At 45.4% G+C, this 288,358-nt stretch overlaps 1 protein-coding gene, 1 long non-coding RNA gene and 1 pseudogene across 4 annotated transcripts; 1 reads left to right on the plus strand and 2 right to left on the minus strand.

The window, feature by feature from the left end:
• Window positions 1-2,544: 2,544 nt before the first annotated feature.
• ERCC6L2 (ERCC excision repair 6 like 2) lies at window positions 2,545-138,507 on the minus strand. Of its 3 annotated transcripts, none has more exons than XM_089335745.1 (19): window positions 138,145-138,507; window positions 135,047-135,474; window positions 115,395-115,517; window positions 108,763-108,956; window positions 102,212-102,373; window positions 101,278-101,485; window positions 98,440-98,580; window positions 96,645-96,755; window positions 95,020-95,139; window positions 88,423-88,494; window positions 86,906-87,051; window positions 73,898-73,993; window positions 67,441-67,540; window positions 62,734-62,886; window positions 57,794-57,874; window positions 55,448-56,558; window positions 48,610-48,764; window positions 25,058-25,221; window positions 2,545-10,060 (listed from the first exon to the last, which is right to left on the minus strand). In XM_089335745.1, the coding sequence occupies exons 1-19, from the start codon at window positions 138,188-138,190 to the stop codon at window positions 9,829-9,831; spliced, it is 3,843 nt and encodes a 1,280-aa protein (XP_089191871.1). In that variant the 5' UTR covers window positions 138,191-138,507; the 3' UTR covers window positions 2,545-9,828. The 3 variants fall into 3 exon arrangements, with proteins under 3 accessions (XP_089191871.1, XP_008255943.3, XP_089191872.1); XM_008257721.5 differs by lacking the exon at window positions 2,545-10,060 and adding an exon at window positions 17,045-19,352; XM_089335746.1 differs by lacking the exons at window positions 2,545-10,060; window positions 25,058-25,221; window positions 48,610-48,764; window positions 55,448-56,558; window positions 57,794-57,874 and having other exon boundaries at window positions 62,728-62,886.
• A 16,022-nt stretch (window positions 138,508-154,529) lies between these two features.
• Window positions 154,530-154,949, plus strand: LOC100341746 (large ribosomal subunit protein eL33 pseudogene; annotated as a pseudogene).
• A 53,807-nt stretch (window positions 154,950-208,756) lies between these two features.
• On the minus strand, window positions 208,757-228,921 carry LOC127491359 (uncharacterized). The gene is made up of 3 exons (XR_007920017.3): window positions 228,176-228,921; window positions 217,357-217,488; window positions 208,757-209,418 (listed from the first exon to the last, which is right to left on the minus strand). It is a non-coding gene; the product is annotated as an uncharacterized LOC127491359 (long non-coding RNA).
• Between the last annotated feature and the right edge of the window lie 59,437 nt (window positions 228,922-288,358).

Below are 288,358 nucleotides of genomic sequence, written 5' to 3' on the forward strand. Positions count from 1 at the left end.
CCGCACGAAATGAAAATGAGCACAAAACAGATTGCAGGCTTCCGACAGCCAAAGGTGTTTTTTTTTTTTTAATCAAAAGTTTTAGGAAAAAAAAAGAGAGAAAATCTTCAGGGCTTAGGGCCACGAGTTCGCAGACTTGTCATGAAAGGCATGACCCAGCGAGCACTACAGTAGCTCAGACAGGACTAATCCAAATGAGAAGCCTTCCTTCTGAGGAAGACCTTGCAGAGACAGATGACAGGTGCGGAGGGAATATTTGCAAATGCACATGTGACAAAACAAACTCTACAACTAGGAAATGGGCAAAAGACATGAATAGGTAGCTCCCCAGAGAGGATGTACAGAATACGTAAGTTCATGTGAAGGCATTCAACTTCACTCCACCACTGGGGCTGTGCAAACTAAAATGACAAGGAGATATCACTGTCTCTTATCAGATCTTATGAGATCTGCCAAAATAAAAAACCGGAGAGGATGGAGACAGATTGTGTCACTCACATGGTGAGGACAGATTGTGTCACCCACATGGTCCGTTTCTTAGAAAACCAAACATACTGATGTGATAATGTCTGATCCAGCAGTTGCACTCCCAACTATTTAATTCCAGACAAGTGGAGGCTGTGATCACATAAAAACCACTAAGAAGAATAGTGATGGCACTGACACCCTTCTGAGGTAAATGGGCACACACATGATGGCAGGTGATTACAATGTAGAACCTCACTCAGCCAAGAAAAAGGAACACGCTGTTGATTGCAACATCTGGGAAGACTCTGCAGACAACTATGCCCCTTGAAAGTACCCATTTCCGGCCGGCCCCGCGGCTCACTAGGCTAATCCTCTGCCTAAGGCGCCGGCACCCCGGGTTCTAGTCCCGTTCAGGGTGCTGGATTCTGTCCCAGTCACTCCTCTTCCTGTCCAGCTCTCTGCTGTGGCCCGGGAAGGCAGTGGAGGATGGCCCAAGTGCTTGGGCCCTGCACCTGATTGGGAGACCAGGAGAAGCACCTGGCTCCTGGCTTCAGATCAGCTCAGCGCCAGCTGTAGCGGCCATTTGGGGGGTGAACCAATGGAAGGAAGACCTATCTCTCTGTCTCTCTCTCTCTGTCTAACTCTGCCTGTCAAAAAAAAAAAAAAGTGCCCATCTCCAAAGGTTACATACCATCTTCTTTCATAGCTGTGAGACTGTTGACAACACCCTGGGAATGGAGAACAGCTGAGATTGTCTTAGACCCAGGGTGCAGCCTGCAGGCCCACCCAGAACAGAACTGTTTTCTGTGTGTAACATGTGTGTGTGCAGTATGTGTAGTGGGTGTGTTGTGTGTAGTGTATGTAGTAATGTATAGTGCTGTAGCATGTGTGTCACATGTGTAGTGTGTATTGTGTGTGGTATGTGTAGTGTGTGTAGCATGTGAGCAGTGTGTGTAGGGTGTGTAGACTGTGTGGTGTGTGCAGTATGCATAGTATATGTAGTAGGTGTGTAGCATTGTGCGGTATATGTAGTGATATATAATATGTGACATATGTAGTATGTGTATCATATGTGTGCTATGTGTAGCATGTGTGTCACATGTGTAGTATATGTACATGGTATGTGTAGTGTGTATGCAGCATGTATGTGCGGCATATGTGGTGTGTGTAGCACATGGTATATGTAATATGTGTAGTATGTGTGTGACCTGAGTGGTGTGTGTAGCATGTCCGGTGGTGTGTGTAGAGTGTGTGGTGTATGTAGCATGTATGTAGCATGTACATGCAGTATGTGTCACGTGTAGCATGTGTGTAGTGTGTGCAGTACGCATCATGTGTAGCATGCGTGTGGCATGTGTAGTGTGTGTAGCATGTGTGGTATATAGCATGTAGTGTATATGTATGTGTCTGTGTTGAAACCAAGTTGCTGACAGTTTGAACCCGGATGATGTGGAGACGGCAGGCCAGCCCTCTACCTGGCTGTGAGTGGCGGCCGCCATGGTGGGGGGTGGCCGTGCGCTCCTCTCTCCAGCCCGCCTGCCGCTGTGCCTCTGGGCAGTGTCTGCCTGGCCTGCGGGTCTGAGACCTCGGAAACAAGGTGTAGGTGGGCGTGGGCTCTCCCCGCTCCCTAGTGGCCTTCTCCACAGGCACTGGGCTGAGTGCTTTGTAAACATCTTACCCAGCTCCACAAATGCCCTCCGCAGAAGAGGGGATCCTCCCAGCTTCTCCTCGGGGTGGTGGCTAATGCTAAGGGGCCCCAGACCCCTGCGGGCCATCAGGAAGTTTCCACGGGTTGTACTCATTCACTAGTGCATCTGCGTTAAATTACCACGAACTTGGGGGTTCAAGCAACCGGGCTTCCTCTCTTGCGGTTCCGTGGGGGAGAAGTCTCCCTGGCTGAGACTGGAGCTTCGGAGGGCTGGCTTCCTCCCTGAAGGCTCCTCGGGAGAATTCAAGGCCCAGCTGCTGCACTCCCTGGCTGACCGTCTCGTGCATGGGCACAGTCAGCACCAGCAGGCAAGTCCTTCTCACACCCAGTCGCGTCTTCTTCCACTTACAAATTTTATTTATTTTCATTTCTATTTAAAGGCACAGATTCAGAGAGAGGGGAGACAGAGTGAGCGAGTGAGCGAGTGAGAGAGTTATCTCCTATTCACTGCTTGACTCCCCCAATGCGTACGACAGCCAGGGCTGGAGCAGGCCAAGGCCAAGGTCCTGGAGCTCCATCTGGGTCTCCCACACAGGTGGTGGGGACTCAAGTACCTGAGCCACCCCCTGCTGGCTCCCAAGGTGAGCATTGGCAGGAAGCTGGAGTGGAAGCCGAGAAGCTGGGATGCAAACCAGGCACTCCTGTGTGGGGGGTGGGCATCCCAAGCAGTGGCTTAACCACTGTGCCCAGCACCTACCCCTCTTCCGCTCCCAAGGAGTTGTACGATTGCACTGGGCCCGCCTGGATGACCCAGCCTCCTCGCCCTGTCTGAGGCTCTGCCGATGAGCAAGCTGAAGTCTGCCTTGCGCACTAACTGCTCTTCACTCTGCAGGGAGTGCAGCCACAGGGGCTGAGGGTGCGAACGCTGTTGAGGGGCCGTCGTCCCGCCAGCCTCAGGGGCCCACAGCAAAATCAGAAAATCGACAGAGTTGTGATTTTCCCGTGAACCTAACTCATCTTCAAAACTATAATTTCGAACTCCCTTTGGAGCGGGGGTGGGGATGGGGGAGTAGTTAAACAGTATGACGCGTGCTTTTGTGAACTTTTCCAGGGTCATGAGGTTCCAACCTGGGTCAAGTTCCAACCTTGGGACAGAGTCAGCTCCACGTGCACCCTGCTGTATTACAGTGTGGGCTCCCGACAGGATCTTTCTAAAGAACAAGTCTAAGTTCATGTCTATTCTATGACAAGTTTCTCAGCTGTTTTAAAATGTATTTGAAAGGCAGAGAGACAGAGGCAGAGACAAACAGATAGAGAATGCCCATCCACAGATTTTACTCTCCAAATACCTGCAACAGCCAGGGCTGGGCCAGGCCAAAGCTAGGAGCCGGGAATTCCATCCAGGTCTCCTGTGTGTGTGGCAGGGACCTAAGTATTGGGTCATTGTCTGCTGCCTCCCAGAGTGTGCCTTAGCAGGGAGCTGAATCAGAAGCAGTTTCAATATGGGGTGCGTGTGTCCTGAGCGGTGCCTTAACTGCTGTGCAAATGCCCACCCCTTCAGTCATGTTTTATTATTATTATTATTATTATTATTATGCTTTAAAACAAACCTGGGGGCTGGCGCTGTGGCGTAGTGGATAAAGCCACCGCCTGCAGTGCCTGCATCTCTTATGGGCGTTGGTTCGAGTCCTGGCTGCTCCACCTCCCATCTAGCTTTTTGCTATGGCCTAGGTCCTTAGGCCCCTGCACTCGCATGGGAGATCCCGAAGAAGCTCCAGGCTCCTGGCTTCGGATTGGCCCAGCTCTGGCTGTTGAGGCCATTTGGGGAGTGAACCAGTGGATGGAAGACCTCTCTCTCTCTCTCTCTCTCTCTCTCTGCCTCTCTGTAACTTTGCTTTTCAAATTACAAGTAAATCAATAATAATAATAAAGAAACCTGAAGCCCCTTAGTGGGACACCCCGGGCATTCTGGGCTCCTGTCCCTGCCTCTTCCCAGCCTCACGGCTCATCTGAGTGTGGCCCTGCCTTTCCTTCAAATGCCCTGGGCCTCTGCCTGTCTTTTCCCTCGCTGCCCTTTTCATCACGATGTTCTTTCTTGTTGTCAAAGGCCTCCTCTTCCAGGAAGCCTCCCCTGCAGATGCAACACTTTGAGATTCCCGCCACACAGTGTGCGTGAAGGCACAGTCAAGACGCAGTAGAAGTTGGAGCTCCATCTCCCTGATGAGCCCGGGGAGGGAGACCCTCCTGTGACGCTGGCAGGCCCTCGGGGCACGTGGGATATGTGTTCTTGTCTGGCACCTGCGCAACCACAGCAATCCAGGTGGCCTTCACACAAGAGGGCCCCCAGCTCGGGGGAGCCCTCTAGGGACCAGCAGTGGTCTCATCTGGTCCACAGTGAATGCAGAGTCCCCGGCCTCCATGATGTCCACCACGGGAGGACGGAGGTTCCTGGGACCAGGTTTCTGAGGGGCTTCTTGGGGAGCGGAGAGCAGTGAGGCACTGGGGGCAGCTGGGCTGTGTGCTCCCGTCAACCTGACGTGAACCCCAGTCCTCGTCACGTGCCTGGTGTCCCCGCGCAGGGCAGGTGAAAGGCCTCGCGAGACCACTGCTCACTTCCTGCCAGCTGCGTGCGGCCTTGGATCCTGCACCAGGGGCACGGATGACAACTGTGTGTCCCGCCCAAGACTCTGCCCCACGACATGTGCAGGCAGAGAGAGGCCCAGTCTTTGACTTCCTGAGAGACTGGAGGAGGAGAGTGTGGTTCCTGGGTCCAGCTCCCCCTGCATACCTAGTTCCCAGGAAGTTGTTTTGTTTTATAAACAGCCCCCCAAAACAAATTGTTCCTTATTACACATCAATCCAATGTAGGAATTGGGAATTACGGATGGCTTCCTGCACCTCCCAGGAGTAAGTATCAGATTCAGAGCAGAAACCACGTCTGGGCCTGAATCCTACTGGAAGCGATTTCTTGCAGTTCTTATTAACGCCTGGCGACGGGTGGGTATACAAACACGTGAATATTAGAATTTGGTGGATAAGCAAATAAATGACAGTTACAGGAGTTAAGCACTTGTCACAAAGGCTTTGACGCAGAGAGATGCCTACATGCAAACCACTGATGGTCACCCCTGGGGCCTGGCTCTTAGATGCAGCAGGAGGCTGGGCCCTGCCTGGAGGACAGGAATGAGAAACTAGGGCACGGCTGATGAGCAGAAAGATTCACGATTGGAGTTTTTAAGCCAGCTATGAGCCTTGAGTGTGCGAGTTTTCACCTGCCCAGGATAGGGCCCTCTCACAGGCCACTGAGTGCCCGGCGGAGTGGGTGGAGGACACTGGTGTCTTAGAGATGGCCGATGTCATCACCTCCCGGCCACGCAAAGGCACTGACAGGCTCTAGCCACGCCCCCAACCCCCCCATTCCTTCAGTCCTTCACCCCCACCAGTCCTCACCCCCGCACTGTTGGTGAGATGACTGTTGCCTTCCAGTAGCTGTGAGATACGAGCCGCCCTTTGGAGCTCTCTCAGCTCTGCCATGTGACCTCACGACACCATGGATGGAGGACAAGGCTGCCACAGCACAGCCACGGAAGCAGCAGTCAGTTAATACAGACACCCAAACACCGGGGCCAGGGAGATGGACAGGTGGCGGGAGACAGACTTCCGGACCCTGCGGGAGTCAGGGCAAAGCTCTCTGCAGAAGCAGAGTCAGGTCTTCGCCAAGTTCAAGGGCAAAGCTCTCTGCAGAAGCAGTTGCTGGGGAGCGAGGAAGCTGGGGAAAAGGGGCTGGAGCCAGGCGCTGCCTGGAGCTTCCCTTGTAGCAAAGCAGGCACTGCCCGGCCCAGCTCAGCTGCCCCAAGGGAAAGGGACCTGCTCCTTCCTGGATGTGTCCAGTGGGAATCATGGGGGTGACTTTTCAGGTCTGGGGTTCCCTGGTCTTTGCTTGATGCAGGGGAGGATGCAGGGGGCTGGCCTTGGGGCTCAGAGTGTGCATAGAAGAAGGGTTGGGGCAGCCAGGTATCACTTGGAAACTTTGAGGAAGGAGGACTAGGAAGTAGCTTCCCACTGGCTCCCTGCCTGTAGGTACACACGTCGCTCATGGGCCGCACTTGGAGCCGAACCCACGCCACGACGACAACGCGTGACATGTCACCATCAGGCTGGGGGCCTGTGACTCCCATGCTGTCCACAGGGAGCTGAGTCTGACAATAGCGGAAGCACAGTGGGCATATCCATGAGCTGTTGCTGTGGCCACAGGATGGGCAGCCTGCGTCTGCTGGGGTGGCGTCAGGCCAAGGGTCCCCAGGGACACCAGGAAGCAAAGACGGCCCAGGGACCTGCACCCTTGGCTTGTTATTTGCAAACAGCAAAGGAAACCCAGATGGAGCTGGGGGCTGCCCTCAGGGTTCTGGCATGTGACCAGCCCACGCCTCCACCCACAGGCTCAGGCACCTCGGCTGTATGGCCTTCGGAAAGCAACTGGGTCGGAGCAGGTCTTGGACTCTGATGATGCTGGGATATTAGGTTCTCTTGATGCAAGCCCTCCTTTGCCTGTTGGGAAAGGGACAGGTTTATTCTGGCTAGGCCTCGGCGGCAGATATATCATGTGGGTCACTTTGGAAGCCTCCAGGCACTCAACACGGAGCTCTGGGTGCCCTTGTATTCAAGAACAATCCATGGGGCCAGTGCTGTGGTGTAGTGGGTAACGCCGCAGCCTGCAGCACCAGCATCACGGATGGGTGCCAGTTTGAATCCCAGCTGCTTCACTTCCCATCCAGCTTTCTGCTAATGGCCTGGGAAAGCAGTAGAAGATGGCCTAAATCCTTGGGCCCCTGCACCTATGTGGGAGACCTGGAAGAAGCTCTTGGCTCCTGGCTTCAGATCGGCATAGCTCCAACCATTGTGGCCAACTGAGGAGTGCACCAGCAGATGGAAGACCTCTCTCTCTCTCTCTCTCTCTCTCTCTGTGTGTGTGTGTGTGTGTAACTCTGACTTTCAAATAAATAAATAAATCTTAAAAAAAAAAAAAGGGACAATCCAGGCCTTGGCTCCTAGAGAGACCTGCCCTGATCACTCTTCCTAAAAAAACATTAGCAGCAAAAACCACGAAAACACTCCGAACCTAAACAAACCAAATCAAACAGCCCATGCCGGCCTGTGGCATGCACACGCTTCACTGTCTGGGAACATTGGTCTCTATGGTTGTTCGTGGTCTCCTTCTCGGTGGCTGTGGGCTCCTGGACCACAGGGATCATGTCTGCATGGCCACTGCTGAGTCCCTGGCTCACAGCCATGGCAGAAAAGACTGGGAAATGAATGAATGATCGTGCTTTCCAATGGACTTGGGGTCTGTGTTCAGCAGGTGTGGTGACACCCGCTGACGTGGAGATGGCTACCATGAAGGAAGAGCTTTGTACTCCCAGAAGCTGTTAGGCAGGGCACGCAGCTTGGCTGGCTCAGGGCGGGGGGTGGTTTGAACCCCCCACCCCACCCCACAGGCTCTGGGCTGTACAGTGGGGCCCTTGTGGTCCAGAACCTGGCGACTGGGCCAGAGGGCTACTGTGGCTCGGAAAGGCTGGAGTCAGACAGGGCAGGCTATGTAGGGCATAGGTCGTGGATTACCAGTGTGTCAGTGTCAAGGTAAAAGGCACCTTTGTAGGCAGCTGATCGCGCTTGAGAACCGCATGCACGTGAGGTGCCCTGAGACGACTCCAGGTAGCCCTTCATTTCTTTTTTTTTTTTTTTTTCTTTTTTGACAGGCAGAGTGGGCAGTGAGAGAGAGACAGAGAGAAAGGTCTTCCTTTGCCATTGGTTCACCCTCCAATGCTGCTGCGCCTGGCGCGCTGCGTGCGGCCGGTGCACCGCGCTGATCTGAAAGCAGGAGCCAGGTGCTTCTCCTGGTCTCCCATAGGGTGCAGGGCCCAAGCACTTGGGCCATCCTCCACTGCACTCCCGGGCCACAGCAGAGAGCTGGCCTGGAAGAGGGGCAACCGGGACAGAATCCGGCGCCCCGACCAGGACTAGAACCCGGGTGCCAGCGCCGTTAGGCGGAGGATTAGCCTATTGAGCCGCGGCGCTGGCCGCCTTTCATTTCTGATCATCCTAAAGTCAACAGGTCCCCTACAAGTCGAGTGCCCATGAACTCCTCAGTGCCGAACCGTCTCTTCCGATTTCCCTCCCAGCCTTTGTGTTGCGCTTGAGCATAATCCAGAACTCCGCGTCTATTGGAAGGACGGAGGGCTCCGGGCACTGGCATCCGGGCCAGGAGACAAGCTGGGATACTTCCTGAACCCTCTCAATTCCCGTGCTGGTCACTGTCCTGACTTCTGTGTGTCCAACTAATTTTGTTCAAATGATATTTGTGAAATTCATCTACATTTTGCAGATAGTTGAAGACAGCTCATTCTAGCTGCTGTATAGTGAGTACTCTCTGCTGTATGAAGACAACATCATTTATTTATCTATTTCCATGTCAGTTAGCATCTGCCCAGTTGGGGAGCCATGACCCCCTCACAGCCTGTTTGCAAGTTTCCTGTGGACAACTTGATTCAGAAAAAGGGGCATCTACTGGAAGCATTCTAAACAGCTCCCGGAACAGAAGGAAAAGGCAAACAGCCAGGCTGTTAAAAGGTTTCCCTCACCCAGGGACAAGGCAGAGAGAACCTGCGGACAGTCTCTTTGGGGCAGTATAGCCCTAAGTTGCTCAGCCTGTAGGGGGCAGGCTTCCCTGTCTATGCTGTGCACAATGCAGGCAGCCTCATGAGCATGGAACAAAAAGATTTGTGGCTAAGCCAGTGGGGAAAGCTGGCTGGAAAGGGTCACACAACTTTGGAAAATGCTAATCCAAAAGAGTGCAAACGAGGAGGGGCTGAGAACACAGGCTTGGTGTCAAGCTTTGGTGCTAAGATTTTTTTTTTTCTTTCTAGAAAGCAGAAGACTGAAAATAGATGGCAGTTCTCCCTTGGCCCGCCGCACTGGGATATGCACCTGACCTGGAGTTCCGACTCCTCCCCCTCGGCACTTGGCACTTGGCTCTTGGCTTTGCAACCGGGCTCAGCGTCCTGCACAGGCGCAGTTGCTTTTTGGTTTGCTCACTACTGCCACCTTGGAAGATCAGGTTTGATCACATTGGGCTATTCTGGGGGCGAATAGGTTGAGGAAGACCCTGTCAGAGCAGTTGGGGGTCTTTGGCGGTAGGGTGTGGCCGCTCTTTGCTTAAGCTGGAGCCTCGTGGCAGGTGTGGTGGGGGCCTAGACCTTGCGACGCTTGCGTCTGTCCTGTCCCAGCATGGGGGGCGGGTGTGTGTCTGGGGCCGGTGTTAAGAGGAGTGCGTCATTCCCAGGCAGGGGGTGTGAAGTAGGAACAGGAGTCCCGCAAAGCCACGCGGTCACTGCCACGGTCACCCGCCGCCATCTCGCGCGAGGACATATTTCTGAGCACCGAAGCAGAGCCCAGGGCAGCACGTCCTCCTGGGGAGACCTCCTTCTCCACAGCTCTCTCTTCCCCTTGCAGTGACCCCGCTGCCTGCCTGTTATTAGGCGCCAAAGCCATGCCCCTCCCACCGTCCTGCCCCCTGCTCTGTGCTGGTGGGACCAGCGGGCTCCCTGGGGGTCAGAGACGGAGGCTGGGGGCTGAGCAGGCCCGGGAGGGCCACCAGTGAGATCCCGCCAGCATCACCCCCGGGATCTCCCACAGTGGCTCCCTCCCAGATTTCTCTAGAAGAAAGCTGAAAATGAGGAGGTAGAGTTACGAGTCGAGATTTGATTGGTTGCTGAGTAAATACGGTACTTGGGAGAGGTTGAAGCATCCACGTGAAAAGGGAGGTGCTCCGAGCTGGGGGACCGGGTCAGCGGCTGATGGCCGTTCATGAGCCAGGTTAGGATGAGTTCTGCTTTGCACACCATGAATGGGAGGTGCTGGCCGATCAGCCCAGGTCTGAGCATGAACCTGGAAGAGAGGGCGGGGGGAGGAAGAGAATTTGCACTCGTGCTGGAAGCACGGACTCGAATGGAGAGGAGCCTCGGAGGCTGCGCAGTGTGCTGCTACCATAATGAAATCCCCGGGACAGGCTTCCCTTCTAAGGAAAACAGGCTGACCCGGCCCACAGCTTGGAAGGCTGCATGGGGCAGGCTCCTGCTGGGGTGCGAAGCCCAAGGCAGATGGTGCAGTGTGCACACAGTCCACCTGAGCTTGTATCAGGCTTGGCGCCACTCTGGTACTCTTCCTCAGTTGGTCAGAATGCGTGGTGAGCTGGGAAGCAGGGGAGAGGCAGGTCCCGGACTCAGGCTTTCGTGAGAACTAGCTTCTGAGGGCAGCCCCCAGGGACCTAACCACCTTCCACGAAGCCCCGCCTCCTACAGGTTCTGCCACCACTCTGGAGCCCACGCCAGTGACATGTGGGCCCTCACCCCTAACACATGCAGATCACAGCAGCATCCTAGGAAACTTAAGGGCCACATGGAGACCAAGAAGAGGCTGACACAAAGAGGCTCTCTATAGTTGCAAGGTGGCCGGTGCATAACGAATCTTCCCAGGCAGACGAATCAATCAATTCACAGGCTTTTATTGGGGTTCCACTCCCGGGCGAGGTTCCCTGGTCCCAACAGAGCAACAGAGCAGGGGCCGGGGAAGTCGCGCGTCAGAGATTGGGAGAGCTCCTTTTATAGACTCAGGGCGTGGGGGTTAAAGGTTGAGGCGGGTCTGATCCTCATTGGTTGACCTTTAGGCACCCGCGGGGACCTTGACAAGGACTTTTCTTCCCCGGAAGTGCAGGTAGGGACTCTCCATTCCCGGAAGTGTAGGCCTTCCCTCCTTGAGGATCCCAAAGCTACCAATAGTCAAGGAGCAGACCCTTGAAGAACCAGCCAGTGGTTCTACCTGTGATGTCATGGCCACGTCCCTTTCTACAGATTGGAGGGGTGGTGCTTTCAGTTCACTTCCGGGAAGCAATTTGGGTTGAAGGAAACAGGTGTAAAGTTACTTAGCATGTGATCTCTGGCAGATAAATGTGGATACTAAGACACCCCTTGTGATGCAAATAGAGAAGTGGATCTTGAGAAAGAAAAAGCAACTCTTGTCTGGTGATGCCTCTCACTTCCCTCTGCTCAACTTCCAGGGGCCGTCAGAATGTGGGCTGTCAGTGACAGACTCAGTAGCCAGCGGCTCCCTGCAGAGGCGACTCTTTTAGGTCTTGTCTAAATCCTGTGCATTTCCCATGCTCCTGTGTCTCGTGTTCTGTACCCGCAGGAGACTGGGACAATCTCTAAACAGCCCCAATGCATTCTTCTTACTGCCCCGGCCCCATTTTATCAATGGGACAACTGAGGAAGAGTACCAGAGTGGCGCCAAGCCCGATACAAGCTCAGGAGGAGCAGCCCAGGGCTCTATCTGGAACTAGCACTGGGTTTTTCAAGCACTTTCAAGTGTTCACAAAGAAAACATTAGAACAGTTAGACGAAGCACGGCTGCAAATACATAGAATGAACCTGAGACTGAGGGGGACGGTGCTTGCTCCCGTGGTGAAAAACAGGGTGAGCAGAGGGAAGCTGATGCTCTTTGGGTCCCTTTGGATGTCACATTACCGGTCTTCATAGCAAAATGAGTGGGAAATTATAGAAAAAAGTAGTAAGGCCACTGGAAAGATATATATTTCGGGGGTTGGGGGGTTAGGGTAAGTATTATATAATGGGTACACGCCAGAAACACAACCCACGGATTGACTGGAGCCACCGTGGATCGCACCTCCCTGGTTGCCAATTGTCTTGTTTCGTCCATCTCATGCACGCCATGGCAGGGTGTGCGGTGGATGATTGCGGCCAATGCCCTGGCAGGAAATGGGGGCTAGGGACACTTGCGGTGTTCCTGCTGGGCACTGGAAAGGACTGACCCCTGATTTCCCAGCCACTAATTCACCCCTGAAATTCCACCCCCCACTGCACTCCCATGCCCCACCGCCAATCCAAGAAAGTGGAGACAGCTGGGGCGAGGAGAACACTATGGAAATGTTCTGAGCCTGCCCAGCCAAGAAACTTGACTCACAAACGTGGATGAGAACAGCACCGTTGAGGTCTCCCAGATCACCCTGCACCTGAAGCCGGCACTCACAGGCTTAGTATTGCTGTCTGCAGACATGGGCTGCCTGCCACAGGGCGCAGCCGGTGCGGTGGCCACTGTTAGGACTGAATGGCTTAGGCATGGGGGCCGGTGTCGCTGCCATTTCTTTCCCCCCTCAGCCCGCCTGCCAGAGAAAATAACGCTTGCAATAGGCCAGGTCCCCGCGTGCTTTCCCAAGCTCTTGGGAAAGCGCTGTGGAAAATGGATTAGAGAGGAAGGCTGCCCGGGGAGATGTCTGCAGGCGTCCAGATGGAGGCCTGGTGCGGGGAACACAGCGGAGAAACGCTCCCTGGGGCTTGAGAGCAGGTTGGGAGCGGGCCCTTGGCCCAGCGCGCCGGCCTCGACGGTGCAGGGGCGGGAAGGCAGCGTGCGCGGGGCTGGGGCTCCGGCGGCGGGGGAGTGGTCGCGTACGTGGGGGGTCCGCGCCCAGCGCAGCTGGCCCCGGGGCTGGTGGAGGCGGAGAGGTGCTAAGCCCGACTTCCTCGGGGCCCGGCCAGCTTCGCGGTTGCCTGGCGGGCCCGGCGCAGCCCCCGGGGGCCCTGGCGGACGCCGCATTTGGCAAAGCCACGGGCTCGGAGCTGCCCAGCTTCCTTCCTCCGGCTTCCCGCGACCTCGGTGGGAGCCGCGCTCGCAGGGGATCAGGTTGGGGCTGGAGTTCCCGCGGGCCGCCGTCCAGACCGCAGAAGCCGCCGCCGTCAGCGTGCAGGCGGTGGGGGGGGGGGGGGCGGGCTCGAGTTGTCCTAGGTCCCAGCGGCATCCTGGTGCGCCGCTCCCTGGGCGGGCGCGTGCGGGAGGCCGCCCCGCTGTGCCCCTCGCAGGCCCGCGTTCTGCCCACTACGGCACCATCGCGAGCCCCAGAGCTTTCCCTGGCCTCCCGCGCCGCCCACGGGGACCCCGCCGGGCCGGGGCGTAATTACCCACTCCCCTGGCACCCTGCAGCTCTAGGGTGGCGTCTGCTTGCGGGCGGGTTTGGGCGCGGGGCTGGGGAGCAGCCTTCTAGCTGATGGCCCCGGGGTCGTCACTCCGGCGCTCTTTCCTCCGCCACTGCACGCCCCTCTCTCTTCTGTGGCCAGTCCACGACAGGAACCGCTTTATTCAAAGGCCCTCATTTCTCCTTATTCTGGGTTTTAAAGGTCAAGGAAGGCACCAAGGCCTCTCTGGTCACCTCCCAGCCCCAGGCACGTTTCTTCTGGGTTTTCACAGCCGGCTCCCACGCCCTCCCCGCAGGCTAAGCTCTTTGGGACTTGCTCAACCCGCTAACAAAATGACATCTATAGAAAGAGGTATTCTTGGAGGCTGGGCCCTGTGGCATTGGTGTGTGTGTGGGGGAGCCACCTGCAGTGCTGGCCCCTGGTTACAACCCAGCTGCTCCACTTCTGAGCCAGCTTCCTGCTGATGCGCCCGGGAAAGCAGCTGAGGATGGTCCAAGTGCTTGGGCCCCTGCACTCATATGAGAGACCAGGAAGAAGCTCCTGGCTTTAGCCTGGCCCAGCAGTGGCAGCTGGACTATTTAGGGAGTGATAGAAGATCTCTCTTCCTCTGCCTGTTTTTCTGTAATTCTGACTTATTAATAAATAAATAAATAATTTTTTAAAAGAGGCATTTTTGCTTTTTACTATAAGAGAGCAGTAAAAAGCCAAGAATGCCAATTGGGTATGGCCAGTGTTAATGACAGAAAGATACCAAATTCACATTACGATTGGTCTTTAATTTGGAAATCAGGGAATATAACCAGCACAATTTGTTAACTCACAACAAAGTGAATAAAGGACGCGTCGACAAAGCATAATCAGAAAAAGAGTGCTGTTTGTGGGTTCTCTTCCCCAAAATGTTAAAATTCATTTAACAAAAGTTGCCACCTCAGCCATTTCTAAGTATACATTTCAGTGACACTAAATACACTCATATAGTTATGCTGCTGTCACCACAATCCATCTCCAGAATTCTTTTAATTTTGAAGAACTGAAACCATACCCACTAAACATCAGGTCCCCATTCTTCTTTCTAGCCCCGGCAACCACCATTTCACTTTGTTTCTAGGTATTTGCTTAACCTTGCGTGAGCTCAAGGTTCACAAGCGTCAGAGTTGTCTTCCTTTTCAAGGCTGTATAATATTCCATGCGGTGCGTGCATACCTCTACCCTGTTTTGCTTATCCAGTCATTGCTGATGGAGGTTTGTGTTGCTTCCAGGTCTAGCTATTGTGCTATGGACGTGGGCATGCAAATATGTGTGGATATCTTTATAGATCCTAACAACTTTGGGGCCTGACACACACACACACACACACACACGCACACACACACAGGCCCCATCGCGGGCTCAGCTGCACGTCCGCTGGTGTCACACGGGGGTGGGAGTGGGGTGAGGGTGGGACTGACGGAAGAGCCACTGTGGACGCAGTCCTGGAGGGGCAGAGGGTCAAGCAGTGTGGCACTGGTGTCAAAGCCAAACCCCAGACAAAGCCAGTGTATCAGATAAAGTCCCTGACCCAGAGTCTCCTGGGTGCTGACAAGCCCCTGCAGGTGGTTCTGAGTTGCCTTCCTGGGGACTGGAAACCCACAGCCTTGGAGGTCGGCAGGAAGAGCCATCTGTGTCTTTCCTCCTAGGGGCAGGAGTACACACGGGAAGGACTGTTTCCATGCTGACCCCCTGCAAGGCCCTCAGAGCCCAGCCCGTCCTCCTGTGGTGGCTCTGCCCACCTGCCGCAGACATCGTGTGCTCCAGTGCACAGGGCTGCCCCCCACCCCCCACCCCCCGGGGGAGAGCGGCTTAGGAGCATCCCTGGAGGGGCTCCCAGAAACACTGGGTGGCGGATGTTTTGAAGAAGCAGGTAGGAGATGGGACTGGAGCAGTCACACCCATGGTGACTAAGTGAGAAGTGACCAGCTTCAGCGACAGCCATGGTGAGTTCTAGATCCACTCTAACTGGACTTGGAACACGGAGCTATGGACCTCTAGTTCCCTCCCTGTAAAAAATGACCTACAGGCAGGCAGTGGTCCTCATTCTTTTGGATTTCCTAAACCAGTACACGTGAGATAAAACTTTGGGACTGACATATGACTAGCAACTTCTGTATCAAGTAAAGGTAATGAAGCAGACTACATCTAAGATCTATTTTCATTTTATAAAAATGGCTATTTTAACATCATAAAGGAAAGATAGCTTTGCAATTTAAAAGCTGCATGCATTGAACTGAAATTGAAAAAGCCACCATTCCCTGGGGCTTTCTCACCAGCTCATCTCTGCCAACAAGCGCGCCTTTGCCTTCAATCTGTGGGGGCCCATGCTGTGCATTTCCTGTAAGGGGTGGGGGTGTCTCAGGGCTTTCAGCAAACCCTGGGTAATTCTACTGCAACCGGCTGTGTATCTCACCTCACTTTCCAACGTTCATGGTTGCACGGTGAGTGCTAGCAGCCAGAAAGTATCACTGCTTTCAAAAGAAGTAAAAAGGATAGGTTGTGGCATGATTGTGAATCATGGAAATTTGAAGTTTTTCATTTTATTTTTTTAAAGCAATGCTCTCACCACAGTTGTTTTCATACTGGTGCTCCTTGGAGTCACGGCAGTGCTGCTGCAACTGTCAGATCTCCAACTTAATTGTTTCAATAACGGAGCTTCTAAAGTATAATTCAGCTGCTTTTAAAACTGCCTGAATACCCTTGACCCAGTCTGTGTATAACTGAAAGGCCTGGGGGCTGGCGCTGTGGGGCAGCAGGTTAAACTCCTGGCCTGAAGCGCCAGCATCCCATATGGGCACTGGTTTAAGACCCGGCTGCTCTACTTCCAATCCAGCTCTCTGATATGGTCTGGGAAAGCAGTGGAACTTGGGCCCCTGCACCTGCATGGGAGACCCGGAAGAAGCTCCTGGCTCCTGGCTTCAGATCACGCAGCTCTGGCCGTTGCAGCCATCTGGGGAATGAACCAGCGGATGGAAGATCTCTCTCTGCCTCTCTATAACTCTGTCTTTCAAATAAATATAATAAATAAATAAAAAATTTTAAGGGCGGAAAGAAACTGAGGGATTGGCCTCATCACACCGGTGCAGTTGGCAGAACCTCACCAGGGGAGTGAGGGTAGGAGAGGCTCCTGCTGCAGTCCTTTCATGGCGTCTGTTCCCAGAGTCGTTAATGCTGGAACCAAATCTTGGTGCACCGAAGAGTCAACTCTGACGGCTTCCCTTGAAACACTGACTGGCTCCTCTTGACACTGAACTTTGCACCCTGCCTGTTGCTAAGTGATAATAATGATGACTGTGTTAGAGACTAATTTTTAAGCTCAGGTCTAGGTTTCTTCTCCCATTTGGACTACCACTGATAAAAGTCACTTTGATAGTATTTCTTTATGTTATGCCGATGTGTGCAGAGCTAATATTTGTACAAATATCATTTTGATTCTAAGGTCATGTCCATGTAAAAGATTGTAAAGCTATCTTATGAGAGATGTGTTTTATTAAATGCCTGAATGCTCCTGTCCCGTGTATAACTGAGATGAGTGGTATCTGCTTCTCAGAGCTGCAGACGACTGAGCACACGGAAGGCTAACGACATCTGCCTGCCAGGTCTACTGCAGACCGACGCATTATGTGTTTATTTTACAGGAAGACCCTCAATGGACGAAGTCTGAGAAGTCTGGACACAACTCAGCTGCAAGTGGCAAACAAATGACCAGCTATATAACCTTAAGCAATGGTTTCCAAGTCATGGTTCCCAGCATTAGTGGGCCAGGAAATCAATCTATTGGGTTATGATAGCATCAACACACACACACACACACACACACCCCAGCCTAGGAGAGAAAAATAACAAAGTTGCATGCTTTAAGGGTAAACATTACTTTATAAACATTTTATTTCAACATGCAGGAGTCTATACGTAATGGGTGACGATACAAAATATATTTCATAGTTCTCTAAGGCAAAACATTGTTGTTCCAAAGAAAAATATACTTGGCCATTGGGTCTCTGGAGAAAGGGTTTTTTTTTAACCTCTGAGCAATGACTGTACTAGCTGGGTACTCAGAGGCCCTCTGCGGTCAGCAACAATGACCGCTGCACACAGCCACTTCCTGAAGCACACTTCTTCCGCAGAGCGCTGTGAGCCTGGCTGAGGGGAAGGTGGGAGAACACACCAGTGAGGCCTCGGGTCTCTGCCCACCCCGTGCCAGGCGCCACGCCAGGAGCCCGACAGAGGCGGTTCTTTACAGACAGGATGCCCTGTCCTTCACCTGTAGCTGTATCCCATCTAGCACGGAACATAGGGACTGAGTGGATGTGTCCAACTAAACGAATTCAGCTATGAGACTGTCCCACTTTGGTTATAAACCATATAGATTAAATTCAACAAAATATAACAATTTCAAATAAAACCAAATGTTTCTTTATTTCTTCCTAGTTCATCAAATGTAAAAGCACTGTGCAAAGGTTTATTTATCTCAATTAAATCATCAAAGTTGTATAAAAAGTTGAGGCACTGGTGTCTGTGGCTATTGATAAATAATCATATTACTTTAGTATCACATCTCATATAATATCATAGGTATACAGCATTTACCCCTGGATTCTGAGCTGCTACAAAATTGCCATTTTAATATCATACCATACATTCATTACTAGCTATGGCTTTAATCTAAATAATTTAATAATACTAGAACATGATACCTAGGAAACACAATTATTTTCCGAATCATAGGAAAGAAACACATCTGTGTACACCTGATTTAGAGGGTGGGTGGGCATGACTTGGCCTACGACTGAATGGAACTTGGGAGAGTGAACCAAAGCTTTTTTAAACTGGAAGAGACACTCCCACTGATCAGGTTCAAACCCTTCATCGTTCATGTTAGCAAACAGATGCACCTCAGGGAACGTGGCTTACCTCCGGTCACGTAATGACACGCTAAGAAAGTTGTTCCAGGTCTTCCGATAATACATCTAGAATCTTTCTCATCTCTCAACAGAGGTTTATGATAAAATACAATGTTGCTTCCTAAAAGATCCATACGGATATCAAAGAAGACAAGCCACAGGATATCAAGGAAGACAAGCCACGATAATATTTTAGGCTTTCAAAACATTCTAACGCGAGAATGTAATGGAATCTTGTGTCGAGACAGCTGTGTCCGAGGCGGAGCGCGCAGGGTGGCGGCGCTGGAGTTCACGGGCGCACCGGTCCGTTTTCAGGCCTCTGCTCCTCTCTGCGTGTTGTTGGTTGTGTTCTCATCTGTGTCACTCGAGTGGAATGTCTTCCACAAAAACTTCTCATTGGACTTCCAGAGAGACGTTTCTCGCTCGCCTCTGCTCCTGGAGGGGGCTTTCTCACACAGGGTCTCGATGACGGCCAAGTCGGTGAATTTACTGAGGCTGTCGGCACTCTGCTCATTCAAGATGTCCCAGAAATCCTTGGGCCGCTGCTTTGCTTTCTCCACGGGCCCTGAAAGGGCTCTCCTTGGCAGCTGTGTGGGGCCGCTCCGGGGCGTTTTAAAGAGGTCCTCAAGAATGGAGGTGTCACCCAGCAGGCCTCCCACAGAGGCGCCCCCTGCCACGGGGCCTTCTGGCTTCCTGCTTTCCGGCTTGCAGAGCAGCCTGCTTCTTGAAACGCCCGTCCCGCTGGTGCCCTGCTGGTCTTTCCCGGCGTCTGCCCACCTCCTCTCCTGTCCCTTGGAGTTTCCGTCCAGGGAACTGGATGCCCCGGCACCTTTGGATGCGTGGCTGTTTTTCCCGTCATCAACCCCTTGGGTAGAGCCAAGAGTTCCTGCATTGCTAGGAAGCGCTTCTTCTTGGCAGGAACCGTGACTGGGAAACTGAACTGACTTTCCCTTGTGGGCTGCTGGGCTGCAGGTGTGAGAAATGCTGTTGGTCGACTCTTTAAAAGTCAAGGCTTCAGAACCCGACAGCCTTCTTCTGATACGAGAGTCTCCTTCTTGGGATTTACTCCTGACGCTGGCGGATTTGATGGATTCTGAAGCAGCGTCTGCTGTGAAGAACCCTTTCACTTCCGGGTACTGAGAAGCATAAAAGTCTTGGAGCATTTCCCGGCGCTCTTCTGATGTGGCACTCGTTATCTGTCTCGCAAACTCCTTTACGGAAGACAGGTTAAAGTAAGAGGCCATTTCTTCAAATTGTTTTCTGGAGATTTAATGAATAAAGCCAGTGGTTACTTTCAGTACACTTGATTTTTAAAGAACACATCACACGGGACAGGAAGTGCAGAGGCAAAGCAATGCAATCCTGTTCCTTCCGGCGTACGTTTGCTTGCTGCCATGATGAAAATGCGTTTCATCCTAGTGGTATGTGATCTCTCTCCTTATGCTACTGAGAAAAATATTTTAGCTCATGAAATCACCAGCTTTTAAAGTTACCCTGATTTATACTGGAAGGTATTTCCTATGAATTATGAGATCCCAGCATGCTACTCCTCCAGTGAGCTGATTTATGAGGGACGTGAGAATCATACTTTACATAATGCAGATTGAAAGTCTATACTGCATTCAGGTCTCATGACATAAATTGTCAACGAAGGGTCTTAATGAATAGAAAAAGGAAAACTCTGAAAAATGGAGAAGGAAGCACCTTGTCCTTCTCGCTCCTTTTCCCTTTCATCTAGCCACAGAGCATGAAAATGTCAGGAGTTCTGGATGAGCCTCAGCAAAGTCCTTCTCGGAGGAAGCCAGATCCTCCCCACCCCTGCCCAGATGGTCCGACCTCAGCACGGACAGCTAACCCAGGAAGTCAGGTGCGCTTCGCAGAAGTGAGCCGCATTCTTGGTGTAAGAGACTGATTACCACCGTTATGTGCACGTGTGAGGGGATGGGCCTTCCGGAACCCTGGGATCAAATGGGCGGAGACCTCAAGCGACGGGCTCCGCTCCTGGCTCCAGGTTGGGGTGCCGGGGACTGACAGTGTCTCCTGCCCATTCCAGGCCCCCAGTCTTGTTGAAGTACTGCCCTCCAATGCACCGACATACGGAGACAGGGCCTTCAGGAGGCAGTTAGGGGCAAAGGACATCATGAGGATGGGGCCTTCATCCGGGAGGATCAGTCCTCCAACAGAGAGATTTCAGAGAGCCAGCACAGTGTGTCTCTGCACCCCTCTTCCTCTCTGTGGGAGCACTCACTGAGAAGGTGAGCCTCCACAAGCCAGGAAAAGGGCCCTCACTAGAAGCCCAACCTGCTAACACCTTCACCTGGGTGTCCTCACCTCCGGAGCCGTGGGAACAGCTTCCGACGGTGTCAGCCCGACTCTGACAGGGCGTAGGCTTTGCTGGTGCAGAGTCGGGGCCACGTGTGAGGAGGGCCCAGCATCTGTACACATATGCCGTGCATGGTGTTGCAGCACGAGGTGAACAGTCTCAAAGTTTCAGAATTCTATTTTATATAGTAGTTCCTTAAAACATTCACTTATTCATTCAGCACCACATTTTTATGTGCTAGGCAGAGTAGCAGGAACTATACAATGGTGAACAAGCCTCACACCCTCATCTTTAAGAGTTCGCAATCTAGTCAGGGGAGACGTGCAAGAAAAGCAAACCAGGATGGAGTCGTGAACCCCATGAAGGAGCTAAATGCAGGGTCCCCTTGGCGCTCCCTGCAGGGGCTCCTAAGCCAGCGATGGGTAGTGGGCAGGATGGGTAGGGAAGGCTTCTCCCAGTCACCTTGAATCAGACAGGAAAAGGAGAGTGAGGAAGCCTTCCAGAGAGAGAGAGAGAGAGACAGAGACAGAGTCAGAGAGAGAGGGGAGGGAGGGCACAGGTACACAGACGGGCAGGAGAAACTGCTCGGGAAGAGGCTGAACATCCCAGGGGTCTGCAGGCCAAGGTCGCCAAGTCTGAAGTTCATCCCACACAGCAGGCAGAACCCTCAGGGTGAACCGATGATTTGTATTTAATGTATGTAGGGAGGTGCTCCAATGCCACGTCTATGTTTTGCCACTCAGACCAAGGGACATAAAGCCTGGCTTCCTCTAATGCTAGTGGGTGGCCACAGTGCACGCTTGCTCTCGTGGCTTCTGGTCATCACGCTGCTGTCCTGTTGACGGACCCACATCTAGATGCTGTTCACACCTGCCCAACAGGCACGTCGTCTCCAATGCAACATTTAGTAACACAAACACAAGCATCCACACTTCTGTCCTGGAAGCTGCCCGTGCTCTTGCGGGAAAGCTGGGAGTAATAAGAGGGTATTACTTTACCCACCATCTCCAAATTCACTCTCATACTCAGTCTGTCTATGAATTCTTTGTGCTTGTAAAGATTAAGTGATTGCTGAGGTTACAAGCTGGTGTCTTTTATTTACCCAAGGCTCGGTGGTGCTTCACAGCGGCCGTAGTAACTCCACCTCTGCCGCGCTGGAGCCGTGACCTTGCCTGTGAGCTTGCCTGTGGCCCTGCGGGGCCGGCTGTGCCAGGGCAGCTGCTTCCTCCGCTTTACCTCAACAGACTGCACGTAAATGAGGCCACACAGTTTACCCCTTACACCAGAGGATGGGATACATCATCATTCGGTTTACTTTGCCTTCCAACTCACTGCCAGAATTCTGGGTCTTCCAAAGAGTTTCTCTAAGAATCTAAGACGCTTCAAGGTAACCCAGGGGGCACAAGCCAGCCACTTTGTGCAGAAAACAAGTAAACCAGAGTAGACTCCCTTATGCTGGTCAGGGCAGGTGGGCGGGGTCTTCTGGCAAACGTCCCGATAGTATTTGTGTATCAGGGGATAACACATAACATCCTCTCCCCTTTTCTTGAGGAACTGGGCGGGGGGGGGGGGGGGGAGCACAGCCAGAACCTTTCTGAAGATTCTGCCTAAGCTTTCTGAAGGGACAGCAGGCTGAACACTTCATCCAGATGACCACGAGGCTGCAGCGTGGCCTGGGCCTGGAGCCTGACTGGCTAGCGGGGAGAGCGGGAAACGGGGCGTCAGCTGCTCAGGCACTGTGCTGAGTCAGGCTCCGGGCTCTAACACCAGACGCCCTTCACCTCTCCACTGAGCATGAGACGTTTAGTCCCGCGGCTGGAGGGAGGCAAACCCAGATCACCGCCCGCCTGCCCTCGGTGCTTCTGCACACGGTGCGAGCAGGGATGAAGACACATGCGCTCCCTCAAGACAGGCGACTGTGCACAGGAAAAGGCACACCCTGCACTGCGGCCGCCGTGGGCCCGTCTGTGAGGACATGGCACTGCCCAGGTGGCCGGGGGAGGTGCTCACCTTCTGTGCAGCCCACCTGCCACCCAGCACCCCGAGGGGCTGGGGGTCAGCCCTCCCAGGGAAAGCTGATGTCCAGTAGTCTGGAAGTAGCCAACACCCCTACACGAAGTGCTTTGACCCCACAGAGCCAGCACTGTTCCCTCCCTGTCCCCAGGAGCCACCAGAACCAGTCCAACCATGGCCCTGCCCCTGCTTTCCCAGGTCATGTGTTCCGACTGTCTTTTCCTCCCATCTGCTCCAGCCCCTCACCCTCCCGAATCACGCCTGGTGGTCCTAGCACCAGGCAATGACCTACCTGCTGCCCTGTGTCTTCTGTTCCCAAGCTGAACGGCCCTCCAGTCCCCTGAGGACAACGCCTCCTCCCACGCAGTCTATGCAGAGCGGGGCTCTCGGGCTCGGGGTTCGCCCTTCACTTTGCTGCTTCCAGACCTTGGTTTTCTCCTAAAATTTCCCCCCTCTTTAAGGATGATGCTACCCAGCTAAACCATTTCTCCCTCATCTTGTTAGGTGCCCAAAACATAGCCAAAGAATGAATAAAATGCCCTTAATTATTTCATTTCCCTGCCCATGACAACAATGCTGTGACACACTTGTGACCTAAGTCTTCCGAGTCACCACTCTTTTGCTTTCTTGCTGCCTGTCAGCCTCCACTCTGTCTCGTGTTCAATGTCATATTCACTCCTTTATGACCTTCCTGAAGCTTGCTAGCTTCTCTCTTCTTCCATTCTAACCCCTGGCAGAACCCAGCCATCTCCTGTTGCGTGTCTACAACAGAGTGAAGCTTGCTGAATGAAAACTGCACGCGTGGAATTACTCTTGGATGGGGACTTCACGGCACACCCAGGAATTCCAGTCCCACCAAGCTCTGTTTCCAACTCTGTGAATGATTGACTTCATAACTTCTCTCCTTAGATCTCTCGCCTTCCGAACGGATGGATTTGATTCACTGAGAAAATACGACATCCATGCCCATGTCTGTCCCTTCCCTGAATGGCAAAGGCCGGACCTCCGCCAGGGGGTCTGGATGCTGCCATCACCTGCCTCTGGGACTTGACTGTCATCATCTCTCTGGTATGATTTATTTTTTTTCTGAGTGATCTTTCCTTTCCACACACAAACAGGATCTATTATCTTCCTAACTTAAAAAACAAACAACCCCCCCCCCCACAAAAAAAAGTACCCATGATGCTGCAATGGCCTCCATCTCTTGTGCCTTCTTACAACCATTCTTAGAGAGCCGCTGCGAGTGCCCCTCTCCCTGCTGGCTCTCCCCACCCCAGGATCTGCCACGGATTCTCAGAAGGCCCATGCCAGGGCAGACTTCCCCACGCCATCTGATTCTGGCTCTCTGTAGCCTGTGATACAGGCAAGCTCTCGCTCCCTCCAGTAAGTCTTACTTCTCGGGGAAGTCAGGACACTGAACTGCGTTTCTGCCCGTGGAGCACCCCGGAGGACTTCTGCCCTGGGCTCTGTCCTGGGCTGCTCCCTCCTTCTGGGCTCTGTTCCCAGCCTGTTCACACAGTCCCATGGCTCTGAAAACCACTTCTGACTCTATGCTGATGACTCCAAATTTAAACCCCCAACCCCCAGTCCACAGCGGCAAAGCTACTGCCTGTTCAGTGTATCTGTAGACTTCTACTGGTTTTCCCCATTCAGTAAGTCTGCTCTGTTGCTCAGGACAGAAAGTTAGGAGTCAGTCTAGTTCCTTCTCTTTCCCAAACTGGTCCACGACTAAGCCGATAGCACCCACTGGCTCTATCCCCCATGGCAGCCGTTCCTGGGCAAACCAGCCTGTGTTCCTGCTGCTCTTGTGCACAGCGGAGCTGGTGCCATCTCAGCAAACACACGTTGGATCACGCATTCTTCGACAGCTTCCTGCTGCACTCTGAACAAAATTGACACTCTTGCCACAGTCTCTGGGGCCTCCCGGCCCTGCGCCACCTGGGTCTCCACCTCCACCTCGCATCACTCTCTGCCTGCTTGTTGGGCACCAACTCTGGTCTGCTCTCAGGGCCTTGAGCAGACCAAGCCGCCACCTGCCTCCAAGGTGCTCTCCTCTGGGGCCCTGCATGGTTACCCTTCAGGTCTTGACCTGAGTGCCACCTGTGCGCAAAGGTCTTCCCGCACTGCCCTGCAGAAGGTCACACGGCCCCACCCTGCCCCACACAGACACATCCCATTCTTCTCTACCACGGCAGCCAACCCATTTCTTCTGTTACCATTTCCTAACTATTTATTTGTAAGCGTTCGTTTTTTAAAATTCTATGGCTCAATGCCAGGCCCTGCGCTACTACACGATAAGCTCTATGCCTTGTCTGTTTTTACACCATATTCAGCTCTCAGCACAACGCCCCTGGGCACATGTTAGGTGCCCAAAACATAGCTGAAGAATGGATGAATAAAATGCACTTAATTATTTCATTTCTTTATACAAAATGACTTCATTAAAAATAAATTTAGGGATCAGCTTTCTAAAAACACGTAAAAGGTTTGGAATTCATTTGTTAAAGTGTACAAGTTCAGGCTTTTCTGAAATATGGCTATAACTCAGATCATCTGTGTATCTTACTAAGGAGCTGCACGTCTTTTGAGAGTTCTCCTCAGAGTCTAGTGCCTGTCATGGACGACGTACCTGCGGATTCCTCTTGGCGTCTCTCCGATTATGAAGGTGGTCTGCTCTGTCCGGTAGACCCTTTTCTTCTTCTGGCTCACGGGGTGCGGAACGCACAGAGGAAGTGAAACGCCTCCTTCACTTGGTGGCTGGCCTCTCTCTGTAGGCCTGTTTTCTTCACATGTCTGAGAAAAAGGAAAGGAAGAGAAAACTAAGTCTGCAGGGCCAGCGCTGTGGCACAGTGGGTTAAAGCCCTGGCCTGAAGCGCCGGCATCCTATACGGGTACTGGTTCTAGTCCTGGCTGCTCCTCTTCCGATCCAGCTCTCTGCTATGGCCTGGGAAAGTAGTAGAAGATGGCCCAAGTCCTTGGGCCCCTGCACCCACGTGGGAGACCTGCAGGAAGCTCCTGGCTCCTGGCTTTGGATCAGCTCAGGTCCGGCCATTGCAGCCATTTGAGGAGTGAACCAGTGGATGGAAGACCTCTCTGTCTCTACCTCTCTCTGTAACTCTGCCTTTCAAATAAATAAAAATAAATCTTTAAAAACAACAACAACAAAGCTAAGTCTGGAAAAATAGTCATTTTTGGTCAAATAAGGACAATGTCTTATTTATTTAATTTCTACCAATACTCACTATGGTGAAATGAACCAGATCCTGCATTGTCAGAAGATGCCAACCCAGATCTATAAAAGGCTGACCCCTGGGGGCAGGCATTTGGGCTGGTGGTTATGTGCAGTCCATTTCGGAGTACCTGATTCAAGTCCTGGCTCTACTCATGGTGCCAGCTTCCTGCTAAGGCGCACGCTTGCAGGGGTGATGGCTCAGGCAGTCAGGGTCCTTTCAGTCACACAGGTGACCTGGACTGGGGAAGGCTCCTGGTCCTAACTGTGGTCTACCCCAGGGAGCCCACTCTGTCTCGTAAGCAAGCAAGCAAACAAAAAAGATGATACTTATATAGGGAGAAAGTACTTTCATATGTTTCTTAAAGACATAACATGACTGGCAATAATATGGTATTTCTATTGTGAAGACTGTGAGTGGGCATACTGATATACCAGCTAACATCTGCTATCCCTGATAAAGATAGAAATTAATGATCATATAAATGATGGTACAAAATGGGATATATAATTAAAAATAATTTATTTTATTTATTTGAAAGGCAGAGAAACAAAGACATAGACAGACAGGGATCTCTCATCTACTGGCCCACTCCCCAAATTCCTACAACTGCTGGGACTGGGCCAGGCTGAAGCCAGAAGATGAGAACTCAGTCCGGGTCTCCCATATGGGAAGCAGTGATCTAGCTACTTGCGCCATCACCTGCTGTCTCCAAGGATGTGCACTGGCATAAAGCTGGGACTGGGAGCGGAGCCGGCACTCCAACCTGGTACTCCCCGATCGGGTGTGGGCGTCCAAGGGGCATCCTAACCACTCACTGCACCAAATGTCCACCCGGGGATATCTAACACTTTTTTTTTTTTTGACAGGCAGAGTGGACAGTGAGAGAGAGAGACAGAGAGAAAGGTCTTCCTTTGCCGTTGGTTCACTCTCCAATGGCCGCCGCAACCGGCGCGCTGCGGCCAGTGCACTGCGCTGATCCGATGGCAGGAGCCAGGAGCCAGGTGCTTTTCCTGGTCTCCCATGGGGTGCAGGGCCCAAGCACTTGGGCCATCCTCCACTGCACTCCCGGGCCACAGCGGAGAGCTGGCCTGGAAAAGGGGCAACTGGGACAGAATCCGGCGCCCCAACTGGGACTAGAACCCGGTGTGCCGGCGCCGCAGGCGGAAGATTAGCCTAGTGAGCCGCGGCGCCGGCCATCTAACGCTTTTAAACTCAGGAATTTCTCTCAAAATTCTTAAGCAGTCTTTCAGTCATTTAATTTTTACATACGTAAATAAGCTTGTAAAAGTAATAATTTTTACATGATAAATAAGAAATCATTTTCATAGAGTCTACTTTTTAAGTGTTTCTGGACTGGAATATTTAGTAGTTTTAAAATGTTAACTATAGCTAGTTAAGTTACACAAAGAAGCACACTTACTTTTAGGTCATGGTTGCTTGCTTAATGTAAATGGTTACCACTGTGGGTCAACCAAAAAATTTCCCTGTGAACAGGTATAGTGTGCATAGGCAAAAAGTCCTCACCACATACCAAACAGAAATACTGGGCACAATTTACTAATGATATCAACAAAATTATACTTGAACTCCAGAGTAAGAGAGTAAAATCCCTAGGTGCCAAAAACTAGGACGTGACTACACGGCAGTGGGCAGGGCTGGAGCGCGTTGCCCCAGTGTGGCAACTGAATTACAACCTACAAGACCCCAAGTACAGAGGGAGAGGGAGTAAGAACAAAGACATCAACCACCACTGGAATGAGGACATCCAATTTGTAAATCAAAGCTGGGAAGGCCCCATCTGGGGACACAGGTTAGAAGCTGGCCACCATCCTACTCTAGAATTGCTGGGGTGGGGTGGGGAGGGAGGTGGAATGCCCAGCTGGTAACATCTGTGGGATCTGATTTGCACCACCTGGGTGGTGTGTAAAATCTACACTGAAAATCAATGTTAAAAAATTGGCCCCAAACCAGGGAAAACCATTGATCTCAATGAGGGGTGAATACAAAAACACACCATAGGAAGACTTCCATAATCTAGAGAATGCTTGTGATTCCAAAGGGGAAAAAAAAAAAGAGTAGTTAAGACAAAAATTATAAAAAAAAAAAAAAACCCACATAAAACCTGCCACTGTGAAGGTGGGCAGATACCCAAATATGAGAACTCTACTCTTGGGGTTATAGAAAGAGACTAAATTATTAGTATGTCCAGAAACAAAAGAAGGAATAGAATCCATTAGCAAGAAGTGGGCTTTAAACAGGCAGAGCTGAGAAAGAACCAGATACAAAAAGGAGCTACAGTTTTGAAATAAAAAATAGAGACAGAAACAAACTCAAAGTATGGGTTAAGCAACAGACTAAACAGGCCTATAGAGGTAGCTGGTAATGACAGAACAATAAAGTCCCTCAGAATGTAGTGCGGCGATAAAGAACCGAGGACTTGTAGCATCTTAGGAACTTTGGCAGATCTACAAAACGCTAGCAGGGTCAGCATCCAAGACATGGTGGCAGAGAACTGAAAGAAGGCACGAACCCTCAAATTGAAAAAGAGGAATTCCTAGTGGGAAAAAGAAAATAAACACAGGGAGTACCTTAAAAACTACTGGGGAGAAAAGACAAGGTACCCTACAGAGAAATGACAAAGATCGGGTTTCTCCATACCATCACCACCAGAAGGTAGAGCAAACACCTGTCAACCTCACATTCTATAGCCACGTAAACTATCATTTAGGAAAGTTTCAGACAAATACTACTAGAGTTTATCAGTCACAGACTCTTACAGATGATAATTTTTCTTTTGATAGAAATGGATTGAATGGATTGAATAGATTGAAGTGGCACACACTTAATGAATGAAGGTAGAGAGTGGCTTCTCATTCTATACATATTTACTCAGCACCTGTTATGTTCTTGTCACCAGGCTACACATTTGTGATACGAAGATGTTTATATATACAAAGAGGTCCCTACCCTTAGGGGATTCAAGTGACAGGCCAGTTTTTTTTTTTTTTTCTTAAAATAAAGATTTACTTCTTTGTTAGGGAGGGAGAGAGAGAGAGAGAGACAGAGACAGAGAGAGAAAGAAATGCATCTTTCTTTTGCTGGTTCACTCCCCAAAATGCTGCAACAGTTAGGGCTAAGCCAGGCTGAAGCCAGGATCCAGGAACCCAGGTGGGTCTCATACACAGATGGCAGGGGCCAAAGTACTTGGGTCACCATCCACTGCAAGTGCATAAGCAGGAAGCTGGATAGGAAGCAGAGTAGCCAGGCCTTGAGCAGGTGCTGTGATATGGGATGCTGGCCTTGCAAGTGGCAGCTCACATCTGCTGTACCACAGTGCCAGCCCCTGAGAAGCCCATTTTAAGGAAACATGGAACATTTATCTTCCTCCTAACTTATATTCAGGTGCATTTTGTTGAGACTGGCAAAAACAACTGTAGCAGCACATCATTTCCAACAATAATAAACTGGCATCTTCAAAAGCCGCCCACCGTGGTTCTGATGGACAAGCACAAAATGCCAGGTGGCCAGGGTACATCAGAGCTTCGTATCAATCGGTAATGTCAACATTACTTTCCTTAAAGAAGCTATTTTATAAATTGAATCTTATTATTAATAAGGAGGGAAAAGAGTTATCTTTCAAGATAAGTTTGAAAGGGATTCGACACATTCAATTCCCAACACAAAACAAGATGAACATTCTGAAAGTTCCTAATAAAAAGTTTCCTCCTCTTTGACGATCCCCAAGAAAGAACTGCTGACAAGTATGAGGGGAGGTGGGGATGTTCACATGAAGGTAAAAGCAGCAAGCAGAAGAGAAGGAACTGGGCCAAGCAAGAGCGCTTGCATCTCAGAATCGCAGGCTGGGATGCCGTGGGCCGATCATGCCGGGCAATGATGGTTTTCAACGACCTACGCTAGCACTCTGGATCCCTATGGCCTTGTCAGGGTAACAGAGTTCACATCCTGTGCAGGTACCTTCTTCACTCCATTTTATAGACTTTCAGGGAGAATCAGCTTTCATAACCATAGCAATGAGACCTGCAGATCTCTAATTTTTGCCCAGTATTCCACATTTTAAATCCTGATTCTTTTAGACAATAACATTATCTTCTCACATGGAATCAATAGCCTACCCTTGAGTTTTTTTTTAAAAAAAAAAACTACCTTGTTTTAGATTTTCCTGTTGGTAGACAACGGATGCTTTTCCAAAACAAGACTGTGAGACAAAATTTTGTTTTTAGCCTGGTTATATTAAAAAGACGTCAGGAGCCGGTGTGCTTGCCTAAGCTTATTGTGATCTGAAGGACTGCCCTGAGGTTAAATGTATAATCTGTGTATGAGTTTGGGGGTAATGCATTGATGTTCTTTTGCTGCCAGAACAAACTGCCCCCAAATTAGTGGCTTCTAACAACACAGGCTGACTATCTGTCATCTCGGCAGGTCGCAGTCAGGGTGCTGGCAGGGCTGCATTCTTCTGAGGCTCTGGGGGAAATAAATTTCCTTCTCCCTCCAGCTCCCCAAGGCTGCCTGCAAACCGTATCTCCCAGAGTCCCCCCGAGCTAGGCACCCTTCTTCTCTAAGCTGTCTTCCGTACAACTGGACCACCGCGCTGGATCTGATAGGGAATTCTGCAATGGAAGGGGGAGGAGCAGCTCCTGGTTTCTGTCAAAGTCCCCAAAGGATCCTTTTTCTAAAAAAAGTTCCTTTCAATTCTGTCATTATGATTCTAGTTTTAACAGTAAGGAAGGACCTGTGTGGAAGTTTGCACAGTATTTGTATAGTATATGCATCACTGCTGCTACTCTGTTTTAGAAAGCGTCATGCTTATCAAAGTGTAATTTCTAACCCAGCAGTTGCTATGTTCATGATTATTTCCATAAATTACTGGTAGGCCTCCCTCTACAGTATTTGTGTTAGACAATCAAATCCAACTTTCAGAACACTTACTAAAAATTAAGGCTTCTCCGTAATGTAAGAAATCTAGCTATCATTCCCAGCTAATGTAAACACGGAGTTAAAACAATCCACTTCCCAAGAGAGTGAGCTGTTACAGGAGCCAGCCTGGCCCCTGACCTCCCCCGGCTTCCGGGCTCCCCACAGGCCTCTCTCCAGGCACTTTCCAGCTGATGCTCTCTGTCACACTGCAACACAGCCAGGGGAGTCCTCAGCAGGGGCCAAGCCCTTGGGCCCACCTCCAAAGCCATGGGTTAAACTTCCTAGTTTCCTTTTTTCTTTTAAAATCCACTTGATCATGATGCTAACTGAATGAAAATAGGAGATTACTTAAGAAATCCAAATGATCAATTGATCAGAGAATACCTAGGTACTAATTCTAATTTGTGAATAGTAACTTTTTTTTAAGATTTAATTATTTATTTGAAAGGTAGAATTACAGGGAGAAAGGGAGAGGGATATATATATATATATATATATATATATATATATAGCTTCCATCTACTGTTGTTCACTCCCCAAACGGGCTCCAGGAGTGAGAGGTAGGGAACTCCATCCGGCTCTCCCATGTGGTTGGCAGGGGCCCAAGCACTGGGGCCACCCTCTGATGACTTCCCAGGTGCATTAGGGGGAAGCTGGATAGGAAGAAGAGCAGCTGGGACTGGAACTGGTGCTCCAGTACAGGATGCCGCATCGCATGGTGCGACTTAACCTGCTGTGTCACCACGCTGGCTCTGAGCAGTGACAGTTCTTCCTCCTGCAGACATACTTCCTGTATGGAACAGTCTGCTGAAAGCTGAAGAAGCAAGGAAGAACCGTCCCCCTTTAGACCACAGCTAAATAGGTCTACAAAGGAAAAAGGCCAGTGCTAATTATGTAAGTCTTAATTTCACTGATACAATTAAATTTTAGATGCAAAACATATCTTTATAAAATAAAATTCAGAATATAAAAAATTTAAGTCAACCAAAACATTAGAATATATATTGGTTCTAGAAATAGTAATTGTTCTAATATATTTTGGCCAAAATAGTCTACCCACTTATCCACGGTTCAATGTTTAAGTTAGAAATGACTCAATTCAAAGACTTCATTAATATCTGTTTTAATTTTTTAAATCTATATAAATGAACAAATTTCATATATTTCTTATACAGTTTTAACAGCATAATTATACTTCCTATCTTACCCTGCTCCCTCCTTACTTTCTCATTTTTCCTTTAATTTCTACAATGATTAATTTAATTTTGATGTAGTTACCGGATCACTGATTTTTCTGATGTACTTGTAAAATTTATTTGAAAAGATATAAAAACTAATTAAAAATGTATAATGTGTATTTTCTGTTAGATAATAGCTTCAGGATTTTAAGTTCTTTATTTTTTAATTTATTTGACAGGTAGAGTTATAGACAGTGAGAGAGACAGACAGAGAGAAAGGTCTTCCTTCCGTTGGTTCACTCCCCAAATGGCTGCCACGGCCGGCGCTGTGCCGATTCGAAGCCAGGAGCCAGGTGCTTCCTCCTGGTCTCCCATGTGGGTGCAGGGGCCCAAGCACTTGGGCCATCTTCCACTGCCTTCCCGGGCCACAGCAGAGAGCTGGAATGGAAGAGGAGCAACCGGGACTAGAACCCAGCGCCCACATGGGATGCCGGCGCTGCAGGTGGAAGATTAGCCAAGTGAGCCACGGTACTGGCCCTCGGTATTTTAAGTTCTACAAGGCATACATTAGGATTACAATAAATAAGAGGAAACTTTTGTAAGGAAAAAGTTTCTTCTTCAAAAGTAGCCAAGATGAACCCCTATCAGAATAACTAACTAGCCACTATTCTGTACAACTTACTTCTCACCGTGACCTCTGAGGTCTTGTTGGTTACCGCAGAAAAGTCTTCATCTCCATTTAGACCACTAGTCTGAGACATTCACATGAGCTTTGATAATAAGTGCTTTCCTTTTCCTTTCAATCAAAAGTATACTCTGAATTTCAAGGCATTAGATATGTCATTTACTGAACGGCTCAGCTGCAAAAAGTTACACATTTTTAACATGAAAGGGTAGGAAAAAAATAAAACCAACTCAAAGGATTTGTAGATAGCAATCTTTGACTTCAGCACACTTAAAAAAGAGAAAAAGGGAGATCCCTGCTACCTCACAGCCACTGTGATTACATTAGCATTTTTCTGTTTACTGGGTTACTTATGGAATCAATCTTTACTCTATTACTATTCTTGGAAGTAAAATATAGTTTTGGAGGTGGATTAGTAAAGAACCATAGAGGGCACCTAGGTAGCAACAGCAAGGAGGTGAGAAAAGTTGATAGGGAAGAATTGTTCCCGAACCCATTGTTCCCATAAGAAGTGGGCAAGAGACCTTCCAAGGCAGGGGAGTGAGACAACACTCCAGGCAGTCTCTGATACCTTTCTAAAGCTGCTCCTGCTAATTCCTAGAAACACATTCAGAGCCAGGGCAGGAGGGCTGACTCCTTCTGCTCATCCGCACCCCTACGAGGCAGAGACAGCCTGCAGGGGGTATGGGGATGGTGCACCGTGAAGCAGAACAGCCTGACAGGACAGGTGGCCTGTCCATCACAGGCAACCAGCCGTTCGTGAAGTCCTTCATGAAGCAAGTCTGGAGTGGGTCTGTCCATTGGGCTGGTCTCTTCAGAACACACTTCGCGGAGACAGCTGAGAGAGCCACATGCAGTTTTCCCCCAGTGCATTAGGGAGGGGTTCCAGTACCCAGATGATTAGCAGGGGATCCCCAAAGGAGCTGGAAGGTCCAGATGGCTTGGACCCATTGAGAAGCCCGAATGGAAGCTTACTTGAAAGTTCTGATTCTGAAATCGTGGAAAGATCTGCCCATCCACAGGAAAGCTCTTGGATCTACACCTTGCTCCTGAGAACGGCACAGAGCTTCACAAAACAATCCCGGGTCCCCAGCATGCCAGGGCGCGCCGTGTGGCCCACAAGCCCTCCTGCTGGCCGGATCATGCCAGCTTTGCCACAGGGCTACCCAATCAAGCGCTCTTTCGTCTTCCTTCTGCATTAGACCTAGAGCGGTGATGCTTTTGTTTACACATCTGTTCAAACAAAAGATTAAAAAAGAAGCCTCTCTTTGGGTAAGGGCCAAACCCTGTAAGCACATGGAAAGTCATAAACTTGCCTTTGCAAAGCAGGAAGTCAGAACTATAAAAACATACAGCGCAGTGTACGTAAATTCATTCCAATGGTATCCGAGTCTAAAGTGACCAAGGCTTTTAAGGATCTTTGGGTAAGTAAGTGAAAGTCCTCAGGGTTTCCATTCAAGGTTTCTGCCTGGAGATAACATTTTAGGAGATGCGGTTTTCCAATACTCAACAGAAAAAAAAAGGGCAACTCTAAGGCACCTCTGAATTCTGAACTCATCGTCTGGAGAGAAGTCAGTTGGTTACAGAGGAACCTACACAAATGCATATTAAAGTCAAATTTTCTGCACGTGTTTGGAAATGGCATTCAATTCTGAAAAAGTAAACACATCATAGATTCAAATCTGAAACCTTTCTGTGGGGAGAGGGAGATTCTAACGAAGGGTCTGTTTTCCTCCTGCAAGGAGTGATAGTTACAGTTCAGCTCAACTCTTTTTTCAATACTACTTGCTTTCTGAGTCACAAAAGGACAACTTCATATTGGCTGCTTTGGGCCTAATTTTGTTTTTTAGACCCATAATACTGGAAATAACTCTCACATGTTGAAGTAAATATGAGAGAAGTTTGTCGAAGTTCAAAGTCTCTTAAATTGTCCAACCCATTATTTAAAAGGCACAGCAGAGTAACAGCACTAGCAGAGCAGCTGGGTGTTCTGGGGCACATGCTACAGGTGAGTCACTGAAACTCCATCTCCCTGGGGTCTGTCAACTTGCAGGCTCTACCATTCTGGCTGCGGTAGTTAACCTGCGGGAAAGGACCAGGTGAGACCATGGCCGTTACCTCTGTCAAACATGCACTGATGAGAATTTTTCATTAATGCCCTCAGTCGTCCACAGGAGCCTACAGGCAAAGGCTGGTGCGGGATCCGGGTCTTCTCAGGTGACAGTCTGGGCACAGATCTCTGTACCGTGAGCTCTGTGATCAGGCCTGACTTGGCCACTTACTGTGGAAACTTGGGGAGGTTCTGAGTCCTTTTGAGCCTCACGGTCTGGGGGATAATGAAGGATTTGGGGATTGGTGCTTTGGACTGCGGACTCCTGTGGGTCTCTTTCATATCTACAATGCACAGTTCTACCAGTCTTCCTAGGATCTCCAGTAAGTGGTAGTGGATAGGTCCCCAGCATCTTGTAGCCTTGGCTTCCGCTTCACATCTTTCTGTGTACTAAGTTATATTCATGGTACTGTCATATTTTCTCTGTGGATTCCTTGAAGATCCTGTAAGAACTAGCCCCGGTTATAGAAGATTACAGAGGAGTGGGCTGGTGGAAAACAGTTTAAAGACAGCCTTTCTCGGCTGGTGCGCACTCCTGCCTGTGTTCCCCAGGGGCTGGTGCAGCCTCCCTTCTGCCCGCCTGCTGGGCTGCTCAGCTGATTCGGCTCACGGCTGCCATTGGCTCTCCAGTGCTGGGGAAGGATGTTTCAAGCGCCCACAGATGACACTGAGACTGCATCTGGTTGAGAGGTCTGATGCAGACTATTTACTGTTAATATAAGGTGCTGAGGTGAACGACGGGCCCGTTTTAGTAAATGAGCATGGACTGCCATCATTTTACTCTCCCGTGTTGTGAGAGGCTTTCCTGACTTGTGCAGAAGGGGGAGGGACAGGGGAGCTCACCACACGTGACGCGGTGGTTCTTTTCCTGCGCTCTAAGACAGCGGTCCTGAAGCTTTTTGTTCTCAGGACCCCTTTTCTTTAAAAACTAATGAAGACCCCAAGGAACTTTTGTTTATGTGGGTTGCATCTACTGGAAATTTAAAGTATTTATTAATTCATTAAAATAACAATGTACCCATTATGTGTTAACATCAATACATTTTTTTAACCTAACAAAACAAAAAACTCACTCTTTTTTTTCAAAGCAAACAAAAAATTAGAAGAGTGGCTAGGTTTTATATTTTTGCAAATGTCTTTAATATCTGCTTAATAAAAGACAGCTGCTGTAGCTGCCCTTTTCGTTACTTCAACTACAACACCCAAGAGGAAGAGGTTCTGTGGGAGCGTTACAGTTGGAGGTGTTAGGATCACTGGTCCACAGTCTGGCTGATGTGGGCTGTTCAGGGAGGCACGATCACATGGTGAGCGGGAAGTAGAGAGCAGCTAAGCAGAACTTGACTCAAATAAACAACTCTCTCTCAAGAACCACCCTGTGAGGCCACACCCCCAGTGACCTAAAGCCCTCCCCCAGGCCCACCTCTAGGTGCCATAATCACATCAAGTCTCCGCCCTTAATCAATGCACCATTAACATTAAGACGCCAGAGTTTAAATGGCTACATGAGTATGGGGGGAAGACAAGTCCTGCCGTACCCATGACGGCTGCGTGCACACATCTGATTCTGCATGCCATCTGCTGCAGTATGTTTTGGCTGAACTATGTGAAGAAAATCAGCCTCACACAGAAATGTAGTCAGAAAAGGGAAGCATATTTTAATAGCCTTTTCAGATAACTTTGGAGGTTCTTTCTGATATTATATTGAAGCTCCATTCAGGTTAATGTCATAAAAAATCTGAAACCTACCCACAAAAAAAGTATATTGTTAAAATTAAAATTCGTTGGTATGTCTTACACTGTGGGTGAATCTTTACCCCCATGCATGATTTTTAACATTATTCATTAGAAATTTAGAAAATACTGATTTATAGACTTATGGAGACTCTTCAAAATAGTGACACACTTAACTTCACAAAACTGGAAAATCATTTTTGTTATTATTGGAAAAACTTTCAGGCACTGGGAAGGTCAAAGTGATAGAGGCAGATGGAAGCTTTTCAGTATTTTAGTTTTTATTTGGGAACTTGCATTTTATCACTGGGAACAATTACGGTCCATGGTTTTCCGTGAAGTGGCTTACTTGCCAAGTTCATTTTTGAGAAAGTGCCAAAATCCCATGTCTGACCAACCACAGTTTGTCAGCCACCCTTTTAAGTACAATGGCGTTCACACAGTAGATGCTAGTTCAGAGTGCAGCTGAGACAAGTGTGCAAGTGCTCTATGCCTATTTCTCATGGCATCATACAGAATACAAAAACTAAAGGGCTGAGATTTGATTAATTATTTTTACTGCTTCATCAAGGATATTCACAGGAGAAACCAGTTTCCTTTGCCTCCAAGTACGTGGTGCCAGAGAATCTAATAACCTAGTACGATTTAGGGCCAACGCCAGCAAGGTTCTCTGCCGTGGCTTTTGCACCACTAGTGCAAATGTCAACAGGTGAACAAAGAACTCAGTATTACTGTGAACACAGCTCTGACTCTGCAGACTCCCTGGAAGGTGTAAGAGATGGCGGGGGTGCATGGGCCACACGTGGGAGGTGCTAACTCACGTATGATAAACTGGCACGTCACCATTTAGAACATTCTCGATCCCTCCATGCTGGAAAATCTGACCAGGACTGATGATCACAGGAGGCTTTGGGCGTCGCTCACACATGTGCAGAAGTTGCCTCCTTATTCACTAAGAACAGAGTAGTCTTTTGGTCCAGAATAATGATTAAACCCACCTGCTCAGCCCTGGCTCTTGGCTTTCTTCATCATGAATGGTTAGATAACTTGCCACATCTTGAGAGTTGCCTGTCAGAGTACAAACACTAATCATCTCCACCTGCTTAGGTCAGTTCAGCATTTTAATCAATTATTTCCCTAAATGTAAGGCCCTTTAGGATCTGTTCCCAATCCCCTGTGCAGCACTCACTGCCCCCTGTTGTCCAACATAACCTGGTCTTCTCACCAGCTGCCAGACACATCATCACATTCATTCCTGGCTCCAGATTTCCTCAAACTTGCCACTGCCCATCATCATCTTACCCTTGCTCAGCGGTTCACCCTCATGACACTTCCCTTGCATACTTTTTTTTTTTTCATTATTACCTTAGTTCCTCATGTGATAGCTCTATTATATAATTAGACCGGATTGTGTTGTTGGGGTGGAGCCCCCATGACTATACCTGGTGGCCTATACCATGGAGGACAGACAGGGAAAACACACACAGACACACAAGCTCCCTGTCTCTTGCCTTGTGCCACTGTGAGACTCTGCCAGCAAGAACACCACTACCAAAGGCCGAACCAATGGGGACCACCTGATCTTGGACTGTGAACCTCCAGAAACATGAGTAAGAATATGCTTATTTTCTTTATAAAGTTAGCCTGCTTCTGGTACTTGTAATAGTAACAATAAGCTGACAAATGAAATTTCTTCGAAGCTTATTTTGATTATTTAGATTTTATTTATTTAACTGGGTCATACATTCTTCTGATCTGTGTATCCATGTATATTTTTTTAAAGATTTATTTATTTGTTTGAAAGGCAGAGTTACAGAGAGGCAGAGGCAGAGGCAGGTAGAGAGAGAGAAAGACAGAGAGCGAGTGAGCAAGCGCAAGCGAGTTGCGCTGATCTGAAGCCAAGAGCCAGAAGCTTCTTCCAGGTCTCCCATGTGGGTGCAGGGGCCCAAGACTTGGGCTATCTTCTACTGCTTTCCCAGGCCATAGGAGAGAGATGGATTGGAAGTGGAGTAGCCAGGACTCAAACCAGTGTTTATATAGGATGCTGGCACTGCAGGTGGCAGCTTTATCCACCATGCCACAGCACTGGCCCCAACCATGTATGTATGTATGTGTATATATATGTGTGTGTGTGTGTGTGTATATATATATATATATATATATATTAACCAAGTCCTGACCTGAGTCATATATCCTATGGGCTCTCAATAAATGCTTGTTGGATAAATGTTAACTTGTACCAAATGAAACTCAAGGAAAATTAATTTTGGGAAGACATTGACCAAAAGTTTTTGTGAATAAGGTGACAAGTTCCCGCTGCTGAGGCATTCTTCTCTTCATCTGCAATAGGACAGCCTTCTGTCCAATGTCTAGACGCACCTGTACGAGAACATGAGCTCCTGAGCTGTAGCAGCAATCCTGTGACACGAGGCACCGGGCCCACACAGGACGAGGTAGTTGACTAAGGATGGCCAGGCCAAAGGGGACAGAGCCTGAAGCTGAACGCCTCCTGGGCCACAGCACCAGCTCGGAGACGCCTCCTCCCAGACTCCGACCTGTCAGAGCTCTCTTTCACATGGCTCTTCTACGTCTCACAGCTGAGCGCAGCCTGAGGACATACACACAGTGTTGCACAATACAGCATGTCAAGTGCCATAGCAGATACACACGCACACACACACACACACACACAAATAAAAATGAGGAAGAAATTTACACTGCTTTGGCGAAGTATTGAGAAAGAGCTGTCAGGAATGACAAAAGGGTTTGGACTCTGATTGGCAGATGTAAGTGAAAAGGAATTTTAAATGAAAGAACCAAAGGAGAAAAGACATGCAAGGCTGAAGTGTGTCTGGAGGACAGCTCGCAAGCCAACACTGTCTAGGAAGAGCCTGTTCATCTTCGTAGCCTCACTGTCCAGCACAGTACAGCGCCCAGGACGCAGTCCATGTCAGTAATCCTGAATGAGGGAGGGGCTGGGAATGGGCCTAGAAAAGAAGGCCAGGGACAGAGCTGCTTCCAGTACGCCCTGGAAAGAGCACAGTAAACCATTTCCCAGAACTCTGACAGACCCACACGGTGCCACGGCAGATGAGAATATAAATGGGTAGGGATATCTTTCTGACATCATTCTCCATGTTTTCCCTTCTTGAGTGGGTTTGCTATACCAGCAATATGGCCGACAGATGACAAAACTGAGTGAAGGTGAAGAATGCCACATCTGGGCTGCTCACACCTGATGGGTGTCTCTACATTATCTCTAGTATACCACGTCAGCATTCAACCCATGGCCTGAGGCCGGCGCTGCAGCTCACGAAGCTAATTCTCCGCCTGTGGCGCCGGCACCCCGGGTTCTAGTCCTGTTCAGGGCGCTGGTTCTGTCCTGGTTGCCCCTCTTCCAGGCCAGCTCTCTGCTGTGGCCCTGGAGTGCAGTGGAGGATGGCCCAAGTGCTTGGGCCCTGTACCCCATGGGAGACCAGGAGAAGCACCTGGCTCCTGGCTTCAGATTGGCGCAGTGCGCTGGCTGCAATGTGCCAGCCGTAGCGACCACTTGGGGGGGTGAACCAACGGAAAAAGGAAGACCTTTCTCTCTGTCTCTCTCTCTCTCTCACTGTCTAACTCTGCCTGTCAAAAAAATAAAAATAAAAAAAAAATAAAACAAAACAAAAAACAAAAAACCCATGGCCTGAAGAGCTGAGGAGCCTATGCTGGTGAAAATGGTTGAGGGGATCTACTTTACTTACATTATACCTTCTCCTCTCAGTACATTTCACATATTCATTACTGAACCAGCCCACTAGTCACACCCCCAATCAAACATGTCCAGCTGTCTAGACAGTGGTGGCATCTTCAGCTTCGCTAAGAAGACAGTCACCTTGCTACAGCACAAATGTGTGTGCCCTCCACTGCAATTCTCCAGTGTTTTCTTTGGCAGTTATATCTGATTTTATTATCAGTTTTCATATAAATCCAATGGGGAATGGGATGATTTTTTTGGCTAGGAATTTCTGGTTTCTTAAAGTCTCATGAGGAAACAGGATGAGGAAGAGTCAGGTGCACTCACTGAAGGTGCAGAGAAGGAGAAAAAGCTTATTTGAACTTTCACATAAGATGTGTCAACAAACATTTTCTGAATTCTCCTCTGTGTTACTCATTGGTAAGCACTGGTGTTTACGGAAGTGACACAACAGCTCTGGGCCTTGAGTAGCCTGTAATATACATGTGGGATGAATAAAAAGACATAAAGTAAGTAACAACACTGGGGTGGACACAGCTACAATGTCTGGCATGGAGAAAGGGTGCTAAAGGAGGCTTGAATAGAACGATCCCTGAAGGCCCACTTCCTGGAGGAAACGGAACTTGATGGGGTCCAGCTGGAGTGGAGGATCAGCCAGCAGGTGATACGGGTGGAGGCGTAGGCGTAGACCAGAACCGCCAGGCAGACGTGAGAACACTTCTCACGCAGATCAAGGGGGTTCTTTTTCTCTGGCTGATTAAATATATTCAGTAGTAGCTCTGATCAACACCATCTCCACAGGATTTCCAGAAAAACTATGAAAGTTTTCACGAAAAAGATAATTCAAGCCACTTAAAAATTCTCAGAACACAGTGGTGGGGTTCACTGTACCCTGACAATCAAAAACCTAAATTTATTTAAAAAGTGCTTATTTAAAAAACCATCGACTATATATAAGGTATTATTTTAGATTAACAAAGATGAACCAGAGATATATCCTACCATTTAAAGTTCAGAGTTAGAAAAAAAAAAAAAGAGGAAAATATGTACTTACATAGTTATAATAAAATCTAAAAGTCATATTTTAAGAACAGGCCATATACAATACTATTGGGTGAATCAGAAAGGGGGTGAGAGGAAGAAACTCGGGCAGACTTGGCAGAAGAGATGGATCTTAGGGGCCATTGCTGTGGCTCAGTGAGTAAAAGCCACTGCCTCCACTGCCAGCATCCCATATGGGCACTGGTTCAAGTCCCATGTTGCTTCACTTCCGATCCAGCTCTCTGCTATGGCCTGGGAAAGCAATAAAAGGTGGCTTGACTCCTTGGGCCCTTGCACCCACATGGGAGACTTGGAAGAAGCTCCTGGCTCCTGGCTTTGGATCGGCACAGCTCTGGCTGTTGGCGGCCAACTGGTGAGTGAACCAGCGGATGGAAGACCTCTCTCTCTCTCTCTCTCTCTCTCTCTGCCTCTCATTCTCACTCTTTCAAATAAATAAATAAATCTTTAAGAAAAAAAGAGATGGATCTTGAAAGGCATAGAGATCTGGAGACTTGAGGGATGAGAATATAAGGTTGAAGGTTATTCTAGGCAGAGAAAAATCACAAACTAAAGAGAAAAAAAAGCATGCCTTTGCCAAAATGTCTTTGGTAGAAGAGATATTGATAATAGTCTCACTGTATTTCTTGACTTGATATAGTGTTTATCTAAAAACTATATTCTTTTTTTAAAGGGAAAGAAAGTCAATTAATCTGAGTTTTTAATGTAACTGCTGAAGTGAACATAATTATTCATAGACAGGTTGTATTGGAAAATTGTAAGACTGACTTGTCATATTGGGAAAGTAAAATTGAAATCTCCAAAACAAAATGGAGACTAGAGGGGATGATGGAAAGACACGAGAGGAGAGAGTGACAGAAAGATGACAGGACCTAAGAGAGAGTGACAGAAGGATGACAGGACCTAAGAGAGAGTGACAGAAGGATGACAGGACCTAAGAGAGAGTGACAGAAAGATGACAGGGCCTAAGAGAGAGTGACAGAAAGATGACAGGGCCTAAGAGAGAGTGACAGAAAGATGACAGGACCTAAGAGAGAGTGACAGAAGGATGACAGGACCTAAGAGAGAGTGACAGAAAGGTGACAGGACCTAAGCTGATTGTCACTGTTGAGCCGGAGGCCAGAGGGATGTTACTTCCTCTCGTTTTTAAAATTCTGTGATGTTCGGGTGAGATAGTCTCCATCGATCCACCAAATTCTGAAATGCTGTGTTTCTTTAATCTCATGACTTTACTTCATTCACCTTATATAAAAATTCAGAATTCATATGTGCAGATGACAAAGCTATAGGTGTTCCCCTGAAGGGAGCACACCCAGCTGATACCATAGTTTTCATAGAGGGATAACAAATAATTTGCAAAGGGCTGCTACGTGCTTAACAGTCTTTAAATCACTAGGCAGAGTTAGTCAGAGCTTAATGAGGTCTTACAGAGTTCCAAACTATTATACTGTTACCTAGAAGACATTATCAAAGAAATAGTATTTAGTACTTAGAATCCTCTAATAATTCTACACAGAGACATTGCTAAAGAAACTAAATCCTCTATGCTAGGGCTGGGGACTTTTATTCTGCCAAAGACCACTGGATATTTATAACATTATTCGCAGGCCATACAAAATTATCAACTTAAAATTTAGCATGTGGCTGGAGCTGTGGTATAGTGGGTAAAGCCGCCGCCTGCAGTGGTGGCATCCCATATGGTTGCCGGTTCGAGTACCGGCTGCTCCACTTCAAATCCAGCTCTCTGCTACTGCCTGGGAAAGCAGCAGAAGATGGCCCAAATCCTGGAAGAAGCTCCTGGCTCCTGGCTTCAGATTGGCGCAGCTCTGGCCGTTGCGGCCATCTTGGGAGTGAACCAGTGGATGGAAGACGTCTCTCTGCATTTCCTTCTTTCTCTGTGTAACTCTGACTTTCAAGTAAGTAAATAAATCTTAATAAAAAAAAAGTTAGCCTGCTATAGATTAACTGAATTATGAGTCCTGCCAGCAGTTGCTTTGCCAGGGTCCAAATAAATGATTTTGCAGGCCTTATATGGCTGGTGGGCTGGACGTTCCCCTCCAGGCATGTAACTGCAACAATGACCAGGTAGCAGAAGAGTCAGAATCAAACTACTTTCTAATAAGCAGAGATTGTTTCTGTCAATCTGGTTCATTGTTAAATTAGTTCATAATACCTTTCAACTATATTCACCCCCCTCAAATAGTCTTCATGAGAAATCAGTCACAACTCAAGGCAAGTCTCTCGCCTATAAAAATAGAGGACTGGTTTCATATCTTTCAAGCTATTCTAAAACACTCTATTATTGGTGTTATTAGCAACAAAAACAGTAGCAGATCATTGTACAGACTCACAGGAGTTTTACCCATCATCCTTGGTGGCAAGCATTAATTGCAATTACAGTGATAAAAATGGTATTTTCAGTCATTTCAATGCTTTTGTTGCAAGGGGCTGAATATGTTTTGTATACATGGGGTCATTTGCTACATTACTCCCTGAGTCCTGGCAACAGCACCATGAGGAAGGCAGCTACAGCTGCACACAGCCTCCAGCTGGGAGAGGATGGGGTGGCTGGGGCGTATGTATCATAGTTAACATTGCGGTCTCCTCCCTCCAACCAGGTAACAGGTTGCTTTACTCAAATGATACACTATCTTTCTGAAACAGAATCCCACTACAATCAACCCTCGTTGTAGGCTAGAACATAACCCTTTTCATGCCAACACTAGTCACATGATTTCACCCATTTGCACATACAATTAAAACAACTTAATCTCTACCAAAATTAGTTGAAAGAATAACTTTCTGATGCAAACACTGTAACACTAAAATCCAACCAGAGGAAGGTAAATGATAAGACCAGGAAAAAAATCCCACCCAGTAAGGGTTAATTCCGTTACATGCTGAAACCATCAACCTTACCTCCTGGACTACTTCATAAGCCAGTCAGTTGTGAACAATCACTTCAAGCTATCAGTCCATTCACTATCCTGAAAACCAGGATAATGGGAGGCTCGCCCTCCCCAGTCTGCTCACTCACTGTACACAGTCTGTCCCTCCTTGCTGGCTCCCAAAGCTATGCAAACACACTGGAGCCAATGCTACGGGAGCGCACGAAGCCCTTCTTTAAATAATCTACAAAATGCCAACCTCACGCGAACGCTAAGGAGAAGCTCTTGCTCACACAGCCTTTTCTACTTACAGTCCTCTGAGGCTGCTCTGACAGCCCGGGCTACGGCCAAGGCGCTCCCCCACGCCACCGCCCAGCCCGGGCTGACCGCACGCTCACTCCTCTCATTTACACCACTCCGCAGCAGCAAAAAGGAGGGCTTACTATTAACCCAGGTTGGACTACAAAGCAACCCGTTATTTCTCTGTCAAACAGTGGCAAGAGTGCCAAGTGTCTGTCATCCAATTCAGGGGATTAAGTCTTCTTTTATAGTCTGATACTTGTACCAATTTATACAAATACAGATATAGTTTCTGAGAGTTGGTGGCAGTCTATGTGTTGGCTTGGGTTCAGGCAGCAGAGGTTGGCTATGACAGCTGGCAGGAAACTGAGGGGAGAATACATCCTCATCCTTCAGTCAGCACATCTCAGTTGCCATGGTGAGTAATCCTTAATTGAATGCTGTCTTTGTACACTTCTTTTCAGAAAACTTTAAGTAAACTGAAGTTGAAAACACGCAGTTGACTGAAAAGAGGAGGCACCACATCACAAACATGTACAGTGAAGTTCTGTGACATACTTCCACACATTAAAAGGACAAATGAACTCTCTTACAGGTATTGTTCGTGCCTTCACATGCTTAAAATGTTTCTTTTTGGGCTGGGGTTAAATCTCCCTCACACAGTTTCTCCCTCCTGTTATCAGACATCTTATCTTTTAAAATGAAGGGTAGTCAAAAAGTTTAAAAATATCTAAGTACAATGGAAGGCAAATGAGTTCATGATCCTTTCTTGCACATTAAAACCTTAAAATTTAGCTTGTCTTGTCAAACGACAAAAGTATAGAAATTTTAGGAGAGCGACATTTTAATTGAGAGCATTATAAAATGTATTCTGTAAGTGGGAATTAATTTATAAAGGAAGAAACTGTAAGAAACCAAAGGAAACATGGACAACATAGTATGCTTTAGGCCTTTTCTTAATAGATGGTTGGATTTGAAAAGTAGGTTCACAGACTGTGTCATTTTGTTTAGCAATAATTGCATCAAAAAGCCCTGAGAAAGGCTACAGGAGCTTATGTAGGATTGTGGGATCCATTTTCTTTCCCTCCTAAGTTTTCCATTTAGTATACATACTCCTTTATGATTTAGTCAAAAGCTCTAACTTGGTCCCAAAGTACAGCATTCCGCAGAAAGTGAAATACTGATATATCGTGGCCATTGCTGTCCCTGTGTTGGCTTCATACAAACAAACAGTATTTGTTTTAGTTTCTTAAACAGTGAGGCATCCCAAATGCAGCTGGCTGCAGACACACACATACCTCCCCCCACACCCCTGCATGTGCACACGAACATACACCGTCTTTTCAAACACAAGTAAAGTTATTTAATAAAACCTTGACGACAGACACGAAGCACTCTGCAGAACTCTCAGTAATCAAAAGATTCTGGATCTGAGCCCCGGATGAAAGATACTGTACTGCAGGTGGGAGGTCTGGATTCTTTGGAGACTTTAGGAGCAAGAGGTTTGCAGGTATTCTCTGACACTGTGACTAAGTCTCTTTTGTTCTTGCTTCATTTCCCTTCCCCCTCTTTCACTCTCTTTTCTTCCCATAGCTATTAATTTTTTTTTTTTAACAGCAAATTCACCATTGCCACCCACCATGACAAAATCTCCCAGTGAGTGACAAAAGCGACCACAGATGACGGCGCTTCAGTGATTTCTCTATAACAGATACTACAGTGATGCTGCCCAGACGTGACTGAATAAGGACTGTGGACACCTCATTCTCAGGAATTCTACAGATGGCTTTGAAACGCCGGACTGGAATCTCACTGCATTAAATACGCACTTACGAAAGTGAACCACTGGAATGTGTGAGCAGATGTGGATCATTCCGGCCCGCGAACGCTGGTGGCACAGGATTGGATCTTTGGCTTTGTGATTTTTAAAACTTCCTTGAATTTTTTTATAGCCACCAAAAGTGAGTCATTCAACAACACATTTCTTCCTACTCCCTAGAAAGAGTCGACTAAATTGGATGTGTGATGGGCAGATACACAGCCTGGCCGGCATCTGAGGACCCCTTTGCAGGGATGCAGGCAGGGACGCCCACCTCACGCAGAAAACCTCTGTGAGACTGATGAGACTGTGTCGTCCACCTCTAAAACTTTGGGCCTGAAAACAGTGGTAAATTATATTTCCAGCACTTTCATTTTTATAACTTGACCTAGGAAGCTTGCAAAGCTTGCCCTAGGTGTGGCTTCTCAGGTCATTTCTGGAGGAACTATTATTATTATAATATACGCTATATATAAAACATATATTACATGTTATATATAACATACATGTTATATGTTATATAACATATAACATATATTATATTATTAGTTAATAGATATTAATGCTAATGTACTACATATTTTTGTCATCAGAAAAACAAGCTAAGAGATACAATTTTAAAAAATATTTTTACCATAAATAAATGTTAATGTTTGAAGAGATAGATATATTACTCTAATTGGACATTATACAATGTATATGTGGATCAAAACTGGCACCCCATACAGATAATTTTTATGTGCCTGTTAAACATTCTTTTACAAAACTTGAGAAAATGATTCCGATATACCCTTTATTCTAACAAAGCAAATTTCTGGAAAACCCAACATACATCCGCCTGCATTTTCAGATGGCTCCTACAGACAGTCCAGCCATGGAAATGCTGTCTACAGGGCTGGTTGGGAGACGGTATATTCCTAGCTCAACTGAGAACATCAGAAAGCAGCGTACTTGGGTCATGAAAAAATGCTTCCGTGAGTTGCACTTTGGCGCTGTGCCTTTGGAGTACATTGAACTATGCTAGCAAGCACAGCCTTTCAGTCTGTTATTACATTTACTCCAAGGATTTATAAGACAACTGCTTGTTCACTAGATCATTCAGGGCTTCCATTAAAACCTCAGATGACGCGTTTCCTTCAAATGGAGCGCTAGGAGAGCTTTGCTCCATTTAGAAGAACTGGTGTTTTTTTCTCTTTCAGGTCAACCGTTTAGCTCAGTGCTTCTCAGCAGCACATGAGGCCACTTTGTGCAGAACAATTCTTTGCATGTGAGACTGCCCCTCTCCCCACCCTGCCCCTGTGCAGGGCAGGCACTCCGTATCCCTGGCGCTGCGACAGCAATGCCAATTGGGTGCTCAGTCAATGTGGCCACCCAAACTGCCCACACACATTTCTAAACACACCAGTTGAGAGCCATTAAATAGACTGTTGCTGTCCTTTGTTTTGTCCAAAAGGAAATTCAATTAAGTTTGTTATTTTAATAAAATATCTGGGTAGACCATTATGTCCTATGTATCTGCATTCTAATTATCTCCCAGTCTCGGCCCTCCACTTTATATTTTCTCTGGTCTGAATTTCATTCTGTACTCTGGTTTTATTGCCAACACCATTTGAATCCTTTCTTGAACAATGTGAGGTGCAAACAAACAGCCTGACAGACTGGGAGAACGTTTGCTTCCCTCCACTCTTCAAAGCGGTGCAGCGGGAGAGAATAAGGATGATCCCTGCATGCACACTGCACATCTCTTAACTGCTAGCAACACACTGGCAGTGAATTACTCCTCAGATGCTTAGCTCTAAGGAAACAGTAAAGACCAAGCCAACAATAAGAAAATGTTTTTGAAATCCTTGATCAAAGTGATTATGTATAAACAAATATTATCACAATTTATAGAAAGCTTCATTCTCACATACAAGCAGCAATTTTCAGGGGAAAGAGCCTATAAGAAGTACTTACTTTTTTTTAACATTATAAAAACCACTTGTTAAATATGTGTTAAATATGTAAATTCTGTATGAGGTTACTGTTTTGTGTATCTCCTCATTTTAAATGAAAATTTTGGGTGAAATCTAATCGTACCCTTTCCTTTTTCCACACGGGCAGAATTCATTTGGGTTCTGGTTTAACTGCTGGATTCCCTCAGTCCCCTCTTCTTGAAGGGCACAGGCAAATTCTCCCTGAGGGGAATCGTGAGGCAAATCGCAGCAGCAGGTCTCAAAAAGACCATGCACACATATCTAAAACTTCTGCGCAAAATAAGCTTGTCTTCTACATTCCATGAGCTTTCTGAAGGACCCTTGTAGACAGAGAGATCTGTCTTTTAATCAAAACATCTTCAGTGACTATAGTTCCCCGAGAGGTCATCTTGTTTTCTCACACTTGCAAGTCACCATGGGTTTTAGAAGCTGCTTTTGAGGGAGTGCCTAGAGAGGATCCTATTGAGTATCTTCTGGGAACAATGAGTTTAAAAATTAAACTTGGATGATATTATCTTACATTCTTCTTACCTTAGCACTGCAGACGGCTATGTTGGCAGGAAGCTGGGAAAACTGCTTCAGCTCAAACACATCCCGTGCTGCCCATCGACTCATGTGATTTTCAGCTTTGCTGGATCCAATCACATTCTGGTTTGAGTGAATGTAAGCCACTTCCTGAACACCATCTAGGAGGCAATGGGAGATTATCAAGTAATGTCTCATTAGCAAGCCCTATGGCTTCAACAACATGGAGTCAAACTGACTCATGGATACTTCTAAAAATGATGGCATCGCACTAAACACAGGCTACGCTTTAGTTTTACTCCTCAAGAAGAACATTTAGTTTGTGTGTTAACATCACAACATTCTTTCAAAAAAACAAACAAGCAAACAGACCAAGAAACCAAAAAATGACTTGGAAATGACTTTTCCCTCATACCAATATAGGAACTGCTGAGATCTGGTAACAGCCTTTAAATTGCGACCTGAAATGGGGCTTTTGGCCAAGAGGAAAGTCACGGTGAGAGTTCTGTGCCTTTGTTTTCTTTGTTAATTTCAAGAAGTTGTCTGTTAATCTAAGGAGCAGCCTGGCCTGATCTGCATCTTTAAACATGTGGCTGGTTACAGCAGTGATGGAATGGGAGCAAGGGGTTTATGACCAGGGAGTTGAGTTTGGTTGGCTTTGCTCAGTTTTACTGTTTGTATTTTGTCTTTTTTGTGTATATGCCCAGAGAATGTCAAGATGGGAACTTTTTAGGAAATGAAAAAAATTAACGCATGGCTTTTATCTGAAAGAGGTTTTAAAAATTGCTCTATTTTTTACTGCTTTGCTTCTAGGCACCTATAATTTATTTTTAAATTGTGGTCATAAAAGAGAAGGCTGGAACCGAGGCCTGTGAAAGCTCCCTCACACAGCTCTGGCAGTGAGCCCTAGTTACGACCTTACACACTGCGCGGCTTTGGTCCTGAACTCCTCTCAACCAGAAATTGCCAGTTCTGCATGATGTTGTTAAGTGGTAACCAGGACGGCGTTCTCCTAAAATCTCAAACCAGGCAGTCTGCATGGCACTCGGTTTCAAAACCTTCCAATAGATTCTCTGGTAGATTTCCTGGGATTTTTTCTTAATTCTGACCACAAGCATTATTCAAAATAGCATTAGCTCTGCACTACTGATACCTTTTGCACAATAAAAGCAAAAACAAAACAATAATGCCAGCTTAGCTGATTATCTGAAACACAGCTTTTGCAACAATTCCTCACACCTAAAATCTAACTGTGGCACACAACCAATGGATAATACAGTCCACAGTAAAAATGGTGCCAAAATATAAATCATGATGAACTTTCAAATGAAATTATAGAGTAAAACTGAAAGTGCGTGGACAATATTTATAACAAAATTAGATGATGAGCCCTAAAATACAAGCAAGAAGGGATAATCCACCATATAGCCACAGCCTCTGGATGGTATTAGGGTCTGAGTGAAGAAAGAAGGAAGCCACAGGGTGGCATCTGGCAGATTTGAGAACAGCAGGCTCCGGAAGAGCCTCCAGGCATGCAGCGGACAGCTGGGGGACCAGCTGAATCTGGGCAGGCGTTTTGCTCTCCAGTGCCGAGAGGGTGCAGGGGTTCACAGTAAAGAAGGTCTGAAAGGGCTGGAACAGGCTACCCACGAGGAATTCACCAAACTGACCCACAGGGTTTCCACCCCCATTAGAGTCCAACAAAGAGAGGAAAGTGCTGAGCAGGAAACCAAAATGAGCAGGTGAGGAAGAACAGGGACGAGGGAAAGAGAAGTCTACAGAGAGCACGTCCTACCACAGTTCTGAACACTACACAAGAAAAACATTTGGACCTCCGTGGAGTTAGAAAAGATTGCCTAGACTCTGCCTCATGAAAAGACAAGTTCAGGGCAAATAATTTCATATTAAAACGTGCAAGAGAAAAATATCAGGATCAAATATGAAAAATTATTACGAGAAAAAAGAATAAGCTACAGAATAATATCTTTACAATGAAAACATGCCAGCAAAATGTGCTCACAAAACAGTTGCAAACTGTAACTGATTTCAAAATGAGGCTAGAGATCTTACAAAATGATAAAAACACATGGATCAACAACACATATCAGAATCAGAATAACTCAGAAATGAATGATGGAACTCAGGAAGGACTTAGAAATTAACAAAAAATATTTCAGACATGAAGACGAAACTTGAAGAGACATAATAGGGCGTAAATGCAAGCAATAATGCTGTAAGAGAAATTGAAAGGAATTTTTAAAAGCAAAAAGAAGTGAAGAAAAAGATAAAAAGGATTTGCAAGAATGTGATAAAGGAAGACAGGCAAAGATTCAACACTTGTCTAGTAGGAGTCCCTAAAGAAGAGAACCGGGAGCAGGTGTCACGGCGTAGTGGGTGAAGTCCCTGCCTGTGATGCCTGCATCTCATATGGGCGTTGGCTTCCCTGGCCACTCCGCTTCTGACCAGCTCCCTGCTACTGGCCGGGGAAAAAGCAGCAGAAGGTGGCCCAAATGTTTGGTCCCCTGCCACCCAGATGAAGCTCGGCTTCTGCCTGGCCTAGCAGATGGAAGATCTCTCCCTAATTCTGACTTTCAAAGAAATATATAAATCTTTTTTTTTTAAATGTAAGATGGTATTATTATTTTAAAAAGTAAAATAATAAAAAGGAGAGAACCAAAGCAAAGGAATAGAACAAGTAACTAACAAACCACTAGCACAAGAAACCTTTCCCAGAACAACAACAAAAAATCAAGTGGGAACTATACTGTGTGTGAGAGACTATTGGTTCAGAATATTCTACACCATGAGACAATCCATTAAATTCACTGGAGAGCAAAGAAGACAAAAATCTCCTGGACATCTAAGAGCAAAAAAATGCATGAGGCATAACACTTCATTCCAGAAAGAATAGAACCTACAAATGTAAGACACTCAAGAAAGTCTGAGCCAAGGATTTTATAGCCAGCAAAACTGACATTTAGGATAGAAGGGCACAAACTGCTATCACAAGAATCTCAGAGAATCTTATTCTTATGAGCACTTCTTGAGAAATCTACTAGAATAAAAGCTTTAGACCACCAAAATGATAAGAGTAAACACAGACAGAAGGATTTATGGGAAGCTCTGAATTTACAGCTACCTGTAAACCAAGAAGAACTGAAGTCTAAGAAGGAGAGTATATAAAGCAATATCTGCATTTCTCACAATTCAGAGGAAGCACATCCATTTTTAAAATGGGAAGAGGTGGGAGAGTATATGTTAAAAAAAAAAAAAAGAACCCTGTTTCCAGTTATCATATTGTGGTAGTATTGCTATTTTAAGAAAAAGAATTAAGAATGAAAAGTATTAAATTAAAAAGAAAAACAACATGTTGAGATTCAATGATGGTTTACAGCCCTTGTCTCTATTGTTGAGGAACAGTGTTTTTTTCTTCTTACTATTTGTTGAATTCTTTACTTAGTGTAGGTTAATCTTTTTCTTTTATTTATTTATTTATTTTACAGGTAGAGTTACAGACAGTGAGAGAGAAACAGAGAGAAAGGTCTTCCTTCCATTGGTTCACTCCCCAAATGGCCGCCACAGCCGGCGCTGCGCTGATCCGAAGCCAGGAGCTAGGTGTTTCCTCCTGGTCTCCCATGCGGGTGCAGGGCCCAAGCACTTGGGCCATCCTCCACTGCCCTCCCAGGCCGCAGCAGAGAGCTGGACTGGAAGAGGAGCAGCTGGGACTAGAACCCAGTGCCCATATGGGATGCCAGTGCTGCAGGCGGAGGATTAACCAAGTGAGCCATGGCACCGGCTCCAGGGTTAATCTTATGGGTATAAAACAAACTGAAAGTAGATCATCGTAAAAATAAAAAGAATAAGAAAGTAAGGAGGAGGGAGTGGGGGCAGGAGGGAGGGTGGGTGGTAAGTATCACTATGCTCCTAAATCTGCATATATGAAATACATGAAATTTGTTCATCTTAAAAAAAACTATTAAAAATTTTAAAAAAGTAAAAAAAACTAAGGAAAAAAAGGGGGGGAGGAAGGCCTCTAGCAGGATTTCTCAACCTCATCATCATGGGTATTTGGGGTAGAATTATTTGCTTTGGATGGCTATTCTGTGCATTGTGGGATGTTTGTAATATCACTTTGGTCTCTATCCATTAGCTATTAATGTTTCCCTTTCAATTGGGACAACCAAAAATACCTGTGGATCTTGCCATATATTTTCTAGAGAACTTTCAGTTAAGACTAGAAGAAGGATTTAAGACAAAATTTTCAGCAATTTAAATTATAATTTTAAATGGATTATGTTTATAGCAGAAAGTATTAGCAGAAGGGTTAAAGTTGAAATAAACGAAGTAGAGGTGATATTTTGAAATTCTCTTTCACATTCACCAATCTCAGTGGAGTGTAGCCAATGTTTATTATGTTTGATATTATTTATTTGTTGTTCTTTGCCACATCTTAGAAATCCATTTGTCTAGGCTGATTTTTTTCCTCATTGAGATTGCCAAATTTAATTCTGTGTGAGACGTGCTAGGTACATAGGTTTGTCTGCCATAGACTGGATTAAACTGAATCATATTCATTCAATAAGAACTAGGACACTGAAGATGATGATGACGAAGATAGATAGATAGACTTTGTTAGGGTTCATTGGTGGTTATGGTTTGGCAATATACATTGTTTATGATCATCTATTCTGGAGAATAAACCAATGGTGACAGATGTGAATTAACTGGAATTGCAGAATTTAAGAGTTCATCATCACTGTTGTTTCCGTAAGCACATAGGGAGGACTCCGGAAGCTATTTCCAGATGAAATCAATGGATGCAAATTTGCTTAAATTGGTGGCAGCGTTTCATATCTACCACTATGGAAAATGCACATTAGCGCAGGTTCAAATGAGAGGCCAAAAACTAACACATGCTAGAATTCAAGAAGCGCTGACTGGCATCCCAAGATGTAGGCTGCGTACCTAAAAGCTCAGCTCTTATTTCACTTTCCTCTGGTTTTCTCTGGTGTCTGTGTGTGTGTGAACAAGTACTATATACAGAACAAATATATATCTTATATATCTGCCAATATATTTTGGCTCATAGAAAGGATAAAATGGCCTGAGACTTACAGTCTTTTACTCTGAAAATTCTATAATATGAATATCAAAAAAATCACTGGAAATAAATGGTTGAAATAAGAAAAAAAACTTAAGCATATGAACCATATGTTGCTGGGTAAGCAACAGTACATGAGGGGAAGACGCTCTTGACAAAAGCATTCTAAGGTAGAAGAAAGGAGAGAAGTAGAAAATACCATTTTGCAACTCTGAATAAACAAACAGGTACAGACATTAAGCATCAATGGCTGCTCAGACCATAAAGAGGCTGAAGAGCAAACATCCAAAGGAATTGAACCTGAGTCTGACCCAGTCTTGGTGTTAACTGCTCATCTAAGGACAGCACAGAGGATGGATGAACACGTCCAATGGCACTGAGAGCATGTCAGTATAATCAGCAACATGCAGATTGAGGGAAACTATCTAGATGGTCCAGGTTTTTCTCTCTTTTAAAAGATTTATTTATTTACTTGAAAGGCAGCTACAGAGATAGAGAGGCAGAGAGAGAGAGAGAGAGGCAGAGAGAGAGAGAGAGAGATTGAGAGAGAGAGAGGGGCCGGCGCCACGGCTCACTAGGCTAATCCTCCGCCTTGCGGCGCCGGCACACTGGGTTCTAGTCCCGGTTGGGGCGCCGGATTCTGTCCCGGTTGCCCCTCTTCCAGGCCAGCTCTCTGCTGTGGCCAGGGAGTGCAGTAGAGGATGGCCCAAGTACTTGGGCCCTGCACCCCATGGGAGACCAGGAGAAGTACCTGGCTCCTGCCATCGGATCAGCGCGGTGCACTGGCCGCAGTGCGCCAGCCGCGGCGGCCATTGGAGGGTGAACCAACGGCAAAGGAAGACCTTTCTCTCTGTCTCTCTCTCTCACTGTCCACTCTGCCTGTCAAAAAAAAAAAAAAAAAAAAAAAAGAGAGAGAGAGAGAGAGAGAGAGAGAGAGATCCTCAATTTGTTGGTTCATTTCTCAAGTGGCTTCAACAGCTAGGGCTGGGCCAGGACAAATCCAGGAGCCAGGAGTTTCTAGGTTTTTCAAGAGTTAAATTGTAAGACAATGAAACAGATGGAGAATTCCTAAATATTAAACAAGATCATAGAAAAATTCTTAAAAGTAGATGAGGCAGGGGCCAGTGTTGTGGCCTAACAGGTTAGGCCGCTGCCTGCAGTGCTAGCCTCTTACACACCTAGGCTTCGGTTCTATCCCCGGATCCTCCACTTCTGATCCAGCTCCCTGTCACTGCGCCTGGGAAAGTAGCAGCAGATGGTCCAAATGCTTGGGCCCTTGTACCCATGTGGGAGACCTGGATGGAGTTCCAGGCTCCTGGCTTTGGCCTGGTCCAGCCAGCCCTGGCAGTTGTGGCCATTTGGGGAATAAACCAGCAGATGAAGGATCTCTCTCTGTCTCTCCCTCTCTTTCTGTAACTCTGACTTTCAAACAAAAATAAATAAACCTTTAAAAAAATGGATAAGGCTAAACTGTAATTCTAAGGATGCTCATTTGTGTGATAAAAGTCATGCACGTGCAGATAAATAATTACTAGATGTCAGCATACTGGGTTGTGATTTGGATGAGGCACATGGAAGGGTCCCTGGGCAGCTAAGTCCTTTACCATGACCCACCTGGTCTTTCTTCCTGTCTCCCACCCCCACCCTTATTTGTACCTCAATGTAGCACATTCAAGAATCTTACAGAGCCATCTGATTGCACAGGACAGATATATGAAGTTGTTAGAATGTGTCTATCGTTACCTAGAAATTTATCCATTGATTCGCTCATCTGCTTTTGATTGATGTCATTCTCATTTGGAAGTTCCCTTGGTGTGAAAGGGCTATTTTTCTTACAATGCCCAGGCAATTTTGAAGAGAGACTGATTCTATCTTTTATAGTTTTTGATCTGTGACTCTGTTTAGAGAAACTGAAGGGACTGACAGGTGAATCATCATCAGAGGATGAGAAATCATCAATAATCTGAGAGTTACTATCCTCACGCACAGTACGCAGTCGGGTTGCTTTCTTTGTGGTGTTAGTGGAATTGTAAAGTTCTCTTTTGACTTCCTTTTTTCTCCTAGGCCTTGATGCTCTTTGCTTTCTTACTCTTGACTTGGGGGAAATTTCAATGTCATCAGATTCGTCACTGACATCACCAGGGCCTTTTCTTTCATAACAGACCTCAGGATTTGATTGTTTTGAAATCTGCCCATTTCCTCTGTCATCAGTCTTTTTACCACCACCATTGTTTCTTATTTTTATAGGATTTTCTGTTTCCGAATCTTCAGATCCATCCAAGGCTGGCTTATTCTGAGCTGTATACTGTGTGGGAAAGATGACATCACTATCTTCCGATTCTGTGACATTCTGTAAAATGCAGGGATGTGCAGTATTTTTAAAGTTCTTCTCATCATCAGACTCAGAAGAAACACTCTGTTCTAAAGTCTTCTCATTTTTATCAAAAATAGACTTTTCACTTGGACTCAAGGTGTCATTTAAGCTGGGATGCCGTGAAGCGCCGAGGGAATGTTGGCTCCCCTGACAGCCAGCCTCTTTGGCGCCTGCTGAAAGGTTCGAGGGCTGCCCGTGCTCATCAGAGCTTGCATCATCAGAGGTGACGCTGCCATCGCTATCCTCGACTGCTGCACGCTTGGCCTCCAGCAGTTTAGAGAAGCCACACTGGAGTAAGGTAAGCTGTCCTGGAGGACCGGGAGCTTTGCTCGACTCCAGTGCTTTGCTTACTGCAGTCTTTACTCTCGAGGTTCCCCCCGACTCGTCCTCACTGAAGTCGCTGCAGAGCTCCCATGCCTCCCTGGCTGGCTCCGCAGCTCGCCCTGGGCCTCTGGGTTCTTGACTGACAGGCTCTTTAGACTGCAGAGAAACATTGGAAAATGTCAATGATACTGAATCTATCACAGTGGGAGGGAATTAACTTTGGACAGATAATCTAGGTACAAATGGATCAGCTGATGTTTTTCTAGAAATACATTTAATAAACAGATAAAGGATTGAATGTTACAGTTGGTATAGTCTTTTCTATTTTCAAGTTAATAACTTTCTGAAACTAGTAGGGGTTAAATGTAGTCAAATTATTTTTAAATAAATCAGAGTGGAGTGGTTAGCTTCTAAGACACCAGGATTCACAATTGTGAATTTAAAAAGTGAAACATACAACTCATTGTGTAGGGATTACTGGGGTTTACTGTAGCCCAGCAAACTTCCAACCATGCTTTAAGAACAAAACAAAGTTACAAGTGTTAATGGGGCAAACAATTAGATAATGGTGCTAACTGATAAAAAATCACATCAATAGGATCTTGATCACTAGAAATAAATAAAATTTTGAAGTAAAAAGCAAATTGTTATAAATTTAATTTTTTTTCATAGAATCAGAGTTAAATACTTCAATCAGTTTCCCAAACTGAAGCTTTATTAGTAAAATATCTTTGGAAAGTATTTAGTCATTCTTCTGTCAACATTTGATATGGATATATTTCCCTAAACTCAGAAAATGTTCAACACAAATCCAAAGTCATCAGGCTGGTATAAGTTTATAGTTAAATCTCTAAAAACAAACAAGAAAAAGCCAGCAGCAACAACAAAACCTTCCCCATATTTTCTACCTCTATAAAGGCCTGTTGATGACAACACAGATTTTTGTGGTAGGAAAGATGGCAAGCTACTAAAAAGACCACAAGATTAAGGATGCAGCAGATATTTGAATCAGAGACTCACTTTGATAAAAATAGCAAGGATTTATTCATCTTACACACACATTGATGGCTATTTTTCCCATTCAATTTGCAGGTTAGTAAAAAAATTTGGGTTAAGTTAGTCATCTACATGGTGCATTTAATTTTGGATTTACAGTGTGGTGTTGTTACAATTCCAGTGCAGATATAAATGCCTAATGATTGCTCCTGAATTTGTTCTTATGACATGAATAGTAAATCAGCCTAAATGATTAGTTTCATAGATAGTCTTTGATTTTTTAAGAAACCATTTTCTTTACACATTGAAAAATGAAGGGAAGGGTAAATAAACTGGAAGTGGAAACAGTGCATGTTTTCTGGGTGTGGCAGGCAGCGGATTCCAGTATTACTTACTGTTTCTAGGTTATGCGCTGGAGGTCCCTCCTTCAACCACGTTGTAGCTGTCATGATCCCTGCTTCCACTTGGCCTTCTCTCTATAATGTCAACAAGAAAGAATGCAAATAACTGTGCAAAACAGAGGGTAAAAACTAACTGATAACAGTGATGGCATGTTGAATCCTAGAGTTAAGAAAGGAAAACCAGCTTGCTTTAGCATTTTTTAAAAAGATTTATATATTTATTTGAAAGTCAGAATTACAGAGAGAGAGAGAGAGAGAGAGACAGAGACAGAGACAGAGAGAGATTTTCTATGCGTTGGTTCACTCCTGAAAAGGCCACAACGACAAGGGGTCAGGAGCTTCTTCTGGGTCTCCCACATGGGTATAGGGGCCCTAGCACTTGGGCCATCTTCCACTGCTTTCTCTGCATTAGCAGAGAGCTGGATTGGAAGTGGAGTAGCCGGGACTAGAACTGGTGCCCATATGGGATGCCAGCGTTGCAGACGGCAGCTTAACCCACTGCGCCATAGTGCTGGCCCCAAGCATTCTTAATGTTATTTTTCAATTTGCTGATTAAGGAAGTCATGTACAGTTTTATATGGCATTTAAAAATACTCTTAATTCTTGTCTTAAAGATTACTGTTTTAGAGTAGAAAACTAATAACACATTCCAGCAACTCCATTAAAAGCACTGGTGGGAACAGGGGAAGTGAAAAAATGTTATATATTTACCTAGTAATGATATACATAACAACCATTACTGCATAAAAATTATAGTAAGGACATATTAGCAACATTTCAACACCTTGGGCAATTTGAACATTGGAACTTGCTATTGTAGCCGTAGCTAGCATATTTATTATACATATTCATTAAGAATATCTATCAAGCCCTAAAGTGTAGTAGATATCCAAACAAAAAGGTCTATCCCAACATGAAGGCAAAATACAATACCTCAATTATAGCACCAGCTTGCCACATCTCTGGGGAAGTATCTGCACCTTGAAGCTTTTGGTTTATCTTTTAGCAAGGGTACTAACGGCCTAGATTCTAGAATATTAAATTCTCCTTGACTTCTTTTTTTCTTTCAAAGATTTTATTTATTTACTTATTTATTTATTTGAAAGGTAGAGAGTTACAGAGAAAAGGAGAAACACAGAGAAAGGGCTTCCACCCACTGCTTCAATCCCCAAATGGCAACAATGGCAGGAGCTGAGCCAATCTGAAGCCAGGAGCCAGGAGCTTCTTCTAGGTCTCCCATGTGTGTGCAGGTGCCCAAGGACTTGGGCCATCTTTCATTGCTTTCCCAGGCCAAAAGCAGAGAGCTGGATCAGAAGAGGAGCAGCCGGGACAGGAACTGGCACCCATATGGGTTGCTTGTGCTGCAGGCGGAGGCTTAGCCCACTATGCCACAGCACCTGCCCCTCTACTTGCCTTTTTAAGGCTCAATTTGTTGATACAGCAAGGGGAAACAATACGACCATCCCCAGAGTTACAAACGCCCAGCTAATGGGTACACGGATTCACCAACAGCATGATACTGCTACCTGTCATCCAGAGAAATGAGTGAGAATGTTCCTGACAGAAGTCTAATGGTCCCTGCCTGGAGGTTATTACTTCAATGGCATGAGGGAACCACCTCCCCAGTGCTGCCATTTGCCTTTTCCACAGAAGCTAAATAGCCACAACAGGTGCAGGCCTCAAGCTGGAGAGACTCCTTTAGGTTAGGTAAATGTCAAATACCTCGGAGGTATCCTTAACTCCTGTGTTCTCGTGGCCTACCTCTGATCCATCAGCAAATCCTGTGGGGGCCAAGTGGATAACATATACAGAATCCGGGCACTTCTCACACCTTCTGCTGTATCACTCTGACCCGAGCCACTGTCATCTCTGCAGTACTCTCCTAAATGGCTTCTTGCTTCAGCCCTGTACTTCTTCAGCCTAATGCTCAGCAGACTTCCATTCCTCTGTTCAGAACCCTCCAGTGGCTCTTTGCCTCGCTCAAGGTGAGAATCTCTGCATGTCCTGGCTCCAGTCATCTCTCTCACCCCTTGTTTACTCCATTCCAGCCACTGGGGCCTCCCTGCCTTTGCGCTTGTTCCCTCCATCTAAAACACACCTTTCTCCCTCTTTCAAGACTCGAATGCAACGTTCACTGTGCAGGCGTCCTTAGCCATCCTGTCTAAAGTGTAAAGTTCATTCCTTGACAGTCTCTGTTTCCCCTCCCTGCTCTATTTTTATCCTGGAAAATGATCATAGTACATTATATGTTTCACTTATTTATTCTATTTATTATTTGTGTTCCCCCAAGAGGCAAGAATGTAAATCAACAGAGTCTTAAAAAGTCAAGGAGAATTTAATGGTCTAGAATCTAGGACATCAGTGCCTCTGCTAAAAGATAAGATAGAATTTTTGGTCTGTTTTACTCGTTTATGTCTGTCTCTCTCTATGAGGAATGCTTGACATTTAGCAGATGCTCAATAAATATTTGTGAAAAGATCTCCCAGAATCTCTATGGGGAGACCATGATATTGATAAAAGCAAGTCAATGCAAAATAGAACCAAACTGCTTGAAAATCTTAAAGTATTATATAAATTCACATTTCTGTATCCTAAAATACTTTAAAAGAAATGTTTTACAATTTTTAAAACATTCAAATGTATCCCATGAAGTAAAACGCTTAATTTTGACATATACTCCCATTATACAGGAGTTTGAATAGTAATATTTTAAAATGCCTTTTTTTTTTTTTTTTTGACAGGCAGAGTTAGACAGAGAGAGACAGAGAGAAAGGTCTTCCTTTTTCTGTTGGTTCACCCCCCCAAATGGTCGCTATGGCCGGTGCGTTGTGCTGATCTGAAGCCAGGAGCCAGGTGCTTCCTTCTGGTCTTCCATGCGGGTGCAGTGCCCAAGGACTTGGGCCATCCTCCACTGCACTCCCAGGCCACAGCAGAGAGCTGGACTGGAAGAGGAGCAACCAGGACAGAATCCGGTGCCCCAACCAGGACTAGAACCCGGGGTGCCGGTGCCGCAGGCGGAGGATTAGCCTAGTGAGCTGTGGCGCTGGCCTTAAAAATGCCTTTTGAGGGGCTAGCACTATGGCATAGCAGGTTACGCCTCTTCCAGAGGTGCCAGCATCCCAAATGGACACTGGTTCATGTCCTGGCTGTTCCACTTCTGATCCAGCTCCCTACTAATGGCCTGGGAAAGCACTGGAGGATGGCCCAACTGCTTGGGCCCCTGTACCTACATGAGAGACCCAGAAGAAGCTCCTGGCTCCTGGCTTTGGATCCACTCAGCAATCTGAACTGCTAGAGTGAACCAGCAGATGGAAGACTTTTCTTCCTATCTCTCCTCTGTCTGCAACTCTACCTCTCAAATATATAAATACAATCTTTAAAAAATTTAATTTAATGTATTTTGGCCGAAGCCGCATGAATCTAACCACGTCTGAATAACTTTAAGTCCTAGTTGATGATAAATGCAAAATTTTAATTCAAAATCTAATTAAATTATTGAGTACTAACAATATGCCTAGTGCATTTTACCACAAATAAACTATCAGATTTAGATGACCCTCTCATTAATAAATACTCCTAAGGGAAAAACAAAATATACTTAGGACAACCAGTAAACAAGGGAACTTTCCACTTAATAACTTGTTATCTTGATATATCTTATATAGCACTTACTTACCAAAGGAATAGGAGGCTATTCTGATGCAATAGAGACCTGAACTGTGCCATATATGGCAGAAAACAGAACAAATAATCAAATGCTAATGTTTTTACACAATACAGGCCTATGGGGCAGTACTCTGAGATGGAAACAGCAAGCAGGCGTGTGAAATGGGGGCCAAACAAAACTACTGGCAAGAGACAAGGAAAGGCAAGGAATGAGTCCAGAGAACAGCAGATTCAAAACAAGAAGAGACAGAAAGGATGACTGCGCCAGGGCCAGGCAGTCAGAATCAAATACTTACTGCAGAGCAAACTCTCAGCAGCACACAGCAGATGGTACCTAACAGTTACCAGTGTTCCCCAGACAGAGATAACACTTACATTAGAAATTGCACCATGGTGTAAAGGCCTGCAGGATGCCCGCCTCTTCCCTATCCATCGGCGGTGATTCTGAGTTACAAATGAACTTGCTTAGCCTAGGATGTAAACGTTCTCATCTATCTCCCATCAAGATGGGCAGGGCTTGCACTATCTCTATGGTACTTACTGACTAAATCAAGGACACAAGGCTTACTACAAAGTTCTGGAAGTGAGGGGGAATACCCTGAAGTTCTCTGTGATGCAGTCTCCTCATCTATGTATATGATGAGGTGGAAAAAGATGACATCTCAATACTTTATAACACTGATCCTAAAACCAGTGAGGAAACAGGTTAATATGCTCAGTATTCTCGTGCTTTCGGGAACTTGAAGACTTTTTATAAAGGACATCACAGCTTGTCTGAAGAATAAGAAACACCTGTATGCTGAGGATGAGTACAGATGGAGCCTGAAGTCGATGTGGAATGTTTATTGGGAACAGAAAACAAAAAACTCTATGAGATGTGAGAGTGCATCTCGGGGAGTCTTTGGTAACTTCTAATCAAAACACAGTTTATGGTTTTGTTTATTTAGGAAAATCTCCTTTTTTTAGTTCCTGACTTCACCAGCTGTTTTCAAAAATAATAAACTTCTCTTTGCCAGTCTGAAAGTGGCTGTGAAAATGACATGATCTGGTGTTCTCCATTTGTGTTTGTGTATGTCGTTATTTATCCTATGTATGGGAAAACCTTAGTTCATTTCCTGTTTCTCTAAAAGTAGACATTCTAAACATATACGTTTTTGATAAAGAAACCAAACATTTCTCTGAAAAGGTACCAGCAATTATTTCAAGCTCCCTGCGGGAGAAAAGTGTATTTACAATATTACCCAAAAGGTCAGGGAACAGTTTCACACCTCCAGGATGTCCCTCGTGAGACAGGACCCTTGGGATCTCAGCTTGAAGAGGTTACAGATCCCGAAAAGCTCTCCTTGATGCTCTTTTGATCCTTGGACTGCTTCAAAGTATCGCTTGGCATTTTCACTTCCAACTACCACACAGTGAAGTTGCTAAGACAGAAAAAAACACAAGATATTTTTGAAGTGTTTTCTCCAACAATACGTCAGAATTCCCGGCATTCCCTGTATGTACACAGCATTAGCGAGAGCAGGCAGAATCTCCTAAGGGAGGAAATTTTGTTTTAATTTCCCTGGCAGACGTTGCACTGTGGTCAAACAATAATCTGGCTAGCCTCCCTGAAGCAGAGATCTTACATTTCCTACTTTATCTGTTTTCTAACAACTGAGTCAAGATTACATCTCTATGGCACAATCTGTCTGACATAAGCATTTAATAAATAAAAGCATGCATTCTGATATACATTTTCTTAAAAACTCTTATTACCATAGGATCTACTAAAACTGGCAAAAATAATTGCTATATCACTAAAGTTGACAAACATGTTGGTGTCCAATTTATTGTGAAATGATTATGCTGTCACCTACCAGGAAAGCCCTTATCATTCACACAGCAACACTGTGTCACTGAAACAAATTGAGAGCAGAAAGAACATGGACACAGGGCCCTGAAAGGACAGACATCGTTTAAGGGGTCAGCATGAAAGTGCACTCTCCATTTTGTGGCTATTGGACTAAACACAATGCAAATGTGTAAGACTGAAACATAATCTGGTTAACCCCGTGCACACTTTTAGACTTTTAGGAAGAAACAAAAAAAGTATACCGTGGAAAGCTGATGGGTTGCTGCCGAGGGGATTAGTAAGAAGCGATAATTACTGTGTGATTACCATCAGAGCTGATTTGCCCTGTAGTAAGTAACCCCAGGCAACTAAAATTTTTATTAATTTTAGCTGCCATTTGAATATTTGCTACACTGCAGCATTTTATTTGTATTCTCTCATTTAATCCTACAACCCTGTAAGATACTATCTCCATTTTAGAAATAAGGAAACTGGAATTTTCCATTTTAGAAATTTTAAAAAACCCTTAAGTTTAGAAAAATTCAGTGACCTGCCTACTGCTGCCAGCCAAGACGGGTTCTGTTTCTAGACTTTGTCCCTGGGTTTGGCTGAATGCGCAATTTACACTCTTAACAACTTCTCACCTCTAGGATGCTCCTCTGAAATCAACACACATGGGACCTCAGTTTGAAGAAGTCAGGGATCAACAGAGAAACTGATCAGTTCCGCATCGACCTCCCAGAGAGATGGGCTCTGGTCCTGGGCACACAGACCCTCAACAGCAAATGATACAAATGACGGCCCAGTAACCTTTATGCTTGCCACCACCTCTACCTTAAACACTATATTGTCAGACTGTAGGAATAACTATAATCTCTAAGGTAATTTGTAAGTTTTAATTTGAGTTCTTATAAGTTTCCTTTGAAGTTTATTTAAAGAAAGCATATTATTTTGTACTTAAACTAATCTTTCCAAGGTGGCTTCAAAGTGAAAACCAAGTGCTTTCATCTGTAGGCTATTAAAAAATCCTGTTATAGTTCAAGAGAATAGGGAAAAATCAGTAACTAGAAAATGTAGCCTAGCTTCTAGCTTAAGAAAAACCCACACAAGGCCACAAGATACTTGGATTCCATCACAACAATAGACAAGATACGGAAAAGGAGGAGTGCTCATCACATCAAGAAGCTCAAGGCTCTTCCACCATCTTCAAGGCCAACAATGTGCATCTTCCTATCTTTCTCTGCACTCTGCTTCCGCCTTCGCATCTGCTGCACGTCTGCGTTTTCTGACCCTAGTCTCACCGCCTTCTGATTACGCTGGCCCACTGGGGTAATCCAGGTGGTTCAGGAAACTAGGATGTGAACATTTTTGGGGGACCATTCCTCAGCCTACCTCCGTAAAGAAGTGTGAAAAGAATGTTGGAGGCAGGTCAGAATGACACACAAGCTATGCTGAAGGGGCTCCCCCCCAAGCCAACTGGACAATCTGAAACCAAAGTAAGTACTGATAGTTAACACAGACTGGATTATACAAACGGAAACCTCCTGTGAGTGGAAGGGCAGAATGCCCACGTACCTAAAAAGAAGGAAGAAACAGAAATCACCACCTGACAACTACCGTGGCGCGGGTGATTCAGGACTTACAGGATGTAACTATGTTTAGCACCTGGTGGGTCCTTATGTGTTCTATTTTTCACATGTCATTTATCTTAGGGTTTCTCTTTCTTTTGTTCCCTTCTTTAGCAGAAGACTGATATTGGAACTTCCAGATCCAGCCTCCATTTCTCCTAATTTCTCTCACATGTGATTTGTCCTTTCTCTCTGTGCTCTGGAATCTAGAAGAACTGTTTGGCTTTTTCTTTTAGATGAAGCGTTCCTCTGCTACTATCTCTGAAGATTTTCACTTTCTGAATCTCTAGTGGATTCTTTTCCTAGTAGTCTATTCCTGTTTCTTGAATCCTAAAACCTGTCTCAGCCTTTGAAGATATTCCTTATATTTCTCTAACAATTTCTTTTATTCTCTTCTATTAATTTCATTTTCTCTGACATTAATTTTTTGAGTGCCTGTATAATTTTCCCATGGTTCCTATTAACATTACATAAAGTTGATGACTTATAGTAACAGAAATTTATTCTTTCACAGTTCTGGATGCCTGCAGTTTGAAACTGGTATCACAGACTTGAAATCCAGGCACTGAAAGAGCCAAGCTCCTCTGGAGACTCCAGGGAAGAACCCATTCCTGGCCTCTGCTAGCTTCTGCTAGCTGCCAGCATTCCTTAGTATGTGGCCACATCACTCCAGTGTCTGCCTTATGGTTACACTGCCCTCTCTCCTGGCTGTGTCACATTTTTCTCTGCTTCTTAATCCCTCTCATTTAAAAATCCTTACATTTGCAGAAACCACTTATTCACACAAACTGCCATTCACAGGGTGCAGGGTTTAGGAAATAGCATTTTTTGACTTTTTTTTTCCCCACAAAAGATCTGAGGAACACTTGGGGGCTAGAACGTGTGCTCTATATGTCCCTTGGTTCAAATTCCATATTTAATATATTTTCTTTATATGATTGCCATCTTATTTTTATTTGTATCATAAAAAGTTCTGAAAACTTAAATTACTTTATCTTCTGAAGCCTTTCTATTATATATTACTATATAATACATAACAGGCCATTTTATCTCATTAAATGGGTCAGATGATAGGTAAAAAGGCAATGTATATAGTAATGGGTTGAGAAAAATGACTACATGATTGAGGAGAGACTGTCAGTGGTGACAAATCTAAGACAGTATTGTTTAAATGGGTTAGAAAATAATTTTCAAATAGTTGTGCTATACCAAAGAATAAAAAGATGAATGGTTTCTTATGGAGCTAAATGCCATTAAAAATAAAACCCCAAAGCTGCTGTGTATAATTCTATTTTTAGGATGAAGAAAACAGCATAAATTTAAGATTGGATCATTCTTAGGTTAACTACCACCACATGTGGCAGATGTTTGCTCTTAAATAGATGCCAACTGAATATATAGGGAGCAATTCAAATTTAACATTTACAATTAAACTTGAACCTCATTCCAGATCTTCTCAAGTGAGCAGTTATAAACTAGTAAATGTTGTTTATTCAGAGGACAAATGGAGCAGTAACTGATATCCTAGGCACATTAAAGAGTTAAGGCAGTTTAAGATGAAGACAGAAAGACCCAGCATAGCAATTAGTGTATGTTAGTTCTATTCCTATAATTTCATTTAACTGGAGCAATTCTGGGTCCCAGTTCTGTTATGTATAGTATCTCTTAAGTCAGGGCTCCCAAGTTTCTTCATGTCACGGCACCTAGAAAAATAGTAACCTATGAACATCTACCTGGAGTAAACAGAGGACAGTACCCAAGGCTGGATGCAAGTTTAAGTACTACTACTGCTCTGGGAGCTGCTGGTTCAATGTTTCAGTGCACCTGGGACCATTTGTGGCATACAGCGTGGGGAGGTGTGACCCCACTACTCAAGTTGTGTTCTGCACACTGATAGTATTGACACTCCAGGAGCTAGATAAAAAGGTAGACTCTTGACGGGGTTGGAGGATTGTTCAGTCTGAGAGTTAAGATGCTGGCTAAGATGCCTGTATTCCAAACTGCAGTGCATGAGTTCAAGCCTCAGCTCTGGCCAGACTCCAGCTTTCTGGCAGATGTGGATTCCGTTCCTAGCTCCCAGTGTCAGCCTGGCCCAGTCACGGCCATTGCAGCATCTAGGGAATGAACCAGCTCCCTCTGCATCCATCTCTCTCTAAGTAAGAAAAACACATAAATAAATACATGAAAAAAATGAATGAGTAAATAACATGCAGAATCTTGGGATCAACCTTGGACCTATTAAATGTGAATCTGTATTTTAACAAGAACCCTAGATGATTCATGTGTATATATTCAAGTGTATAAATTACTGCTCTAAGAAACTTCCAGTTGTAAAATTCCATGAACTCAAGAATTCATCTGTTTCACAGGAGTGTATTGAGGAGGCTATTTTATAATCTTATTAAATCTTCTATTATATAGTAATTTTTATTTTTATTTTTATTTTACACAAAATTCTTCCTAATGTTTGAAAATAAAGATTTACTTCTTAATTAGAAAAAGGGGAATGTATGTACCTGCTTGTACAGCTGCCGTAAGTACATGATCTCTTCCACAGTCCCCAAGGATATCAGCCTGAGCACTTTAACATCTCTGCATTGTCCAATTCTATACGCTCTGCAAAAGATTAGAAACAAACAAAAATCAAGTACAATAGCTTTGAGCTCAAAAGGGAGCTTTTGGACTTAGCAATGGAACATTATTAAAATTTTATTTAATCCAAAAAGAAACATTTTATGTTTAGATACATGATTTTATTTAATAATACAAAAACAGGAATTCATCTAAAAGACTAGTTATTAAGGAGAAATGTATTATAGAAAAAATATAGATAATAACTTCAATTCTGTTACAAACATCACCTCCCACTGTCTAAAAATTTTCCCTAAATTAAAGTTTTCCTTTCAATGGCAGTCTTAAGCTCATGAATGGATTGTTTCCAAATGATTTCATTTCTATAGAACTCCCCCAAATGTAAACTAATCCAGTGACAGAAAAAAGATCAATGGTTGCTAGGAGATGGGGGATGAGGAAGGGCGGGAGGGACCGGTTACAAGGGGGTACAGGAAAACTTTCGGGGTGATGGATGCACTCATCATCTTGATTCTGGTGATGGATTCGCAGGTGTACACATATCTGAAAACTTTTCAATTGCTAAAAGCATGTTAAATACATCTAACTTATGTATGCCAACTATAATAAAGCTGTTTAAAGCTTTAAACAATCTTAGGAGAGTGTAGTCAGTCCACTGGGAAGTCTGTGGAAGTGCAGGTTTACAATCCTCACCCAGAGATTCAGGTTTGGTGGGCGGGCCCGACTGACTCCCTCAGTTGCCTGGTGCCCCAGGTGTTGAGATGGGCAGCACGGTGCTCACGCCAACTCCAGCCTGCCTCACGCCCGCAGTTAACTCTGGGTCTGTGCCCTGCAGCGTCTCCTTTATGCAGGCTTTATTGGATGTTCTGAATGAGGTCACCTGTTCCCAAGTACAAATTACAGCTGCTTAGGGAACAGAGGCAAGGCCCTACTGCTTACCTGATTGAAAATGTCACACTTTGGGACAACAGTATTTCTGAACCTATGTTGTTATGTTTGGTGTTCCTTCTGACTCCTCCCCTGCCTCCTCACAGAGGAAGACTTTTATGAGAGGTTATCTTGGGTCCTGCAAATGTTACATGGCCAGAAGGGAAGGGAGGCCCCTGCGACACAGCACTGGTGGGCAGAACCTGCTGTGTCTTCACTCCCATCGTGCGGCCTGCTGGAGGAGGACCGGTTCTCATCAGCCTTTCTCTTCCACATGCATTTGGGCTCTAACAAAATAAAAAATGGATCTAAGGAAATGTCTTGTGGATGAGTGCAAAGCCAGCTGTTTGGCACACAAGCGTTTTCCGTTAGAATGCACATCTTTTAATCATTATAGACACAAATTTTATGCATGTGTAACTTTGCACCTAAGCTTCATCAATTTCTTGATCCACAAAACAGGGGCTTGTAAGTGATGAGCCTTCCAGCATGCAGAGACAAGCGCCAAGGAACTGTTACTGTTACCCAATGCATAGGTGAGTGTCTTTATTCCCTTTCTCGGCTCCTCCTGCCAGAGAGCTGGTGGAGGGAGAGGAAGGGGAGGAGGAATGCTATTCATTTAGTTTTATTGTCAATTAACTTTTACTGAGTACTGAAGCACAGTGTGCTGTGCTCCGGGGAATATTGGGACAAATCAGATAATAGGTCCTGATGACCTAGATGAGAAAGTACATTACAGCAAATAAAGATTGAGATTTTTCCTGGGATTTTCATTGGACTACTTTCCTTGGCAGCTTGTCATGATGAATGAAAACAAAATGACAGCTGTCAGTGGAGCAAGGCTGGTTCAAAGAGTGGATTCAGATGCCGACCCTGCCATTCACGGGCTGCAAACTTGAGCAAGTAACTGAGGTTCACTGTGCCTCAGCCTTCTCACGTGTAAAGCGAGGATGACAAGAGCGCCTGCCACTTAGGGATATTGTGAGCACACTCACGATTCTGTTCAACTCCCATCACTACAAACAGAACTTGTTCATCTTCTCTGTACCCATTAAATCAAACTCTGCATTCCTCACTCTCCCAGCCAATGACAACAATCACTCTACCTTCTGTCTCTATGAATCTGATGACTCTAGGAGCAGGTATTAGAGAAATCACACAGCATTTATCTTTTTCTGGCAAAAACCAGACATCCATTCCTTGTTGCTGGTAATAGAGGAAAAATTCAGTCTTTTCACCACTGAGTATGAGATTAGCTGTGTTTTCCATAAAGTCTTTACAGGGGCCGGCACTGTGGCAGAGCAGGTGCCAACATCCCACATGGGTGCAAGTTCAAATCCTGACTGCTTTACTTCCAATCCAGCTTCTTGCCAACAGCCTGAGAAAGCATGGGAAGATGCACCCTATGGGAGACCTGGAAGAAGCTCCTGGCTCCTGGCTTCATATCGGTTGTTGTGCCATTTTGGGAATGAGCCAGTGGATGGAAGATCTCTGTTTCTCTATAACTCTGCCTTTCAAATAAATAAATAAATCATTTAAAAGAAGTAATCTTAATGTTGAGGTAGTTTCTTTTTTTTTTTTTTTTTTTATGTTTTGACAGGCAGAGTGGACAGTGAGAGAGAGACAGAGAGAGAAAGGTCTTCCTTTTGCCGTTGGTTCACCCTCCAATGGCCGCCGCTGCAGCCGGCGCACCGCGCTGATCCGATGGCAGGAGCCAGGATCCAGGTGCTTTTTCCTGGTCTCCCATGGGGTGCAGGGCCCAAGCACCTGGGCCATCCTCCACTGCACTCCCTGGCCATAGCAGAGAGCTGGCCTGGAAGAGGGGCAACCGGGACAGAATCCGGTGCCCCGACCGGGACTAGAACCCCGTGTGCCGGCGCCGCAAGGTGGAGGATTAGCCTATTGAGCCACGGCGCCGGCGTGGTAGTTTCTATTTTTACTTTGTTCATTTTCTTATCAGAAATGAGTCTTAGATTTTGTCAAATATTTTTCTGCATCAATTGAGATGATCACACTTTTGTAAGAAACTACTAAAAGCTATATGCAAAGATTAAATCAAGAAGATTCAGAAAATCTGAACAGATCTGTGACAAGCAACAAGATTACAGCAGTAATTAAAAGTATCCCATCAAGGAAAAGTCCAGACCCTGATGACTTTACTACTGAAATCTTCAAAAACATTTAAAGGGAACTAACTCCAAGACTTCAAACTATTCGAAAATACTGAACAGGATGGAACTCTGCCAAATTCTTTTTACAAGGCCAGCATCACTTTGGTACCAAAACTGAACAAAGACTCAACAGGAAAATTACAGAACTATATCCATGATGAACATAGATGCAAAAATTCTCAACAAAGTACTAGAAAATTGAATCCAAAACCACATCAAAAAATCATACATCACTACTAACTGGGATTCATCTCAGAGATGGAAGGGTAATTCAACATTCACAAATCAATAAATGTCATAAATCGCATCAACAGAATGAAGGATAAAAACCATATGGTCATCTCAATAGATGTGGAGAAAGCATTTGATAAAATTCAGCATCGCTTTATGATTAAAAACCCTCCACAAATTAGGTGGAGAAGGAACATACCTCAAATTTATAAAGCTATGAAAAACCAACAGCCAATATCATACTGAATGGGGAAAAGCTGAAACCATCTCAGACCTGGAACAAGACAAGGAAGTCCACTTTCACCACGCTTATTCAATACAGTGTTGACAGTATTAGCAAGAGCAATTAGGAAGGAAAATGAAATAAAGGACACAAAACTGGAAAGGAGGAAGTGAAAATATCCATATTTGCAGATGACATGTAGGGTGTTGAACTATGCTTGCATTCCAGGAATAAATCCTACTTGGGATATCATGGTTTATTATACTTTCAATATGCAGCTACATTTAGTTTCTGGGAATTTTATTATTTTTGCATTAATATTTATAAAGAATACTAGACTGTAGTTTTCTTTTCTTGTAGCGTCTTTGACTTTGGTAATGGGGTAGTGGGGTAATGCTGGAATCACTGAATGAATTAGGAAGTGTTCTTTCCGCCTCAATTATTTGAAAGAGTTTGAGGAGGATTGGTGTTCTTGAGATGTTTGGTAGGATTCACCAGTGAAGTCTTGTGGCCCTGGGCCTTTCTTTGTTGGGGGGTTTTTAAGTACTGATTCAATCAACCAGCAGTGTTAGGCCTGTTTAGGTTTTCATTTCTTTATGTTTCAGTCTCCGTAGACTGTATATTTCTAGGAATTTGTCCATTTCATCCAGGCTATGCAATTTATTGGTATGTAATTATTCATAGTACTTTCCTTTTTGTTTCTGGAAAATTGGTAATGTCCTGTCTTTCATTTCTGACTTAAGTTACTAAAGTCTTTTCTCTTTTCTCCTAGTCAATCCAGCTCAAGATTTGTCAATTTTCTTAATCTTTGCAAAGAATAGACTCTCGGTTTTGTTTTCTATGTTTAATTTTGTGAGGAATCACCATATTTTCCACAGTGGCAGCATCATCTTACACTTCTACTAGCAATGCACACATGTTCCAATTTCTCCACATCTTCACCAACACTTATTTTGTTGCCATTTTTACTTATCATAGTCACTGTAATGTATGTGAAATAGTGTTTCATCGTAATTTGACTTGTATTTCCCTAATTATTTATGACATATTTATTGGCCATTTGTATATCTCATAGATCTTTTTTGGGAAAATATCCAAGTTCTTTGCTCATTTTTTGAATTATAACGTTCTTTTGTTGAGTTTTAGGCATTATTTTTATTTTACAGATATTAATGTTTAGTCATATATGTGACTGAAAATATTTTCTCCCATACTGTGGGTTGGTAAGTCTCCTTTGATGCACAATTGGGGACCTTTTAAAAATGTAGACTGGGGGGGCCGGTGCTGTGGCATAGTAGGTTAAGCCTCCATCTGCAGTGCCAGCATCCCATATGGATGTAGGTTTGAGTCCTGGCTGCTCCACTTCTGATCCAGCTCTCTGCTAGTGGCCTGGGAAGGCAGTAGGGGGATGGAACAAGTGCTTGGACCCCTGTACCCACAAGGGAGACTCAGACTAAGTGCCTAGTTCCTGGCTTTGGATTGGCCCAGCTCTGGCAGTTGAAGCCATTTGGGAAGTGAACCAGCAGATGGAATACCTCTCTGTCTCTTCCCTTATCTGTCTATAAATCTGCCTTTTAAATAAATAAATAAATAAACAAATCTTTCAAAAAATATTAAAAATAAAAAGAATGCAGGCTGGCGGACAGCACTGTGGAGTAGCGGGTAGAGCCACCAACTATGATGCTAGATTAAGCCCCTACAGGGCCAGCATCACATATGGGCATATGAGGTTCGAGCCTCAGCTGCTCCACTTTCAATCCAGTTCCCTGCTAATGTTCCTGGGGAAGCAGTGGAAGATGGCCCAGGTGCCTGGGCCCTGGTACCCGACATGGGAGATCTGGAAGAAGGTCTTGGCTCCTGGCTTCAGCCTGGCCTAGTGCTGGCTGTCATAGCCATTTAGGGGAGTGAACTAGCAGATGGAAGATCTCTCTCTTTCGCTCCCTCTCTCTGTGGCTCTCTCAAACAAATAAATCTTTAAAAAAAAAAAAAGTCTAAGAATTGCTTTTGTTTAGATATACTTTTCCCCCCCAGTATCCCATTATTTGATTTCCTTCAATGTCTGTTTTTTGCCTTGGCCCTTTTTCTTCATGCTAGTACTTTATTAAAATGCCTCTAAGTACTAACTGCCCATTCACAATGACAACAAAGCAGGTGGCCTGGGCTTCCATGTGGGTAACACAATGTCTATTTAATCCTTCTCACTTTTGCATCATGTGGAGCTTGACTTAGGGATTGCTCTGCTAATCCCAACACCCCTTCTAGGAACGTTCTTACAGATTCCCACTTTTGAATAAAACTGCAAAATTATTCTTTCAGCTTCAATCAAGAAACACGTGTCATGGCTAACCCCTCTATAAACACAGGGCGTGGGAGAGGACTTTGTTTTAGAACTGATGCACTGATTAGCTTCCCAGGAGGATGCTCTCTGGTAAGTGCCACATTTTGCAGTTGCTAAGCCCAGGCTTGAGCTTGCTCTCTTCTTTCGTGTGGACTTCGATTGTGGTTTTCCTCTGCTGACTGGTTGATCACACAGATCTCTGCATTCTGATGTCCAGGAGCTTCTCAAAAGTTCTGATTTACCAGCAGCAAACTTTCCCATGTTTCTGCAGTATTATGGCCTTGCTCTTTCCAAGTAACTTCTGTCATGTTAATGGGATTTGAAGATGGATGGAAAGTGAATGACTGTGTGGATTCAGAAGTAGGAGGTGATAGTGAAGAGAAGCTTTCACAAGGTTTCCCTCAGTCATATCAGAGGCAACCCAAAAAGTTCAGGAGCATTGTTAGACTTAAAGTACTTGCAGGTCACTTTAAGATTTGATGGTGTTCTACCTGTCAATAGCTTGGAGATCATTGGCTGGATTCCAAGTAGGATCAAATAATATGACAACATTGGCACCAACAAAATTAAGGCCTAGTCCACCAGCCCTGGAAGAAACAAAAAACAGTACATTAAAAGGGCAACAACTGGTTGCTATTCTGATAATTGCGCCAGATTTCTACAGTCAAAAGAATATAACAATATTCCACTATTAACATCATAAAACTGTTTCACTAAAACACAAATATACCACAAATGAAATATTCACGGCATATTCTTGTTCTACCATTCTGGAAATCACCAACCTCTCTCTCCCTCCCCGCTGTAGAGGCCATCAGAGCCCATATGAATAGGTTGTGCTAGCTTTTTTACTTTTTTGTTTTTTGGCTATTCAAACTATTAATTCTGGAAGATTTTATCGAGATAATTTTTATATTCCAGCTAAATAAATGCATATACACGCACTTAAAAACACAGTAGAGATGACAAAGGACAGAGAGAAACAGATGGAAGGAGATGAACAGAATCTGAGAGGCTGGAGAGACAATAACAAAAGAGTTAGCACTCATTTTATTGGAATATCAGAAAGAAAAGAGAGAGAAAGATTGAAAAACCACACAAAGAAATACGGCTGAAAACTTAAAGGTTAAGTAAAGTTTCTACACTTCAATCAAATTGGTAAAACTGCATACCAGCAGACTATGACAAGTTACTACATATACTGAAGTTTCTAAAGCAACTACTATGAGAGCTATTCAGAAATAAACAAAAAAAATCACATATAAATACAGAATCCTTAAAAATGTTTAAATAAAAGAAACAGTGGGAACAGAAATGGGAAATATACAGAAAGAAGGTAAATAAAATGAATCAATAATCACTTTAAAGGTAATGGTCTAAATATACCATTTAAAAATCAGAGATGGTGGAATGGATTTTTAAAAAAATCATCCAATAATATGCTATGTACTAAAATCACATTTTAAATAACATAGCTAGATTGAAAATGAAAGGATGGTAAAAGATATACCCTGTAAACATTAAGGAGTGGCTCTACATCTGATAAAGTAGCTTTCAAAGTAGGGGCAGACATTTGACCAAGTAGCTGTCCCTGCATCTCCCGTCCGAGTGCCGGGTTTGCTGTCTGCCTCTGGTTCCTGACTCCAGCTTCCTGCTAATGCACACATTAGGAGGCAGCAGTGATGGCTCAAGTGACTGAGTTCCCCCAACCCACGGGGTGACCTGAGCTGAGCTCCCATCTCCGGGCTTTTGGCTCAGCTCAGCACTGAGCCAAATGGCAGGCAACTGAACCAGTGAACGGGCTCTCTCTCTATCTCTCTCTCTCCTTCTTTATCTCTCTGCCTCTCAAATAAATATTTTTCAACAAGAAAATTACTACAGAAAAGACAGAAAATATTGTTGTTAAAAAATACCCATCTACCAGGAGAATACACCAAAACCACAGAGCTGAAATATATAAACTAATCAAACTGAAAGGGGATATAGACAAATATGCAACCACAGTTGAAGATTTCAACACTCTACATTCAGTAAATGATACAACTGCTACTAAAGAGAGAATCAGTTCTGAGATAAAAAAAAAAAAAAAAAAAAAAAAAAGATCCTAACTGGCCTAGATAGGGCATTCCACCTAAGAACAGTAGAAAACATACATTTTTTTTTTCTAGTGCTCATGGACCATTCACAAGATAGACCGTATCATGTGCTATAAAAGCAACTTCAAAAATTTTTGAAAACTGAAGTCGTACTGAGTATATTCTCTGACCATAGTGGAATCAAATTGGAAATGTGTAATAGGAGGAGACTTGAAAAATGGAAACTGAGAGGCTGGTGCTGTGGCATAGCGAGTAAAGATGCCACCATAAGTGCTGGCATCCTAAATGGATGCCGGTTCAAGTCCCAGCTGCTCCACTTCCAATCCAGCTCTCTGCTGTGGCTTGGGAAAGCAGTGGAAGATGGGCCAAGTCCTTGGGCCTCTGCACCCACGGGGGGGACCTGGAAGAAGTTCGTGCCCCCTAGCTTCAGATCAGCCCAGCTCCGGCCATTGCGGCCATTTGGGGAGTGAACTAGTGGATCGAAGATCTCTCTCTCTCTCTCTGCCTCTCTGTAAATCTGCCTTTCAAATAAATAAATAAATAAATCTTTTTTAAAAAGATATAGAAAATTGGAAACTGGACAATATACAGCTGAATAGCCAATAGAACAAAGAGGAAATCTGAGAAGAAACTTTAAAGTACAAAACATAATAATAATGTAATGAAATTGAAAATACAACATATGTGGGATGCAGCAAAAATAGTGCTTAGAAGAAAATTTATACCAATCAATAGTTACATTTGAAAAGAGTAAATCAAAGCAATAATCTAAAGTGTAACTGCCAAGAAACAAAAGAAGATAAAAACTCAAGGTATGAAGAAGGAAGGAAATAGTAGGTCGAAGGACAGAAGTGAATACAACTGTACATATGAAAAAACAGAGAAGTCAAGAAACAAAAAGCTGGCTCCTTGCTAAACTTCTAGTGAGAATGACACAGATAAAGAGAAAACACACAGATTATCAGAAAAAGGAATAAAGCAGGAGATATTACTACAGTTCCAGTGAATACCATGGGATAGGTGAGTATCATAGGTAACTTCATGCTCATAAATTCTAGAAATGGGTGAATTTTTGAAAAATGGCAAATCACTGAACTCAATTAAATGAAAGAAACAATTTGATCAGCCTTAAGCTATTAAATAAATAATAAATAAATTAAATATGAATTTAAAATATGTATTTATTATTATTTATTTTTATTTTTAAAATTTTGGTTATATGAAAGCATGTCCTTATTCTTTTTTTTTTTTTTATTTGACAGTAGAGTTATAGACAGTGAGAGAGAGAGACAAAGAGAAAGTTCTTCCTTCCAATGGTTCACTCCCCAAATGGCCACTAAGGCTGGTGCTGCACTGATCCAAAGCCAGGAGCCAGGTGCTTCTTTCTAGTCTCCCATGCAGGTGCAGGGCCCAAGCACTTGGGCCATCCTCCACTGCACTCCCAGGCCACAGCAGAGAGCTGGACTAGAAGAGGAGCAACTGAGACTAGAACCCGTGCCCATATGAGATTCTGGTGCCACAGGCAGAGGATTAACCAAGTGAGCCACAGCGCCGGCCCCTAAAATATGTATTTAAATATGCATTTAATTTATGAAGTAAATTAAATATGTATTTAAAAAGTTCTTAGGAAAAGAAAATCTTCAGGCCCAGAAGATTCCTTTGTAGAATTTTATCATTTGCTAAGATTAACACCCATTTTCTAGAATACCAATTCAAGAAAGTAGTGGAGACAGGAACACCACCCAAGTCATTGCACACAATGAGTTTTGGTAACAAATGACAGTGAGGAAAAAGACTATAACACATCAGTATCTGTTACAATCATAGATACTAAAAACTCCAACAAAATGTTGGTAAATCAAAACCAGCAATGTATGAACATAATTATATACCACTATCAGTTGGGATTTATTCCTATAATACAAAGCAGAGTCTGGTCGGCGCCGAGGCTCACTAGGCTAATCCTCCGCCTGCGGCGCCGGCACCCCAGGTTCTAGTCCCAGTCGGGGCTCCGGATTCTGTCCCGGTTGCCCCTCTTCCAGGCCAGCCCTCTGCTGTGGCCCGGGAGTGCAGTGGAGGATGGCCCAAGTGCTTGGACCCTGCACCCCATGGGAGACCAGGAGAAACACCTGGCTCCTGGCTTCGGATCAGCGCGGTGTGCCGGCCGCAGTGTGCCGGCCGCGGCAGCCATTGGAGGGTGAACCAACGGCAAAGGAAGACCTTTCTCTCTGTCTCTCTCTCTCACTGTCCACTCTGCCTATCAAAAAAAGAAAAGAAAAGAAAAAAAAAAGCAGATTCAATATTTGAAGTCAGCAAAACAAGCTATTATATGAACAGGTTAAGAAAGAAGAAAATCACATGATTATATCAATTGATGTGGAAAAGTATTGATGAAGTCCAACACCTATTCATAATAACTCTTAAGAAATTAGGAATCAAGAAGCAATTCCTCCATTTGATAAAGAGCTGCTATAAGGAAGCTACAGCAAACATCACACTTAAACGTGGATGCTGAATGCTTTCCCTCTAACACCATGAAAAAGATAATGGCCCCTTCTCAGCTCTTCTCAACATAGTACTGGAAATTCTAATCACTGCCATACGCGAGAAAATATATATATATTCTCTCCTTTCTCTCTGCCACTCTTTTAGATAAATAAATAAATAAATAAATAAATCTTAAAAAAAAAGAGACTGAAGAAATAGCCCTACACAAATATGCCCAGCTGATTTTGACAGTTACAGAAGTCAAGAAAGACAGACTTTTTATCAAATACTATTGGAGGAATTGAACATCTGTATACAAGAAAACTGAATCTCAGCACCAATCTCACACTTCATATGAAAATTAACTCAAAACAGATCACTGACTTAAATATAAAGTGTGAAACTATGACACTTTTAGGAAAACGACAGGAGAAAATCCTAAAGATCTATGGCAAGTCAAAGAGTTCTTAGATTTGATGCTGAAAATGTGATCCTGAAAATAAATACTATAAATTGGACCTCCTCAAATCATAAAGAGAACTATTTATAAATTGGACCTCATAAGAATTAAAAACTTGTACCATATAAAAGATCCTGCCAAATATATGAAAACATAAGCCGTGGACTAAAAGGAAAAATCTGAAAACCATACACCCATCAATGACTAGTACTTAGAATGTGTAAGAACTTTCAAAACTCAATAGGCAACAAAGGCAAAACTCACAAAAGAAATTTTTAACCAAAGATATATACAGATTCCAAATAAGCACATGAAGAGATGTTCAATATCATTAGTCACATGACAAATGCAAATTTAAACTATAATAAGGTATGTCTACATGTGCATTAGAATGGCTAAAATAAGAAATAGAGACAATAGCCAAGCCAGCATTGGTAGCATATGGAGTGACTTGATCACTCACACATTGCTGCTGGGACTGTAAAATGATGTGGTCACTTTGGAAAATAGTTTAACAGTTCCTTATAAAAGGAAACATGTAATTATATGATCCAGCAATTTCATTATTTAGCACTTATCCCAGAAAAATGAAAACTAAGTTCGAACAAAACGCTGAACACAAATGTTCGTATCAGCATCATTTAGGACAGCTGAAAACTGTAAACAAGCCGAGGTTAATGTTTACACAAACTGTGGTACATCCCTGTCATGGAACACTACTCAGCAACCAGGAGGAAGGAACTATTGATCCATGCAACAACTTGGATGAATTTCCAGGCAATTGTGTTGAGTGAAAAAAGCCAACCCCAACAGGTCAGCTATATAACATTCCTCAAATGACAAAATCTGTGGAAATGGAGAACACATAGGTGGCTTCCAGGGGCCCAAAACAATGGGGAGAGAGGAAAGAAGCTGTGGTCCTAAGAGGGCAACACGGGGCATGTTTGAAGTGACAGAAATGCTCTGACTAGACTATCCATGTTGGTATCCTGACTGCAACCTTATACTGCAGTTTGACAAGCAGTTACACTGGGGAAAACCGGGTAAGTGATACCCTTCTGTGTGATTTTAAAAACTATTTGGGAATTTACAAATATCTCGAAACAAAAAGTTTAATTAAAAATATGGCTAATAATAATTCACATAGAAATAACAGATCCCACTTCTCCTTTTGGTAGTAAGAATTATTTCCAAAGTCACAGGACTCTACACGTACACTTCAGCTTGTAACAGAGTACAGAGAGGAGGAGTTACACAGCAGAACAGTGCCACACACTCCATTTCCATGAAGGAGACGGCAAGAGCAAGTGACACCAGGGCTTACTTTGCAATGAGTGACATCTTCCTGGACCAGCAGTTCTCTCCTCCACGTATTTCTTTTTTGGCTAAAACACCCATACCTGCACTCTCATCAAAAGCAAAATGCCTGGCGCCATGGCTCACTAGGCTAATCCTCCGCCTGCGGTGCCGGGACCCCGGGTTCTAGTCCTGGTCGGGGTGCCAGATTCTGTCCCGGTTGCTCCTCTTCCAGTCCAGCTCTCTGCTGTGGTCCGGGAAGGCAGTGGAGGATGGCCCAAGTGCTTGGGCCCTGCACCCGCATGGGAGACCAGGAGGAAGCACCTGGCTCCTGGCTTCGGATAGGTGCAGCGTGCCAGCTGCAGTGGCCGTTGGGGGGTGAACCAATGGAAAAGGAAGACCTTTCTCTCTGTCTCTCTCTCACTGTCCACTCTGCCTGTCCAAAAAAAAAAAAAAAAAAAAAAAGGCAAAATGCCGGCCTAGGCATCGCTACGGACGTCATCTTCTCCTGTCACTATTTCCTTTCCCCCTAAAAGTTAATCAATATGAAGTCTTGTCAAATGTATCTGAAAAATGATTTTCTTCTGAGTCCCTTCTCCATTCCTATTCCCACTGCCCTTTCTAAATCCACTATTACCATATATTGTACTCATGCAAGAGATCTTCAAAAACTTATGGAAGATGCATGTTATGAAGAAACTATGCATAGATTTCATTTTTTACACCAAAATACACTTATCTTTTAATTCCATTTTTCACGCAAACTTTTTTAATGTTTTTTCATGAACTCTTTTACGTACTCCTGTGGTATTACTTCATCGGCCTCCTAACTCTCCTTATACTTCAATCTCAGTCCATTCACACACTACGAAACAGTTATTTTGGGCACAGAATATAAAAATTCAGAGTGCTACTTCTCTGAAACTTCTGAGCATCACAGACCGACTCATGACCTCTACGACCAGGCCATCTCCCCTGGCGGCTAGAATCGCACCAGACATTCTTTCACTGTACCCCAAGAACTAATTCATTCAAGTTTCTTTGCTTTCCTTTTCGCCTGGCTGGGCTGACTTCTGTCTGCCCTTCAAGCACACTACTGAAACCTGAATTAGATATTTACCCTCTGTCCTTTTTCTACGCTGCATGTACGACACTGTCCTAAACCTTTCCACTTACAGATTTCTGAACAGCTCTTCCTTCAGCCCCAAGACTGAGTTGTACATTTTAAAAGAGCTAGCGCTGACTCTTTAAAATATTTCCTTTTCCAAAACCTGTCACATATCGAGCATTTTCTATCTCTTTATTAGCCTGTGCTTCATTACATTAACTCATGAGTCCCTCTAATTGGTTGTGTACACAACTCTTCCTTCCAGTATCCTAAACCCCGGGTACCTAGGTTCTCCCGTCATTTTTGTAGCTATGCTGTTTTGTCCAAAATGCCCTTTACTTAAAACTGCTTGGTTGCGGGGAGGGGGGGAGGTTGGCGCCGTGGCTCACTTGGGGTGTCTAACATGAGAGTGTCCTCATCTTTCTGGGGGAAGGTAGCACATATTTTTTTTTTAATAAAGTTAAGAGAAAAAGGAAATAGCTTCTCTCCAGAGCCCGTCAAAGTCTATGATTCATGGTGTTGAGCTACTGAGAGGTACCCACATCACCTGGAAACTTTTACTTCTGACGTACAATACTCCAAATCCACAACCCTTAAAAGTGAGTAATTAGGAAAGTGTTATGATTCAGGTTACACAGTTTGCCTAGAAAGTGGTTTCTAGCTTCCTCGTGTTCAATTCTACAAGTCAGAATGAAGAATGAGGTTGTGCCCAGTACTCATGCTATGCCTAGGCTTTTTGCCACTTATATGGAAACCAAAAGTTCTGTCTTCATTTAATTTGACCTGTGGGTAAGGTATACAGTGAACAGAAACCACTAACAACATATTTTGACTGTTTTTATTAATATGAAATTATTTATTGATTTGTTAACTTACCTAGCAGCCAAACCGTATCAGAATGCGACTCATTTCTTTTGGAATGCAGTTCTTTCTAACACTGTGGTGCAATGCATTACTCACATGGTTGTGGTAAAGCTGGTGTAAGGAAACTCACTGCCCAGCCACCAGTGTAGAGTACACCACTTTCAATTTATACACTATGTGATACTCGATAATGGCAACAAACAACCATGTTACTGGTTTCTGTGTTTATGACATTATTATTGTTATTTTACAGTACATCCTTTCTATTTATTGAAAAAAGAAGTTTCCTGAAAACTGCACCTCACGTATGTAGGGAGCAGCCACACACAGCTTGTGTTTGCTGCGCCTCCTGTTTGCACCAAGAGGCCACGTTGGATGATGGACCTATACCACCTAGAGCTGTGTAACTATGATGTACAACTAATGACAAAATTGTCTAATGACACATTTCTCAGAATGTATCCCCATCACTAAGCAATGCATAGCTCTAAGTATAACAAAAAGTATACTTTAGGGGCCGGTGCTGTGGCACAGTGGGTTAAAGCCCTGGCCTGAAGTGCCGGCATCCCATATGGGTGCTGGTTCGAGACCTGGCTGCTCCACTTCCTGTCCAGCTCTCTGCTATGGCCTGGGCCCGGGAAAGCAGTAGAAGATGGCCCAAGTCCTTGGGCCCCTGCACCTGCACCTGCACCCACGGGGGAGACCAGGAAGAGGCTCCTGGCTCCTGGCTTTGGATTGGCACAGCTCCGGCTGTTGCAGCCATCTGGAGGGTGAACAACTGGATGGAAAACCTCTCTCTCTCTGCCTCACCTCTCTCTGTGTAACTCTGCCTTTCAAATAAATAAATAAATCTTAAAAAAAAAAAAAAGTATACTTTAACTATATCTTAATGTTCCACAAAAACGTCTTTAATCAATTAAGTTTTATTGTTATGTACAAAGTATCACAGGGAGTCAAATGAAGCACACTTTAGACAATTTTTCTGAGAAAGCCAAAATAATGTAAAGAGATACCATGTGCATGGATAAAAGTCCTAATATCACCAAAATACCAATTCTCCTCAGAGGCACTCAGAAATTCAGTGATGTCAAGAAAAAGTTTCAACTCTAGGAAAAGCGTCAGATGACCTTTTGTCAAATAAATCAAATGAAATGATTACAGAGAACTAAGCTTTAAGATGTTGATGTTTCACAATAAAGGTAATTTAGAAAACAAAAGAGAAGCAGGAATTTGTTTAGCGTGGCAGGTAAGACTGGTGGAGAAGCCCGTGTACTGGGGTGCCTGGGTTCAATTCCTGGCTCTGCTCTTGACTTCAGCTTCCTACCAGTGCACATCCTAGGAGGCAGCAGCAGTGATTCAAGTCATCGGGTTCCTGCAACCCATGTGGCAGAGCTGGAAGGTGTTCCTGTCTCCCAGGTTGAGCCCCAGGCCCAGCGCTAGCTGTTGTGGGCATTAGGGGAACTCTCATCCCAGTGGAGTAGAACTCTCTCTCCTCTATCAAATAAAAAAAAAAAAAAAAAGAAAGAAAACAAAAAAAGCTCAGAAAGCTAGAAAAATTTTAGATGAAAAATGTGATTATTTCAAATAAAATAATCAATAAAATTGGGAAATAACATTTATCAGAGCATAGAACAAAAAGACAAAATCTAAAATATGAGAGAAAAGTTCAAAGATTTAAAGAACCAAGATAAGAGTTCTAAAAATCTGACAACGTGCAAGACAGAAGACCAGAGGAAATGGAAGAAAAGAAAGCTCTTATTAGTGACATAATAAAAGAGAATCTCCCAGAGTTGAAAAAGAACACAAACCTTCAAGATTGTGCCCAGCACAATAAATGAACAAAGACCTACATTAAGACACAAGCATCACCGTGAAACTTCAGAATACCACAGGTGAAGAAAAACTTACCAATTCCCAACAGACATTTGACAAGTACTTAGCAAAACTAAACACTATATTGCCTTCAAAGATCTGAGAGCAAATGATTTTCAATCTAGACTTCTATGATTTGCCAAAGTATCACTTCATTATGAGAGCCATAAAAGTTATTTACTTTATTCAAGGTTCCAGAAGGTGTACTCACAAGACACCTTGGCTTACAAAGTTACTAGAGGATATTTTTCAGGAAAACAAGGAAGCAAGCCGAGACTGAAGACGGCATGGAATTCAGCGAAAGGACCCGTGTAGAAACACAGTGAAAGAAAGCCTCAGTATGATAGTTTTTCATCAGGCCTGAAGATAACCAGTCCAGAAGATAAAAGGTTTCAGAAGGAATGGCTGCAGGGTACAGAGGACTTAGGGGAAGAGAAGATGGCAAAGAGAATTCATAATATATCAAGGATTATCTTATAAGGGGCAGAATTGATTATTATGAAGCCAAAAAATCAAGTAAGAAAGTCATGACCAAATCATGGAAATGAACTCAACTGTGCAAACGTAAACAGTGGGTGAATTGCTGGAAAAGAGAACTCATTTGAGGCTGATGTTAAAACTGGACGTGGTCAAAAGGTCATGAATGTTCAGAGAAGTCACCTTAGCACTACTGTAGGACAGAAGTAGAAAAATGCAGAAGAAAGGGTGGATCCAACATCGCACATCACAAAGGACTTAGAAGATAAATGGGAAGTTGATGCACCAAACGTTACAAATTCAATGGTTTCCAGTGAAATGGGGGCAACCGAGAATGCAGATGGCAGGAGTCCAGGAAAGCTGGACGCAGTGAAGAACACTGATTCAAAGTCTGAAAAGTAGCTTGTAGACAAAAGTAGTGAATGCGTGAGGAAGAGGGTAGAGAGTCGTGAAACTCTTCCTCTTTGTTAACGGAGATTCCAGCTGTATAATGTTAACGAATGAAAAGATCGTGAAGATTCAGTATTCTGGCAAAGTAATGGTGTAGCCAGTGTGAAAATAATTCTGTAACAACAGAAATTATACATAAACAATGTAAAATGAGCAAGGCAAAAAAAAAAAAAAACCATTGAGATTATGTATCTTTTCTAAAACATAGCAGAAGAATGTGCTTATTCTATAAAGCTCTTAATTCAGTCACAGGAAAATAGGAATCCAAAACTTCTTCCCCATTCTTGGTCTAGATGCCTAGGAGAAAGGAACACAAAACTAAACTAGTGGAAAACTCCTAGTAAGTGGTCTCCAAAGGATTTCCACAGAGCAGGAAGGCCCCAGTGAAGACAAAGCACAAATAAAAACACTATAAACCATGTGAAGAGCCCAAATGTTCCAAACAAGAATCAGAGGAAACAATAAAGAATAAGGATTAGCAAGCCCAGGTAGCAGGAGTTCACATTTGCAGAGCAAAAATGCATTAAGACTTCTTTAAAATATGATTAAAAATTAAAGAAATAAAAGAAAAGCTAGTAAAGTGATCAGGGAGATTTGAAGAATTCAAACAGGACTTCTAAAAATAAAAAGTACAGTCTTTAAAAATTAAATTCAAAGGATGGGGCCAGTGCTGTGGCGCAGAGTCAAGCTTCCACTTGAGATGCCAGCAGCCCATACCAGAGTGCTGGTTCAAGTTCCTGTTTCTCTGCTTCCCATCCAGCTTCCTGCTAATGTGCCTGGGAAAGCAGCAGATGGCCCAAGTACTAGGGTCCCGGCCACCCACATGAGAGATCAGGATGGAATTCTCTGCTCCTGGCTTTGGCCTAACCTGCACCTGGTTGTTGAGGCCATTTGGGGAGTGAATCAGCAGATGGAAGATCTCTCTCTCTCTCTGTCACTCTGCCTTTCAAATAAATAAACTAATTTAAAAAATCAAAGAATGGGTTAAACAACAATTTTTAGAAGACACAGATGGAAAGAGACTCAGGAGCTTTACAGCTGATCTTAGCCGACCGGCCTGGAGGTGAGCGGAGGAGGAGGGAGACCACTGCTGTCTGCGTGTGCTGTACTATCTGAACTGGTGTTTAATGCATATAGTCCTTTGAAACATATTATTTTAAAATTAAGAATGCTATGAGTATTTTACAAAACTGAATTAAAGACAGTCTTTTAAGTCATGTACCACTCTGCATGTAAGGACTTATGTGAGAAATTCTTGAATTCAATCAGCTTTGGCCGCTCATTATAAAGATATATTATTCTTCATTTAAACTTATTTTTTGTTCTTATTTAACTTTAATTTTGTGCTTTTTAAGTTTCTTTTTGAAAGGAAGTGAAAGTGAATCCACAAAATTCTTAATTACATAAAATGTCCAAAGTTATGGATTTGTTATGCAAAAAGGGATTACTCTTTTTTAGGTGTTTACACTAATTTAAGTCTTCCTCTAAAGTGTTTATATTCTTTAAAAGGTTTTAATTAGAGGTTCATAGAAAGGTAAATTCATAAATGTACCTTTTATACAATCTCTAACTGGGGGCTGTTTCAGTTGAGACAAGGTAGAGGCTGTGGGGGAAACGCAAGGCCCAGTGTGCCCTCGGGGACCGGTCCCCAAGCTGCTAGATGATTCAGTTGTCTGATTAACACGAGAGGACTTCAAAAGTCTATGGAAGGGCTTGGCTTAGGGCGAAGTGGCTATGCTGTCTCTTGTGACACCAGCATCCCATAGTGGAGGGTTCGAGTCCCGGCTGTTCTGCTTTAGATCCAGCTCCCCCTATTAATGCCCCAAAGCAGCAGAACATGGCCCAAGTGATTGGGCCCCTGCCACCCATGTGGGAGACCTGGATGAGGTTCCTGGCTCCTGCCTTTGGCCTGGTACAGATCTGGCTGTTGAAGCTACTTGGGGAGTGAACCAGATGATTGATCCCTCTTTCTTTCTTTCTTTCTCTCCCCCCCCTCCTCCCACCCAGTTACTCTGCCTTTTAAATAAAATAGTAAAATTTTTAATAATAATAATTTAATATTGATAAGTGATAATTTTAATAAAATAAAAAATTCTTAAAATACCACAGAAAATTCCTAGGCAGAAATACCCATTTCTTTAATTGTTACTTTATAGAACCAGACTTAGAGGGAGAATTCAATGATAAAAGAAATGAGAGAGAAGATTAGGTGAAAAACTCAAGATGTTGCTATTTTAGTCAGAACAGCAGTTTCGCTGCTTCTCCTTAAAGCCAAATACAACAAAGCAATACTTGTGTCTGTCTAACCGCTGAAAATTAACTCAGTAATAGTTCAAAACATGATCCTGGATCTTAAAAACAACTGGATAGCCCAGTTGTGTTCTCTTACATTGTAGAGACAAGGCAGATGTTAACGTCCTGTGTGCTGTTGAACTCTTTGACGATCTTGAGCCTCTCCTCGGACTTCGTACTTCCATCAAGCCGGCGGTAATCAAGGCCAGACGCCATGCAGTACTGCTGCAGCACATCCAGCAACTAGAGCAAAGGCACGGAGATGGGCAAACACGAGGTCTCGGTTGCACATTGCACACCATTACAGAGTTAGATTTATAAAACAGTCATTATTGTTGCTCACAATTGCTTTCTTGTAATTCCAAGAGAAATAAATATTTTTCTCATGTCTGATCCATATATTTCTTTCTATTGTACTGAAGCTGGCTTTCTTATTCAGCAATTTGCTTTTTTTATTTTTTATTTTTTATTTTTTATTTTTGACAGGCAGAGTGGACAGTGAGAGAGAGACAGAGAGAAAGGTCTTCCTTTGCCGTTGGTTCACCCTCCAATGGCCGCCGCGGCTGGCGCGCTGCGGCCGGCGCACCGCGCTGATCCGATGGCAGGAGCCAGGAGCCAGGTGCTTCTCCTGGTCTCCCATGGGGTGCAGGGCCCAAGCACCTGGGCCATCCTCCACTGCACTCCCTGGCCACAGCAGAGGGCTGGCCTGGAAGAGGGGCAACCGGGACAGAATCCGGCGCCCCGACCGGGACTAGAACCCGGTGTGCCGGCGCCGCTAGGCGGAGGATTAGCCTAGTGAGCCGCGGCGCCGGCAGCAATTTGCTTTTAAAACTCCAGGGTGAGGGGCTGGCCTGTGGCATAACAGGTTAAGCTGCTGCCTGCAACGCCGACATCCCATATGGGCGCCGGTTCTAGTCCCGGCTGCTCCTCTTCTAATCCAGCTCCCTGCTAATGTGCCTAGGAAAGCAGTGGAAGATGGCTCAGGTAGTTGGGCTCCTAAACCCATGTGGGAGACCCAGAAGAAGCTTCTGGCTCCTGGCTTCAGCCTGGCACAACCTAGCTGTTGTGACAGCAACACAAGCAGTTGGGTCTTTGCCACCCATGTGAGAGACCTATTTTAATTTCCAGCTTCTGGTTTTAGCCTGACCTAGCCCCAGCTATTGTAGGCATTTGGGGATTAAACCAGTCAATAGATCTCTCTCTCTCTCTCTCTCTCTCTCTCCCTACTCCTCTACCATAAACACCTTTTGAAATTGAGATTTCACTTTTTAAAAGAAACCAAACAAAAAGAAATTATCAGTGAAATCATTTATGTAAATATTCTTTATCGTGTGTGCTAATTTCTGTCTGCCCCTATCTTAAATGGCGTAGAGAACACTTTAATGATGAACAAGAACATCAACGGAAAACCAGAAGCGGTCTTTGAGTTTGCTCTCTGATTAGCGACCCTAACGGCAATGGGGATTTAAGTGTCTGTCTGAACAACTGCAAGCTGCTTACCTCACTACTGTTCGCTGCCACGCGGAGAAGACAGAAAATGCGACTGTGCGTGCACGCTTCCTGCCTCTAAAGGGAGAGCTGGCCAGGCCAGGATCCACTTCGGCGCACACTTACCTTGGTGGAGAAGGAGAAGAGGAGAACTTTATCCCTGTTCCTCCTGCAGTGATTCAGAAGCTGCTGAAGGACCTGGAAGTGAACCCCAGCACATCAGTGAACCAGTTCCGGCGAAAAGCATACCTTAGACACAGAACATTACTGCAGAATCTCTTAAAAACTGTTTCGTACAACACTAACCTCAACCATCCTTTCTAATTCCTTTTACTTTTTCTGTCAGAGAAACAAAGTATCAGATGTTACATTAAATGTTATTCATCATCATGCTGTCAATAAGGAGGTAAAGTTCCCAAAGACTTATTTCATCTCATCTGGTTTTAATAAAAAGGAAGCATTTTCGACTGTGGGATGCATTTAAGTGGATTAATTTAATTTCCAAAATACACTTTTTTTTTTATACTACAACATGTTTTTTAAAAACCTGAATTATAGAGCTGCATACCTTTTAGGAAGTATTTAAATTGTCTCGAGATGGATGCAATGAAATGTGTTCAATTGCATTTAGGGTCTACAAGTCTTGATATTTATTTTCTTAGAATAATCAGTCAGATATACACCTCTTCTCATTTTCTCCTCTCTGTTTCTCTATTTACAGTAAGCCCTGACTCCCAGATTTGATTTTGACCTTGAAATGCCAGTAATCTTCCCCCACACATGGTGCTTTTAAGGGGGAAACAAACAGTCCAAAGCCCTGTGTCTAACAGTAACACTGTTATTTTAAACAGGCAATTCCACATCTGGCAATGGCAGCTCCAGAACACCGAGGAAGGCAATCCACAGAGGGAAAGAGGAATTCCCTCCACTGAAGTCTTCTGAAGTATGAAACAAACACTTAAGCAATTTTATTTATCCAATGGTAAACACACTTTTAAGTAAAAAAATTATACCCAATATAACACTCTCTTAATAGATGAACAAGAAAAGACATTGTGCTAACTTTGACCCCTAACCCCCAATCCCTTGAAAAACATCTTGTAGCATTAAAAAAAAAAAAAAAAAAAAAAAAAACAAAACTACTCAGAAAAACCAATCAATTGGTGAATAAAAGTATCACAGCCCAGATAAACATTTCAATATCTGGAAAACATGTCACATCCGTTTTATTTGCATTTAGCTGCATTTTTTAATTAACTGATTCTATGTGAAGTATGTGCATCTGAATTTCACATAAGACATTAACTTGAAATGACAGACTTTAAGTTCACAAATTTGAATAGGAAATACAGAAAATTCGCATCAACTCTTCGTCCCCCACTTCTGTCCCTTCTGCAAATGTTCTCCTAGTAATATCTGTAGAATAATAGTATTAGAAAATATGTCATTTATGATGTTTAAAATACTTGTGACAATTGATGAGCTAATACTGATACATTATTAAGTGAAGTTCATGGTTTACATTAGGGTTCACTCATTGTGTTATATAGTTTTATGGGTTTTGACAAACGTATAATGGCATGGATCCATGACTACAATATCATACAGAGCAGTTTCACTGCCCTAAAAATGCCATGTGTTTCACCTCTATATTCTTCCTCCCCAGAATTCCTGGTAATCCCTGATCTTTTTACTGTCTTTATCGCTTTTCCTTTTCCTGAGTATCATACAGTTGGAATCACATAGTGTTTTTAAACTGGCTTCTTTCACTTGGCAGTATGCAAGCAAGGTTCTTCTATGTCTTTTTTTTTTTTTTTTTTGACAGGCAGAGTGGACAGTGAGAGAGAGAGAGAGAGACAGAGAGAAAGGTCTTCCTTTTGCCGTTGGTTCACCCTCCAATGGCCGCCGCGGCCGGCACACCGCACTGATCCAAAGGCAGGAGTCAGCCAGGTGCTCCTCCTGGTCTCCCATGGGGTGCAGGGCCCAAGCGCTTGGGCCATCCTCCACTGCACTCCCTGGCCACAGCGGAGAGCTGGCCTGGAAGAGGGGCAACCGGGACAGAATCTGGCGCCCCAACCGGGACTAGAACCTGGTGTGCTGGTGCCGCAAGGCGGAGGATTAGCCTAGTGAGCCGCAGCGCCGGCCGTTCTATGTCTTTTCATAGCTTGATAGCTCATTTCTTTTTATTGTTACCCTATCAGTTTGTTTATCTACTTATCTGCTGAAGAACATTGTGGGGCCTTCTAAGCTTTGACAATTATGAATAACACATCTAAGGTCCTGGTGCAGACATATTTTTCAACTCACTAAAACTCATTAAAATTTGATTCAGTTGGGTAAATTCCAAGGAGGGTGACTGCTGGGTCAAATGTTAAGAATATCCAAGGTGATATTTTTAATATTTAACTTTAAATATTTAATATCAAGAGTACTGAAGGTAAGAGCTTTCTGAAAAACCACAAAACTGTCTTCCAAAGTGACTGTGCCGTTTTGTATCCCCTCTGGTAGTGAATAAGAGCTCCTGTTGCCCCACCCCTCAACAGCATTTTGTATCACTGATGTTTTGGATTTTGGTCATTCTAGAAGGTATGTTGTAGAATCTCATTGCTGTTTCATTTAGCATATGCTTATTTGCCATGGGCATGTCTTTTCTGGTGAGGTATCTGTTCACCCTTTACCCATTCTAAAATTCTGTTGTTTGTTTTCTTATTGTTGAGTTTTAAGAGTCTCTATATTATGTAGGATATCAGTCTTTTACTGTTTTGCAAATATTTTCTCCAAGTCTGTGGCTTGTCTTTTCACTTTCATTCTCTTAAAAACATTCAGCTTTTAAATTAATGATGGGGTCAGTGCTGTGGCGTAGTGGGTAAAGCCGCTGCCTGCAGTGCTGGCATCCCATATGGGCGCTAGTTTGAGTCCCGGCTGCTCTACTTCCAATCCAACTCTCTCCTATGGCCTGGGAAAGCAGTGGAAGATGGCCCAAGACCTTGGGCCCCTGCACCCACGTGGGAGACTCAGAAGAAGCTCCTGCCTCCAGGCTTTGGATTGGTGCAGCTCCGGCCATGGCAACCAATTGGGGAGTGAACCAGCGGATGGAAGACCTCTCTCTCTCTCTCTCTCTCTGTAACTCTGACTTTCAAATAAATAAATAAATCTTTTTTAAAAATCAATCAATGATAAGTTGAACAGAAATTCACTCTCATTATCTGGGGTAGTATAATACCTATTGTAATTTTAGATAATTTTCAAATATTTTCTATTAAAAGCAAAACCAGGTAACAAAAAACGTGTTTTTAGTCTGATGGCATTATTAGGCTAGTTTAAAGAAACAATCAATGAGTAACTATAAATTAAGATCCCTAATAAGAAATTTCCTTCAAAAATGACAATATGGTCAATACACATCAGAGTCGGCTTCAGATCTGCTGCCTTATCACTTAGTTGTCCTCCACAGAACAGGGCAACTCAGCTGTAAAGAACCCTACATTCAGAGACGTTTGTGGCAAAGGCATCTTCCATCTAACTTTTGTTAACTTAGAAAGGCCTCAAAAGATGAACGTGACCCTTGTGTGATTCCAACCATGCTGCATTAGGTTTTCTAGGCTATTGTTTTGTTCCACTCCCTGCCCTCATAGTAAGCGGTTAAATGGCATTTCCACAAAGGAAAGAAAACCGAGGATTCTTATTAGGTGAAAGAATGCTACTTGTGACTACCCCTAGACCAGTAGTTGAGGTCAAAAGTGACCTTGACACTCAGGAGAAAGAGCAGGGTCATGAGTGTGGCTTTGAGGCTGTGAAGGTTACAAGAGGAATTACGCTCACAGAGTTCTTGCAGCTGTGGCCGGACCTATGCTAAGACAAGAACCAGGAATTTTGATCACCTGAATTCAGAAAGTACAGTTTTTTAAACATTTCATTTATTTATTTGAGAGGTAGAGTCACAGAGAGAGAGAGGGAGAGACAGAGAGAGAGAAAGAGAGAGAGAGAGAGAGAGAGAGAGAGAGGTCTTCCATCTGCTGGTTCACTTCCCAAATGGCCACAACGACCAGAGCTGTGCCGATCTGAAGCCAGGAGCTTCTTCTGGGTTTAGGCCATGGAGAGAGATGGACTGGAAGAGGAGTAGGGACTTGAACCAGCATCCACATGGGATGATGGCACCATAGGCAGAGGCTTTAGCCCACTACACCACAGTGCCAGCCCCAGTTACTTGGCATTCTTTTTTTTTAATTTTTTGACAGTCAGACAGTGAGAGAGAGAGTGAGAGAGAGAGAGAGAGAGAGAGAGAGAGAGAGAGAAAGTCTTCCTTTTTCTGTTGGTTCATCCCCCTAAGTGGCCGCTACAGCCAGAGCGTTATGGCTGGCGCACTGCGCCGATCCGAAGCCAGGAGCCAGGTGCTTCCTCCTGGTCTCCCATGGGGTGCAGGGCCCAACCACTTGGGCCATCCTCCACTGCACTCCCAGGACACAGCAGAGAGCTGGCCTGGAAGAGGCGCAACCGGGATAGAATCTGGCGCCCCGACTGGAACTAGAACCCAGGGTGCCAGCGACGCAGGTGGAGGATTAGCCTAGTGAGCTGCGGCGCCGGCCTACTTGGCATTCTTAAACTCAGAGGCCAAAATTCTGCAAGACTGTGGGTTTTGGATTACCAAAGCAATGGTTTGCCAGATGATTTTTGCTAACCAAATGATGAAATACAATACGAAAAATAGATCCCTAGCATATTACTAGTGATCTTGGTTTTCCTGGTGCTGTCTCACAGAGTAAGAAAAGTACCTGCTTCCTTCACATGTAAAGCATCCCACATCAATTAATGATTACTTTTTCCATTCTAAAAATCAGAATAATAGCTGAACATAGGGGTGGGCATTTGGTTTAACAGTTAGGTTGCCTGTACCCCATAGTGGAGTGCTTGCCTTCAAGCCCTGTCTCAGCTCCTGACTCCAGCTTCCTGCTAATGCAGACCTTGGGAGGTAGCAGGGATGGCTCAAGTAGCTGGGTCCCTGCCACCCACACGGAAAACCTAGACTGAGTTCCTGGCTTCTGGGCACTGGGGAGTAAACCAGGGTATAGGAGTGCTTTCTCATACAAGTAAATAAATAATTTTTCAAATAAAACAAATAAATAAATAATTTTTCAAAAATTAAGTCTATTAATTATCTTAATCAGATACTATCTTGCCTATGTCTAAAACTATAACCAAAATTATGTTATAACTAGTTAATAGTATGTTTTCAAATTTATCTTTAGGGGTGGCATTGTAGGGTAGTAAGTCAAGCCACCACCTGTGACGCTAGCATTCTATATGGGCCCTGGTTCGAGTCCTGACTGTTCCTCTTCTGACCCAGCTCCCTGCTAATGTGTCTGGAAAAGCAGTGGGAGATGGCCCAAGTCCTTGGGCCCCTGTACCCATATTGGAGACCTGGCTGAAGCTCCTGGCTCCTGGCTTTGTCCTGGCCGTTGTGGCCATCTGGGGTGCGAACAGTGGATGGAAGACCTTCTCTCCATCTCTCCCTCTCTCTTTCCATAACTCTGTCTTTCAAATGAATAAAATAAAATTTTTTTAAAAACCCTTATCTTTAAAGGATATATATAATGTGGACTTATAACACTGGTAATTTTTTGGTGAAGAGTCATAAGCAATAAAATTTAAATGAGCAGCAAAGGATAATGCAGTTTTCCAAGGAGGCCACAAGGACTGTAAATATTCTATTGGCTTAAATGATGGGATAGTAAGTGGTCAGTTCTAAACTAACTGGGCTTTTTTTACATATTTAGATTTAAAAATAATTAGAAGTCAACAGATTGAAGTTAAACAGACTTATTGTTAGGAAATACTGGATTCGAAGCACTTGTTTTAATAGTAAATCATATGTCATTCTCATTAATACAAACTTATTTCTTTAAAAAATACACATTTTAATGTTATTATTTTTACTATTTCTAGTCTCACTTTCAACTTTATTTCACTGAATTTGTAAGTCTCAAGCAAACTAAACCATGATAAGTTTTCCTACATTAACTGAAAAAAGTATGTCAGAATTATAAGGAAAAACAAAAACTGACTATTTTCAATTACTTCCTTTTTATCCCTTTTGTCAAAAAAATTTACCTTTCTCTTAACTCTGACATAAAGTTGGAAATTGTTGTGTAGAACCGTCAATCCATAAACAAAGGTTTTCGATTGTTATTAAGCGGTTAAGCAAGCTCATTCTGTTACAAGGAGGCTGGCTGTGCTGCTGTCGCAGCCAGCACCCAGGGGCCAGTTGCCCTAAACGGAACCAAAGTCCCTTTGCAACCTTACAACCAAGAATGGCAAGAAAATACTAGAAGCAGAAAACTCCGTCTAGAAATAGAACTCCTAAATGCCCTCCAATTTCACATCAGCACTTACATTTCTGGTAGGTCATTTTCCTTTTCTGAGGACAAACTCTGATGCATGAGATAACAGCCAACATTATAAGAGGGCAATACATCAAAAAGGAAAGTCTGACGTGCACTTGATGTAACTACGGCTGAGAAACTCCTTCATGCACGCACCTGAATGCAGGGTTCACGGTGAGCCAGGGAATGCTGACCTAACTGCACCAGCTGTCCACTGCCTCTGTCTCTTTTGAATGAATCACCACGTGTTCTGATGCCCTGGTGTCCCTACCACATGACTACCGTGGGTAAACATCTTGTCCGTTATCCCTGGCTGTACACAACCTGAAAGAGGAGCTCTTACCTTCATCTTCCCACTGTATTTAGGGTCAGAAAGTGTTTCAAAGGCTGCATCTTTGCTTTTCTGCACAAAATCTGGGAATTTCGAAAATACTTGATCACATATCCTTTTGATAAGTGTCTCCTTGAAAGGAAATGGTAGAAGAAAAGAGATTTCAATCTAACACAGAATATACATAAGTCAAAATTTTTTATGAAGAAATATTTCTAACTAGAAGGAATCTATTACTTTGAGGATTACATCTTCTCTAAGTCAGAATAAAAACAAAAAATTTTGGGATAAGTTAGACATATATGTCTTTTTTATTTAAAGATTATTTATTTATTTATTTGAGAGGTAGTTACAGACAGTGAGAGGGAGAGATAGAGAGAAGAAAGGTCTTCTGTCCGCTGTTTCACTCCACAAGTGGCCGCAACAGCCAGAGCTGCCCTGATCCAAAGCCAGGAGCCAGGAGCTTCTTCCGGGTCTCCCATGCAGGTGCAGGGGCCCAAGGACTTGGGCCATAGCAGAGAGCTGGATTGGAAGTGGAGCAGCTGGGTCTCCAATCGGTGCCCATGTGGGATGCTGGCCCCACAGGCTAAGAATTAACCTACTGCGCCACAGTGCCAGGCCCAGACATAAATGTCTTTGATAAGTTCTTAGTGATATGGGGTAGTAACCTTATCATTACTTTTTTTCAGATTTCCAAAACAAATACTCCCAAAAGAGTTAAGATTAATATCAAATAACAGTATTAAATTGTTATTACATTTCAAAATTACACTTAAAAGGCATCAACTGTCACACAAAAATAAAATATGAAATCATTATAACAAAAGACTTTAAAAAAGACTTTTGGGGCTGGTGTTGTGGCAAAACAGGCAGCCTGCAGTGCCAGCATCCTACATGGGTGCCAGTTCATGTTCTGGCTGCTCCAATTCTGATCCAGCTCCCTGCTGGTTGCCTAGGAAAAGCAGCAGAAGACTGCCCAAGTGCTTGGGCCCCTGTCACCCATGTGGGAGATCTGGAAGAAGCTCCAGGCTCCTCGCTTTGGCCTGGCCCAGTCCCAGCTGTAGTGGCCATCTGGGGAGTGAACCAGCAGATGGAAGATTCTCTCCCTCTCTTGGTATAATTTGATTTTCAAATAAATAAATTCTTAAAAGACCTTTTTATTTATATTGTACTGTAGAATAATACACCAAAGTAAATAACTGCATTTAAATTGAAATTTTGAAATTAAATGCCACTTTGGGAAACAGGCCTAACATTTAATATACAGATTATTACAGTTCTCATTTTCCCAAGTAGGTTAGATTAGTATAATCAGACACATTGTAATTGGAATAGGATTCACATCAAATATCTTATTGAATAATTGCACCACAGGATACAAGGGAAAGTAAGCACAAGAATATTATTAGAGGTATAAAACAGCTATTATTTTACTTCAAGCTTAATTTTTCCCAATTTGATCATGAACTTAAGTGAGTGTACTTTGACACCTAAATTTAAAGCAAGCAAATCAGTTTGCCCTTACAGTTACAGTTCACGCACAAAAAGTCTTCAGGATACTTGGTTGGGAAATTTTATACCAAACGTAAGATATTCACATCGAGAGCGTCCTACGGAGAGGTACAAAAATGGCGAACCTGTTTGGAGGTGCTAGCAGCCTGCAGCAGGGCCACGTGATTGGCCACCTTCTGAAGGACCGTGAGGTAGCTGAGGCACAAGGTCTTCACCTCGTCACCGCGGGAATTGGTCTGCAGGAGGAAGAGGCGGGAGACAGAAATAAGAACAGGACTAAAGCGGCTAAGCAGCTGCTTTCCTCACAAAGCGCATCACGGTGACATTCAGTATCCCGTTACTTTTGGCACAAAGAATTCTAAGAAAACGATGGCTCACTAGTGTGGAATCATTTCGGTTAATCATAATTCAATGATGTTTCGCATTACAAAAGGGGAGAACGTCCTCATTCTATAAAGCATTTATGACCACGACCCACAGTGGCAGACATGGTGTCAGGAAGGGCACCTGGCAGCAAAACTCTACAGTGCAACGGCAGCGCCAGCGCCACACGGACCCCTTTCCTCCTTCCTCTCACCCTTGCTCCAAGGTTTCCTAGGTCTCTGGGCTGCTCCAAAACAAATGCAATGGAATGAACATCAGTCTAGAGAAACATTTACTCAGGGTCCTTCTGTGTACATGAATATATGACAGATAATAAAAGAGTACAAATATATCAATTCTTTTTTTTTTTTTTACAGGCAGAGTGGACAGTGAAAGAGAGACAGAGAAAGGTCTTCCTTTGCCGTTGGTTCACCCTCCAATGGCCGCCGCGGCCGGTGCACTGCACTGATCCAAAGGCAGGAGCCAGGTGCTTCTCCTGGTCTCCCACGGGGTGCAGGGCCCAACCACTTGGGCCATCCTCCACTGCGCTCCCGGGCCACAGCAGAGAGCTGGCCAGGAAGAGGGGCAACCAAGACAGAATCCGGTGCCCCGACCAGGACTAGAACCCGGTGTGCCGGTGCCGCTAGGTGGAGGATTAGCCTATTGAGCCACGGCGCCGGCCAAAATATATCAATTCTTAAGAACTTTTTAATTCTACTGGCACACAGTTTCTATTAAATTGACATGATACCTAATGTCAGAAGTAATATGAGTGTTTTAAGCCTGTCCTCCAAGAGGAAGTTAACTTACTATTAGTGAATAATGAGAAACTCCCTGAAAATGAAATGAAATTTGAAGATGAGATTATGTTGTTTCCCAATAAAAGCTGAAAGAAAGAATATGAAATTGAAGCTTACTTTCTAAGATTGACCTTTGAAAATATATTTGAATATTGTATTTTATATATGGTTCCCATCTGATATCATAAAATGTTTTTTAAAGATTTATTTATTTATTTTCAAAGTCAGAGTTACAGAGAGAGGGAGAGGGAGAGGGAGAGGAAGAAAGAAAGAGAAAAAGAAAAAGAGAAAGAGAAAGAGAGGGAGAGAGAGAGGGAGGTCTCCATCTGCTAGTTCATTCCCCAGATGGCTGCAATGGCCAGAGCTGGACCAGGCCAAAGCCAGGAGCCAGGAGCTTCCCACAGGTCTCCCATGCAGGCGGCAGGGGCTCAAGGATTTGGACCATCTTGTGCTGCATTTCCCAGGCCATTAGCAGGGAGCCGGAACAGAAGTAGAACAGCTGGGACATGAACCTGAGCCCAAATGGGGTGCTGACATTGCAGATAGAGGCTCCACCCACCATGCCACAATGCCAGTCTCAGATATTACAAAATACTTTTGAAAACCGTTCCTTTTTAAAAAATAACTGTAGTATCTAAAATTAAAAACCTACTTGAGGAACAGTTATTTTATTATTTTGCACTTACTTTGACCCTAGTGCAGAGTTCTGGGTTAGCAAAAACAAGATGTTGTAAAGATATGATGCTGAAATACTTGCCTTATAACAACAACTTCTCCTTTTGCGGCCACTGTTGCAGGTGCAAGGCTTAGAAGACTGAAGTATCAAAGTCACATCTTCGGTTTCTAACACTGTTTGATAGACAGCTTTTTGGAACTCTGTCAGAGAACAATATACCATCTGCCAAAAGAAAATACAAGGCAATTATTGCTATCTTTTTTTCCAGCAATAAGAACAATAATCACAATGCCCATCAGAGTTCATGGGACTGTGATAGCTAAAAACTCTTAAAACTTGTTTTTCCTCTAGTTACATTATTATGATGATTTTTTTCCATTCTCTAATATTCTTTGCTCTCACCCTAGACTATGCAAATTATGATTTCATTTTCAAAAAACCTAATAGTCTTTTAAAAATAACATATTATGTGACTTCCTTATATATTTCTCAATATATTATGGCTCTTGTCAATATTCTATGTTAGCACACAGTGCAAACAAATTATTACAGCTTAGGGAAAAAAAACTTGATAAGGAAAAAAGAGAAGACCTAAGGATATGAGTAGGAATACTAAATGCTTATTGAAATATTGGAAAACTTAGAATAAAATATAAAACTTCATATAACTTAAAATTGAATACATACAAAGTTTGAATTTAATATTCTGCTGTAAGTTTCTGAGGTTAGTAAAGATAAGAATTAAGTAAATGCTCACCTAAGCAAATACTAGTTGTTTTATGGTGGCCAAACTTAAGAAAATATGATAAAATAATATCAATAAGTTATAAGGGACATATTTTACCCTATATTTCTGGTAGCATGGAAATTGGTAAAATTCTTCTTTATACAACTCTGTGTAACCAGGGTTATAAAATGTAAAATGGCTGTGAAAGGACTTTGAGAAATGCGAACAAGAGGGAAAAGCCCTCTGTATTTGCTGTGTATATAGCAATACAATAGGAAATTACTGCAAAAAAGTAATAAATGCACATGCAAATATACAGATGTCAATAAAAAACAATGCTGGATTCAAAAAAAAAAGTATGTGTGAAACACGAAGTGTATCTTGATGCCAACCTTGAATATAACTGCCCATGTGAGAACCAGAAGGGAAGACAGAAGATAGCAGTCAGTGATCAGCGGGCTGTTCCTATCAAATCCAGCAACATTCACCCAGCACTTGTTTTTTTTTTTTTTTTTAAGATTTTTTTTTTAATCTGTTTGAAAGACAGAGTTACAGAGAGAGGGAGAAAGAGGTCTTCCGTCTGCTGGTTCACTCCCCAAATGGTTGCAATGGCCAGAATTGAGCCTATCCAAAGCCAGGAGCCAGGAGCTGCTTCTTGGTCTCCCATGTGGGTGTGGGAGCCCATCCTCAGCTGCTTTCCCAGGCACAGTAGCAGGGAGCTGGATCAGAAATGGAGTAGCCAGGGCTTGAACTGGCAACCATATGGGATGCCAGTGCTGCAGGCTGGGGCTTTAACCTGCTGTGCCACAGCGCCAGCTCAGCCCAGCACTTATTCAGACCCATCATGTGAGGCAGGCACCGTTACCATGCATCCCGATCAACAGATGAAGGAACACAGTCTCTCAGCCTTAGCAATTACTCTGGGTCACAAAACTTAAAAGGACAGGAGCCAGGATTCGAGTCCATGTACTTAATTTCAGTGTTCGAATGCTAAACCTCTGAGCACAACTCTCTCTTCATATATTTCTCTTTTTCCTAATAGATATATAAACTAATTTCTTGCATATAAATTATATATAATTGCATAAAACATCTTAAAAAGTGAGAGTTCATGAATTATCTCAACAGAATATTTGCTTTAGATATATATCAAGTCATGTGTCAGATCAATTTCCCCATCTTGCATATCCATATAATCTTCTTTTCAAATCTATTTTTCTGAAGTAATAATTAATAGGATATTCTAAGACTAGAGGTCATTTTATAGGGTACTCTCATTTGGGACATTAATTAGGTTTAATTCACAGTAATTTATAGATTCTTGACATTGTCTGAGCTACAAGAATCACAAGATCAAAACCTATAGAAGACAACCATACTATATTTAAAACCCCTCTTAAAGTCAGCACCTCAAATTTTCCTGTAATACAATTTCCCTACAAATTCAGACGGTTAGGGGCCAGCGCTGTGGCACAGCCGGTTAAGCTGACTGCCTGCAATGCCAGCACTCCGGACTGGAGTACCAGCTTGATTCCTGGCTGTTCTGCTTCTGATCCAGCTCCCTGCACCTAACCCAGCATCTGGAAAGGCAGCGGATAACAGCCCAAGTGCTTGGGCTGCTGCCATCCTCTTGGAGACCAGAATGGAGTTCCAGGGCCCTGGCTTAGCCTGCCCCCACACCTGGCTGTTGCGGCCATTTACAGTGCGACTGAGTAGAAAATCTCTCTGTCTCTCCCTCTCTGTTGCTCTGCCTTTTGAATAAAAAAAAAAAAATCTTACAAAAATATAGGTTAGTCATGTAACTGTAGAGAGCATTCCACAAAAAATAAATCTATAAAAAATAACTACTTTGGTCCTTTAACTAGAATTAAGGCACAAAGCACACTGGGAGGTAGGCAGTACTTCATTGAGGAGGAACTGCATCAGAAGCCTTGATGTGTGTATACTAACAGGAAACTGTCAGCTAACAAGTAAGTAAAGCCCATAAGGTATCAGTAACAGGGCTCAATTAATGTTTTCTGAAATTCTGCATGTAATAATTTGTTTTCCACACAGAGTAAAGGGCAAAAAAAAAATGATATTCACAACATACCACAGGAGACAAGACTTCCTCTCAAAAAGGAAGTTTTCAAGAAAAAAAAAAAAAGATACGAAATCACCCAGGGACACGAATGCAGTCATGCAGCGCTCACCCGGTCTTCCTTCTTGGGCAGCTGGTCCTTGATGAGAGTCTTGGTCCGCCGGAGGAAGCTGCCCGCCATCCTTCCCGCGAGCCTCCGCATGGCCTTCCGGCCAGTAGCGAGCTCCCTTTTTGTCGCCGTGTGTCTCTGACCATGTTCCACTGGGTCAGAAAACTGCTTCTTGAAGTGGATCCTACTACCTAAAAGTCCTGGCACAGCCCTTTAGAAACGCAGTAAGAAAAATGTGAGGGTTTTATTATCTAAAAAGAAAAAAATCATTGCTTTTCACATCAAATATGCTAACTCGAGTATTTGTCTACTAGTGACAACAAAAACACAGGCAAACAAGTTGAAATGTTCTTTCTTTTTGATGGTTTCAGTTCTTTTTTCATGGTTTAGGAGATGGTGAATTGGTAATTTGGCATGAACATTTACTTTAAGGACCAAGAGTAACCTACAAAGGCAGGTTTTTAAGACTCTACCCTGTACACCATACTTAGCATCAAATACCACTCTAAGTTGGTAAATGATTGTTTTTTCATTCACAAAGCAGTACTAGCAGACCAGGTAGCATTAAGCTAAAGAAGTTTTAAGTACAGGCTGCCGTTGTGGTGTAGCAGGCTAAGCCACAGTCTGCAATGCCGGCATCCCATATGGGTGCTGCTGCGAGATCCAGCAGCTTCACTTCCAATCCAGCTCCCTGCTAATGGCCTGGGAAAGCAGTAGAAGATGGCCCAAGTCCTTGGGCCCCTGCACCCATGTGGGAGACCTGGAGGAAGCTCCTGGCTTCTGGTTTCGCCCTGGCCCAGCCCTGGATGTTATAGTCATTTGGGGTATGAACCAGCAAATGGATGATCTCTCTGCCTCTCCCTCTCTCTCTGATTCTGCCTCTCAAATTAAAAAAAAAAAGAAGAAGTAATTTTAACACAAATGTTTTCCCACTCACCAGTCCATCACACACCACAGTTCCTTCATGTTGTTCTGAAGAATGGTTCCGGTGAGGCCAATGCGGACGTTACACTTCAAAGCCTTCATGACTTCGGTCACTCTGGCCTTGGGGTTCTTAATTCTGTGAGCCTCATCCACAATGATGGCAGACCACTCCAAACTGCAGAGCAAGGAAAGCGGGCAGGGGAGGGAGGGCATCAGAAAACTTTCCTTCCTTAGTGCATAGAAGCTTGAGAGGGCAGCTTTCTCGACCGAAGCTCTGGAGGATTTTCCAACCCTGTAGTCTTGGAGGATTCAATAGAGTCTGACCTAGTTAGTTAAATGGGGACAGATGTGGACAGCCCACAAAACTAAAAAGTGTATGGAGAAAACAAAAGGGTATAGAGATTATATTTAATGATGATGGAACAAAAATCTCATTTAAACATCACTAAAATGATGATGAAGGAATTGTCTAAAAGTAACAAATCAGAGAAAAAAACATAAAATCAGCCAAACCGGGCAAGACTTTGGTGTCGCAGTGAGGATGCTGCTTGGGGTGCCTGCATTCTGTACTGGAGTGGGTGAGTTCACCTCCTTGTGCCTCCCAACTCCAGCTTCCTGCTCATGTGCACCCGAAGAGGCAGCAGATGATGACTTGAGTCCTTGGGTTCCGGCCACCCATGTGGGCGTCCTGGACTGAGTTCCCAGATCCCAGCTTCAGCCTGGCATGGCCCTGGCTGCTCCACGGGGTGCAAGCCAGCAGATGGGAGATCTTTCTTTCTTTTTTCTTTTCTTTTGTTTTTCTCTCTCTACCTTCCAAATAAATGATTTTTAAAAGCTTTTTATTTCACAATGGTTTCAAATTTACAAAACAGAAATTATGACATAGTACAAAGACTTCCCATGCATCCCATACCCAGTTTATCCTATTAACACCATATATTAATAGATTTGCCACAATCAATAAACCATATCTGGTTGCATACAAAGGACTTTCCAAAAGTTTGTGGGGAAAGTATACTGTGAAAAAAACTATGTATGTATTGCAAATTTCTTTACCCTCCCATCTTCTAATTCCATTTTTCTATGAACTTCTGAAGCATCCTTGTATATATACAATTGCTGAATCCAGATGGTGAATATATGGATGGTCTTATGCCACTATGTCAACTTTTCTATGGAGTTCATAATCTTCTTAACATAAAATGGAGAAAAGGTCAAAGCCATCAAGAACAAGGAGAGAACCAAGAAAGAAAAATCAGCCACAAAACGCCAGTAGCTAGAAAGAATGTGGACAAGACGACTTCCAGAAGCAGGAAGGCAGTCTCCTACGCCAGCAGTAGAGTCCAAAAGCACGTTGACTTGTGTAGTCAGCTCTTCAGCAGCTGGGAACTGGTGGCACCAGACACCTCAGCAAACTGAAGTTAGGGAAGAGTCCAACAGTCCTACTTACCAAGATACATGTGCCAGGTCCTCCTAAAGTGAGCAAGGAAGGAGCAAATTACGGCAAAACGCTCCTTTTCCTTAAGAAGAAATCAGTATGTGATGCTTAAAAGTAAAGAAAAAATTTTAAATTGTAGCGTAAACCTATTCTTTAGAGACACAGAGGTAAAGACTAAGACCAGGAAGGGCTGAAAGCACAGGTAACAGGGGGAGGGCAGGCGTGCACAGCAGTTTTTCACTACAAGTCTTGTACAATTTTTGTGTGTGTGAATATATGCATATATATGTAAATCATATGTATATATAATTTTGATAAACATAAAAGTGAAATAAAAAACATGGTAACAAAAAGATGTAGTTCACTCAGAATGTGTATCTACTCTCTGAATTATCTAGGATAAATGCACAATGCACTAGTCTCACTAAAATACTATTTACTCAGATAAAATAGAAATTATTTCAAAGATTTGTCAAAATGAAGCCATTAGAATACAATACAATAAAAATTATAACATTGATTCCTTGAATATTATACATATGATCTATGTTACATAATTCCACTTGAGAATTCTTGCTTAATATTTATAACAGAAAATAACCAGTAATGTGGAGAGACAGAAATCAAAGTAGGTTGTCGAGGGTGAGGACTGGGGAAGGGCTGATTGTAAAGCGGTAGGAGGGAAGTCCAGGGATGCTAAAAATATTTTAGACCTTGGCTGGATGGTGCTACGCTCAAGGATCTCTCTCTCAAACATAGGCATCAGCAAACAACAGCCCGTGAGCCAAATCTAGCCTGAGGCAATTTCTGTGTAGTCAGCAGGCTAAGAACAGTCTTCACATTTTCGAAAATCGCAAAAATAAAAAAGCAGAATATGTGAGGGAGACTGTATGTGGCCCTGTAGCTCAAAAATGTTTACTGAGTCTTCCAGAAAAAGTTTGCTAACTCTTAGTCAAAGTTTATCAAACTCTCACGTACTTAAAACAGGTATATGTTATTCTACACAAATTAAACCTTAATGAAATGATTTGAGGAGGCTGATTTAATTCATCCTCTGCCATTTTCCAGATGAGATTTGCCCAAAGCCACACAATGGCTAATTAATCACACATTTTACTCAACATATCTTGTGCTTAGAAAATTTATGAGACAACTCATAATTGTTGTTTTTCATTTTTAGCTTATGCCAAAGAAGTTTAATGCTGGTTTGAAAGCATCACCTTTAAAAATAATCTGATATTCTAAATTTTAATCCGATTTTGGGGAATATCATTCCCTCATTGAAAAGGTCAAACAGACTACTGTTATAATATCTGGACATTTTAAAGACTTATAAGAACTCTTTCTAATGACACACTTCAATCTTTTTTTTTTTTTTTTTTTTTTTTTTTTTTTTTTTTTTTTTTTAAGATTTACTTGAAAGAGTTACAGAGAGAGGTAGAGACAGAGGTCTTCCAATCACTGGTTCACTCCCCAGATGGCCGCATTGGCTGGAGCTGAGCCGATCCGAAGCCAGGAGCCAGGAGCTTCTTCTGGGTCTCCCACATGGGTGCAGGGGCCCAAGGACTTGGGCCATCTTCCACTGCTTTCCCTGGCCATAGCAGAGAGCTGGATCTGAAGTGGAGCAGCCAGGATTACGATTGGTGCCCATATGGGATGCCGGTAGTGCAGGTGACAGCTTTACCCTCTATGCCACAGCACTGGTCTCGACACACTTCAATCTTAAATATGAACTGTTTCCTTATAGGGAGAAATTTAAGCTAGAAGTGGATTTAAGTTCATGACTTTACCTAGGACCTTGCTGTTGCTGGCACAACTAGCAAGAGGCTGGCCTGACTACCAGCTTCCTTGGACCAGACCTGTGGTTTTCTAAGGCTTCCAAGACAAAATACTATAGAACGGATGATATATTTATTTATTTTAATACTAAGTCACCATTTTCCTTTTAATATGTTGTATTTTAAAAAATAATTTCATTTTATTTGAAAGAAGAGACAGCTCCAAACTTAAGGTTCACTCCTCAAATATCTGTAACAGCTGGAGCCGGTCCAAGCCAAAGCTGGGAGCCAAGAACTCCATCCAGGTCTCGCGTGTGGGTGGCAGGGACTCAAATTACTGGAGCCATCACCTGCTGCCTTTCACAGGGTGCATTAATAGGTGGCTGGAGTCAGGGGTGGAGTCAGGACTTGACCCCAGGAACTCTCATAAGAGATGTGGCCGTTCCAAGCAGCCTCTTAACCACTAGGCAAAACGCTCACTCCATGGATGGTGTAAACAACAAAGTTAGTTTCTCCTAATCCTGGAAGCTAGAATTTCAAAATCAAGGCCTTAGGAGGTTCCATTTCTTCTGCGGCCACTCTCACTGGCTCATGGATGATGGTCTTCTTGTCGTGTTCTCCCATGCCCTTTATCTGTGTGTGTGTGTTTGGGTCTCTTTGTCTTCCAGTAAGTGTATCAGTCATACTGGACTAGGGCCCCACCCAAACAGCTGCATTCTTACTTAATCACTTCTTTAAAGATCCAGCTCTAAACATGGTTACATTCCAAAGCACTAAGGTGAAAACCTGAGCATATGAATTTGAGAGACAAGAGGGCTCAGGCCATAAGCCTCTTTTCTTTTTTTTTTTTCTTTTTTTTTTCCCTCCCCTCCCCTCCCTCCCTCCCCCTCCCTCTTTCTTTCTTTCTTTTATTTGACAGGTAAAGTTACAGACAGTGAGAGAGAGAGACAGAGAGAAAGGTCTTTATTCTGTTGGTTCACTCCCAAATGGCTGCTAAGGCCAGCGCTGTGCCGATCCGAAGCCAGGAGCCAGGTGCTTCCTCCTAGTCTCCCACACGGATGCAGGGGCCCAAGCACTTGGGCCATCCTCCACTGCCTTCCAGGGTCACAGCAGAGAGCTGGACTGGAAGAGGAGCAACCAGGACAGAATCTGGCGCCCATATGGGATGCCAGTGCCGCAGTCAGAGGATTAACCAAGTGAGCCACGGCGCCGGCCCCTCTTTTTTTTTTTTTTTAAAAGATTTATTTATTTACTTGAAAGTCAGTTACACAGAGAGAGGAGAAGCAGAAAGAGAGGTCTTCCATCTCTTAGCTGCAATAGCCAGAGCTGTGCCGATCTGAAGCCAGGAGCCAGGAGCTTCTTCCAGGTCTCCCACCAGGGTGCAGGGGCCCAAGGACTTGGGCCACCTTCTACTGCTTTCCTAGGCCATAGCAGAGAGCTGGATAGGAAGTGGAGCAGCCAGGACTCAAACCAGTGCCCATATGGTTTGCTCGCACTACAGGTGTCAGCTTTACCTGTTATGCCACAGTGCCAGCCCCAAGCCTTAAACTTCTTGACTGCTCTTTCACTGTTCAACTTGGCTCCTTTCTGTCTGTAAATACAGCAGCTAGGATACTTACAAAATGCAAATCTGATCATTTCTATCATAGTAATAATCTGCTGGAAACACTTCAGAGCACTGTATTGCTCTAAGGATAAAGACCCAAGTGCTCCAAATGACTTTCTGGTATTTTATTTTATTTATTTGAGAGGTAGAGTTACAGACAGAAAGGTCTTTAAGCCAGCGCTGTGGCTCACTTGGTTAATCCTTTGCCCGCGGTGCCAGCATCCCATATGGGCACCAGATTCTGTCCTGGTTGCTCCTCTTCCAGTCCAGCTCTCTGCTGTGGCCCGGGAAGGCAGTGAAGGATGGCCCAAGTCCTTGGGACCCTGCATCCACGTGAGAGACCAGGAAGAAGCACCTGGCTCCTGGCTTCGGATCAGCACAGCGCTGGCCATAGTGGCCATTTGGGAAGTGAACCAACAGAAGGAAGACCTTTCTCTCTGTCTCTCTCTCTCACTGTCTGTAACTCTACCTGAGAAAGATGGATGGATGGATGGAAGGAAGGAAGGAAGGAAGGGAAGGAGGGAGGGAGAAAGAAGGAGAGGGAGGGGAGGGGAGGGGAGGGGAGGGGAGGGGAGGGAAGGGAAGGGAAGGGAAGGGAAGGAAAGGGAAGGGAAGGGAAGGGAAGGGAAGGGAAGGGAAGGTCTTCCACGTGCTGGTTCACTCCCCAAATGGCCACAATGGCCAGAGCTGTGAGGATCTGAAGCCAGGAGCCAGGATCCTCTTCCGGGTCTCCCATGTGGGTGTAGGAGCCCAAGCCTTTGGGCCATCTTCCACCGTTTTCCCAAGCTGTAGTAGAGAACTGGATCTGAAGAGGAGCAGCAGGGACTTGAATCAGCATCCATATGGGATGCCGGTGCCACAGGGAGGATTAACCTACTGTGCCATAGCAATGGCCCCTCAAATGACTTTCTTTTTTTTTTTTTTTTTTTTTTTTTTTTTTTTTTTTTTTGACAGACAGAGTGGACAGTGAGAGAGAGAGAGAGAGAGAAAGGTCTTCCTTTGCCGTTGGTTCACCCTCCAATGGCCGCCGCGGCCGGCGCGCTGCGGCCGGCGCACCGCGCTGATCCGATGGCAGGAGCCAGGAGCCAGGTCTCCCATGGGGTGCAGGGCCCAAGCACCTGGGCCATCCTCCACTGCACTCCCTGGCCACAGCAGAGAGCTGGCTTGGAAGAGGGGCAACCGGGACAGAATCCGGCGCCCCGACCGGGACTAGAACCCGGTGTGCCAGCGCCGCAAGGCGGAGGATTAGCCTAGTGAGCCGCGGCGCCGGCCTCAAATGACTTTCAATACTCCATGACTTACTGCTCTGCTGCCTGCTTACCTCACTGGTGTCTCCTGGCCAATTCCCTCTTACAGTGTGGGCCACAATGGCTCCTGTGTGTATGTGTGTGTGTGTATTTATTTTCCGCCACAACTAAAATCATTCATGAAAAATCTCTTTTAGTTCAGCAGCATGATACATATTAAAGGCTTAGATGAGACTTAGGACAAGTCTTAATTATATCTCTTAACAGATATTGGAGAGGTACCTCTATTGAGTTTAAGAAATAGAATAAGAAACTGTGGAAAACCTGATGCAGGATTTTCCTTCTCAGAGGTTAAGTCATTACAAACTATATTTTGATAATTCTGAAATGAAATTAAATAAAGCCAAATAATATTTAGAACTTCATAAAGAAATCATGATATACCGGGATCAAGACAACTTGTAAGCAGACTATTAATGCACCCACTCCAATTACCTGTTCAGTTCATCCAGACATAAGCGTAGTGTCTCATAAGTGGTCAGTGCAATTTCACACTTCCTCTGCTTTATACGCATCAGTTCATTGTCCTTTCTGTTACCGTGTAAAACAGTGACTCTGAAATATCCCCAGGTGTCCAATTCATCTTTCCAGTTATAGAGGACAGACAGAGGGGCGACTATTAAGAACATCTACAAGAAGAAGAAAAAAAAGTTGATGTTTAAAAAACAAATGAAAAAGAACCCTAAAGTAAGTCCAAAAGATCAACAGTCCTATTCCTTAATCTTGACATGTAGTTAGTTGATAAGAACAAACGCAACTGAGTGACTATATTTGGACATAGAAGACCTTCAAGAAATACTTTTTGGCTTACTTAGATTTTTATTTTTTACTGTTATTTTTTAAAGATTTGTTTATTTGAAATGCAGAGTTACGGGGGTGGGGGTGGGGACAGACAGACAGACAGACATCTTTCATCTGCTGATTTACACCACAAATGGCAACAACGGCCAGGGCTGGCCCCAGGTGGAAGCCAGGCGCTTCACCCAAGTATCCTACACAGACAGCAAGAGTCCAAGTACTTGGGCCGTCTGCTGCTGCTTTCTCAGGCTCATTCACAGGGAACTGGACTGGAAGCAGAGCAGCCAGGACTAGAAGCATTGCCCACATGGGATGCTGTTCACTCCCCAAATGGCTGGAACAGCCGGAGCTGGGCCAGGCCGGAGCCAGGAGCTGGGAGCTTCTTCTAGGTCTCCCATGTGGCTGCAGGGGCTCAAGTCCTTGGGCCATCTTTCACTGCTTTCCCAGGTCATTAGCAGGGAGCTGGGTCAGAAGTGGAGCAGCCGGGATGTGAACCGGTGCCCATATGGAATGCCGACACTGCCAGCGGAGGTTTAACCCACTATGCCACAGTGCTGGCCCCGAGAACTCTTTCTTATTTAGTACTGTAACTCCAGTACTTAGTATAGTACTTAGAAAAATAGAAAGCCTGCAACTGGTGAATGAATTAACAAGTGAAATCATGCATGTCAATGCCAAGTTAGGAGTAGCAAGGTACCAGTGGCAGACCAACAGAGCTGAAGCAAAGGCTTCACATGGTCAGATGTGACATAACAAAGTGAAAAATAAATTGTACTTTTATAGAAAAATTACAGAACATAAAATAAATTTTTGCTCCCAAAAACCCAAAGTTTTAAAATATATCATGTATCTTAACCTTAACTATTTCAAAATGCTCAAACTAATTAATTATATCCTACTGCACTGTTTGATAACTTCCTCTTGTATACTGTTGCTATTCAATACACAGGAATTTCAGTTTAGAATCTACTCTGGTCAGGAGCCTTTTAAAATCCTTCTGGTAACACCAATAATGCCAATATTTGACAAACACTCTGTCAAAGTAATTATAGGCCAAACTGATAAATATAAAATCTGACAATTACAAAAGAGAAGTAAATAAAAGAGAGAAGAATAGAAATGGCAAGTAAAATTATCACCATCTGCAGAAAACAGAAGTAAATTGATTAAAGAAATAGTAAAACAATTATCTTGAATAGCAAAAGAATTAAGAAACTTTAATTTACAAAATATTCATGGCTTATATACATATGAAATATTCCCAGTTTAAAAATGAAGTAAAAATTCTATTTATAATAGCAACCAAAAAGATATACTTACTAAACTTTAATGAATAGACATAACGTCATATAAAAAATTAGAAACTCTAAGAGGCCTGAAACAAAATGAAGCAAACTATGTGACTATTCTTGGATATATAGTCTTTATATTATAGAGATGTCCATTCTTTCTAAACAAACCCACAAATTCAATGTAATACTATTTTGAATGTCAACAGAGTTTCAGGAGAAATTTGAGAAACGTTAGTTTTAGCAAGTTGAGAAACTCTGAGGCGATACTACTCCTATCAAACATTAAAATATACAGCTAAAACACTGGAAGGGACATGAACAAATAAATTAATAGGACAGAACAATATTTTGAATAGACTCATCTAAATGAGTTCAATTTTCCACAAAAGTGACTCTTCAAATTACTGTGGAAAAAAAGAGCTTATTTGATAAATGACACTAAGATAATTGGCTAAAATAAAGCCAAATTACTAGACATTACAGCAAAATAAACTACAACAATATAAAGATACAAATAAAATCATATACTTTGTAAAAGAATCATGGATGAATTTATTTGTAATTATAGAGTATAAAAGACTTTTGCAGGCAGATATAAAACATGGAAGCTATAAAGAGAGATTAATTACCTAAAACTATTTTAAAACCAATAAATATGTCAAAAGTTGACTCTGACAAACTAGGCAGAGATATTTTCAAAGCACACAATGGACAAAAGATTATCCAGAATATATGTGTGTGGACTATTAATCAAGAACTGTGAGTAACAACAAAGACTTGATTTTAAAATGACTTTTAAGCATCTGAAAAGATACTGAAATGCAAGTCAAAGAAAGATATAATTTTTTAAATCCGCCAGGCAAACAAAAATTTATGCTTATTACTAAGGTAGATGAAAAGTTCGGAAGAGACACAATTATACAACATTTGTGGTAATATAAATTATCACAACTTCTTGAAAGGACAATTTGATTCCAGCTAGCCAAATGTAATATGAATATACCCATTATTTCAGTACCTCTTACAATTTCAGTACCAAGAATGTATCCTATATTTATAGTTCCACAAGTTGCCAAAATTTAACTATAAAGATATTTACAGTAGCATCTCTTACCACATAATCTTGTTGGTACATATCATAAACTAAAGAGCTAGAATATAGTAAACAAAATAACTGAAAATAGTTTTGCTCAATTGTCACTGCAAGTACTTCTGATACTTGTATTGTGATTGTTAGAAAAACCTGCCTCCCCTGCATTAATTATGAATTTTATATAGAATCTTTAAAGTGTTAACTATGCAAGTATTAATATTTTATACATGAATTTACTGATTCATTTTCATAAAGAATGAATTCCAAACTAAACTTGGCATAAATCTACAGAATCATTCCCAGAATCAATATTTGAAATGCATAGTTTGTTTCTTTTGCTTCAGGAATTTTTTCTTGGCACAAAACATCTATTTCATGCATTCTTAAATGACTTACTCACACTTGAAAAGTTTTCGAATGTATGTGAGATGTATCACATCACACACACATACCTCAAAGCCATCACTCCTTAACTTGTAACATTCAATTTGTTAAATAGCTTTCTCCAAGGAGTTCCAACATTAATTTTTCAGGGTTCTGTTGCAATTGTGGCATTAGCATAACAACTATAAAATAATTTATTTTTTCTCCAGCTATTTCATAATCTAGTTTTTAAGTGCCCATTGATGTAAAAATGGATCAACATAAACCTATCTTTTGCAAATTTCATCAAAGTTATATTTTTTGTTTTAATTTACTTGTGGAAAATACTGTAGCATATCACAATGATTCCATTAAAAATTTAAGTGACTAACTAAACTCATATATGTATTGATGCCAAGGAAACAGGAGAATGAATATAGAAATAAACTCATAATAGTGCTAGAATGCCTGGGGGTACCCCTATCAGACCAGAACAATAGCACAGCATGCCCCTACCTACAGAGCTATTTCTTATATGTCTGGAGGAGAAAACGGTTTACCAAGTGAGTTTTCTTAGAAAGAATCCAAAAACAACAACAAACAAAGCAGAACAACAAATCTCAACAGAGCAGCCTAGGCAGGAGGAAGGACTGGGTCAAAAAAAGTAATGGGCAAGTAATTTCCGGAGAGGACTGCTTTACTTTGAAGTTCTGCTTTGAAGCAGATGATGTCAGATCAGCAACCAACTTCTACAGAAAGCCTGGGGCAGTTTTTCTACGCAAAAGTTATTTGGAAAAATTCTACAGTGAATGTTAAGGTTGAGGGAAAATTCTGAATTTCAAGGATTTTTTTGTAACTTCTAAACATTTCCAAAAAAAAAATTGCCTTGCCAAGGAAAAAAGTGAGTTTGTCATCTACAATCTGGAGTAGCAGAATATAATGAAAGGATTTTAATCAAGCTATAAAATGTTAGAATCCTAGGCAGATAAACAGTTAATTAATCAAGTATAAAAGCAATATACGAGCACACAAAATTTCTGAGAAAAGAATTAATTGAAGATGTAAAGCAAAAAAGTAGTACAAATCAAGAAAAAATGATCAAATTCAAACTCATAGCAGAAAAGTTTAATATCATTCTGTCAGAATCCAATTGCTCAAACTGGAAAAAGAAAATCATGACAGGATTAAGAATTTTAACAAGGCAATTAACAAACTTCACTATATGTGGCCTTAACAACAAAGAATGCAAAATATAAGCAGACATTTTAAAATAACAGAGATTACACAATATACAAAATCGGAACATTAAAAACACTTGACCATGGATTTAACCACAAGAAAAATTCAAGGCTATATGAGCATTATGTGATGCAAGAAAACTATGTCATTAATAAAGACTAAGCCCTCGATCACTGGGTGTCCCAATAATAACCATTCACTTGTACATTTTTTTAAAAGATTCATTTATTTATTTGAAAGGGAGAGTTACAGAGAGTCTGAGACACAAAGAGAGAGAGAGGTCTTCCATCTGCTGGTTCACTCCCCAAACGGCTGCAATGGCCACAGCTGGGCCTATCTGAAGCCAGGAGCCAGGAGCTTCTTCCAGGTCTCCCACGTGGGTGCAGGGGCCCAAGGACTTCTTCCACTGCTTTCCCAGGTCATAGCAGAGAGCTGGATTGTAAGTGCAGCAGTCAGGACTCGAACCAGTGCCCATATGGGATGCCAGCACTGCAGGTGGCAGCTTTACCCACTACGCCATAGTGCTGGCCCTATCACTTGTAAATTTTTAAACTCCTCTTTAAAACAGTTCTTGGGTAAAAGAGAACCAAAACTGGAGTCAGAGATAATTTGGAAAAGAATAATGAAAAGGTTACATATCAACAATTAGGGAATGCAGCCAAAGCACAGTTTATTGGTAATTTTAGTGGAATTTATTAGAATATAAGAAACACTGAAGAGAAATTAATTAAGAATTCAGCTAGAGGCCTCTGTTGTGGTGTAGTAGGTAAAGCTGGATACCTATGACACCGGTATCCCATATGGGTGCTGGTTCATGTCCTGGCTGCTTCACTTCCCATCCAGCTCCCTGCTAGTGGCCTAGGAAAAGCAGTAGAAGATGGCCCAAGTCATTGGGCCCCTGCCACCCACATGGGAGACCTGGAAGAAGCTCCTTCAGGCTTCGGCCTAGCCCAGTGCTAGTTGTTGCAGCCATCTGGAAAAAAAAAAAGAATTCAACTAAAGAAGGTAACATAATAGCAATGAACATTACATCAAATAATCTGTACCTGCATGTCCATGTGTTACAAGAGCTGTATAAGCTATACACAAATATTTAGAAATATTTAAAGTATTTTAGAAAGAATGAGAATCGAAGAAAAGAAAGCTATTAAAAACAACAAAAGAAGGACAGGCCCTTGGTCTAGTGAAGACACTTGTCAGGATGCCAGGGTTTGGTTCTCAGCTCTGGCTCCTGACTCCAGCTTCCTGTTAATGCGGCCCCTGAGGGGGTAAGGGTGATGGCCAATAATTTGGTCCCTGCCACTCTGGTAGGAGAACCACATGGAGTTCTGGGCTCCTGGCTTTGGCCTAGCCCAACACCAGCTGTTACAGGCATTTGAGGAACGAACCAATAGATTGGAGTTCTCTTTTTCTCAAATAATAATAATAAAAAAAAGAAGAGACGCTAAAGTGATAACGATTATAATACCTAATTTCATATCTCTCAAAATTCTGCACTGAAATGGCCCTTATGATAGACAGAAGTCAATATGTATAAGACATGTACGAAAGAGACTACTGTAAAAACTTGTGGTTAGCAGTTCATTACTATAACGTTACAAAGACTCCATAAAACCACTTTGTCTTCCTTCCTATCCAGCTTCCTGGATGCTGAGAATATAAAAGATACATAAGTATGACACACCTTTTTTATTGCATTCCATTGTTTTATTAGAAATATCTTACATTTTTTGTAAAAATTGTGTTCTTTCAAACATACATTCAGGAAGGAGAACCCTGAAGTAGGGTCATGAGGGCATGCTCAGTCACAGGGTAGAGGCACAGACAAGCACAGACCACTCTTGATGATTCCAACTTCCTTGTGGAGTGCAGGTAGAATTTGCTTCATTTTGGGGGCTATAATTATCTGCTAAGCTACTTTACATATTAATAAGGCACCCTCTTACCATTATTGATAACTGTCCTTTTTGTCTCACATAAGTAAAAAGCAAACAATTAATGTTACAAACACATTCATGGACATTCAACAAGTTTATCAACATAAGTCATATAAATCCAGCTAGCAGCAGATTAAAACCCCAAAACAACTTCAATCTGAAATTATATTCTGCCATTCTGAGAGTCAACCAAATTTAACCTAAGCACAACATTGATCACCCTTCAAAGATAAAGTTAATACTCTAATATGTTTACATTATAACTCTTACTGTACTGTGTGACTTTTGTTTCTATCTGCTTTCTCATTGCCAGCTTCAGGAACCGAGGATTTTCAGACATTTTACCTTTTTTGTCATAGAAGAAGGGAGTTCCTTTTTCATACTTCTTAGTAAAAACTCTGGCATGTTATTTTCAATATCCTCACGAGTTCCCTTTTTATGTAAAACTGCAGCCAGAAATGAAATAACCTGGAAAAAGAGAGACCTGGTCAGCCACTGTGTGTAATGTATCATGATATACAAAACTCCACTGCTTACTGGACAAGTTACAATGGTGACAAAGTCTGTACAGGTAGATTTGTTGGGAGAAAACTTTCACAGGAAACACTTGTACTTACTTGATTTGCATTAACAAATAAATGTATAATAATATGTTACCCTTGAATACACTTTTTGAAAACTCTCACATCGACATTTCTTCAATGGTAACTTCTACCTATTCAATGAATGCTTTCTTAATTCTGTCAGCTGGGACAGTACCTTCTTATTTGTTTCTATCCATGGAAACTATCTCTTCATATCCTAGTAGAATAAACTGTATACATTCTTTCTTTGCAGAAAATAAACTCCTTAAAGGGGCTAATATTTGGCTCATAAATCTATGGACTTCTGTTTAGCTAATAAATATTGGTGGTATGATAGAATGTTATTTTAAGACAGGTTAATATAATTCATCAATATACACACAATTTTCAATAACAACTATCCTCCAAAAATCAAATGAAAAGACAGACAGGTAGGAAAAAGGAACATAACCTCATAAAATGAAGAGCAAGAAATACCGGATGGGTTTGATGTTGGCCTATATTTAGCTGTAGCGGCTTGGCAGCTATGAGAACTTGAGCAAGGCTGTAAAAATGGCAGAAATAACATTGGCAGGGTTGTTTGAAAGACTGGGGAAACGTTATATGAGGTAACCATATGAGAGGAAAGAATTGATCATCAGATTACAAAAATAAATTATAAAAAGATTAAAACCTAAAGAAAGAGCCAAGAGAGAATCAGAAAAACTACAGGAAAAAAGCATCTGAACATGGATTTGCATATATCTAATCCAAACCCCAAATGATAGAGCTATACTAATGAAAATAGCTGAAGAATGTCTTCAGGTACAAGGAAAATAATCCCAGATAGAAGATCACTGAAGCAGGCAATACTAAGAAGGAACCAAAACTGTAAATGAACAGAAAATACAAATGCATGCTGACGTTATGAACCAATAAAATGCTTTGTTGGAATCAAATAACAGAAGAATTAAAGTTATAACAACAAAATCTGAGTCTGGAATGCACAGTGAAGTTACACCATTCTGGGGTGTTTAGGCTATCCAAGAACAAATAAAAGTATTTGTTTATATTAGGTTTTAATAAGTAAAGGATGTCTATTGTAATATCTGGGGTAACCACTGGAAGAAAAATAAAAGAGTGTGTAACTACAAATTGAATAGAGACGATAGAGCAATATAAAACAAACTATACAGAAGGAAGCAAAAAGAGGAAGAAAATCAACACAGATGACATGGAACAAATGAAATACAAATAGTATGCATATTAGCCCAAACATATTAGAAATATCTAAGCCCAGATATATTAGAAATCACTTTATATGGAAATGGACCAAGTGTTAACTAAAATAGAAAGATTATCAGACACACAAAATTTAAGGGGTCTTCAAAGAGTTTATTAAAAATGTGCATTATGAAAAAATTATGTCTGGATTTCAAAATTTTTTTGCATCAAAACAAACATCTTTTAAAAATTTCCTGAAATAAAAGAAGAAAACAAATCCACAGGTATGATTCTAAAATGACAAGTAAAATACCAAGCAAAGATACAGAAGATTTAAATAATAAGTTTATCAAACTTGACCCAATGAACACTTGACAGAACACTGCCCACTACCACAAAACAGTTTCATTTCAAATAAGCATAAAATATCTACCAAAACTGATGTATGCTAGGCCACAGAGCAAGTCTCAGACTTGCAAGAAATCAGACAGAAGATGTTCTTTGATCACAATGCAAGAAACCAGAAACAACAAAAAATAAAAGCGGGAAACACCAAAAAGTTGGCAAGTAGGGAATATTCTTCAAAAGGTTCACAATGGACATTAGAAAATATTTTAATTGAGTAATAAGTAAGAATTACATGTTAAACTTACAGAATACAGCTAGAGTTCTGCCTTGGGGACTTAAATGCATATGTTAGGAAAGAAGAGAGGCTACTAAGAATCTACCTAGAAAATTTATAAAAGTAACAGAGGGGCTGGCACTGTAGCATAACAGGTTAAGCTGTCATTTCATATCAGGGTCAGTTCGTGTCCTGGCTGCTCCATTTCCAATCCCGCTCTCTGCTATGGCCTGAGAAAGCAGTAGAAGATGACCCAAGTCCTTGGGCCCCTGCACCCAGGTAGGAGACCTGGACGAAGCTTTGGCCTGGTGGTACAGTCCTAGCCATTGCGCCCATTTGGGTAATGAACCAGTGGATGGAAGACTTCTCTATCTGCCTCTCCTTCTCCCCTGCTGTAACTCCATCTTTCAAATAAAGAAATCTTTAAAAACAAAATCAGAAGGGGCGAGCACTGCGGTAGTGCTGGTAGTGCCAGAATCCTATATGGGTGCCTGTTCAAGTCTCGCTGCTCCTCTTCTGATCCAGCTCTCTATTATCGCCTGGGAAAACAGCATTAGATGGCCCAATTCTTTGGGTCCCTGCACCTGTATAGGAGACCCAGAAGCAGCTCCTGGCTCATGGCTTCAGATTGGTCCAACTGTGGCCATGGCAGTCATTTGGGGAGTGAACCAGCAGATGGAAGACCTCTCTCTTTCTGCCTCTGCCTCTCTGTAACTCTGCCTTTCAAGTAAACAAATAAATCTTTAAAAAATAAATAAATAGGGGCTGGTGCCATGGCACAGTGGATTAATCCTCCGCCTGCAGTGCTGGCATCCCATATGGGCGCTGGTTGTAGTCCAGCTCTCTGCTGTGGCCTGGGAAAGCAGTAGAAGATGGCTCAAGTCCTTGGGCCCCTGTACCCACATGAGAGACCTGGAAGAGGCACCTGGCTTCGGATCAGTGCAGCTCTGGTCATTTGGGGAGTGAACCAACGGATGGAAGACCTTTCTCTCTGTTTCTCCCTCTCACTGTCTGTAACTTTACCCATCAAATAAATAAATACAATCTTAAAAAAATAATTAAAAAATAAAAACAAAAAATTTAAGACAAACAAGCAGAAATAATGAAACAAGAAAAAACATACAATGAAAAGGATCAAAAAAGCCAAATGATCATTCTTTGAAAACACTTTTAAAAGTAATAAGCCCTGGAAAAATTGATAGAGAGAAAAGGGAATTTAAGAGAAAAAGCAACGCACACACATACACACACAGAGTATAAGAATAAAACTGACATCTTCCCTTCCCCATTAACACCAAGAATAAGATAAGAATATCACTCTCACTATTTCTATTCAAAGTGTATTGGAGTTCTACTTAGCCAGTGAAATAAGACAAGAAAAAAAAAACATGCAAATAAGTAAAACTGTCTCTATTTGTGGATGACATGATTGTTTACAAAGTCCTCAGGCATATCTTACTAGAATTAATAACTGAAGAACTTATAAGCAGAAAATGAGATCAATATATAAAAATAAATCTCATTCTTACACACAACCAGCAAAAAAATTGGGAAATTAAGTAAAAAAAAAATCCACTATCACTAAAATGATAATTAAGAATGAATTTAGGCCGGCGCCGCGGCTCACTAGGCTAATCCTCCGCCTAGCGGCGCCGGCACACCGGGTTCTAGTCCCGGTCGGGGCGCCGGATTCTGTCCCGGTTGCCCCTCTTCCAGGCCAGCTCTCTGCTGTGGCCCGGGAGTGCAGTGGAGGATGGCCCAGGTGCTTGGGCCCTGCACCCCATGGGAGATCAGGAAAAGCACCTGGCTCCTGGCTCCTGCCATCGGATCAGCGCGGTGCGCCGGCCGCAGAGCGCCAGCCGCGGCGGCCATTGGAGGGTGAACCAACGGCAAAGGAAGACCTTTCTCTCTCTCTCTCTCACTGTCCACTCTGCCTGTCAAAAAAAAAAAAAAAAAAAAAAAGAATGAATTTAAACAAGTATTTGCAAGATCCATACACAAAACTATAAAGCATTATTGAGAGATTAAAAATCTAAACAAAAGGAAGAATATGCCATGTTCATGAATTATTCAAAAGTCAATTCTCCCCAAACTGATCTTAAAAAACCACTACAAGTCAATACAATTGAAATCCACAATCCCAATCAATATCCCAACAAAATTGTCCAAGGAACTTCACAAACTGATGAAAACTTTACCTGGAAGTGCAAAGGGACAAAACAGAGAGGGGAAAGAAAGAAACGGACACATAGTGGAGCAGGAGGACAGAGTGAGCAATGGCACAGACTAGAGGTGGGTGTCATTCACAACAAAGGTGACATGCCAAGTGGTGGAAACAGATGGTCTTTAAGTAAAAGCAGCCAGGACAGGTAGGTTACCAATGGAAAAACTGAAACTTGAGGTCTACCCCACAGCATACTCATAAATCAGGGCCTGAGGACTGTAAATCTAAAGGTGAACCAGCAAATGGAAGATCTTTCTCTGTCTTCCCCCCCTAAAAAAACTGTGTCATACAGCCTTTCGAAAAATAAGTACATCTTAAAAAAAATAAAAAGAAAGAACAATCTTATTTTATTTAGCTATAGAGTCACTAAAATTATGGCTTGTTCAACAAAATAAGGATTTGACTTCAAAAAAATTAAAAACTTTCATGCATCAAAGGACAATATCAAGAAAGTGAAAGACAATCCACAGAATAGGAGAAAGTATTTGCAAATCATGTATCTGATAAGGATTTAGTATCCCAAAGACAAGCATATAAAGAATTGTTGCAGTTCAACAATGAAAAAAGACAAACAACACAATTGAGAAACAGGCAAGGGGTGAGCAGGTGGTGAGGAGGCCAACTGGAGCACCCATATCCCATATCAAAATATCCAGGTTCCATCCCCAGCTATGCTCCTGACTCCAGTTTCCTGGTAATGCGCACTCTGGGAAGTTCAAGTGCTTGGGTCCCTACCACCCACATGGGAGATCTGGATAAAGTTCCTGATTCCCAGGCAACTGGGAGGTGAAACAGCAGATTCTATGCCTTGTCTGTCTCTCTGTTTCTCAAATAAATAAATAAAACAAAGGACTTGAATGCACATTTCTCCAAAGAAATACAATAGCCAAAAGAAAAAAACACAAGACGTTGAACATCACTGACCATTACAGGAATACAAATCAAAACCATAACTTGATACTACTTCCCATGCACTAGGATGGCTACTATGAAGAAAACAGAAAATAACAAGCATTGACATTGTGGCTGATAAAAAAAAAAAAAATTGTTAATGGGAATGTTAAATGGTGTTGCCACTGTGGAAACTGGTATGCCAATTCTCAAAGAAACAATGAATTACCCAATGACTCAATAACTCCACTCCTAGGCATTTATCCAGGAGAGACAAACAGGTTGGAAATAACCTAAACTCCATCAAAGGAGGTGTAGATAAATAAGTTGTATTCTATAAGACAGTCTGTCAAAAAGTTCAAGGAAAAATGGAATTGAAAGACACGTTTGTTTTACTGCCAAAAAATATTTAAAATTCATGCACAGTGTTTTCATAATATGCATTTCTATGATATTTTTGAAGATATGTATGCATGGATTTAAAAAATTATATATGAAAATTATCTTTTTTAAATACTTATTTTTTTGAAAAGCAGAATTACAGATGGGTGGGGAATCTCTCATGCATTGGTTTACTCCCCAAGTGGCCACAACAGCTAGGACTGGGCCGGGCCATAGCCAGGAGGCAGGAGCTTATTCGAGGTCTCCCACATGGGTGGCAGGGGTCCAAATACTTTGGTCATCTGCTGCTGCTTTCCCAGGTACATTAGCAGGGAACTGGATTGGAAGTGGAGAAGCTGGACTTGAAAGAATCGCCAAATCTACATAGACAGAAGGAAAACTAGTGGTTGTAAGGCGATGGAGAAGAAAAAAACGAAAAATGGCTACTTAATGGATATGAGGTGGTCTTCTGCTTTGATGAAAAGTTTTTAGAGTAGAGAGGTGAGGGTTACACAACCTTGTAGATGCATTCAATAAACTGGACTGTATACTTCACCATGGTTAGTTTATGTTGTATGGATTTCACATCAGTAAAAATCATAACTTGCATCTTTATAAGAATGAATGTTTACTATCATGTAATCCAAATTATTTTTGTTCTTGAAAAAAGTAAAAAATGTATGTGAAATGCCAAGCCAGTACATGTCAATGAGTCAAAAACTGTTTTCGTTAAGGAGGCTTTGTTCCCCAAACACAACATTGTACAACTTAAAAAAGTTTATGGAAAGTGGAATTAAAAGATGTTTATTTTGGTTCCCAAAATTTTTGAAATCCATGCGTAGATTTTTCAGAATATGCATTTTCCATGAACTTTTTGAAGATCCCTTATATATTACAATAAACAAAGTAGGTTTTGAGCAAATCATGTTGTCTAAAAGATTATAAAGTGATATATAAGAATGGTTGAAACTTGTCCTCATTTTTAGAATGTTCTAATAAAATCTGCATTCTAATTTGCAGGATTTATGGCAAAACTCTGGAGTCTGACAAACCAGCTTTATATTAGCTGTGTGACTTTGGATAATTAATGTAACCTTTCTATAAATTTCCATTTTTTCATCAATAAAATGAAATGAAGTCAATAATGGCTAATTAACATGAATTTTAATGGAAAATATCTATCATAGAGATTAGCACATAGAGGTAATTAAACTATAAATTACTCTAGAAATTACAAACTATACCCATGGAAACATACTACTATCGAGTTGAAATTAAAAATTCACTGATACATTCATTAAGAATATAATTATTACCTACTACCTAATAGGCACTGTGCTAGGTGTAGAATAGTCTAGATAAAAGGCTATGTATATTATTAAGTGATTTAAAAGCAGCTTTTTTTTCCCTTTTGGTAGGGATGAAGAAAGGGGTAGAAGATGCAGCACTGAAAAAACTTAGTTAAGAAAAAATAAACAGAAAATAACAGTGATTGAAGTATCCAACAAGAGAGTAATATAAGCAAACGAGCTGATATAGAACACAGATTAAAGGAGGCAGAAAGGATATTTGACAAATGACTTAGCTGAAGCACCAGATAATTTAAATATCTTCAAATATGCTTATTTTTACCTAAGTAAAAGATCATTGATGTACGCTCACAATTTCCATTTATAAGTATCCTAGTCAGTTAAGGTTATTTATGTTTTACATTAAACAATATGTAATCTGGGTGCTGGTCTGTGACGTAGCTGGTGGGACTGCCGCCTGCAGTGCAGTGTCCCATATGGGCACTGGTTCGAGTCCCAGCTGCTCAACTTCCAACCCAGCTTCCTGCTGATGTGCCTGGGAAAGCAACAGAAAATTGCCCGAGTCTTTGGGCCCCTGCAGCCACGTTGGAGACCCAGAGGAAGTTCTAGGCTCCTGGTTTTATTTTTATTTATTTATTTATTTGAAAGGCACAGTTATAGAGAGGCAGAGGCAGAGGTGAGAGAGAGAGAGATCTTCTATCCACTGGTTCACTTCCCAATTGGCCACAATGGCCAGAGCTGTGCCAATCCAAAGCCAGGAGCCAGGAGCTTCTTCCGGATCTCCCACGCGGGTGCAGGGGCCCAAGGACGTAGGCCTTCTTCTACGGCTTTCCCAGGCCATAGCAGAGAGCTGGATCAGAAGTAGAGCAGCTGGGACTCGAACCGGTGCCCATATGAGATGCTGGTGCTTCAGGCCAGGGCGTTAACCTGCTTCGCCGCAGCGCCAGCCCCAAGGCTCCTGGTTTTAGATCACCCCAGCTCTGGCCACTGCGGCCATTTGGAGAGTGAACTAGCAGATGGAAGACCTCTCTCTCTCTCTCTGCGTCTGCCTCTCTGTAACTCTGCCTTTCGAATAAATAAAAATAAATCTTAAAAAAAATACATATATGCCAGCGCTGTGGCTCACTTGGTTAATCCTCCACCTGTGGCACCGGCATCACATATGGGCACCGGATTTTGTCCCGGTTGCTCCTCTTCCAATCCAGCTCTCTGCTGTGGCCTGGGAGGGCAGTAGAGGATGGCCCAAGTACTTGGGCCCCTGTACTTGCATGGGAGACCAGGAAGAAGCACCTGGCTCCTGGCTTCAGATTGGCGCAGCACCAGCTGTGGCGGCCATTTGAGGGGTGAACCAATGGAAGGAAGACCTTTCTCTCTGTCTCTCTCTCTCTCCCTGTCTAACTCTACCTGTCAAATAAATTAAAAAAAAAATATATATATATATATATATATATATATATATATATAAAATACGGGTCAGTGCTGTGGCATAGTAGGCTAAGCCTCTGTCTGGGGTGCCTGCATCCCATATGGGCACCGGTTCATGTCCGGGCTGCTCCTCTTTTGATCCAGCTCTCTGCTATGTCCTGGGAAAGCAGTAGAAGATGGCCCAAGTGCTTGGGCCCCTGCACCCACGTGGGAGACCCAGAAGAAACTCCTGGCTCCTGGCTTCAGATCAGCCAAACTCAGGCCATTGCGGCCTTTTGGGGAGTGAACCAGTGGATGGAAGAACTCTCCCTCTGTATCTCCCTCTCTCTGTCTGTAACTCTGCCTCTCAAAATATAATATATATATATATATATATATATATATATGGAATCTAAGTTTAGATTTACTGAATTTCTTGATAATGTAAACATACGTAACATTTTGAGGTTCTGGCCATTTCTTGGAATACAGTTTAATATTGAATCACAGAAAATTTATAATTAAAAGTTTAGGTAATTGTAGTACTGACTCAAAAGGCCATGAGGAAACTTTCCAAGGTAAAACTCTCTCTCAGCCGGCGCCACGGCTCACTAGGCTAATCCTCCACCTTGCGGCGCCAGCACACCGAGTTCTAGTCCCGGTCGGGGCGCCGGATTCTGTCCCGGTTGCCCCTCTTCCAGGCCAGCTCTCTGCTGTGGCCAGGGAGGGCAGTGGAGGATGGCCTAAGTACTTGGGCCGTGCATCCCATGGGAGACCAGGAGAAGCACCTGGCTCCTGCCATCGGATCAGCGCGGTGCGCTGGCCACAGCATGCTGGCCACGGCAGCCATTGGAGGGTGAACCAACGGCAAAAGGAAGACCTTTCTCTCTGTCTCTCTCTCTCACTGTCCACTCTGCCTGTCAAAAAAAAAAAACAAAAAAAAACAAAAAAAAACAAAAAAAAACAAAAAAAAACAAAAAAAAACAAAAAACAAAAAACTCACATTCATTACATAGATACATATTTATTGGTCAGGAATCATTGAACTGTACACTTAAAATCTGTGCATTTCACTATTTTTCACTATTGTAATTATACCTTAAAATTATACATACACACACATTGTCTGTTTAATTTTAGATAACTGGTCCTCAAAGGCAAAGCAAGAAAGAGACCAAGTAGATCTTATGTGATAATTAAAATGAGGCAATATAAGCTCTAACCCACTGCTTTATTCTTATCTATTAGACTACAGGAAAACCATAATCCTAATTAAGAAAACTGATAATTCAATCTGTTCATATATCTGAGAAGATACACATCTTAACTGCAATTTAATTTGTCAAATTCTCTGAAACAAAAATATGCCAAGGCATCTAATTTATTTGGGTGGGCATTTGGTGCAGCAGTTAGTATTCTGCCCAGGGCCTCCACACTCTATATGAGAGAGTGCCTGGGTTTGAGACCATGCTCTGCTCCCAATTCCAGCTTCCTGCTGATGTGCACCCGGGGAGGCAGCAGCTGATCCCTGCCACCAGGAGAGGGATGTGGATTGAGTTCCTGACTTCTCTGCTCTGGGAAGGCCAAGGGCACTATGCTTTGGTAGAGACCAGCCCCCCCATCACATTCTGCTGGCAGAGCAGGAGTCTGTTAAAGCTTTAATGACAGTGGATGAATGGTAAATTTACAAGGAAGGTCCACACAGCTAACCTGACCTTCAAAGAAAAACGGGAAAAACGCTCTTTATTGTGGAATAGTTCTAAAATTGTTTACAGATGAAAGGAAGGAAAGTCAGTATTTAAATCAGCCAGCTCCACGATAGGACAAGACCAAAACCCGCATTTCAGAAAGGAACCAGCACTCTGGGAAGGCTTTGTTTTTACAGGCATTCCTTCCTAACCTCTCTCGGGCAGCACGTTTATAAAAGGCCATCTTTCTTCACATGCCGTCAGTTCAGCACACACGGTGTAGATCTGAGGCCAGGAAATGGGCACAAGAAACCGTCCCCGAGACCAGAGCAGAAAGCAGAGCACAAGTTGTCTCTTTCTTAGATGACAAAAAGGGGACGGGGGGAGGGAGGATAAAAAGTACAGAGAGATGCTTCAGAATAGCACTTCAAAAAAGTATCATGGCTTTTGCTTGGTTAAAAAAGCAATGAAAGTGGAGGCCAGCGCTGTGGCATAGTGGGGAAAGCGCCCACCTGCTTTGCCTGCATCCACTGAGGTGCTGGTTTGAGTCCCAGCTGCTCCATTTAGGATCCAGCTCCCTGCTAATGGCCTGGGAAAGCTGCAGAGGATGGCCCAAGTACTTGGGCCCCTGCCACCCATGTGGGAAACCCAGATGAAGCTCTGGGCTCCTGGCTTAAGGTTGGCCCAGCGCTGCCTTTCAAATAAATAAATCTTAAAAAAAAGTGGGGGGGGGGGTCTGGTTCAACCTTCACAAAATTCTGTTTCTAAAATCTGAACTATATGGCCGGAGCTGTGGCTCAATAGGATAATCCTCTGCCTGCAGCGCCAGCACCCCAGGTTCTAGTCCCGGTCAGGGCGCTGGATTCTGTCCCGGTTGCCCCTCTTCCAGGCCAGATCTCTGCTATGGCCCGGGAGTGCAGTGGAGGATGGCCCAAGTGCTTGGGCCCCTGCACACATGTGGGAGACCTGGAAGAAGTTCCTGACTTCTGGCTTTGGATGGATGCAGCTCCAGCCAATGTGGCCATCTAGGGAGTAAACCAGCAGACAGAAGATCTCTCATTTTCTTTCTCTCTTTCTCTCTCTCTCTCCCCCTCTCCCTCTGCCTCTCTGTAACAACTCTACCTTTCAAATAAATAAATAAATCTTTTAAAAAAATGTTAGGATGATGATGATGATTTTGCTTATGCTTTAAAGGGCTTGGGGATTTGGGGGCCTTAACCTACCTTTCACATTGGATATTACAGGATTTTCTCCATAAAGACAATATTCTTCTTCTCTTTACTACTATATTCCTGAGTGAACAACAGGACTTGTGATTCAAAGGACTTTCAAATTTCAGTATAGCTTTGAAGATCACATTATCCAGAAAATGGTGTTAGCAATAACCTAAGAAACTTTCAATTACCATCAATTCTACCACTATTCTACGGGCTGCAGGTTACTATACACATCTTTCATAAACTATAACATTTAGCAGTGACATCTTTGATAACATGATATATAATATTATGTAAACACACACCCAAGAAGGTGTCCTTATGGTTGGTAAGACCTTTCTCTTGCTCAGGAAGTACCCGCACCACCTTCTTTGCACAGCAGACGCCACTGCAAATCCTTAACAGTTGTCTGGAGACTTCATGCCTACGAATGCTCACCACCAACTGAAGATTAAAAACTCATCACGATTTAATCAGTTTCATGTATTCTCTTTTATGACATACCTTTCAAATATTCTCATATTACAGTTATATCTTCAATAAAAAATAAAATAAAAATCCTTACTGTTTCAGCTGATATCACTCAGCTTAGTTTTCCAGCCTGGTAGATTTTCAAAAGCAAAGAATGAAAACACAGGCTTCCCTGTGGAGGCTTCTCTGAAACCTCCAGGCAGGCCTGCTCGCCCCTCCAACCCTCTCATCACACACACGGTGATGCTCCCTGGCTGCATTTCTACCACTGTTTGTGAACCCGAAAGGTGGTGATCAGGGACATTTATATTAGGTTCTCCAGGGCCTATCACAGGGCCTGGCCAGAGCAATGGAATGAGTGGTGCATCAAATGCTGAGTAAAAGACTTAATTAGGCAGCAAGGAGGGGGTGAGTTTTAGAATGTGAATGAACATGGTTACTTTCTGTATATAACCTTAGATGCAAATGTCATTTCCTGTTCCTGTGTCTGGGTTTCTTCATTTATTAATAAGCTGAATAAGATGATCTCAAATATTACTTCCATTTTTAAAATAATTCTTTTAATGAAATAGTCACCTTGTGTCCAAATAAGCACACTCTCTTAATCAACCTGCATTGCACTGACTCACTGGATTAAAGATTTCTATGCCTTCTGAGAAACTGTATGGAGCCTCACCATCACCTGGATGGTTGGCGGAACCACAGGTGACTTCCCTCCACCACGCCTACAGTTCCGATTCAGTACACCTGGTGTGACATCCAGGCATTTATAATCCTGACAAGGCTCCAGTGGCACAGATGCTGCTGGCCCAGAGAGCTCTCCTTTGAGAGCTGCTGCTTCAGATTCTAAAAAACTGTACACTCCAGTCAAAATTATTTATTATAGTTAATGAAATATCATGTAAATATACAGAGGCGATTAATCTTCAAAGTAACTGTTGAATTAGGTATGAGAAAATTCAATAAAATACTGAGACATTTTCACAAAAATCTAGAATTGGTATTCAAATTCCCTTCCAAGTGGCTTTATTCTTAGTCCAAATAAAAGTAACACTAGAGGGTGATAAATTATTAGTGTTAATATGGGCATAAATGGACATGAGGAAACTACTGGAATGAAGGTATGTTTATTATCTTGACTATGGTGTTGTCATCATTTCTTGGGTATACGTACTTGTATTAAATATCCAATCCAGTTTGTATACTAACAGAGTTAGACTTTATTGTATGCCAATTACACTTCTATAAAGTACACAAAGACCATAAATGCATATTCTCACATACCTCCCCCAAAATTTCTAGGGAAAAAAACACTTGGGAAAAACTCTGCCCACTTCTAACAAAACCAAGCACAAATCAGCCCTAACGCCAAGCAAACCCATTCCCAATTATTTACTGAAATGAAATGAATACACAAGAGGCTTGTTCAGGAAAGCTTCTAACACCCTCATTCATAACAGCTGAAAACCTGCAACAGCTCAGGTGTTCAGCGGCAGGAATACGCATAAATAAAATGGAGTGTCTTTATAATGGAATCCTGCACAGTGAGAAAAAGGAACAAACTGTGCACTCAGCAACACGGATGATCCCAAAAGTAGGATGTTAAGTGAAAAAACCTTAGACCAGAGTGCAACTGTGTGATCCCCTTTACGTGAAAAGACAAAACTAATTACGTAAAAAAGTAGAACATGGGCCAGTGCTGTGGTGCAGTGGGTTAACACCCTGGCCTGAAACGCCGGCATCCCATATGGGCACCAGTTCAAGAGATGGCCCAGGTGCTTGGGTCCCTGCACCCAAGTGGGAGACCTGGAAGAAGCTCCTGGCTCCTGGCTTTGAGATCGGCCCAGCTCCAGCCATTGCAACCATTTAAGGAGTGACCCATCGGATGGAAGATCTTTCTCTCTGTCTCTCCCTCTCATTGTCCATAACTCTACCTCTCAAATAAATAAATAAAACCTTTAAAAAAAAAAAAAGGTCTGGTGATGGGGCCGGCACTGTGGTGTTGTGGGTAAAGCCACCGCCTGTGATGCCAGCATCCCATATGGGCACCAATTGCAATCCCAGCTGCTCCACTTCTGATCCAGCTCTCTGCTATGGCCTGGGAAAGCAGTGGAAGATGGCCCAAGTCCTAGGGCCCCTGCACCCATGTGGGAGACCTGGCTTTGGATCATCCCAGCTCTGGCCACTGTGGCCAACTGGAGAGTGAACCAATGGATGGAAGACCTCTCTCTCTCTCTCTGTCTCTGCCTCTCCTGTCTCTGTGTAACCCAGACTTTCAAATAAATAAATAAACCTTTAAAAAAAGGTAATATGAGATGTTTAAAAAATAAAATAAAAAAGTATAACAGTGACTGCCTTGGATCTGCTGACAAAACTAGGATGTGATATAAAGAAATTTTCTGATGTAGTGATAATGTTCTGTATCTTGGAAGGGTTTCTTTGGCTTACACAGAAAAATGTAATTGCCAAAACTCATGGACTGGTTGGGAATACTTAAGATTTGTGCATTTAATTGTAAAAATTTACCTCAAAATGAAAAAAATATGTAAATTAATATTGAATTCTAGCTAATGATATGTGTGTACAAGTGTCTGAGTATAAAATGTACTCATGACTGGTACTTTAACACGCAAAAGAAAAAGGACTGATGGATGGAACAGATCCATGATAAATCCGTGTGTAACAAAATGTTAACAGAATCCAAGTGGTAAGCATGCAGATGCTCACTGCGCAATTCTTTCATCTTTTCTCTACGATGTTGGGGAGAGCTCCAAGACAACCAAACAGAGGCACCTCCCCCACAGAGAAAAACCAAATTCACTACTACAGGGATGCAGCAAGGCAGATCTGGGATGGCTGTGCAAAGGGAGGCACATGGGGAACCTGGGGAAGCTGGAGGTGACCCTGGCCCAGCAGTTAGGGGAGCTCCCCTGCAGGGCCAAGGGCAAACAGGCGAGCCCCAGCAGCCCCCATCCAGGACAGGTCCCTGGAGTATGGCCGGTAGCTCTGCAGCCTTGAGAGCACAGGCTACGGCAGGGTGAAAGGAGTCACAGTCAGAACCCACACTGCCCCATGAGACACCGTGTGGCACACCCTTGTGACCTTCCACACCTTCCGTCACACCAGCAGAAACAACTGCAACCCTCAAAACCCAACTAGCCAGCAGCAACAGTGACCCCAGGACTGGTCCTGCTCTTGGAACCTTAGATGCCGGGTGCCTGCCTCTGAAGATGTGTGGTCATGCTCTATTTTTTTTTTTTTTTTTAAGATTTATTTGGAAGGCAGAGTTACACACACCAGAGAGAGAGAGAGAGAGAGGGAGGAGAGATCTTTCATCCGCTGGTTCACTCCCCAAGTGGCTACAACGGCCAGAGCTAGGCCAGACAGAAGCCAGGAGCCAGGAGCTTCTTCCAGGTCTCCCACACAGGTGCAGGGGCCCAAGGACTTGGGCCATCCTCCACTGCTTTCCCAGGCCATTGGCAGGGAGCTAGATTGGAAGTAGAACAGCCAGGACTAGAACCAGCACCCATATGGGATGCCAGCGCTGCAGGCGGTGACTTGCTGGCTCTGGGGTCATCCTATTATACTCTCTCCTTCCCCCAAGGGTGGCACACACTACCCTGAACTTGGGTAGGCCCCACGGAGGCTTCCTGCCTGGACATGCACTGGTGTAGTGGGCAGTTACACAGACACAACGGACTTTCCTGGCACTGCCACCACCACCAGGACCCGCATACCCTTGCTGGGACTGACAGGAGCTCCCTGCCCCGCCCCCATGCCTCTGCCACGGTTGTCTTCCATAACAGTAGAGACAGAGTACACATTTCAGCATTCAAGTGGAGCTGAAGCCAAAGTGGCCTAGCAAACTAACATCTGAAGAGACATCTTCAGTAAAAAGCCTTCAGTTTATGAGAACCACCCTTTAAAATGACAGAGACGGGATCCGTACTGTGGTGCATTGAGTAAAGCCACTGCCTGCAGCACCGGCATCCCACACAGGCACCAGTTTGTGTCCTGGCTTCTCCTCTTCCAATCCAACTCCATGCTAATGTGCCTGGGAAAGCAGTAGAGGATGGCCCAAGTGCTTGGGGCCCTGCACCCACTTGGGAGACCTGGAAGAAGCTCCTGGCTCCTGGCTTTAGCCAGCCCTTACCATTGAGGCCATTTACAGAGTGAACCAGCAGATGGAAGAATGATCTGTCTCTCTCTCTCTCTGCCTCTCCTTCTCTGTAACTCTTTCGAATAAATAATCTTTAAAAGTAAAAGTGGTAGAGACAACTGATCTGCTGCCAACTGAACTGTATCAGATGCACAACTATTGACATGGGGACACAGAGGTATGAGGAAGCAAGGCAATGCGACATCACAAAAGGGACACGATGCTTGAACATCAGATTTCAAGGAGAAGAAGCTAACACACTGCCTGATAAAGAATTCAGAGGATGGGCAGGCATTTGGCCTTGAGGTTCAAATGCCAATTGGGATGCCTCTGTCCCACACTGGAATACCTTATTCAACACTGGCTCTGGCTCCTGATTTCAGCTTCCTGCTACTGCAGTACCTGGAAAGCAGCAGTGATGGCTCAAGAGTTAGGTCTTTGCTATCCATAACAATGACCCGGATAGAGTTTTTAGCTCCTGGCTTCAGCTCTCCGGCTATTGCAGGAATCTGAAGAGTGAGCCAGTCAATAGTTGCCTCTCTCGCTCTCACTCTCTTTCTATCTGCATCTCAAATAATAAACTTTTAAAAAATCAAAAGAATTATTATAAAGATACTAAAAAAGGTATAAAAGAATATAAGACAGTGAAACAAAATAAGGAAATCAATGCATAACGTGAATGAGAATCAGAAAAGATATAGAGACCTTGAAAAGGAACCAAACAGAAATCTTAGAAAGGAAGAACTCAATAAATCAAACAAAAAATACATTTGAAAGACTCAGCAGCAGACCATATGAAGCAGAAGGAAGATATTTAAATTTAAAAGGTATCTTTAGAAATATCCCAGTCAGAAACAAGTAAGCAAACAAGAATGAAGACAGCCTCTGACATCTTTGAGACACCATTAAATGGACTAATATTTAAATTCTGGGAATCTCTGACAGAGAACAGTAGTAAAGGCAGAAAACCTTTTCAATAAAATAATAGCTGAGAACTTCCCCAATCTGGAGAAAGATATGGACACACAAGTACAGGAGACACAGGACCCCAAATAGACATGATTTTCTGGATCCTCACCATAACATGTTCCAGAGAATTCTAAAATCTGCAAGAGAAAGGCACCAAGTCTTGTAAGGAAATCTCCATCAGGATAACAGATTTTTTAACAGAAACCTAACAGACCATGAACAGAATGTTACATTCCAACTTTCAAAAGAAAAAAAAACTACCAACCAAGAATACCTTATCCAGCAAAGCTATCTTTCATAAACAAAGGAGAAATAAAGACTTTTCAAGACAGACAAAATCTGAAGGAATTCAGAGGCTGGCACTGTGACACAGAAGGCTGATGCACCTGCGGCACCAGCATCCCATATGGGCACCGGTTTGTGTCCCAGCTGCTCCACTTCCCATCCAGCTCTCTGCTGTGGCCTGGGAAAGCAGTGGAGGATGGCTCAAGTCCTTGGGTCCCTGTACCTGCTCCTGGCTCCCGGCTTCAGATTGGCCCAGCTCTGGCCGTTGGGGCCATTCGGGGACTGAACTTGCAGATGGAAGACCTTTCTCTCTGACTCTCCCTCTCTCTGTCTGTAACTCTACCTCTCAAATAGAGAAATAAAAACCTTTTAAAAAAGAAATTGAAAGAATTTATCACCAGCAGACCAGCCTTAAAAAGATTCTGAGATTCCCAACTACTATCAAGAAAATGCGTAAAACAAACCCCATTAGAAGAACAATGGATATTAAATAAATAGAATAAAAATTTAAATGATAGAATTAAGTCATTACTTGTAATAATAAATTTGAATGTAAGCAGTCCAAATTCCCCAATTAAGCTACAGATGGGCTGAATGAATTTAAAAAAATGGAGACCCAATGACATGCAGCCTATAAGAAACTCACTTCATAGAAGCTGAAAGTGAAAGGATGTAAAAAGATAATTTATGTAAACAGAAACCAAAAGTGAGCAGAAGCAGTTACAATTACATCAGACAAACCAGACTTTAAGAAAAAACAAAAACTATAAAGAGATATAGAAGGTCACTATATAATGACCAAGGGACCAATTCAACAAGAAGATATGACTATTATAAATGTATATGCACCTAATGTCAGAGTACCCAGTTTGATAAAACACACATTAACTCTAAAGGAAGAGACAGACTCCAATACAACCAGTGAGGGACTTCAGCACTCCAGGTTCATCAATGAACAGATTATCCAGTCAGAAAAGTCAACAAAGAAACATCAGAGTTAAACTACCCTATAGGGCCGGTGCCGTGGCTCAATAGGCTAATCCTCCACCTGCGGCGCCGGCACACGGGGTTCTAGTCCCGGTCGGGGTGCCGGATTCTGTCCCGGTTGCCCCTCTTCCAGGCCAGCTCTCTGCTGTGGCCCGGGAGTGCAGTGGAGGATGGCCCAAGTGCTTGGGCCCTGCACCCCATGGGAGACCAGGATAAGTACCTGGCGCCTGGTTTCAGATCAGCATGGCGACAACGCGCCAGCCATAGCGGCCATTTGGGGGGTGAACTAACGGAAGGAAGACCTTTCTCTCTGTTTCTCTTTTTCTCACTGTCTAACTCTGCCTGTCAAAAAAATTAAATAAAATAAAATAAAATAAAATAACTAAACTACCCTATAGACCAAATCAATCTAACAGACATTTGTAGAACATTTCATTCACTTCATTCATTTTCATTCATTCATTTCATTCATTTTTCATTACCATATGAACATTCCGTAAGCTAGACCATATATTAGACCACAAAACAAATCTCAACAAATTCAAAAAAATCAAAATCATATCATGTATCTTTTCTAACCACAATGGAATAAAATCAACAAATACATGGCTAAACATGCTCCTGAATGAACAAAATGGTTTGCTGAAGAAATTAAAAAAAAAAAAAAAGGAAATTAAGGAGGTGTTTAGCTTAGCTTAGCAGCTAAGAGATGTATGACCTACTCCAGGAGTGCCTGAACCTGAGTTCCAGTTCCAGTTCCTGACTCCAGCTTCCTGTCAGTGCAACGCCTGGGAGGCAACAGTGATAGCTCATGTAATTGGATTCCTGCCACCCATGGGAGACCTGGATTGTAATCCCTAGCTAATGAGAGAATTTGAGGAGCGAACCAGTGGATAGGAACTCTTCTATGCATACCTCTTTTTTCTCTCTTTCTCTGTCCCCTTGACTGTCTCTTAAAGGCAAGAACAACAACAAAAAACCAGGGGCCAGTGTGGCCTGGCAGATAAAGCCACCACCCGTGATGCTAGCCTTCCATATGGGCACACGGTAGTGTCCTGACTGCCCCACTTCTGATCCAGCTCCCTGTTAAGGGTCTGGGAAAGCAGCAGAAGACAGCTCAGGTGTTTGGGCCCTTGCCACCCACGTGGCTGACTGGCTTTTGGTCTGGCCCAGTACTGGCCCCTGTGGCCATCTGGGGAGTGAACCAGAAGGGAGAGACACTCTCTTCCTCTCTCTCTCTCTGCAACTCTTTCAAAAAAAATTTTAAAAAGAACTTCATTAAAAATTTTTAAAGGAAATTTAAAAATTACCTGAAACAAATGAAAATGAAAACACAACATACCAAAGCTTATGGTATACAAAAGCAGCCCTAAGAGGGAAGTTTATAGCAATAAGTGCCGACACCAAAAAAGTAGAAAGATATCAAAGATGTGGTAGGATATCACAGTCTAGTTGGCGATACAAACACAAATACACATGTACACACTCCACACACACACAAGATATCATAACAGTTGGCGGTACACAGAATTGCATATGGTATCTACTCATGTATGCATTTTAATGAATTTACTGAATTTTAATTAAAAAGTATTTAAATACCTGTACTGTTTTTCCAAGTCCCATGTCGTCACCGAGAATACACCCTCTTCCTTGTCTGTAGTGTCCATAGAGAAACTGAGTTCCTTCCCTTTGGTAGTCTCTCAAGTACCTATTAATAGTGTAAGGGATGGAGTCTCCTTCTTCAGATAATTTAAAAGCAACAGCAGATGAGGATGGAAATTTGCGACCTGGGAAATATGGTTTTTCCAAATCTTCATCATCAAATATAAAATTCCTGGGGCAATCTTTAACAGATTTTACTTCTTGAAGTCTTTTAAGAGGTATTTTCCTTTCTTGAAGATCTGAGTATAACACGACAGCAAATGATCTCCCATTTTCATCCACTGTGATTGATTTTATGCTTGCTTCACAAAGCTTTTCATTATTTGGAGAAGGCGCAAGACATCTTTCTCCTGGATGCCATCTGTCTACAATAACAAAGAAGAAAACAAAGTTTCCAAATGCAGCTTATAAAATGACATTGCATTTATACACTGCTGAGGGAAAAAATGTACCTCACATTAATACCTTTTCCAAATAACTCACAGGAGACAAATGATAACATGTGTAGATACTTTCCTAACCTATATTATCAGATGCTGTCCTATAATAAACAGACTAAAGGGTACTTAGTTTATTTCCAGTGGTTCTTACTCTGTTTCATACGTGCCTGGACACTACCTTGGGTGATGTGATTCAGTGGATTTACGTCATGAGCATCTGGTTTTATTATTTTAAACAAAATAAACAGCTGCTACTGTTGAATGCAAACTCTGATTCTGATGCACAGCCGGGGTTAAGAACCACCTATGTAAATACGAGTATTCTTGCTGACTTGTGTATGTTACATGCATGACACAGGATATGCAGAGTAGTAGTTAATAGGACTTGTCATTGAGTAAGCTAAAGTCCTCTGGACAGCAATGTGTTTGTGGTCTGCCTGTCTGCTTTTTACAGTTATGTTGTCTCTTTCCTCTGGAGACAGCCGCTTCTTTACACTGGCAATACCACTGCTTTACAACTAACCGAGGGCAACTCCGATTCAGCTACTGATGATGTCAGTCTTGACAGATTTTCCCCTCCCAGGACACAAACAGTTGAGGTTTTAAGAAATGAATTATAGGCCAGCGCCGTGGCTCACTAGACTAATCCTCCACCTGTGGCACCAGCACCCAGGTTCTGTCCCAGTTGCTCCTCTTCCAGTCCAGCTCTCTGCTGTGGCCCAGGAAGGCAGTGGAGGATGGCGCAAGTGCTTGGGCCCTGCACCCTCACGGGAGACCAGGAGAAGCACCTGGCTCCTGGCTTTGGATCAGTGCAGCGCCGGCCATAGTGGCCATTTAGGGGGTGAACCAATGGAAGGAAGGCCTTTCTGTCTCTCTCTCTCTCTCACTGTCTAACTCTGCCTGTCAAAAAAAAAAAAATGAATTTCTGCTACACTCTTAATATCCCTCTCTCTCTCACTGTCTAACTCTGCCTGTCAAAAAAAAAAAAAAGAATTTCTGCTACACTCTTAATATCCTTTGGACAGTCAAACCTTCTACATCTGTTTTATTTTTTATTCAGAAGATTAAACACTGTGAACGAATTCTGTTTTCTACCCATTTCTTGAGATCAGATGAGACCATTGGTAGCTTTCTAGGGCCTTCCTGATGACATCATATTAGCTTTTTTTTTTTTTAAGATTTTATTTATTTGAAAAACTGAGTTACAGGGAGTGGTAGAGAGGTAAGAGAGGTAGAGAGAGAGAGAGAATGAGTCTTTCATCCGCTGGTTAACCCCCCAAATGGCCACAATGGCTATCTGAAGCCAGGGGCCAGGAGTTTTTTCCAGGTCTCCCACGAGGTGCAGAGGCCCAAGCACTTGGGCCATTTTCCACTGCTTTCCCAGGCGCATTAGCAGAGAGCTGGATGGGAAGTGGATCAGCTAGGACTTGAACCAGCACTCATAGGGGATGCCAGTGCTGCAGGCCAAGCTTTAACCCACTCTGCCACAATGCCGGCCCCCATATTAGATTTGTGATTATAATGACATATTTCTACCGTCTTACGTAAGACTACCTCCTTAGGGTGCTCCTCAGAAGTGAAGCCGTTACTCCCACTGAGGTTGTTTTACCACACAATCCTCAGCACGCCGGGAAAATCCATTCTCCTGCCCAAATCTCTGGACTCAAGCTGTCTGAGAACTGTGACGGTATTCTAAAAGACAGGTAATGTAAAACTACAATCTACTATACAGGTAAAACACACAGTTCCTGTTTTCAGAACAGTACCGGCTGAGGCTTAAAACCTAAAGCAGCCCCTGCTGCAATTCTTAACAGGTTATGTCTGCTTCACACCGTGTGCGGGCATCCCTGGCAAACGCTGTGTCGTTTCTACAGATTTCATTCTTTAGTTTATCCTTTAACACTCACGATGTAACCACAAACTATCACATACTTTATCACACGATGGAGAGAAAGAAAACCATTGCAAAGAAAGATGATTAATTCCTCTTCCTGCATCAGATCAACCAGTATCATTTCACCCATTGCCAGTTTACCAAGGCAGAAAACCCAAGTCGGCCCTTAATCGTTTTTTATGTTACTCTCACCAGGCAACATTTAAAAGCAATGTCACTTTCCTCCCACCACTGTTTCTCTCAGCCAAGGGCAGGCACACTTCTTCAACACAGTCAGACATTAGCTATTTGTTCTTTAGATTTGGAGGCTATACAGTCTGTTGTCTTTCCTAGGAAAACCACCGCAGACAAAAATGTAAGCCAACGGGCAGGGCGATGTTCCAATAAAACTTTATTTACAAAGCCAGTGTCGGGCCGTAGGTCGGCCACAGCGACCTGGCATCACATCGGTGCTCTGCCTACACCCTATCTCGCTTAATCACAGGAACCCAGCGACGGCGGGGCGACGATGCGGCCCGGGCAGGGGCTCCACGGCCCACGAGGTCCACACAAACTCGCAAACACCCGATCCCACCCCGGGAAAGGGGCGGGGCACCACTGCCGCCGCGCTCTGCGCAGGCGCGGGCACCACCCCGGAACCGCCGCGCCTGCGCACAACGCACAGGCGTCCGGGCTCTCAGGGGCGAGCTCGCGGCTCATACCTGGGCGAGAGGCTCCGGCGCGGGGCTCCGCGGCACAGGGCTCCATCCGGCCAAGGGGCCCGGCCCGGCACCTCCCGCGGCACTCAGCACCCGGCAGGCCAACAGCCCCCGCTGCCGCTCTCGGGACATTGCCACCGGGAGGACGCGCGGCGGCGGAGCCTGACCGGGCCCCAGGAGAAGAGGGCGGCGGCGCGCAGGCCTGTGGCCAAGCTGTGTCCACCTGACCGCGTCCAGCCCCGCCGCCGCGACCCGAAATCTCCCTCTAAATCCCCTCTCCAGCTTCCAATCCTGCCTCAAAACATCCCGCGAGAACCGGCTTCCGAACTGTCATGAGGGTCTCGCGAGAACAAATTTTTTTTTAACGTGGGCGGGGCAAGCCTTCCTGCTTTCCTTTCCTCTACAGGCTCGCGATAGTTGGGAGTATCGCGAGGTTTCCTATGGCGCGCCGCGCAGCCGCAGTGACTTCGGAGGGCCGGCCATCGCGTCCTGGGTGCCCGCGCGCGGGGGCTTTAGGAGGCGAGCGACTCCCTCCTGGATGTCCCGGAGGGAGCATCGGGGCTCGCACGTCGACGTGCAGGCCCAGAAACACCTGCCACCACTTTGCACAGGCGCTGTGAGAAGTGGAAAGGGCGTTCCTGTGTGAGACGTCCCGGGAGGACGCTACCCCAGACGCTGCGGAGGGACCCGGGAACAGCTCCTGCGCGGAGTTTCGTCCCCTGGTCGCACGAGCCTGGTGACCTAATGCAGCGCTCAGGCGTTCTCTGACTGACCGGGGTCTCGGGCTGAAGGCGCGGTGTCCGCACAGCCGCGTTCCTTTCTGGAGGCCCCTCGGGGCGCCGCTGGCGTCGCCTCGGCCGCTTCTGCCTGCCTGCCCGCCCTGGTGGAGGGTCCCTTCCTGCGTCTCTCCGACCGTTTGGTGGTCCGGGCTGCCTCCGGTGGCAGCTGCGGGAAGAGACCTTGGTTTTGAGGGCTCCCCTGAAGGATCCAGGAGAGTCTCCATTTCCAAGTGTGCACTCCTAATCACGTCGGCGAAATCCCTTTGTCGTGTAAGGAAACTTGGGCTCATAGGTTCTAACAGGATGTGAACATCGCTGGGAGATGTCATTATCCTATTACTGGGCGGTATTTAGGTAGGCTATGTCTGGGTGTGTGCAAACATCTCAACTCTGGCAGAGCCTGAGCTTCAGAAAAATACTGCATCTAGAATATCGCTCACTTGCTTACCAGCAGGTAAAAACAACATCCTCCAGCTAGGGAGAGGTTCCAGTCCCCGCCGCTCCACTTCCTGTCCCGCTCCTTGCACACGTGCTTGGGAAAGCAGCAGCAGGTGGTCCAAGTGTTTGGGCCCCTGCCACCAATGCCCGAAACCTGGATACTCTTAGCTTTGGCCTGGTCAAGTTCTGACCTTTGTGGCCATTTGGGGAGTGAACCAGCAGATGGAAAATCTCTCTCTGTCTCCCCCTCTCTGACTCTTTAAATATTTAAAGAAAATAATTAAAATTTCCCAAACAGTGCCTGGTCATAGTAAGGAGTATTTGTGTAACTATTTTTTTTTTTTTGACAGGCAGAGTGGACAGTGAGAGAGACAGAGAGAAAGGTCTTCCTTTGCTGTTGGTTCACCCTCCAATGGCTGTGGCCGGGGCACCGCGCTGATCTGATGGCAGGAGCCAGGTGCTTCTCCTGGTCTCCCATGGGGTGCAGGGACCAAGCACTTGGGCCATCCTCCACTGTACTCCCTGGCCACAGCTCTGCACTCCCTGGCCGCAGCAGAGAGCTGGACTGGAGGAGGAGCAACCCGGACAGAATTCGGCGCCCCGACCGGGACTAGAACCCGGTGTGCCGGCGCCGCAGGCAGAGGATTAGCCTAGTGAGCCGCAGCGCCGGCCTGTGTAGCTACTTTTACAAGTAGAATGCATCCATTTGAAAGCATGCGTGCACAGCTATTGCTCCAGTCTAATATTTTGACTCCTGGTTGACAGTGAATTATTACTTATTGTAGACTTTTAGACTGGATAACTTAAAACACCATGGATTATAAGACATAAGTACAGCAGGAGAAAAGACAGCTAATTGTACAGTTGTTGCTTCTAACATGCATTCTGATATTGGAAATTAAAATCTAGAAACATGTTTCTTGGAGCTGATGAAATATGTTTTATTTAAACTCTTTTAACATTCTCTCCAAAATCAAAAATGGTACGTGGAGATTTCAGTTAAGCTTACTTTTGTTTCTACAACAAGAGAAGTTTGATTTTTTTTTCTCCGACTGCAATGACTAGTTATTCAATATTTTCTTATTTTTCCAAGGTCTGTTGATTTTAAATGTAGATCCTTATGGAGCTGACCTCTAAATAGAACTAGTAAGACAAATTCAGAAGTAGATTTTAATTTATGTGAAAGAAATCATGTGGTTGAAGGAATGCCCTTGTGATAATCTGAGTGTTTATTATTTAACCTCACCTCCATGTGTATGATGTACAGTGAAGCAGAAATTATCATGATATGGAAACATGTCTTAGTGAACTAGGTGACTCACAGAATCAGGCATCTTCAAACATTCCTTCTCCTGTTGAATGGTAGTTTGTTCTTACCCATCACTTTGACATCCTTGTCTAGGTGCTGATGATGTGAACATCTAACACCATGATGCCAATCACTGCAATGTCAAGAAAGCTTTCTATTTAGGAATTCCGAAGTCAGCACAAATGATGTTGGATAACTGAGTCACATATAAAATCACTGGCACTGGAGAACCTGGCAAAATTAAGCCAATTAAAACTACAAAAAGAGAAAATGTATGATGATAGCACTGGCATTTCAAAATACTAAGTATCAAAGAAGCTCTTGAGAAAGATGATTAAGCCCACTAATATTTTACCAAAACATAGTCTCTCCTTATAGACACACTATAGAAGTCAAATGTATAACTATATGTGGTTCACGGGCCTCCAAAAATTGCAAGTTAATCCAACAAGACTCAAAAAAAAAAAAAAAAAAACACCTAACCAGATATGAAAACCTAAAAGGCAACACACTAGAAATTGAGTCTTGGACCAATGGCAAAAGGAAGACCTTTCTCTCTCTCTCTCTCTCTCTCTCTCTCTCTCTCTCTCCCTCTCACTGTCCACTCTGCCTGTAAAAAAAGAAAAAAAAAGAAAAAAAAAAGAAAAAAAAAAGAAATTGAGTCTTGGGGTTTTAGTTAGATGATTATAAATTGTAATATTTCTCCCTTATGATTGATCCATTGTTTCAGCAAATGAAATGAAAGGATTAAGAGTTGAGAACAAGAGAAAAGGTAAAATAGATGTGTCTGTGTTTGCCAATAAATAACCCAAATCTAAAATCTTACATTCAGTGTTTGGCACGGCGGTCTGGATAGCACATCCTGTATCGGAGTGCCCGGGTTTGAGCCCTGGCTTTACCCCTGATTCCAGCATCCTGCTAGTGCAGACCCTCTAAGCAGTGGTGAAAGCCCCAGTACTTAGCTGCTTGCCACACGCCTCCACATGAGAGACCTGGCTTGAGTTCCCAGCTCTTGGCTTAAACCCAGCCCAGCACCAGCTGTTGAGGGTATTTGGGGAGGGAACCAAAGTATGGGAGATCTAATTCTAGCTCGCTGCCTTTCACATAAATGAAATATAAAAAAAAATAGGTATTTGGTATTAAAAACTGAAATTGAACCTTGAAAGGAAAAATCCCAATTGATGTGATAGACTAGAAAAATCTGGAAACCAGAAAAGGAGGAAGATGAAGAACAGGGACTTGTCTGGTTTTGCATGGCACTTTTCTAAGCACATTGTTAATTTCCTCAGAAATTTTGAAACCATAGCCATGTGCTAGAACAGATTTAGGATGTGGATTTACACGATCTGCATGCTCTAGGAAACCATAAGCCAAGATAATGGCTTAATGTAGTGCCAGGTTAATTAATCAAGGTTACTAGAAAGAAGCAAGCATGCTGTTTTAGTGAGAAACATTAAAACAGTGAGAAACATTAGAACAAAGAACCCTCAGAATTCCCAGATACAGAGCCCATCAAAGAACTGACAATTCTAAAACTGCAAGTATGCATAAAAACAAGCCATCATGAACAAGAACCAGTTAGGAAAAAGAAAATCAACACCAGTATTTTCAGCTAATGTCATTAATAGATACAAGTGTTTTTTAAATTATGGTTAAGATATTTATTCAGGGGGCCTGTGCTGCTGCATAGTAGGCTCTCTGCCTGTGGTACCTGCATCCCATATGGGCACCAGTTCATGTCCTGGCTGTTTGTCTGTCTGTCTGTCTCTCTCTCTCTCAATTTATTTGACAGGTAGAGTTATAGACAGAGAGACAGAGAGAAAGGTCTTCCTTCTGTTGGTTCACTCCCCAAATGGCCGCTATGGCCGGCGCTGTGCCAATCTGAAGCCAGGAGCCAGGTGCATCTTCCTGGTCTCCCATGCGGGTGCAGGGCCCAAGCACTTGGCCATCCTCCACTGCCCTCCCGGGCCATAGCAGAGAGCTGGACTGGAAGAGGAGTAACTGGGATTAGAACCTGGCACCCATATAGGATGCTGGCACAGGATTAACCAAGTGAGCCATGGCATGGCCCTGTTTCTCTTCTGATCCAGTTTTCTGCTATGGCCTGGGAAAGCAGTGGAAGATGGTCCAAGTGCTTGGGCCCTTGTGCCCACATGAGAGACACGGAAGAAGCTCCTGGCTTCTGGTTCAGATCTGCCAAGCTCCGCTTGTTGCAGCTATTTGGGGAGTGAATGAGTGGATAAAGACCTTTGTCTCTCCCTCTCACTGTCTGTAACTCTGCCTCTCAGTTAAATAAATAAAATCTTTTAAGAAACATTCATATTTTTAAAAATTGAAAGACAAATATAAGAAACAAAGGCATTATCAAAAAACAGCAAGTGGGGGAGTTTTAAAAAAGAACCAAAGCTTCTGGAAATGAAAATTTAGATTATTGAAGTTAAAAACTCAATGACAAATTAAAGACTGAATTACACACCTTAGTAGATAACTTATGAATTGTAAGATCTAAAGAAATGATTCCCCAAATGCAAGACAAAAAGGTAAAGTAGTTGGAAAATACAAAAGAAAGGTAAAGAGAAGTGGAAGAGAGAAGGCAAAAAGTTGAAAATACATCTAATTGGATTTTAGAAGTAATGGATAGAGAGACTGGAGGAGGGGAAGGAGAAATTGCCAAAGGAATCATAGCTGACATCCTTAGATTTAGGAAGTATAATGAGTTGCATGAAGTGTAAATTAAAAATATAGCAATAGTTATACATATGAAATAAAATTAGAGAAATTAACAAAGCATCTTGAAAGCAGCCATTAGAAAAGGCATATTACCTACCTGTGATAGAATGACAGTTTAACTAACAGTAGACATCTCAATAATAACAAGCAAGCCTGGAGACCCTGAGATAGTAACCTCTGTTAGGAAAAGAGCTGCAGATTGATGCCTCCTCACACGGGGCACCAAAATGTTAGGAAAAAGAGTTGCAGAATGGAGAGGAGGCAGTGTACAAATTTACAGCCAGAACAAATTTATTCAGAGAGAATAAATCTGTAGAGGTGGGTGACCAGCTGCCTGCATACACACTGATGGAGCACATGACAGAAGTTTTCTGCATTAACTCTTATTTTGTTTGACATCAATATTTTGTTTGAGCTATCTCAGCTTCTAAAAAAATGGCAATTTCTCATTGTATCTTCCTACTTTATTTTCAACCTTACCTTTAATTTTTAGGGGTATGTCTTGTGACATTCATTTAGGTTTAGTTCTTTTTCTTCAGTTAGGTTTAGCTCTTTCTACCAGGTACATTCAATCTAATACATTTATTGTTCTTACTGAAGCATACAGATTTTTACTACTTTGTGCTTTTATTAATCAATGATTTTGCTTTATTTCCACTTCTGGCCTTGTTTTGGAATGACCTAATTTTCCCTTTTTCTACTATGTTCCTTTAATATTCCACTGACATTCAATGTGAACACTTTACAAAGTTATCAATTTCTCTTCCCTTCTGTTTTCCAATAGAAATATCTACAACAACTAAATATTTTAACTGTCATCCTAATTATAAATATTATAAATTTTCTACATCCAAATTAAGTTGTTATTATCACGGTTTTATAAAGTGGTTGCTTATCAGTTTTGTTAAGCTAAACAACATTATCTTTTGGATCTTGTAAATTAAAAAATCTTTAAGGGGCTGGCGTAGTGGCATAGTGTGTTAAGCCGCAGCCTGTAATGCCAGCATCCCATGTGGTAGCCAGTTCGAGTCTTGGCTTTTCCACTTCCTATACAGCTCCCTGCTACTGTGCCTAGGTAAGCAGCAGAAGATGGCCCAAGTACTTGAGTCCCTGCACCCTCGTGGGAAACCCACATGAAGCCCCTGGCTCCTGGCTTTGGCCTGGCCCAGCCCTGGCTATTATGGCCAATTGGGGAGTAAACCAGCAGATGAAGATTGACTTTCTCTCTCTCTGCCTCCCCTTCTCTGTCTGTAACTCTGCCTTTCAAATAAATAAAGTAAATCTTTAAAAAAAAAAATCTTTAAAAAGGTTCCTGTACTGAGAGTCCACTGGTATTATGCCTTGGTTTTGACTGAAAATATTTCAATTTCTCCCTCTTTAAAATGTAACTGGGTATAAAATTCTAGGCTGGCTATTATTTTCTTTCTGCACTTTTTTCTTTTGTTGTATTTTTCTTTATTTTCATATTAAACCCTTGGGCCATCTGCTGCTGCTTTTCCAGGCACATTAGCAGGGAGCTGGATCAGAAGTGAAGCAGCCCGGACTCAAACCAGTGCCCAGATAGGATGTTGGCACCGCAGGCCATAGTTTAACCCTGTATGTCACAGTGTAGGCCCTAAGGCTTTTTTTTGTTTGTTTGTTTTGTTTAAAAAAAAAAGTTCTCAACTTATTACCACGTGGTGTCAAAGAGATGACTATTGTAGGAATTTCAAGGGGAGGGGCCAGCGCCGTGGCGCACTAGGTTAATCCTCCGCCTGCAGCGCCAGCATCCCATAGGAGCACCGGGTTCTAGTCCCGGTTGCCCCTCTTCCAGGCCAGCTCTCTTCTGTGGCCCGGGAGTGCAGTGGAGGATGGCCCAAGTGCTTGGGCCCTGCACCCCATGGGAGACCGGGGGAAGCACCGGGCACCTGACTTTGGATCGGCGCAGCACCGGCCGTAGTGGCCATTTGGGGCGTGAACCAACAGATGGAAGACCTTTCTCTCTGTCTCTCTCTCTCACTGTCTAACTCTACCTGTCAAATAAGTAAAAAAAAAAAAAAAAAAAAAAAATCCTTTACAAGGACACAGGGAACCTTCACAAAAACTGACCGTGAACTATGTCCTAAGGCAAAGTCTTAGCAGCTTCCCAGTCATCTGCCTTACACAGCTTAGGGTGTCCTCTGACCCCATGAATTATGTCAGAAGTCAGATCTCAAACTGTAAAAACACACCTGGGAGTAACCTGTGAACCAGAGGAAGAAATCACGGTGGAAAGTAGAAAATAAGTATGAAAGCAGAGTTACAAAATGGAATATTTTAGTCTGTTTCAGCTGAGGCCCTACAGTGACAAACCCTGTATTTTCATGTGAGACAGTCTTCCAGGCAGGAGTTCCAAAGGAAGCCTCAATCTAGACTTAATTACCCAAATCCTTCATCTACATGAGAAGGATTAAGAATGGGAAATTAGAGGCTGACAAGATGTTTCTGATGCAGCCTGTGCAGCTCCACATCCCTCAGCTCAAGACAAGCAAAGAGGGCAGCAGAGGGACCGCTGGAAAAGTTTGCTGTGTATTCCCTGGAATGGACAAGATACTGTGGCTTATTGGACTTGAACCTGAGAAATGTTACCGGCAGGTACTGTTGCTCGCTAACTGTTCACACACTTGGGGCCACTTTATTCTCAGAGTTTCTTGTGACAAAAGGATGTGTGTTTCCTTTGGAGCAAATGTGGGTAGGTGGAAGCCAGAGGAGGTTTCAAGACGACCTCTGGGGGGTATGTGCACAACTGGATGCCTAAGGACGAGGCGGTGACTCTGAAGAACACAGACCAGTACTCCAGAAAGAAAGATGTCCAAGCAACAGCTGGTTCAGTGAGACTTTTCCTATTCCTGTATCTCCCCTTCTTCCAATCAGCCCTGCAGAAGCCAGAAGCAGGGGGAGAGGGAGAGGAAGTTGAGGCATGGGATCTAAAAAGAAGCCACCACCCATTTCCACTGCACACAACTGAACAGGCAAGACTCCAAGTCTGAATAAGTGCTGAAGTCTTAATTTTAAACCACAATGAGCTTATTAACTATCAGACTGAGCCTTTTTGTTTGTCTGTTCTTAATGGCTAGAAGTAGCCACAGGTTGGTTGGTTGTTTGTTTTAATTCAGAGAGACCACAAGTATCATGGGACTTTTCCTAGTTTTGTCTCAGGTGTGTGGAGAAAAGCTAACTCTCAAGGTGGATTTGAATGAATATTGTTTAAGTAAATGAACTTACATTCGTATTTCATCACATGAATCCTGCTGTTTCAACAGGCATTGGAAAAGAATAATAGAAATGCTATGCATCAAGGATTGTGGAAAATTGGTATTTAGAGGGTGAGAATTGCTTTTATTAAACTGGCAAGCTGGCTGAGGCCAGTGCTGTGCCTCAGTGGGTTAAGCCACTGCCTATAGTACCGGTATCCCATATAAGCTCTAGAACATTTCCTGGCTGCTCTACTTCCAATTCATCTCCCTGCCAATGGCCTGGGAAAGCAGCAGAGAATGATCCAACTGCTTGGGCCCCTGCTACCCCTGTGGCAGACCCAGATGGAGTTCTTGGCGTCTGTCTTCTACCTGGCCTAGCCCTGGCCATTGCGGCCATTTGGGGAGGGAACCAGCAAATGGAGGACCTCTCTCTCCCTCCTGCTCTCTCCATAACTCCGCCTTCCAAATAAAATAAATCTTTTAAAACAAGAAAGCGGCCGGCGCCGTGGCTCACTAGGCTAATCCTCCGCCTTGCGGCGCCGGCACACCGGGTTCTAGTCCCGGTCGGGGCACCGGATTCTGTCCCGGTTGCCCCTCTTCCAGGCCAGCTCTCTGCTGTGGCCAGGGAGTGCAGTGGAGGATGGCCCAAGTGCTTGGGCCCTGCACCCCATGGGAGACCAGGAGAAGTACCTCGCTCCTGCCATCGGATCGGCGCGGTGCGCTGGTTGCAGCAGCGTGCCAGCCGCGGCGGCCATTGGAGGGTGAACCAATGGCAAAAAAAAAAAAAAAAAAGGAAGACCTTTCTCTCTCTCTCTCTCACTGTCCACTCCTGCCTGTCCAAAAAAAAAAAAAAAAAAAGCAATATGGAAATTAATGATTTATACCTCTGACATAACTTTAAAAAAGAAGCAACATTTTAAAAAGGAAGCTATTTAAAAAACAAATAAAAGGAAAAAGAAAAAAATTAATGAGATATATTAAATATAACAGAGATGATCAAAAAAGCCAAGGCTTAGTTTTTTGAAAAGATTAATTAAGTGGGCAAACTGATGATGAAATGCACGAAAAGAAAAAGAGACAGGACTCAAACATTTGGAATGAAAAATACTGAAGAGAATTCAAAGATTAAACAACATGGGAGCCTCTGCCTGTGAGGCCAGTACCCCCTATCAGAATGCCAGCTGGAGTCTTGGCTACTCTGCTTCTGATTAAGCTTCTGCTGATGCACCTGGGAAGGCAGCGAATGACGGCTCAAGCACTTGGATCCTTGCCACCCATGTGGGAGACTCAGATGGGATCCTGGCTCCAAGGCCTGGCTCTTGTGGTCATTTGGGAAATGGACCAGTGAATGGAACATTTATTCTCTCTGTGTCTCTGTCTCTCCCTCTTTCTCTCTTTCTTTCTGCCTTTCAAATAAATAAATTTATTTTTGCTTATGATTATGCAAAAATCCTAAACAAAATACTACTCAAATGAATTTACCTTTGAATAGTAGTAAAAGTGCATCATGATCAAGAGGAGGGGTATCTCAGGAATACAAAAATTGAAATTAAAAAATTAAAATTGAAAAATCTAGTAGCCAGTTTAGCACATTATCAGTTGTGGGGAGCAAACCGGACTAGACTGAGTTACTGGAATTAAGACTTATTCTATGCATCTGCTCTCCCACAATATGGCGCTGGGAGAGGAGAAAACAGCTTCTACACAGCTGCCTCTTGCCAACTTGAGTGATGACCTCCAGGAGCTGATCCTGCTCCTGATTGGAGGAGAGCAGCGTACTCGGCCTGTGGGCAGCCAAGTTGGGATTGGCGGAAGAGGACTATAAAGGAGGAGAGAGACAACATGCACCAGGAACATCTAAGAGGAACATCTATCTGAAGGAACACCTGTGCAGCCCCCGAGAGAGCCGGCCGGCGGTGTGCCGCTCCCCCGCAGAAGTGGGGAAGGTGGCAGGGGGAACCGCCCTTCCACGGAGGTGGAAGGGATAGTAGCCAACCCGGGAAGAACCAGCAGCAAACCCGGGGAGGGCTGAGCAGACGAAAAGAACAGCGCAGGGTCCTGTGTCGCTCCTCCACGAAGAGGGGGAGCGACATCAGTAAAGGAGAAAACACATGAGATCATCTCAATGGAAAGAAAAATCATTTTTTAAGATTCAATCAAAATATTAGCAAAATCACAATAAAAGGAAATTTCTTGAACTTAATGAAGGGTATGTTTCAAAAATGCAGCAAGCATTATACTCAGTGGTAAAATGATGGGCATACTCCTTTTAAAACCATGTACACAATGTCTGTTATCACAACTTCTAACATTAGTTCCTAATCATTTTAATAATCAAAGAATGTTATATATAAATTATGGCTACTGGAAAGGAAGAATTAAAACTGCCCATTATTCACAAGTAATGTGGTCATTCACAGAGAAAACAGAATATGCAGATATATATTTTTAAATTTGTATTTATTTATTTGAGAGGCAGAGGCAGAGAGAGACATAGAAGGAGAAAGAGCAACCATCTGTTGGTTTACTCCCTAAATACCCAAAGCAACCCCCAGCTTGGACTGCAGCCAGGAGCCAGGAACTCAATCCAGCACTGAGTGGCCACAACCCAATCGCCTGAGTCATCATCACTGCTTCCCAGGGTCTGCGTTATTGGGAAGCTGGAATCAAGACTGAAGCCAGGAGTTGAGCTTAGGCACTCCAGTATGTGACACAGGCATCTTAACTGATGCCTTAACTCCTAGGTGAAATGGCCTCTCACAGGCAAATGTTAAATGATAATTCCACTAGGTTCATCAATTCAAGTGCAATTTATAATAATTAACTATATTCTTATACACTAGTAACACAAACTATATAATTTTAAGAATATGCTTTTACAGTGGCAACCAAAAACATTTAAGAATGGCTGATAATTATCTAAAAATGTGTGCAGGTTGTTTCTGGAGATAATTGCAAAGCTATATTGGATACCTACAAAAAAGGCAGACATACCATGTTCATGGTCTGAAAAATCAATAAAAAATGTCAGTATTCCCCCAAATTAATTTATAGTGCAATTCCTTGCCACTTTGCTGGCATGGTTTTCCCCTGAATTTGACAAAGGGATTATAAAATGTACGTGAAAGTGCAACGTACCAAGAATGATCAAGGTAATTTTGATAAGGCATCAAAAAGTAATGGAGCAGCTGTTCGATGAACAATGCTGGAAGAGGGGATGGTGTTGTGGGGCAGTAGCTTAGGCTGCTGCCTATAGCACCAGCAGCCCACGTGGGTGCCAGTAGGAGTCCTGGCTGCTCTACTTCCAATACAGCTCCCTGCTGGTGCAACAGGGAAAGCAGCAGCAGATGACCCAAGCACTTGGACCTCTGCCACTCATGTAGGAGACCCAGATAGAGTTCCAGGCTCCTGGCTTCAGCCTGGCCCAGCTAAATTGAGAGGCCGGCACTGTGGCATAGAGAGTAGGGCCAATGCTGGTTTGAGACCCTGCTGCTCCACTTCCAATACAGCTCTCTGCTATGGCCTGGGAAAGCAGTAGAAGATGGCCCAAGTCCTTAGGCCCCTGCACCCCCATGGGAGACCTGGAAGAAGCTCCTGGCTTTGGATCGGCTCAGCTCTGGCCATTGTAACCATTTGGTGAGTGAACCAGCAGATGGAAGATCTCTCTCTTTCTCTCTGCCTCTGCATCTGCCTCTCTGTAACTCTGCTTCCAAATAAATAAATAAATCTTAAAAAAAGGAAGCTAAATTGAAAATTGAATAAGATCTCAGATAAAATATTGACAAACAATATTACTCAATTCTTATCTCCCTTCCCTCATATATGTCCAAAAGTATTGTAGCATAGAAAATCAACTGATACAAATTCATAGAAAGACTGTTGTCCAACTAGAGAAATACTGATGAAGATGTATTTTTCCAAGGAATTATGTAAGTTCTCAAAAATACAATATATATTATTAACAGAATCTTTTTCTCCAAAAATTATTCTAGTTAATGTTAATTAAATTTGAATAATATCAAGGTAATGCCAAAAATGTAATTTTTCATTATTTTTCCAGCTTTTGGTAAATAAGATAGAAACAGTAGATATTTGGATTACATTAAAAGTTGTTGGGTAAAGTTTTTTCTATCCTAGCCATAGTGTTACAGTTAGGATATTAGTTTGTGTGTCCCCCAAAGGCCCATGTGTTCAAGGCCTAATCCCTGAAGTATTATATAAATAGTTATTGGACTCATGTGATTGATAGAGTAGGAGGGAGGTTTGACTGAATTATGGTGTCTGGGAAGTGGGTCTAGTGGGAGGACCTCGGGTCATTGGTGTGTACCCTGAGAGCATCCTTGGCTAGGAGAGCCCAGTTTGGCCTCGCCTCTCCTTCTGTTCCCTCAGTCATGTGATCCTTCCAGCACCTGCCCATCACCCCCATCAGATGCCACCCTACCTTGGACTGTGAGCCTCCAAACTTATGAAGCAAAATAAGCCTACTTCCTGTGCAAGCAGCTTGTCTTAAGTGTTTAGGTGCAGTAACAGGAAGTGGACTAATACACACAGGTTCTTCTAATCGTCTTCCGCTTACACAAACTCTAGGGTCCATTTTTAGTCTAAAATTCTATGAATTTCAGCCAAGTATAACTTTCCCTGAGTTATTTTAGGCCACATCACCTCATCTTTGGTGATTCTCTTTGCATTTTCATTGCTTAAACTTTTTCAAGTAAGGCAAACTCATTCCAAAGGGAAGCTTTAGAGTCATGGTTTAAAACATTTAAGTTCAAATTTTAAAAGTTTGTCTATATACTTTATAAGAAATAGTTCCAAAGCTGCTTTTCAAAAATGTACCTAAAATGAGCAGTACTGAAGATACCATAAAATGGGTAAAAGGGAATTCTCTGGTCATTACAGGATGTGCAAACTTGGATAGTTTATTCTGGATGCAAAGCTAACATTTTGCTTCCTTCATTTTTATGAGCTTGCTCTAAATTCTTCACTGTATTTGAGGAAGATGGCCTGATCTGGGAATTGACAAGTGCTTGGTTGGAAATAAATTAACCTGAGGAATTAATTAAGACAGGGAAATATGAAAAGTATGTGAAAGGTGAGTGAGTGTATTTTAAAACTGGATACTATTTTTTTTAATATAAAGCAACTCTTTCAGGGGAACTGCTCTCTCCAATTTATGCATAGATTATTTGACAGACTGGTTAACATATCCCACACCACTCTTTGCATAGTGGAAATGCAAAACCCAAAGAATTCGTGTTTTAAAGACTGCTAACACCTTCTCAGATTTCGATAATTCATTCAATTTCTGTAGAAAAACATGGGCTTTATTTTTCTTACTGTTAATTATTTATACAGCTCAGCTTTACAAATAGGTTTTCAATATCTGAAAACCTGAAAGAATCTCACCATCCAAAGTATTTTCTTAAGGTAATTCTTCATTCCCTGTGCCACCACCATAATGTCTCTTATGGCTGTGTTTTGTTCTTGGGCTTTATATTCATAAAAACATACTCATAATCTTGTCCCTTTCTATCACCTTTTTATTACCTTTCTTCAAGAAAGATTGTGTCAGTTCCTAAGTCTGTGGCCCCCTGTAAAATTTTCAAGCTTGTTAAAGAAGGATGGTTAAGAGAAGCAGAGACCATGGTTGCGGTTGTGGGAGTTCACACATAATGGAATATCTTTTTTTTTTTAAGATTTTTATTTATTTATTTGACAGGTAGAGTTACAGACAGTGAGAGAGAGAGAGAGAGACAGAAAGGTCTTTCTTCCATTGGTTCACTCCCTAAATGGCCGCTAACGGCCAGAGCTGCACCGATCCGAAGCCAGGAGCCAGGAGCTTCTTCCAGGTCTCCCACATGGGTGCAGGGGCCCAAGAACCTAGGCCATCCTCCACTGCCCTCCTGGGCCACAGCAGAGAGCTGGACTAGAAGAGGAGCAACCAGGACTAGAACCCAGCACCCCTATGGGACGCCCGCGCCGCAGGTGGAGGATTAACCTACTGCACCACGGCGTCGGCCCCATAATGGAATATCATTAGAAAATAATCATTCCGGGGCCAGTACCATGGCTCACTTGGTTAATCCTGATCCAGCTACCTGTCAATGTGCCTGGAAAAATAGCAGAGGATGGCCTGAGTGTTTGGGGCCCTGTACCCATGTAGGAGACCCAAAGGAAGCTCCTGGCTCCTGGCTTTGACTTGGCCCAGCCCTGGCTGTTGTGGCCATTAGGGGAAGTGAACCAGCAGAGGAAGACCTCTTTCTCTTTCTGTCTCTCCTTTTCTCTCTGTAACTCTGCCTTTCAAATAAATAAAAATAATAAAATAGAATTTTCATAGTTAGACCCATTAGAGTAAACTTTAAGAAAAACGAAAATAAAGAAAAATGAAAGTTTTCAGAGAGAAACAGTAGGTCACTCACAAATGAATATGCAATATATTCAATTTTACAATCAAAGCTTCTGCATCAAAAACTTCTGCAAGAAGACACAGAATTTTTCTTAGTATTAAAGGGAAGAAAAATCTCTGAAGCTAGACTTTCGCACTCACCCAGGTCATCATTTAAATCTGAGCGTGCACAGGGCCACCTGCATGCCACATTGAAGTGCTTGGGTTCAAGTCCTGGCTCAGCTTCTGACTCCAGCTTCCCACTAATGTGCATTCTGGGAGGCTGCATATCATATGGCTTAGAAACTTGGGTTCCTGCCACCTTTGTGGGAGACCTGGATTGATTTCTGGGCTTTCGTCTTTGGCCTGGTGCAGACATGTTGCTGTCAGGCATTTGGAAAGTGAACCAGCAGGTGGAGGATCACTCTCTGTCTCTCAATATTTCAAATAAATAAAAATTTTAAAAACATATTGAGAGTACAGTAAAAAGCATATCAGCCAAACAAGTCCTTGGGTCCCTGTACCAGTATTGTACAGTGGCTTAATGTGGTTCATTACAATGCCAGCCCCAACAACACATTCTTAAAGAATAAATAGGCCAAGGAAATGAAAGGGAAAGTGGAAAATGTCTTGAGATGAATAAAAAGATAACATACCAAAACTTACGAAATGCAACATAAGAGTTTAAGAGCGAAATTTATAGCTGTAAGTGGCAGAGACTTGGCACAGTGCTTAAGACTCTTGCTGGGGACTTCTGCATGCCATATTGGAGTGCCTGGGTTTGAATCCTGGCTCCACTTTCAATTCAAGCTTTCAGCTAATGCACAGTCTGGGAAACAGCAGGTGACATCTCGAGTACTTAGGTCTGTGTCACCACATAGGAGACCTGGATTGAGTTCCAGGTTCTTGGCTTTGGCCTTGCCCAGCCCCAGCTGTTGCAGTCATTTTGAGAGTAAGCCAGTAAATGGAATACCTCTCTATATATCTTTCTAACAGATAAAAAGAAATGTTAAAAATAGAGAAGAAAAAAGTCCTCAAATCAACATTCTCACTTTTTACCCTGAAGAACTATGAAAAAGAGAAAACTGAACCCAAAGCTGAAAAAAGAAAGTAAGCAACAAAGACTAGAGTGGAGATAAATAAAGTAGAAAAATAATAGAAAAATGTCAATGAACCAAGAATTGATTCTTTAAAAGGTCAACATACTTGACAAACCCTTCATTAGATTGTCTAAGATAAAAAAGAAGAATGGTGAAGAAATGTAAGGGGGCATTACTTATGACTTTACAGAAATAAATAGGACAATAAGATAATATGTAAACAATTATATACTAATAAGTAATATAACCTAGATGAAATGGGAAGATTTCCTAGAAATACATAAATTAGCAAATCTGAATCATAAAGAAATAGAATATCTGAATAGACCCATAATCAGTAGGAAGGTTCAATCAGTAATTAAAATCTCCTAACAAAGAAAAGCCCAGGCGTACAGCCTTCACTGTTGAGTTATACCAAACATTTAAAGAATTAATAGGTCTTCCTCTTTCTGCCATCTTGGGGCCTGTGGAGGCCTGCAGGAAGCAGGACTTCTAGAAGGCAGCTATGTCTGGAAGACTGTGGTGCAAGGCCATTTTTGCTGGCTATAAGCGAGGTCTCCGGAACCAAAGGGAACACATGGCACTGCTTAAAATTGAAGGTGTTTATGCTCGGGATGAAACTGAATTCTACTTGGGCAAGAGGTATGCTTATGTGTACAAAGCAAAGAACAACACAGTGACTCCTGGCGGCAAACCTAACAAAACCAGAGTAACCTGGGGAAAGGTAACTCGCGCTCACGGAAACAGTGGTATGGTTCGTGCCAAATTCCGAAGCAAACTTCCTGCGAAGGGCATTGGACACAGAATCCGTGTGATGCTGTACCCCTCAAGGATTTAAACTATTGAAAAGTAAATAAATAGAAGTGGATTTGTTCTCTTGTAAAAAAAAAAAAAAAGAATTAATAGCAGTCCTCAAATTCTTCCATGGAATTGAAAAGGAGAGAATACAACCTAACTCATTCTGTAAGGCCAGCATTAGCCTTATACAAAGCCAGGAAAAAACCACTACAAAACAAGAAAACTACCAATTTATATCCTTTATGATTATTGATATGAAAATCCTCAACAGGGCCCATGTTGGGGTACAGCAGTTTGGGTCACTGCCAGCATCCCATATGGAGTACCAGTTTGAGTCCTGGCTGCCAGGCCATACTGCTTCTGATCCAGCTTCCTCCTAATGTGCCTGGGAAGGCAGAAGACGATGGTCCAAGTGCTTGAGCCCCTGTCACCCTGTGGGAGACCAGGATGGTCTAGCTGCTGGCTCAGATCTGGCCGTTGTGAATCATTTGGGGAGTGAAACAACAGATAGAGGATCTCTTTCTCACTGTCTGCCCCTTTCTCTGTCATTCAGCCTTTCAAATAAATGCATGCATGCATAAATAAATAAATATTTTAAATATCCTCAACAAAATACTAAATAACCAAATTCAATAACATACTGAGAGGATTTTACACCATGACCCAATGACATTTATTCCTGAAATGCAAGGGTGGTTTAACATACAAAAATCAAAGAGCAAATACAACACATTAGAAAATAAAAGAGGAAAAACACACCATCATACCCAATGGTGCATAAAAAGCATTCTACACCCTTTCGCAATAAAAATACTTAACAAAATAGGGCTTGATAGAAATTACTTTAACTTGATAAAGGCTATGTATGAATAACCCACAGCTTAAACACTATACCCAATAGTGAAATGCTGAAAATTATTCCTATAAGATCAAGAAAAAAACCAAAGTTGTCCACTTTGCCACTGTTATCCAACATAATACTGGAATCCACAGCCAATGCAATTAGGCAAGAAAAGTAAAAGGCATCCAAACAGTAAAGGAAGAAATAAAATTATCTATGCTCACAGAACATGTGATTTTATATATAGAAAACCTTAAAGACTCCACATATAAAAACTTGTTAACACTAATAAACTAGCTCAGTAATATGGCAACACCACAAACTCAACATCAGTTGCATTTTGATACACCAGCACTGAATACTATGAAAATGAAATTTTAAAAAATTATACTTATATTATAGTACTTTCCCTCCCTCCCAAAATGAATAAATTTAATCAAGGACATGAAAGACTTATATAATAAAAATTATAAAATATTGCTGAAAAATATTTTAAAAAAGACACAAGTGGGAAAAATCTGACATTCATGAATTGGAAGATTAATATTATTAAGATGTTAATACTATCCAGAACAATGTATAAATTCAATGCAATCCCTGTCAATATTCCAACAACATTTTTTTTCAGAAATAAATTTATTCTAAAATTTATGTGAATTCTGTGGACTCAAAGTAGCCTGACCAGTCCTTTATTTTTTTTTTTTTTTTTTTTTTTTATTTTTTTTTTTTTTTGACAGGCAGAGTGGACAGTGAGAGAGAGAGAGAGACAGAGAGAAAGGTCTTCCTTTGCCGTTGGTTCACCCTCCAATGGCCGCCGCGGCCGGCGCGCTGCGGCCGGCGCACCGCGCTGATCCAATGGCAGGAGCCAGGAGCCAGGTGCTTATCCTGGTCTCCCATGGGGTGCAGGGCCCAAGCACCTGGGCCATCCTCCACTGCACTCCCTGGCCACAGCAGAGGGCTGGCCTGGAAGAGGGGCAACCGGGACAGAATCCGGCGCCCCGACCGGGACTAGAACCCGGTGTGCCGGCGCCGCAAGGCGGAGGATTAGCCTAGTGAGCCGCGGCGCCGGCCCTGACCAGTCCTTTAAAAGAACAAAATTAGAGGCTTCTCACTACTTTATTTCTTTTTTTATTTTGTATTTTTATTTATTTATTTATTTTTTGACAGGCAGAGTGGACAGTGAGAGAGAGAGAGAGACAGAGAAAGGTCTTCCTTTTTCTGTTGGTTCACCCCCAATGGCCGCTGCGGCCGGCGTGCTGCACTGATCCGAAGCCAGGAGCCAGGTGCCTCTCCTGGTCTCCCATGCGGGTGCAGGGCCCAAGGACTTGGGCCATCCTCCACTGCCTTCCCGGGCCACAGCAGAGAGCTGGACTGGAAGAGGAGCAACCAAGGCAGAATCTGGCGCCCCGACCAGGAATAGAACCCGGTGTGACGGCACCGCAGGCGGAGGATTAGCCTATTGAGCCGAGGCGCTGGCCTCACTACTTTATTTCAAAACTTCCTACAAAGCTATAGTAACCAAAACAGTGCTGTCCTAGCATAAAAACAGATATAGAGCAATAGGAGAGAGAGCCCAGAAAAAAAAAAAAAGAAACCCTTGCATATATGTTCAGATGATTTCTGACATGGGTGATAAGATCATCCAGTATAAAAAGACAATCATTTCAGAAATAGTGGTCGGAAAACTGGATATCCACTTGCAAAACACAGAAAGACAATTACCTTATATCATATATAAAAAAATAGTGGGTCAAAGAACTAAACATGAGACCTAAAACTATAACATATTTGTCAAAGAAAACATAGGGGAAAAACTTCAGAACATTAGATTTGGCAATGCTTTCTTAGATATGACATAAAAAGTACCAGCAACAACAAAAGAAAAGTAGACAAATTGCCCCCCATTAAAATGAAAGCCTTAGTGCACCAAAGGACACCATCGACAGAGGGAAAGAGTGATCAATGAAAAGTGAGAAAATATTTGCAAATCATATATCTAACAAGCAACTGACATCTGGTATACATAAAGAACCACAACTCAGTCACAGCGAATTAAGCAGTGGGGTAAAGCAGTTGAACAGACAATATGTACATGGACAATAGGCACGTGGGAAGTTGCTCGATATCAGTAGTCATAGTGAGGATGTAGAGGGATTGGATATAACTGTGGTTTGTTTTTTGCCTCTGGCCAACTGGATGTGTTTAAGGTGTGATTTCGGTACTGCCTTGCGTGTTCAGCATAGAGGAGCCTGACACAGGTACACTTGACTATACAGTAAGGAGTGCTCTGAGGTGTAGGTATGGGCAGGTTTCCAGGGATGCTGGAAGAGACCCGTCATTCTGAAAGAGGTGGAGCTTTTAGCTGGCGTGGAAGAACGGTTATATTTGGAGGTGTAAGTAAGAGAAGATGTTATTGAAAACAAACTAAACTTTGGAAAAGTCAGGAAATGGAAAAGGTTGTGGCAAATGTGGAAAATATTGAGTTCCGCTGGCGTATTTGCTGCATGAAAGGTGTTAGTGAGAGAGAGAATTCTCAGGTAGTCTTAAAGGAAGGCCAGAGAGTCTAGGTACCCTGAGTGCAGTAGGGATCTACTGGAGATTTTATAGGAGGAGAGGGGCCTTCCAAGGACAGAGGGGCATTGCTGCTGCTCCTGGAATGCCTGCTGATCTGAGCTGCCAAGGCCATCTGATCAGTGGCAGAGACATTAGGGACTCAATTGTAGTTCTCGCATTTCCTCACACTTGCACTTGACTGGATAACAGAGACTTAGCAAACGGAAGCTACCTCCAAGAAAGCAAAAATGAGCCTCAGAAAATCCCTACAGGCTAAAATTAAGCTCTGTGTGTTCTTGGTTGCTTGTTGTTCTGTTTCACGAAGTTTCTGTTCCCATTTTTGCTCTAAGACTCGACAACCCTTATTTTATGGCTTTAGATTTGCAAGCTCGACACCCTTGGGTGTATAGACATCACAGTCTGTATTTGCAACTTCAACACTTTTCGTGTACTGTAGGTGCGAAGACACCTTTTGGTGTACGCAGGTATGAAGCTTTGGGTTCTGCCAACACACCAGGAGATCACAGTTGCTACATCAGGTCAGTGCAAGGAAGTAGATGTTGAGGGGCTGGGCAGAGCCCTGGAAGCCAGAGCCGGGAAGAAGGCTGCATATGTCAGGAAAGTTAGAAGATGGAGGGATTTCAAATGTTTTCACCACAAGGAAATGATAAATGTTTGAGGACACATGTTTACTTGATTTGGTCATTACACAATGCTTAACTGTACTGAAATAATATGTTACCCCATAAATATGGACAGTTTTGTGTGTCAAATAAAAAAATAAAGGCTGGATGAGCGTTTTAAATCATAAATCAATAAATTACAGATTAAATGAATGAAAATATCTCCTTTTCTAGCATTTCAAGCTATATGCTAATTCTCAGATGCTAGGTGCTGTATAGTGAGTCAAACTGTATATTTTAGTGTTTCTTGCTGTAATTGAATTTATAAGCATGTGCACTATGTACGGCTAGTCACCCCAGCCCAATGTGCAGCTCAAAGGTGAATTTCAAAGAGACTAAAATGCTAACCCTAAAGCAGATATCGTACAGAAACAGTCAAATCGGTCCTAAACACTCACTTTTCATATTAACAAGAACTTAAAGAACCAACATGAATTGCAATAGATTTGTAAGTAGCTTAAGTTACAATCATTCTGAAACCTTTAAACCTAAGTTTTTCAGATATTTATAGTTTGGGGTAACTAAAAATCTCACAATTCTTTAAAGAGTTGTTTTGCTTCAGGTTACTTGTTGCATGTAGCGTGAGATTTCACTAACAGCTCGTGCACTGAAGAATTCAGCTGTTTTTATAAATGACATGCATTTTTCAATATTCCCCAAATGCAGCATGGTCTTAGAAGTAGATAAGCAGTCATCTAGTTTCAGAGTTTAACTGCCTGTCCTTACAAAAGAGTATATTTAATTAAAATTCACAGAGCAGAGAATCCTACGGGGAAAAAATGGCACATACACTGACAGGAATAGAGTAATTTTTAGTGTAGTATACCACATTCTAAGCCAAAAACGTGGGATGATTTACAACAATGCAAAGAGGTTGAATTAACTGGTGAAATCGTGTTACACATTTTGCTAAGAAATTGTAGAGGAGAGAGGTCTTATATAGTGGCACTTAGATTTTGAGAAATCAGAAAGACTTCAGTTTACTGGATAATGCCAAATCTTATTTGCATGAAGGGATAGAAAAGCTGACGTAAATGTCTACTGCTAAGACCAAGTGTTTGAGATGGATCTAAGGTCATTATGTACAGCTCCCAAGAAACACACAAGGGACAGGAACAATTTAAATGATGCTATGAAGAAATCACCCTGCTATTTGCAAGGTGGAACATTCTATACAACAAATCGTCTGGATGATTTAAAAATTCAATGCCAAAGAAAGAAAATGTGTGTGTGTTGGGGACACTTTTCCAAACTGGAAAACACTTGGGGCTGGTGTTGTGGCACAGTGGGTTAAGCCACTGCTTGCAATGCCGTCATCCATATCACAGAGTGCCAATTCGAGTCTCAGCCACTCTGCTTCCAATCCAGCTTCCTGCTAATGCACCTGGGAAAGCAGTGAAATATTGCCCAAGCAGTTGGGCCCCTGCCATCCACGTGAGAGACCCAGATGGAGTTCCTGGTTCCTGGCTTCAGCCTATTCCAGACCCGACAGTTGTGGCCATACGGGAAATGAACCATACTCTACCTTTCAAATAAATAAAATAAATCCTTAAAAAATAAAATAAAATATATTTGGGGAACAAATGAGGAAATTTGAATATGGTCTGCATATTAGATAGTATTACAGGACTGCTGCTAATTTTCAAAGGAGTGTTAATGATATTACAATTATATAACAAAATGCTCTGTTTTTAGGAGATGTGCCTGGAATATTTAGGAGAGAGTGTTATGAAGTCTACAACTTATTTTAAAATGCATTCAAAAGCACACATACATGCACACATACATACACACGCATGCTTATATGGCAAAAAGGTACCGACTGTGAAATCGAGATGTGAGGTATATGAATGACATGAATGTTCATTGTATTCTTCAGAATTTTCTGTATATTAAAAATGCTGACACTAAAAACCAGGGAAAATAAAAATTCGTAAAGCATTTTTAACAAAAGATACTTTTAGAAAATTTAAAGAACAATCCAAAGTAATTATCCTTGAGGTGCAGGCAGTTCTTACAGGCTCATTCAGCTGCTTTTCTAAACGGCATGCACCCTGTCAGCAAACAGAAGAGTGCTAGTGGCTTAGAAACTGCCACTTTAAGCTCCAAGAGGTCAGTATATTTCTAACTATTGTCACTGCCATTAGACATCCAGCCTTTACACGTGTTAGAAAGGATTCAGATGAAGTCCTGACTTACAGTAAAATGTGACAATCTCTGCAAGTAGGATGACTGAATAAACAGTTTACTATTTAGCTAGCACAGCGCGTGACTTAGCTGAGTTCACCTGTGTAAGTGTGGCTGTCACGGTGACGGTGTCTTGGCATCTCTGTAATATTGCAGTAGGTGCAAAGTGCTTCCCAGAGGAGGCTGCTTTTTAACAACGCTGGCTTGCAGAAACAAACTTGGCAAATTGGTCTACCTGTTAAACATAAAATCAACCACTGAGCTGAAAGAAACGTATTAGTGATGCACAATGGTGGAAAAAAAAATGTTACCCCCTTAATAGTGCTGGCATTGACAGTTGTCAATAGTTAACAATATGATCAGGCCTAAATCACCTACTAACTCAGGGTCTCTTGACAATATGTAATGTTAACTAAAGAATTTAAATTAATTAATGTTTATGCATAATTGTTCTAGGTTCCATAGCCAAAATTAGTGTTGAAAGTTTTCAAATTAAATAGTTAATGTTAAAGAATTATAATTATCCCTGCTTTTCCTTCTACAGTCAATACTCAATTACTGTTTATTTTTCCACGTATCTTTCTTTTTATTCCACCATCTTGTGTATGTTCCTCTTCCCTTCACTCGGCCCCTCCACTCTAAAGGACATGTTCTGAACACCTGTGCAGCACCCTGGGGGTGCCGACAAGCCCTGAGAGCATGCACAAGTACTCAGCCAGTCTCTCTCTCTCACCTTCTGCAACCCCGCCCTTCAGGGCAGCCTCGTCTCATTGTGGGACGCCCCGCTACCAGGACTGCCAGCCCTGGGAGACCCAGGTCTGCTTTGCAACCTGCCATGAATCAGCCACACAAAGACTTCCTCGGACCACATGGGAAGAGGCCGAGGGGTCTTCCAGCAACCCTACACGAGGTATGGCTTTCCAGTTACCTTCAGCTTCATGGAAGCGTCCACCGGCACGCACACACCTGCTGTTCAGGCAGCCTCCAGTGAGCCTGTGCTGAAGACAGCTTCTCCAGAAAGCCCAGCGTGTTCAGCTGCTTTGAGGAGAGCAGCTTGGCACTACTGTGGTGACACTCTGACCTCCTGGAGAGCAAGCCTGCCCCCTGACACTTGATTTGTTGCTACACTGGAGCTGCAGGCCACCTGAACGGACGCTTCCCCCCAGCAACTCATTTCTTCTCCTAGGAGAGGTCCGAAGTAGAAGCTGGCTAGTCATAGCGAGATTATTTATCACCCGTGAACAGGTGAGTCATACAGGGAACGGCTGAAATGGACTTCCCAGAAGTGGAGAGGTTGGCTTCTCTTGATCAGCAGTGCGGGAGGGGAGAGACAGACTTCCTGTGACTGACGGGCAGACAGCCCTTCCCAGAGGACACCTGCAGAAGCCCACGAACGTGAGAAGCCCTGCTGCCGAGACGCCAGAGCGCGGTGCGTTTTCTTCTTGTTTCCAGGAAGGCTGTCGTTTTGCTCCAAGATCCTCACTACTGCACCAGCCAGGGAGGACAGGGGACATGCCTAGGCTTAGAGCAAAGCTTGAGTACTTGCCTGGGTGTCTTAACTCTGGTTCTAAGAATTTCCCATTTGCTACCAGTTGAGACCCAGGTGCTCTGCAGAGCTGTGGAATGGGTGCAGGTTCTACATCCCTCCCACCTTCCTTGTGCCCAGGGTCCTCCCCAGGCCTGCCCTTTTTCCTGTGGGGTCCCTTCTGATCATTATCTTCTCTGCTTGGCCTGGCTCTTGTTTCCACAGTCATCTGCCAGAGAGTCCCGTTCCCTCCAGGATGCACTGCGTGGTCGACTTCATAATCTGCCCAGCAAACTCCGGGACACCTGCCTTGTGCTTATCATGGAACGGTTGCTTATGGAAGATTGGAATTTCTTCCCAAACCATTAAAGGGTATATTTCTAGGAATTCTATTTTGTGCTGTGGTTGTTGGCTTTCGTTGTCAGATGAGACACCAGGAACAGATTGGAAGACCACCTGAGGGGAGACTCTGTGCTGTGCAGCCCTGTGCACAGATCTCAGTGTACATCGATGGCTGGATTTTATATTTGAATACACCTAGGTAACCACCAGCCAGCTCAAAATGCTGACCACTTCCAGCACCCTAGAAGATTCTATCACACTTCCTGTTATCCCAAATCTCCCCTAACCAAAGGGAATCGTAATCCTGATTTCTGTCACTGTAGTTTAGCTTTGCCTTAAAGTTTAGGCAGGTGGAACAATATAATATGATCCTGTTGTATCTCTGATGTGCGTGAGATCTGTCCAAGCTGCCACACACAGCTGTGGCTTGTCCTTTTTTCATTGCTCTACAGTATCCCATTATATGCAAATTATACCACTTTATATTTACTTTCTGTTGCTCTGGTTGTCACAAAATACATCATATGGTGTGCATATTTTGAAATGAGACTCTCTCTCTTTTTTTTTAGAGTAGTTACCTGTTCACAGGAAGATGGAGCAGAAAGTTCAGAGTTCAGTATCCCCCCTACCCCAACAAACATAGCCTCTCCCACCATCCATATCTCCCACCAGAGGTGAGCTTGACGGAATTGATAAGCCTATACTGACACATCGCTACCACCCAAACTGACTCCTTTGTCATTGTGAAGCGCCTCTCATAGGTCTCCTGCAACTCTTCTTGTTCCGAACCCTGCTCTGAAGTTAGTATCGCTATTCCTGCTTCTCATGGACGTTGGCCTGGTATGACTTCCTCCATTCATTTGCTTTTCTTTGACACATTTTTTCAGAAAGTAATGTGTTTTATTTATTCATATTCTTTTATTCAATTAATTTGAAATGTGGAGATGGGGAAAGAGAAAGAGAGAGAGAGACAGAGAGTTCTAATACCTGCCTGCTAGTTCACTCCCCAAAATGCTTAAAACAGCCAGGGTTGGGCCAGGCCAAAACTGGAAGCCTGGAACTCTATCTGGGTTTCCCACATGGGTAGGAGGGAGGGAGGGGCCCAATACTTGAGCCATCACCCAAGATATGGGAATGGAGGTGAGACTCAAAACCAGGCACTCTGATATGGGATGTGGGCATTCCAAGCAGCAAGCTTCTTTTTTTTTTTTCCCTCTTTGTTTAAATTTTATTTAAGCTAAACAAATTTTATATATACAGACTTAGGAACACAGTGATACTTCCTATCCTGACCTCCCTCCCACCCTTCCTCCAACTTCCTCTCTTATTCCTTCTCTTAATTTTTACAATGAAATATTTTCAGTTTGCTTTATACTCATAAGATTAACCCAACACTAAGTAAAGAGTTCAACAAATAGTAAAAAGAAAAAAAAAACACTTTCCTCAACAGTAGAGACAAGGCTGTAAACAATCATCCACTCAAAACGTCAGTTTCACTCCTATACACTATCTTTTAGGTACTCTATTAGTTACCACAGATCAGGGAAAACATATGGTATTTATCTTTTTGGTACTGGCTTATTTCACTAAGTATAATGGTTTCCAGTTACATCCATTTTGTTGCAAATGACAGTACTTCATTCTTTTTTATGTCTGAGTAATATTCCATATTATACATATACCACAATTTCTTTATCCAGTCATCAGTTAATGGACCTTTGGGTTGATTCCATATCTTAGCTATTGTGAATTGAGCTACAATAAACATGGGGGTATAGGTAACTTTTTCAAATGCTGATTTTATTTCCTTTGGGTAAATTCGCAGGAGTAAGATTGCTGGGTCATAAAACATATCTGTTTTCAGCTTTCTGAGGTATCTCCATATGTCTTCCACTGTACTAGTTTACATTCCTACCAATAGCGGATTAGGGTACTTCTTTCCCTACATCCTTGCCAGCATTTGTTGATTATTGGTTTCTGTATGACAGCCATTCTAACTGGGGTGAGGTGAAACCTCATTATGGTTTTGATTTGCATTTCCCTGATGGCTAGTGATCCTGAGTATTTTTTTCATGTGTCTGTTGGCCATTCTAATGTCCTCTTTCAAAATATGCCTGTTCAAGTCCTTTGCCCTGGATTGTTTTGATGTTGTTGAGTTTCTTGAGCTCTTTGTGGATTCTGGATAGCAGTTTCATGGTTTACAAATATTTTCTTCCATTCTGTCAGTTGCCTCTCCACTTTTCTGAGTGTTTCCTTTGTAGTTGCTATGCCAAACACCTGCTCCCATCCACTGATTTTTTTTAAAGATTTATTTATTTATTTGAAAGACAGAGTTGCACAGAGAGAGAGAAGGAGAGGCGGGGGAAGGGGGAAGAGAGAGAGAGAGATAGAGAGAGAGAGTCTTCCATCCAATGGGTCACTCCCCAATTGGCCATAATAGCCAGATCTGGGCCAATCCGAATCCAGGAGCCAGGAGCTTCTTCAGGTCCCTCACATGGGTGCAGGGGGCCAAGGATTTGGGCCATCTTCCACTGCCTTCCCAGGCCATAGCAGAGAGCTGGAATGGAAGAGGAGCAGCCAGGATTTGAACCAGTGCCCATATGGGATGCCGGCACTGCAGGCAGTGGCTTTACCCGCTATGCCACAGTGTAAGCATATGTAAGTGTGTGTTTCTGTGTGTATACATACATAAACAGACATTTATACACACACATGTATGGAAGTGTACATTATCCAGTCATTGTTTCTACTATTATTTTGGAGAAATTATCATTTGTTGAATCAAATTTTGTAGTTTTCTTTCATATGTTTCTCCTCTAATGCTCTTCCTTTCTTTGTATAGGCTTTACTTCCTGGTTTATACCATGTTCTTTCTCTCTAATGAACTTCTTTCAATACTGTTTTTGCAAGGCAAGTCTACTAGCAACATAGTCCCTCAGTTCTTGTTCATCTGAGAGTCTTCATTTCTTCTCACTTTTGAAGGAGAACTTTTCAGAGAATGGGATTCCAGGTTGGTGTCTATTTTCTCTCAACACATCGAATATTTTATTGCACTTTCTCTGTGCCCGCAGGGTTCTGAGGAGGAGCTGACATGATTCTTAGCCTATGAGTAGGGCGTTTTTTCCCTCTGATTCTTTTAAGATTTCTTTATCTGTGATTTTAAGTGTGAAATGCCTTGATGTAGGCTTTGGCCCTTGACTTGCTTGGTGTTCTTCTAGCTTCTTGTGCCTCTGGTTTGGTGTGTGATTTAATTCCAGTAAAATTCTCAGTCATGATTGCTTCTGTTTCCTTCTCTCCTGCATTCATTCCCATCATGCATGCTTTGCAGCTTTTGGAGCTGTCCCACAGTTCCTGGGTATTCCCTTCCAGCTCTGGGTGTCTTTGCTCCTGCCTCTCAGTTTTGGAACTTTCTATGACACATCCTCAAGCTCAGAGATTTCTTTGGTCATCTAAGCCCACGTAAAGCATCCTTCACTGCTATGCAGTGGTTTTCAAAGGGTTTTATTTATTCACTTATCTTTGAAAGGCAGAGTAACAGAGAAAGAGGAAGAAGGAGGGGGGGAGAGAGAGAGAGAGAGAGACTGACTTTCATCTGTTGGTTCACTCCCCAAATGCCCACAACAGTCAGGGCTGGGCCAGGCCAACTTTAGGAGCCAGGAACTCCATCCGGGTGTCCCACATGGGTGACAGGGACTCAAGCACTTGAGCCATCATCCTGCTGCCTTCCCAGGTGCATTATCAGGAAGCAGGATCAGAAGTGGAGCTGCCAGGACTTGAACCAACACTTGGATATGGGTTGTACTAAGTGGCAGCTTAAGCCACTGGGCCACAACGTACACAGCTATGACAGTGTGACAGTGTTATTGATCTCCAGCATTTCCTTTTGATTCTTTCTCAGAATCATCACCTTAGTGACTACTTACACACCTGTTCTTGCATTCTTTTCCATTTGCTGTCTTAGCATGTTTATCATAGTAGTGTAAGCGTCCAGTCCAATCATGCCAACATCCTCCCACGTCTGAATCTGGTGCTATGCTTGCTGTCTCCCTTCAAAGGGTGTTTTTTGCTGTTTTGCGTACCTGGTAACGCTTTGTTGAATGCCAGACATGTTGCACTGGGGAAAAGGAATTCTGGGAGAGAGTGAAATGATGGTAAGGTGTTAGTGGGGGGTGGGGAGGGGAGAGAGGGGCAGGATGAATTTTTCAGTGGGTGAAATTTTCCTGTGAGTGTGTGACCCCCGGCTGTGAATTTCCCTTGTGTTTCTCACTGCCCCAGTTCTCTATAGGTAGGACAGAATGATTGGAGAGGGGTGGAGGTGGGTATTTTCTTTCCCCCAGGATGGCTACTTTGATAAAATCTGGTGGGGTTAGGTTGCCGCTGAATAATTCCTCATGAAGGCAGGCCTTGATATTTGATATTGATATTTCAAAATGATTCCTTTTCCCTTGGCCCTGCTGGACGTACGGGGGCTTCTTCTCCACTGTTCACTCTGAGGACCTGGAACCAGACAGCGTGGGTGCCCCTGCGACCAGACCATCCTGCAGTTCTTAGCTCTCAGATTTGGACACGCTGAGCTGCCAGCGTGCGTCAGTTACAACTGAGGTCTCCCTACTCTCATATTGGTTCCTGCTGGGGGTGTGTCCTGCCCTTTAGGTTGCTCCTATATGCTGTGATCCTCATGTTCACCCATCCATTTCAGCAGTGTTGATAGCAACACTTTGCCCTGTGACCTTACTTTTTCTGACAGATCCTGAAAGAGTCTTGGTTTTTGGCTTGTTCCTTGTTTTACTTGCTGTTAGGACAGAGCGATGACTTGCAAGCCCCTTTCGTGCTGGAGCAAGAGTGGAATAGGCACTCGATGTTTGTTTCCTAGGGACGGGACTACTGAGGCCTGGGGTGAGTTTAAGACTGCCACAGAGTTTTCCTCAGTGGTTGTACCAACTTACACCACCTGCAGCAGGGTACAGGTGTTCCCGGCTTCACATGCTCGTTAGCTCTTGGAACTGCCCATCTTTTCATCTTGGCCATTCTGTTGTGTGTGTAGTGGTGTCTCAGTGATGTTGAACATATTTTCAGTGTGCTAGGTGTAACTTTTGGGTAAGTCCTTTGCTCTGAGTTTGTTGCCCTGGGACTCTTCCTGCTTCCTGAATTCAGTTCCAGCAACATTTGGCTTATGTTCCCCAAGTGCCTTATGCCTGCCCCTGCTGGCCTGCTCTGAGCGAGTATATTCCCGCTCCAACCAGTTTGAGGATAGATAGAACTAATCAATTGCTGATATTCTTCTCCTATGATAACCCATGCCCTTGAGCTTCCCGCCAAAGCTCCTTGGATTCCCATGGGTGGAGACGCTCAGGACTCGCGTAGTCTTGAGTGCCCCAGTGTCATGGTTGAATGCAGCAATGGCTCCAGCTGGGGCCGTGTTTACACTTAAGGAAAGCAGAGGCACAGGTCAAGAATTTCAGATTTTGATTCTGTGGGTTTTTATGGGAAATAAAAGAGATAGAAATGGACCCCTCTTTGTCATGCCTATTACATCCTTCTAAAAGCCAGCTGGAATCTCCTGTTCAGAGACCTCCCAAACCTGGATTTAACCATCCAAGGCCCACCCTCAGCTCTGCACATGGAGGGCCGACGACTGTGACCTTTTGATAATGGAGGTTGTCCTATACTTTCGTGCTCGTAAGAATATGTACTTCTGCCTAGTTATAATCTCGTTTTTAGGAAGTCCGTGAAAGCCAGTAATAGAATTGGCTTAATTTGGAATGAGGTTTTATCCTGTGGCAGTACTCAACGTTACTATTCTAGGCAGTTGATAACTTCCATTCTTTGAACAAACTAAACCCTATGCATTACCCATAGTTAATTATGATAAAAACCATAAACATTACCAAGAATACACAGCGTATATCAAACACAAGCTGAAAGGAATAGAGGATACTATGAGTTTTGAACTTAATTTGGTAAAATCTTTTTAAAAGGTTGATTCTTGAGTTGAGGACTGTGTTTAGCAGTTAATTGCTTAATTGCTCTAATTTTTTCTATGTAGCATTGAACTAATCCCAAAAATAAAAAATGAAAGAATTGGTTTCAATTCCACAATAGTTAGTGGATATTCCATCTTTTAATATGTCTGGGATAAAACCCTTAAAATTAATCATGTTACATCTTTGAACGATGGAGAATTATTTTTGGAAAGTTGAAAGCAAACTGTAAAGGTCTCAACAGGTCTTTCAGAGTTAATTCTAGGTTTCTCAAAGTGAGTTCTATAACAGCGGTTCTCAAATAATAACACCCAGGAGTCTTGTCAAAAAGAAGATTGTGATTTATTGATGTTGAGGTGAGGCCTGAGATTCTACATGTTAACAAGCCCTTAAGAATTGCAGATAGCACTGGGCCACAGATGCTACCTTGAGTCTCAAGCAAGGGTCATGCCCTCTGAGGAGCCTACTTATCTGTGAAAACACAGCTGAGAGTAGATAGGAAGGGGGGATGTATTACAACAGGAAGAACAATGCCAAGGCTTAAATGGCAGTGGTTCAAGTCCTGCCACCTGCCAGCTGTGCAGATGTGAACGTTCATGCAATGAGTGTGAGCTTCTGTTTCCTTGACTGTTCAGTCTGTGTACCAGCTGCTTCACCTAGCTCAAAATAAGTGGAGTTCCTTATAGCTTGAAGTTAGCTCCTAAATAAAGTTCTGGAGTTGTAACGTGTGTAAGCATGAGGTCCATGCATGTGTGTAATGCATGGACATAGGTTTAAGTCTCCCATTAAGTACATGATTTCAACAAATCTGACACAGGCAGGTTGAGGCTTTGCGTACTCATCCAGACAGTTCTCTCTTTCTGGACATCATAGTTTATGGGTGCATCTTTCCATCCCAGCGAGGTTACAATTCTCTTCTATCGCCAAGAAGGGGTGGAGAAGGCAGTAATTGTCCAAACCCTTAGGGATTGCCCCCTGACCCTCAAAGACAACAGAGCAACTTCCAATTAACTGTCAAATATATTTGTATAAACTGTGTATGCTTTTTCAGAAAAAAATAATCCACAGCATTCACATAGAAATAGAAAGCTAAATTGCAACAGATGTTTCCCTCTCTGAGAAGGTCCTTGAATTCATTGACAGACCTTTGGCTAAACTGATGAATTAATTTGTTCAGGCCAGATTTCATAAATCCTCTAATAATTCTTCCCTTTACACATATTGACTTGATTTCTGAGATCTACAGCATGTGGTTTTCAAACGTTTTAACCTTTACTACTTTAATCAGCTAACATTTATTTCAGGGTTGGATGATGACCGACATGGAACAATACGGATAGCTAAGAAGTCAAGGCCAATTTTGTCAGTTACATAAACCTGACATTGAAATAATAAGTAGAAATTGGTGTGTGTCACTGAATTCTGAAATGTTTGGCAGCTCTGATGTCACTATTTGTCTTCCAGGACTGTGCTTCAGATATATTTCTGGGTATTGTTGCAAAGCTTGGACATGCATGTGGTTACCACACTTAGAAGTGGCTGATTTAGTTTGGCAGTACACAAGCCAGATTTTAACTGCACAAGTAGATTTATTTATGGTTTGTTAGACTCCTTTTTTCCCCCATTAAATGGAGGGTACTTCAGAAAGTTTATGGAGAAACAGAATTAAAAGATAAATAAATAAATTTTGGTGTAAAAAACTTTTGAAATACATGTGGATGCATACTTTTTTCATTGTATGTGTTCTCCATGAACATTTTTGAGGCTCTTGATATACAAAGGCTAGCTACCAGGGAAGCATGGTTCAAATTAGATTTTCATTACAAAATAGAGCTGAGCTTTGCGAATATCTTTGCTAACTCGCTACACTAAACTTGAGATGAACATTGCTTCGTGGTTAACTCAAGTTTAGTGAAAAACAATTTCAAAGAGTGATATCTAAGTGTATCTGTTAGAAAACTATCTCCAGGGGTAGGTATTTGGCAAAGCAGTTATGATGCCAGGGATGCCTGAATCCCATATTGGAGTGCCTGGCTTGATGTTTTGGCTCCAGATTCCAGCTTCCTGCCCATACCATACCCTGGGAGGCAGAGTGATGCTTCAGGCAGTTGGTTCCCTGCCACTCATGTTGGAGACCTGGATTCAGTTGCTGGATCTCAGCCATTTGAGAGTGAATCAGTGAATCGGAGCTCTGAATGTCTCTCTCTTTGTGTCTCTGACTTTCTGCCTCTCAAATAAAGAAAATAGATGCATTTAAAATTTTAAAGTAGAGCCCAATTAATCAAATTTCATGGGTTTTTATGGTTAAAACCAGGTGGGAGTGCCTGGTTCAAGCTCTTCTGCTTCTGATCCAGCTTCTTGCTCATGCTTACCCAGGGAGGCAACTGAGGATGGCTCAAGTAGTTATGTCCCTGCCACCCACCTGGAAGACCTGGATTGAGTTCTGGGCTTGTGGTTTCAGTCTGGCTCAGCCCTGACTCTTTCAGCCATTTGGAGAATGAACCAGTGGATGGAAATCTCTCTCTTGTCTCTTTCTGTCTTTCAAATTAAATGAAAATAAGTAATAAGTCTAAATTAAATGAAAAATCGATCTTTGAAAAAAAAAGAATGAATCAAGTTGACCATTTTCCTTTGTGAGATGAGTACTGTCATTGTCTAGGATTCCCACAAGATTACTGAAATGAAACTAGTAACAGTTTTTTAAGTGAAATACCTTCTATGCATTTGGAAGGCCATTTGATTAGATTATGACCATCTCAAGAAATGCAAGAGTATGTGCAAAGATTTCTTGAGTTTGTCTAAGCAGAAGTAGACCAAAGCTTGGGAACCGGGTTGAAGGTAGAGGATTGTGATGGGGGCCAGGGTGGGCAATGCATTTTCAGGGACCTACGCCACCAACTGGCTCAGAATCTCCTAGGCTTCACTTTCCTGAGGCACACTGTACCAGAAGCTTGGATTACATCTGGAATTCAAGAACTCCGTTTCAAATCCAGCTGAAGGCAGACATGTGGTCCACAGGCTGCATTTTTTGCCACCCACAACTCTGGACCACATTTAGAGGAGCCAGTGAAAGGATCAGTCTGCTGAGTCAGAATAAAATTTAACACTTTAAAAAAAACCTTATCCAAACGGGCACTAGTACACGTTGCCATATTAAGCATGCGACAGGCCCCATTAATAATAAACCCTTTAGACTCAACGGTGTTTAAGTCACAAGTTACCCATGGAAAATAAAGGCAGCTGAGAATGTGAATTTGAGAGTCCCAAGTCCTCTTGGTAGTTCAAGTGCAGGCATAGAAGGCACGCTTCTCTCAATTCAGTTCAAGTGAACAATATGTCTTGAGTATCTGTGAGCTTTTATAGGCAAATGATATATATATAAGAAAGACCAACTCCTTGTCTTCAAAATACTTAACGTGTAATGGAGGGGTAAGATAAACACACAAAATCAGTAAATGAAAGACATGGCTTAAAGGTGTTATGAGAGAAGTATAAGCAAACCATTGACCAAGGTTTAGAAGGATGAGGCAAAATAGTAAGATAATAACTTCTCTGTATCCTGTGGAACAATGTTAACATATCCAGTTCTGTACGAATGCATCAAATACATCAAGTACATGGCTTTAAAAAAAGATTTAATTTTGAAAGTCAGAGTTGGGGCCAGTACTGTGTGGGCAAAGCCACAGCCTGTACTGCCGGCATCCCATATGGATGCTGGTTTAAGACCCAGCTGCTCCACTTCAGAACTGACTCCCTGCTAATGTGCCTGGGAAAGCAGCAGCAGATTGCCCAAGTGCTTGGGGCCCTGACCCATGTGGAAGACCCAGATGAAGCTCCTGGCTCCTGGTTTTGGCCTGGCCCAGCCCCAAACTGTTGTGGCCATTTTAGGGGTGAACCAGTAGATGGAAATTCTGTCTGTCTCTTTCTCCCTCTCTCTCTGTAACTCTGCCTCTCAGATAAATAAGTCTTAAAAAAAGAGAAAGAGTTACAGAGAAGGAGACAAAGAATAAGGAGAAGAAGAAGAAAAAGAAAGAGGAGGAGGAGGAGAGAGATCTTACATTGACTGTTTTACTCCCAGATGGCTTCAGTGGCCAGTGCTGGGCCAGGCTAAAGCCAGCAATTAGCACTTTATCTGGGTCTCCCGCTTGGGTGCAGGGGCTCAAGTGCTTGGGTCATCTTCCAGCCATAAAACACTTTATAGACCTGAGCCTCTTTGGTATAACCCAGCAAATCAAACATACCTGAAAAAGGGATAAAAATCGAAGAAGCTGTTAAGAGAGCCATCAATACAGAGTAAAAGAGAAGCGCCAGTAGGGTTGAAAGAAACGACTTACCTCTGGAACTCACGTGTGTTTCTGAGAGGAGCAGGGGCAAGCTCTTCAAGAAGAAGGCTGGGAGATGTATGAAAAGCTAAGTATGGATCCATCAGCCACGTCTCTCTTTGCCTCCAGTTCATGGCGTGTCTCATATTTGGCATGATGACCCACTTTTGCAGGAGCATAAGATGGAATGCTCCTGATAACGGAAATCCCTTCAATCTGCACCCTGGAGGGTCATTCCCACAGAGTAGGCTTCGTGCCCTTGGCAATACGGAGCCCAGGATGCAAAGCGAAAGCACAAGAAGCTGAGCCACTTGGCATTTCTTGGCAGCGGAAGAAATGTCTTAAAAAGTGGCAACTTCAAGGCAGTGTCCTCCAAAGTTAGGGTGAGGAGGTTCTAAATGTGTTTTAGTAGCATTTCGTTTCATGGAAAACAGAGATTGGTTATCTACGGAAGAAGACAAGAAACGTGATTTTTTTCATCTTACTCTGCCAAGTTCACCCCAGTCATTATGTACGTAAACAGGAAGGTTTAAGCTCCGGCTATGACACTGGTGTCCCATGTCAGAGCTCTGGTTTGAGTCCTGGCTGCTCTGCTTCCAATCCAGCTCCTTCCTAATGCACCTGGGAAGGAAGCTGCCATCTGTGTGGGAGACCCAGATAGAATTCTTGGATCCTGGCCTCAGCCTGGCTCAGCCCTGGCCCTTGAGACCATTTGGGGAATGAACCAGTGAATGGAAGACTCTCTCTCTCTCCCTCTCTCTCTCCCCTCCTCCCTCTCTGTAGCTCTGTCAAGTAAATAAATAAAGCTTTTAAAGAAGTTTGTAGAAAATGCAATCAGAAGATACGTTTATTTTGATGGAAAAAATTGAAAATCATGCATATGAGAGGTCTTCTACAAGTTCATGGAAAATGTATATGATGAAAGAACCTGCAAGCATTTCATTTTTTAAAAAAACATTAATTTATTTATTTGAAAGTCAGAGTTACAGAGAGGCAGAGAGAGAAGTCTTCCATCTGCTGGTTCACTCCCCAAATGGCTGCAAAGGCCGGAGCTGTGGCGATCTTAAGCCAGGAGCCTGGAACCTCCTCCAGGTCTCCCACGTGGCTGCAGGGGCCCAAGGACTTGGGTCATCTTCTACAGCTTTCATAGGCCATAGCAGACAGCTGGATGGGAAATGCAGCAGCTGGGACTCAAACTGGCGCCCATATGGGATACCCACCCGTAGGCGGCAGCTTTACCCGCTACTCCACAGCGTCAGCCCCAGGATTTCATTTTTTCAAGGCACTCTTGGAAGGAAGTTTTTACAGTGGAAGAATGTTTAAGTCTGGGGCCTGGGCGAGGAGGACTGGTGGCTGTAGCGGCCAGTGAGTGACTAGAAGCAGGCTGGTGTTCAGTCCCAGTGGTCACAAGAGGAGCTTGGTTTGGACTTACACTTTAGAAGGATCCCTTTGGCTGCTTCAGGGAGAGTGGAAAGGGACCGGCTTGGGAGCTGGAGACCCCACAGAGTTCCTGCGGGGATCCAGGAGAAGGTGGGAGGGGTGGGGATGGTGAGGCGGGAGAGGACTCAGCCCACATGGTGAGGGCAGGCGGACTGGGCGTGCTGCTGGAGAGAAGACAGGATGTGAGAGGAAGGGAGAGATACACAATGATGTCTAGAGTTCGGGCAAAGTCACTGGGTTAAAGGCTGACGTCTGCTGAATGAGAAGGCTCCGAGGGACAGACAGGTCCAGGGTGGATGGAAGATGTCTGTTCTCAGCGTGAGAATCAAGCCTGAGAATGGAGATTGATGGAACAAGGACATAGCCTCAGCCATTTCCGCTCCTTGCCTGAAAGCAGATAAAATTTTTTTCCCTTACCCCTGCCTTCTTTCAAGAGACCAGCTCAGCCCCGTGCCCTGTACTGTTCCCCAATCCACCCTCAGCGTTTTCTCCCCCAAGTTTGAAAGCCTGCGGAAAAACCTGAAAAGCCTGTATGGAGAAACTCACCTGCCACTGCTGCCCCCTAACCCCCCTGCGGACCCTCAGCCCACCCTGGGATGTATACGGCCCAGCCCACTGGGGGACTGGGCCTTCTGCCTTGTGTTCCGCCACCGCCGCGAATGAATTTTTCTTCTTGAATAAATTCGTTTTGGCTGTGAGTTTGCATCCTGTCTCCTCTCTGTTCTGCTCCCCTTTCCTTACAGAGATGTCCACCAGGCTGGAAGGAGGTGGCCCGTGGATTTCCTTAAAGAGGTCCAGCACTATCAGCTGTGTAGACATCTCAGAGCTCAATGCAACTCATAACTTTGCCTAGACTGTGCTGGACAAGTATTGCTTTTTAAAATAAAGTGTGCACTCCGTTTTAAATTATTTCTTTCTGTATTTTTTTATTCATTCAAAAGGCAGAGTAACAGAGGCAGACCGAGATAGGGGACGCGGGCATCCCAAGCTCATCTCCAGAACCGTGCAAACACCTGCTGGAGGACAAGCCTTTTTAGCTGCTCACTGCAGAGCTATGTCTGCCCCGGGATCCCCATGCTGCTGTCCCAGTGCTGGACCTCAGGATGTGACTGTACCTGGACGTCAGGCTTTTAAATCGGGGATGACATTGAGCTGACGCCGTGAAGGTGGACCTTAGTTCACTATGGCTGGCGTCTTTATAAGAAGAGATTCTCAGACGCAGACAGATGGCCGTGTGAAGATGGGGGTGGTGGGGAGTGTCCCAGGGAGGAGACAGCCTGCAGCCCCGCTGACACCTGCGTCTTAAATGCCCAGTCTCCGGAGTTTTGAGGAAACACACGTGTGTCCTGGATGCTGCTGGGGTACTTTGTTAAGGAGCCTTAGAAAATACACTCAATTTGGCCACCCTGTGTGTGTGTGTGTGTGTGTGTATGTGTGTGTGTGCAGAAGAATCTTTTACTAGATGGTATCTAGTTTCAACAATAACAAAAATAAGTCTGTTGGAAATGAACTCTCTCCCCTCAAAAAACAAACAACATGTGTCTCTTCATTGGAAAGAGTTGCATTTTTCCATCTGTGTACTAAAGGCTCTGTGCTAACAATAATAGTTTGTGCCCATTTAATCGAGTGCTTTTCCTGGTAACACTTACCAACAGATGGAATTAGAATTCCAAGAAAGACCATAGCCTTCCTTTTGGTGACCTCTTAACCTAAGATCAGGATTACATTCTCCGCTCGGGTCTGGTTTAGCGGAGTGTTTTGTATAGTCAAAGCCAACACATAAGAAGATTTCTTAAAAGATTTATTTATTTGTTTGAAAGGCAGAGTTTCAGAGAGAGAGAGACAGAAGAGGAAAGAGAGAGAGAAATCTTTCATCCTTTGGCTCACTCCCCAAATGGCTTCAAAGCCAGGAGCTAGCAGCCAAGAACCTCCTCTGGGTCTCCCACGTGGGTGCAGGGGCCCAAGGACCTGGGCCATCCTCCACTGCACTCCCTGTCCAGCAGAGAGCTGGCCTGGAAGAGGGGCAACCGGGACAGAATCCGGCGCCCCGACCAGGACTAGAACCCGGTGTGCCGGCGCCGCAAGGTGGAGGATTAGCCTAGTGAGCCGCGGCTCTGGCCATGTTATTATTATTTTTTAAACATGTGTGATTTATTTAAGAGAGAGAGAGAGAGAGAGCGAGCTCCTGTCTGCTGGTTCACTCCCCAAAAGCCCACCCTGGCTGGGGCTGGCACTGAGCAGGACGAAGTGCAGGCCTCCTACGTGAGTGGCCGGAAGCCGCTTACTTGAAGCATCACGCCTACCTTCAGGTGTCTGCATTGGTAGGAAACTGGAGTCTGGAGCCCGAGCTGGGAGTCCAACGCAGGCCCTTGATGTGGGGCATGAACAGCTTAACCACCAGGCTGAACGCCTGCTCCCAGATGCATTTTTATTGGTAGAAGTATTAGCATGGTGACATTTTGATGGATGTTGTTGTCAGTGGACTCCGAATGCTGGATTTAGAGGCGTTCAGGACGCATGGATTAGCAGAAAGCTTTTTGCTTATTTTTATGAACGGCATCCCCACCTCCTTGAAGATGGGTGACGAAAAAATCTATTATGTCCACTATCATAATATTATCTGGTCAGTAAGAGAAGGCTCTGGGGGAATGCTGGCAAGCCCCTGCAGGATCTGGATGGCCCTCCGTCCAGGGGGAAAAAGGCAAGTCCGTATTTAAATGTTCTAACACAATGCCAGGCCGACAGCCCACTCCTATAACCTCTAAGGCACCGGGACCACACCACCCAGGCAGCCACTCGGTCTCCTCCCTCTCTGGCAACTTGGCATTGAACAGCCTCTGGAGACTGCTTTTGTCTGTGGAAACACGTTCCATGAGACATGCCGAGGTTTTGCTCCTCTATCCTCAAAACCCTACTCGATGCTCTATTAGAACTTTGAAAAGTTCCATCAAGGGGCCAGAGCTGTGGCTCAGTAGGTTAATTCTCTACCTGCAGCACCGGCATCCCATGTGGGCACTGATTCTAGTCCCAGCTGCCCCACTTCTAATCCAGCTCTCTGCTACGGCCTGGGAAAGCAGTAGAAGATAGCCCAAGTGCTTGGGCCCCTACACCCGTGTGGGAGACCCAGAGGAGGCTCCTGGCTCCTGGCTTCGGATCAGCATAGCTCCGGCCATTGTGGCTATTTGGGGAGTGAACCAGTGGATGGAAGACGCTTCTCTGTCTTTCCCTCTGTCTGTCAAATAAATAAAATCTTAAAAAGCAAAACAAAACTCCATCAAGACCACTTCGTCTCACAGAAATGTCCATATTTTTCCTTGGTTGTATTTGGCCTTGCTCAGGCAGGACGGCAGGGTATCCGCTTTCTAAGAATGACTACCACAAATGTGTGCCTGATATTTTTTGGTGTGTGTGGCTGTTGAAGATCTCATCTGTAACGTTGCTCAGATGCCCTTGGGTTTGGACCTTTGAGGTAGGGCTCTGCAGTGTTCCACTCCAGTGAATCACAGCTCGTCCTTACATCAGAGGAGGAGAGCCACACAGCCTGTGGTTTTCTTTTTATCTTAGCAGCCAATGAGAATTCCCCTGTTTTTTAAGCAAGGCACAACCACAGACCCGTAAAAACCCATAAAGCACAACTCTCTTGTGTTTACCTAACATGGCACTGGCTGACTATCTAGCAGTTATTCAGTAAATCCATCTGTCCAAAAATCTAGATAATTCAGTTTCAAATTGAACTTTTTAACTTGTAATTAGCCTGTCGCTCCCCCTCTTCGTGGAGGAATGACACAGGACCCTGCGCTGTTCTTTTGTCTGCTCGGCCCTTCCCGGGTTTGCTGCTGGTTCTTCCCGGGTTGGCTACCGACCCTTCCACCTCCGTGGAAGGGCGGTTCCCCCTGCCACTTTCCCCACTTCCGCGGGGGAGCAGCACACCGCCGGCCGGCTCTCTTGGGGGCTGCACAGGTGTTCCTTCAGCTAGATGTTCCTCGTGCATGTTGTCTCTCTCCTCCTTTATAGTCCTCTTCCACCAATCCCAACTCTGCTACCCACACGCCGAGTATGCTGCTCTCCTCCAATCAGGAGCAGGTCCTACAGTTTATTGGTTGAACTGGAGGCAGCTGTGTAGAAGCTGTTTCCTCCTCTCCCAGCGCCATATTGTGGGAGAGCAGATGCATAGAATAAGTCTTAATTCGAGTAACAGTCTAGTCTGAGTTGCTCCCCACATTAGTCAAAATATTTAAGGAGGTAAATTGGCACAAAAAAGAGACAATTTTTTTATGTAACATATTTGGGGCCAGTGCTATGGCATAGTGGGTAAAGCCACTGCCTGCAGTGTGGGCATCCCGTATGGGTGCTGGTTCAAGTCTTGGCTGCTTCACTTCCAATCCAGCTCTCTGCTATGTCCTGGGAAAGCAGTAGAGGATGGCCCAAGTCTTTGGGCCCCAGCACCCATGTGGGAGACCTGGATGAAGCTCCTGACTCCTGGCTTCGGATTGGCCCATCTCTGGCCATTGTGGCCATGTGGGGAGTAAACCAGTGGATGGAAGACCTCTCTCTCTCTCTCTGCCTCTGCCTCTCTGTAACTCTGCCTTTCAAATAAATAAATAAATCCTTTTTTTAAAAGAGTCATATCTGATCATGAATCAGAATTTATAAGGTCAAGCTTTAGATCTGCAAAGAATGGTAATTAATTAGTGTCTGATTATATGTCAGGCTTATATCTGATTTTTTATTTTTACATTAATTCTTCTTATACAGATTAACCCCCCAACAGTTTTTATAATTACTATTAGTGCATTCTTCACATGGATTAGTCCTTTTTCATATTGGTAAACTTACTATTTAATAATAAATAAATATTAAAGGTTTCTTTTCAGTCACAAAAGTTGCTACTTGCCCTGGAAATAGAAAAATAGGCTATATTTATCATGTCCATGTCAACACTCCCTCTCTGCCTCCTATATTCTAATACCATGTGTCAACTCTGTATGCAGAACAAGTCTATATGCATCTAGGAAAGCAGGGGTGCCCCATCTCCCCCATAATCATAAAATTCAATTGAAAGACAATCTTTAACACCTAAGTGACCAGTCAGTGAGGACTGACATTATGTGAAGATACGTTCTTTTTCAGGGGTGGGGACTGTTTTTTTCTGCCAAGGGTCATTTGGAAATTTATAATATCAATTGCAGGCTGTACAAAATTATCACCTTAAACATTAGCCTGCTACAGATTCACTGGATTTCCAGTCTCCCCCTCAGTTGCCTTGGCAGGGCAAGCAGTCACTTAAACTCTGCTGAGCTGGAAGTCTTTGCAAGTCCCTGTACGTACTTCTGCCCCCCTACTTGTCAATCAATACATCCCCCTTTTCCATGATGCATCTGCTTCATCCAGGACCTACAGGGTTCCGTGAAAATATGGACAGTGAGCTCCACGGGGAACTTGTACAGACAACATATGGAACTGTCGGGCGGCTTCATGCCCGGAGAGCACAACCCCCACTTCATAAAGGACACCAACAAGTGGGGGTCTCTCTCTCTCTCTGTCCACTGTAGACCATGGCTGGAGGTGCTACGTAGGTGCCCTTTCTGTCTCTCTTCTCCCATCCCTTCATTTTTTTTTTTTTTAACAGGCAGAGTGGACAGGGAGAGAGAGACAGACAGAGAGAAAGGTCTTCCTTTTGCTGTTGGTTCACCCTCCAATGGCCGCCGCGGCCAGCGCACCACGCTGATCCGATGGCAGGAGCCAGGTGCTTCTCCGGATCTCCCATGGGGTGCAGGGCCCAAGCACTTGGGCCATCCTCCACTGCACTCTCTGGCCACAGCAGAGAGCTGGCCTGGAAGATGGGCAACCGGGACAGAATCCGGCACCCCGACTGGGACTAGAACCCGGTGTGCTGGCGCCGCAAGGCGGATGATTAGCCTAGTGAGCCGTGGCGCCGGCCTTCCCATCCCTTCTTTGGAGCAACCACGTGATGAGTGTTTCTCTCTGTGGGGCAACCCATGCTCACATGTGTGTGCATATGTGTGTGTTCACTTTCTCCTCTTTTGAACACATTTTATCATTTTGTGCACCTTAAACGTGTTTGCACTTAGAATGCTTGTCTGGGCGTGAGGCAAGAATAGAAAGTAATACACCCCATGCCCGTATCATTTGGGGCTCTGGCTCCTGAGCTCTATGCAGACACAATCGTCACAGGAACAGTAGAAGCAGGCCAAGTTGCGGCCTGTCAGAGTCTGATTCCTCAGGGAACTGTGAAGTGCGGTTGTCCCCTACCCCCAGCCATGTGGATTTCCCTATGACCCTCTATGAGGTGTGAGCCCAGGGGGTACCAGACACAAGCACCCGCCTCAGGCTGAAGGTACAGCTTCCAGTGCAGTGCCCACGCTGGGGCCATAGCCTTGGATAAACTCGGCAGGCCAGGACCTTCAGCTGTGAGCCCGGCTGCACTGGCTACAGCACTTTACAAGCGAGATCTGCCTTCTTGGGTCTGGCACTGTGGCGCAGCGTGTTAACCTTCCATCTGCAGCACGGGCATCCCACATGGGTGCCTGTTTGAGTCCCAGCTGCTCTGCTTCCAATCCAGCTCCCTGCTAACGTGCCTGGGAAAGCAGTGGAAGATGGCCCATGTTCTTAGGTCCCTGCACCCATGTGGGAGACCTGGAAGAAGCTTCTGGCTTTGGCCTGGTATAGCCCCAGCAGGTGTGGCTATTTGGGCTATTTGTCTCTAATTCTGATTTTCAAATAAATTAATAAATATATTTAAATAAAGTGATCTCTTTTTTAAAAAGACTTTATTTATTTAGAGATAGAGTTATAGACAAAGAGAAGGAGACTCCCCAAATGGCTGAAATGGCCAGAGCTGGGGTGATCCAAAGCCAGGAGCCAGGAGTTCTTCCTGGTCTCCCAGGTGGGTGCAAGGGCCCAAGCACTTGGGCCATCTTCTACTGCTTTCCTAGGTGCATTTGCAGAGAGCTGGACTGGAAGTGGAGCAGCCAGGACATGAACTGGCACCCATATGGGAAGCCAGCATCGCAAGCAGTGGCTTTATCCACTACACCACAGCACAGGCCCCAAAGAGCGTGAATTCTTGAGAGCTGGATGCAGTGGCTGTGGACTCAGAGCTGCGTGTCATGACTGGGTCTGGTTATTTGTTTGACATAGTGCTTTGGCCTGAGACCCATCTGCAGGCCCTGAGGGCAGCAGTGATGGCTCAATAACTGAGTTCCTTTGGGGAGCGAACCAGAAGAGCTCTCTCTGTCTGTCTGTCTCATTGCTTCTCAAATAAGTAAAGAGAAACTTAAAAAATACACATTATACTCATAATTACAAGATAGTGGGCATTATAAAATTCATTGCAAAGATACTGCCAATTAAGGAATTTAAGAAGCCACATGCTGGTCACAAAAGCTTGCAAGAAATATCTGGAGTTAGAAGGGAAGAATAAATATTGCTAAATTTTTTTTAAATAGTCCAACTCTTTTTTGGACTGTTTTACGTGAGGTCATGTGCCCAGAAGTTAATTCAGGAAGAGGTTAGGAAAAGCGGACAATAGACTCAAAAGACCATATTTGCCTTGTTTTATAAAATCCATGCCCTTGTGGAGTAGCTTACATGAAATTTGAGATTTGCAGCTGGAGAGATGTCTGAACACATCTGCATCTTAAGACCTCTGACTGTCCCAGGATGGGGTACAGTGAAGATGAGGATACACACACACAAACAGAGAGGGGTGGGGATAGAAAGAGAGAGACAGAGATCTCTGGTTCACTTCCTAAATGGCAACAATGGCTGGGCTTGGCCTGGGGCTGAAGCCAGAGCCAAGAGCTCAATCCAGGTCTCCCAAGTGGGTGGCATGAACCCAGGTACTTGGGCCATCACCACTAGCTCCCAGGGTCTGCACTTGCAGGAGCTGGAGTGAGGAGCTGGAGCCAGGGATCAAACCCAGGCACTCTGATGGGGTACGTGGGCACGCTGACTCCCTGTTGATAACTTAAGCAGCACAGAGCCCCTGGGAAACATGAGGAATGACAATGGGCTGTGTTTACTGTGGTTTTCAAATGGTTCTGTCCACATGGCTCCTGCTTGGTTCTCCACACCCATGTCTTTCTCCTTCCTTCCTTGCCAGCCTTTGATCCAAGAATGCTGGTCCACTTACAGACTACATCATTTGGAGCTCTCTTTCTCCAAAAGCTAGCACAAAACTTCCGGAGCCCAGAAGGCATGCAACAGATTCTCATTGCTTGGGTTAGCTGAGTTAATGAAGATGTCACCATTCAATACAGATGGGATCCTGTTTGTATTTTTCTCATCCTTTGTACCATACAGGGGCGGATTATCATGATGGGAAGCAATGCTAGTAGCTAAAGAATCTAAGAAGCATCATTTCTGTGGATACTTGAGACAGGTCCGACTTCCCGTCTTGTCTTACAGAGAACTCCTCAATGTCCAGGCTGAGGAAAGAGGAAAAATAGAAAAGGTCTCCTAAGGCCTTTGGAATGCTGGTTCCTTTTTTTTTTTTTCTTTTTCTTTTTCTTTCTTTCTTTCTTTTTTTTTTTTTTTTTTTTTTTTTTTTTTTGACAGGTAGAGTTATAGACAAAGAGAGAGAGATAGAGAGAAAGGTCTTCCTTCCGTTGGTTCACTCCCCGAATGGCCACTACGGCCGGTACTGCGCTGATCTGAAGCCAGGAGCCAGGTGCTTCCTCCTGGTCTCCCATGGGGTGCAGGGGCCCAAGCACTTGGGCCATCCTCCACTGCACTCCCGGGCCACAGCAGAGAGCTGTACTTGATGAGGAGCAGCCGGGACTAGAACCCGGCGCCCATATGGGATGCCGGCACCGCAGGCGGAGGATTAACCAAATGAACCACGGCACTGGCCCCAGAACGCTGGTTCCTAACAGAAGCCTAGAAGTTCATTCATACCTTACCCTACTTGAACAAACAGGAGAGCTTTTCAGACACTTCACAGATAACTTGTTCCGAAAATGTTCGGCATGTTTTGAAAGTTCTTTTTTTTTTTTTTTTTTTTTTTTTGCAACCGAATAAACTTATTTTTAGCTCCACTGCCCATAAATGCCCTTGTATATGGCAGATGGCAATAACTTAACCCACAAGTCCCCTTTCGGATCTTAAGCTCCACCCCAATTATATCCACACTGGAGGATTTTTCGTGGTTGTATTTCTCAGGGGTTCTGTGCTTGGAGAATATGAAAGCTCATTCCTTTGCGGCCAACAGAGACAAACCCTGAGGTGCAACCTACACCACAGAGTCCCTGAAGAACCAGGCTGCGGCCATGCCTTATAGTGCATGGCCCGAGACAACCCCCCTGCTCAGCCTTCTCCTCTTTATTGTCCTGCCTCCCCCATGCCTGGCCAGGCTTCCATCAGTCCCTCTCACACGTCTTCATCTCAGAGAGCTATTTCTCTGGACAACCAGACCTTGCACAAATGCTTACTACCTGAGCTATACAAGTGCATCGACTTGTGTATGGTGCATTAACAATTGTCCAGGAGCTTTCAACCAACTTGAACATGAATTGTGTCCGTGCTTCTCCTTAGAACAGGGGTGGGGACAGTCTGGCCTGCAGGCTGTATAAGGCCTGTGAAATCACTGGGTCTGGGAGTGCCAAGGCCACTGCAGGTGGAACCGGAAATTCAGTACATCTACAGCAAGCTAATTTTTGAGTTGATAATTTTGTGTGGCCCGCGTTGATATTATAAATGTCCATGTGGCTCTTGGCAGAATAAAGGATCCCCACCCCTGCCTTAGGTGTACCTTCCGCAGCTCACGAGCACACAGGCCTCCTTGGAATGTTGAGGACAATCCTTCCATTTTTACAGAAAGCTGCCTGTCTCATGCATGACAGTCGGTCTGACCCCTGGGCCTCGCATTCCTAAATAAAAACAAGCATGATCGAATGTTTAGATCCACTGAGGCCCCTGACTTCAAGAAGCTTGGTGATTCAGCCCCAGCAAGCTTGCCAAGCAGGCTTCTAGCCCTGTAAAGACTACAGGTTTTGCTTTATTATTAACCTCACAACACAAGCAAGGCTGGCTACCTCAATGGCAGCACGGGAAGTGTGAGCGTTCACAATGACCACAGGCCAGACGGCAGCGTGGAAGTCATCAGGGCCGTTCACTCCCCCCAGAAAATTTGTCACGGCAGTAACTCGACACTTTCATGTGGTTTCTGCCACAATGCTTACTTAGTACGCGCTTGCAAAAGGAATTCAGAGTTCACGGGTAGGGCCGCGGACCATGAATGTAGATTTGGGCAATCCGAAGGAAGCTTGAGGCAGAAGGCTCATCAGGAGGGTGGTGCAGCCTTTGCACTCAGGATGTGTGCATACAGGCACAGCAGTGCCTTGGTGTCACTTCATCCCCCTCTGCCTCGCGCACACTCCCTCCCTTCTCCTGACCTCATTCTCAGCACCTGCCAATCACCTCTTCTTAGCTATTACACATTCTTCTTTCTTCCAGTTCTGCACTGGTTGTTTTTCCAACCTGTATCCTGAAAGCCTATTATGCTCTTCTCAGTAACCTCTCAAGAATCGCTTCTCCCCAGGAATTTCAAGCCATGGTGCCCCACCTTGCTGTGCTACACCCACAGAAAAATGTCCCAGGACAAAGGGAGCACACTGACTCTTTACGTTCAAGCCCCTTTAAAAAAATTTTTTAGGTAAATATTTAGTTAGTTTATTTGAAAGGCAGAGAGGCAGACTGAGAGAGATCTCCCATCTGTGGTTCACTTTCCAAATGCCCACAACAGCCAGGGCGAAGCCAGGAGCCTGGAACTCAATCTGGGTCTCTCATGTGGTGGCATGGCGGCCTCCACCCACCTCCTGAGGCACGCATTCGCAAGCAGTGGAATTGGAAGTGACACTGGGACTTTAACCCTGACACTCTAATACGGCATGCTATTGGACATGGGACCCAAATGTGTCTTAACTGCTGTGCAGAGCACTCGCCTCTACATTCAAATCCTGATTCTTGTACCCTGAAGTCAAGCACAAGAGCTTATCTCTATGTTTGTGAATGTTTCACAAAATTCTACAAGGGAATTGAATTTAGATAGTGCAACTGTTATAGTTTCAATACAGTGTTATTTTTAGCTAGAGGATTTCTTAGAGGGAAGACATACCTCTACTTAGGTTTATAGGGTGTCATGCTTGTCAAAAGCAATTAAGTACTATACAGAGCCCTCAAAGACATGTTTAAATGTAATTTGGACATGGTTTGGGTTTCTGAATAAATATAAATTTGACCGAAGAGTCTTGTATAAGAAATATGGCCTAAAATGTCTTACTCTAGAACAAAATGAAGCCATTCTAATCTCGGGTTTAAAACTGTTTCCACCAACCCTTGTTTAGGAATGTCATCGTCAAGTAATTCCAATGACTTTACAGACTGCAGAGCAGGGAATGAATGTGTCACACAGGACCTTCTAATGATTGCACATAAACCAGAAAGACTTTACTTGTACTTTTGGTAGAAGGACATACTGGCTGTTTGACTCAAGAAACTTTTACTTAAATAACAAGGTTTAAGAGACTGCAAGACATTTCTATGAAATCGGACCAGAGTTGAAAACAAATGAAGAGTTAATTTGTTGCTCCCAAAAGTCAATATATTTATTCCAAAGCCAGAGCATATACTGGTCAATCCTACTAGATCTGTGATCTTGATCCATTTAGACCATCAAATCAGCCCAAGGCAAACCACCAGGCTGGTTGTCCACTGCTGCCTAACTATCCCAGACTTAGTAGCATAAAGCAACCACTATTCCACTATTCTCGTGGATTCTGGGGGTTGAGAATTTAGAAAAAGACACAGCAGACATCTGTTCCATCTCTGCTCCAAGATGTCTGTTGTCTCACCTGGGACTGGAAGGGTCACTTTCACTTTCAAGATGGCATCTCCACTCACACATCTGACTCCTGGGTTGAGCTGCTCCGAGCTGGCTCGCTGGGACTGTTGACAAGGGCACCTGCCATGGCCTTACCATGTACCTTGGGCTTCTCAGGGCATGGCTGATCTGTCCCGAGAGGCAGGGAACACTCCACAAGTGCACGTTCCAGGAGTGCTGTGGTTTCGAGGTGGTGTGGCCCTCCAGGATTCAGGAGTTGGAGGCTTGGTCCTCAATCAGATGACGTGGAGGTGGTGGGATCTTCCGGTAGCAGAACCTTGTGGGAGGCTGTTGGTGGTGCTCTCCTTGAAAGGGATGAAGGTATTCTCATGGGGTCCCTAGGTTGTTAAGAGGAGAAAGCCTGCCTCAGCCACTCCCTGGCTTCTGGTCCGGCCATGTGATCTCTTCCTCTCCAGCTTACTCTTGTCATGATGTCATCGGCAATTTGGCCTTTGCCAGAGACTGGGGCTGCCTGGCCTTGGACTCACTAAAGCAAACCTCTTTTCTTCAAAGTAGCCTGCCTCAAGTGTTTGTTACAGTAACACAAAATATATTAAAACAGGGGTTGTGAGTCCAGCCACGTGGGCCTCCATCCGCCTTCCCACAGGCATGGTGCACCACCACTCCCGCCTCTGGAATTGGGCAGTTCCACTCCTTCCCTCTGCCAAGAATGCTATCCACAAGACTTCCACTGGACTGGCTCTCTCCTTCCCTCAGAGCTCAGGTCAAAGCCCAGCATTTCCCCAGAAGGGAAGTTTCCTCTCATCACCATGTCCACGCTGTGAATGCCCCCTACCTCCCCGCCCAGCCACACCCCCTGTCCCATATGCTGATGCATTCCTTCTTTAGAGTGTCTGTCTCTCCCTGGTTTTATGTTAGGCAGGTGTTCTTTGACTTACAATGGGGTTTCCTGTTGATAAGCCCATCCGAACTTGAAAATATTGTTAAGTTGAAAATGCATTTAGTACACCTAACCTACCAAACACCACAGGCTAGCCTAGCCAATCTTGAACATGCTCAGAACACTTCCATCAGCCTACAGCTGGGCAAAAAATGGAACACAAAGCCAATTCATAATCAGGTGTCGAACACCTCCTGTAACTTGTTGACTGCTGTGCTGGAAGGGAAATCAGGCTGGCGGGGTAGGCTCACACCATGGTGGAGTCAGCCGTGTACGGCAGCCGCGGTGAGTCAGGGCTAGCTGTACATCTACCTGGACGTGGACGTGGCTGTTTTTCTGTGTTCGCTCCTCGAGGGAAGCGTCGGCTTGCTCATGTCTTTCTTCCTGGGACCCAGCATACTTCTGGGTACGTGGACGTTTCTCAACACGTTTTGTTGATTTGTCCCCTCTCAAAGGGGATGCTGCTCATCTGGACGAGGCTGAGCAAGTCCTTGATGAACTCGGCTGTGGGAAGAGTTCAGCGACACAGTGGAAAAGGCAGTGTTTCTTTTCAATGTGGCCGCTTGGCTTTTCTCAGACTGCTAGCAGTTCACATTGACCTTCATCTCTGACTCTTCTTCTCTTTAAAAAAGGATTTATTTATGTATTTATTTGCATAGCAGAGAGAAAGGTGTGGGGGGGCGGTGCCCAAGAGAGAACAGGCACTTCCATCTGCTGGTTCACTCCCCAAATGACCACAATGGATCTGGGAGCCAGGAACTCTGGCCCGTTCTCCCACATTGGTGGCCCATCTTCCCACTACCTCCCCAGGCGCATTATCAGGGAGCTGGAATGGAAGTGGCACAGCCAAAACTCTGATAAACCCGAGCTCTGATAAAGGATGCCACCGGCAGCTAACCGGCTGCATCACAACACTAGCCCCCTTCTCTTTCTCTTTTTAATGGCTGTAGGTTTTTCTTGCACACTCAAGGTATGTAACATTATTTTTTTTTAACTTCAAAGAGAGAAAGAAGATAAGGCAAGGGGTATATCAGAAGAACCCCGTAGATCACCCTGAACTGGGCAGTCTCAGCTGTCTCGTGTCCTGATGACCAACCCCAGTACCTGCTCTGATCAGCACAGTGGCCAGAGTGCTGGAGCCAGGAGACCTTCCTGGTCCCCAAGCCCGTACTCGGAACAGATTATAGTCTGTCAGAGTTCAAAGGATGTTTAGGTTAGAAAAGAAAGGTAACAAAATGAGACAAAACAGAAAGGAGCAGAGAGGAGAGGAAAGGGAGAAGAGGGAAAGAAACCATAAAGGGTGTTATCCCGGAGTCTGGGATAAAAATTCTGTTTTGGGGATTACAGTGCTGTTTCATTATAGGTCAGGCCCCCAAGTCTGAGATTGCGACTTCCTTCTCTGATATTAAATGTCCTTTAACTGAAGAAGTGACCACTGACATCCACACTTGCTGTGTCGCGGGGGCATTCCCGCTCTTCACGTTCCTTTTCAGCGAATCTCCCACCACTGCTCATTTCGCAGTCTTTTCACGAGGACGATGCGGTCTTCCTGCATGTGGATCAAGCAGCCCCGCGTGGCAAGAAGGCAGACAGCAGCAGGTAGCAGACCACCCGGCTGCACATGGAGGCCCTTTGGAAAGCTGAGAAGGGGGGTGCGTTTGGCTCAGTGGCTAAGACACTGCTTAGGACATCAACCTCCCCTATCGGAGCACTTGCACCCAAGTCCTGGCTCCCTTCCCAATTCCAGCTTCCTGCTAATGCGCACCTTGGGAAGCAGCAGATGACGGCTCAAGTACTTGGGTCTCTGCCACCTGCATGGGAGACCTTGATGGAGTTCCAGCCTCCTGGATTTAACTCTTGGATTTGGCCCAGCCCCGGCTGTTGCAGGCGTGTTACAGTTCATTTGGGGAATGAACCGGTGGAGGGGAGATCGTCCTGTCTCGCTCTCTGCATTTCATATTTAATTAATGAATTAATATTAAAAATAAAAAGCAAGGTGAGAGCGAGAACCTGGATGGCAGCGTGGAAGCCTCACATAATCCTTTGTCTCCTTTGCCTTTTTGACCTCTGGTGGGCAGAAATGAATTATTGATAACCTTTGGTTCTTGACATGTGCTCATCACTGAGCACATATGATATGTATGATTTGTATGTAGATGTGTTTATTTTCAATGATTTAGTCAACCGCCATGAATTCACCACCCAGCTCAGAAACTGAACCTGGGCAATAGGGTGCCTCTGCTGGTGCGGCTCGTGCATTCTGACCTCTTACCTCCCCAAGCCCCAGACCTGGCAGAGCCTATATCTACCCTGTATCTCATATTGCTTATTCCATGTTGTTGGATTCACCTGTAATATTTATACATCATCATGGGGTACAGTGTAATATTTCACATGTGTATAGATGTGAAATATTAGATTATATCTAATATCTATAGATTATAGATACTGCTGAGATCAGGTATTTAGCACTTCCTTCCATTTGTCTAGAAACAAATAGCCTTTTTTTTTTTTTAAGATTTATGTATTTACTTGAAAGGCAGACTTACAGAGAGGCAGAGGCATATATATATATATATATATATAGAGAGAGAGAGAGAGAGAGAGAGAGAGAGAGGTTTTCCATCTGCTGGTTCACTCCCCAGATGACCGCAACGTCAGAGCTGTGCCAATCTGAAACCTGGAGCCAGGAGCTTCTTCCAGGTCTCCCACGCGGGTGCAGGGGCCCAAAGACTTGGGCCATCTTCTACTGCTTTCCCAGGCCACAGCAGAGAGCTGGATCAGAAGTGGAGCAGCCGGGACTCGAACCAGTGCCCATATTGGATGCTGTCACTGCAGGCAGCAGCTTTAACGGCTACGTTACAGCACCAGCCCCACAAATAGCCTTTTAAATACAGGACATTCCTCTTCATGTTTTCAAAACAACTGCAATAGTTAGTTTGGGCTGATTTTTCACTGTGTGTGGAGGTGTCTTGTTGTAGGGAGTCTTGCTCAGGAAAGGGAACTGATCGGCACCAGGCCCAAACCCTTCTGCATCCATTGGTGTAGAGGGAGGAAGCCCAGGTTGTTGGCTGAGGCTGGCCCTGCAGTGCCACAGGCGGGGAATGTGGAGGGGGCTGCCTCTCACCCAACCCTGCGCAGAGGAGAGCTGACAGCACCAGGACGCCCACGCCTCTTCCTGGGTTTGCTTTCCCTCCATGCCCCACCTGTGCTCCAGGCGCAGCTCCCAGCCACCCACTTTGCGAGACGGCCTGCCCCCCCACCTGCACAAACACAGGGCTTCCTGTCACCACGTGGCCCAGCAACACAAGGCTGCTGGCGGAGGAGCTTGGAGTTTTTCATTTCCTAATGAGAATGATTGTAGACCTGGAAAACAGCTGTTATCCCAGGGGCCATGACACCACGTAATTCAATTGTGCTTTTATGATTTCTGTCTTGTCCCTTGCAATTTCCCACAACCCTGAAGCACGCTGTACTCCTCGCTTTCCATCTCAGCGTGATCGCAAGACTTAGCACTAGGGGAGACCCTTGCACAGCTTGGAATGGTTTTTCCGCTTCCCGGATCCCAAGGGGGTAATAATAGGCTAAGGAGTTGCTCACACAGTTGTGATTCAACAGTAGGACTCCCAGGTGGCGAGCGGAACCTGGCCTCAGGTAGGGTTCCCTGCCTCATCCTCTGTCATGGCTGTTTTTGACCATTTTTTTTTTAAAAAAAAAAACAAGAAGCCAGTGTATCATGGTAGACAGGGTGTGAACTTTGAAGCCAGGGAAAAGTGAGTTCAAATCCCACTTGTGTCATTTACTCGTCGTGTTACCTTGGACCTCACACTGTCTTAAATTTCCTGATCTGGAAGACGGAGTCAGATGCCTACTTAGTAGGGCATCAGGAAGACTGCCCGAGCTAAGACGTGGACTGGTGTTGCTAACACCGGCTGCAGTGCAGGGGACCGCCTAGCTAGGTGCTCAGACCAGGGTCTCGTTTCTCCACCCCCGTTTACTGCCAGCCCTGGGCTCCCAGCATTGACTCACTCTCTCTTTATTGGGATCCATCACACATCGTGGGCACATGAGTCATCCCAAAGTAGCGTTTTGTGTATATCACTTTCCCTTCCCTTCCTAACCAAACCCACAGCCCTGCACATCAACAGAAACCTTACGTGGTTTCCCAATGCCTTCAAGATGTCCAAATCCCTGAAGTTGGCGTTTAAGCTGAACCACAATTTAGAATCCATTTACCCCCTCACAGTGGCCTTTTATTACTCCTACACCCAAATTCTCTCAAATCCTACATTCTGCACAAACTCCTTGATCTCTGAATGTGCCGGGTTCATGCTGGGTCCATCCCAGCCACTGCACTCCACGTTCATGCTGTTCCCACTAAATGGAATGCTTGTCCCTCCTTTGCTCTGGGGCACACTCTCTCCTTTCTCTGAGGAATGAGGGAAGTCCCATACTCTGCTCTTTCTCCTTCCCTTCCTGTGAGCTGTTTAATATGTCCCATATCTTGCTTTGTCATTGTGAGTGTGTGTGTGTGTGTGTGTGTGTGGTGCACAGGTTTTGTAGAAGACATTCAAAAAAGTATGATATAAAAGCACGAATTTCCAAGTCATTTCCATTTAGAAATGCCTTTGTAACCAACTGGAAGTCAACTCAGAACGATTCCCTTGCATACAATTTTGGAACACCGAGAGCCACATTGGAATGACCAAGGACTGAGTTTGTGTATTGCTGTTGGAGTGTGAGTGTGTTTAGGAGAACTGCAGTTAGTGGTTTGGCTCTACTGCCGTCCCAAGTGGGTAAATTATCTCCACTCTTTTCTCCTTGGCTACTTGCAACTGATAAACTCTCATCAGACCGCACTGGTTGCTCAAGTATCCAAAACGATACTGGAATTTAGGGAAGATAATTGAAGAGAAATGAGCCTGACAATTGTTGACTAGTTTCATAGATTTTCTCCCAGACTTCCTGCACAGTTTAATCATCTAATAAACTATGCCAAAGAAAACTGCCTTCCGGGGTTCGCTGGCAGTTGGAGGAGGGTGCTCTGGCATTGCTGGCGGCGGTGGACATCGAGGCAGGAGCTCTGTTTAATCTCTCAGCTGGGTTGTTTAGATTCCAGGCATTCTCTGGGAGGATGCTACCTAAGCCAACATGCGAAGACCAAAAGTTTATGCCCTAGGCCTATACTCAAAACACTGGGGGACTCTGAGTTTGGAGCAATAGAATGGTAATAACCTCAAGTTCATGTTCTTAAGGAGGCTGTTAATTGGTGTCCATTTTTCTGCCTGGAAGCAAGTTTTCAGTCTGAACTCCTGGAAGGAAGGCATACATCCAGCTTAGAGCTTCTATGTGCAGACAGCTGCAAATGCTGACAGGAGAAAGCATCCATGGGAAGAATCCCTACAACAGGACCTGGAAGAGTTTGTGGGTGGACACTGTGGTGTAGTGGTTTAAGCCACAGAGTGGGATGCCTGTACCCCACACTCAAGTGACGGTTCAAGTACTGGCTGCTTTGCTTCCAATCACGCTTCCTGCTAATGCACCTGGGTAGGCAACTAATGATGGACCTAAGATCTTGGGTCCTTGCCATCTATGTAGGAGACATGGTTGGAATTCCAGACTCTTGGCTTCAGTCTGGCTCAGCCCCAGCTGTTATGGGTGTTTGGGGAGTGAACCAGTGAATAGAAGATATCTCTCATTCTCTGTTTCTTCCTCTCTTTCTCTGTAACTCTGCATTCCCAATAAATAACAACCTTTAAAAAAGTTTGTGGAGAACCCATTGTTTAGCCTGGCAGTTAAGATGCTCACATCCCATATGGTAGTGTTTGGGTTTGATTCACAAAACAGATCCTGAGAGGCAGCAGTGATGGCTCAAATAGTTGGGTCCCTGCCACCCACATGAGAGAACCAGATTGAATTCCCAGCTCCTGGTTTTGGCCTTGGCCCAGCCCCGGCCATGGCAAGCATTTGTAGAATGAACCAATGGATAGGAGTGCACTCTCTCTCTCCCTCCCTCAAATAAATAAATATTTTTTTTTAAATTTTTTTTTGACAGGCAGAGTGGACAGTGAGAGAGAGAGACAGAGAGAAAGGTCTTCCTTTTGCCGTTGGTTCACCCTCCAATGGCCGCCGCGGCTGGTGCGCTGCGGCCGGCGCACCGCGCTGATCCAATGGCAGGAGCCAGGAGCCAGGTGCTTTTCCTGGTCTCCCATGGGGTGCAGGGCCCAAGCACCTGGGCCATCCTCCACTGCACTCCGGGCCACAGCAGAGAGCTGGCCTGGAAGAGGGGCAGCCGGGACAGAATCCGGTGCCCCAACCGGGACTAGAACCCGGTGTGCCGGCGCCGCAAGGTGGAGGATTAGCCTAGTGAGCCGCGGCGCCGGCCATAAATAAATATTTTTAAAAAATAGTTTGTGGATACCAGAGGCTTGTGGGAGAAGGGAGGGGGAAAGGTTGATTACCAGGTACTAGGGTTATAGTTGGATCAGAGCAAGGAGCTCTTTTGCACAGTAGGGGGACTATAGATAATGATAATGCACTGTAAATTTCTCTAAAAAAAACTAGAAGAACTTTGAATTTTTTTTTCATTAAGAAATGTTAAATATTTGAGGAGATAGAGACGTCCACCCTGATTGGATATTACATAAATTATATAGGTACAGAAATATCAAAAGGTACCCCGGAAATATGTTCAGTTTTTATGTGTCAGTTAAAACAAAATTTTTAAAACATTTTATTTAAGATATATAAATTTCATGTTTCAAGTATACAGATTTAGGAACCTTCCACCATACTCTCTTCCCTGCCCATACTCCTACCCTTTCTCCTCCTTCCTCTCCTATTTCCTTCTCTTAATTTTTACAATGATCTATTTTCAGTTTACTTTATACTCATAAGATTAACCTTACACTAAGTAAAGAGTTAAACAAATAGTATGAAGAACGAAACACTGTTCCTCAACAGTAGATACAAGAACTATAAGCAATCATTGAATCTCAAAATGTCAATTTCCCTCCTATATATTACATTTTTGGTATTCTATTAGTTACCACAGCTTAGGGAAAACATATTGTGTTTGTCTTGTTGGGACTGGCTTATTTTGCTAAGTATAATGGTTTCCAGTTGCATCCATTTTGTTGCAAAACACAAGATTTCATCCTTTTTTTAAAGGCTAAGTAGTGTTCCATAGTGTGTGTGTGTGTGTGTGTGTGTGTGTGTATATACATATATATCATAATTCCTTTATCCAGTCATCAGCTGGGTTGATTCCATATCTTAGCTATTGTGAATTAAGCTGCAATGAACATGGGAGTACAGACAACTCTTTCATATGCTGCTTTCATTTCCCTTGGGTAAATTCCCAGGAATGGGATTGCTGGATCACATGGTAGATCTATTTTTAGCTTTCTGAGTTATCTCTATATTGTCTTCCACAATGGTTGTACTAGTTTATGTTCCTATCAACAGTGAATTAGGGTATCTTTTCCCCTACATCCTCACCAGCATTTACAGTTTGTTGATTTCTGTAGGACAGTCATTCTAACTTGGGTGAGATGAAATCTCGTTGTGGTTTTAATTTGCATTTCCCTGATGGCTAGTGATCCTGAGACTTTTTTCATTTGTCTGTTGGCCATTTGAATTTCCTCTTTTGAAAATACCTTTTCAAATCCTTTGCTCATTTCTCAACTTGTTGATTTTGTTGTTGTTGAGTTTCTTTAAGCCACAGAGTGGGATGCCTGTACCCCACACTCAAGTGACGGTTCAAGTACTGGCTGCTTTGCTTTAAAGATCTTTGCTTTAAATCTTTAAAGATTCTAGATATTAATCCTTTATCTGTTTCATAGTTTGCAAATATTTTCTCCCATTCTGTCAGTTGCCTCTTCACTTTGCTGAGTGTTTCTTTTGCAGTGCAGAAGCTTCTCAGTTCAATGTAATCTCATTTGTCTATTTTGATCACCTGTGCTTCTGGTGCCATTTCCAAGAAGTCTTTGCCTATGCCAGTGTCTTACAGAGTTTCCCCAATGTTTTCTTTTAGCAACTTAATGGTATCAGGTCACAGACTTAGATCGTTGATCCATTTTGAGTTGATTTTTGTATGAGGTGTAACATAGGGGTTTTGTTTCATGCTTTGGCACACAGAGATCCAATTTTCCCAGCATCTTTATTGAAGAGACTGTCTTTTCTCCAGGGATTGATTTTAGCTCATTTGTTTTCAAAGATTAGTTGATTGTAGATATGTGGTTCAATTTCTGGAGTTTCTGTTTGGTTGCATTAGTCTACATGTCTTTTTTTCGCCAGTACCAGGCTGTTTCAATTATAACTGTCTTGTACTATGTCTTGAAATCTGGTATTGTGATGCCTCTTTGTTTTTTGTTGTATAAGATTGATTTATCAGGGGTCTCTTGTGTTTCCATATGAAATTTTTTTTTTAATTTTTTTTTTTGACAGGCTGAGTGGACAGTGAGAGAGAGAGAGAGAGAGAGAAAGGTCTTCCTTTGCAGTTGGTTCACTCAACAATGGCCGCTGCGGCTGGCGCGCTGCGGCCGGCGCACCGCACTGATCCAATGGCAGGAGCCAGGTACTTATCCTGGTCTCCCATGGGGTGCAGGGCCCAAGCACTTGGGCCATCCTCTACTGCACTTCCGGGCCACAACAGAGAACTGGCCTGGAAGAGGGGCAACCGGGACAGAATCCGGCGCCCCGACTGGGACTAGAACCCAGTGTGCCAGTGCCGCAAGACGGAGGATTAGCCTAGTGAGCCGCGGTGCCGGCTGTTTCCATATGAATTTTATCATGATTTTTTCTAGATCTGAGAAGAATGTTATTGATATTTTGATTGGGTTGCATTGAACCTGTAAATTGCTTTGAGGAGCTGAAAATTTTGATTTTAATTCTTCCAATCCACTAACTTTAAAGATTTTTCCATTTTTTTGTCTTCTTATATTTCTTTCTTTGTTTTGTAATTTTCAGAGATCTTTCGCCTCCTTAAATATAAATATTAATTTAAATATAAATTAATATTAATTAATTATATTAATTTAAATATAAATTAATTATTTATAATTAAATATATTCCAAGGCATTTAATCTTTTTTCTGTAGCTATTGTGAATGGGATTGATCTTAGAAGTTCTTTCTCAGTTATGGCACTGTCTGTGCATACAAAAGCTATTGATTTTTGTGTGATAAATTTATATCTTTCCACTTTACCAAACTGTTTTATAAATTCCAATAGTCTCTTAGGGGATTCTTTTGGTTCTCCTATATATAGAATCACATCATATGCAAATAGGGATAGTTTGACTTCCTCTTTTCCAATTTGTATCCCTTTGATTTCTTTTTCTTGTCTAATGGCTCCAGCTAAAATTTTCAAGAATATATCGAATATCAATAGTGAAAGTAAGCATCCTTGCCTGGTTCTGGATCTTAGTGGAAACGCTTCCAACTTTTCCCTATTCAATAAAATGCTGGCTGTGGGTTTTTCATAAATTCCCTTGATTATGTTGAGGAATGTTCCTTCTATATCCAATTTCCTTAAGATTTTCATAATGAAAGGATGTTGTATTTTATCAAATGCTTTCTCTGCATCTATTGAGATAATCATATGGTTTTTATTCTTGTCATATTCATTTATTTCCAGAATTTTATTTCCCTTTTGATTTCTTCTATGACCCACAGTTCATTTAGGAGCATGTTGTTCAGTCTCCATATGTTCTAGAGATTCTTGAGATGTTAATTTCCAGCTTCATTGCATTGTGGTCAGAAAATATGTGATATGATTTTGATTTTTTGAATTGCTGAGACTTGCTTTGTGGCCTAGCATATGGTCTGTCTTAGAGAAATTTCCATGCATTGGTGAGAAGAATGTGTTTTCTGCAACTGTGAGATGAAAGGGTCCATAGATATCAGTTAGGTCCATTGTGTCCACAGTGTCAATTAGCTCTGTTGTTTCTTTGTTGATTTTCTGTCTAGTTGATACACCCATTGATGAAAGTGGGTGCTGATGTCCCCCATTGCTATTGTATTGGAGTCTATGTACATATACATTTATTATAATCACATCTTCCTGTTGAATTGATACCTTAATTACTACATAATGCCCTTCTTGTCTATTTTGTCTGATATTAGGATATCTACACCTGCATCTTTTTCCTTTCCATTTGCATGAAATATCTTTTTCTACCCTGTCACTTTCAGTCTGTGTGTATCTTTGTTAGTGAGGTGAGTTTCTTGTAGGCAGCAAACAGATGGGACTAGTTTTCTTAATCCAGTCAGCCTGTATCCTTTAATTGGAGAACTTAGGCCATTTATATTGCAAGTGACTATTGATAAGTAACTACCTTGGCCCTGTCATTTTCCCATAATATTCCAATTGTTTGTTTAGAATTTCCTTTGTAATTTTACTAGCAGATTGCTCTGCCTTCACATTCCTTCATAATGATAACTATATTTCTGTGTTTCTGGGTGTAGCACATCCTTAAGCACCTTTTGTAAAGTTGGATGAGTGGTGACAAACTCTTTCAATTTCTGTTTGTTGTGGAAGGTCTTTATTTCACCTTAATTCATAAATGAGAGCTTTTCAGGATACACTATTCTGGGTTGGTAGTTTTTTTCTTTTAAAACTTGGACTATGTCTCCCCACTCTCTCCTAGCCTATAGGGTTTCTGATGAGAAGTACGCTGTAATGCAAGTAATCTGGCATTTCTCTCATCAACATTTTAGAACCTTTTATTTATATTTACTGTTGAAAGTCTGACTACAACATATTGTGGTGAGTATCTTTTCTGGTCAGGTCTATTAGGAGTTCTATGTGCCTCGTGTATTTGGATGTACCTTTCTTTCTTCAAATTAGGGAAGTTTTCTGTAATTACTTCACTGAACAGGCCTTCAAATCCATTCTGTATTTCCATACCTTTAGGAACTCCTAAGACCCATATGTTGGGTCATTTGCTAATATCCCATAAATCTCCAACATTGCCATATGGACCACACAACGAATTGCTACAATGACCCACCCCAGGCAATCAGGGAGCTCTGAGCCTTTGGAACTAAACACAGTGATTGCCTAGAGACCCAGGTACACCCTGTGCCCTATCATGCAGTCACAAAATTCTCACAGTCTCAGCACACAAGACTCTCACAGTTAAGGGCTGCAGAGGATCTGCTCTACCCTGCTGTCCTGTCCCATCCACAGAGAGGCAGAGGTGCTCCCAGAGCCAGCTACCTGTGGGTGCTCCGCCCTGGTGGTGTTAGCACCAGAGCCTGTGACATGTTGAGAGGCTGGGGATGCCACACAGTTTTACACGGGTGCCCAGCCCCCTGTCAATTCTCCTACCCAGACTCACAGTCAGTGGGAAATGCAGATTTTTCCCTCTGGTAAAATCCCCAGATCACACACATGCCAAAGAGCTGCCGCAGCCACTACTCATTTCAAAATGGAGCCTTCTTCCTGCCTGTTGCTTGTTGTACACACCTGAGCTGCCGTAGCTGCTACCAGTGACAAGATGGCACCTTGTCTCCACCAGTTGCTGGGCACATGCAGTGGAGCTGCTGCAGCTGCTACTGATGTCAAAATGGTGCCCTCTCCCAGCTGGTGGCCAGGTGGCATTGTGGGGGGATGAGGAGAGAGAAGTGTGCCTTTTTTTTTTTGCCAGGTTAGGCAGGTACCCTGTACCCCTTAGGGTTCCAGGCTGGACTCAAAGAGTGTACTCCACCAGGATCTCTCTCTCTGGCTGTATCACCAGTGGCACAGCCTGCTGCAACCTGCTCTTACCTTGCTCTCCAAAGCTGGTGCTTCCTCCAGCTCTTGGCTGTGTGTGTGCTGGGGGGAGGGGGCTATGTGTTGTGTCTGCACTTGTTGCTGCTCATCTACACCTTCCACGCTCATCCACAGCATCCCTCTTCCTTCTGTAGAATTTCCGCTGCAGGTTTCTCTCCAATTCTTCCCTGGGAATGTACTTCCTCCTTTTTTTTTTTTTTGGGGGGGGGGGGGCTACTATTTTTCCCTAGCCTAAAGCAATACATCCTATCCTTATTCCACCATTTCAGAATCAAAACAAAATTTTAAAATGGGTTTGTGAAACTTGAATTAAAAGATAAACTTACCGGGGGCCAGCGCTGTGGCACAGCAGTTTAACGCCCTGGTCTGAAGTGCCGGCATCCCATATGGGCGCCAGGTTCGAGTCCCAGCTGCTCCACTTCTGATCCAGCTCTCTGCTATGTCCTGGGAAAGCAGCAGAAGATGGCCCAAGTCCTTGGGCCCCTGTACCCATATGGGAGACCCAGAGGAAGCTCCTGGCTCCTGGCTTCGGATTGGCGCAGCTCTGGCTGTTGCGGCCATCTGGGGAGTGAACCATCGGATGAAAGACTTCTCTCTCTCTCTCTCTGCCTTTCCTCTCTCTGTGTAACTCCGACTTTCAAATAAATAAATAAATCTTTTTTTAAAAAAAGATGGAAGATGGAGCATACATCAGGTTATGCAAGTGACTTGTCCAGATGAAGGTGGTCAGCGAGCCCTGGGAAGAGTTCTTCCAACAGATGAGACTGCTTGCAACCCCAGGGTATGTGGACATACTGACAGGAGATCAGACAATGGGGACAGTGCTTCAGACTGCAGTGATGAGAGGTCAAGGGGATGCTAAGCAAATGAAAAATCTGAAATGTTTGAAGTATCACCTCCATTGAAAAACAAAATATTATTTAAGAAAAGAAATACATTCATAGTATGCTGCTGAATAAATGTGCTTTGTGCGTCCACTCATAGTCATGATCATGTAAATATATAATAGTTTGGGGAGGACAGAAATATGGGCAGCAAGTATGTATGGGCGTGCTGAGGGTGGGCGAGTCCAGAGTGGCATAGTCACCTTGCAAAGTGCAAACTCAGTAGGTATGCCTACATGTGAAATAGCAGGTGCTTGCTTCTTGGAAAAAGAAAGGACAATGGAGAAGACTGGCTTTTAAAAAAACGAGCAATATTGGTAAAAACACAGCAGTCCACTCCATTGGTATTCATGGGACACTTATTCCAGGACCCTCTGCAGGTACCAGACTCCATGGATGCTCAAGTTCCTTCCATTAAAAAAATGCAGTATTTGCATGTAGTTTATGCACACCCTCCCACACACTTTAAGTGGCTTCTAGATGGCTTATAGTACCTAATGCAACCTAAATTCTCCAAAAATAGTTGTTATTCTATATTGTTTAGGGAATAATAACAAGAAAAAAGTTCGCACATGTTCAGTACAGATGCAATTTTTTTACCCCAAATATTTCCCATCTGTGGCTGGTGGAATCCACAGATGTGAGACGTGGAGGTTCAGAGGGGACAGCTATGCAGGCTAAGCTGCCTCAGCAAAATGACCTGCGACTGCAGAGGCTTCAACAACATCTGCATGTGATACGGTCCAAAGGGCTGGAAGGTCATCTTTATGGTCCTCAAAATGTAGTTTCCATCTTGAGGTAGCCTTCCTGTTCTTACCATCCCAGCTCAGCTCACGGAACGGGCAAATGGGTCGGGGGACCATGTGTGCGTTCCTGAAAGGAACATGCCCCAGAAGGGCACACGCCCACTGGCCAGAATGAGGGCAGGTGGCCCACAAACTGCAAGGGAGGCTGGGAAGCAAGGGGATGGAAGGTGAGGACAGAGGCCAGTGCACAACCAACAGTCTCTGTCAAACAAGCTTGTGCAACTTCTTTACAAACAGAAACAGAGCAGAAAACACAGCCCTTAAAGATCCTCTTTTGAACAACTGAATCCCTGATCAAGACTGAGACACAAGGCTCCTAAATAGGAATGCAGGTGTCCCCAGAAGTGGTGGTACAGATGGCGTGGAGCCCCGAGGATCCGGGTACATTTGGTGAGTGGTGTTAGTCAGCTATTTGTTATTTTAGCTAACGTACCTGTGAGCAGCTCCTTAGGAACGAGGAAGGTTTAGTTCAGCTTATAGTAAGGGAGGTCTACAGGCCAAGATCAGGCACCCCAATAGTCTGGCCTCAGATGGAGGCTGGTAGCGGAGGAGCACACAGGGAGGCAGGAAGCACAGAGAGACAGAGCGCACACTCTGCTTACATAGCCAATCGTCTCATGAGAACCACAGTGACAGGAAGACCTCCCACAGGGCCTGCCACCCAGAGAGCACAGTTAGATCAAGACTCCATCCTCAATCCATCAACTGTTAACACAAGACTTCGGGTTTAGACAGCTGCATGAGTTTGGGGAGCCAAACCACACTACATGTCATACCTTGGGCCTAAGTCATGTTTTCTGGGACAGATAAGCTACACATGCTGCAAGAATGCACAGGCATCTCTGCAAGAGACAAATGGTTCCAAAAGAGTGTGTGAAAGACACTCTGAGATTAGCCTGCAGGAGATTTGCTGGGGAGTACTCCTGGGACCCACATCTGTGGCCAAAAGAAGGAAGCCGATGCAGCAGGAGAGAAGGGCTGAGAGGGGACCTGCTGACTTGTGACAAAGGGAACAGATCTTCACATCAGTACTGCTGGGTCTTTGGGTGCAAACTACCCCAGGAGCTTGCAACCTTGGGTTGGTGGCTATCTCGCTAGGACAACAGTGGGAGAGGAGATGACAAAGGCTTGGTATGGAAGATGTACGTCCAAGAACATTTCAAAATGTTCATGGCACAAATAAAATTGAAATCCCTGCACAGATAGTTCATCATACACATCCTGCCGGAGGTTTTTGAAGGCATACTGTTTAAATCAGGTTGTGTTTTCACTTGAGCTGGCTTTAGGACCGTTGTTGGGGAAATAAAGAGAAGAGGATGTAAAATACAGGCCAACAAGATATGATCACTACTTTCTACTTGACGTTAAGCTCTGCCTTTGTGTAGCTAGTCAACGTTTTTGGTTAGCAAGTAAAGGACTCTGATCAGGAATTTAAGCTCTAGAGGGACCAAGGCTAGGGTTTTAAATCGTATTACCTCCATTTGCCCTAGAGAGTTTATTAGTTACCATAAGGGTAACTTTCACTGGAAGTAAGTTTTCACTGGAGAACTAAATGACGTCAAGTTTGCAGCTGGCTTCAAAGGCTTCTCCTGGCACCGTCTCCCTTGAGCTGGCACATCCAGCAGCCGACCCCTCCTCAGTGACGCTGCTGTACAGACAGCATTCTGTCCTGTGGTTCCCGCTCAGTGGAAGCAGCCCACAACCCTCCTGCCACTTATCCCGTGGCAAAGGTTTGTGTGATGACATGAAAGTGAGTATGCCCTGCGAGATGCTTGTTAGAGTACTGAGAGAGAGAACGGGGAACAGGCTGCATGACATTCTTGTGCCTGTCTGCTATTAACGTGTGCATGTGGGAGAACTTGGTCCAAGATGGGCTTTCATTCAAGCACACACCATGGTGGTGAGACTATGGCGGGGAGGAGGCTTGGACCCCCATGTCTCTCACTGCTAGAGGCTACCGACGTTGTCCAGAAGATCTTGCCAATTGTGAATGGCCAAATTAGCCCAGAAGCTGAGAAAGTGAACAATGCCTCATCTGTCAACAGCAACAACTCATTAAATATCCCAACAATTAACCTGAAAATAATTGAAGAACAGCATGATTAACACCACACTGGTTTAGTGTAATGATTGATCGTAGAGAACAAACTACTCTGCCTAAGAAATGGCAGCGCTTGATCTATGTTTAATGATAACCAGCAAGCCTAACTTGGTTATTGTAGTTATTTGTCACTTCTATGATGGCTGCTGCTGGGCTCGGCTCAGACTTTAGAAGGAAGACTTTGGGGCTGATGATGATCTGGGGCATGGCAGTGGAAGATCCTTGTGTTTATCTGTAAATTTAAACCTTGGCCAATGAAACCTTGGCTGCCCTTTCTCTATCTGCAAGCCCTCACCACCTTTCAAGAATCCCTTTCCTTACAGAGATGCCTCCCCTAGTGGCATGGCCCAACACTGATTCTTTTATGTAACTTGGCCACTTGTGTATTTCATGCCTTTGCTTCTTGAGGCTCTTGGTCCCATGAACATGTATTCAGGAGGCCCACAGGCTGAGGAGGACTGCCCTGATCTGCCCAGAGTACCCCGCCCAGAACTGAGAACACAGGCGGTCCTCCAGACTTGCTTAGGGGCTAGGCAAGGAGCAGCATGGCTGAGACAGACCAGAGAAAGCGTCACATTCAAATGTGAAAGCTGCATCGCTGCCATCCACCTGCACACCTCGCGTTTGCCTCTCCTGGTCTCTAAATGACTAGCAGGCAATATGGTCTCCTGCACTGGGGAAACAGTTTCATGAGTGGGACAGCAGGGAAGCATTCTTTGCTTCGTTCTGCACTTCTCTTCGTCTAGGTTTGCTTGGGGCAGGGGGACCACCAGGGAAGCCACATTCAGACAGTGCAAAGGCTTCCCACTGAAGGGCCGAAGGGCCGTGAGGCCCAGGGAAAGAATGTCACTCATGTCTTGCCCTGACCCTGAGCCCCGCTCTTGTCCCCTCCAGAGTCTGTGTGTCAGGGCTGTGCTGGGACACGGTATACCCTGCAGCTGTGGGGGTGGGTGCTGGCACACAAGCAGGCAAAGGCAGACATTAGGGGACCTTCTTCCCCCCATAAAGCGCTATTTGAAGGCAGAAAACATTCTGGCCTCCTTTCCTAAGCATTTGGGGAGTGTGTGTGTATGTGTGTGTGTGTGTGTGTGTGTGTATGTGCTGGGGTTCCAAAAATAGAAATCCAGGTCAAAAGCCAACTGAGTAAGAAGGGAGAGGATCTTTCTTCTGAAAGGGAGGTAAATACCGAGGTACGCCGCCAACGTCGTGGGAAAGCGGGCAGTCCTGATGCTTCACGGTAACAGGCAATGAAGGATCATAACGCAAATTAGCAGTGCCTTTGCCTTTGTGAAGATGTCTGTCTAAACACAAGATCATATGGAGGAGAAATGAATGACATGTCTGGTGCTAACAACGGCCCGCTGGGGCCAGGAGATGTGGGTCCGGAAGCCATTCCTCATGGCTCCACTGCCAAGGTCGTGGACAGCTGCTGCAGAACTATTTACACACAAGCCTCCAGAAGGTCCAAGGTCATGGCAGCCACTTGGGCCTGCAGGCTCGGGTCAAAGGGAGCTAAACACAGCGACTACCAGGGCTTTTAGAGAGGCATCAATGGGTCAAACAAGTTCTCCACTCTGGACGTAGATTCACAACATCTTGTCGCAGATGGAAAGAGCAATGGGGCAAGAACTGGTAAACAGAAAGAATATGAAGATTATCACAACCCAAACAAGCAATGGTGGTGGGGATAGTCGGGTGGAGGGGGCGGTGAAAGCCTGCAGGCACTTCACACACATCTGAACTCGAGCTAACATGGAGCTAGCCCTGAGGACAAGCTTGGAGCTCCGGAGCAAGATGCCCATGAGAGGTGGAAGAACCCAGAGAGGAAAACCTCTGTCAGAAAATCCACGTGACTGCATGCATCGCCACTGTGTCATGGAGAGAACCTTCGGAGCCATGGCCAGGGTAGATGTGAAGTCAAACCCACAGCCTGTCGGCTAAGACCTGAACAGGGATTTCCTCTGCAAACAGTTCAGTGTATTTAAGGGCAATACATTGTGGCAGAAGTCAATTCCTGCTAATAAAATGTGCTAGAATATTCTCCCAGGAAGTTGTGTCCTGAATTCGACTGCTCACATCAGGCAGTCTAAGTAAACATGGTAGGACTTAGGAACCCTGAGGCATCGTCTGCTAGGAAAAGCAGGGTTTTCTTTTTTATTTGAAAGGCAGAAGGGGGGGGGTGGTCTTCCATGTGCTAGTTCACTCCCTAAATGACCCCACTTACCAGGGCTGGGCCAGGTCGAAGCCAGGAACCAGGAGCTTCCTCCAGGTCTCCCACATGGGTACAGAGACCCAGGCACTTGGGCCATCTTCTGCTTCTTTCCCAGGAGCATTAGCGGGGAGCTGGAATGGAAGAGGAGCAGCCAGGATTTGAACCAGTGTCCACATGGGATGCTGGCACTGCAGGTGGAGGCTTAACCCACTACACCACAGTGCCAGCCACAAGAGCAGGCTTTTCATGTCCTGGAACTCAGAAAATGCACAGGCCCTTGGCCTCCTGGACCCCATGTCCTCTGTCCAAGGCATCTCCTGCTTCTCCATTTCCTCATGCTGTTGGGCACTAAAGCCCTTCATAAATGATGAGTGCAAAATTGACTTCCTTCTTCCTTACTGAGCAACCACAGCAACCTGTCTTTGTCATGAATTGAACTTCAAGGAAGAGTAAAGGTCTATTTGCAGTCAGAGAGAAACCCCAAGTTGAGTGAAAATTGCTTCCCAGGCCCTGTTATGGATGAGAGCCACTTTTGAGATGATCATGAATTCCATGGGAGTGATGGAGAGAGAATCAACTTCTACCCTACCTTACCATCAATCAGCTAATCAGCAAGTCCAGCGGAGTATGTGGGCTTTGCCGTATCTCTTGTGTTGCATGAGGTTCTGGGAGAATAAAATGTTACTGTGTGTTTAGAGCTGTATTCAAGCAATTTGACCCATAGGACTGAAACGCTCAGGTACAAGCAGGAAAATGTAGAATGACTTAAACAACTGCTTCATGAAAGGAAAACACCCAGAACAGGTTTACAATTCAACAGATTAAAATGTCTCATTTGGCAACAAATTATGATACCTTTGACATTTTTAAAAAATATGTGTTTGAAAGACAGAGTTATAGGGCTAGAAGCAGAGAAAGAGAGAGATTTTCCATCTGCTGGTTCTATCTCTCAAATGGTTATAATGGCCGAGGCTGGGCCAAGCCAAATCCAGGAGCCAAGAACTCCATCAGGGTCTCCCACATGAGTGGCATGGGTCCAAGTACTTGGGCCATCCTCTTCTGCTTTCCCAGGTGCATTAGCATGGAGCTGGACTGCAAGTGGAGCAGGCAAGACTAGAACTGGCACCCATATGGGATGCCAGCACTGCAGGCAGTAGCTTTGCCTGCTATGCCACAAAACCGGCTCTGTGTTAATATTTTTGAAGTTTCTCTATAACAATATTTTTAAAAGCTTTAATTCTATTTTAATCACACCTTGAAACAACTTTTTGTACCCCAAATCAACTGGATTCTGGAGCCAGTCTATTTCATATACCAGATCCAAACTTTCCTTCCATAGGAGTGTTAAGCCTGAACAGTTTGGATTTCCTAAGTTCTAAGTTATTTTAGAGAAACAATTAAGCTTTGAAATTTAACTTCCTTAAGGACAGACACTGTGGCAGCACGGGTTAAAGCACCAGTTAGGAAACCCACATCCCATATCTGAATGCCTGGGACTGAGACCCAGCTCCACTTCCTATCCAACTTCCTGCTAATGCGTATCCTAGGGAGACAGCAGGTGATGGCTCAAGCACTTGGATCCCTGGCGCCCATGTCGGAGATCCAGATGGGGTTCCTTGCTCCTATTTGCCTTTGCTCAGCTCCAGCTGTTGCAGATATTTGGGGAGGGAGCCAGGAGATGGAAGATCTCTCTCTCTCTCTCTCTCCCTCCTCCCTCCCTCCCCACCTGCCTTTCAAACAAGTAAAAATAAATAAAACTCTTAAAAAAGACATTTAGCTCCCTTAGTTGTTGTTATTGTACTTCATTTCCACACTATGACTTTTTTTTGAAGACTGATTTATGTATTTGTAAGGCAGAGTTAGACAGAGAGAGAGAGAGAGAAAGAGAGAGAGAGATCTTCTATTTCCTGGTTCCCTCCCCAAAGGGCCGCAACCAGAAACCCGGAACTCCACGAGAGTCTCTCTAATGAGTGGCAAGGGTCCAAGCACTTGAGTCATCTTCTGCTGTGTCCTCAGGTACACTATTAGCAGGGAGCTGCACTGGAAGTGGAGCATCCAGAACATGAACTAGTGCTCATATGGGATGCCAATGTCACAGTGGTTTAACCCACTGTGGTGCAATGCCGGCCCCCACATCATTAATTTTTTTGTTTGAGAGGTAGAGTAACAGAGAGAGAGAGAAAAGGAGAGAGAGAGAGAGAAAGGTCTTCCATCCACTGGTTCACTCCCCAAATGGCCACAACATCTAGAGTTGGACCCACCCAAAGCTCGGAGCCATGAGCTTCTTTCTAGTCTCCCATGTCAGTGCAGGGGCCCAAGCACTTGGGCCGTCTTCTACTACTTTCCCAGCCCATAGCAGAGAGCTGGATTGAAAGGGAGCAGCCGCGACATGAACTGGTGCCTACATGGGATGCCGGCACTACAGGAGGAGGCTTCGAGTAGCATTTGCTAGTGTTTCTTTCATGCATAAAACTATAAAGAACATACTAATGCCCTGTAATCCTACCACCTGGATAACTTTGGTAACATACAGTGAATTGTAGGCCTAACAAAAAGCTAATCCCCGTGTATCATGAGCGATCCAACAGCACTGAAAGTTGTTGACTGGAAAGCAACATTCTCCTTCCTCACCCTCCTCTGGCCCTTCTCACCCTGATTATCCACGATTCTTTCAAAAACATTTTTCTCAGATGTGGGAATCTTCACAAAGTTCACGAAAAATTCACAGGAGAAAGAAACTGTGCACGTTTTTGAAAATGCTTTGTGCCAAAATAAACTAATCTTTCAATTTCATTTTTCCAGGAACTTTTTGAAATACCTGTATACCTAAGTATGCTTTATACTCGTACCCAGACACACACACGCATACCAACAGGTTTTAAAATTCTTCATAGAGGGGACTGTATAAGCAATACCCGCAGGGCTTCATCTGGTTTATTTGCACATAATTAAGTGTGTTGAAGAACTGCCCACACGGGGCACAAATAAATCAGTCTCGTTCCTTTTTAAGAGCTGCTGATCATCTAGTTCTGTCGGATGCCATGTATCTCCAATGTAGTCTACAAAACACTTCAACAGCCCTTTATTGGTTGGCATGTACATACTTTCCAGTTTTGTTTTTCTTCAACAAAAAATGCTGAGATAACATCCTTTTTTTATAGCTGAGCTCTTTTTTGTGTGTATTCATTGATTAAATTACTAAAAGTTGAATTTTTAAAACTAAGTTTTCTTTTTCAACCTATCATAAACTTTTGTATTGCCTACAATTTAGAAACCAAAAAAAAAAAAGTTTTGTAATTGTGTTTAGATTAAGCAAAAAAAAAAAAAAAAAAAAAAAAAAAAGGGAAACTTCATTGACATTCAGGTATGGAGATTTTTTAATTTTTAAAAAGTTTTATTTATTTGGAAATCTGGGAAGGGGAGGGAAAGAGAAAGCGAAATAGAGAGAGAGAGAGAAATTGGTTTCCCATCTGCTGGAGTACTCCCCAAATATCCACAAAAGTCAGGACTAGTGGCCAGGCGGAAGCTAGGAGCCCAGAACTCCACCTGAGTCTCCCATGTGGGGTCCAAGTACCTGAGCTACCACCTACTGCCCCCCAGAACGCACACTAGTAGGAAACTGGTATTGGAAATGGACACTCCTACATGGGACGCAGTGCCTTAACCTCTGTGCCTAACGCCCACTTCCGCTTTATCTTGAAGAAACACTTGGAGTGAGGTCCGCAGAGGTGCTACTCGCACGCCAGAGGAATACAAAATGAGCTCAAGCAGCTAGTGCTTCCCGCGTAGTGGGCCGTGCAGAGAGTTCATGAAGAAATATGATCATTTAAAACTTACGGACACCTGATCAGACTTTGCTGGCCACGTCCCCCTGTCAGGAGCAGTATTATCCACTGAGAACATGGAAGGAAGCATCCACCTCTGGTCTTTCTCAAGGAAGATTTATGTGAAGCTGTTGGACCTGGGCCTCCACTGGAATCGCTGAAGATGATTTCACTGGATGAAATAACTCAGCCTTGAATGTCATCTAAAGTGGTTCTCAAGCCATGCATGATCGTGCCAGACCTAGATGTTGTAGAATAGAAGCCAATTTTTAGAGTCTTGCTTTCATTATGCGCAGACTGTTCATCCTATTGGGAAAAACTCAACTCCTTCTGCCAGTATCAGCAGCCAGACCAAACCTCCCGTATATCAGCGCCACCTGACAGACTGCAATTACGCCTCAGTTCACTGGGGCTGGGAAGAGGTCGAAGGGGACTGTGTCCTCAAAGAGAACAAAATAGCTGATGTCAGTCTCAATAGAATCTTCATCTTAAGGAAAAGGGAAACTGTGCCCAGAGCTAGATTTGCTCCATAAATCAAGCCAGATAGCTCTCCACTGGGCTAGACCCTGGGGTGCCGACTCCCCGGACCTTTTCCTGCCTCTCTCCTCCCCCTCTCTGCATCCAGAGGTGTCAGGGCAGGCCCAGCGAGGCCACCCCAGCCTGTGTGTGAGCATAACTGCTCTCCCGTCAGGAATCCCTGCAAGACACGCGCAAGTCTCAGTCTCTTTTCTGCGGCCCTAACAAAACACCGGAGGCTGGGCACTCCACAATGAAAAAAGGTTTGTTTCCTTCACGGTTTTGGAGGCTGAAAGTCTAAGAGCAGAGGCCCCCTCTGGCCTCTACGAGGGCCTTCAGACCAGGTCACACCACAGCACATGACATCATGGTGGAAGCTCCCGTGACACACGGCCAGACAGGAAGCAAAGGGAGTCAGAGCCCAGCTCCCTCTTCCTATAACTTCCTGCTGCAGGAGCAAATGGGGGCCACACAGGAACCAATCAGGTTCCTGCAAGAAACACATTAATGCCTTCCAAAGGCAGCACCCCAGTAGCCTCATCACCTCCCACTGGGCACCCCAACTCGGACCTTGCACAGTGGGGCCCAGCTCCCAGCACACAGACCTCTGGGGGCTGTGCTCACATCACATCCAAACCCGAGCACACCACCTCTGGGAGACTGGGGAGACAGAAGCCCCATCAGCTCCTTTACTTTTACCATGAGTAGGGAGCTTTCTCCCACCAGTCGACTGTACTCTTAGTCAATGAACAGTCAGAAATTGGGTGGACTAAAACACAGGCAGGGCTGGCGCCGTGGCTCACTAGGCTAATCCTCCACCTGTGGCACCGGCACCCCGGGTTCTAGTCCCAGTCGGGGCGCCAGATTCTGTCCCGGTTGCCCCTCTTCCAGGCCAGCTCTCTGCTGTGGCCCGGGAGTGCAGTGGAGGATGGCCCAAGTGCTTGGGCCCTGCACCCCATGGGAGACCAGGAGAAGCACCTGGCTCCTGGCTTCGGGTCAGCGCAGTGAAAAAAGCCGGCGCCGTGGCTCACTAGGCTAATCCTCCGCCTTGCGGCGCCGGCACACCGGGTTCTAGTCCCGGTCGGGGCGCCGGATTCTGTCCCGGTTGCCCCTCTTCCAGGCCAGCTCTCTGCTGTGGCCAGGGAGTGCAGTGGAGGATGGCCCAAGTGCTTGGGCCCTGCACCCCATGGGAGACCAGGATAAGTACCTGGCTCCTGCCATCAGATCAGCGCGGTGCGCCGGCCGCAGCGCGCTGTCTGCGGCGGCCATTGGAGGGTGAACCAACGGCAAAGGAAGACCTTTCTCTCTGTCTCTCTCTCTCACTGTCCACTCTGCCTGCCAAAAAAAAAAAAAAAAAAAAAAAAAAACAGGCAGAAAACACAGTCAATTACCTATCCCTGCCCCTGAGAAACTCCCACTGAGAATCAGATACTGATCTTGAGGAGTTAATGGGGGCTGGGCATGGTGGCACAGCAGGCTCAGCCACTGCTTGGGACACCTGTATCCCACGCTGGAGTTCTGATGCCAGTCCTGGCTCCTCCACTTCCAATCTAGCATCCTGCTACTGCACCCTGGCAGGCAGCACATGACGACTCAAGTGATTGGAACCCTGACACTCACAAGAGAGACCCAGATGGAGTTCTGGGCTCCTGACAGCCTGGCCCAGCCCTGGTTGTTAGCAGGTATGTGGGAAGTGAAGCAGCACATGGAAAATCAATTCTCTCTTTCACTCTCTCTTTCAAATAAAAATAATTGTTTAAACAAATGGAGGCAAGGCCCATATGACCCTTTGAATCTCTGGATCAAACCAGACCTGAAGTCAATTCAGCTTTGGATGGTTCAGTTATTTCAGCCAGAAACCCTAACCCCCTTTTTAAAACCAAGCTTTCTGCTACTTGACACAGAAACATTCTGCTATCATCATCTGAGAATTCTTCAGTCAGTCTAATTATAAATCAGTGTGAATGAAGAGAAAGGTACTTGCAGGCCAAGTGTTGCTCTCACACAGCCTTTCTTGGGCAGTTATACCAAGGATGATCAACATCAGCCTCAGACAGAACGAACCACACCAGGGAGAACCACAAAGAGAAGAGTCGGAATGCAGCTCTGTGCGGGGCAGCTGCAGATTTCATGTCTGATAGTAGTGTTTGAAGAATGGAAAAATTTAAAGGTGCAATAAAGCCAACATTGTTAGGAAAAAAAAATAAGCAGTTGGGAGCTCCAGGAAGAACAAGGAAAGGAAATATAAACAACCACATCACTTGGATCTGCAGTGAATAATATTTACATGATGAGGATAACATAAACACTTCATTGAATTTCAGCTTTTAGAATCCAAGTATTGACACGGCACAGATGAATTTGCCATTTCAGAACAAAACATAAATAGCACCAACCTTGACAATGTGTTAGCTGTCAAGCAGAGCCACAGCAAGAGAAGCAGAAAGGGAAAATGGCACAGGGAAGGAACTATGAGCCTGGATCCATCTCTTAGTAGTTGACGCAAAAGAAATAAATGTATGTGGGTACTTCAAAGGGTTAATGGAAAAACGGAAGGAAAGGGAAATTTATTTTGACACAGTGGAACACCTGCATCCCATATTGGATTGCCTGGTTTGGGTCCCACTACTCCGTTTCTGATTCCAGCCTCCTGCTAATGTGCCTCCTGGGAGGCAGCAGGTGTTGATTCAAGTAATTGGGTCCCTGCCACCCACGTGGAAGATGGAGACTGCATTGTGGGCTCCTGGGTTCAGACTGACCCAGTGCTATCCACAGTGGGCATTTGGGAGAGTGAACAGCGGATGGAAGATCTTCCTCTGCTTGTCTCTCTGTCTTTTGAATAAAATGAAAATGAATAAATATGCTTGTGGGGAGCAATCCGGACTGGACTAAGTTACTGGAATTAAGACTTATTCTATGCATCTGCTCTCCCACAATATGGCGCTGGGAGAGAAGTAAACAGCTTCCGCACAGCTGCCTCCAGTTCAACCAATAAACTGTAGGACTTGCTACTGATTGGAGGAGAGCAGCGTACTCGGCGTGTGGGCAGCCGAGGTGGGATTGGCAGAGGAGGACTATAAAGGAGGAGAGAGACGGCATGCACCAGGAACATCTAAGGGGAACGCCTGTGCAGCCCCTGAGAGAGCCGGCCGGCGGTGTGCCGCTCCCCTGCGGAAGTGGGGAATGTGGCCGGGGGAACTGCCCTTCCACGGAGGTGGAAGGGATAGTAGCCAACCCGGGAAGAACCAGCAGCAAACCCGGGGAGGGCCGAGCAGACGAAAGAACAGCGCAGGGTCCTGTGTCGTTCCTCCACGAAGAGGGGGAGCGACATAATGGTGCCGTGACTCGGATAGGAAACCTAGAACGGATTAGGAAACTTAGGACGGATAGGAAACTTAGGAGGGAAGAAACGGGAAGAACTGGGAAAATATCGGAGAGAGAGACTAGCAAATAGCCTAGGGAAAAGCCGGACGAAAAAGGTGCCGGAAGAAGCTATTGAAAGCCTAGGCACAGACTCAGATACGGACTACGGGGGGAAGCTGGGAGAAATCTCTAAGGTCGAAAGCGAAAGTGAAAGCTAGAACAAACAGACTCGGATGCAGACTGTGGGGAGAGGCCAGGAGAAATGAGGGAGGAGTATTGTTGGAGGAAAGCTTGGGGAAACATACCGGGTAGAGAAAAATGTTAGGGAAATTGAAGCCGCGGGGGGCAGGCCGAGGTGGAAACGAAAGCCACTTTGGGATTCTCAAGTTAGCCCGGGAATAGGGGGCGAAAAGTTGAAACCAGAAGCTGAAACGTAAGCCAGATTGGGATCCGTCTGATTAGCCCGGGGAGCAAAGGACGGGAAGCCAAACCGTGGGGCGGAGACGTATGCTGGGTTGAATTCGCCAGGCTAGCCCGGGGAACTTGGATTGAATGCTAGTGGTGGAGACGCAAGCTACGCTGTGTGACTCGCGGAAGCCGCTGCGTGCAGAGAGAGCGCGGGGCGTGAATAGATAGGGAACGCGGGGCTGGCGCGAGGCCGTGGTTCAGACGCGAAAGGGCTAGTGCGTAACTGCGGAGTGTGCGCGCAAAGCCGAGCCGCGCAGATGAGAGAGGCGTGGGCTGAAGCGGCTCAGAGCCGGCGAGGCGCCGAGAAGCAGCCTCGGGGTGAAGCTGCCGGCAGGGCGAGGCGCCGGGAAGCTGCAGGGATAGGAGAAATAGAAGTTTAGAAGTAAAGTGAGAGAAATAGGAATGCTGGAAGATGGAAGTAAAATGGGAGAAGTAGGAATGCCCGGAGATAGAGAAATAGAGAAATAGAAAGGCCTCCCCTCAACATGGCAGTGAGAGAGCTTGGATTCGGTCTGCCTGATTAAGTGAGGCGATGAGCACCTGCGGCGGCTAGCAGCTTATGCGCCGCAGGTCACCGAAGACAGGCACGAATTAACATCAGTAAGGCCTCCCCACAATACAGCAATTAGGAGGCTTGGATTCGGTCTGCCTGATTAAGGCGGTAAGTGCCAGCAGGCGGCTCGACCAAAGTATGAGCCGCAGGTCACCGAACACAGGCACGCATCAGCGCCTAAAAACCTTCTCACAACATGGCGAAGAGAGGACCCGGATTTGGTTTGCCTGATTGATAGGACTTGTAAGAACCTGTGGCAACTCTAGCAAGTAGAGCAGAGTGTGTGCCGCGGGACACCGAAGACAGGCGCGTATCAACGCCAAAAAATAAAAAGAAAGGGGGATCTGTGGGGAGCAATCCGGACTGGACTAAGTTACTGGAATTAAGACTTATTCTATGCATCTGCTCTGCCACAATATGGCGCTGGGAGAGAAGTAAACAGCTTCCGCACAGCTGCCTCCAGTTCAACCAATAAACTGTAGGACTTGCTACTGATTGGAGGAGAGCAGCGTACTCGGCGTGTGGGCAGCCGAGGTGGGATTGGCAGAGGAGGACTATAAAGGAGGAGAGAGACGGCATGCACCAGGAACATCTAAGGGGAACGCCTGTGCAGCCCCTGAGAGAGCCGGCCGGCGGTGTGCCGCTCCCCTGCGGAAGTGGGGAATGTGGCCGGGGGAACTGCCCTTCCACGGAGGTGGAAGGGATAGTAGCCAACCCGGGAAGAACCAGCAGCAAACCCGGGGAGGGCCGAGCAGACGAAAGAATAGCGCAGGGTCCTGTGTCGTTCCTCCACGAAGAGGGGGAGCGACAATGCTTTTTAAAAAGATAAGCTATTTTGATGCAAAAATTGAAATCCATGAATAGTTTTTTCATAATAGGCATTTCCATGAAGTTTGAAGACCTCTCTTAAGAATGGATTGTAATTTTTTGCACTCAAATACATTTATCTTCTTAAAAAATTTTTAAAAAGTTTAAAAATTTTCTTTATTTAATAAATATAAATTTCAAAAGGACAACTTTTGGATTATAGTGGTTTTTCCCCCCATGACCTCCCTCCCACCCAAATACACTTATCTTTTAATTCCATTCTCCACAAACTTTTTGAAGGACCCTCATATAAGTATATAATTCAAAGCTACAAAAGCAACTGACAAAGTAGCAGTTCTATTGAGATATCATGCATACACCACACAATTAACTCAGAGTATAAAGTGTACAGTGTACAGCTTATGGATGTGGGGACTATTCCAGTGCATCCACTGCACAGTTCATTTTGGAGCATTTTCATCCAAAGTCCCACACACTTTAGCCATCACCCTTCCCACCCTCCCACTCTCCACCTGGCCCTAGGCAATCCTGAGCTCCTTTTGCCTGGTCTATGTATCTCATATGTAATTATGTAACACGTGGTCTTATGTCTTATTTCACTTAGTGTAATACTTTCAAGCTTCATCTGTGTTGTACTGTGCATCAATATTTCATTTCTTTCTATTGCCAAGTAATTTCCATCGTGCAGACAGACAACATATGTTTATCCATTCATCAGCCGAAGGGCACTTGTGTAGATCCACCTTTGAGCTATGACAATTAATGGTGCTAACGAATATTCATGAAAAAGGTTTTGTGCAGGCAAATGTTTTCATTTCTTAGATCTCTAATAGATCAGACAAAATGGTGACTCTGCTTAACTTCTCAAGGAATTGCCAAACCGATTGCCAAATGGATTGCATCATCTACTTTCCCTTCAGAGGTAGCACCTGTCATTATCCTAACGGACATCACGGTTTTTGATGCATTTCCCTGGTGGCTAATGTTGTGAGCATCTCTCTGTGTGCTTATCCATCACATACACATCTTCTTTGGAAAAGTACTTAGATACGTTGCCCTCAGTTGAATTGCCTTATTTGTCTTTTATGATGGAGCTATAGCTGTTCTTTATAAATTCTAGATACAAGTCCCCTATCAGATATGTAATTTGTGGGTTGTCTTTTCACTTGCTTGATAGAGACCTATAAAATACAAAAGCTTCAAAGTCCAATTTGTGTATTTTTTCTTTCTTTTGCTTATGCCTTTTATTCTACCTAAAAAAAAGCTCAAGTTTACAAAGATCTAACTTGTGTTTTCTTCTAAGAGTTTTATAGTTTGGGCTCTTTAGATATTTTTTTAAAAAACTCTTTTTGACTTAACTTTTGTATATGGTATGAAGTGAGGCTTCAACTTTATATGTGTGGCCACCACGCTGTTCCTGGAGCTGTCCTCCAGAGACACTGCACCTGTGCTTTCCTCAGTGAATGGTCTTCGCCTTTATTTCTGGACTTGTGGTTCTCTTCTGCTCATCTGTGTGCTTACCCTTGCACGAGTTCTGCGCTGGCTTGATCACTGCCAATCTGCACTATGCTTCAGAATAAGGAGGTCTGAGGCCTCCAGCTTTGTCTTTCCTTTTCAGATTGCTTTGGCTATCCTGGACGCCCTTCATTTCCATGAATTCCATGAATTTTAGGGTCAGCTCTGTCCATTTCTACAAACTGGAATTCCAATGGAGATCTCTATATGAATTTGGGAAGTTATTGCTATCTTAACAACACAAACTTTTTTGATCATAAGTGTAAGATAACTTTCCAACTCTGTAAATCTTTAATTTACCTTTATACTATTTTGTAGTTTCCAGAGTACACGTTATGTACTTCTTTTGTTAAATTTATTCCTAAATATTTTAATCTTTTTGATGTTAGTATAAATGGAATTTTTCCTTAATTTCATTATTTGGTTGTTCATTGTAAGTGTATAGAAATAGAATTGATTTTTAAATCCTGCAACTCTTCTAATGTCATTAGTTCAAATAGGTTTTTAGTGGATTCCTTATAATTTTCTATATACCAGATTAGGTCACTTATAAATGAGATATTTTACTTCTTCCTTTCCAATCTGGATACCACCTTTTTGCTTTCTTTCTTGCTTTATTTTTTTTTTTTACATTGTTGTCTTAGCTAGTATGTTCAGTACAATGTTGAATAAAAATGATGAGAAAAGACATCATAGCTATTGCTCTTTGACATTTAAATTAATTTAACCCTCATTGTCTGCTAAACAAATCAAAGTACCAAAACACATGTATTGGGGCCGGCACCGTGACACACTAGGTTAATCCTCCGCCTGCGGCACTGGCATCCCATATGGGTGCCGGTTCTAGTTCCGGTTGCTCCTCTTCCAGTCCAGATCTCTGCTGTGGCCCGGAAGGGCACTGGAGGATGGCCCAAGTGCTTGGGCCCCTGCACTTACATGGGAGGCCAGGAGGAAGCACCTGGCTCCTGGCTTCGGATCGGTGCAGTGCCAGCCGTTGTGGCCATTTGGAGAGTGAACCAATGGAAGGAAGACCTTTCTCTCTGTCTCTCTCACTGTCTGTAACTCTACCTGAAAAATAAATAAATAAATAAATCTTTTAAAAAATGTATTACTGTATTTGCAAGCATTTAAGATGAATGTAAAAATTAACCTGAATAGATCAATGAACCAACTATAAGTACCAAACCCACAAATATCTTAGAGTAAAACACAGAGGTAGGGCCGGTACCGTGGCATGGTGGGTTAAGCCACCTCCTGCCACACTGCAGGCATCCTATATAGGCACTGCTTCAAGTCCTGGCTGCTCCACTTCAGATCCTGCTTCCTGCTAATGTTCCTGAGAAAGCAGTGGAAGATGGTCCAAGCATTTGGGCCCCGGCACCCATGAGACAGATCTGGAAGAAGCTCCAGGCTCCTAACTGGCCTTCCTCAGCCCCAGCTGTTGAAGACATTTGGGGAGTGAGCCAGTGGATGGAAGACCTCTTTCTCACTCTCTCCCTCCCTCTCTCTGTTACTCTGCTTTTCAAATAAATAAATAATACATTATTTTTAAAAATCAATATTAACTGCTAAATAAGTTCCATAAAGAAAATATATATACACGTGTGTATATATGTATATGTGTGTGTGTGTGTGTATATATATATATATATATATTAGTTCCTTTTGAGTGGGACCATACCCTTGTAGATTTAGAGATTTATTTTTCTCCTAAATTTGAAGTGAGAATGGAGAAAATTTTTTTTCTTCCTGGGAGACTGTGTGCGTGTTTGTAGACTTCAAAAAGATTATGAAAATGCATATCATGAAAAGCTGTGAACCAAGCTGGAGCCCTATGCTGATGCCTGCATGTGGTGGTGAAACAGGCAGAACAGTCTACAGGCTGGAGGGGCATGTTGTGGACAGGGATTGCATGTCTAGGGCAGACTAGGAAGGGCGTGGGCAGAGAATAAAAACCCCTCTTGTTGCTGGGATTCGGGGTGTGGACCCTGGATCACAAGGTATCAGTCATGAGCCTTTTTTTTTAAATGACATAATCCCCCCTAGGGGTAAATTTATTTATCTATTTTTAAATTTTTTTTTAGAGATTTATTTATTTGAAAGTCAGAGTTACACAGAGAGAGAAGGAGAGGCAGAGAGAGAGACAGAGAAAGAGAGCGAGCAAGAGAGCTCTCTGCTATGGCCTGGTAAAGCAGTAGAAGATGGCCCAGGTGCTTGGGTCCCTGCACCCACATGGGAGACCTGGAAGAAGCTTCTGGCTCCTGGCTTTGGATCAGCGCAGCTCTGGCCATTGTGGTCATATGGGGAGTGAACCAGCAGATGGAAGACCTCTCTCTCTCTCTAGCTCTACCTCTCTCTGTAACTCTGCCTTTCAAATAAATAAAATAAATTTTTTAAAGGAAGGAAGGAAGGAAGGAAAGCAGAGCAAGGGTAAGTATGAGAGGGAAAAGGAGAGAGAGAGACAGACACACTGACTTAAACACAAAGATTCTCCATCTGCTGGTTCACTCCCTAGCTACCTGCAAACAGCTAGAGTTGGGCCAGACTGAATCCAGGATCCTAGAACTCAATCTGGGCCTCCCATGTGGGTAGCAGAGACCCAACTACTTGAGCCATCACCTGCTGCCTCTTAGGGTGTGCATTAGCAGGAAGCTAAAATCAGAAGCGGAGGAGCCTGGACCCAAACCTGGCACTCATTATGGGATGCAGGCTTCCCAAACAGCATCTCAACTACTGTGTCCAATGCCCATTCCAGGCACACTGTTTGATGCAAGGTGAGTTGCTTTCTGCAACTTGCTCATCTATTTGTATGTGAAATGGCTCTACTTCTTTAGAGTGGTCCCCCCCCCCCCCCCACTGTGCAGATTCTTTATATTGGTGAGTCCCGTGAATTAATCAAGCAAAAAAAAAAAAAAAAGTTGCCCCTCCTTCCCTCACACCTTTCCAATCTCTGGCTACCCATTCTGTTGATTTGGAAACACAGCAATTGAGATCCAGGCTGGCCAAGACAAAATCTCCCTTGACAGGCAGAGGCAAGGCAGAACAGGCAAAGACCAAAACTCTGCTTAGGTCTGAGAGAGAGAGGAAGCTGAAACACTCCACATCTGGGAATCTTACCTCTGTGGCATCAGCAGAGCCTAAGTACTTCCCCCATTCTAACTCCTAGTAGGTCCTACTGTCTTCTAGTCTGTTCCCCCTGCACTGTGAGATTCCTGAGGCCATGGATCCGTTCAGAACTTTCTCCAGCATCTAATGGAGTTCATGGCAGACACACAGGCCCTCAACTACATGCTGTACCAATGCTGCCACCTTTGAAATGACAGTACCTTATGCCACCAAGTCAGAAATGAAATGAAAACAAGAGTCCAGAAAATGCCACATGAGTTTCTAAGAACAGATTACTTAGAGAAGCAAAAATGCAAACAAGGTATCACCTGAATGTTCCAGTGTATTGTAGACATCTCTCCAACACAAGAAATGGAAACACTGTTGCAAATGAAATACCATGACTCCAAACACTGTGGATTCAAAATTGAGAGCTACCTGGTCCACTATTCCAATTTCAACATGTGTTATTTAAATAGATGACAAGAGATTGGGTCTTTTATGGCTGAACAGTTATAACAACGTATATTTTAAATCTTATCTTCTCCTTTCTTTTCATACAGGCTTGTTTTGATTGGACCACCAAAGGCAAATTCCTGCAATTTTATAGCCATGTGACATTGTTGTCATTGCTTTCAGCACAGGCCCTGATACATCTGTTAGTAAAGAGTCTAAAAGTATTCTCCTATGAGTCACTAAATGTCATTGCCAAAACCAATTAAACGCGTGCCAAATATGACAAATCACCAGAAAACTTTCAGCAATTTACAATGTTTTTGCTGAGAAAGGGAAATAAAGACGAGAAAGAGGTACATTTGCATAAAACTTTTTTTTTTTTTTGCTGGTGAGTTAAAGAAATTATACTCACCAACATTCAGTAATACTGACTACAGTCCACTGTTTCTCCTGCTGTTTTTCACACTGTAATTCATGATCATTAAGGATTCTGGTGGTTGGCCCTTTCCATTACTACAAAATATCCCTGTTCTTCCTGGGTTGAGAGCGCTAACTAAGAAATGAATGAACAAACTGTAAAAGAAGCAATGGCTGGGTTTCAGGTCGAATAATCACGCGTTGCTCACATATTTAACAGGCAGGCAGGTAAACTCTGAAGGAATTCTACATTTAAGGCAGTCTGGGGAGAGGAACTCTGGCTCAGTTACAAAGGCTTAGAACTGAGTTGTGGAGCACATGTCAGGAAGATACTTCGCTGCAGTTCAAGGGCAATAACTAGGTGAGTTGGCAGGACTTGTAGGAAATAGGACCTCTCACTGTGTGTAGGTCTTAATAGGAGACAGTGTCGATCTATCATGTTGTAAGATGTACAGGATGTAGCAGGCTACTTGATTTACCATGTGACTTCCCCACTAGATCTTTGAAGGATCATTAAGTAGAGAATTGGAGTGAGTGTTTTAATTAAAGTGAGGCTCTGATCTTTTTTCCCCAAATAGCCTAAAAATGAAGGAAAAGATGTGCTTAGTCCGATGCTAGGGTTTGAATGCATTCCCCCGCAAGTTCCCATGTTGGAAACTTAACTCTCAATGCAGCAGCTCGGAGGGGTGGTGGGACCTGGGCGGGGTGACTGCGTGACTACAACGAATGCGTGCAGATCTCCCGGGAGTGGATTAGTTGCCACGAGAGCACTGTGTGCAAGGTGAGGCCACCCACGGGGTTCTGTCTCTCCCACGTGCTCCCCCTTGCCCTGAGGCCCCTGTCACATGCAGCAGCCCCATCCTGAAGGTCCAGTCTCCAGAAACATGGGCCAAATAAACTCCTGCTCCTTATGACTCGCCCAGTCTCAGGTGTTCTGTTGCAACAACCCCAGGGTACGGAGAGTCAGAAGTGAACAGAGTGGGTGGGGGAGGCATTGGAGCCAGCAGTTAACACCCTCTTGTGCTACACAGGAGAACCTGAGGTCCACCCCTGCTTCCAGGTCCTGGCTCTGGCTTCCTGCTGATGCAGACCCTGGGAGGCAGATGCGATGCTCAAGTGATTGGGTTATTACCACTCATATGGGAGACCTGGATTGAGTCCCCAGCTCCTGGCTTCAACCATGGCCCAGACCAAGTTATTTCAGTCATTTGGAGACTGAATCACAGATGGGAGCTCTCTCTCTCTCTCTCTCTGCCTCTCAAATAAATGAATTTTTTAAAAAAGTGAATGAGGGGCTAAGAACTAGAACTGACAGCTATGGACAATCTTTTAAGAAGCTTAACTATGTAAATTTACATGAGAGTAGCACTGCCTGGCAGACACTGTGCCACTCACCATGAACCTGAAGAGTTCATAACAAGGTGGCTCTGCCTTTCAGTGCCTCCAGGGACCCAGAGGCCTCACTGCAGACCAGGGCCTCTGTGCATCAAGATTGCTGTGAACAGCCCTGGCACCCACACCTCACACGTTCCTCCTGGTCCTGGGGGCGGGGGCGGGGAGCTTAGGCACTGGGAGGGACTGACCCACTCTGTGTGTGAGGTCTGGTCAACTGGGAGATGTGTTTCTCTTTTCATTTTTGGCAGCAATCAAATGAAAAGAATTAAGCAGAGTTTTAAAATTTGAAATGCAAACAGGGACCTGATGGGTGGGAAGATGAAAAGTTATCATTTTTTGCTGATTTTTTTCTTGCATTAAACATAATTTTAGTGTTTTATTTAACATGACAAAAGAAATACATTCTCTGGGGTTGTACCAGACTAAAAAGCTTCTGCACAGTAAAGGAGCAATTAAGAGAGTGAAGAGACAACACACAGATTGAGAGAGAATACTTGCAAATTAAACATCAGACAGGGGGCTAATATCCAAAATATACACAACTCAAACCACTCAATAATGAGAAAATCAATAACCCTATTAAAAATGGGCAAGGAACTCAGACATTTCTCAAAAGAAGATGTAAAAGTGGCCAACAGATCTATGAAAACAATGTTCAACATCTGTACTCATCAGGGAAATGCAAATGGAAACCACAATGGGATACTGCCTCACACCTGCTAGAACAGCTATTACCAGGAAGACAAAAGAGAACAAGGGTTGGCAGGGATGTGGAGAAAGGGAACCCTGGTGCACTGCTGGTGGGAAGGTAAATCAACACGGCCACCGTGGGGAGAAATGTGGAGGCTTCTCAAAAAATTAAAAGCAGAACTAGCTTCTAGTCCAGCCGTCCCACTTGCGGGTCTACTTCCGGAGGAAATGGAATTGGTAAGCTGAAGAGATTTGTGGACTTTTATGTTTACTGCAGCATTTTCACAAGAGCTGAGATATGGAAACAGTGCCCACTGATGAACAGATAAAATGTGACTTATGCATGTATATCCAAGAGGACTTTAAAAAGTTCATGGAAAAAAATGTATAGTATGAAAAAAACTATGCATGGATTGTTTTTTAAAAAAAATTGCACCGAAATAATTATTTTTTAATTCCATTTTCCTTAATTTTTTGACATACTCTCTCACACAGAGTGGAATATTATTCAGCCTTAAGAAGAAGGGGCTAGCACTACAGTGCAGCAGGTGAAGCCCTGCCTGTGATGCCAGCATCCCATATGGGCACTGGTTCAAGTCTCAACTGCTCCTCTTCTGATCCAGCTCCCTGCTAATGCTCCTGGGAAAGAAGCAGAAGATGGCCAAGTGCCTGGGTCACTGCACTCATGTGGGTGACTAGATGAAGCTCCTGGCTCCTGGCTTTGGTCTGGTCCAGCCCTGGCCATTGTGGCCATCTGGGGAGTGAACCAGTGGATAGCTCACTCTTTCTCTCTCTCTCTCTCCTTTTTTCTCTGTACTCTGATTTTTCAAGTAAATAAAAAAAAGAAAATGCTGATATTTGTGGCACCATGGTTGGTGCTGGAGAACATTATTCTATGTGAGATAAGTCAGGAACAGAAAGACAACTACAAATTAATCTCACTTACATGTGGGATCTAAAATAATCACAGTGGTGGGCATTTGGCGCAGCCGTTAAATGTCACCAAGGAGGCTCACATCCCATACTGGAGTGCCAAGGTTTGTGTCCCAGCTCCACTTGCTATTCCAGCTTCCTGCTAACATGCACCCTGGCAGGCAGTAGAGGATGGTTCAAGTGCTAGGCTTCCTGTCAACCATGAGACCCAAGTTCAGTCTCAGACTCCTGGTTTCAGCATGGCCCAACCCTGACTGGGCATTTGGTGAGTAAACTAGTAGATGGACGATCTCTCTCTCTCTCTGCCTTTCATATATATATATATATATATATATACACAAATATATATATAGAGAGAGCAAGATATATATATATACAAATATATATGTATATATAGAGCAAGATATATATATAAATATATATACATATATAGTCAAATATATGTATTTATACATATATAGTCAAATATATATATAGTCAAATAATAATCTACCATAGTTATTTTTTAAAAGACTAAACGAAAGATATCATTTAAAGTAAAAATATATACTTGCCCTCATTCTGAAATTTTAATGATTTCTTTTATTTATTTGGAAGGCAGAGTTATGGAGAGAGAGAGAGAGAGAGAGAGATCTTTCACCCCCTAGTTCACTCCCCAGACTGCAAAGCCAGGGCTGGGCCAGGCTGAAGCCAGGAGACTGGCTCTCCATCTGGGGCTCCCGCGTGGGTGGCAGGAACTCATGCACTTGAGCCATCTTCTGCTGCTTTCCCAGACCCGTCAACAGCAAGCTGGACCTGAAGCAGAGCAGCTGGGACTCAGACCCATGCTCTGATATGGGATGCCAGCAATGCAACTGGCGACTTAACCCACTGTGCCACACTCCAGCCCCAGGCTCAGGGTTCTAAATGTTTTCAAAGGACTAGGGGGGAAGCAGAGTGGGGGACACAGAAGAACAGAGGTCTGTTTGCACATATTTCCCTGGTGATGTGCAACGAATCTCGAGGCAGCAATGCCAAGTGAGATCTTCATGGCAGTGAGGGGACCCAACATCAGCACCTGTGCAGAGAGGAGCAGGGAGACTGGACAGAGAGTGGACAGACACCACTGACAGAGGTGCTCTTCCTCACCAAGTGAGCATGCCGCAGGTGCCGACCTGGACTGGGTTCTCCTTTTGACCTGCAGCGGGATGGAGTCCATGGGACACACAGAACTGAGGCCCGCTATGCAGTGACTTTGCGGAGGGAACGAACACTGCTCAGCAGCCGAGGAGAGGGGGCACGTTGGCCAGGGCACAGCCGTCCACCTCGCTCTGCATGAACATCTCGCGAGCCCCTGTGGCTCCTGCTAAACCATGGCAGCTGTGGAAGCGTGGCCGAGCTAGCTAAGTCATGGGTGCAGAGGAAGTGGCTCCGGAAGCTAATCGCAGACTCCATGGTGCATTTATTTCACACCCACTGAAAACCAAAAGCTGACTTCTGCTAGTGCCATGCCTGTTTTCAGCTCCTTTTGGTTCTGACTCAACGCTCCGAGAATAATAGAGCATGTACGGTGTGTGAGCACTTGGTGATCTAAAAATCTAGGCCCTTTTAGAGTGGGTTCCCTGGTGTTGCTGACACCGTGGAGACCTTCAACATGCCCTCAGTTTATACCTTGGAGGTCAAGCAAGATAGCTCTCCCCAGGGATTCAGCTGCTCCCTGCCCAGGCCAAGGGGAAGAGTCAGACTAGAAAAAGCTACAGATGGCTGGCGGAGGGGCGAAGGATGCGGTTGAATGTGAACACCTGAGACACCCACTGGTGATGATATCCCTATGGGGTGTGTGTTTTTACTTCAAGAATTCTCTACCATTTCAAGATCGCTCTCTCTAACCGGGGTGGGGAATGGCTAGCGCGGGGCTGTGTAAGGTCCACGAAATCGTGTGGTCAGGCCCTGCCAAGGCAACCTTGGGTAGCACTCGAAATTCATGAATTCTATAGCAGGCTGCTTTTTAAGTTGATCATGGTGTATGGCCCGGGAATGATGTTATAAATATCCAAATGGCCCCGGGCAGACAAAAGGGTCCCACCCTTGCATGGCTCACACCAGATGGAGCCCTAATTATGTGCCAGCTATTACACCTAGGTGCTAGCGATGAATCAACCTGATAAAACTGCCTGTTCCCACAGACATCTAATTACACAGCCTTCAGAAGTTAGGAGAACTGGGGCGGTGGTTAGGATCCAGCTTGAGATACCCACATCCCATGCTGGAGTGCCTGGGACTGAGCCCTGGCTTAGCTTCGGATCCAGCATCCTGTTAATGCAGACCCTGGAGGCAGTGGGTGATGGCTCAAGTCCTTGGATGCCTGCCACTCACATGGGAGACTCGGATGGAGTTCCCAGCTCATGGGAGTACCAGCCCCAGCTGCTGTAGACATTTGGGGAGAGAACAAGTGGATGAAATCAATCAATCAATCAATCTCTCTCTCACTGTCTGTTTTTCAAATAAAGAAAAATAATAATGTAATTAATATTTAAATTTTCAGAGAACTGTGAAATGTAGTTCATACATATCCACTAATGCACTACCATTTTCAAATGGAACAATTTGATTCCAATCTGAGACAACGTCATCACCCTGAAAATAACTTCAGAAGGTTCACATTTAATTTTTTATCAAAGGAAAAATTAACGTTTCCTGTGGGAACCAAAAAAAAAAAAGAAATAAAAAAAAGAAAAACTAATACTTGCTGATAATTTTTATGTGCTAGGAAATAAACAAAATACTGTCACACAAATTATCTCATGTTAGCTTTTTTTTTTTAAGATGTTTTTATTTATTTGAAAGTCAGAGTTACACAGAAAGAGGAGAGGCAGAGAGAGAGAGAGAGAGAGATTTTCCATCCACTGGTTCACTCCCCAGATGGCTGCAATGGCCAGAGTAGTGCTGATCTGAAGCCAGGAGCCAGGAGCCTCTTCAGGGTCTCCCTGGTGGGTGCAGGGGCCCAAGGACTTGGGCCATCTTCTACTGCTTTCCCAGGCCATAGCAGAGAGCTGCATCAGAAGAGGAGCAGCCAGGACTAGAACCGGCGCCCATATGGGATGCCGGCACTTCAGGCCAGGGCTTTAACCCACTGTGCCACAGCACCAGCCCCTCATGTTAGCTTTATAGCAGTGCCATGAATGAGCTCCTGTAGTCTGTTGACAGATGCGGATGCATAATATTGGGGTAATAAACCAGTGGAGCTAGGGCTCCAACAGTGGTTGCCAACCTGGTGAGCTGAGAGCAGTCTCTGTACCCTCAGCAGGTGAAGTACACGATGTAGGAAGAGTTCTGCTCAGATAAGAGGAGAAACAGGGAGAAGATGAGAAAGAAGACAGGAACTTAACTGCTTGGGGAGAGGTTCTGGTTATCTCGAAAAAGAACTTTTTTTTTTTTTTTTTTTTTAATTTACTGGCCAACATCATGACTAAGTGGATTAAGCTACCACCTGTAACCCCAGCATCCTATATTGGAACACTGGTTTGTGTCCTGAGCTTTGCTTCCAATCAAGCTCCCTGCTAATGCACCTGGGAAGCAGCAGAAGGTGGCCTAAGTACTTGTGCTCCTGCCACTCATGTGGGAGACCCGGATGGAGCTCCTGGCTCCTGGCCTCACCCTGGTCCAGACTTCGCTGTTGCGGCTATTTGGGAGAGTGAACAAGCAGATGGAAGATTTCTCTCTCTCTCACTCTACCTTTCAAAATAAATTTTAAAAATAAATTATAGGCCGGCACCGCAGCTCACTAGGCTAATCCTCCGCCTGTGGTGCCGGCACACCGGGTTCTAGTCCCGGTCGGGGCGCCGGATTCTGTCCCGGTTGCCCCTCTTCCAGGCCAGCTCTCTGCTGTGGCCCGGGAGTGCAGTGGAGGATGGCCCAGGTGCTTGGGCCCTGCACCCCATGGGAGACCAGGAGAAGCACCTGGCTCCTGGTTTTGGAGTGGCGCAGCTCTGGCCATTGTAGCCAATTGGGAAGTGAACCAGCGGAAGGGCTCACTCGTTCGCTCGCTCTCTCTCTCCCTCCCTCTGCCTCTCTGTAGCTCTGCCTTTCAAATAAATAAATAAATCTTAAAAAAAAAAAAAAAAGAAAAAAGGTCAAGGCTTTTTTTTGTAAAACCAAACTCGTGTATATGAGTTGAAGCTCCACAGTCCAAGGTCCACAGAGACCAGAAGAGTGAGGCAGGAACCTCAAACGAGCAGCTCACTCAGAACCCTGGCTGGTCACCACCGTGTCATGCTGTCGAGGGCGGCACATGTCTAACCCATGGGCTGCCTCTTTCTCCTGCGGAGGGGCCCACGGCAGAGATCCCTGGTCCATCTGAGCCTACCAGGGCCGCAGCAGCCTGCTCGATGCAGGCTCCACAGAACCTCCGCCAACTGGGCAGAGCTGGACAACACACGGAAGCCATTTGCAAACAGTGATTTGACGAAGAGCAGGGATCAACGCTTGTACTTTCATTTCTCATTCAGGAGGTTGTGCTGCTGCTGGAGAGGCTCCGAGTCTCCTATTTTCTAAAAAGGTATTTATTTGAGAGAGAGAGAGAGAGAGAGAGGTCTTCCATCCTCTGGTTCATTCCCCCAAAGCATGCAATAGTCTGGGCCAGGCTGAAGCCAGGAGTCTGGACCTCCATCCAGGTCTCCATGGGGGTGACAGGGGCCCAAGTGCTTGAGCCGTCACCGCGGCCTCCCCTGGTGTGCCCAAGCACTCTGCTATGGGATGTCGGTGTCCACTGGCGTCTTACCTGCCGTGCCACATGCTCATTACTCAGGGCCGTTGCTGCGGCTCCAGTGCCGGCGGAAAAGCACGTGCTTCAGGGAACCTGAACTCTTCGTTCCAATTCCCTTTCTCCTGGCAGGAGGCAGGTCTTCGACCCGTCCTATCTCGCACTGTTTCTTCTGGCATCATAAAGCCCAGCCTCTCCTCCATGACTTCTCTTCCGGTTCCGGAGCGTAAGTGACACCTCTGCTTTTACGACACTTTGCTGCAGTCAGAAAGTTGAGTCTTCATGGTGAGGTCTTTGACACGCAGTGTGGATAAACATCTGACAACCATTTGGTGGTGTGAGCGAAGGGATTAGACCAAGAAACACAGCCTTTTGTTGATCCATTGGAAATTCATCTCAGCCCGCAAAAGCTTACTTCAGTGTCACGAACATGAGACCTGCAGAAGTCAGCTCCCGTCTCAGGGCTCATAGATGGCTTGGCAACACAGGAAGCCTAGAGGGACTCTCCGCTCGCTCTGGTCTTTGCCCTGACACGTTGTAAAATTATTCCAACAGTCTTGAGAAACCCAGATGATGGCTTCAGCCCCAGTTGTCATTTGTCCATCAGGCTATTACTGCCTGAGACCACCAGGGTGCTGTGCCATGGCGTGGGGAGCCCCTCGCCCAAGGACACTGTGGCTGCAATGGAAGCCACTTCTGCTGGGCCCAGGACCTGCACCTGCCTAGACGTGGGGACTCTGCCATTGGGTTTTTCTGCTCTACTTCTGCCCTTGCTGTCTCCAGTGAAATCTGCAGTGTTTCTGCAACCCAAATCCTCAGGTTCCTGAGCATAGGAAATCTAAGAATCCAGGCACCGGCGCCGTGGTGTAACGGGTAGTGTCACTGCCCGCATCCCATATGGCCGCAGGTTCGAGTCCTGGCTGCTCCACTTCAGGTCCAGCTCCCTGCTAATGGACCTGGGAAAGCAGTAGAAGATGGCTCAGGTCCTTGGACCCCTGCACCTGCAGGGGAGATCCAGAAGAAGCTCTTGGCCCCTGGCTTCGGATCAGTGCAGCTTTGGTCATTGTGGCCACTTGGGGAGTGAATCAGCAAATGGAAGACTGGAAGACCTCTCTCTCTCTCTCTCTCTCTCTCTCTCACTGTGATTCTGCCTTTCAAAACTTACATTAAGGGCAGACTTCAGAGAAGAAAGTGTTTCTAAAAGGGTAGCTTGTTTGATGTTTCTGAAAAAGGAAAGCAGCACTGCCCCTTATTAACAAAATAAAAATAGATTAAGTCTAACGCGTTTTCATCATCTGAGTGGGACACACAGTGCTAGGCATTTTATGCATTTTTTTTTCAGGTTCTTGGGCCTATCTTTCAAGTGGGTGCTGCTGCTCCAATTTTAGAAATCAAGAAACCGGCTGGCGCTGTGGCTCACTAAGCTAATCCTCCGCCTGCAGCGCCGGCACCCTGGGTTCTAGTCCCGGTCGGGGCGCCGGATTCTGTCCCGGTTGCCCCTCTTCTAGGCCAGCTCTCTGCTGTGGCCCGGGAGTGCAGTGGAGGATGGCCCAGGTGCTTGGGCCCTGCACCCCATGGGAGACCAGGAGAAGCACCTGGCTCCTGCCTTCGGATCAGCGCGGTGCACCGGCCGCGGCGGCCATTGGAGGGTGAACCAACGGCAAAGGAAGACCTTTCTCTCTGTCTCTCTCTCTCACTGTCCATCATGGTTTCTAGAGATTAGTTAGCAAAGCTACATTTTTTTTTTAATATACAGCTGTTCTTTAATGCTCAATATACAATCAACAAGTTCTGATCAGAAGTATAAACCATATAAAAAGATTCTTACCTTGCATTTGTACAAACACTGCTTTCATCATTGCAAAACTTTACAAGATTAAAACGTACCACATGTAGAAGCTGTAAAGTTACTGCTGTCTGTAGCTAATCAGTCACATCACAATCTCTCCCAGCATGCCCAGATCCATGGGGCCTCTGAATTTCCAAGAGTCTGTCACAGCAAGATTATTCTGTAGGCAGATCAGGCCAACAGGGTTTCCTTTTTTAGAGTAAGCGAACACACCTGCAAACATCTGTGTGTAAGCTTCCCTTGCAAAGTCGCCTTCGAGGTGGCAGGGTGAGGCTCAGTCCCTCTGCAGTAGCTCAGGGGCCGCATTGTGGCTGGGCAGAGGAAGACACAGCCTGTATGCCATTCTGTATGCAAATAACTGAACGAAGAGTGGGGTGAGTGTAGACCGAGGAATCTTGGCCCTGGTTTGAACTGGTCACAGTAGTTAAAGCCATCACTGTCTCCTGCCAGACCCTGGGGGCCTCCCTGAGGCACAGGCCGGCGGCCAGGCAGGACCCAAGACATCAGGTGTGCTGAGCAAGGCTGTGGCCCCTGCCTGAGCAGGACCAGCTGGCGGGGCACTTCTGCCTGTCAGATTCACGGGCGACTGGAGATCTTGGCTGCCCAACAGCAGAGAAGGGCACTTGTTAGTATAATGGTGCAGTCTTGTCTGTGGCACAATTTACGCCCTGGACACCATCCTAGACTCTAGCCCCTGCCACCATTGCTGGAAGCCAGGTGACCAGATGACGCAACCACTGGTGTCAACTCCACCCCCACCCTAACGGGATTCACTGCTCCTACTTCCCTGCCCCCCGGCAAAGGTATAACAGGACCTGCTGACCGCACACATATGCTCTTTCTCCAGATCTCTTTCTCTCTTTGTTCTTCACCTCTCTTGCTCTCAATCTCTCTCTCACCCCCCTTCTCTCTCTTCTTCTTTGCCACTTCCCAATGGCTGGTCAGATCTCCCCCGTCAATAAACCTTTCCCTTAACTCCAGTGTTCGGTGTGTTTTGTGGTGGCCTTGCAGCACTCATGACTACTTGCTCGCTCATTCAACTCTCCTGGTGCTTGCACTGTGAATTAACAGGCTTACTCACTGCCTCTATAAAGTGTGGGGAAGTGGAATTAAATGATGAGCTTGCTTTTTGTGGAAAAAAAATTGAACTCCATGCCTAGTGTTTTTGTAATATGTGTTTTTCATATAGACTTTTTAAGGGGGGGAGAAAGAGCGAGAGGGAGGGAGAGCGAGAAAGAGAGATTTTGAATCCGCTGGTTGACTCCCCAAATGGCCCCAACAGCTAGGTCTGTGAAACCAGGAGCCAGGTTCTCTGTTTTGGTCTCCCTCGCAGTGGCAGGGACCCAGATCCTTGGGCCATCTTCCACGGCCTTCCAGGCACATCAGTAGGAAGCTGGATCAGAACGCAGAGCATCTGGGACTGGGACTGTCACTCTGATATGGGATGCCGGTATCCCAAGTTTTGGCTTAACCCGCCGGGCCCCATTGCTGGCCCCTCAAGTGAACTTTTTCTTTTTTTGGCATACCCTTTGTCCGTGTGGATTTCAAATTTTTTTGCACTCAAATAAGCTTGTCTTTCAATTCCATTTCCCAGGAACGTTTTGAAGTCCCCTAGTAGAAATTACCGTGAGCTCCTTAGAGAAAGATGCCAGTCAGGGCAGTCTGTGACCTGAGGGCTTTGCTCGCCTGTGCTGTCCAGCCTGGGCGATTCAAATGTGGTCTGAAATGTCCACTTGTCGCGGCAGCTCCTTTCAGGGAGTCATGGAACAGAGCACGGCCCTTGTGCTGATTGCGGGAGGAGTTTCATCTACGCCCCTAAACCCCTTTAGAGAAAATGCACATGATGCAAAGCGAGGTCAGCCTGACGTGGTAGAATAAAAGAGAAGGTGTCTTTCCTGGGAGCGCGCTTCTTCGGAACTTGCTGGGGATTTGCTTTCTTTCTCTTCTCCTCTCCTCCCTCTTTGTTTCCGGATCCCTGCCTGCTTCCTGCCTTTGCTGCAGTGTCACTTACGGCTCTGCCAGGGGCTCCCTGAATGGGAGGGCACAGAGGGACAATGAGGCTGGTTACCCGAGGCCAGAAGCCACCTGCACGCATTAGAGAGCTGCCTTCTCAGGTGTCCTCTCTGAGTGTGCCCAAGGCATTAACCGGCAGGGCTGCCACCTAACTCCCTTTCTCAGGGAGAATGGGGGAGGGGCAAGGGTGAACCCCTCAGAGACCCCAGGCTCAGGAAGCCAGGGAGAAAGGCACCTGAATTGTTAACGTCATCATTACTATTGTTAGGAATTTGGTCCTTTTCTACTATAAAGAAATAGCAGAGCACCCCCCCTGCCCCGCCCAGCTCCGGTCACACTATGCATCGGATTACAGTGTCAAGTGCACACTGAAGAACCTACAGTCACCTGGGACAGCCTGACAGGTGCGAAGCAACCTCTCCCATCCTTGTGCACCACCTCTCGCTCCCTACACGCTAGAAAGTCCAAATGGAACATATGCAGTTCAGGACTTTCTGTCCCCAGCAGGCACCGGCTGGCTAAAGGGATTGCAGACTCTTGCTCTTTGGCCTAACAATCGCCTGTGTTGTGCTTTTTTGCTGCATTCTGGGGAAGTGAGTTTGGAAGGGCAGGGAGCTGCACCAAGCCCACACACTAACTGCTGCCTTTACGGCAGGGAGGTCTCCATGGAACAAAAGACTTACAGCTGAGAGGATGAAGCCAGTGAACGGCGAGTGCTGGCATGGGGTAGTTTTAGGCAAGAAGCCGGGCTGCATCTCACTGGGAAGGAGAGAGACAGGACTCACACCCAAATCCTCAGGTTCCTGAGCGTACTAAATCTGAGAATCCAGGCACCGGCATTGCCCGGCATGACACGCACCTGCAAGGTCAAGTCCTTGGTGTGAAGAGGAGGGGCAGGCGATCCGAGCAGAGGAACAATGCGGCTGTTGGCATAAATCCGGGGAGAAGAGGCGGGTGTGGCCTCGTGTGGGCCCCCCGCCCCCGCCCGAAGTGCTCAGTTGCTGAATTACCAAAAGGACTTGGATAAGGCCAGGTCAGGCACGGTGGGGCCCGGGGCCAGTGCATCAGCAAGGGCCTGCTCCAGCTTCTGTTTGCAGACGAAGCTCAAGCAAGTGGCGTCTGGTATGAATTGGACGCCTTATCCTGATCTTGGGAGACATATACAGCCGCTTTCAAAAATACATTTAATAAATGATTCTTTTCTGTCTCCCTAGCTCTCCTTTCTCCCAAAACTTTATTATAAAACTTTTCAAATACACAGAGAAGTCAAACAATTACACAGTGAACACACCACCTGGTTTTTATAATGCTTATCCCATTTGTCACACATCCATTCATCTAGCTTTCCTTTCCTCCTTTTACTAATCCATTCTGGTTTTTTTTTTTTTTTTTTTTTTTTTTTTTTAAGATTTATGTATCTGAAAGGCAGAGTGACGAGAGAGAGAGAGAATGAATATCTTCTATCCACTGGTTCACTCCCCAGATGGCTACAACAGCCCTGGGCCAGGGGCAGGCTGAAGCCAGGAGCTTCATCCGGATCTCCCACATGGGTGGCAGGTTCCCAAGCATTTGGGTCATCTTCCACTGTTTTTCTAGGTGCTTTAGCAGGGAGTTGGATCAGAAGTGGTGCTGCTCCCCTGTCCCTCCGACCCTCAGTCTCTCAAGTTCTATGCTTACCTGGTTGATGTCTGTGGCATTTACATGTCTTGATAACAGTCTCACTGTGAAGTGAGCAAGAGGGGACCCTGTTTTGTTGTTTTGGACTTGAACGTGTCAGAGTGCAGGGGATTTTGCTCTGGGGCACCAAATCTCACCTTGGATGTCCTCATTGGTCCACAGCCCGGCAGCTTCCAAGCCAGAACTCCCGGGGTATATTGTGAATGTGTGTTTTCATAGCTGTCGTACCCAAGGACCTTATCCTGAGCAACACATGAGGTGCTTGGTACCTGCCAAAGTGTTTTGAGTGAGGAAAACAAACTGGAAGCCAGGAAACTTCCTTAATATTCATTGCTTCTAGAAATTCCTTAGCAATTCGGTGGCGGAAGGCCGACATGGCAGGCCCACGTGCTTCTGTGACATGATAAGCTCTTTCGCTTTGTGGCAGGTAAAAGCAGAGTTTTCTTAGGCACCTCTGGTGTGTTTCTCCTCCTAGGGGGCTTGGAGGCACCAAGGACCCTGGGGGGTACCCCAGAAACACCCTGGATGTCTGAGCTGAAGAAGCCTGGCTTTGTGAACTTGGAATCCAGCTGAGGCACAGAACGCCTGCCCTGGATCCCAGAGGCGGAGCTGTTGAAATCCGAGGTCCGGCTCCAAGCATGCTGCTTGCTCAATGCATGCTTTTTTTCTGCAGCACAAGGGATGAGAACACAGGAACATATGTTCAGAGGCACTTGGCTGGGAAAATGGCAGCCCTCTCTTGCATATTCTTGGCGCAGAGCTCTGAAACCATAATAAACACAAGGTGCCTACGCTTCCAGGGATCATGGTTAGCTTGGGGCTATCAGGTTGGTCAAAAAGGAGGCTGGAGACAGAAAGTACACATGTACATCTTCCCTGCTTTGTTTCACGCCAGTGCAGATCTGACTGGCCTCATGGATTACAGTTTTCAACAATTTGATTGGCGATCCCAAGATTATAAATGTGGAGAAGCTCTTAAAGGTGATTGCCTCCCTCATCTAAACCGCTTCAGAAAGGCCTCGGGCCAGGACACCTCTCCCCCTGTGGGGAGGATCACACTCAACCTGTAGGCAATAGAGGTTGCTGGAGAGAGCGCCGATGAGAAACCAGAGACAGGAGGGAACAGGTGGGACAGGATCCAACATGGACGAGCAAGTGATTCACGTAGCAGCGAAAACTCCAGACAAAACAAGGCTGTCCCAGAAGAGGCGCTGGGGTGACGGCACGCCCATCCCCAAATCGTGCTGCCTTCTACAATCTCACGTAGTCAGTTTGCCCAGCAGGGGGCAGCCACCTGCACAAATGCCTTGAGGAACCAGCATTCCTTCTCCTGACCTCCACTCCCTTATTGGGCTAAAACTGGGTTCTTCTGTTGTTTGCACCACGATGCTGCTGTCCCTTTAAGATTTTCTCCTTCTTCACCTCCTCCTTGAATTCTCACCCTTGAGCTGGTCACACGTCAACTTAGCAGTAAGACTACATTTCCCAGCCTCCCTTGCTGGCTGTGGTCACAAGGCTAAGCCACTGCAGGAACATGGGCCGTTTCCGGGGCAAGGCCGTAGAGGATATGGCTGTGTCTCCCCTCACCCCTCTCTCCTTTCTTCTGGCTGGAGTAGAAAACCATCCTCATGTCAGAGAGCTGGAGAGACCAGAGAAGGAGGGAGAGTAGCAGGGAGGATGGAAGTGGCCGCCTGACCCCTCCCCGCGCTCCCAGCCTCCACTGGTGCCCTGGACGGCCAGCCCAGTCCTTTGGTAAGAGAGAACCTTCCAACTTGCTCCAGTCAGCACACTTCGGGGGCCCTCAGCTGTTGTAGTCACTTGTCCTGTATCCCAATGCCGCACTGCTCACCCATGCCTTTTACCCTGCTCCCGGGGCCACAGCTCAGCCCCATTCCTCTGGCACCACATGACCCCTTCTCCAGGGAAGCCCCAGGTTTCCCTGTGGTCCTCTCAGCTGGGGTTCTCCACACTGGAGAGTTGGGCAGTCCTGGGTCAGGTGGAAGCTCTCCTTGGAAGGGAACCCAAAGGTGTTTTTTAGCCTTGTAGGGAAGAAATATCTCTGAGTACCTTCTTTGTTGCAACAGAGCTAGGTGATCAGACTTCTGGACATCTGAACTTCCAGAGGCTTCACACTTCCTCCGCATCGTCTCTTAAGGCACCACGACTCACATTTGCACAGCACTTCACGGTGAACACATGCTTTCACAAGCATCCACTCATTTAGTTCTGTTGGAGCGGGAAGGTTCCTCTTCATCATACAAGGGTGCTTCAAGACATGCTCAGACAATGAAATGAGAAAGTTAAGTCTGTTCGGATACAACAATTTTTGACATCGCTATGTGGTGTTTTTGTCATAATAAACATTTACCAGGAACTTTTTTTGCAGATGCCAATTTAGGGTCATGGTCAGGGTTCCTACACTAAATGACAGATGAAAGAGATGAAAAACACAACAGATTTGTTTATTCAGTGTTTTACATGATATGGAAGCCTTCAGAAATGAAGACCCAGAGACCCAGGGAAAACCATCCATATTTGTGCTTAGGTTTCATCGAGAGGGGACAGCTGGGTTGACAAGTGACTGGATGAATGTGTGACCGAGAGGGAATCCGGTGTGGGTGGGGCAGCCCAGCAAGGCCACTCTGTTCAGGTGACTCTTGCTCCCCGCTGTGTGGGGGCAGGGTCCCCTAGGGTGCCCGCTTCTGACCTACTCTCAGAACAAGGTGGGTGGGAGAATTTCTGCAGGGCCAGTTCCTAGAAGGCCAGTCCCTTGAGAGACAGAGAGAGCGAGAGAGAGAGAGAACTCTCCCAAATGCTGGTTCACTCCCCAGATGCTCACAGCAGCTGGGACTGGGCCAAGGCTCAAGTCAGGTCAGTCTCCCCCATGGGTGGCAGGAACCCAGTTCCTTGAGCCATCCTTACTGCCTCCCAGGGTGTGTATTACACAGAAAGCTGGAGTCGGTATCCAGAGCTGGGGTGGGGGGAGCACCCACCTCCAAAGGACCATACTTTGGGGTAACATTTTCTGAGCCCCATCAATTCATAAAACCATCTCGAAAAGTAGTTGGGCCTATATTCTTCCCGCTCTCCCAAGGGAGAGGTTGCTACCTGGAAAAATTGTCACTGTGCTGAGAATTGGGAGGTGGCTAAGGGGACCTCACACAGGACTTTTATTTCCCTCATGTTTTGTGCTCTTCTTTGTCACCATGCAAGTTTTCTTTTCTTCCCACCCACCCCCTTCCCCAAGCAAGCTATGCAGAAATTACAATAAATTAGCTTTGGAGGGAAAAATATGCTAGGTTTTAAAACACTATTTTGAAAAAAATTTTTTAAGGCATCTAGTCCTGTTAGCTAGGAAGGCTGTAAAAAAAAAAAAAGCACAGGAGATTAGTGGTTTGAGCTCAGCAGAGGCTGGGAAACATGCCATCCACGGTTGTTACGGAGGTGGCCAAGCTGCCTACGTTTTTTCTAGCAATTTCGGGAGTTGGCCAATACCCACATCTGAAAAAACATCGTGGGCCCTGAGACATTGCCCGCTCACCCGTCTCAGTAGAAAGGCCCAGAGCTGGACCCATCTGTAGAGATCAAGGTCAAGGAAGCTGGGAGAGGAGGTGGCCGTGTTCTGTGACGCCAGCGGGTTCCTGGGCTGGGCATACATCCGGATGCTGGTCCCCCCCTCCCGGGGGGCGGGGAGCAAGTTCACATCAAACACTGTGCTTTGTGCTTCCGTATTCAGATGGGTTGGACCCAGGGCCAGCTCACCGGGATGCTGAACACACACCAGATGTGAATAGGGGAGTGTTTGTGCAGTGTGCGTTTGCCCCTGGGCCTCCGGTTCTTGGGGAGAGACTGGGAGAGAAATGACAAAACTGCAGCCTGAAAGACTTAAGTGCTGCCCGCCTGCCTGAGCGTGCTAGCTAGCAGAGGCCATGTCGAGGGGTACTGCCACGCTTGGGAAGGGCCCCGCAAACCCACCCGGAGTGGGAAGAAGTGAGCATGCGCCGTTGTGTGGGGCGGCCGTGGCGGTGATGGGCGGTGTCCCGGCCGTCTGCAGAAGCAGCTGCTGCGCTCGGCCTGGCCTCCTCCCTGGGCTGCTTGGGCCGCAGGCATAGAAAACCGGGCCAAGCTCCACTGCGGCGAGCCAAACAGCCCTCGTAAAATCACAGACTCCGTTCTTCAAAGGACTAGAAGGAGGAAGGCCCAGAACACCAGAGCAGGGCAGGGCATGGGGAGAACACATGGCTCATGCAAGACAGAGAGGCGGAGACTGAGGGAGGGGGGGTGATATTTGCAGGTGAAACTCCAGGCGAGGTAGAAGAGGCTCACGGAGACTCCACTCACAGCGAGCTGTGGTCGAGTGTCCAGGCACGCCATCCCTCCACTCTGGCCTTCTGGGTGGTGGTGGAGGGCGGGGGGTGGTAGTGTCCGGGTCCCTGCCTGCAAGCTGCCCCAGCACGGCTGGGCAGCGCTGGCATGTTCCAGACAGCCAGTTGGGCACCTTCCAAAAACTGTGTGTGCAACAGAGACAGGGATTGTCAACGAGACCTCTAAAAGGCCCCGGGCTCCCTCGCCTTCCCGGATAAGAGGGGACAGCCCGCGAAGTCCCCTCTGCGGCCGGCTCGCTTCCTCTCCCTGCCCTGCTGTCTGGCGGTGGTGGCGGTGGCTGGGAGGGGAGATTTGGAAGGACTTCAGGATAAGCACCAGTGGGAACACTGCGCATTCACCCGGAGGAGGAGAGGGAGGCCACACACGGAGACAGCAGGGAACACACACACACACACACACACACACAAATACGTGCAAACAAAAAGAAATCTCCGTGCAGCCCATCTTTCAACACAGAGCAAACGCATGGCAAACATTGCAAAATCGGGGGCTTTACCGGCCACACGGGGTCTTGAGATGGGTATTAAAGGGATCTGTAGACGTTAACCCTGTGCGTGCCGGCTGCCATTTTATTCTCCCCAGGATCGAAAGGGAGAAACTGGGTATTCAGAAAGTGTTCCCAAGCAACAGCGGGGGAAGACACTGGCCTGAGTACTGGCGATCGCTGCCTTGGTTGTTCAACGAACACCCCAACTACAGTACAAGTGGGAGAGAGGGCAGCGCTGGGTACACGCTCCAAGGCCACTTTTCAGATTTGAATGGGCACACAGCCTTCTGGCAGGGGAGGGAGTGCAGAATCTGATAGGGGTGGGGGTTTGGAGTCTGGGGCAGTGTTAGCAAGTGCCCAGCTGACCAGTGTGGTACAGGTGGCTTTTTTTTTTCTTCTTTATGTTTTTTTTTTCTTGATCTTTTCGAATGAACAGTCCTGCTTGGGTCACTGTGAACCCATCTCACTTTTGAAGATAAGGCATTGATGAATTAAGTCCCTCTGGCCCATCTGAGCAGCCAGCGGCTACCGGCTGCCGCCCTGCAGCCTGGGGAGGGGTGGGATGAGACCCCCCCACACACACACAGGAAAAGCAGTTCAGAGCTTTGATTCTCAGCCCAGAGTGGGGGTCGCCAGGGAATCCCCAGGAAGCTTTACAAAGCATGTGCCCCCTGGGGACTTGTCAGAATCTGGGAGAGGGGCTTGTGTAATTGGAGAGTGCCCTGGACCACACACCACGCCGGTTGCCAGGGCTGAAAGCCCTTGCTGCAGCCCTCTGCCTCCACTGTCTCCTACCCCGGGCCCATTCAGATCCAAGCCTCCTCTGTGGCTCTCACTGTGGCTGAGTGAAAAACACCCATACTGTGTGTCCTCGCCTGGGAAAACCCAGTGTTTTCTGGGCTTGTCCGGAGCCAACAGGGCCACTCGTGTGTGTGTGTGTGTGTGTGTGTGTGTGTGCGCGCGCTAAAGAAATCACCTCCCAGCTCACCTGTGCATCAGTGGGTGAAGACGTGGTTGGCAGGCAGCCAACCCAGCTGCAGGTCTTGATTGTCACAAGTGGGCCAGTGGCACCGAGAACCTGACAACTGGAAAACCCCAGGTATACTGGTGTCCTAGTGGGTCCCCCTGTCAGTAGGAAGACCATCGCCAAAAGCGACCCCCGCCACTGCATTGTGTCATTCGGAATACTGTCCCAGGCAAAGCAATGTCCCTTTATCACCAGGAACATAAGCTTTGGCATCTTCTTGTGGTCTTGCCTCAGAGAAGGCAGGCGAGATGGGTGGTTTGTAAGTTGTCTCTCTATTCCCTGTGTGTTGTTGGATTAGGACTCTCAGTTCAAAGTGGTGTAAGTGAAAACCCTGGCTCCAGGCGCCGTGGTGCCATCATCAGAATTCAGCCTCGTTCTTTCTGTCTCTCTCGCTTCAGCTTTTCTTCATGTTTGCTCTTGTATCAGGAGAGCTCCGTGAGTGGGAGACAGAGGGTGGGAGGTTCAGGCTGAGAGCTCAGAAACCCCAGGGGATTTGTGAGGGTGGATGTTGGGCTCTGTGGTTCAGCTGCTGCCTGGGACATCTGCATCCCATATCAGAGCGCCAACTGAGTCCCGGCTGCTCAGCTTCCAATTCCAGCTTCCTGCTAACGCAGACCCTGGGAGGCAGCAGGTGATGGCTCAATTACTTGGGTCCCTGTCACCACGGTGGAAGACTCGGAATGTATTCTAGATTTGCCTGGACCCAGCCCTGGCTATTGTGGGCATTTGGGGGAGTGATTCAGCAAATGGAAGATCTCTCTCTCTCTCTCTCTTTTCTCTCTTTCAAATAAGTTTTGAAAAATTTTAAAAATTTGTAAAGAAAGCCCAGAGTTTTTTTTCTCAGCAATTCACAGCAACATTGCTGAATGAAGTCTTACTGGCTGGACTGAATCACATACGTCACTGTGACCTAAAGGGGTCCTTGTGTCACCAGGTGCTCATCTCTGAGCCATTCTCTGAGACCGTGGAGAGTCCACCCTCTGAGTCAGGTAGAGTCATCGATTTAAGAGCAGTTCTTCTGGAAAAATATGGATTCTGTGATCCGAAGAAGGGAGGGAAAGCTCGGGCAGCAAAAAGACCCAGTGTCAACAGAAAATACTCACAAATTGTCTTTTTTGAACTTCACGTTAAGGTAGATTAGCTGGGAACCTTCTTTGTGGGTTGGTTGCCATGGGGAACGACACGGTGTGTGTAGGCCTTCTTGGGGAGCTGGGTTCCCGGCAGAGGCTTGGTCCACTCGGCCAGCTATAGGAGAACACCACAGACCTGGTGGTGTAGAAGCAGAAGAGACTTCCAGCTCACTGTTCTGGGGAAGTTCAAAATCAAGGTACTGGCCGCTTTGGGGTGTGCTCTGGACCCACCCCTGGGCTCTCAGAGCACCATGGTCTCCCTGTAATCTCACGGGGCAGCAGGGATGGGGGACTCGTGTTGGGTCTTTTACAAGGGCACCAATGCCGTGCATGAGGGCTCCCCCCAGCCCCACCTCTTGAAATCATCACCTGGGGGTCAGGATTTCAGCGTCTGAGTTTTGGAGTGATATAAACATTCCATCTGTAGCAAGTTGCTCTCAGATTGATTGGCAGGGCTCTAGACATTCCAAGGGCAGAGGGGACAAGAGCTTGTATTGGCATCAGCTTTGGGAAACTCCATTAGGGCATAACGTTGGTGCTTAGGGCCCGATATGGCCACTTACCTGGAACATTTTTAATACATCATAAAGTTAGCTGTGACTTGGACCCTAATCCCTCACTTCCTTACCATACCCTGTGTTTCCTTCAAAAAGGCAATCACTTATTGAGCAACTATTTTCTTTCAAGAAGAATTATTTATTTATTTCAAAAGCAGAGAGAGAGAGAGAGAGACAGAGAGAGATCTTTAAAAAAAATTTATTTATTTATTTGAAAGAGTTATTCAGAGAGAAGGGAGGCAGAGAGAGAGAGAGAGAGAGAGAGAAGTCCTCCATCCGATGGTTCACTCCCCAGTAGGCCGCAACAGCCAGAGCTGCACCGATCTAAAGCCAGGAACCAGGAGCTTCTTCTGGGTCTCCCATGCGGGTGCAAGGGCCCAAGGACTTGGGCCATCTTCTACTGCTTTCCCAGGCCATAGAAGAGAGCTGGATGGGAAGAGGAGCAGCTGGGACTAGAATCGGCGCCCATATGGGATGCCGGTGCTTCAGGTCAGGGTGCTAACCTGCTGCACCACAGTGCCAGCCCTGAGAGATCTTTCATCTTCTGGTTCTCTCCTCAAATCCCTTCAATGGCCAGGTCTGGGTCATTTCCTTCTGCCTTCTGAGCACATTAGCAGGAAACTGGATTGAAAGTAGAATGGCCCGGAATCAAACCAGAACTGCACTATGGCACGTGGGCATCACAAAGGCAGCTTGACCTGCTGCACCACCAGGCTGGCCCTCAGCAATTATTTTTTGAGCACATGCTGTGTGCCAGACACTTTTGTAGGTGTTCAGAATACAGCTGCAAAGAAAACAAAGATGTTTGCCTGTTGGAATTTGTTCCACATATACTTGGGTGGGTAGAGACAATCTATACACCATGAATAGAATAAATCAGTAACTGATCAAGTGTGTTACTAGGCAGAAAGTGTTAAAGGAGAAAAAATAGCAGAGCAAGGAAAGGAGGCTATTTCAAGAATTCAAGTAGGGTTTCTGCCTGTCCCCAGTGGTTTCAGAGCTACTCCTTGTCTACAAAGGCTGGGAATTTAATGGTGGCTTAGCTCATCTCATTTTTTTTTTTTAAAGACAGAGTTACAGAGAGAGAGAGAGGTCTTCTATCCGCTGGTTCACTCCCCAAATAGCCACAAAGGCAGGAGTTGTGCCAATCTGAAGCCAGGAACCAGGAGCTTCTTCTGGGTCTCCCTTGTAGGTGCAAGGGCCCAAGGACTTGGATCATCTTCTACTGCTTTCCCAGGCCATGGCAGAGAACTGGATTGGAAGTGGAGCAGCCGGGACTAGAACCAGTGCCCGCAGGGGATGCCGGCGCTGCAGGCCGGGGCTTTAACCCGCTGCACCACAGAGCCAGCCCCAGGCTCATCTCCTCTTACAAAGGACTTCAGTGCCCACCTTGAAGCTCTGAGCAGGGTCTGCAGAGGAGCAAGATGGCTTGTTTGCAGTGGTGCAGCTAGTTACCAAGTCCAGTGTGGTGATGCCAGTGGGTTCGAAGAACTTCAGGCCTGGAGGGGACTTTTGGGTTGGGAGCCCTCCCTGAAGCCATAGGCGAAGACTTCCGTTTCTGCAGCAGCAGCTCTGTCTGGCTCCACCCCAGGATCTGGGGTGAGAAGATGCAATCTCAACAGGGCTCTGTGTTGGCCATCTATCACCAAATAACTAATCATACCCAAAACCAGTGGCTTCCAACAACGGCGTGTTTCTCTGGATCAGGAATCTGGGCACAGGTTGTTGGGGGTGGGGGGCTTTCCTTCAGGGTTGTTTATAGGCTGCACTCAAGATGTGGGCCCCAATCTCCCACAAGGCTGCCTTCAAGGTTCAACTGGAGCATGATCCACATCCAGCTGGCTCAGTGCTTGTCGGCAGGACCGGCTTCTGGCTGGCTGCTGGCTGGAGGCCACCCCCACTCCCTTGCCACGTGGGGCCCTCCAGGGCAGCAGCTTGCTTCCATCAAAGCCAGCAAGAGAGTGCATGCTAGTGAGACAACGTCTCAGCCTTTTGCCATCTAGTCACAGGAGCAGGTCCCTAGGTCCAGGCCCATCGCTGGGACAAGAACTGCATCAGGGTGGATCCACCAGGAAATGACAATTTCTGTGGGCTGGCTTCAAAGTCAGCCTGGGGCCAGGACCCTGGCTGCTTGGGCTCAGCGTGGCTCTGAGCCACGTTGCTTGGTTCCTCCCTCTTTGCTCTGTTATGAAGGGTCAACACATTGTGTCCCCACCACTTCCTGTTTTACTTTGAATGCCAGGGCCCACTTGCCTTCTGTTCTTGCCAGCTTCACTTCTCGTAGCGAAGTTCCCTGGGGCAGGCACCTGTCACCCACCTTCCACAGCCAGGACCATGTGGTGGAAGAGCTGTCACCTACTGAGCTCATTCCAATTCCTTTCCCGGCCTCCTACTCCCCAGCAGACTTGGTGCCCCCCAGGCCCTCCGAGACATTTGGGGAGGCAGGGTTTGCACCACAGGGAGTTGGACAGGAGGCATTTGTCTCACCAAGGGTGAGGCTCCCACAGGGACGCAGTGGGTACTGCCGGGTGTGATGGCGTTTGTCATGCATTTAATTCCCTACAATATTGCACACCTGGGAGGGCCCTGTTTCCTTCCACCAAAGACTATTTCCTGGAGCTAATAACTCTGGCTTGGAAGAAGAAAATTAGAACTTGGAGGTTAGCATTCAGACTGAGTTTAGATCTGTTTTTAGAAGGAAAAAAAAAAACACTCCAGTAATTCTGATTGTTGTTGTCCTAAGCTCATCACAAATACGCAGACACACTCCTTGGCCTAAGCACTCTTTCTTCACTTGAGAATGGCCCTCTTGGCCTCATCCTAGCCTCAACTGTGTTCTCTAGAATTTATTCAGGGGCCTCGGGCTGCTTGACACTGTGTCTTTGGCCAACTGCTCTTCAAAAATCTGAAGGCTGGGACTGGCACTATGGCATAGTGGGTTAAGCCACAGCCTGCAGTACTAGTATCCCATATTGTCGCTGGTTAGAGTCCCAGCTGCTTCTCTTCCGGTTCAGCCCCCTGGTAATGTTCCTGGGAAAGCAGTGTAAGATGGTCCAAGTCCTTGGGCCCCTGAACCCACGTGGGAGACCCAGAAGAAGCTCCTGGCTCCTGGCTTCGACCTGGTGCAACTCCGGCTGTTATGGCCATTTGGGGAGTGAATCAACAGATGGAATGCCTCTCTCTTTCTCTCTCTCTGTAACTCTGCCTTTCAAATAAATAAATAAATCTTTTTAAAAAAACCTGAAGGCTGTGGAAATGGAAGAGTTGGATGTCTCACTCAATTCTGAGTGCCACTGGACTTGGTCCTTGTCCTGGACTACCACGGGGCATTTCTGATATTTAAGACAGCAGGAACCCCAGGATATTCATAAAGAAGCCTCTGCCTACGGACCTAGCCAGACGTGAGGACCAGCATCTCAGAGTTCACTACACAGAAGAATCAGCTGTCCCAGATCCCACCTGGAGATTCCGCCTCTGTTGATCCAAGGTGGTCTTTATTTGTAACAAGATCCCTGGATGTCCCTGATGGGGTTCAGGACTTGAGATAACACCTGAACAGGGAGAAGGAGGAAGCTCACACTCTCCTTCCCTTCTCCTTCACCCTTCTTTCCCATAGCAGGTGCTAAGACCTTCCTGTGGGAGGTGTCTTCCCTATGCCTGGAGGCAAGGAGTGTCCCTGTCTCTGAAGACCCAGGGACATAGAAGAATCTGAACACCTGGGTCTTGCTAACCCTGCCCACCCCCATTACCATTGCATTCTTTTTTTTTTTAAGGTTTATTTATTTATTTGAAAGTCAGAGTTACACAGAGAGAGCAGAGGCAGAGAGAGAGAGAGAGAGAGAGAGAGAGAGAGAGAGGTCTTCCATCCGATGGTTCACTCCCCAGTTGGCTGCAATAGCCAGAGCTGTACCGATCTGAAGCCAGGAGCCAGGAGCTTCTTCCAGGTCTCCCACGTGGGTGCAGGCGCCCAAGGACTTGGGCCATTTTCTGCTGCTTTCCCAGGCCACAGCAGAGAGCTGGATCAGAAGTGGAGCAGCGGGTCTCGAACCAGTGCGCATATGGGATGCCGGCACAGCAGGAGGAGGATTAACTCACTGTGCCACAGCCCTATTACCATTGCATTCTGTCCCCTGAGCCCAACCCTGCTGCACCACAGCATTCATACTTCCTCAGACCTGAGCACAAAAACACTTCAGGTTGCCAGTACCTTTGGGTCTTTGTTAATAAAAGCTCCTGTGTCACCTAAAACTTCTATTTAGCAACTGTTTATGCTTTTCGTTTGTTACTCTGTCTTTTGCTGTGTGATGTGGACCTCAGCCAGGAACCTAGCGAGATGATGAGTGAGGAGAGAAACATTTCCTAGCCTACTGTTCTGTTGAATTTTGGAGTTGCTCTGTGAGAAGCTGAGCTCTAAGATGCCCCATTATCTCCTGAGCTGTGGGTGTTGGGGCGGGCAGGTCATCATGCTGGTTATATACACGGAGTAACTGGAGTTATAACTTCAGGAGGAAGACTACAGGCTGCAAGGTGCACAGGGTGGAAGACCACCTGCCCCCTGCAACAAGGTGGTCCTTTCTGAGGCTGCTTCTGCCAGCTCCCTTTGCACACACAGCCTTAAGTTCATCGGCATGTTGCTTTGAGAAGATTGCCATGGTGATGAATCCTTCAAGGTCATTCAGAGTTAAGTCTGGTGAAAAGGTGGGTGACACAGTAGGGGATGCATTTTTCTCCAACAGCGAACGACTGTGCAGTTACAAGGCAATCCTTTTCCTTGTAAACTCAGGAGTCGACTCTGAAAGGCATGTCCAGAGGGGAGTTCAGCAACTGTTTTTGGGCAATGGCAGAATTATGGGAAAAGCTGGGTACAACCCCCTGCGGGAAGAACATTGGCAGCAATGCTCTTTTGGATATGGTTACTTAAAAAAAAAAGGCAATCAAATGTGGTAAATGCTTTATTATGTTTAAGTCACACATTTGTTCTAAAAATAATGTGTTGGGAAAAGGGGTAGCCATTTGGCACAGCACTTGGGACACTATTGGGATCCCTGCAACCCATATCCCAGTACCTGGACTTGATCCCAGCTTCCAGCTAATCCTGGGAGGCAACATGTGATGGCTGAAGTGTTTGGGTCCCTGCCGCCCCCATGGGGGGGGACCTGGATTGAGTTCTAGGCTCCTGGTTTCAGCCTGGCCCAGTCCCCACTGTTGCAGGCATCTGGAGAGTGAACCAGCAAATGGCAGCTCTGTCTATGTCTCGTTCTGTTTCTCTGCCTTTCAAGTAAACAAAGTTAATTAATTAATTAAAGTATGAAGAGAGTGTTGGTCAGCAGGTAAAGCCTTTTTTTTTTTTAGTGCAAAAGTTTAAACTTCTTTGTTAAGTGATCTGAAACAACAATTTCCAGTACAACTTCCTGAGATAATGGGAATATTCTATAATTTGCTGTGACAAAATATGGTAGCCAGTAGCCATCATGTCGAGCAAGGTGACTACTGTGACTATTGAGAAACTGAGTTTTTGACTTATTTGATTTTCCGGAGTCTTTGGCCAGAGTGCTCTGTATCTACAGACAGGCACCGTGGAATGCTACAGTCAAGGACAGATCACACATGACATGGTCCCACATGATGTGGTGAGCTGAGCTGGTGTAAGTATACTCTGTGATGTGTACACAAGGACAGACGCATCTAATGGTGCATTTCTCAGAACTCATCCTGCTGTGAAGTAGTGCTGGACTGTGTTAAATGGATCACTTAATTCAAGTTGGTTGATAGTACTGTTCAAGTCCTCTGTATCCTTGCTAATTTTCTGTCTAGATTGTCTATTAATTTAAACTCTCCTATTATAATTGTTCAGTTGTCTATGACTCGTTTCAAATACATCAGTTTTTGCTTTCTGTAGTTGAGGCTCTGTTATTACGTGCATAAACATTACAACTGTTATGTGTTCCTGATGTATTCACTCTTTTATCATTACGAACATTATGATAGTTTCCTTTTTTTCCAGGATAATATTTCCTTTCCTTTCCTTTCCTTTCCTTTCCTTTCCTTTCCTTTCCTTTCCTTTCCTTTCCTTTTCCTCTCCTCTCCTCTCCTCTCCTCTCCTCTCCTCTCCTCTCCTCTCCTCTCCTTCCCTTTCCCTTTCCCCTTTCCCCTTTCCCCTTTCCCCTTTCCCCTTTCCCCTTTCCCCTTTCCCCTTTCCCCTTTCCCCTTTCCCTTTCCTTTCCTTTCCTTTCCTTTCCTTTCCTTTCCTTTCTTTCTTTCTTTCTTTCTTTCTTTCTTTCTTTCTTTCTTTCTTTCTTTCTTTCTTTCTTTCTTTCTTATTTGAAAGGTAGAGTCATAGGCAGTGAGAGAGAGAGAGACAGAGAGAAAGGTCTTCCTTCCATTGGTTCACTCCCCAAATGGCTGCCACGGCTGGCACCGCGCTGATCCGAAGCCAGGAGCCAGGTGCTTCCTCCTGGTCTCCCATGCGGGTGCAGGGCCCAAGCACTTGGGCCATCCTCTACTGCCTTCCTGGGCCACAGCAGAGAGCTAGACTGGAAGAGGAGCAACCAGGACTAGAACCGGCACCCATATGGGATGCCAGTGCCGCAGGCGGAGGATTAACCTAGTGAGCCACGGCGTCGGCCCCCCATGATAATATTTTCAAAGATTCATTACTTTATTGGAAAAGCAGATGAGAGAGAGAGAGAGAGAGAGAGAGAGAGAGAGAGAGACAGAGAGAGAGATCTTCTATTTGTTGGTTTACTTCCCAAATGTCTGCAATAGCTGGGCTGAGCCAGGCTGAAGCCAGAAGCCAGGAACTCCATTCTGGCCCTCCACAGGGATGGCAGGGACTCAGTTACTTGAACCATCATCTGCTGCTTCTAAGACACATTAGTAATTACCTGGATAGAAAGCAAAGTAGCCAGGACTTGAACTGGCTCTCCAATACAGAATGCAGGTGTCGGGGCCATCGCCGTGGCTCACTTGGTTAATCCTCTGTCTGCGGTGCCAGCATCCCACATGGGCACCGGGTTCTAGTCCCGGTTGCTCCTCTTCCAGTCCAGCTCTCTGCTGTGGCCTGGGAGGGCAGTGGAGGATGGCCCAAGTGCTTGCGCCCCTGCACTCACGTGGGAGACCAGGAAGAAGCAGCACCTGTCTCCTGGCTTCGGATCAGCGTAGCTCCAGCCGTAGCAGCCATTTGGGGAGTGAACCAATGGAAGGAAGACCTTTCTCTAGGTCTCTCTCTCACTGTCTATAACTCTACCTGTTAAAAAAATATTTAAAAAAAAATGCAGGTGTCCCACATGGTGGGCTAGTCCGCTGTGCCACAACACCCACCCCTGTAATAACACTTCTTGTTTTAAAGTCTGTTTTGTGTGATATTAACATGGACACTCTAGCTCTCTTATAAGTCATTCTTTTATATTTTTTTCCTGTCTTTTACTGTTTACTCTGATTTTTATTTTAAGTTATAAAGAGACAGGTAGACAGTGACAGTGCCTACCTGCAGGTTCACTCCCCAGATGTTCCCAGTGGCTGGGACCGAACAAGCCAAGGCTGGGAGCTGGGAGTACAAGTCTCTCCTGTGGGTGGCAGGGACGCAACCACTCCTTGAGCCTACCCTGCTGCCTCCGAGGGTATGCACTGACTGGAAACCGAGTCAGGAGCCAGATTCGGGAGTCAAACCCAGGTGCTGATACGACACGGGCATCTTAACCCACCCCGCCCTTGTACTTCTAATCTATTTGTGTCTTTGAACCTAAGCTGTGTCTCTTACAAATAATTTTTAACATTGTCATCTTTCTACTTTCTTGAAATTTCCTCCTGCACTTTAAGAGGAGTTTAAGTTCTGTTCCTTTGATAAAATGACAAATTTTCATTTCACAAGTCAGGAAAATGTAGATGAGAAAAATGTTTTCAAGATTTTTTTAAAAATGAAATACCAATGTGTCTTTTTCTTTGTTTGCTTTTTTCCTTCATCCCCTCTCTCTTTATTCTTTAAGTCTATATACCCAAATCTGTGTCTTATATTTAAAAGGTTTATACCTGTTGACAAAAGCAGGTAAAGTGGATAAAAATAATTCAAGTTAAATATAAAATTTTTATAAATATAACATTCTTATTTTAAATATAAAATATAAAAACCCCTAGCCATCACACTCCCCTGGTGAAAAGAAGTTGCTACACTTCTGTCATTTAATCCTGGAGCAGATCATGCTATACAAAACAGCTACCTACTGGAATTCAGAAAATTATCGGGAAAAAAAAAAATCCTCTACAGCCTTACTTTGCATGGGAACCAGCTGGGGATCTTGGCAAGGTGCAACTGCTGGCGTCTGCAACTCTAAGGAGCTCCCAGGCAACACCAATGATGCTGGTCTGAGAAAGCCACTCTGAGAAGCACAGATAGACTGTCTGGAGTCAGTGAGCCAGTCCTCTGGCTAAGATGCTCTAACAGGCTTGCATTTTTGAATGGAAAGGACGGGATCATTTTATTACCGTCTTTATTTCATTTCTCACTATAAGCAAATTTAAGTTCCCAATATCTTAAATTATGCCTTTTAAAAAATATTATATATTTATTTGAGAGTCAGAGTTATAGAGAAGGAGAAAGAGAGAGAGAGAGAGAGAGAGAGAGAGAGAGAGAGAGAGGTTTCCATCTGTTGATTCACTCCCCAAATGACCACAACAGTCAGGGCTAGGCCAGACTGAAACCAGGAGCCAGGAGCCTCTTCCAGACCTCCCACATGGGTGCAGGGGCCCAAGGACTTGGTCATCTTCTGCTCTTTTCCCAGGAGCATTAACAGGGAGCTGGATCAGAAGTGGGGGCTCCCATGGGATGCTGCCACTTATTGGCTATGCCACAGCGCCAGCCCCAAAGTATGCCTTCTTGGTAGCAGGTGTTGTAACCCCTAAGCCCGGTGTTTGTTTTGCTACATTAACTTAGCTCTCTGTTTCACTCTGCATCTTCAGGGTAGAGAAACTAGCCTGTACGTATCTGAATGCCCATGCAATGAAGATCTGCACTAAAACCACACAACTGGACTAATCTGAGTCTTAGGGGTTCTTGGGTTTTGTATGTAAAGTATCCAAAGTTGCCAGAAAGGCCCAAATATAGGAACTTAGCATAATACGGATAACGTTGGGGAACTTCGTGATCTAAGTGACTACAACACGCATGGGTGTAGATTTACTCTTTCTGAGATAAATCCTGGTCTCACTTGTGTACTGTATTTATACCTCTGCTTTAAATTCTTGTCTCTGGGGCCAAGGTTGTGGTGTAGCAGGTTAAACTGCTGCCTGTGACAGCAGCATCCCATACGGGTGCTGGTTCGAGTCCCAGCTGCTCCACTTCCGATCGAGCTCCCTACTAATGTGCCTGGGAAAAGCAGTGTAAGATGGCCCAAGGGCTTGGGCCCCTGCCACTTGTGTGGGAGACCTGAATGAAGCTCCTGAATCCTGGCTTTGGCCTGGCACAGCCCTGGCCATTGTGGTCATTTGGAGATTAAAGATCTCCCTCTCTACCTTTCTGTCCCTTTCTGTAACTCTTTCATACAAAAATAAGTAAATAAATAAAGTCTTATCTATTGCCAGGAGCAAGAACCTGGAATAAAGATTAAGATACATGGGTCCATAGCACTACCATGAACATTTTTCTGTGTGTAGGTTTTCTTTTTTTTTTTTTTTTTGATTTATTTATTTATTTATTTGAAAGTCAGAGTTACATAGAGAGAGGAGAGGCAGAGAGGGAGAGAGAGAAAGGTCTTTCATCTGCTGGTTCACTCCCCAGTTGGCCGCAACAGCTGGAGCTGTGCCAATCTGAAGCCAGGAGCCAGGAGTTTCTTCCAGGTCTCCCATATGTGCTGGGGCCCAAGGACTTGGGCCATCTTCTACTGCTTTCCCAGGCCATAGCAGAGAGCTGGATCTGAAGTGGAGCAGCCAGGTCTTCAACCGGCACCTATATGGGATGCCGGAGCTTCAGGCCAGGGCGTTAACCCACTGTGCCACAGTGCTGGCCCTGTGCAGGTTTTCTTTAAGAGGTCTGAAGGTGGAAGTCCATCATGATGAGGGCCAGCCCCAGTGAAGGCAAGCTGGCTGGATATGCTGCATGCAATAGACATGTCTATGTTAGTGGCTTCCTTTTATTTCAATCTTAGTGAATTCAAATGAAATAAAGAATCATGTATAAAAAACCAGATTTAGGGTCAAAAAATGAACTGAAGCACTGGCATTGTGCAGCAGACTTAGCCACCACTTGGGTGCCCACATCCCATATCAGAGTGCCTGGTTCAAGTCCTGGCTCACTCGAGTCTCCAATCCAGCTTCCTGCCAATGTGCCCAGGAGGAAGTGATGAGGACGCAAGTACTTGGGCCCCATGCATTTGGGAGGCCTTAATAGAGTTCTGGGTATCTGGCTTCAGCCTCATCTACCCCTGGTTGTTGCAGGTACTTGGGCAGTGAACCAGCAGATGGAAGCTCTCTCGCTCTCTTTCTTTGTCATTCTGCCTTTCAAATAAACAAATCTTTTTAAAAGCAGGAGCTGGAAAGCTGACACAATCAATTGCTGTGATCTGATTTTTAGTGTCTCTCCCCCAGTTTTATGTGTCGGTACCTAATCTGCAATAGTATTCAGAGAAAGGGTCTTGGGGAAGTGATCAGGTTATGCGTGCACAGCCCTCCTGCAGTGGGATTGCTGCCCTTGCAAAAGAGGAACAGGGCTGGGGTGGGGGGGGTGGGTAGGGAGTGTCTTTATCCCTTCTGCCCTGGGAGACCACAGCAAGAAGACAGACAGTCCACACCACACCAGACCCTGAATCCACCAGCACCTTGATCTTGGATTTCTCAGTCTCCAGAGCCTTGAGCAGCTGGTTTCTGCTGTTCACACACTGTACAGCCTAGAGTATTTTTGTTGTAGCTGCCCTACTGGACTAAGACATCGCCCTTGTGTGAAGTGATTCTCCAGGGGAAGAAGTGGTCTGAAAGAAAACAAAACAAAGCAAAAAGACAAAGCGATTCCATCCGGAAGTGTTATTTCTGAGAGGTTGGTGAGCTGTGAACAGGCTTCAAAAGTTAACTGATGGTTGTCAGTTACTCCTTTCCCACGTCTGTGTTTTCAACCTCCCTGCACGGGAATCCAGGACAGAACAGTGCTACGGGGAACAGTGTCTCAAACGCGAATCGGAGCTCCACCATCTCCATTGCTTTAGCCACAGCAGTGAGGGAGACAAATGTTATCAACAGAGCCAGGCCCCAGCTCTGGGGCGGAGGTGGATGGAGCCATGGGAGGAAGGTGCCCAGGCTCTTGCTCCGAAGTGTGCGGGTACCTGGGCTGCAGCCCAGTTCTGTGAGCACCTGAGAAATACCAACCTCACAAACCACACCACTCTTGCCTTACAGATGAGGCAGGGACACTCACTCAGCCACACTCTACTTGAACAAGTTATCCCGTTCTTCCCACATTGGACACTCATTCAACAGACACTGTGCACCTGCTAAGTGCACACACTCAGAAATGAAGATGACCCCATCCCTGCCCCTGCCGTCCAGGGTGGGAGGTGGACAGGAGATGCCCGAAAAGTAGGTCATGAGAAGAAGGTGAGTGACACACAGGACTGAATAAAACCTCACCATTGCCTCACGTCTCCCAAGGAGCTAACTGATCGAGGCATGTCACTTACATTATTTTCAATGTCTTTGCATGTTGGAAGTATCTCATAACTAAAAATGACCTTAATAAATCCTATACCCTCTGATAAGGGTAAGTTAGAAGCCCAAGGCTGAATTGCAAGCAAAGAAACAAAAAAAAAATGTGGCTTTCCTAGAAGCAAATACGTACCTCCACTCTTTGTGTTCACTGCCTCAGTTTCTCCTCTGAAGTTTCTACTAGTGACTCTGGTCCTCCATCCTCTTTCCTCTTCTCCCTGGGGTCAATACCAGTCTGTGCGTCTTTGCAGGGAAGGCTTCCATCCCTGGTCATGAGACCCCCCCACCCTCCATCCCCCCACTCCCAGGGCTCCCAGTGGCCTCACCTCTAACATCAACGCAAGACGCCAAGACGCAGGCCACCACCAGAGGGCAGCTGGCGATGTTGGCTTGCACAGGCTCAGTCTTGGGTTCACCATCATTGTGGAATGGAAGATTGCAAGGTACATTTGAGCAACAAAGCTTTCATTTTTCTGCGGGTAAGTAACAACACGCACCACTTCTACAACGGGCTATTACAGCTACTAGCCTGTGGGCTAAAAAATGCAGTCCCACAAATTTCTCAATGGGTTGCCAAATTTGCATTGTTGAAACCAACATTTTCTTTGATTTGTTCTTGCCTTTTATTTTTCTTCTCATCCTTTAAAAGCATCGAACTGGGTGCCATGGTGCAGTAGGTTAATCCTCCACCTGTGGCACTGGCATCCCATATGGACACCAGTTCTAGTCCCTGCAGCTCCTCTTCCAATCCAGCTCTCTGCTGTGGCCTGGGAAAGCAGTAGAGGATGGCCCAAGTCCTTGGGCCCCTGCACCCACATGGGAGACTGGGAAGAAGCACCTGGCTCCTGGCTTTGGATCGGCGTAGCTCTGGCCATTGCAGCCACCTGGGGAGTGAACCAACAGAAGGAAGACCTTTCTCTCTGTCTCTCCCTCTCACTGTCTGTAACTCTACCTCTCAAATAAATAAATAAAATCTTTAAAAAAAAAAGCATCGAACCTCGTTGGAGCAACCACCTAAAATAGTTTTATCAGTTTGATTTCAAAGCGAAAGAAAACACAATAAAAAAGTGCCATCTTTCTATTTCTACATGACTTAATCTGGTTTAGAACTCTGAGGATGTATTTTATGATTGGGCTCATGAAACAAAATGCTCATTAAAACAGAAACAATGGCTTCCCCAAACCACCCCTTGATCACTTGGCCTAGGGTTCCTGCCTGGGGAGCAGAAATTCCCAGGGTAAAAGAGCAGTGTTCGGCGGTTAAGAAATCTGCATCCCATGCTGGAGTACTTGGTTTGATGCCTGGCTCTGGCTCCTGGCTCCAGCTGCCGACTGGGAGACAATAGTGATGGTTCAAATGCGTGGCTCCCTGCCACCCACATGGAAGACCTGGGTTGAGTTCCAAGCTTCCAGCTTTCTGGTCCCTGACCTGGCCCAAGGTTTCAGGCATTTGAAGATTAAATAATTAAATAAGAGCTCTGTCTATATAATAATAATAATAATAATAATAATATTAAGCAATGCTATTGACAGCAAATGTTAATTCTCTGCCAAATTAATGGAGTGCATCCCTGTCTTGCCTGGCGATTGGCTGTGCTAGAAGGAACAGGAACCAGTCAGTGGCAGGTGTGTGATTTGCTCTCCTAGTATGAAATCATTTTGCCAGGATTCAAATAAAAGAGGGGAGCAGAGAGAGTTGCAGCAAACTGATTATACAGCAGAGGATCCAGCTAAGGGCTCCAGGTGAACACTGACAAAATGCAAGGTCCCTGCCAAATCGCCCTGCAGAGAAATTCCTTTCAGAACCCAAATTTGGCAAAAACTTCAACACTGTAAAAATCACCATTGCTAGGTTTCTGATTTCACTTTCCCCTGAAACTACATGGGAGGTAGCTTGGCTCTGACACGCGTTTAACAGTGGATGTGGGGGAGGGTGTTTGACTTAATGGTTAAACCACGAGTTAGGACGCCTGTGTCCCCTGTCAGAGAGCTTGGGTTCAATTCCAGCCCCTGGCTCCTGCCTCCAGCTTCCTGCTAATATAGACCTTGAGAGGCACAGGTGATGGCTCAAGTAGTTGGGTCACGGTCACCCACCTGGAAGACTTGGCTCCAGGCTTCGGTCTGGCCCAAACTAGCCCTGAGCACTGTGGGCATCTGAGTGGTGACCCAGCAGGTAGGAACTCTCTGTCTGCCCCGTCCCTTTCTCTCTGCCTCTCAAAAAAGAAAAAAAGAAAAGGGGTAGAAGTGGTAAATCTGAGTCTTGAATTCTACCTCCAGTTGCTGTGAGATCTTGCATTCCCCAAAGGTAGGATTAATTTGACTGAGTTCTACCTGGAAGACAAGCAAGTGAGTTTGACTTCCAGAGGGTGAGTAAAGTATATTTCACAGAATTCTAACAAAATCTGCTGGATAAAGACTTTGCAATAACAACAAGAGAGGGAATTTCTGCTGTCTCCTTTGACTTTCGGAAATTCCCTTTGCTTTGCAAAAAAAAAAAAGAAAAAATTGTGTAATTTTTAAATGTAGTAAAGAAAGGCTTTACTATGATGTCTGTATACTATTTAAGAAAAAGAGTCCAAGGCTTCTTGTTGTGGTGGTTTTTGCTTTATTTTGTTTGCTTTTTTTTTTTAAAGATTTATTAATTTGAAAGTCAGAGTTACAGAGAGAGAAGGAGAGGTAGAGAGAGAGAGAGAGGTAGAGAGGGGAGAGAGAGAGAGAGAGAGAGAGAGAGAGAGATTCTTCTATCCACTGGTTCACTCTTCAATTGGCCACAACAGCCAGAGCTGTGCCGATCCTAAGCCAGGAGCCAGGAGATTCTTCAGGGTCTCCCACATGGGTGCAGGGGCCCAAGGACTTGGGCCATCTTCTACTGCTTTCCCAGGCCATAGCAGAGAGCTGGATGGGAAGTGGAGCAGCTGGGACTAGAACCGGAGCCCATTTGCGATGCCAGCACAGCAGGCAGTGGCTTTACCCGCTATGCCACAGTGCCGGCCCCTGCTTTACTTTGTTGTTGGTGGTGCTGGTACTCAATAGACTAACATGATGTTGATATGCATTTGTAAGAAATCTGGTAGCAGAAAGAAAAGTGACTGCTGAACAGATGGGAAACTGACCCCAGTGACGCAGCCACTGTATTCGCCATAGTCTGTGTATAGGCTGAACTCAAGGCATGGCTCTCACCACCAGCTTGGCCTGAGTTAAAGTCCCAAGTCGGCCATCTGCAAGCTGTGCATCTTGAAGCTCAGTCTGTGGCCTCGAGACTCGGCATGGCAGCGGGGCTGATGCTGTACCACCTCGCTTGGACATGGCTGTGGCCCTGCAATGCTGCACCCCAGGAGCAAACCAAGGAGCAAACATTCCCTTTCCAATCCCAGCTCTGCACTTCCGATAACATAAGAGGCATTTCCTTTTGGCATGTGCCTCTTGTTCCAAGGGGGTGACAGGCAGCTCTCCTTTTGTCCAGCTGGGCCTTGCTGCTCCTCCTTGCCGTGTCCCGCTGCCTCCTCCGCTAGGGTGCCTGCAGTGCCGGTCTCCTTTCCAGCTGCCTCTCAGCTTCTCCCACATAGGCCTGGGCTGGCACCAGTCTCTTCCCAGGGTATCTCATCTCTTCCAGATCTGTGAGTGCTTCTCCAGACCCAGCTGCCCCCAAAGCCCTGCTTTCCAGCCCTCCTGGGCTAGACACACGAGGGAGAACCCGACCCCTTCACCTCACAGCCTGACCAGAACCAGGCTTCCCTTCTGCTGCTTTGGGACAGGGAAGCTGACTGTCCCTTTAAAGCCACGGAGAGGGGCCAGCGCTGTGGCTCAGTGGGTTAATGCCCTGGCCTGAAGTGCCAGCATCCCATATGGGCATCAGTTCAGGTCCCAGCTGCTCCTCTTCTGATCCAGCTCTCTGCTATGACCTGGGAAAGCTGTAGAAGATGGCCCAAGTGCTTGGGCCCCTGCACCCATGTGGGAGACCCAGAAGAAGCTCCTGGCTTCGGATCAGCACAGCTCCAGCCATTGCAACCAACTGGGGAGTGAACCATTGGATGGAAGACCTCTCTCTCCCTCTCTGCCTCTCCACCTCTCTGTGTAACTCTGACTTTCAAATAAATAAATAAATATTAAAAAAAAAAAAGCCACGGAGGAACCCCCTCTGCTGAGCATCTGGCCTTTGCTCTCACCTGGCCACGCCTGGAGGGCTCTTTCAAGGTACCCCTCCTCCTTGAAGCCTCCCCTCTCTGCAACCCCTGGCCCATATCCTTGATGTGTTCCCTATGGCCCAGCTGGTCCTTCTCCCCATGGCCTTGGACTGGTTGATAATCTCCTCTGTGATAAGAGCTTATCTCCAGCACAATTATGAACTCCCCAAGGGGGCTTCGTAGCCCAGATTCTGCAACTTCCAGTGATTGCCTTGACCCATAAGCATCTATGGCAGACAAATAGAGTTATAAGGGACAGAGAAACACCCAGCCCCCAGCCCCTACCCCCTGCCGTGAGTGCACAGGCTCAGGCAAGCATCCGCTGGCTCCCCTCCCACCCCCTCTCCCGTCCCTGTCCCCAGGTTTCTTTTCTTTTTTTCTTTTTTTTTTTTTTTTTTTTTTTTTGACAGGCAGAGTGGTGAGAGACAGAGAGAAAGGTCTTCCTTTTGCAGTTGGTTCACCCTCCAGTGGCCACCGCGGCTGGTGTGCTGCGGCCGGTGCACTGCGCTGATCCGATGGCAGGAGCCAGGTGCTTCTCCTGGTCTCCCATGGGGTGCAGGGCCCAAGCACTTGGGCCATCCTCCACTGCACTCCCTGGCCACAGCAGAGAGCTGGCCTGGAAGAGGGGCAACCGGGACAGAACCGGCGCCCCGACCGGGACTAGAACCTGGTGTGCCGGCGCTGCAAGGCGGAGGATTAGCCTGGTGAGCCACGGCACCGGCTGCCCCAGGTTTCTAAAACCTGTGCTCATCTTCAGTTCTGAACTTGGCTTCCTGGGAAAGCTTAGGGCAGAAATCCCTTTACTGCAACCCAGAACTGGACCAGCAGGCTCAGCGGGGACGGGATTTACATATCCAGGGTCCTTCCTGTTCCTTGCCCCTGCTTGTCATCTCCACAGTTCCCTCTTCGGCCCTTCAATCCAACAGCTACCAGCTCAAGCTAAGAAGGTGGTTCGTTGGCAACCACGTGGGGTGACTTCAAAAAGTTCATGAGAAGAAGGGAATTAAAAGAGAAGTTTATCTTGGTGCAAGAAGGTTTGAAATCTATATATACAAAGGATCTTCAAAAAGCTTATGGAAAATATCTATTAAGCAACAGTACTGCATGGATTTTGAATTTTCTTTGCACCAAAATAAACTTCCCTGGTAATCCTGTCTTCTGCGAAGGTTTTCTAGGACCGTTGCACTGTTGGCCTGAAATGCTTAATTGCGTTGACCCAACCATCACATCACAGTGCTGGGTCTGCCCTAGCCTCAGATTCTCAGTTGTCAGCTTAAATGCAGCACCTCTGTCTTCACTTTCTTGTAGCAAGAAAGAAAGCAAATCCTACAGAACCAGAGTGGAACACTATCACTCCAAAACAGGTCTGTGACCCCCAAGTGCATGGAATACCTCAGGGAGTGCTAGCTGCAGAATTTCTTCCCACCCATAAACACAGGGCGTGCTGTCCAGGGAGGCTGAGAACACTCCGGGAAGTTACCGTGATCTGAAGTCTGGATCAAGACTATAGACTCAGAACTTCAACCGTCACCACTGCCTGCTAACAGCCATTTGGACATCCTGTAACCTGAAACGCATACCTTCCAGCCCTCCACCGGGGTGCAAATGACAGTCAGCTACACAAATAATTTGCCCCCAAATGTTTGTCAGCTCCCTGCCATAGCCACCTCCCTTTATAGCTTATAAAGGGTTATTAGCAGCTCCTTCACATCTGATAGCCGGCCCAGAACAGGTGGCCTCCCTGGGAGGTGCAGCCTGCTTGCCTGCTTGTGGGTGGTCTTCCTGCTGAGTGCAGTGCCCACAGCCCAGCCGAGGACTCCACACAAAGCCTCCAGTTGGGGAGATAAGAGTCTGTGTTGTCTGTTTGCGGAAAGAACTGTCCAAGTTACAGCTGGCTTTGCTTTCTGGTCAGCAAACACTGCCAGGAAGGGTTGGAAGTTCAGCGTGATCAGCCCCCCACCCCCTCCACACACACACACACACACACACACACACGCTCCCTCCTCCTGGTCCAGGGCATCTGTCCTCAGCGCGCATGTTCTGTGCATTCTTAGGGGGTTTGGTAAAGGCTGGAAAAGTTGCTACTAGTGGGGCTTTGCTCAAACTTCGGGGCAGTGGACGGAAGCCAGTGGACACCTAGTCAGAGGGAGGGGAGGCAGGCAGTGTTTTAAAGGCTTTGGGTTCTCTGGGATCTTTTTCTTTGCTGTTAAAAAAAAAAAAAGCCTTGTAAGTCCCCACCACTTTCCCGGTGCGAGGGACCACAGAAACATCAGACCTCAGGCCCCTGGGAGGTCCATGATTAGAGACCTCTGGAGGGGAGAGGTTGGGCCAGGGTTTTTACATCTCAGCACATGACCCCGGGAGCTAGAACTGCTTCTCTTGTGGGAACAGAGGGTGCCATGCGCATTATCGGAGGTAGGTCCTCACCCCTGACCTTCAGTCACTGGATACCCACGTTAGCGAACACCACCCCAAACTAGCTGGGGGTGTGGCTGTAGAACCCCCAGTCCCGGCCCCTCTCATCCGGCCTGCGGACAGCTGCTCGCTGACATCGTGGTGGTGCAAGGAAGGAGCTGTTTATCATAGAGTGCAGAGCAAGGAGCCAGGCAGCCATGGCTTCATTCCCAGGCTCCCCCAGGAGTCGGGGTGAAGGTTCTTACAGATTGAAACTGGCGCTGAGAGGTGCGTGATCAGCTGGTGTCCAAGGCCCTGGCTGGCCAGTGGAGCTCATGGCCTTGCAGTGACAGTTGGTGACGCCATGCTCTTTAGGTGTCTGGGGTGGGGTTACGTGGCACTGGTCGTCACTTCTGTCCCAGACCCGGAAATTCTCCCGCCTGGTCCTGGAATTCCCCTGCGCTGACCCCTCGGGATAACCCTGGCCAAGAGGGTTTCATCTGCTGCAGAAGCAAATGACTCCTGGGGTCCGGTGGTTAGAACCTCACACAGCCAGCTGGGTCACTCCTTCAAGTCAGTGACAAGGGACAGGAAGGACGCTGTGGGCTAAGGGAGACCGACAAGAGGTGGGTCCTGCCTTGGCATTTGAGGGGTTCCGTCTCACAAATGACAATCCCCTTCTCAGTTAGCAGCCAGCAAAAACATCTCCAGATATTGCCTGGGGAGTGAATTGTCCCAGGTTAAGAACCGCTGCATTAGGCGTCTCTGATAAAAATAAAATAACTAAAAAACAAAGTCCTGAACGACCCTGATAGGACAAACGACACCAGAGCAGCCAAGCAAAGCACTGTAGAATAGAGCCTCAGTAGAGGGTTGTTAGTTCACGAATCAACTTCTGCTTTGGTTGTCACGTCCTCTCTGAAGGTTGGCTGACACAGCCAGTCACCCTCTCAGTGCCCTTGAGGGGAGACTCTGATTGTCACCCCCTTTTGTTAAGGGCGAGGGACCCCAAAATCCGGTCCTTTGTGTATTCTGTGTCATGGAACCAGTAATGAAACTGAAGCTGAGCATTAGTTGAACAGGGAATGGAGAAGCCACAGCCTGGCTTGCAAATCCCACTTCTCAGCATGCTGGGGCCTGTGGAGTGACAGACAGATGGCCAAAGGGGTGAGGAGGTCCATGCTAAGGAGTGCGGGCAATATTCACGGATTTTCTGAATTAGGGGCTGTGCCATTTCCAACGAGAGAGCCACTTTCTTTTTGTCCTTTTGTGGTCTCTTGTCCTCATGACTGTCAACTATCAAGGAGCAGATGGGAGTGATCTTAGCATGGCAATGAGATCATCATGAGAACCTGGGACCACTTGAGGTCCTACTGGCAGCCATCTTGGATCTCACCCATTTAAACCCGTTGGCCTGGGAATGAGCTTCTGCCACTTAGCCTTCTAGTCTCGTAGAGAAACAGTGTTGGGCTATGGGTAAAAACTCAGGCACTGCCCTAGGAAACACGATTGCACAGGATTTCCTACCTCTGCTCGGATTGCTCCCCACTGAAGACCTCGCCACGTGCCACAGCAGCCCGGGTCAATCCTGAACAGCCCTGTTCACCAGGATGTTCCTCCCCACAGGACAGCTGTCCGTCTGCCTCTGGGGAGCGCCACCAAGGGTGCAAGTTCTGCACTTCAAAATGCATATGCAGTTGACTCTCACAATCCACAGATGCTGCAATCACAAATTCAGCCTGCCAAGGACCCAAAATGTTTGGGGAAAAAATGCACTCATGCCAAGCAGGTACAGACATTTTTCTCTTGTGATTATTCCCCGAACAAGACAATGTACCAAAGGCTTCCATAGTGTTTGCATTGTATTAGGTATTATAAGTAACCTAGAGGCAAGCTAAAGCATACAGGAGCCTGCACACAAGTTTTACTCATATGCACAGACCACAGCATTTTATAGGAAAGACTTGAACATCCATGGATTTTGCTAGTCTCAGGGTCCTGGAGCTCACCCCCTTAGGACACCAAGGAACCACTATCCTTTCCTTTTGCAAGACATTCTGTCACGTGGGCATGAGGGAGTGAGGACCTTACCCAAACTGAACACAATCCCCACCTGCCCGCCATGTAAACCAGGCCACGCTCCCAAACCCATCTGGGTCCACGTTCTTAGCTGCAATGTGGGCATGTGTTTCTCTTGTGGAATTATTGTAGGAATGATCATGTGTGCATGCTGAGTAGGCTCTTTCTTTAGCTGTCCCTGTCCACAGCACCTCTGAGAACGCTGTCATTTCCTTGGCACACCCAAAGGATGAAGAAGATGACACCGGAAGTCTGAGAACCAACAGCACACTGAGTGTTCTCCCTGGGCTGCCCGCCCTGTCCTGCTGGCACCGAGGGGGAGCTGCCTGCCTGGCTGCAGTGTTCCTGCCAACAAACCACCTGTGTTTGGCACGGCCTCCCATCCAGTAACTCGGTCTCAGCAGGTTAGCTTTGCCTCGCCCAGCCACCACCCAACTTGCAAACATCCCCTGCCGCACAGACGTCACGGCGACTGCCCACACCTGTCATCAGCTGTTGCAAGGACGTATTTGTGCACAGTGGTCAGAGCTGGGCAGGGTTTCCCATGGTGTGGTGTTGGGCAGAGTGCCCGTCCAAAGGAGAGCGAGGAAATGGCAGTGCTGTTAGAGGGTGATTTCAGCTTGTTCTTCCTCAAAGCAAAGGCGCACAGTTCTCCAAGCTGCTCTCTGTTCTGCTGGGACTCAGGAAGGATACCCCAAGGCACCAGGCTTTGGCGAGCTGAACACTTTGAGGCACGGCCTCTCCGACCTTCTCTCTCAGCTCTGCCCATCTCTTGCTTCTCTCCCTCTCAAAGAGCAAAAAGGAGCTTCCCCTGAAGTGCCCCTTTCCCCAAAAAAGCCTGGACCCTAGAGGTGACAAAACACCCGGACACTGAGGGAACTTTATCCCAAGCTCCTGCCTGCTCTGTGGGTCCATTCACCTCCCTTAAAAACCACTTACCTTCCTTCTGGATTTGTCAACCACTTCCTCTTTCCCTCTTCTCTTGGAGGGTATGTAAGCTTCAACTCTCTGGCCCTTCCTTAAGTGTCAAGCTTGTGTGACTCCTGTGCAATTTCACATTGATCACACGCGTGTACATCTTTCCTCCTGCTAATTTTTCCACTGTCACTTTGCCCTACAGGCAAATCATGAAATCATCTGAGGTAAGAAAGTTCTGGGGCCGGCGCTGTGGTACAGTAGGTTAAAGCCCCAGCCTGAAGCACCGGCATCCCATATGGCGCCGGTTCTAGTCCCTGCTGCTCCTCTTCTGATCCAGCTCTCTGCTATGGCCTGGGAAAGCAGTAGAAGATGGCCCAAGTCCTTGGGTCCCTGCACCCATGTTGGAGACCCTGAAGAGGCTCCTGGCTCCTGGCTTCAGATTGGCATAGCTCTGGCTATTGTGGCCATCTGGGGAGTGAACCAGCGAATGGAAGACCTCTCTCTCTGTCTCTACCTCTCTCTGTAACTCTGTCTTTCAAATAAATAAAATAAATCTTAAAAAAAAAAAAAAGAAAGCTCTTCTGACCCCTACGGTGGACAGGATCCTAGAGTCTGCGCCACCACGGACACAACTCCAGAGTACCAGGAGCACTGGGCATCAGCACCAGGTGTCCAAGCCACCCTCCCCAAGTTCCATTCATTCAGGAAGCAAACATTGAGTGCCCCTGTGCCCTGGAGACACAAAGACAACCAGACTCAACTCCCTTACTCAGGAGGCCTCGGTTTTCACGCTTACATTGTAGATTTTGAAGCTGGATCTCACAGTATCCCATCTGTAAGGGCAATGGCTTCTAAATCCTGCACATGAACAAATGGCCTGGCAGGCAACCCAACTGTGAAAAGCAAACATGAAGCCTTATATGTTCTGGAGGGTATAAGACCAGCCCTTGACTTACTAATTATGTGACCTGGGACACGTCATTATTTATTTATTTTAACATTTTTGTTTAGTTTAAAAAAGATTCATCTACTTGAAAGGCAGAGCAATGGAAGGAGAGAGGGAACAGATGAGAATATTGAAAATCCACTCTTTCAGCAAGTCCAGGCACATCGTTTAACTTTTTTTTTGACAGGCAGAGTGGACAGTGAGAGAGAGAGACAGAGAGAAAGGTCTTCCTTTTGCCGTTGGTTCACCCTCCAGTGGCCGCCGCGGCTGGCATGCTGCGGCCGGCGCACTGCGCTGATCCGATGGCAGGAGCCAGGTGCTTCTCCTGGTCTCCCATGGGGTGCAGGGCCCAAGCACTTGGGCCATCCTCCACTGCACTCCCTGGCCACAGCAGAGAGCTGGCCTGGAAGAGGGGCAACCGGGACAGAATCCGGCGCCCCAACCGGGACTAGAACCCGGTGTGCCGGCGCCGCTAGGCGGAGGATTAGCCTAGTGAGCCGTGGTGCTGGCCATCACATCGTTTAACTTTTGAAGTCTCACACATCCATCCTCCAAATTGATGATGGTGTTTGCCCTGCCCACTTGGAAATCTTGAATGAGAAGTAAGTAAAATGATGTAAGTGGGGGCAGCTTTTGGCCTGGTGGCTAAGACGCCTGCTCCCTGCATCACAGTGCCTAGGTTTGGTACCTGTCTTCACTCCTGGCTCCAGCGTCCCGCTAATGCACACCCCGGGTGGCAGCAGTAATTTCATTCCTGCCAGCCATATGGGAGACCTGGATTGAGATCCTGGCTTCTGGCTTCAGCCCGGGCCAGCCAAGCCCCAGTTGTTGCAGGCATTTGGAGAGTGCACCACGCACCAGCAGATGGGAAACTCTGTATCTGTCTCTCAAAAAAAGAATGTAGAACTTTAAGTGAAAGATTTTGTATTTACAGAAAAGCATCACAGGAGTAAAATTTTTCCTTGCAAAATAAAAGCTTTAAATAGGGCTCTCTACGAGTGGCAGGATGAGGGGGGTGGGTTCCACCGTCAGGAGCCGAGGCATGCGGGGGCGTGCTCTATGCGTTTGGCAGCTGCTTGGAGCAACCAAGGGTTGGGGATTTTCCCAAACAGGGAGAAATGATAAGTAACAGGGGATCAAGAGTGGGATGCTGGGAGCGGTCCAGCCTGGGGCACAATGGGGTGGGTAATTTGAGAGATGTTAAAAACAAAGCCCACCAAAGCTCTGCTCCCACTCGCTAATTTCCTCCCAGGCAAAAAAAAAAAAAAAAATTCCCAACAATGACTGTGGTTACTATTCAGCTTTAATAATACCGACGCAGGGCTGGCATTGTGACGTGGTAGGCTAAGCCTCCTCCTGCAAGGCCGGCATCCCTTATGAGCACTGATTTGAGACCCAGCTGCCCCACTTCTGATCCAGCTCCCTGCTAATGCATCTGGGAAAGCAGTGGAGGATGGCTCAAGTCCTTGGCTCCCTGCACCCACGTGAGGAACCCAGAAGAAGCTCCTGGCTCCTGGCTTTGGACTGACCCAGCCTCAGTCATTGAGGCCGTCTGGGGAGTGAACCGCAGGACTGAAGATCCTTCTCTCTGTCTCTCTCCTCCTCTATCTGTAGCTCTACCTTTCAAATAAATAAAAAATAAATCTTTTTTTAAAAAATGGCCTCTAAAATCCTATCTTTAAAAAAATACAGATATAAGTTTCAAATCAGCACACTTTCAACACCTTTTCAACTAACATTATATTCTTAAAATTTTTTGTTTAAAATTATATTTTAAAAAATAATAAATTATTTAAATACATTTTAAATTTATTTATTCAAATAATTAATAAATTTTAATTTAAAAACTTTTTTCTCTTAAATTACTATATGTATAGGACTATTTTGCTTATGTGTTTTTTTTATTTTATTTAATGAACATAAATTTCCAAAGTACAGCTTATGGATTACAATAGCTTCCCCCCCCTTAAAAAACTTTTAACTTAAAAATTTTTTAAATTTAAAAAATAAAATTTTAATTTTATTGATAAAATTGCCGTACAATACTGTGCTGCATTATGCCACCAGCGGCTTGTACACTTCATGCTGAGTTTCTTGACTACATCAAGTCATTGACTTGTTTCCCTTAGGTTTGTGTAAGTCCACTCTGTGATGTTCACACAATGAAAAATCCCCTTAATGATGTCTGGCTCAGAACACAGATCTGTCACCACGCGATGCATGTCTGTATGCTGTCTTGGAATACGTCTGTGCACAAACTAGCCCACATGGAACACAGGTGTGGGTTACCTGTGGAAAGCTGCTTCATGGGATGTATTATTAAATTCTTGGCTATGGAATGGGCATTTGTCTTAGTGGGTAAGATGCCAGTTAAGATGTTCATGTCTTAGAGCGCCCCATTTTATGCCTCGCTCAGCCTCTGACTCCTGACTTCAGCTTCTTGCCGTTGCAGACCCTGGGAAGCAGTGAAGGTGGCTTACCCAGCTGACTCCCTGATGCACCCAAGGGAGAACTGGACTCCATGCCTAATTCTCAGTTTCAGCCTTGTACAGCCTCAGCCTTTGCAGGCATGTGGGGAGTGAACCAACGAATGGGAACTCATCTGTCTCTCTGCTTCTCAAACAAATAAATAAAATTTAAAGACAGTTTATTTAAAATTTTAGACGTACTAGAGTCTCTCTCTGACGTTTTTATCCTACCCTCTTGAATTCTCCTCGTTTTCATTTCTTCTGTTGTAACCCATAAGGGACCTATTTTGATCACGAATGATAAGTTGGAAACGAGTGCATGAAAAACCCAGCTGGGAATAGGCACCTGCTTGGCCGGGTAAGAGCGGAGGAGAGCTCTTCCTTTGGTCTGCATGGGACGCAGCAGGTGTAGCTGGTGACAGAGAGCTGCTGGGTGCCAGGTCTGTGTGCCTCACAACAGCACAGCTGATGGGGGGAGTGCAGGTTTGCACAGTGGGCTGGGGGATTCTGAGCAGGAAGAGGCTCTGGCAATAGGGCAGCCGAGGCAACGCAGACTGAAGCTCTCAGGAATAGCATCCCGGGACTGCACTGTGTGGGGACAACGGAGAGCATCACCACCATTCTAAGGCGGCAGGAATGTTCTGCATCTATAACGTGTTTGTGCGCAACTCTGATGCCTATTACGTGTGGCATTACATGCTACCCTTTTTATTTTTATTTTTTAAAAAATATTTATTTATTTATTTAAAAGAGTTACACAGAGAGAGAAGGAGAAGCAAGAGAAAGAAAGAGAGATCTTCCATCCAATGGTTCACTCCCCAGTTGGCCACAATGGTCAGAGCTGGGCCGATCCACAGCCAGGAGACAGGAGCTTCCTCTGGGTCTCCCACACGGGTTCAGGGGCCCAAGCACTTGGGCCATCCCCCACTGCTTTCCCAGGGCAGATCTGAGAGCTAGATCGGAAGTGAAGCAGCTGGGACTTGAACCGGTGCCCATATTGGATGCTGGCGCTGTAGGTGGCGGCTTTACCTGCTACACCACTGCGCCGGCCCCTCCCTTTTTATTTTAAACTCTTTTCTCTTGCAAGGACTTTCATTAGATCAGCTGTGAACACATTCAAAGCGAAACTTTCAAGTCAGCATAGAAAAAGCAATCTTATAGCAGGCGACAGGACAGAACGCATTTCAGTAACATTCCAACAAGCATCCTCTTTGTGCTGATGAATATCAAATGTGTCACCGTTGCTACTGGGCATGAGTTATTTCCCTGCATGGCTACTCAAGTTTTACCGAATACTGTCCCCGGATTAAGGACGGTAGACCTTTTCTCTGATTTGTTTTCTTAATGCAAACAGAAAGAGAGCGAATGCATTTGTTTATAAGTTGAATCATAGCCATCGCTGCTTTAAAATGTTTATTAGCTCCCCGTGGCCCTCAGGGAGATCCAGCCTTGGAAATCTGGCATGTGGTGCTCGTTACAACCCCGCCTCCTCTGTCCAGCCAGCTCCACGTTCCCAGCCCCGCGGAACTCAGCTCATGTCCCCAGCTTGGTAGGACCTTCTCCATGGTCCCTTAGATCCAGTGATAATGTCTTTGGCTGGGAAACTACAGCACTGCATCCCCACATCCATGAAAAGGAGCATCACATTGTGTTGTCCTGATCTGGGGAGGCTGCTGTCTGGAACCAGAGCCAGCATTCTAAGGCTAGCACATAATCATTGCCTGTTGTATACCTAGCCTAATACCTGGTACCTAGTACAATGCCTGACACACAAAAAACAGTTGCTCAATAAGCACCGGTTGAGAAAACATATGCTCGTATAATAGACTTTTGGATGGAATGGAACGAACGGGACTTTGTTGGATCACTGATTTTTTAGCTAAAATTTAAATTCTCACTTGGGCTTGAGAGTGGTGGGATTTAACGCCCCCTTTAAAAAGTAAGTAGACTGTTATTCAAGAGCGAGCAGAACAGACAGGGTATGACACTCCCAGAGTCCCAGCCACAGTGCCCTTAGAGCTGCTACTGGAACATTCCAAGGCCGTTTCCAAGATGTGCTAGCCACGGTTTAGAGAGTCTGGGGCTGGAAGAATCAAAGAGCTTGCCAGCAGGAAAAGGAAACAGCCAAGTTTTCCTGTGAGATCAGCCCTGGGTCCACGATTTCAAAGCTGCCCAGCTGGACAGGCCAGAGGGGTTATCTGGGCAGTGGCTTTCTGAGGCCTGGGTGGTGGGTGATCCGAGGAGGCCACAGCTCACAGCTGGCAATGACTTTGAGAATTGGGAACCTAGAGATAGACAAGAACACTGAAGCCCAGCAGGGACCCTGGCTGCCACTTCATCAAGGCCAAGCCTTCTTGGTTAAAAACTTGCTTGCACGTTGAAGAATCTGCCCTTCCAGGACCTTAGTTTTTAGTAGCTGCACATTTTTGCTGCGATCCACAGAACTACGTTTTACACCGCATGCCAGTGCACAAGTAGGCAGAGCCAAAACAAAGTTCTCGCATTGACTTGAATCATGCAACACAGTCTGATCTTTCCCAACCTTACTCTGTTTCATTGCTTTGGAAATGTTGGTCCCGACCCTGCACTGATTTCGGGACTTCTGAAAAGAAAAACTGCCACCCACGGATAGCCGAAGAAAGAGCAGTACGTTAACTTCATGAGATTAGGAGAGGAGAATTTTGCTGCGAGACATGAAGCTAGCAGCCAGGAGGATGGCCGGGGGGCTCCCTGCACACTGATGTCAGGTATGGGAGGGAGGCTTAGGACTCTCAGCCATCAGCAAGACACCAAGCATAGCCTGAGTACTAGTTGTGTACAGGGGGAGGAGAGAGAGAGACAGGAGTGGAGATGATAGAAATAAAGAAAGGGGGCTGGTGCTGTGGCACACTGAGTTAAAGCCCCAGCCTGCAGTGCTGGCATCCCATATGGGCACCAGTTCAAGTCCCAGCTGCTCCACTTATGATCCAGCTCTCTGCTATGGCCTGGGAAAGCAGTAGAAGATGGCCCAAGTCCTTGGGCCTCTGCACTCATGTGGGAGACCCAGAAGAAGCGCCTGGCTCCTGGCTTCGGACCGGTGTAGCTCTGGCAGTTGCGGCCATCTGAGGAGTGAACCAGCGAATGGAAGACTCTCTCTTTCTCTCTCTCTCTCTCTCTCTCTCTCTCTGCCTCTTCTCTGTCTGTGTAACTCTGACTTTCAAATAAATAAATAAATCTTTTAAAAAAAAAGAAAGATAGAAACGATGGAGATAATAGAGATAGTGATCATGATGACAGAGGCAGAGACAGAGGTATGGGAGCATCATTGTCGCTTCGTGGGTTAAGCTGCTGCCACCAATGCCGGGTCTCAAATCAGAGTACCAGCTCGAGTCCCACTTGCTCCACTTCTGACCCAGCTGCCTGCCAATGCACCTGGGAAGGCCGCAGATGATGGCCCAAGGACCCCCTGCTACCCATGCGGGAAACCCAGGTGCAGTTCTGGGCTCCTGGTTCTGGCTTGATCCAGCCACATGGGGAGACAATCAGAGACTCTGTCTCTTCCTCTCCCTCTGTCAGTCTGCCTTTCAAATAAATGAATCTTTTTTTTTTTTTTTATTTTTTAAGAGATAATAGAGACAGAGATGACAGCGACAGGAGTAGAGATAGAAGCAGAGATAGAGACGGAGACAGAGAAAGGTGAGACAGAGGTAGACCCAGCGATGACAGGCAGAGGTGGCAATGGTGTAGCTGGACATCACTGGTAAGAGGGGAGGTCTCTGCCCGTGCTTTCTTGCTGGAGCGGCTGCTGCCTCATCAGGAGGAAAATGAAACGCACAGAGGGAGACCGTGCAAAGAGCTTTCTGAGGGAGACCTCACGCACACGCAGCTCTTCGTTAACCACGCACGCGCAGAGTGTATCAGCTTAACTGAATTAATCTGGACGTGGACACGCGCTCTCGGTCCAGAGGACTGACGGGGTTAGGGATAAGAGCTGAGCGGACAGCATGAACTTTCTAACAACACGGAGTTCACAAATATTTTTTCTCCCACTCTTGGGAAAGTAGAAGGAAATAAATTAGAGGCATATGCCAGGACCTTCAACCTCCTCGCCTCCCACCAACTTCTAGAACAACCAAACATCAAGCATCCCTTAGTGGTTTCCTCTTTGTGTGAACATGCATGAGCGATGGGAAAGAGATATACTTGGGGCCAGTACATTTTTAACTCCCTGGGAGGTATTTTTTATCTAAACATGCCTTCACTCGGGCCTTCAAAGATGAAATAATGAAGCAACTTTCCCTGAGTGCCATATCTTATTCTATCATCAACTTTTTATAGACTCGAACACCATGTCAATTAACACCTTTTAACTCAGGACAAACTCCTCCTCTGGGAACAGTTGTATCCTAAAGGAAATGCAGATATGGGGGGGGGGGTGCAAGAGTTGTACTGTAGTTCCAAATGTAAGCACTGTTCTCTACCCCAAACAGCAGCAAGGAATTTTTTTTTTTTACCATGTCTGTTGTATACGCCATTCAGAAAGAAATCTCATTTTTTACACAAAACTTCATGTCTAGGAGCAGACAAATGGCAGAACTTTGACCTTAGTGAGTTCAGAATGAATTCATTTCAGCGTTTCCCTTCTTTCGATTTCTCTCCAGTGTTGCATCCTCCATTCTGGTGGCCTGCGGCTTGCTTCGGGGCTCTCAGGGACCATGCCCTGCTGTCCTCCGGGTTGTGGGCTCCCCACCCCTCAAGCCCACCTCTGACAGTGCACTCCGTACCACCTCTGGCTGCAGGCCAGCCGCGAGTGCTCGGCACGTCTGCTGCACACCATCTGTCTTCCTGGAGCTGCAGGAGTGGTGTACAGTTCTGTGTGGAAGTGGAAATGCTTGTGAAACCCAGCGAGGCAAGCGGTCCTCCAGCAGCCCAATTTCCTCTGACTTAAAATTATGTTAGGTTTAGGGCCGGTGCTGTGGCGTAGTGGGTAAAGCCACCGCTTGCAGTGCTGGCATCCCATATGGACGCCAGTTTGAGTCCCGGCTGCTTCACTTCCCATCCAACTCTCTGCTGTGGCCTGGGAAAGCAGTAGAAGATGGCCCAAGTCCCTTGGGCACCTGCACCAGCATAGGAGACCCAGAAGCTCCTGGCTCCTGGCTTTGGATCAGCGCAGCTCCGGTCATTGTGGCCAACTGGGGAGTGAACCAGTGGATGGAAGACACCTCTCTCTCTCTCTCTCTCTCTCTCTCTCTGCCTCTCCTCTCTGTGTAATTCTTTCAAATAAATGAATAAATCTTTTAAAGAAAATATGTTAGGTTCCCCTGAATATGGTCACTACACACTGTATGCATATATCAAAAGACTGCATGATACCCTAAATATATTTACAATATCATAGCAGACGAATTCTGAGAGTTTGAGGAAAAATGGAATTAAAATACAAGTTTAGGGTGGGCATTTGGCCCGGCAGCTGGGACGCCCACTGGGATGCCCATGTGCCACGTGAGTGCCTGCGTTCTACGTTAGCTTCCTGCTAATGTGCTCTCTGGAATAGCTGCAATAGCACACGTGTAAGGTTCCTGCCACCCACGTGCAAGACCCAGATAGAGTTCTCGGCTTCCAGCCCCGGCCATTGCTGGCATTTGGGAAATGAGCCAGTGCACCCACAGAGTTCCCTCTCTCTGTGTGTCTCTGGCTCTCATTAAAAAAAATTATTTTGGTATGAAAAAGTTTTGAAATCTGTGCCTAAGTTTTTCATTGGGCACATTTCCATGAACTCTTTTGAAGACCCCTTATATACGTTGATTGCAAAAATTTTTTGTATCAAAGCAGACCAGACTTGGAATCCTGTTTTCCGTGAACTTTTTGAAGTCACCTTGTGTGTCAATTAAAAGCTGGTTAAATGACATGAACAGGAAGCACGCTCTCCCCTCTCAAGCCTTCCTGGCGCACCCTGCACCCTGGCTGAGTCAGTTCGTTCTATGGACACGGACTGCCAGAAGGGTCCTCCACCTCTGTGTGGTTCTAGAATAACTTGGATCCAGCGTAGGCCAAGCTAATGAGCCTGTGCATGGCCTGTGGTGTTGGACACGACACACTAACCCTGTTTGGGGCCTTGGGGTGGGGGCGGGTCTTCAAAGCTGAACTACCTTGCCGTCGGCCCCTGATGAAGACAGAGCCAGCCCTGAGAGGCCGTTTCTTTGCTTGTGTGACTCAGTTCTGTGCGCTACCTCTGCTTTCTTTCCCAACTGTTCCCCATAAGGGGTTCAGGCCTGAGGACCTCAGACATGAGTGCTGATGCTAAGCGCCTAGACTGCCGGACCTCTGCCAGGCCCGGCTTAACAGGACAAACCACGCCTATCAGCCTCTTCCCTGCAAAACTGGAGTCCGACAAAGTGCACGGAGCTCGGCGACTGGAGGCTGGGACCGAAGGGAAGAGTAGAGAAAGTGCAGACGGGCAGAACCAAGTCCCCACGCAAGGGAAGCCAGGCAGCCATGGCAACTCAAGGCCGTGAAGGAAGGAGGGACCACAGAGGCGACAGAGACCCAGAGCACAGCCGCCCCGGGTCACGGCCGTGCCCTCGAGCCCTCCCAGGACCACCCGGAAGCGGAGGGTGGTCCTCTTGGCTGCCTGTCGTGCCGCTTGGGTTTCTGTGGCCTGAACATTGGTGTTTTCCAGAGGCTGCGCCTGGGCGTTATGGGGCGCCCTCGGGGCGGTGCCGCCCAGAACCCCAAGCTTCCAGTGCTCCTGGAGCCTGTCTGAGCAGCTGCCCACGTCGCTGGATTCCTGAGAGATTGCTGAGCAGGGTCGTTAAGAGCGCGGGCTTCGGAGCCAGGCTGTCTGGGTCTCTATCCCAGATCTGCCATTCATTAGCTTTGTGGCCTCTGGGCAAACTCCTACCCTTGCCATCTCTGTTTTCGCATCTGTACAATGAGGGTAATAACTGTATCTACCTCGCAGGGGTCACTGTGAGAATTAAATGAGTTAATATTGAGAACGTGGGGGGCACATGGTCAGTAGATCCTGGAGTTGTGATTACTCCTCCAGTAGTCACCTACCTCCTCTTCTCATTGCACAGCCGTGGGGTGGGGAAACAAAGACATGCCAGCCTCATATCACCTGAGCTCCTGGCCTCCCTAGACTCCTATCAGCTGCCTGACTTTGCAACTTAGCCTCATTTTCACTTCCCCAACCCGCAGAATGGGGCGAATCCTGACGCCCACCTTGAAGAGCTGCCGGAGGGGCCCGAGGGACGTCGCACGCAGAGGTGTGGCCGCGCTGGGTGCACAGCGAGCCGTGAGTGAAGCTGAAGGGTTGTCACCGCCCCTGTGGTCACAGGTGGACGTCTCCCTGGAGCAGGTTCAAGAGGGCTTTCTTGTGGACGCGGGACTCTTCTCCACGAGGTCCTGGTCTGGCAATTGCTCTGAATGGGATTTTCTGCCAATGTCCACCCCCTCCCAGACAGAAAACTTACCTACATTATTAGCGGTTTCAATCACTAGATATCTCCCAAATCGGAAAGAAGCGACCAAAAATGACAGCTTGAGTATTCCTTAGCCAAAACATTTGGGCGCAGACTGTTTCAGATTTTGGATTTTTGGAATATTTGCAAATACATAATAAGATATCACGGGGATGGAACTCAAGTTCAGAGACAAAACTCGCTCGTTTCAGAGACACCTGACTCACGTCACCAGAGGTGGTGTTGAAAATAACCTCGTACATGAGACTAAACTCCACGGCGTGGAATTTCCCACTCGGATTTTGGATTTTTTGGAGGAGTAGACGCTAAAGCTGAATACATGATCCTCTCCTGTTCACTGAGCAGCTGTCGGCCTTGCTCTAGAAACTACTTTCTTGAAGACGAATAAGACCTTCCATATTCCTGCCCAGGAGGAGTGTGTCCTTCAGGGAGGGAAATGGGCGTGTAAGCACTAATTCTCTGACAATATGATGCTTTCCCTGGAAGAGAAACTTGCACAGGAATGGTGATAGCTCAGAGGATGGGATCGCCAATTCCCACCTGCGGGCAGATGTGGGAGCAGCCGCAAGCGGAGCCTTGCTACAGGCTATTACATTTGAACCAGGTCTTGAAGGATGCATAGGAGTTCACCAGAAAGGAAAGGAGAGAAGAGAAAGGGAAAGAAATGCAGGCCAGGAGAAGGAGAGAGGTATCCAAAGACCAGGAGCTATTTAGAGAAACGTAGGGGAAGAGATGGGGAGCAGGGAGGCAGGCAGCCATGGGACTGCAAAGGGGAGCCACATCAAGTAGGTCTCTTAGCTGTGCAAAGACTTCGTGATGTATCTGCAGGCGGCACAGGGCTTGCTAAGGAGAAAGTGGCCAAGTTTTGTTTCACACTGGTAGGGCCGTGAAGGAGTGGCTGGAGCGGGAGAAGACGCTGCAGCCTTAGCCCCAGCCCCAGCACACCTGCAGCCACAGCATCCAGGGCGTGTTTGGAAGGCAAGTCTGTGAGATCTCAGTGTCTCTTGCAAATTCTTTTTTTTTTTTTCAAAAGAATGATCTTTTGAAAAATGGCATGGGGGCTGGCATTGTGGCTCAGCAAGCTAAGCCACCGGCTGCAAAGGCCAGCTTCCCACAGGGCGCCAGTTCAAGTCCAGACTGCTCTACTTCTGATCCAGCTCCCGGCTAATGCAGCTGGGCAAGAAGTGGAAGGTGATGGCCCAAATACTCGGGCTTCTGCCACCCACGTGGGAGACCAGGATGGAGTTCCAGGCTCCCAGCTGCAGCCTGGTCAGCCCTGGCCATTGTGGCCATTTGGGGAGTGAACGAGCAGATAGAAGACCTTGCTCTGTAACTCTGCCTTTCAAACAAACAAAGAAATCTTAAAGAAAGAAGGAAGGAAGGAAGGAAGGAAGGAAGGAAGGAAGGAAGGAAGGAAGGAAGGAAGGAAGGAAGGAGAAAGAAAAAGAGAGAAAGGAAGGAGGAAGGGAGGAAGGAAGGAGGGAGGGAGAGAGAGATTAAGTGTTTAGAGGAGGAGGAGCTGGAAGGTGGGCTGCCTCCCCCATTCCACGATACTGCTTTGGTCAGAAGCTCTGTTGCAACTCATGGACATTCAAGCAACCTACAACCAGGTTAATGAACTCAACCCAAGGTTGAAGACCCACTTCACCACAGCTCTCAGACAGACTTTAGGGCCCCTATTACTCAGGTGTGGACTCTGCACACAGGCCCTCTCCACTGTCCCCACAAGATGTTTCTTTTTATTTTTCTTTCTTTCTTTCTTTCTTTCTTTCTTTCTTTCTTTCTTTCTTTTTTTTTTTTTTTTGACAGGCAGAGTGGACAGTGAGAGAGAGAGAGACAGAGAGAAAGGTCTTCCTTTGCCGTTGGTTCACCCTCCAATGGCTGCCACAGCCAGCACGCTGCGGCCAGCACACCGTGCTGATCCGATGGCAGGAGCCAGGTGCTTCTCCTGGTCTCCCATGGGGTGCAGGGCCCAAGCACTTGGGCCATCCTCCACTGCACTCCCTGGCCACAACAGAGAGCTGGCCTGGAAGAGGGGCAACCGGGACAGAATCTGCCACCCCAACCGGGACTAGAACCCAGGTTCCAGCGCCGCAGGCAGAGGATTAGCCTACTGAGCCGCGGCACCGGCCACAAGATGTTTCTTAACAGTTTCTGATCAGCCATGGACAAGAGGTGAGCAAAGTTTGGGGGCTGCTGGGAAAGTGTTTGGGGGCAGGAATCCGATGGTGTTCGGCAGAACAGGCAGAGATGGCAAGGAGCACATGGATTCACCCGGAGGCGGCCTCCACTCCACCCACATCATCTCTGACACCCGGTAAGGGGGGATGCAGGTATCTGCAGGGGATGCGGACAGGTGAATGCCACCAAATGCAACAGGAAGGGGCAAAATCACAGAAGCCCCCTTGCCCGGCTGTGCAGCTGGGCTGGACCGCTACCGCAGACCCTCCCAGGTGGGAACGAGATCACGCTCACGCCTTTGCTTCTTCCTTCTTCAAATGCACCACGGGAGACATCCTGTGACAATTTCAGAGGAAATTCGCACACCACGGGTTCCTGATAAGCGATGTCCAACCCTTGGGACGCGCTCTGTGTGCTTATAAAGTCAGCCACCAGGAGCCATGGTTTCCATGGCAACCGAATTCCAAGAGCTCAGGGACCTTCCTAAGAACTTGGCCTCAATTGACTCATTCACTGTCCATCTAAGACCTACCGGGCCATCTGCACTCCTGGGCTGCAGACAGCAGTTTCACATAGCAACAGCCCAGGGCTACCAGAGCCGGCCCCACATTTGGCCTTGGATGTCTCGCTAAAGGATGCACATGGGTCCCACACACCGTCGTCAGTGTCCCCATACCACAGCTGCGTCAACAGAGGCGCGGGGTTCTGCAGGCATAGCCCCAGGATCACCCAGCGAGCCCCTGTCGCAGCCAAGAATAAGATCCGGGCCTCACGACTCTTACTCTGCTACCTTAAGGCTTTATGCCCTTATACGGTGATTAAATAGTTCTTTTTTCTCCTTAAAAAAAGGGGGGGGGGAGGAGAGGAGCGATGGGAATTGATGGGGGTAGGGGGTGTAGTGGAGGGGGTAAAATTAATTTGAATGCAACTATTTTACCCAAGTCTCCGAACACTGTAGTTCTTGTATTCGTTTGGAATGAGTGGGTACACAAGACAGCTTTGTTTTTCGATTCATTAACTTCCAGAGAAGAGCCCATCCTCTCTGTTTATACTAAAGGAGCTGGATGCCGGAGCCATGGCCATGTGTGCGGGGTAAATAAGAAAGGCCACCAATGGAGAGCTGTCCCTTTCAGGATGAGGAAATACAGGGTGGGTCCCTGGGCTCCGGGGAAGTTTCCTACTTACCAGATGTCAGCTTTTATTTTTTTTATTTTCAAGAAGTAGGGAAAAGAGCAGTGGTCTTAAACTCACTCCCTTTCATTTTTAGAGCCCCCGCAACTTCTAAAGCATTTCCCTGGGCATGAATGCTCTAACAGGAGATAATCAGGCCTCCCAGGAGTGCTGGGAGTGCGGCTGTAGGTGTGTCAAGGCTAACAGGCTGTGCTATGCGGGACCTTCTGTTGCAAGAAGATAGCATGCTGCATGCGTGTTGGCAGAGGTGACAAAGAAACACGGATAACAGCTCTAGACCTTTCTCTCTTTTTTTTTAAGATTTATTTTATTTATTTGAAGGACAGAGTTACAGAGAGAGGTAGAGACAGAGAGAGGTCTTCCATCTGCTGGTTCACTCCCCAGATGGCCGCAATGGCCGGAGCTGCACTGATCGGAAGCCAGGAGCCAGGAGCTTCTTCCAGGTCTCCCACGTAGGTGCAGGGGCCCAAGGACTTGGGCCATCTTCTACTGCTTTCCCAGGCCATAGCAGAGAGCTGGATGGGAAGTGCAGCAGCCGGGACTAGAACCAGTGCCCATATGGGATGCCGGCGCTTCAGGCCAGGGCTTTAACCCACTGTATCACAGCATCGGCCCCTAGCTCTGGGCCTTTCAAATGTTCCCTCTGTACCGTTTGCTGTGGTCCATGTCCTTTAGCCTTCTGGCCCCAAACAGCAGCTTTTGGCCTGGTTTGCAACTAACACAATGGTGTCACGCATTTACTTCGTCTGTCTAGAACACTCGACAGAGCTCCCAACTACATTCTGTTTATTATTCATCTCCAGTTATCCTCGCATAATTAAAATATATAGCAAAGAAAACATTTTGGGAATGGCAGGGTGACCTCTGAACTTGTGATCTGCTGCACCCGTGTTGTTTGATTTACAAAGAGATGACAGCTTGTTTCTGTCTGCAACTTGTAATTTTCACCCAAGGCCAGAGTGACCTCCAAAGTACAGGCCAACTTCTTGGGATGCGGGGTGGAACAGTGATTCAGAGAAACACACTTCGACCCCGAGGAGGAGCTCAGGAAGTGCTGGTGAACCTGAGCTTCTTCCTGGCTGGGAGTTCAGGGGCCCAACGAGTTCATGATCATGCTACTTTATTTATTTTTATTTTTTTATTTTTTATTTTTTGGAAAAGGAAAGACAGGGAGAGAAATGTTCAGTGGTTCACTCCCAAAATGCCTGTAACAGCCAAGGCAGGGCTGCAGCGTCTCAGTCCGTTACTCTCATGTGGGTGGCAGGGAGCCAAGCGCTTGAGCCATCACCCGCAGCCTCCCAGGGTGAGCATTAGCAGGACGCTGGAATTGGAAGTGGAGCCAGCACTCAAACCCTAGCACTCCAGTGTGGGACTTAGGCTTCCAAGTGATGTCTTGACTACCACACCAAATGCCTGGCCCTGGTTAGAAATGTTAAGGGGAATTTGGAATAACCCAAGTATCGTCTGAACCCCAAGATATCACATTGCCTACGACAGTGTGGATTTAAGGAACAACTCTTCTCCCTTCACTCTCCTGTTTCCAGTTTTGCCTTGAATGCTGTCAGCCAAGCAAAGTGGTCTATCAGCTGACATACCCCCAGTGACTCTGACTAGGTGGCAAATACTGGTTCACTCTCTAAATGGCTCCAGCAGCTGGGTCTGAGCCAGACCAAAGCCAGGAGCCAAGAACGCCATCAGCATCTCCCATGTAGGTGGCAGGAGCACAGGGACTCGGGCCATCTCCCTCTGCCTTCCCAGGCACATCAGCAGGGAGCTGGATCAGAAGTGGGGCAGCTGGGACTTGAACTGCTGTTCCAATATGGGATGCCAATGTCGTAGGTGGTGGTTTAACCTGCTGCGCCACAATGCTGGCCCCAAATCCATGGTCTGTAACACAACTCCTACAGCGCCTCATACTCTGGTCCCTTCCCACCTTCCCTGCCTCTCTTCCTGTACACTTCAGCCAACCGCACTGCACCACAGAGGAACCGGCTTCTCCCGGGACTGCTCTCCCTCCCGTCTGTACCTGGATAACATCTCCCAGTGGAGAGTCACTTCTAAGAGCAGCATTTCTTGACCCAACCCCCTACCCCCTTGCTCCCATGAGCACACAGGTTTCTCTCCGTCCCCACGATTCTTTATCTCTTTCACAGCCATTCTCCTGACTCAACCCTCTCACGACAAGATGAGTGCCTTTCATCTGAAAATTTGAAGTCTGAAATGCTCCCCAGTCCAAAACACTCGGAGCACCAACTCCATGCCACCAGCGGAAAATTCCACATCTGACCTCACACGCTCTGTTGCAGTCAGAATGCAGGTGTGCTAAAAATATTGCACAAAATGACCTTCAGGCTACATGTAAAACATAAATGAATTTCATATTTCGACTGGGTCTCATTCACAGGATAGCTCATTAGGTAGATGCAAAGTTTCCAAAATCTGGAAAAATCCCAAATCCGTAGCACTGTTGGTCTTATGTATTTTGGAACTTTGCAACCTGCACATTTTTCTTTCTTTATTAAGTTGACACCTAGCTTCCCTTGTGTGTGTGCACCTTCCAAAATCTATTCTCCTCCTCTTCTTCAATGCAAGAATCCCAATGTTTATCTACGCATGTTTTTACCCACCGAAACATTCGCGTATTCCATTCTCCCCTTGCAGCTAGTAGTGGCCAGGTAGCTCATTTCTGGCCAATAACTTGTGCCTTTCCCTGTCCACCTGCCCTTTTGTGAAAAATTGCAACCCAGGAAAGGAGGTACCAATCAACTCCCGCATCAGCCCCAGACTGTCACACATTAGTCTCTGCTTCATTTGTTAAGAGACTTCCCTCTTACTTAAGCTACTTTCCATTTTACTTAAGGAACTTTTTTTTGTTGTTGATGATCTGTGTTCAATACAATATTTTCAGAAACGATGGCCGCAACTCCATTTTAAAGGAGGGACTCCAATTTTTAAATTAATTAATTTATTTGAAAGGCAGAGAGATAGCAGAGAGGGTCAGATAGACAGAGCTCCGTCCACTGCTTGAATTCCCAAGTGCCTACCATGGCCATATCTGGGCTGGAGAAGGAGCCAGGAGCCAGGATCACAATCCAGATCTCCTATGTGGGCGGCAGGAACCCAATTACTTAAGCTAGTATCACTGTTACCAGGGGACCCATTAGCAGGAAACCAGAGCTGGGAGCCAGAGGCCAGCATTGAACCTGCGCACTCTGCTATGGAATGCAGGTGCCTCTCCAGGTATCTTAACCAGGAAGACTCAGCTGGAGCAGCTGTCACTGAGCACATCTCCCTGTCCAGTGTGAGTTGGGGAAGGCAGAGGGAGCGCAGGCAAGATTCTAGGTCTTCAAATTTGGTTCTTCCATAAACAGGTTTTGGTGTTCAGTATCTTTTTTTTTTTTTTTTTTTTTTTTTTTTTTTTTTGACAGGCAAAGTGGACAGTGAGAGAGAGAGACAGAGAGAAAGGTCTTCCTTTGCCGTTGGTTCACCCTCCAATGGCCGCCACGGCCAGCGCGCTGCAGCCGGTGCACTGCGCTGATCGGAAGCCAGGAGCCAGGTGCCTCTCCTGGTCTCCCATGGGGTGCAGGGCCCAAGGACTTGGGCCATTCTCCACTGCACTCCCAGGCCACAGCAGAGAGCTGGCCTGGAAGAGGGGCAACCGGGACAGAATCTGGCGCCCCGAACGGGACTAGAACCAGGTGTGCCGGCGCCGCAAGACAGAGGATTAGCCTGCTGAGCCGCGGCGCCGGCCCTGGTATCTTTTTATATTCTCAAACACCTTTGGCAAAGATTCCTTTTATATCTTTGAAAAACTGAAATTTGGGGGGCCGGCACTGTGGTGTAGAAGGTTAAGCTTCTGTCTGCAGTGCCAGCATCCTATATGGCCACCGGTTCAAGTCCCAGCTACTCCACTTCAGAGGGAGTATGAAGCAATGTGCCTCGGAAAGCAGCGGAAGATGACCTAAGTGCTTGGACCCCTAAACCCGTGCGGGAGACTTGGAAGAAGCTCCTGGATCCTGGCATTGCAGCTATTTGTGGAGTGAACCAGCAGATAGAAGATTCTCTCTCTCTCTCTCTCTCTCTCTCTCTCTCTCTCTTTCTCTTTCTCTCTCTCTCTCTGTGTTTGTGTGTGTCTCCCCCTTCTCTGTATTTCTGCCTTTCAAATAAATAAATAAATCTTTAAAAAAAAAAACAAAAAAGAAAAGCTGAAATTTCACTTTGCCTGTTATTCTGCGAGTAAGTCGGGGCACGAATCCCCGGAGCCACCTTTTCAGGCCCCCTGTGAGTTGAGTTCCTCAGAGCTACCTTGCAGGTGAAGGTGCTCCAAACACCCCCGCAGGGTGTGAACCCGTGGATCTGCCAAGACAACACCTGGTGTGATTATGCTCTCACTCAGTCAGATTCCCACGTCCCGGGCATTGCTGTGCAGAGATGTGACGAGCCTTGTCCCAGATGCACACTGATAGGGAAACAACCGGTCAAGGTCAACCTAAAGTAAACAGGGCAAGCAGTCTCCATGGTCATCACCTATAGAAAGAAACCATGGAAACAGCTGTTAAAGGACAATTAATTTCTCACACTGCCGCCCCCAAAGAAAAAGGACTAGGGTTTTAGAAGGTTACTTCCAGGGTGGGTGAGCTGCAAGCCAGAACGCACTCCAGCCGGCTCCCGGTTTTTGTAAATCAAGCTTTACTGGAGCATGGAAACACTCACTTGTTCATTACAGTCTGTGGCTGCTTCTCCCGCAGCCCGAGTGATCACGCAGCGCTGGGCAGAGAAACCCCCCCCCACCCCTGCCCTCGACAGGAGAGACTAGAATGTTCTCCCAGAGGTGCACCTTGCTGTACCCAGCAAGCCTAGAGGCTGCACCGGTGGCGCAGTCAAGGGCACTGCATCACCATGAAGTTGAACTTCTTGTGACCCTGCCTGCCCAACACACCAGTGCAAATTCAATACAAGAAATGTGTGTCTGTCTTGGGCATAACTTTAAAGTAAAAGCCTGTATGGTTTTACTAACAGTCGCTCTTCTCCTGCCTTGAGTGAGCCCTCAAGGAACTGAAGACCAGGAGCAGCCTCCCACCACCTCCCCAGCTCCCTCCCTGCCCACAGGGACCTGAGGTCTGGCTCTCCCAGGCTTTCACTGCCCCCTCGGTCACCGGTGCAGAGCGGAAGGGGAGCCCCGGCATCACCCGAAGTTTTCATTTGGCCCCATGGCTTCCGCACCCCCATTTCCAGGGAAGGCTTAGCAAGGCAGGACGAGGACCTTGGGTTTACTGCTGAGCATGTTGGAAAATAACAGTCAAGGTAAGAAAGCTGCTGATGTCTGTTAAGTGTTTACCGTGTTGGGCTTCGCGTGTTTTCTGTGGCTGGAAGAGCCAAAAAGCTCTATGGCTGCAGGAACCGGCAGTACCCTCACTTCATAGCCGCCTGGAGGTTAACGTGTCTTCCAGGGTTGGCTGTAACTCAGGCAATCTGGATCCCATTGTTAGCCACTTGTGTCACAGCTACCTGGACAGAGCCCTGCGCAGGTCGGGGTGAGGGGGTTAAATCGACATGCAGATGTCCCAAAGCCCTTGGCCTAGCGCTTGTCCCCTTGGAACATTTCCAACCCAAGTAATGAAGGGCGTGAGCAAGTAGGTATGTATAAAAATGCTCAAAAAAGTTTTTATCCAGGGGCCAGCATTGTGGAAATGTAGGTTAAGTTTCCTCTTGCAGTGCCAGCAACACTTATGGCCACTGGTTCGAGTTCTGGCTGCTCCACTTCCCATCCAGCTCCCTGCTAATGCACCTGGGAGAGCAGTAGAAGATGGCCCAAGTGCTTGGGCCTCTGCACCCACGTGGGAGACCTGGTAGAAGTTCCTGGCTCCTGGCTTCAGATTGGCCCAACTCTGACCACTTTGGCCAATCGGGGAGTGAACCAGCAGACGGAAAACTTCTTTCTCTCTTCCCCTCTCTCTGTATGTTAGTTGGCCTCTCAAATATATTTTAAAATTTTTTTTATCCACTAAGAATATCTAACAGCAGGGGATTGATTGAGCGTGTTGAGGAATGCATGTTTGATAGACTATAAGGCCATTAACAATCACAGCACAGGAAATACTTATTAAAGTGGGATACCATCCAGTTTGCATTGTTAAGTGAAAACATATTATAAAATGGTAAAATAAAATAATGGTAAAAAATATGGTAAGTAAAAATCCGTAATTTTAAGAAAATGCACATGAAAGTGTTAGAAAGAAGACAAGGAAGAGCATCATGCCCCCAAATTGTCAACTATTAATCCTCTCGGTGGTGGTTTTTTTCTTTTTTAAAAAGAGGCTCCATGTTTTCTAAGTTTTCCAAATTACATTTAGAGAAATAATTCACTTTCAAACGTCTCATGCCAAAAGGGAATGGCTCTGTTCAGACCCGTGTTTCACTTCTCTATGAGATGTCACACAGCACGAGAGATGAGAGTCTTTGGATGCTACATGGGCAGCTCTCTCTTTCCCTCCACTCTGAAAAAAAATGAAAATGTATTTCTTATTGGTTAAGAGAATTTTATAGTTGGGGATAAAGAATAAATCAAATAGACACCAACGCCAAGGACGTATGAGGGCTCTTCAAAAGGCTCGTAAGGAAATGGGATTAAAAGGTAAGCTCATTTTGGTGCAAAGAAATTTTGAAGATCATGGACAGGAGGGGCCTTCAAGAAGTTCATGGGATATGTGAATATGAACAGCAGCGACACATGTCATCTGTCCAGGGTGGCCCGAGCCAGCTCTGCCAGGGCCAGAGCCTCCCGCGGCTGGCTTAGTCTGTTTACACTACGTGTAACGCACATAAAAAGAGAGCAACATTTCGGAAGAAATATGCATTCAATGTCTTTGTTTCCCAAATGTGTATTTTATAAATGAGCATCAGTGCCTTAAGGCTTAGATTGCACGAGGAAAAGTTCCAAGAGCAAGTGAAGGGGAAGATAGTCTTGGAGAAGGTGGAACCCAAAGTGGAGCTGGTAGGGAAAGAAGGAGGAGGGAGAGGAGGTGGGCAAGGGGGTGGGGTGGGGAGGAGAAGGGAGAGGAGACAGGAGGAGGAGTGGAGGATAGCAGGATCCCAGACCCACCAGAGGCCACATTCCATCTGAAACCTGAGCTCTCCTCAGCCTGTTCTCCAGTGCCTTCTGTCCGGACCCAGCAGCTGGACATCGCCCAGGAGCTGGGCCTACTGTGTCAGAATCCGCACAAAAACCGCAGTGTGCACGTTAGAGAAGCACTAACGCGGCATGGTGTCCAAAGCGCATGGCTATTCTGGATTAGATTTAGGGAGGATTCAGTCTGCTGTCTCTCTTTAGCGACCCCTAGTGGTAAACCCAAAAGATAACAAGATCTGTGCAGCAAGATGACTAATTGCGACTTCCAGTTTGAATCAACCATCAGCCCCTGGTCAGCTGCTGTCCTTCCAGGTCCAGGCAGTCGGCCGTGCAGGATCCTCGTCGGCCATCCCCGTGAGCAGGTCTGATGCAGTGTGCTCCAAGCCGGACGGTAGTGTTTGTCAGTGTGGCTACTGCAGCAGCATTACTCTCTGCGAATGTCTTATTGCACTTTGGGTCTCCTAATTAGAGACCCATCATATGGGCCAGTGTTCATATTACAATGTGTACTTCATGCATTGCTTTTGGATTTGTCTTTCATGAAAAGACTTTATTTTGGAGAAAAAAATTAAGACAGTGTCTGTTTACAGGGGGTCAATGTCCCACTGGCCTTTCAATTTTATGAGAAAAGTGGGAAAGTTGAGGGTTTTTCAGAAGAGCAAGATCTATCCTAGACCATACCTAGAACCTTTCCCAAAGTGTATTTCACCGGCAGAATATTAATAGAAGTTTAAGAAAAAGAGTTCTGGACTCAAATTAGTTTGAGAAACACTGGTTTGCCGCTGCTTCTGCACCATTCCAGTGTAGGGGTTCATCCTGCCTTTTTTTAAAATAATATTTTAAAAAGATTTATTTCTTTGAAAGGAAGAGTTACAGGGATGCAGAGGCAGAAAGAGAGAGAGAGAGAGAGAGAGAGATAGGACTTCCACCCACTGGTTCACTCCCCAAATGGCCACAATGAGTGGCGCTGCACCTATCTGAAGCCAGGAGCCAGGAGCTTCCTCCAGGTCTCCCACATGGGTGCAGGGACCCTGTGGGGAGCAACTGGGAGCAACTCGGACTAGACTAAGTTACTGGAATTAAGACTTATTCTATGCATCTGCTCTCCCACAATATGGTGCTGGGAGAGGAGAAAACAGCTTCTACGCAGCTGCCTCTTGCCAACTTGAGTGATGACCTCCAGGAGCTGATCCTGCTCCTGATTGGAGGAGAGCAGCGTACTCGGCGTGTGGGCAGCCGAGTTGGGATTGGCGGAGGAGGACTATAAAAGAGGAGAGAGACGGCATGCACCAGGAACATCTAAGGGGAACATCTATCTGAAGGAACACCTGTGCAGCCCCCGAGAGAGCCGGCCGGCGGTGTGCCGCTCCCCTGCGGAAGTGGGGAAAGTGGCCAGGGGGAACCGCCCTTCCACGGAGGTGGAAGGGACAGTAGCCAACCCGGGAAGAACCAGCAGCAAACCCGGGGAGGGCCGAGCAGACGAAAGAACAGCGCAGGGTCCTGTGTCGTTCCTCCACGAAGACGGGGAGCGACATAATGGTGCCGTGACTCGGATATGAAGCCTAGGCAGGGCTTAGTGTCGTTCCTCCATGAAAAGGGGGAGCGCCAGGACCCAAGAACTTGGGCCATCTTCTACTGCTTTCCCAGGCCATAGCAGAGAGCTGGATCAGAAGTGGAACAGCTGGGTCTCAAACCGGTGTCCATATGGAATGTTAGCACTGCAGGCAACGGCTTTACTTGCTATGCCACAGTGCTGGCCCCTTTGTTTTTTTAAGGTTTTATTTTTTTTTATTTGAAAGGCAGAGTTACAAAGACAGAGAGAGAGAGAGACAGAGATCACCCATCTGCTGGTTTACTCCCCAAATGATTGCAATGGCCAGGGCCAGGCCAGGACAAAGCTAGGAACCTGAAACTCTATCCTGGCCTCTCATGTGTGTGCAGGGGCCCAAACACTTGGGCCATCCTCCACTGCCTTCCCAGGCCATAGCAGAGAGCTGGATCAGAAGTGGAGCAGCCGGGAATGGAATGGGCACCGATATGGGATGCCTGTGTTGCAGACGGTAACTTACCCCCCTATGCCAGAACACCGGCTCTGTGGGCTCAAGATTTCCTGCAAACTCTGACTGACTCGTCCAGTGACTTTCCTCTAAAAGTTCAGCTTCCATTTTCAGGTCCTGGTTTTCCCATCTCTGCCCTCATTTACATAAATTTCATACATTAAATGTTCCTGGTGACTCTGCTTCCCTGAACCCTGCCTGATACGCCCACGGACCCTGGCTCTTACATCTTTCTGCTTCTGTTGCAATGTTTCCCATCACTCTGGTTGCCACTCATTCTGATTTTCTGTTGGGGACCATCCTTCACTTCTGCTTTGAACCTCTTATCCCAGAAATGGCATCCAAGTTTTTGTCTCCTGCCAGAAGCCCATGGTTGGCTCACTTTTGTACCATTTTATTCATGTTTGATAAAGAAACTGAGTTCAAAAAAGAAGCCAGTAAATGAGTGCAACATTCACAATAGCAAAGAATGTAAAGGCAAGTATGAAGAAGGTTTTTACTTTCTGTGGCTGGAAACTTAAAGTCGGAGGGTTGTAGTGGAAATAAAGATAATAAAATGTGGTTCAAAGAGCAGTGATCTTTCTAATTGGGACTGTGAGAACAACTAATTATAGGTTGTAGTTTAGCTTGCACTAGGTGCTAATTTCCAGCTCTTAATAATATATGATGTTATGAACGCTTCTCTTCAATCTTGGGTAATGGTAGAATGCTGGTTTCTAAACATCATTTCCTTGGGATGATCATACGGTCACAAAATCCCTGGGAATAAATGAGTGCTCTGGTCCCTTTGGAGTTTCGGCTTTGAGTACTTATCACTGTTGCCTCCCAGAGTCTGCACTGGCAGGAATGATGGAATCAGGAGCCGGAGTCGGGACTTGAACCCAGGTACTCCAAGATGAAATGTGAGTGTCTTAACCAGCATATTAACCACAAGGCCACACACCCATCCCTACACAATATCTTTTAAAGGAAGGGGGATGATAGGATGCTTTGTTAGTGCAGTGCTGGGTACTTTCGATGGTCCATTGACAGCTCTGTAGGGGCAGGTGTTTAGCTTGTAGAAAATAGAGAGCAGAATTATTCTTGTCTGTGAACAATGAAATGATTATAATGCAATGAAGTTTATCTGATGAAAACATCAGTGTTTTCATCTAATAGAAAAGAGAGCCCAAACACCTCTAAATGTTACAGCCTGATACCTTGCAGGATATTAAACAGTCTTACATCTGTCAGGAAGTTTCTTTCAACATTCCTTTGTGTTACTGACTATACAATCTGGTTTTCAATGCTTTGAGTCGGTCTTAACATTTTACTGGTTCCCTCATCCATTAATGAGTTACATACGGTTTTAGCATGTATGTCATTACATGTATGTCGTTAGTATGTCTATGAGAGTCATGTTTTTAACTTTTGGAAAAATCTATCAACAACCAACATGATAGTCATCATTTTAGTCTTGGTCACTCTGTGATATTTATATCATGTCAACATAAACCAAGTTTGAGATTTCAACTCTTTAAAAATGATTCCAAAGGGCAGCGCTTCTAGTCTTGAGTGTTCTCCCTGCACATTCTCAAACATGTTGCTAGTTTACCACCCAGTCTGTCTCCATAGCCTACAGGCGGTAACTAACGCATGCCACGGGATGGATCAAGCCATGCACTTGGACCCAGCTCTCATCACGCTGACACAACGCTGCTGACATTTGAAACACCTAATCTCCAATCCAATGGCAAGAAGAGGGTCCCGGCGCCACAGCTGACATGGAAATCACCGCATTTATTCCATCAAAACAAATAAAGAAAACAAACACATTGCGCACATAATTACTGGGTAAGGAGATCCTGGGGTCCCCTCTCCTACGTTATCTTCCCCTGTCTGATGGCTTCTCCGCGCTTTGCTAGACTTGCTCATGACTGGGCAGAATCTACTGCTTTCCACAAGTCCCTTGAGGCTGGGACTGTCTCCCAGCATGCCTTGCAGCCCTGCTTCCTTGCACTTCCTGTCCCTTCCCTCTTCCCCATCCCAGCCACCTCCTGCATCCTTGAAGGTAATGTGCTGTTTCTCTGTGATCTGGAGAGTTCTGTGTGTCCACATGTGTGTGCACACATACACACACACATGCACACACAGAGAGACACATACGTAGACACACACATATACGCACGCACACACACATATATACACACAGGCACATACATACACTCACACACATATACGCACGTACACACACATACACACATACACACACACACACGCACACACATATATACACACAGGCACATACATACACTCACACACATATATGCACGTACACACACACATGCACGTACACACACGCGCACACACATACATACACATGCATGTACACACGCATGCA

This window comes from Oryctolagus cuniculus, chromosome 1, assembly GCF_051225735.1.
Source record: "Oryctolagus cuniculus isolate XC-2025 breed Fujian yellow rabbit chromosome 1, ASM5122573v1, whole genome shotgun sequence".
Lineage (NCBI taxonomy): Eukaryota > Metazoa > Chordata > Mammalia > Lagomorpha > Leporidae > Oryctolagus > Oryctolagus cuniculus.

What these genes read in the sequence shown, in the direction of transcription:
- ERCC6L2 (XM_008257721.5), bottom strand. Translation starts at nt 138,190, where the DNA reads ATGGAGCCCTGTGCCGCGGAGCCCCGCGCCGGAGCCTCTCGCCCAG. An exon ending in GATCTCCAAGCTATTGACAG is followed by an intron (nt 67,541 to 73,897) that starts GTAGAACACCAT and finishes AATCTTTTGCAG; the next exon opens with AGCGTATAGAATTGGACAAT. An exon ending in TACGGCAGCTGTACAAGCAG is followed by an intron (nt 62,887 to 67,440) that starts GTACATACATTC and finishes TTTCTGTCTTAG; the next exon opens with CAACTTCACTGTGTGGTAGT.